Below are 288,358 nucleotides of genomic sequence, written 5' to 3'. Positions count from 1 at the left end.
TGGATGACGCGAGTTTTATACGTGGTCCATTACCTACAGACACCGATAGCCTTGGGTCGTGATTTTAATTGCATTCTTAGAGGCAAAGATTATACAGTGATTATTTGCGATGGGTCACAGATTTTGCTCAGAGACCTTAACTTTATTGATACTTGGAGACAAACCTATACAGACGTCCCAGCGTATACGTTTATTACCACCAATGTGGAGTCCAGAATAGGTAGGGTAAATGACCAATAGTATTTGTCGTCCAAATTAGTAAATAGTTACCACACGATAGTCACAAGTCGCAAAAGTCTATCGAGGAAGTGGAGTGTTGCAACACAGGTGCCACCTCGTAGCAAATATCGCTCTTGAAAGTGTATTTAAACAGTGTTGGAACATCATACCACACCGGTTCAAGTTGTAAGTAGGCTGTTTAGGTTTTTATGTTGGTGACGCCACGTAGCGCTCCGTATGAAAATCGCTGACTGCGCTGTGTGCAGTCTGTGGCTGTTTGGACTCATTGTTGGAATATTCGCTAGTGTAGTGTTGGGCAGCTGGATGTGAACAGCGTGTAGCGTTGGGCAGTTGGAGGTGAGTCGCCAGCAGTGGTGGAGGTGGGGAGAGAGATGCCAGAGTTTTGAGAGGTTACTATGAGTGGAAGATCTGGAAGTGTGTCCATCAGAAAAAGGAAATTTGTTTAATTGGATGTTACAAAATTATATATAATGACTTATGAACGCTATTAAGGAAAATACACTGTTTGTTCTCTATCAAAATCTTTTATTTGCTAACTATGTCTATCAGTAGTTAGTGCCTTCAGTAGTTAGAATTATTTAGCTTGCAGTATTGGAGCTCGCTGTATTGCAGTAGTTCAGGTGACGAAAATTTTTGTGAGGTAAGTGATTCATGAAAGGTATAGTTTACTGTTAGTCAGGGCCATTGTTTTGTGAGATTATTGAAAGTCAGATTGCCTTGCGCTAAAAATATTGTGCCAGTTTAGTGACGATCAGAATAAGTAAAGAGAGAACCGTCTGAGTGAGTTCAGTTTTCTCAGCTGTTTGAAAATCAAATAACGTGAGACTTTTTCCAGCACTGTGATTCTTGCTTTTCTAAGGGGACGTTTCATAAAGTATCATATGGGCTACGCGACGTGCCAAGAACAAGTGTATCATTAAAATCTTGTGCCGGAATTGAAGCACATTGGTCCAGTAAGAGTGAGGAGTATTATCTCCATGTCAACAACAAGTTTCCAATGATAATGAAAACTTGTCGATTAACATCGCTGTTGTCAGGAACTAGGCATATATACTTCAAATCAGAACTCCTTCAGCTGTTGGTAACACAGTACGAGCCTGAAATTCAATCCACCGACTGTAGGAGACCACGACCGTTCGCCATACAATTCGAGAAATTCGATGAGGATTTACCTAACTGATACCATACCCATCGTGGGATTGAAGCTCACTCTTGTGTCCGTGTTGCTTACATTCACTTTGTTTTTGAATGAGTTTAAATTTGAGCAAACAAATTTTTTAAGAACTGGGTTGTTTTAGAAGCCAGTCTTATTCAAACACAATTAGTTTAATTTTATATTTACCCATACATGTTTCGACACCAATGTTTCATCTTCTGTGGGTCAAATTTTTATTTCTGTAAAGTACAATATCACATTTGTAATAATGTAACTGCTGTAGGCCTAAGAAATACAGTATCTGCAAGTTGATTCGTTTGGTTTAGACACTCACCTTAAAAATACTAACGCTAACCGCTAACTGAATTGTATTATTATACATCAGCTTTAGTGCTCGTTTTCATCGTTTTTTGATAGTGTGTCATCTGCAAACTATCCATGAAGAAAATTATCGCGTATTTGTGGAGAGCTGTTTCGAGGGTAGAAGCTATGTACGTTTTTGTACTTACATTTTTCATCCTGTTTCGGTCCCTGGTTGGTGTGTCAATCAACTGTTATTTAGTGAATTTTTTTCACTCAGTTTTTCAAAAATTTCAGCTCACTACCTCACACGCACGAACACAAAACGTGGCGAAATGTGATCTGAGCAGACACTTCTGACAACACACTCAATGAGAGACGTTATGTTATTCTCGTTGTTCACTTGTTCATCGTTGGTCTTGTGTTTGTTATGGCGCTGATTTTGAATGTGTGTGTGTTTATGAGAGAGAGAGAGAGAGAGAGAGAGAGAGAGAGAGAGAGAGAGAGAGAGAGTGAGAGAGAGAGAGAGAGAGAGATGATAAGAGGGGTGGGGAGCAAAAAAAAAAAAAAAAAAAAAAGAAAACAGAAGGTTTTGTTTTTCCTTTTTTTTACTGTTAGGTTATCCATAAATACGCAATAACTTTCTTCATGGCTAGTTTGCATCCTGTTAAAAAAAGACGGAAACGAGAACTAAAATTGATGTATAATAATACAATTCAGTTAGCGATGTAATTTTAAGGTGAGTGTCTAAATCAAACGAAGCAAATTGCAAATATTGTTCTTCTTAGGCTTACAGCAGTTACATTATTACAAATGTGATATTGTACTTTACAGAAATAAAAATTTGACCCACAGAAGATGACATATTGGTGCCTAAACATGTCTGGGTAAATATAAAAATAAACTAATTGTGTTTGCATAAGGCTGATTTCCAAATCAACACAGTTTTGGAATGGCAAACGCGGAAGAACGAAAAGAGGAGCTTCAAACCTTTGTAAAATAAAAATTTTTAAGTTACAGCATCATCAGCGTTTTTTAATTAATTAACATGAAATTTGCTCTTTATTATCTGAACATAAGGAAATTTCACTTTTCAAGAAGAGTGCGCACACATTAAAAAACAATTTTTTTTAATAATTATGAACCTTTCTACGACGTTCTGTGTCAAACCTCTTGCATGAAGCAGGTTGAGGCGGTAAGTTGCCAGGGCACAAAGAATAACACTGAACCCAACAAAAAGATAAATTGATTTTATTTAAGAAATTGTGGCAAACAGTTACTATGAAATTATTTTTTCTACATGAAATGTGACAAAATCAAATGAATCTTGTCCAAGGATATCAATAATAAACATCTTGAATTTGAGATTTGAGCAGTATTAATTTGAGATTTCAAATTACGACTTCACATATGAAAAAGGGCAAAGCCCCTTTTAATTTAAGCGTTATATAATTATGCAAATTAGCCACATTTTACATGCAAACTAGATTCGATATAGAAGTCGATTGCTTTTCAAGTTGCATGCAATGGAAATAGGGAATGCTGCAAAAACGCACGGTTGTTTTCAATTGAAATACAACAGTGATTTTGCAACAATAGTGACTGTGTGGATGATTTCTTCCATTTCTTCCATGTAGAGATTTGTAGGTGTCCTGTTACATGTACCGGGTGTGGGCTAAGACGATTTCTACATACTGTGCCAGCCACAGAGGAACAATGGTGATTCAACAGAAGTGCTGTCCCCCAGCCCCACTTCTCCCAGATCTGCTGGCAGAGAGGAAGGCGCTGGCCTCCAGTGACAGACTTAAGGACGGAGGGGATGCATGCTGGAGTTAGCTCTGCACTGTGTCTGCTTCCTGGAGAGACTTTTTCAGCCCTGGGCACGCTGCAACATTTTGCTGCTCAGGACATCTGGTAGAAAAGTAATTTGGTAAATTACATTGCCAGTTTTTAAGCCGTTCTTCAGAGAAAACTTTCTTGTGGAGATACCGATCTCTAAAGCTTTCTAAGAGGCATAGCCAATCCGTGGGAATGATTCCCACATGGTTTGGCTGCCTGTTTGCCAACTACTCTTTTTCTTTTTATGATCCTGCTAACAAACTGCGTGCAAAAGGTGCCAATTATAAAATGTCTGGATTGGGTGCAGTGTCGTGACCTAAAATTTTTGGACGTACATTTCTGTAAGAGGGATTTAAGTACACTTAATTGGTTGGGCTATATTTTCCCTACGGTGATGAGAATACAGCGGCGTCTGCTTTAACTTCTTTCATTGGTGGAGCAAAAATATTACTTTCTGATTGGCAGTTGCTGCTTGAGGCGTGCTAAACGCCAGCGAACTGACGCGCTGTACAATTTTAACTTCAGTTCGAAAACTGCTCTGAGTAGAGCGACTTCTGTGTCTGCTGGCAGGGAGGACGCTACCACTTCTGTCTGCAGCACAGTCACTTTTTGTTTCAGTTTCGGTAGAGACATTTCGGGTTCCGCGTGTGGCTGAGACGATTTTAGTGAGGGCGCTCCAGACACAGAATACGTCGGCCAGCAGACTTCTCAGCGATGCAAAAGTGGCGCACGCACTGAAGTGCTTTGTGCACCTTCGGCACCCGCAGTCAGCGCGTTCATACTCTAAACAATGGCGGCACTTATCTGTAGCACCGGACGTATAGTTTATGACGAGTTTAATAACTTCAATAATTTCACGGCTACGCTCTGCCTGTCCTCTGGAGCTGGCACAGTTGCACAACAGTTTCATCTGTATTCCGAGCATGAATTCAGTCGCTTTTATCGAGTCTCGGATATGAATCACTTAAAATTTGATATGTTAGGGAGATGAAATTATCATCTTGCTTCGCTTTCTGAACTTCCCAAACCATAAACCACTTCAATTTTATCTTGTTTTGTATGTATTGGTGTTGTCATTGCATCTGGATGAATTAATGTAGCGCAATTTTAAACGACGTCAACCCATGCTAATAAACTCAGGACTTTATCGTACCTTTGAATTTCATTTCATAGCTAGTCGTCCGTGTGCATAACTAAGCAGACTATGTGATTACCCCAGCCATTTATCCATTGCTGGACCGAAAATTAGCAAGCATCAATTTTGTTGCGCACAGCTTATCATTTATCACTCTCTTTAATGGCGAAGGGGGATTTCGCATAAATTGGTGTCTCTGCCAGGATTTCGGGTATTTCTATGATCTTCTGTGAGGCAGTGAAGTTAGAAGTATTTAGCTCAAAATATGGATTTAATAGTAAACACTTAACATGGTTTTCATTGCAGATTGTTTGAGATACATTAGAACCACGTTAATGCAACTTGAGATTATGTTGTTGGCTCTAATACTTAAGTGATGCACTCTTCCTACTGTTTTTCTCTTGTTTTGTGCATTCTGCTCCACATTCTCTGTACATTAGCATCGAGAACAGCGTTGTAGCTTTTGATGATGATAATGTTTGGTTTGTGGGGCGGTGGGTGAGTTGCACGGTCATCAGCGCCCGCACAAAGTTCCAGTTTTTGCACAATCCAATTTTTTTACACAATCGAGCCACTGTCACGAATGATGATTATGATGATGAAATGATGAGGACAACAAAAAACCTTCCCCGGGCAGGGAATATCCCCAACCCGGCCGGGAATCGAGCCTGGGACCCTGTGATCCAGAGGTAACAACGCTAATTGTGGATTTTGGATGGGTTCATTCACGTATGTTAGACATTTTCTTTACTTGCAATTTTATTGTGGTAGGTTTTTCAAATATGTATGTGCAGTTTGTGCTTTGAAGGAAAACGAGATGCCAAATGAGGTTACCAAGGGACCAGGCTAAAGTTACTCTAGTAACAAACGTGGACCAGGCGAAACTCGATCTAGTATCAAACGTGGAGCAAAGTCCGAAAAGGGAAGAGAGAGATACTGGGTAGGAGAAGAAGACATTTCTCACGGAACAGGCAGGTCATAGCACATCCGAAAGTAAAACAGGGGGAGAAGAAAGCATGGAGTTATCAGGCGCTCTGGGTTATGATAGCTAGGGAGAGATCACTGTCACGTCTTGGCATTGACGCAGCAGTATAAATCAGATATTACAAGGTGGAGGAGAATGACACGCCAGGAACGCCGCCACAGGTGCATACTAGAATGAATTCATGTGCATCTACACTAAGTCGAACAGATGAGCGGGGAGGCACCAATTTTACTGTATTTTGAGAAAAATAGATGAGAGGATCAGTGGGGCTTGGAAAGCAGTGGTCAAGAAGTTGACACAAAAATTAGAGGAGTGCAGAAAATCAATAATAGAAACAGTAAAAAAGGCAAGGGAGGAAGACAAGCCAGAAGGAAAGAAAATTAGGAGAGAAGCAAAAGGAACCAGAAAAGTGGCAGAAGAGGGGCGAGAAGAGGCTAGGGAGGCGAGAAAGGAAGCAGAAAAAACGAAAACAGAAATTAAGGCAAGACTAAATAAGGAAAGAAGTGGGAGGGAAGCTAAAGCGGTCACAAAAGAAATGGTGGAAAACTGGATGACAACATCAGAAACGAAAACGGTCAGAAGAAGAGTGAAGGAAGCAAAAGAGCAACAGAGGCTAGGAAAGATGCGAAAGCGACTGAAGGACGGCCAGGGAGACTAAAAACGTGCAGGATGATGAAAATAATGTTGAGTTGGAACAACTTCCATTCCTAGAGCAAGACCTTCAGAAGATTGGAGATTAGCAGGTAGAATAGCGGGGACAAATAGGTAAGACAGAAGAGCGAATAGACAACAATGAAGATTGTTTCATCAGCAAACGAGATGAAACGAGGGGAAACCTGGAGTCGTATGATCAGGAAATGATAGAAAAAAAATGTACAAGAAAGGTTTGGGATCAGACAGCTAAAAAATAGCTTCGGGTGCAGTATCAGAAGAAGCTGAAGCTCTACTACAATAAAAAAGACGCAAGAGAGAGGAAACCAATTGTGTGACAGATGCAGAGAAATAATAACGCAAGTGCTAGGTTTAGAGGCAAACATGAGAGAGAAACACAATTGTGTGTCAGTAAGGAGGAAACACATAGGAAAAATGAATGATTTTAGCGTGAGGGCAAAGAGTTCACAATGAATGTAAGATGGGAAGTCGTGAATAGAGAGACACCAGTAGCAACTGGGACGTGCGACAGAGAGCAAGGAGCGTTTGATTTCAAACACTTCCTTTCCATACGTAAATTTCAGATGTACAAGGATGGTGGGAATTCGCTTCACCCCAAGATGTGGATTTCTCATTTGATTTGTCTTTACTACCATCGTGGCCACTACAGTATAAATGAGGCTTGTAATGAGCACATTTAGAAGGGGACACAGAGGTGAGGGAGAGGGCTGTCACACTAACTTGCACATCTTACAGGGATTTTAGGGACGCTTTCCTTGCGGTCTATTGCTCAAAGTAAACAGAGAAACGGATTACGCAAAATATGGCAATATTCAAGGATTTGGAAGTTTAAGAACAGAGAAATTCCGTGAAGTTTTTCGATACGTTACTGAGAAAGGACCAGTTCCCCGATGGATCCTTTACTGCTAGTGAAAACATCACCTGCTACACGAAGTTATCTATTAGATACCAACAGGTACTGGCAGGTAAATACTGTGAAGATGTCAAAATGTTCAAGAACTTGTTACACGAATTAGAATTCACATTTGATGAGCGGCAAGTGTGCGAAAGAAGAGGAGATCGAGAGAATAATTATGCTTGCAGTAACTTTTACAGAATGCCCTGATGGGATAGTGATAGAAGGAACAATAAGAAGACTTAGTAGTGCATCCCATTTAATCCTAATAGAGAGGTAGGCAATAACTATCAACCATATAATTGACCACATTTCATAGAAAACTGGAATAGGCCACAAGCGGAAATCGTTGAAATTAGAGCACCAAATCCTAGGATTACTACATCCGTCACAGCAGTGACTGGTAGCAGATGTGGAAACAGATGTAAGACAACCCACAGAAGAAATCAGACAGAAGAAATCAGACAGAGTCGAGGCGATGTAATAGGACATGTAAATAGAATGGAAATGTGCAATGGAAGGAGAAGAAAGATGTTGATATTAAGGCACCAAATAAAATAGTACTCTCATGGAATATGGGTAAATTAGAGAGTATGGATTATTTAATTATTTGTGCGCATAGCACAGAAAGTGAAATAAAAGGTCAGGGTGGAAACGAAGAGGACGACTGTGATGGGAAGTCCATTTTGGGTGAAGATACTGAAGAAGAGGAAAGACCAGTCTTACGTCGTTTCAGACATTCGCACGAAGCTGAGTGCTAGACAGTCTAGAATGTATCAGACAAGAAACAAGATAAACAAGAATTTGAAATACAAGTGGGAGGTAATTATTTTGTGTCTACTGGTAGGAATCTGAGGATCAGCGTGCTATCAATTTAGCCGAGTTGTTAGTTGTGATAGATCAGCATATATTTGTTCGTTACGTCAAACTTCACGATAAGGTAATTAGTGGATGTACAGACGCCTTTGTAATAGTGTTAAGTGATCGTTAGTTTTGTTTTCTGTAGAAATGCTTTATAATGTCACAATGTCATGTATTTATGAGATCATATTTACGGTCTGTCTCCACAAACAGCTGCTGTCAATAATTAAGAAGAGTGGTGAGAATGAGAGAAGTGGTATTGGATTTAGTGCTATGTAAGGACGCGAACAGGTATCATGACAGGGATGTATGTATTATGGGGATTCCACCAGGTGAGTGTCAAACTGAGGAGCAACTCAAGAATAATGTAGTGTTAAGAAAATTTACAAATATTATGAGAATCACATGTGACATGGGGAAGTTTCTGCTGCTCAACATATCGTGAGCTCTGCATAATCAATGTTTTGCGGATTGGTTCTCGATAGCAGGAAAGGTGGAATACCTTAATGTAGAGTAAATGGTGTCCATGCCATGGCAACGTTTAGATGAAGGTGATTAATGTGGGTTTATGTATGTGTACAGTTTTCCAACGCAACGTTTAGATGAAGGTGAATAATGTGGGTTTATGTATGTGTACAGTTTTCCAACGCAACGTTTAGAGGAAGGTGATTAATGTGGGTTTATGTATGTGTACAGTTTTCCAACGCAACGTTTAGATGAAGGTGATTAATGTGGGCTTATGTATGTGTACAGTTTTCCAACGCAACGTTTAGATGAAGGTGATTAATGTGGGTTTATGTATGTGTACAGTTTTCCAACGCAACGTTTAGATGAAGGTGATTAATGTGGGTTTATGTATGTGTACAGTTTTCCAACGCAACGTTTAGATGAAGGTGATTAATGTGGGTTTATGTATGTGTACAGTTTTCCAACGCAACGTTTATATGAAGGTGATTAATGTGGGTTTATGTATGTGTACAGTTTTCCAACGCAACGTTTAGATGAAGGTGATTAATGTGGGTTTATGTATGTGTACAGTTTTCCAACGCAACGTTTAGATGAAGGTGAATAATGTGGGTTTATGTATGTGTACAGTTTTCCAACGCAACGTTTAGAGGAAGGTGATTAATGTGGGTTTATGTATGTGTACAGTTTTCCAACGCAACGTTTAGATGAAGGTGATTAATGTGGGTTTATGTATGTGTACAGTTTTCCAACGCAACGTTTAGATGAAGGTGATTAATGTGGGTTTATGTATGTGTACAGTTTTCCAACGCAACGTTTAGATGAAGGTGATTAATGTGGGTTTATGTATGTGTACAGTTTTCCAACGCAACATTTAGATGAAGGTGATTAATGTGGGTTTATGTATGTGTACAGTTTTCCAACGCAACGTTTAGATGAAGGTGATTAATGTGGGTTTATGTATGTGTACAGTTTTCCAACGCAACGTTTAGATGAAGGTGATTAATGTGGGTTTATGTATGTGTACAGTTTTCCAACGCAACGTTTAGATGAAGGTGATTAATGTGGGTTTATGTATGTGTACAGTTTTCCAACGCAACGTTTAGATGAAGGTGATTAATGTGGGTTTATGTATGTGTACAGTTTTCCAACGCAACGTTTAGATGAAGGTGATTAATGTGGGTTTATGTATGTGTACAGTTTTCCAACGCAACGTTTAGATGAAGGTGATTAATGTGGGTTCATGTATGTGTACAGTTATCCAACGCAGTGTATCCGCATTGGTAGAGATTGTTTGGTGTCCATTACCATGCATGCGTTTGGACGAGGGGTTTTGATGAAGCCAAATGTGTGCTTTTTTGTCCACGTCAAAGACGTCAGGACTATAAGTATTGGGTAATGCTGTTCGTATTTGGGGTGTTTAGCATAGGATACCTGCACCTATAATAGAATAAAGTTGCGGACATTTCTCTCTGTGTATTTTTGTTTAAGAAGCATGGAAGGTGCAGCAAGATGGGTATTAGAAAGGTTATCTTGAAACGGCGATTGCGTGAGGTGAGCAGCTGAGAGTATGTCGCTCACCAGTCGACAGCCGTAATTCAAAGACAGAGAAAGTAACCATGTGTAAGAAGCCACTGGTCGTCATATTTTTTTTAATTTATACATTACGATGCCAGCAAAAGAGAAGGAGGACTACTTTCAGAATGGTATGGATACAACAAAGAGGATAAATTAAGAGGGAAACTGCATGAAGGGATTCAAAATCATTCTAACGAAAACTGAAACACAATAATATAAGTTCGGGTAATGTATGAAGATTTACATCATTCCGAAGATAAAAAAAATATTTTGTTACGCAGGTACTGATAACAATGACTATGTCATACTTCATTATTTTATGAGACTGTCGGCAGATTCGCGCATTGTGCCGATGGAGCAGAAGGCCGGAACGATGAACTAATGATTCATAGGACAATGATAAGGTGGAGAGTTTCTATAACTGATAAGTATGGGATGATGCATGAGATGAGAGGAAAAAAAACAGAGAAAGACACATACCATATAGCGATCTCGATATGGTGGAAGTTTCCTGTTCTTGTAGTGACTAGATTAAGAATAATTAGTATAGTTTAAGGTATGAATTGTTCGAACGCTTAAGGCATGAACTGCATGATATGAAGCACTTACATAAACATCCAATGGCAAAAAACAAAACGACGATGCACGATTATTAAAAAGATAAATAAGAGTATCCACTAACTTTCCAACAGTTACATATATGTTAATTGAATATTGTATAAATCGATAGCACATCACTTTCACCATGTGGACTCTTAGAAGTAAATTCCCTCCATTCTCATGAAAACATATCAGAAAGATTTTTTTCCGATAACGAAGTACTGCTTATTGTGAAATACCTGGAATTTGTCACGTATGACCAACGTCAGGCCACGGTAAGAGAAAAGCAGCCGATAAGCTTGCTGCCCTGACCCACTTTCACCAGCAACAGGAGGAGTGGACAGAGCGACGGAGAAGTGGCCACCACCAGTCACCTGGTGAGTCTGAGGCAGCCTAAACTGTGGGAGATCCCCAGCAGCTCAACTTCAAGGTCTACCATGCACTGCTGAGTGTATGACTTGTCATAGCGTTGCTTGTGCCACCGAGATGCGGAAAATGAACATTACCCTATTGAGAATCTACATGAAATGGCTGGAACCGCCAATGAAAACGAGAGCTGATACAGGACGTTGTTTGAAAGCGACAACATGGAAAGGCTGACCCACATGAAAAGTTGCACATAGAAAGGTCAATCCGGAATGCTAAACACATTTGTTTTTACCACACCTTGCACGCCATACCGTGAAAGAGGGGTGAAACAGTATATCCTCACTTGACTATTCTTGCACCATGTAGCCACCCCCCATCGATCTGCTATCGTTGACTTCTCCGACATAAGATATTGATGTTGTTACCTATTGTATAATCCCGAGTTTTCGTTATATCTACGTATCAGATGGAGCAGCCACAAACATCTTCACTGTAACGGCGGAAAAATATGGGGTTTTCATAATAATAATTTATGTTGACTTTCTGCGCAGTCGATCACCCTTCATTTGTTGCTGCGTTACCGAAGACAAGATAGTTAATAACGTCTTTAGATGTTAGTTATCAATTCAACTACCTTATTCCGACGTTACTACTTATCCGCACTGTTTCTGATCTTATATTATTTCTGTCCGATAGGAAATAAAATGTTAAGTAGTTTTTAAGTAACAATTTACGATTTGTAATATTTCATAATCGAACCTTCTGCCATCCAGAGATACAGTTTGCAGCTTGCCTATGATTATCGTTGACTAATACGCTATTGTCGAAATCACTTTCGTTTTTTGTTAACAGCATTTAATAACAGTTAAATGATTATGAATGATTGTGTTTTGTATATAAGGAGAAGGTGGTTTGATCCTACAGTTACTCTCAGCAATTACAGCAACTAAAGTGTCCGTAATTTTTATAGTTCGTCACTCAAAGATATTATAGCAAGCACTATGGTCCATTACAATACTTCGATACACTCATTCAACCTTACGGCAAAAGTCTGTCCCGTATAAATTGACTATAGTAAATTTCCTTGCGGTTAACCAAAAGTGCCCCGCTCCCTTCCATAACATATCACACGGAGACGACAGCTATATCGCATGCCGTAGCTACGTAGACTTATTCAGAGCGCAGAAAACAAGATAAGAGAACCAACAATACCCGCGCATTGTTTAAATAGTAGAATTTAGAGAGAAAAGTAGCTGTATTAAACCCTCTATGATTTTCCTAAAGCGCTACCTTGCTGCGGGCGTTGTTCAGATGACAGATTATATATCGACAATCTTAATTGAAACTTTTTCAACGCTATTAATTATTTCCGATATATGAGAATAAGCCTCATAATATTGTTCTCAATCAAAAGAGCGGTTGTAACCAACACGCTTGATGAGATTACCCAGAACCTATGGCACAATGGAAATTTGGAATAAACACTCTCTCTGTACCACTAATAACAGCACTTTTTTTGTAATTGTTGGATTCTCTATCCTGTGCAAATAATACGGGGGGCTTTCAGTAAATACTGCAACACATTTTCTCACGGCTAATTTCCGCTGAAAAAAGAAAAGCGAATTTTGTTGTGAGACATCGTGAAATATTTTCGCATCTGGCCCTATAGTTTTATGATGTTCCGATAAGTGACAGCACTACATATAGCCTTCAAAATGGCTTCTGTAACGGAAGTGTGTTCGATACAGAGAGCTGTCACTGAGATTATTTGGCGGAAAACCAGAGCATCGCAGATGTTCGTAGGCGTTTATAGAATGTCAACGGAGAATTGGCAGTTAACAAAAGCACAGTGAGGCATTGAACGGCGCGTCTGTCATCATCGCAACAAGGTCACTCAAACCTGCCCGATCTCTTGTGTGGCAGCCAGCTGCACAGCTCTGACTCCTGCAACGTTGGAACGTGCGGCTACCTGCAGTCAACGTGATCAACGAATCATAATGAAACACCTCGCTGCTCAACAGGGCGTCTCTGGTGCTAGTGCTGATGAACTCGTCCAAGAGCTGAGGTTCTCTAAGGCATGTGCGCGCTGGGTTCCTCGCCACCTAACAAAAGACTATGTAGAGCGACGAGTTTTGCACAATGAAGAATGCAGTACGTGGGAAGCAGTATGTGGATGATTGTGGAGGTTACCGTTGCAGCAAGACGTTGGATCCGACGTCGACTGACATAGTGGCTCTGTTTGGGCATACAGGCCCTCACAGTAAGCAGGCGTAAGGCCGTCGCATTGAACGCAAATTATGTCGAAAAATAGGGGTTTGTAGCCAAATAGAGGGGAACAATATGGTGTACTGGAATCCTCAACGAAACCAGTCTACTGTCATAAGAAAATGTGCATTCCAAAGTCGTTGTGTGGAGGCAGATCCAACAGAGTAGGAATTGCAGAGGTCTCCATGTTCTGTCAACTGCTAACTTTCGAAAACATGTTATCTGATGCGTTCTCATACTTTCCTTCCTCTCATGAATTTTTCTCTGATTTAAGTGGCATGTATGCTTCGACCTTATATCAACTTTATTACACGTGGACTTGTTTCTAAGTTAGCCACCCATCATTTTTGAGAAGAATAGTTAGCTAATATTTATATGTAAATATGCACACTTACACAAGTAAAAATATGAAAATTTCTGTGATCGCCAAGCTAATCGAATTTTAACTGCCGGCATTTTCAACGTTGATATTGTTTGCCATTAGTTGATAATTCTGCACGTTGAATATAACGTCTTATTAACCATCTTCTGTGGAATGGTCAGCTACAGTATGAGGAGGATGACGGTTCCCACTGGCAAATCTGTGTTAACATTTCGTTTTTTTAATTTTTTATAATCTATATGTTGGCGAGATGTACCTTTCATTCCCATCACGTCATTCAGCTCATTGTAAGGGGAATGGTTTCGCCAAACACGGTAGCTACCGACCAGAAAATTTTTTTTAGCTCTGGACCCACTAGGTTTCAAAACTATGTCATCGACCGCACAAAATTTTTGAAACAGAAGGTGGTGAAAAGTGCTTCGTCGCTTTTCATTACGGCGATACTTTATTGTGCAAATTGGCCGCGTTTATATATACAAATTAGGCTCAATTTGATGTGCAAATCAATTATATTTCATGTTGAATACGGTCAAAATCTGGGAGACAGTGGAAATTGCGTTTGTTTTCAATTACAATATGACAACAGTGATTGTGTGCATGATTTCTTCCTTTTCTTCCATCTAGAGACTTGTAGATGTTTCATTGCATGTACTGGGCGTGGGCTGAGACCATTTCTACGTACACTGCCAGCCACAGAGGAACAAGTGCAATTCAACAGAAGAACTGTCCCCCCCCCTTTCACCCCTCCTCCCCCTCCCCCTCCCCCTACCCAGGTCTGCTGGCAGAGAGGAAGGGATTGACCTCCACTGACAGACTTATGGAGGGGGAGTTCTGTTTCGACCACGAACGCAGTCGCTGTTGTAGAGTCGCGGATATGAATCAATTACAATTTTAATATGTTGGATAGCTGAACTTAGCATCGTGCTTCGGTTCCTGAACTTTTCGTGGATACCGTTTGGAACACTTGCCGTCGACCATGCACGGTGATTGGCGGTTGATAGTGCCACATGGTCCATGAATCATATTCGTGATTGCATCATGTAGGTCTGGATCGGTTTCAGGAGCAGGAATCTCCGCACATATGATGTCATCTGTTTGATCTGGCCGAATTCTGTCTACTAACCAAATTAGCATGTGAGCATGCGGTAGGCCTCGTTTTTGCCATTCGACTGAATACATCCAGCATCGAGTAATCCCAAAGACGTGTTGCTTAACAATGAAATTTATTAGTGACCGAATTTTTTGCTTGAAAACCCGTGCGGTGATGTCGTGTCGATCACTTGATGTTTGTCCGGGAAGCAGCAATTGAATAATTTCCATCCATTTCGGATTACATATAAATGTAATGAATAGATCTGGCCGACCATAATGACGAACATATGTCATTGCATCTTGCGCATATTCATGCATATGACGCGGGCTACCTGTGTATGTCGCTGGTAAAATAGTCAATCGACCAACATTTTCTGAATCTCCTTCTGTGCTTATTGCATCGTGTAAATGAATATACTCTTCCGAACGCAATTTAGCTTGATTCAACCGGATGAAAGTCAGGCGCTCCGTTTCGATTTTAACGTACATGTCAACGCAGTATTGTTGAAGCAGTCGACGAAATCGCAACAAATAATTGTCAGAATTTTCACGAATCATCAAACGATATGCGTAATAATTCATCGAACTAACCTTCTTGGTAGTTTCCTCACCTGAAAAAAATACAGTAAAAACCCCTAATAGGTTAATTACTCTTACAGCTACTCTCTACTAAATTAGGAGTGACAACTTTTTTTGTGTACCAAAAGCAAACAGAATAAAATGTATATCAAGTTAAAATGAAAACAATGATATTGATCTTACCATTCAATGGATTAATCATTTTGATATTAAAGTGATATCCTTCGTCTCCTTGCCAAAACATCAGCGGGTATTGTAAGGCGTCATATGAATGGTGTGTTTCATATATTCTTTGTAGATGCCCAGTATTGCGTCGTGTAAGCACAATATGACGTGTTTCCAAGTTTTCACCAACAATCAGGATTGCCACTTCATCGATTGTTGGAGCATTAAATGTGCGTTCATGTGTTCCAGCTGGTATTTTATCTGCTCTGATTACAACTTTATAGTCATCACTTGGCATGCGCTCTAAAGCAGTCTTGAACAGCCTGACCAATGCATGATGTTCATGAAGCATTTGCTGCAAATCTTGGAGAATTGCTCTTTTCGTAGCTGTGTTGATCCCTTGACGCTGGTCAAGTTGTTCTTCCATATTGCCCATGAAGTATATTTGCAAGAATTTGTGCTGTGCACCTTCAATAGGTTGCAATGATCCAATGCGATGGCAAATCTGGCCTTGAATCTGTAAATTCGAAGCCATAGTTATAGTTAGATTTACAAACACTTTTTTTTTCAAATAATAACATACCATTTTTATTTTAGAGACAAATACAGAAATCTAACAAACTACATTCCAAATTTTTTTTCCAATCATAGAAAATAAAGTTTTTAACGTAAATTACCTTAAATGTCGGATTATATCCGTGTTCTTCGATAATTTCCGCCCCAAATGAAGTCATTTGGAAACAGACATTGTATTTTTGAGTGTTCGCTAGAAAATGCGGTGATTCTACTGTTTCGCCATAAATCAGGGAACGCAATGGCTCTGGTGGCGGGACCACTAATGGCAATGTCACTTTGCCACTAAGGCAGCACAAACCAGGCGTTTCACCAGCAAACTTCAATGCGCCACAATGCTGGCAAACAACGTCCATTGGACCAATGCAAACTAAACGATGCAAGCTGTAGTCGATGGTGCAATCATATCGAAACGCTGCTCGATTCAAATCAATACTTGAACCATTTCTTCTTGCACTTCGAAGATTATTCCTCTGTTCATCTGCACGATAAGCTCGACGATATCTCGTTTCTAATCTAGCCGTTTCACGGGCTGCCTCTCTTTGCTCTTGTGTTTGAGAAGCACGAATTAAGGCCCTTCTTTGCTCCATCCTAACGCGGCGCTCTTCTCGGGCAATTTCTCGTTCTTCGTCAGATAATTGACTCGCGATATTCCGTTGCCTAATTGCATTACGGCTCCGCTGGGAAAGATTAGATCTTCTAGGACGCGGCATTTTTATTAATAGTAATACTGAATATGCACTCGCACAAAACCACATAAAACAATCGAGACATAGACAATAGCTTATCAAGAAAAATCATAGACAACCTATGAAAAGACATTTACACTTTTGTTAACCTGTAGAATAAATCTTTAATTAATTTAATAAATAATTTACACAAATTAATGTCTAAAACAAACAAATATAACAGTACCTACCTGAACTTTCGAGACATTTTACACAAAATAAATTTCTGAACGCACACATAAATAGTTGTTACAGTATTTGACAGGATTGGACAACAAATGTTTGACATATAATAAACAAATGAGCATTTATTGAAATGATTAAGTATTCATTACACATTTCTGAACGCACGCGTAATATTTTTCAATCTTTTTTTTAAAAAAAAATACACATAATAGTTTATTCATCCGTTTTAATTAGTTTATGAACGCATGCATAAATGTCAATCATTACTTACAGATTTTGACAAAAAAATTTGACAGCTCCGAAACTAAAGAAATTTTAGGGAAAATAACGCATTTTTCAAGTATTCGTCAATTTTTCATTATTTTTAAGATGTATTCTGCTATTCGGGGCGGAGACAAATCCAACAAATCAAAACCCATGAAAATTTTTATTCGTCAATTTTTCTTTATTTTTAAAATGTATTCTGCTATTCGGGGCGGAGACAAATCCAACAAATCAAAAACCATGAAAATTGGTCCAGCAGATCTCGAGTTATAAGTGTTGTAACAAACCCGACTTTGTTTTATAAGTGTTGTAACAAACCCGACTTTGTCTTATAAGTGTTGTAACAAACCCGACTTTGTTTTATATATATAGATAGTTGAATGGTATGTGGCAGAATCCATTACAACTACAGACGGCCGGTTTATATTTTCAATAGTTGCCCTTGGACCACTTCAGAAAACTATTGTGGTTCATTCCTCGTGGTATCGCTTGCTTTCTTTGATTTGCAACAGTTTGGTACGAAACCAGATGCAATTCTTGCATGAAAGATAATAAACTGTGCGTCCTTTCCCGTGCGAACAGCAGAATTTCCAGATATGTTTTCGTCTGTCCTGGTTTTTCTGAAGGAATGACCGGCGTTGAGCCATATTTTGTCTAGACACACAGTGTTTTCAAAAGGCACTTAACGGTATTTCTTAAAAATCAACAATGCCACACCATGATGTCACTTCTCTCCGCTATAATTTTCCGTCCATTAATTTTTTTTGGACCGAAAACCGAGGGCTGTGACAACCATTATTTAAAACGTCTTGTCACCACTAAATAACACTGCCTCGCGAAGAGTAACTCACAGCTTTCTTATAGTTGTATGTTATTTTCTTTGTAATATGCAGGTGAACTAAAACTTTTCCCACCCAGTATTCGCGAGTGGAACACGGTTGGACGGATCAGATTGTGGTACCGAAAGTACCCTCCACTACACACCATTTGGTGGCTTGCGGCGTATGATGTAGATTTAGATCCATATATGTGGTGATGAAAACGTTCTGTTGAAAAGAGTCCAAGTTTGTTACATATGGTTCTGTCCTTCTCATCTTTCTGAGCGTTCGCAATTTGGATGAAGCAGGTACTTCCCCTCCTGCACAGAATTTCTCCTTAAAAATTTTGAAGGCATTATTTTCGTGTCTTGAAACCGTCTGCAGGTCTTTCGACTACCTTCGCTAGAGGCAATAGAGTTGCACCATTCTCTCTCCTTCTCGAAATATTCCCACTCGAAGCACAGAAACTCACGCATGACATGAGCAGATCGCTGAACTTTCCGTTCAGTACCCATATTTGTTTGCACACTCCCGCTACAAGCTTCAGACACACTGTTGCGAAAAATAAACTCGCCGCACAGAGAAACAAGGAGACAACGAAACGTACCACAACTGTTTACGCTGGTAGCCACGAGCGTGATCTGCAAATGGCTTCGGTAGCCGTCATTTGCAGTTAAAGAGAGATTTGACAACGGTGAACGGAACGTGTGGCGAAACAAGCGCTGTATCAAATGAGAAATACAGAGGCGAGATAGTATGCCGGGACTTACTCCAGTTCACTGCTACGGGCACCAGGTCATTATAACGCCCCTGTGCTTAGCATACAAGTATTGCACCGTAATCTCGGGATGAAATTAAAAACTGAAGTAGCTTTTCCTATCATTGTCGACATGTGTTTCAGTATACGAATGTTTAAATTGTTAAATCTCACAGTGATCCGGTGAATATGTTTCCCTAAATACATCGTTTTAATGTTCAAATGTGTGTGAATTCCTAAGGGACCAAACTGCTGAGGTCATCGGTCCCTAGACTTACACACTACGTAAACTAACTTATTGTAAGAACAATACAAACACACATGCTCGAGGGAGAACTCGAAACTCCGGAGGCAGGGGCCGCTACACCGACCCTCTTTTTTTTTCAACAAAAAATAAAGACACTAAATAATAAATATAGAGAGCCAAAATTTGTTCAGGATGTGCAAATGTATGTCACAATCAATCGTTACAAGTTTCCACTTGATCAGAACGATGTTTTGGTCAAAATCAGCATTTTTACGAAAAATTAAAGGCGCTAACTATTAGAATCAGAAAGACGAAAATTGCTTCAGTTTGCTATAAAACCATTAACTATGCGACCCCATTACGCTACCTCTGATAGTTTTCAAGAAACTAACTAAAAACTATATCTGGAACAAAAAGCCAGCCGATGTGGCCGTGCGATTCTAGGCGCTTCAGTCCGGAATTGCGCTGCTGCTACGGTCGCAGGTTCGAATCCTGCCTCGGGCATGGATGTGTGTGATGTCCTTAGGTTAGTTAGGTTTAAGTAGCTCTAAGTCTAGGGGACTGATGACCTCAGATGTTAAGTCCCATAGTGCTGAGAGCCATTTGAACCATTTTGGAACAAAAACTTCCTTACTTGTAATACATTAAGTATCGTTTACATTAATGATGGAATGTTCTGATTACAGCACTTGATTACATCAATTAAAAAATGAAGATATAATAAATTCCAAGGCTTTGACATAAATACCAGTCAATACAAGGTCTCTTAAAGATGTAGTTCAAAGTCACGTTGTATGGTCGGTTCCGTTCTTAAAATTCTAACCAGCCAAGTTTAAATGCAGGTGATCTAAAACTTTCCTGCAATTAAAGCCAGCTTTACTCAATTGAAATAAAAATTACGAAGACTGTAAATTGATACACAACAGTGTTATTAAATAATACGTGTCCGATAAAGCGACCATCTAGATGCTCCTACCTGGGTATACAGCAGATGTCCCCTTCAGCCGTTCGCTGTGCCTATGCATAAATACGGCCTGAGAGGCAGTGACCACACTTCGCACCGTGCTACCACTCTGTCCGCGTCAGTCAAAAGCTGGCTTAAGCTCTGCCTCGGGTGACGTCACAGACAGGCTGCTACTAAACACGTGTTTTCGGTACAAATAGCAAGTGAACTCTCGAGGACTGTACGCCGTCCTGGATAGCTTAGATTTCGCGGAAGTAGCTGTTCGTGTGCCGCCCGTAGTGTTAACTACACCGCGTCCACACTTCGCACCGTGCTACCACTCTGTCCGCGTCAGTCAAAAGCTGGCTTAAACGCTGCCTCGGGTGACGTCACAGACAGGCTGCTACTAAACACGTGTTTTCGGTACAAATAGCAAGCGAACTCTCGAGGACTGTACGCCGTCCTGGATAGCTTAGATTTCGCGGAAGTAGCTGTTCGTGTGCCGCCCGTAGTGTTAACTACACCGCGTCCACACTTCGCACCGTGCTACCACTCTGTCCGCGTCAGTCAAAAGCTGGCTTAAACGCTGCCTCGGGTGACGTCACAGACAGGCTGCTACTAAACGCGTGTTTTCGGTACAAATAGCAAGCGAACTCTCGAGGACTGTACGCCGTCCTGGATAGCTTAGATTTCGCGGAAGTAGCTGTTCGTGTGCCGCCCGTAATGTTAACTACACCGCGTGGCAATGATGAGATCATTTTCCTATTTTGTGGCCATCAATTAACGTTGATTATTAAAAGTCAGGGCGAAAGACCATTTAATGGTATCCTACTGTAGTGGTCGCCTCTGAACTGTTTATGATAGAGACATCATTATTATTATTTTTATCAGGACTATTACTATGTTGTGCTTGTGAAATTTTAGCAAATATATCCATCAGCTAGAACTCAAAACTTTCATTTATAGCCGGGCGGTGTGGCCAAGCGGTTCTAGGCGCTACAGTCTGGAACCGCACGACCGCTACGATCGCAGGTTCGAATCCTACCTCGGGCATGGATATGCGTGATGTCCTTAGGTTAGTTAGGTTTAAGTGGTTCTACGTTCTAGGGGACTGATGACCTCAGATGACCCATAGTGCTCAGAGCCATTTGAACCTTTTCATTTATAATCATAGTTCCTGATCCCGTTGAGTAAATAGAGAGTAGTAACATTTCTTTCAGTGAGTACAAGAAGAATATGGACTTTCAGACTGGAAATTGTGTTATGTATGTACTCAATCGGTTTCTGGCTGACCGCAAAAATAGTTTTCAGGCTCCTGTAAAAAATACGGCGAACAAAATTTAATTAAATCAGTATTATTATCTACCTGGCACACCACAAACAGGAGTCGCAACCAAGCGTGGCCTTTGATTGGCTGTTGCAGTGGTAGCTGTCCTGTGAACAGCTAAACGTCAATAACTTTTTCTTATACGGGTATAGTCTTTCCGGCGTATAATTAGGGAAACTATTTGATTAGCCCATCTGATTGATCTATGACTGTGCCAAAATCAGCATTGAATAATTCTGTTGGAGACAGTTTAATTAGTTGGGGCTCTGTGGGAAAGAGATATAGACAGATAACTAACTAGCATCATTTCTCACTCTCTTTAGCAGTGAGAGGTGATTCCACGCATAAAGCTAGACATTAAATGGTTCTCGTCACAATTTAATAAAACACAGCACGAATTATAGAGGTACTACTATGATAGACACAAGAACACATTGATTAACAAAAGTTCTAGAATAATACATCAAGCATCGATTAACATACACTTAGTACTTCAGTTGACATATCTTACGGACACAGTATCATAACAGGCAATGCACAACTACAAACAGCTAACATTGACATAGATGAGATAAATAATATTTAAACTCTCATAAATAGGTAGCAGTTGTCTCATTAAGACACAAAGTGTTAATGACAAAGTTGACAAAATTCCAAGGCTGTCTGCCACCATATCCGAGCAGCATGAATTAGAAAACCACAAAGTAACTCAAAGCCAAATTCAACTTTAGATAATGCTCGTAGCATCCACGTACCACATGAGTTACCGCCCCTCTGTTTGGATGATTATCCTGCAGTTATCAGTGCTAACGACTGAGTGGAAGCTCACGTGGAATGCTGTTAAGTCAGCGTGGTGGAACATGCATACCTCCTGATAGGACATGAAGGAGGCTGTTGCTTAGCTACACAAGCAAGGAGATTACCCTACGCTTTCGACTTCATACTGAAGCACTTCCGGCTAGCCACTGTTTTTGAGGTTTGCTGTATTTTGTATTATGGCTGACTCTGCTGTCCTCATCTGCAGCCATAAATCCTATTGTACAAAGTTACATACATCGAAATTTTGCGACTGGAGATGTTACGGTTAACATTATTTTATTCTGTACAATAAATTTTGTGTGTGTGTGTGTGTGTGTGTGTGTGTGTGTGTGTGTGTGTGTGTGCAATAAGTTCCCACCTCCTTTTCATAGTTTCCCCATGACATTCACTGCGAAAGTTGCACCTTTAAACCTGTACTGTGTCACTGCTCACGAGAAACGAATGTGTCCTGGGCAGGAGTTTCGAATCTTGTTTTCGACTTAGGCTTCCAGAAGTGTATAAGGCAATGTGTGTGTGTGTGTATGTGTGTGTGTGTGTGTGTGTGTGTGTGAAAGAGAGAGACTCAGAGAGAAAGCGATAGAGCGACAGAGATAGACAGATATAGATAGATAAAGAGAGAGAGATAGATAGATGGCGAGAAAGTATATATGAGAGTGTGCGGAGTTTTTTTATGTGTGTTTATGGGTTTGGATCGTTTGAAAGTTCTTTGATGGCAGAGAAAAGAGTTCCATTGGAGAGCGATTTGTATTCGTCTATAGTTTGTTTTCCTTCAACTAATGGCTTCCTGTATTTGGGACGTTTCCTCAATTATTGTTTTTGTGGGGGTCTGATGCTGCATTTTATAATTCTTATGTCGATGTTCGTCTGTGGCCCATATCCATTAAAGCTCTGCGAATGTAGAGAGACAGCTGTTACTTTTCCTGCTTCTTTGTATTCAATGTACCTAATATAGAAATGTCTGCTTTTCTCTCCAATATAATTTGAACTGTAGTCTTGACATGCCAGCTGATAAATACCAAATGTCTTGCATTTATCTGTGCTGGTCTTAGGTGTATTAGTTTTCTTTGTAATGAGTTATCTGTTCTTCAAGCTATTTTTAGACTTTGTTTTTCTATGTTGCCTATCCTATGAGCTTGTATTGTAGGAATGTAGTATTTGTTTGTTGTTGTGAGTGTTTATTGTTCATGTGTGTGTTCTGTACGTTTGTGTTCTGTGTCTTTGTGTTATGTGTGTTTTATTACGAACTGCAAACGGCCCTAAATAAAGTAGATAAATGATATTAGGTTTTCATCTGTGGAGATTTAAATGCTAGAGTACGCAACACACCCATTGTAGGGAAGCAGCCTACTCACGCTGTAGTAAATTCACATCAGTTTCCATTGTGTGCCAGCCAGTCTACTGTAACTCTGTAACTACACTCCTGGAAATGCAAAAAAGAACACATTGACACCGGTGTGTCAGACCCACCATACTTGCTCCGGACACTGCGAGAGGGCTGTACAAGCAATGATCACACGCACGGCACAGCGGACACACCAGGAACCGCGGTGTTGGCCGTCGCATGGCGCTAGCTGCGCAGCATTTGTGCACCGCCGCCGTCAGTGACAGCCAGTTTGCCGTGGCATACAGAGCTCCATCGCAGTCTTTAACACTGGTAGCATGCCGCGACAGCGTGGACGTGAACCGTATGTGCAGTTGACGGACTTTGAGCGAGGGCGTATAGTGGGCATGCGGGAGGCCGGGTGGACGTACCGCCGAATTGCTCAACACGTGGAGCGTGAGGTCTCCACAGTACATCGATGTTGTCGCCAGTGGTCGGCGGAAGGTGCACGTGCCCGTCGACCTGGGACCGGACCGCAGCGACGCACAGATGCACGCCAAGACCGTAGGATCCTACGCAGTGCCGTCGGGGACCGCACCGCCACTTCCCAGCAAATTAGGGACACTGTTGCTCCTGGGGTATCGGCGAGGACCATTCGCAACCGTCTCCATAAAGCTGGGCTACGGTCCCGCACACCATTAGGCCGTCTTCCGCTCACGCCCCAACATCGTGCAGCCCGCCTCCAGTGGTGTCGCGACAGGCGTGAATGGAGGGACGAATGGAGACGTGTCGTCTTCAGCGATGAGAGTCGCTTCTGCCTTGGTGCCAATGATGGTCGTATGCGTGTTTGGCGCCGTGCAGGTGAGCGCCACAATCAGGACTGCATACGACCGAGGCACACAGGGCCAACACCCGGCATCATGGTGTGGGGAGCGATCTCCTACACTGGCCGTGCCCACTGGTGATCGTCGAGGGGACACTGAATAGTGCACGGTACATCCAAACCGTCATCGAACCCATCGTTCTACCATTCCTAGACCGGCAAGGGAACTTGCTGTTCCAACAGGACAATGCACGTCCGCATGTATCCCGTGCCACCCAACGTGCTCTAGGAGGTGTAAGTCAACTACCCTGGCCAGCAAGATCTCCGGATCTGTCCCCCATTGAGCATGTTCGGGACTGGATGAAGCGTCGTCTCACACGGTCTGCACGTCCAGCACGAACGCTGGTCCAACTGAGGTGCCAGGTGGAAATGGCATGGCAAGCCGTTCCACAGGACTACATCCAGCATCTCTACGATCGTCTCCATGGGAGAATAGCAGCCTGCATTGCTGCGAAAGGTGGATATACACTGTACTAGTGCCGACATTGTGCATGCTCTGTTGCCTGTGTCTATGTGCCTGTGGTTCTGTCAGTGTGATCATGTGATGTATCTGACCCCAGGAATGTGTCAATAAAGTTTCCCCTTCCTGGGACAATGAATTCACAGTGTTCTTATTTCAATTTCCAGGAGTGTAGCTCTGGCGTCATAAATGTTGCACAATATCTTAAAAATCAAACAAATGACCTAAAACTTTTCTAGCATGTCAGGAATAATACTAAATTAATGTGTGTTAAGTATCAGTTCGATAACTTCAGTCATTTTCGAAATTTGGACGTTTTTCTGAAAAAATCATTGGCGCAACAGAAAAGAGCTAGAGACTTCAAAATTTATATTTAGATTCATCTTTCATTATGATTTAATAAAAATAGTACTTTGGATTTCACAAATTAAGATTTTAGTGGAAATTCATGATTTTGTGGTTTTCGTCTCATAACTGAAGGAAGCAAGATAGATTAAGTAGGCTAATAAATAAGGCTAGGATGTTTAGATTTAAATAGGTTGGAGGTCCGCTATGACTATGAAGATGTGTAAAGTTTCTTTTGAATACCTATAAAATTATAGCGATAGCGGATCTCAAAAGGGCCACTTCAGAGCTCATCTACTGCGTGCAGTGTAATTTAATTAATTCTCTCGCCCAAAATATTTAACTTAGCCACGTCAAAATTTTATTATCAATACTTACCTGCGTGCTGAATGCACGTTTAAATTAAGAGCTTCATCGATCATCAGCAAAAGAAGCTATAAATTATTATGTAACTTGAAGTGGTGCGTTACTAGCCCAGCGGCTAGTCGGGAGAGCCGAAAAGATCAGGCGTTCCCTTAGCCGTCCGCACCGCGGCTTTATATATAAGAACGCTGCGCGAGGAAGCAAGGCCCCAGTTCTCTCCAGACGCTGAATGACACGCCATCTGTGTCGGGAGCCGCGTCGCATCAGTGTCACTGCTACAAACAGCCTCGGGTGCCGTATTAAGTTACTAGAGATACGCGGAACCATGAAAACATTTCATGTGAAGTGTTAATTCTGGAATGATTTTCATTATCTAGCTTCAGTTTGCGTATTGTCGCGTTTTCACGCGCCGTCGCGGGACAGACATTCTACCAAATATTTTGCGTGGCGTTTGATGAAATATTTTCATCAAATTATGGCGAGCATTCTTTTTAACATTTAATTCGGATATTTATAGTTGCATCAGCGCATTAGACTCTGAAATGCTCTGTTAGTTAGGTTGTAGGGATACTTGTGTTTTTTTATCAGTGAATTTCAGAATATACTCAACTATTTTGGAGAACCGTTTTTGATTAGAAATTCCGGACAATCTCCTAATTCCTCAGAGCTATAGGCTGCAGCTATAATAACATTCTCAGATAAAGTGGGCACTAGGATCTCTAATTACTAGTTCCATGTTTTATTAAATCACTTTCTGGGTGCCAAAAAGTAAATAGAGAGCCAGTGTTGAGAACGGCGAAAGACAGCATTAACAACATTCTAAAAGCCAGAAACTGATTCTACATGCAAGTGTTTATCCAGCAATCAATCAGATTTAGTTTATTTTCTACAAACTTATCCGCCGCCCCACATATGGTGCATCGGCCGGGAAATGTTACAACATTCAAACAAGGATACAACAGTAGATTTATTACAAACTTATCCGCCGCCCCACACCATCTCTGGATTTGTGGATACATTCTGGAAAACAACACAACAGCGACAATTGTGAAGAAAGAAGTTTACAACCTTTGTCCAAAACAACTAACAAATTTTTAAGAAAAAAAGATTTACGTAAGTTTACACCATCTGGTGAGCAAGATGTACGAGGGCAGTTCAATAAGTAATGCAACACATTTTTTTTCTGAAACAGGGGTTGTTTTATTCAGCATTGAAATACACCAGGTTATTCCCCAATCTTTTAGCTACACAACACTATTTTTCAACGTAATCTCCATTCAATGCTACGGCCTTATGCCACCTTGAAATGAGGGCCTGTATGCCTGCACGGTACCATTCCACTGGTCGATGTCGGAGCCAACGTCGTACTGCATCAGTAACTTCTTCATCATCCGCGTAGTGCCTCCCACGGATTGCGTCCTTCATTGGGCCAAACATATGGAAATCCGATGGTGCGAGAACGGGGCTGTAGGGTGCATGAGGAAGAACAGTCCACTGAAGTTTTGTGAGCTCCTCTCGGGTGCAAAGACTTGTGTGAGGTCTTGCGTTGTCATGAAGAAAGAGAAGTTGGTTCAGATTTTTGTGCCTACGAACACGCTGAAGTCGTTTCTTCAATTTCTGAAGAGTAGCACAATACACTTCAGAATTGATCGTTTGACCATGGGGAAGGACATCGAACATAATAACCCCTTCAGCGTCCCAGAAGACTGTAACCATGACTTAACCGGCTTTTTCTTGGTAGGGGAGTGGGTGTGGCGCCACTCCATTGATTGCCGTTTTGTTTCAGGTTCGAAGTGATGAACCCATGTTTCATCGCCTGTAACAATCTTTGACAAGAAATTGTCACCCTCAGCCACATGACGAGGAAGCAATTCCGCACAGATGGTTCTCCTTTGCTCTTTATGGTGTTCGGTTAGACAACGAGGGACCCAGCGGGAACAAACCTTTGAATATCCCAACTGGCGAACAATTGTGACAGCACTACCAACAGAGATGTCAAGTTGAGCACTGAGTTGTTTGATGGTAATCCGTCGATCATCTCGAACGAGTGTGTTCGCATGCTCCGCCATTGCAGGAGTCACAGCTGTGCACGGCCGGCCCGCACGCGGGAGATCAGACAGTCTTGCTTGACCTTGCGGCGATGATGACACACGCTTTGCCCAACGACTCACCGTGCTTTTGTCCACTGCCAGATCACCGTAGACATTCTGCAAGCGCCTATGAATATCTGAGATGCCCTGGTTTTCCGCCAAAAGAAACTCGAGCACTGCCCGTTGTTTGCAACGCACATCCGTTACAGACGCCATTTTAACAGCTCCGTACAGCGCTGACACCTGTCGAATGTCAATGAAACTATACGAGACGAAGCGGGAATATTTGAAAATATTCCACAAGAAATTTCCGGTTTTTTCAACCAAAATTGGCCGAGAAAAAAATGTGTTGCGTTACTTATTGAACTGCCCTCGTATGAGACAGGCGAAATACCCTCAGACTTCAAGAACAATATAATAATTCCAATCCCAAAGAAAGTAGGTGTTGACAGATGTGAAAATTACCGAACTATCAGTTTAATAAGTCACAGCTGCAAAATACTAACGCGAATTCTTTACAGACGAATGGAAAAACTGGTAGAAGCGGACCTCGGGGAAGATCAGTTTGGATTCCGTAGAAATGTTGGAACACGTGAGGCAATACTTACCTTACGACATATCTTAGAAGAAAGATTAAGAAAAGGCAAACCTACATTTCTAGCATTTGTAGACTTAGAGAAAGCTTTTGACAATGTTAACTGGAATACTCTCTTTCAAATTCTGAAGGTGGCAGGGGTAAAATACAGGGAGCGTAAGGCTATTTACAATTTGTACAGAAACCAGATGGCAGTTATAAGAGTCGAGGGGCATGAAAGGGAAGCAGTGGTTGGGAAGGGAGTGAGACAGGGTTGTAGCCTCTCCCCGATGTTATTCAATCTGTATATTGAGCAAACAGTAAAGGAAGCAAAAGAAAAATTCGAAGTAGGTATTAAAATTCATGGAGAAGAAATAATAACTTTGAGGGTCGCCGATGACATTGTAATTCTGTCACACAGCAAAGGACTTGGAAGAGCAGTTGAACGGAATGGTCAGTGTCTTGAAAGGAGGATATAAGATGAACATCAACAAAAGCAAAACGAGGATAATGGAATGTAGTCAAATTAAATCGGGTGATGCTGAGGGAATTAGATTAGGAAATGAGACACTTAAAGTAGTAAAGGAGTTTTGCTATTCAGGGAGTAAAATAACGTATGATGGTCGAAGTAGAGATGATATAAAATGTAGACTGGCAATGGCAAGGAAATCGTTTCTGAAGAAGAGAAATTTAACATCGAGTATAGATTTAAGTATTAGGAAGTCATTTCTGAAAGTATTTGTATGGAGTGTAGCCATGTATGGAAGTGAAACATGGACGATAAATAGTTTGGACAAGAAGAGAATAGAAGCTTTCGAAATGTGGTGCTACAGAAGAATGCTGAAGATTAGATGGTTAGATCACATAACTAATGAGAAGGTATTGAATAGAATTGGGGAGAAGAGGAGATTGTGGCACAACTTGACTAAAAGAAGGGACCGGTTGGTAGGACATGTTTTGAGGCATCAAGGGATCACAAATTTAGCATTGGAGGGCAGCGTGGAGGGTAAAAATCGTAGAGGGAGACCAAGAGATGAATACATTAAGCAGATTCAGAAGGATGTAGGTTGCAGTAGTTACTGGGAGATGAAGAAGCTTGCACAGGATAGAGTAGCATGGAGAGCTGCATCAAACCAGTCTCAGGACTGAAGACCACAACAACAACACAAGTTTACACGGAGCGCTAGAGCTTATAGTTTGTGTTCGGCGTATGGCTCTGGCTCATCGTATTGTATCTGCAGCACCAATTTGAGCAGTAATTGGCTCCACAGTGACACAACGAATTGTTAAAATCGGTTACTTAAGGGCAGCTCCGTGCCAGCAGTCCTGGAGGGTACATTCCACTGACTCTAAACCACGACATTTGTGACTTCAGTGTTGTCAAGCGTGAGCTCACTCGAGGGCAGGGTGGAGGTCTCTTGGGTTTTGTGATGAAAGCTGGTTCTGCTTCATTGCTAGTTATAGCGGTGTCTTGGTTAGAAGGAGTCCACCTAAGAGCCTGCAGCCAACCTGTCTGCGTGCTGGACCCAGTGGACCTTCAGTTGCAGTTACCGACTGGCGTGCGATTTCGTACGACAGTAGAAACACTCCCGTGATTATCCCATGCACCCTGAAAGCAAATTTGTCGGTCTGGTGATTCGACCTCTTGTCATGAACAGCATTCCATGGGCTATTTACCACCTTGGTAACACTCGTCCGCATACTACTGTTGTAATCCACCATGCTCCACGGAGTGTCGGCTTGTTGTCTTGGCTGCTCACTCACCAGATCTGTCTCCAGCGTCTTCCACAAGCAGTATTAACCGTTCCTGCATCGACCGACCAAATGTAAGAAGCACGAAATTCCATACTACAAACTGACATACGGCATAATGCGTTCACGTTTTCATGTTTGTATTCAGCCTTCTTGCGGTTACACGGATTATAACTGTACCAGCATTTTACATGTGCAGTGGCATATCTCGCGCTTGCATGATCTGCGGCCGCGCGGGATTAGCCGAGCGGTCCAAAGCGCTACAGTCATGGACTGTGCGGCTGGTCCCGGTGGAGGTTCGAGTCCTCCCTCGGGCATCGGTGTGTGTGTTTGTCCTTAGGATAATTTAGGTTAAGTTGTGTGTAAGCTTAGGGACTGATGGCCTTAGCAGTTAAGTCCCACAAGATTTCACAAACATTTGAACAGTTTGAACATGATCTATGATATAGCAATGTTAATCACTTACATATTTTACCTAGACAGATGTATTCTTGAAATTTCATTACTCTACATTAATTAACAAATTTATTTTTGTGTTGCGATTTTTGCCGTCCTTGTAATATTTACCGGTTTTACTCATGTTTTCCTTTGAAACGCGCATTATTTTAAAACTTGGAGCCAGTCAATCAGAAATAAAGACACGTGTGGATTCAACACCGTTGATGTTTACCAACGTCTGCATTTCATTGTAATTTCATTCAACATTATGAAGTTATCCTCAAATCACCCTTACATGTTGTTGTTGTTGTGGTCTTCAGTCCTGAGACTGGTTTGATGCAGCTCTCCATGCTACTCTATCCTGTGTAAGCTTCTTCATCTCCCAGTACCTACTGCAACCTACATCCTTCTGAATCTGCTTGGTGTATTCATCTCTTGGTCTCCATCTACAATTTTTACCCTCCACGCTGCCCTCCAATTCTAAACTGGTGACCCTTGATGCCTCAACACATGTCCTACCAATCGATCCCTTCTTCTAGTCAAGTTGTGCCACAAACCTCTTCTCTCCAATTCTATTCAATACCTCCTCATTAGATATGAGATCTACCGATCTAATCTTCAGCACTCTTCTGTAGCACCACATTTCATAAGCTTTTCTTCTTCTCTAAACTTTTTATCGTCCACGTTTCACTTCCATACATGGCTACACTGCATACAAATACTTTCAGAAACGACGTCCTGACGCTTAAATCTATACTCGATGTTAACAAATTTCTCTTCTTCAGAAACGCTTTCCTTGCCATTGCCAGTCTGCATTTGATATCCTCTCTACTTTGACCATCATCAGTTATTTTGCTCCCCAAACAGCAAAACTCCTTTACTACTTTAAGTGTCTCATTTCCTAATCTAATTCCCTCAGCATCACCCGATTTATTTCGACTACATTCCATTATCCTGGCCGGCCTGTGTGGCCGTGCGGTTCTAGGCGCTTCAGTCTGGAACCGCTTGACGGCTACGGTCGCAGGTTCGAATCCTGCCACGGGCATGGATGTGTGTGATGTTCTTAGGTTTGTTAGGTTTCAGTAGTTCTAAGTTCTATGGGACCGATGACCACAGATGTTAAGTCCCATAGTGCTCAGAGCCATTTGAACCATTTGAACCATTATCCTTGTTTTGCTGTTGTTGATGTTCATCTTATATCCTCCTTTGAAGACACTATCCATTCCGTTCAACAGCTCTTCCAAGTCCTTTGCTGTCTCTGACAGAATTACAATGTCATCGTCGAACCTCAAAATCCATGTGGAAGAAATAAAAACTTTAACACTTACTCGGAAGTTTTCTTTTGTTTCCTTCACTGCTTGCTCAATATACAGATTGAATGACATGGAAATCATAAACATAAATGACACGAAATCATTGTTCTCCTGTGAAATTTATCTGAGGCTTACGATCCAGTACTGAGTTCTTGTGTTAACTGTTTCGCGCACTGAGGCAGCGTTGTGGAAAGTTGTTTGTTTTCACTTCCTGGTAGACAGACCACCTTGACGTGATGGTAAACAGTTCTTTCTCCCCCCTTTCTTTTTTCCAGTAATCCCGTTGTGGGAGCATGGCTGTAGCATGAAGACTGTATAATATGTGAGTGAAGTGTCGCCTTTCTGCTGTCGCCGTGATCCGCCCAGCAGCAGCACACCCTAAGCTGGCTCATTGCGGCTGTCAGGGCCTGAGGCGCTGAGGCAGTTCGCCTCGACTTACCGACTTCTTCTCCTCCTGTTTCCCTGCACAATGCCGGCTACAGGGAGCGCTTCTGGAGGCTAATAAATTTCGGATTCCACTCGACGTCTCCCCAGCTTGCGCCTCATTGTGCGGACTAAAATTGTTCTCAGATTACGACGAGGGATTCCTTACGGCGGTGCCCAGCGCAGCATTAACCGTCTCCAGCACTGCAAGTCTTTAACGCAACGTCTACCTGTATGGGCGAAGTTTGATGTGTTCAAAAATTTGTGGAGCTCACTGTAGAGTCTGAGAGGCTGGATTCAAAGGCTGATCCTTTAACAATGATGGTGATCATTACAGAAATATAGGTTCAAAGTCGTTGTAATACGATCTGGACCTCGACAAATGGGCAGATTGGGGACGAAGTTTCTCGCTAAGATAGTAGTAAAAATGTGATGTAGCAAAAAGGCTGGTGATATTTTATCCTAATTATGAATTTCCCAATATGTTAGAGCCCCTATAATTTGACAATAGATGATGTTTCTAAGAAATTATCATTAGTTACATTCCCATAAACAAGGCACATTTAGGAGACAAAGGAAGTAGTTTAATAAAGACAGAATATGCAGCTGATTCCCTTCATGTGATCCTTGTCTTGGGTTAACGTCCCGAGGAAGTGAAGCATTGAATAAAACACACACACACACACACACACACACACACACAAACACGCACGTGTGTGTGTGTGTGTGTGTGGGTGTACCATTGTCCGGTTAGTGGCTGACGCTACAGATCTTTATTTATGAAAATATACAGTACAATCACCAACAAATTTTACGAGGGCAGTTCAATAAGTAATGCAACACATTTTTTTTTCTGAAACAGGGGTTGTTTTATTCAGCATTGAAATACACCAGGTTATTCCCCAATCTTTTAGCTACACAACACTATTTTTCAACGTAATCTCCATTCAATGCTACGGCCTTATGCCACCTTGAAATGAGGGCCTGTATGCCTGCACGGTACCATTCCACTGGTCGATGTCGGAGCCAACGTCGTACTGCATCAATAACTTCTCCATCATCCGCGTAGTGCCTCCCACGGATTGCGTCCTTCATTGGGCCAAACATATGGAAATCCGACGGTGCGAGATCGGGGCTGTAGGGTGCATGAGGAAGAACAGTCCACTGAAGTTTTGTGAGTTCCTCTCGGGTGCGAAGACTTGTGTGAGGTCTTGCGTTGTCATGAAGAAGGAGAAGTTGGTTCAGATTTTTGTGCCTACGAACACGCTGAAGTCGTTTCTTCAATTTCTGAAGAGTAGCACAGTACACTTCAGAATTGATCGTTTGACCATGGGGAAGGACATCGAACAGAATAACCCCTTCAGCGTCCCAGAAGACTGTAACCATGACTTTACCGGCTGAGGGTATGGCTTTAAACTTTTTCTTGGTAGGGGAGTGGGTGTGGCGCCACTTCATTGATTGCCGTTTTGTTTCAGGTTCGAAGTGATGAACCCATGTTTCATCGCCTGTAACAATCTTTGACAGGAAGTTGTCACCCTCAGCCACATGACGAGCAAACAATTCCGCACAGATGGTTCTCCTTTGCTCTTTATGGTTTTCGGTTAGACAACGACGAACCCAGCGGGAACAAACCTTTGAATATCTCAACTGGTGAACAATTGTGACAGCACTACCAACAGAGATGTCAAGTTGAGCACTAAGTTGTTTGATGGTGATCCGTCGATCATCTCGAACGAGTGTGTTCGCACGGTCCGCCATTGCAGGAGTCACAGCTGTGCACGGCCGGTCCGCACGCGGGAGATCAGACAGTCTTGCTTGACCTTGCGGCGATGATGACACACGCTTTGCCCAACGACTCACCGTGCTTTTGTCCACTGCCAGATCACCGTAGACATTCTGCAAGCGCCTATGAATATCTGAGATGCCATGGTTTTCCGCCAAAAGAAACTCGATCACTGCCCATTGTTTGCAACGCACATCCGTTACAGACGCCATTTTAACAGCTCCGTACAGCGCTGCCACCTGTCGGAAGTCAATGAAACTATACGAGACGAAGCGGGAATGTTTGAAAATATTCCACAAGAAATTTCCGGTTTTTTCAACCAAAATTGGCCGAGAAAAAAAATGTGTTGTATTACTTATTGAACTGCCCTCGTACATATTCACATACACCTTTACCTTTTATCCAAACAAATACAGATTCATTAGGATTGAGTTTTCTTTTGTTACCTGTATACAATACAAGCGGAGACGTAGAGTGATAAGCAGATTTACCAAAGTCTTTATTAGCAATTTCAAACATATGGTAGGTACGATAGGAAATTACGTCTCTATCATTAAAACTTTCAAGTCCAGGTACACTAGAAACTCCACTGCCACCTCTCACTATGGCAACAGTGAACCATCCATTTCCATGTGAGAATGTGTCGTTTATGTCCAAGCTAAGATTAAGTGAACATCCAAGGAATACACACGGTCCATCGACGAGGGCGTGGGCTGCAACACTCTTCACTGGAATACGATTTTTCTTGTCTCCTGATGTTGTTGCAAGTTCAATGTTTTTTATATTTTCATAAACTGTTGTGTGACGACGAGATCGATATCTCCTGTAAGGCATGTCGGCGGCGTTCAATGCCGCTGCGAAAACTCTAAGAGTCCCTTATCTAAGGTCAAAGTTTTCGCACGCTATACAAGCGAGCGCGCTCTCGCGCTACGCTCAGTCTGTGTCTTGCTGCTGCACAGGCAACTGCATTGTGCTCTCTTTTTGAAAAAAAAGGTAAATACTTGTGTAGACTATGGTATCTACCGTTCTCCAAACTGAAGAAACACGACACAGTTCGTAAGGTTTCAGCTTCGGATGAGGTTTATTGATCCCAAGGAGGTGAAACAAAACTCATCCGTTCCAAATGTCATGCACAACGAAAGTAGTTAGTTTTCTGGTGTGTGTGTAGTGGTCACTAAGGATTGAAATGATAGTTCCGGTAATTCTATCACAATCTGTTTATGGGTTGCTAAGTTAAGTATCAACTGACTGACTATTCCGTGATTAATATCTGTCGTATTTAAACAGTAAATCAACTCACACTTGCTTTAAGCATCAGGGACACTTACTAACCCTTCCGATAATTCTTTGACAATTATCACTAAGTTAATTTTAATAAATCACGGTCAGTGTCGCTTAATCCTTTACGCGACTACGACTATGACTACAACGGGCGATAGCCTACCGCGCGTCTCAAACTTCACGCCTGTATTCCAAAGTCCGTGCCCGATTTGTTTGTAACAAAGTTTGGCCGTGGTTCCCTAGAATATTTTCTAAGCCAACTCCTGGTTGTAAATTATCAGTTCTATGTCCATCCATTACAATTAGAGAGGGCCTGCACTCGATTACGACTTGTCCGCGCATTCGAACAACTCAGAAGGTCTCGTCCTTCTCAAAGAGAAGAAATATCACGCACAACGCAGCATTGTGATCTGCTGTGTCAAAACACATTTATATTCATCTCATAACGACTCATTACCTTTTGACCCTAAAACATATTGTACTTAATTAAATTCCTTACTCCATAAATAACCAATAACATTTAGAAATGATTTACATGTATACTGTGTTAATCACTCAGCAAAAATTAAAAAGAAAAAATCCTACTCTTACGTGACACAAGGTATATCCGACTGTAATGGACATCCCCACAAGATTATTGCTTAAAGAATTCGAGGAGTACACGGACGATTACCCATGTAATGCTACACCAACCCCAAACCTTAATATCTTTGACATGGTCATAGATATTGGAGGTTGATGTGAACGATGTGAATACGGTGTTGTGTACTGTTGTTTTTCAACCAGTCGTTTCCGGACTCATATTACAAGTTACGAAGGTTGTACATCGATCTTTGCAGTATTGATGAAATGTCGGGCCTAATAGGATTTGCCCATTAAATAAACCACAAACGTCATGAGATATGTCCGAATTTTTTAGGTCCTTTTTCATAATAAAATACCACACTTTTACTTCACTGCACTAATTTCACAACACTATTAGTTGAGAAGCCCTTCTTTAACTGACAGCACAAAGGAGGGATTGCCAACAGTCCCGTTTGAAAAATGACCAAGGCAGCGGCTGCCACCGAGCTGTTCATGCTACTAAAGACAGCTCGGTCAACTACTTCGGCTCTTCGACGTTCGAAGATCCTGGTACTGATGCTCGTTGGTCAGCGATTCCAAATTTTAATTACAGCCGCTAATAACGCCGGGTAATCTAATAGTTCAGCTGATAGGCTCACCTTTGTTTCCCACTATTGCGTCTTCCGACCATCCTTGGTGTCAGCATTGTATCTTTGGCACTTAATGTTTATCAACAAGTCGTTGCATGTACTTAAGTCATCTGTTCTAACTTCCCTTTACAATTATACGATGAATGATTTCCGAAATTAATTTAATAAAAGATATCATCTTTGTTGATGCCTTTCAGCACTGTACTTTCAAAAATATTTTTTTATTTAGTGCGCGTTTACTATACTCCATTTGTTTGTTGTTGAGTGAAAACTTCACTTTCGTGTTATATGTTCTACGAATCGGTTGTGAGCTCTCTTCGATTGTGAATAGATTTATCCTTCATGTATACAGTGAGTGTATTTATTGCGCATTTGCTTGCAAGTCATTTTTACATTGTGTCATGTCTTTCTTCTCTTTTATATCAAATTCCTTTCCAGTCTGCCGTTGTTTCTAAATTACTTCTGTTGCGGACCGTTGGTGGTCGAACCCAGGACTCCAGTTGGCAGTTCTGAAGCTGGGGCCCACCGCGCCGCTTCTCGTCAGGAGGCCGAGCAAGTTCAGGGCAGTGCAGAGTGATACAGCGGTATTCGGAAGTATTCCTTTAGTGAGTTAGTTTACAGAAGCATAATGTCAGCGCGCAGCACGCGGGCTGTTCCGCGAGTTCGGCCGTCTCATCACTCCTGGACTGCCGTCGCTACTGCTGCGATCAGCAAGCCCACCCGACAATGGAAGTCAGACACGCTCGCCGTACGCCACTCGCCGAGGCGTAGCGACTGGAGCCACTCTATTGTCAAAGATTGCAGAGACTGTTACAGTCCCTGGTCCCTGCCACCCTCCACCCCGTTTGGCCTGCTCTCTCCCAACGTGGATACGAAGGTGGATCTACTGGTCACCCGCGGCCCATGGCCGCTGCTGCTCCCAGGACAGGACGGGACTCGAACCCGCGTCCTCCTGACCGCCGTGCCACAAGTTGCCGTTAGTGGCAGCACGCGCCACTGTCCCTAACGCTGTTTCAGCGCTGCTGTGCCTCCTGCACTGTACACCTCACGCGGACCCCAGTACACCAGGGGGGAAGCGAATGTGCCCCATCCTGCACCCACTGCAGACCACTGTCACTGCCCCTCCTTCGGGCAGACCGTGCCATATCCAAGTACCCGGCTGCCATTCCATCCCGCCCCAGTGTCGTGTCCCTGGAGGCGGTATACAGCCCGAACAAGTACACAGAAACAAAGTACATCGCTGTCAGACTGGCCCCTATAAGCGTAGACCAGCACAGGCCCGACCCGACTCTTGATTGACCTGGCACACCCCTGAAACTAAAAGTGCCTTACTATTTATACTGCTTTTTCCCTCACTTCCGACGTACTGTCAGAGAGAAACAGAAACTATGGCAGGGATAAAGTCCCATATGTCAGCCACTTACACATTGCCACTCCCGTCTCTGTTCTAATGCCTTGCCTCATACATCGCAATAAAGCAACGCTGCAGTTTCCTGCCTCGCTGTTGCTCCAGTCCAAACCGCATGTGCAATACGCTGTTGCAGCTCCGCGCCATGTTTACTCTGCTGGGCCTACTGGCTGCCGACTATTACCACACACTGCCAGCGGCCCCAGACTTCATCGCCCAACTGCGCCTTTACTGAATTTTTAACAAAATTCCCCTTTCCTATGACTAAGACTAACACTAGTGCAGCAGTTCAGTGAACCATTTGAGTATTTCCATCATTCCCGTATTTATACGAGGCTCATACTCCCATTTCGTACCTTACTGATGATTATTTTACCATAATAGTCATAAAATTATCTTAACGTGTTTCGTGTCCGTATTCCCAGTAGTTGACTATGAATTCTCCTATGTGATCTTCTGAGCGTCATCTTCTCCTCGATGATGATCTCCTTTCCTTTTTCCATACACTTGTTCCCTCTTATCATCCCTGTCCTTTTTCTCTTTATAATCACTACATACACGTATGAAATTATTTTTCATCTTAATACTATTATTAACAACACATTCTTCACAGTGTATAAAAAACGAAAGAAAAATATCTTCAGATTTCGAATAAATTCTTCATTCCTCTAAATAACACTCTTGAAATCTGTCAGCACTTCCTCTCTTGTTAACGGAAAATCTGTTATCCAGCTACTTTTTTAATTCATATACCCTTATTGCTTCTTATGTCTTTCTTCATTCCTTCTCCTCTCAACATATATATATATATATATATATATATATATATATATATATATATATATATATATATACTAATCCTTTCCATTACGTACATATACTATTTTATAACAGTTCAAAAACAAATACTCTTCTTAAATGTGTACTATCAATATACAATAGCATTCATGATATGCTTTTTGCCTATTTGTATGGCTCCATTTCGTTAGTGGTGTCCCAGTATTAAATTTCTCCTTTATTCTTCTTTCTTGCACTTTATTTCCATACTATTCTCCTTTTCTTCTCACTGAAAGTACTTCTTAATTTTTGTATAGTGAAGCAGTCTCTTTATGGTATCTGCATTATCTTGTATGGGCCTGTATATAAATTCTGCCACTTTTTGTTAAGTTTCTTCTTGCTGGATGGTTTTGGATGATTTCTTAATAGTATTTTCTCACCAACTGTATATGGGATTACTTTCTTTACACTTTTGTCAAACTTTGCTTTTCGTAGTTTGGCCTGATGTTGATATCCTTTCGCGTACGTTCATCTTCTTGAATTCTGGGCCAATTCCGTAACCAATCTTGAAATTCGTTTCTTCCACGCATTATTTGATTCGGTGAATATCCAGTAGAACCATGTGGTAGGTCATTGTAGATCCTCTCGAATTCTGGCAACCAATCAATCCATTGGTATTGTTGCTGTGGTGTATGTGCCCGCAGAAATCGGTTTAATTCCCGGAAGAGTCTCTCGATCGAATTCCCACAAGAACAAAATCGGGATATGTATATATATGCTTGATATTATGTTGTTTCATAGTCCCTTTCCACAATACACTAGTAAAATATGGTGTATCATCAGTCAGAATCACTTTTGGTTTTCCATAGTCAGTAATGAAGTTGATGATGAACTTCCTTAACGTTGGCCGCACGTGTAGACTTCGTAAAGGACAATAGTTTATGGGTTTCGTCTGTTGACATATTTTGTATTTCTTCAGAATATTATTCGCTAGTCGTTCTAGGTCCGGATAGTAGCAATATTCACCCAACTTGGCTTTGCATTTAGAAGGCTCAAAGTGTCCCCACTTCAAATGAGTATACCAAAATAATGGTTCTATATAATCCTTTGGGACACAAACTTTCCAGCTATCATTGTTGTTTTCCTTCATAAATAATACCTCAGACTGTAAAGTATATTGATATTTAGTATTAGTAGGGTTTTTGTGTGTAACTTTACCCCTAATATGTTTCCAACGTAGGTCTTCTTGTTGCAACTGTGCCAGGTTTTGACACAGTTCTGAAACTTGTCGTTCATAATAATTTACTGATATATCTATTACTTTAAAATTTAAAGATAGCTCATGATCTTCTTCATTAGTTCTTCCTTTTGGTAGTCGAGATAAAGCATCAGAAATTATATTGTCTTTTCCCCTTATGTATTGCACCGAAATGTATTCTTGTAACAACAAAGCCCATGGGGTTAACCGTGAATGAAGAGCCTTATGGTCACAGTATGTCGTAATGGTTCAAATGTCTCTGAGCACTATGGGACTCAACTTCTAAGGTCATCAGTCCCCTAGAACTTAGAACTACTTAAACCTAACTAACCTAAGGACAACACACACATCCATGCCCGAGGCAGGATTCGAACCTGTGACCGTAGCAGTCGCGCGGTTCCAGACCGGAGAGCCACCACGGCCGGTATATCGTAATGCTCTTGCCATAAACAAAAATCTGAGCTGCTTGAGGTCCCAGGTTACACCTAAAACCTCTAATTCAGTGGTACAGTATGCTCTCTCTGCTGCAAACCCTATATTTTTAATGGCGTTCGGGTCATGCGGATCACCTATTTGAAACAATGTGGCACCTAAGCCTGTTTCTGAGGCATCTGTTGCAATACAAAAGTCTTGTTCAAGTTTCGGATGGTGCAAGAGTTGTGCATTAGTCAAAGCATACCGGATTTTATCAGATGCTTGTCTACATTCCTGGGTGCATTTCCAAGTAACGTTCTCTCTCAGTAGTGGTAAGAAGCAATCTTGGCTAATTATTTGGTCAGGCATAGATTGACGGTAGAATGAAGCAAGGCGCTAAAAAGACTTTAATTCTTTTTTACTCCGAGGATACGGACACTCTTTGATGGCATTCATCTTCTTGGGGTACGGCGTAATTCCGTTCGGCGTAATTATGTGTCTGAGGAACTTTATTTGATTCTTGGCAAATTTTGACTTCGTCAGATACACTGTCACTCCGTGTTCTGAGAACTTCATGAATACTTTCTCTAAGAAATCGAGATGCTCCTCCCACGTCGTAGTCGAGATCAAAAGGTCGTCTACATACAAAGTAACTTTGTCGAGAAGACCTCGTCCTAGAACGTTATCTAAAGCAAAAATAAATACTCCTCCGCTGATTTTTATGCCGAATTGCATAACTGTGAATTGATAGCTTCTCCCAAGAAAGATAAAATCAGTGTACTTCCATGATTCAGGTGATATTCTCGTCTGCCAATAGGAAGTCCTCATTCCAGGGATGTCGAAAAACGGGCACCATTAAACTTCTGAATAAGTGCTTCTAAATTCTCTGGTCTCGTTTGTACTGAAATAATAATTTTGTTAATTTCCCCAGCCTCAAGAACCAGTCTTACATCACCATTCAATTTTAGGACAGCCAAGAGGGGGCTCGAATATTGAGAATTAGAGGCCTCTACTATTCTCCACTCAAACATCTTAATGACTTCTTTTTCCACTGCCTCTGACGACGGAATAGAGTATGAAGTGCAACAAAAGGCTTCGTGAGGATATGTTTGAAAATGAACCTCGATCTCCTTTATTATTCCTGGACGTTTACTAAATACTAGTGCATAATTAGTTAACAAACATAGTAAGTCTTCCCTCTGATCTGACGTCAGATATTCGGATTCAAAGACTTTCTCTCGTATTGTGTCTTGATCTATCTCTTCTTCAGAAGATTCGATAAAATAAATGTCATTTTCTGAAGCGCACTTAACAATAATATAGCTAACCATTAGCTTTATACAACATTGCTCCGGGACTACTCGGCCCTTCATCATAGGAATTGTTACAACCTCGCTTCCGGAGTCCAAAGTACACGTTCCTTCTTTCAAATTAATTACCGCTCCAGCTCCACAAAAAAAATCAAGACCCCAAACGCAAGGTACGGCCATTTTCGAAACAATCAGGAAGATACTTTCTATAGAAGCTCCCCGCATTATAATATCGACTCGTGCCTGTTTTGAGACTCTCTGTGCTTTCGCACCAAATGCGCTGGGACAGTGCATCCAATAACAGGAAACGTTAATACTCTCCCTCCTCCGAAAATATGTTTCTAAAAATCTTGTGTCATTACGCTAATGGTCGTGCCTGTGTCGATCAAGATCTCAACATCGGTACCATTTATTACTGCTTGCACGATAGCTTGTAAAATTCGTCCACATTTATTGGAAATAATCGCCACTTCTTCACTCAACTCTTCCATTAAGTCCAAATCACTATTATATCTCAATAAATCTACAGGAAAATGATGCCTGCACTCCTTTCCATGCTCGGTCATCCTAGGAAGGCTTTTGGAAACAGCTCTTAGTTTAACCTTTCGGTGAATGTCTTCATCGGTGGTTCGTGAACTTCAACTATACGAATGTTGTGTTCAGAGTTCGGTATTGATGTGTCTTTCATTGGTATCGGTCCTTGCGGTTGTGATGCTGGTGCGGTACCTTGCGGATAATCTACCCACGATTGTATCTTATCAGGATCTTCTTCCGGATGCCTATCATGTCTGCGTTTACAATTAGGCCTTCCAGTGTTGACATAATTTACGCGATTACCATTATTCCCATAGGTTTTCTTAGTATAATAAGCATCGCGTTTATATTGATCTTTTTCATTGTTAGTTTTATAGTAGTCATAAGACGTCGTTTGCTTTCCTCCTGGTACTGTAGACTTAGCATTCCTATCCCTGTTGTCGTCATTATAACCACCATCACGATTATTAATGCCCGCATCATTACGCTGTGTAATAGACCACCGATTATTATTCCAAACTCTGGCATCTTCCATAATCATATCAACAGAATCAACTACAGACAAAAATTGTTTCTCATCACAATCAGGGACATTTATCAGTTTTTCGTGAATATGAATTGGCAATCTTCCCTTTAGAATACGTATTACTTACCGATGAGAGATGGGCTCGCTCCAGTATCTCGTTTTGTCAATGTATTTTTCGAAATACTGTCGCAGCGAGCCTCGCTTACTGTTATAATATTCAGGTGGGTACATTTCCTTACCGAACCGTTCCTGTTTGGTCTTGGACCAGTATTTTGACAGGAAAAGTTGCTCAAATTCTGCGCAAGTACTACAGTTCTCGCTTGCTTCTGCAGCCCACAGTGCTGCTTCACCTGTGATTTCGGATACAATGCACTGAAGCTTGTATTGTTCCGACCAACTATGTGGAAAAATACGCTTGTAGTTATTTATGAAAATTTTTGTCTGGATGTTGTCCTTTTCTGACGAAAAGGGCGGAAGTTGCCAGCTTTTAAATATGCTGGTTTCAACTTTTAGTAACGATAGATGTCATCTCTCTACAAACGGATCATGTTCATTCTCGTAACCTTCATAGGATTTGTCACGTACTGTGACACCGTTCTTACATTTACTCTCACTACATTGTTTACTTTTTTTTCGATTTGCCTGCTGAATGATTACCGTCAGGCAAAACATTTTGTGATGACCTCCGACCTAACTCAGACATTTTAAAATTAGTGTCCCTTTGCCCCTTCGGCAGTTCTCCAGTTATCCTTTTTTTAATTGCCTGAAATTCATCAGTAAAAAATTTGACAAGTTCATCGTGTTCCGACTGTTTCCTTTCCATACGTTCGGATCGTTTCACTTCGAGAGCGTTTTTAAATTTCTCCTCAACCTCCTTATTTTCAACCTCAATCCATTCGTTAAGATCTTCCTCCATTTTTGAAGTTTGTTCCTTCAAATGCTTATCAGTACCATTACAAGTATCTTTTTCTAAATCTGTCGTTTTGCGGACAGATCCTCGATCTTCACACCGCTTTTCAAACAATTACTTTCGCAACTACTGACTCTGTGTGATAAATCGATATGCCCTCGTAAAACAATATCACATTTATTATCTACTTCATTTATTTTTCCTTTACGTTCAGAATGTAAATCATTGATATCCTTAGGTACCTTTGATTCTAACTCTTCGAACTTAGCATTTAATTGTTCTTCCCAGTTAAGATGCAATTTCTCAAACTTCTCATTTGTGGAACCCAGGAGAGGGCACAACAGCTTCGTGACACCTGGATGAGTGCCCGCATGCAGGCCACAGGGGATGAGTGATGGTCATAACTGGGCTCCAGCTGCCAGTTTCGTGACCTGATTTTGTAATTGCTTAAATAACGTCAGATATACCCCCTACCTGTTAAGTGCTGTATCGTTTTCTCCTCTCCTTCCTGGTGTCTCATATTTTTGTCAAGAAGTTTGTATCTCTTTTGGCTACAGGAGAGGCATCTGGTCGTCCTCTACCAGTATCATTGCCAAATCAAACAATTGACATATGGCTAGGATAAAGAAGAAGAAAAGAAGAGTTTATACACCTTTTGAGGATGCCGACCTGACTGTGATTATCGGTTGTGATTACGTTTCTTTGGTGTTAAAACCTTGACAGACGAATGAGTTATAGTTGGTGTTTTGTAACGTGGAAAAGAGACAATGGTGTATTCAAAAATCGAAACAGAAAACGTAGTTTTACATTTAGATGTTCCCAACATGAAAATTAATTGATTAATCTCATACTATATTTGCATGGATTTCTGGACTATTTTCCAAAGAAAAAAAGAAGTTACAAGCTTACGTTGGCACATATTAAGGTACCAATGATCACTATATTTGTACCTATACCTCTAATACACTCACAGGATGTAACAGCTATAAGTGCAGACTTTTTTTTTATATGTTGTACCTTAACATGTACACATGTACGCGTATGGATTGTTTTTCCTCTGCATCAAACCGTCTCTCACAAACACGTCACTAATTTTATGATCTGATGTTTTCTGCACTGCCGTAACTGGACCCCTAAGTAGACTATAACTGTCAGGATAGACTGCCCATTTTGTGTCCATGTGTGCACTTTCCAACACCTCATCCTCTGCCTAGGGGAAATCAAGCATGAATGGTTTGTTCTTGCCATATGTACTTGGAGGTACTAACCAAGCTAAAAACATATGACTCGTGGTGACGTAAATACTGAAGTAATGTAGTTCAGTACAGAGTTCTCAGTCATAAATAGAAATATCTGCACTTAAAACTGTTACACATATCACTGAACCTAAAACTAAAAAACATCGTATTCTGTCTGTCATTTTGAATTCACAACTCTCTCTTAGCCACATGTTACAAAATATCAGCAACGGCTCACTCGTTCGCAAGAAGTGAGCATCATAACATTTGAACCACAGCGGTAATAAGACATTCAGCGTTTCATCTTTCGAAGATAAATATACATACAATAAAATCGACGAAGTGGTTAAAATAGCAGTGGATCTACTACAACACAATACCAAAATCACATTTGCTCAGAGAGTTTCCAGCTTAAGTGTGCTCTCAGTCCACCTGTTACGATGCTTTTCTATTCTATGCTGAAGACATTGACTCTGCTGGGATTGCAGAGGTGGCTTCACGCGAGACACACTAAGTCCCTGCAGTGGGAGGGCCTTCATGTCACCTGGTGTAACTACAGGCCTACCCAGCCACTCCGGCGTGTATTGCAGTGTTTGTACACGAAACCTTCAGTAAACTAAATGTCAATATTATCCTGCAAAGCGAACTGCGAACCTTTCTAACAGAAACAGAGGGGAGGTAGTAATAGCGTATAGTTTTAACGATCCTTCTTGGGGCATCGATTACCTGTCTTCGCTTATATGCATACCTGTGCAGTTAACTAAATATAATTGTCTTATTGTATTGATCCATGAACGGAGAACTTGGATATGCGTGTTATTGTATGTGAAATTTTATCGGCAAACGGCCGGATCGGCCCGTCTATCCGAGAGCGGTGAGAAGTCGTTTACTTATGGTCCAGAGATGGCGACAGCGAGGTGCCAACAACCCGTGAACGATGTTCTGACTCAAGGAGTAAATAAAATAAGTGGAGAAACGATCTAACCCAGTAGTCATCTGTCTTGACAGTCGCGACTGAAATTGTCAACCGTCATATTCTCATGGCGTATTACAGGTAACTGATGCATAAGATTATGGGAATTCAGCCATAACCACACTTCGCTGCAAATACGTTTCGGCTGCGATCCGTCCAGCCGACTTCGCAGAAAGTCGGGCATGCGGACATCGGGTTTCTTTTTTGTTTGTTTCTTCGTTTACTGTCGTATCATACTCCAATGCGGTAGAGAGCTGGCAGCAGGAAAGTAGCCTCTCCACGGCCAACAGTTTGTGAAACACAAGAGTGGGAGGACTTGTCTGAGAGCTTGTCTGATGACGTGATGGAAGAAGAAACAGGAGTCGACAGAAAAGAGATAGGGGATCCGGTATTAGAATCAGAATTTAAGACAGTTTTGAAGGACATAAGATCAAATTAGATGGAAGGAAAGATAACAGTCCATCGGAGTTTCTAAAATCATTAGCAGAAATGAAAACAAAACGGCTATTCACGTTGGTGTGTAGAATGTATGAGGCTGGCGGTATAGCATCTGACTTTCGGAAAAATATCATCCACAGACTGCAAGAGTTATTCCACAACCAGTTTAACATTTCGTGCTGACAAGAATTTACAGAAGAATGGAATACAAAAATGAGAATGTGTTAGATGGCGATCGGTTTGGCTTTAGGAAACGTAAAGGCACCAGGAAGGCAGATCTCACGTTGCGGTTGATAATGGATCCAAGGCTGAAGAAAATTCAAGAGGCATTCATAGGATTTGTTGACCCAGAAAAACGTTCGACAATGCCAAATGGTGACAAATGTTCGAAATTCAGAAAAAGTAGGTGTAAGGTGTAGGAAAAACCTGGTACTATACAAAATGTCAAGAACCAAGAGGGAACAATAAGACTGGAAGGGCAAGAACTAAGTGCTCGGATTAAAAAGGGTCTAAGACATATTCAGTGTTTCGCCTCTACTATTCAATCTGTACATCAAAGAAGCAATGACGGAAGTAAAAAATAAAAGTTCAAGAAAAGGCGAAAAGGTTAAAAGGTATCAATGGTAAGATTCACAAATAACGTTGCTATCTTCAGTGAAAGTGAAGAAGAATTACAATATATGTTGAATGGAATGAAAAGTCTAATGAGTACAGAATATGAATTGAGAAAAAATCAAAGAAAGACGAAAGTAATGAGAAGTGGCAGAAATGACAACAGGAGTAACTTAATATCAGAATTAGGGATCACAAAGTAGACGACATTAACAAATTCTGTTATCTAGGCAGACCTAGGCTGCGAAGTGACCCATGACGTAAGAAATAAGTAGAACATAAAAAGCAGACTAGCACTGGCAAAACGATCATTCTTGACCAAGCGAAGTCTACTAACAGCAAACATAGGCCTTAATTTGAGAAGAAATTTCTGAAAATGTACGTTTGGAGCACAGTATCGTATGGTAGTGAATCAGGGACTGTGGGAAAACCGGAGCAGAAGAAAATATAAACATTAGAGACGTAGTGCTGAACAGCCATGGTGACTTGATGGATACGCTCAGTTGGGTTAATGTTTTGAAGAACAGTGTAAATGAAACGACTGATGTTTACAGTAGGAGGGGAGGGGGGGGAGGGGGGTTTTAGATGAAGTTCTGTGTCGAATAGGCGAATTGGAAGGATCAGTTCAGGTTTGGTGTGAGAGGGTTTAGGTTTACATTTGTAGGTTTGTAGGATTAGGTAGGATACGATTGCTTGCAGGTGTTACAGAGGGTTGGCGACTCAACGTTACAGGACTGTTTGTACAGGTGTTTGGCTTTGCAGCTGGAGCATGTGGGTGGGTTTTTTAAATCACGTATTAAATGGTCATTGCATATGAGAAACTTTTGGAAACAGTAGACTTGGCCTTCTGCTTTGTGTTTACAATGTTATATGTAGGCTCTGTTCTGTAGGAGGTGATCTATAGCGATTGGATCTTTAGAGAAAATATGGGAGAGCAGTTTGGGATCAGAGTGGTGGTGAATACAGGGGTCTTATCGAACTTGGATGTTGGGATTGGAATTAGTTCCCATTCGACTTCCTCCTTGCGGTCTCAGGTTTAGTTCCATTGATCCGAACGTGGGACGTTGGGAGGGCTGTGTTGCCAATAGAGGTTCCGCCCCCCCCCCCCCTTCATTTTTATGGGGGGATTATTGGGGGGACTCTGAAAGAGAGAAAACGAACGTGAACGACAGCAGTTGAGATCATGGAGACTAGAACAAAGGAGTGTGGACAGCGTGCTTCAGCAGTGGACACGAAATTCGCACCTTTTGTGGCGGCGCTGTGGTCGGCAACATTTAAGACATTTATATTTGTAGACGGTGCTATGATGGGAATGGTATACTCTAGGCTCCAAGGCAACGGGAAAGAGGTTCGTACCGCGCGAGCGCTGAACGGTATTGTACTGCTATTGGTGGATGTTGGGCATCTCCTCGCCACTGGCGGTAGGACACAGAAGTACCGAAAGAACAGATTTAAAGTACGCTGGTATTACGTATTCTCCTATCTTGTGCACACTCCTTCACTCTGTTCTCCACGGTTGAGATTATAATGTCGCCAGGCACCTGATGACCTGTGTAGCAGCATATTCTACTCCTTAAAATTACACAGTAAGCTATAATTGTGTTTCTAAAGTACCACGAAATGAACAAGAACACCAATCAATAACGATTGGTGATTATATTCATTGTAGAATGCCAAAAGAAAACACGAAACGACATCAACAAAAATATGCGAAATGTTGGGAGGCTGATACAGAACTCAAAGGTTTGAAGTCAAGCTATTTTTAATTCGTATAATAATTGTGCAGAATATATCGCCATTAAGGGGAGCCGGAGGTGGTCAAATCCAAAAAATTACGATTTTTTTGCCACCGAAAATTAATTGGAACATTCCTCTTTAATGTAAACTTTGAATTATTGTTCTACTCGCCCTAGAAGTGGAGTTATTACCATTTTTCCCCACGCCTGCGGAGGAAATGGGCGGCCGCTGAATGCATCTAACACCCTCTCGTGACTTCCTGGCGAACTGCTTGGGATTTTGTCGGCCTGTTACGCATACAGCGCCTTATGTTACGCATACAACGAGTGTGCAAGGGTTGGCTACATTGTTTACTGTGACAAATATTACCCGTATTTCCTTACAGCTTACTATTTTCCTCAGAATTTCGAACATCTTGCTCCATTTAATATTGTCGTACACTTTTGTTCTGGTTACGATGCCACGTTTTAGTAACCGTGGATATAAGAAGAGGAAGAACGCAGGGAAAAGAAAATTAACACTAGTACCAAGTTGCGATACTACAATGAATAAGAGCGCGGAACATCGTCTCTTTGCTGTTTACCGTTTCGAATTAGTTCAGTGTTGCGCCTGTTGTTGGTAGTATTATACTTATTGTGTAAAGCGAGTAATATGCAGTATGTGCAAGAATCAGGAGTGAACAATAAAGCCAATTTTTCATGACTTAGCACAGCCAGAATTGTTACACAAATGTCTACACGGAAAGACGCAGAATCCTAATGGGAGCGTAAGCAATTATATTTGGAAAGTGATTCCTAAAAGGGTGTTTGTAAGCATAAAAACACTGCACTTTGGCATTTATGATGCAATAGCAACCTACAACCAAGGGAACAGTGTGAAGTTCTGAAGGCATTAGGATTTACAGCTGGAGTGAACACTGTACGAGCACTAAGAAATACAGAAAGGATAAGAGGAGCAGAAAGAAGAGAAAGGCATATGAAGTATGATGGAACAACAGGCCAGAAAAGAAGACAGAAGAGGAAGCTTTTGGAGGATGAAGAAGAAGACCCTGATAATCCGTCCTATAGTGCAGGAATGTATTGAGAAACTTTGATAGCCATTTCCCGTAAATTAGAATTTTTCGAATATAAGGAACATTTTCTCATAATCCACTGAAGCTAGAGAGATGAAATTTTTATACAGCACTCCTAGTGGCCAAACTTACATTGTAACACAGCCATTTGGCTATATGTTCAGTAGTTTCATTTCAGTTTAATTATAAAGCAATTATTTGTAAAACAATTTGGGTCATTAATAAAAAAAATAATTGGAAGGAAACTAGAAAAGATACTCCAAAATCCCTCTGTCATAACTGCAATACTAAATCACTCTATATGTAAAAAAATTCAAATTTTTCTATTTGGTACTTTATTCATAAATGTTCCTCAAACTTAGTGATTTTAACATGGGCAGCATAGGCACCTCCGGCTCCCCTTAAAGCACAAAATATCGGGGAAATAGAGTTGCTAGATTTTCTCTGTTCTTTGGGGAGAGTAATTCCAATAAGATTGCAGATAATTTCTCTATTCTGAAGACGATGGCCTGTCTTCACCCTCAAGTTGCATTGTCTCAAATAAAACCGTGTGTGTCTGGTATTTTCACTAAAATTTACAGAACTCACATATACGCCGACAAGAATGAAATAGAATCGGAATGAAATCAGTTGCAAAATAAGTCGTGGTCGAATGTAACCAACTCCGTTGAATTTTATACCGAGGTATTTCAAGATTGTGATTCTGCTGGAGAGAAGCGTTTTGGAAATATAGCCAAATTTTCGATGGCACTACTCGCGCTACCAATACCAAATGGAAGTGTCGAACGTGCTTTCCCGACGTACAATGTAATTAAAAATAAATTACGCAATAATCTGTCTCCTGAAGTACTTCAAAGCATCATGATGGTAAGATTTACATTGCAAAGGGACAGCGGTTCGCGTGTCAAATTCGTTCCATCCACTCGTATGCCCGAATTATTCAACGCCAATATGTATGATCACAAATGTGCAGGCAACAGTAAAACCCAACATGATACTCAAGCCTTTAACGAAATATTCGATGTTTTGTAAGTCGAAATCGGAGCACATTTTTATCATTCCCGAAATACTTTTGTTTCATGTTAAATTAGAATAATTCGTGCTGTGCGTTTTTTTTTCATTACCATTATTGTCTTAACTTTCTGATTTACTAACCTCGAAGTTAGTTAACAAACAACATTACTAAGTTTTTCAAATAATGAATCAAACATCCTTATATAAAAATGTCTATTTTTATGTCAATTAACATGACAACGCTTATGAATTAGTTGAAAAAATTCGCCAGTGTCTATCATAATAGGGTATTTAGATTGTAAGTTCCATTGTATAAAATACAACTGTGCAAATAAAATCATAATTTCTTCCTACCCAAATGTTTCTTGTTAATAGTTCAATGTTTCTATGAAACAGAGATGCCTATTAGGAATTTTAGGGGGTTCGAAGAAAAATTTAGGGGAATTTAGAATTGATCCTAGGGAGAACGTTTTTGAGGAGTTGGCAACACTATGGGAGGGCTCGCTTTGTCTTGGACGTTGTTGGCTAAGGAATTACACGGATTCACGAGGACCGAAAGCTTGTTTGTCCAGAAAGTGGAGGTGGTAATCCAGGTTAGAGGATATGATGATCATGTAGTCTTTGTGAGACATGAGCCGTGATATGCTGACGTTTGGAGAGTACTTCCATATTTCGAGGAACAGGGTTACAGGATTTGGTAACCTAATGTCCAGACGTGAAAAGATGAGAGAATTTGTTGAAGAGGATGTTTAGGATGGTATGAGAACTAAGCCCATGGATTCTGTTGTACAGGGCTTATTTTTTCTTGGTGGGGGGGGGGGGGGGGGGAGGGGGTTTCAGGGGTGGGTAGGATGTTGGTGCATGGCGTTTGGGGGAATCTTTAGGGGTTAAATGCCATGAAAATATTGACTGGGAGTGGGATGGATTCTCGTACGACTGGTTTTCTTACCTGGAAGTGATAGAGTAGAAGTTGATGGAGAAGTGGTAGCTGACGTGGAAACAACGGTTACACCTGGAGATGGTGTGGGTTTGATTACAGCTACATTAGCTGTGGCTTGTGGATCTGTTTCCATGTTCAGTCGTAGTGACAGTAGATGAAGCAGAAGAGCAGCTGTAAGCAGTCGTGATTCTACTTACTGATGCAGTTCTGACACTGATGGTGATGGTGATGGTGGAGGTAGTCGTGGTGGCGACGGCAGTGATTCTGGAGGTGGTGATATTGATGTTACAAGGTACACCGGAGGGATATTGTCTTAAAATGAGATGAACGGGAAGTGAAGCGAGAACTTTTTATGCAAGGTCTCCATCGGGGAAAACTTCGTACCCAAAAGAGTGGCAAGTTCGGGGCGCTCAATTTATATAAGTTGGAAGACTGATGATGGAGTCACTCGAGAAGAGGAAAAGACATGAAAGGGAGAACAAGTGGTGAAATCGGATAAGGGGCAAAGGAAAAAGTGGAGGTAGGAGTTGAGCGCAGATGCTTATACATAAATGTGGACATCGCAGTAGTGAATTGGTCCATTGTGGAATAAGAGGGCTGAGAAAATGAATTTGGAAAGTTGAAGCCCCTCAGCGTCACCATGGCAAGCAGGCCCTGAAACGCTGGCGAAGACTGTGTTGTCACGACAGAAGCTAGGAACTGCAGATACTTGTGACTATTCAGAGGCCGATCAATAAGACAATGACCACTGTTGCAGTTCTTGACAAATTCGCACCACACGTCGACAGGCCAAAGCCGCTGCTGAACCACTGGTCTCAGCCAACACGGATTTCAAATTGTCCAGTAGTGCATATTATAAAGACTTATTTACCCACGGTTTTGTGATATATAGTGTGTCCTTTATCCGCATACAAAATCTTTCGTAGAAACGCTGAAATCATTTTGCAGGTTTCGAAGCCGTTGTTTGAAGAACTGTTTGAAAATCATGGCCAGTAAGATGTTAATAGTGCGAAATGTGAACAGGATGAAAGGGGTTACAATGCGGTATTTGTGGAACACTTCCTTGGTGAAGTTTAAGTTAAACAGTTCCAACGTTTCAGTTGCTGTCAGGTAGTATGCTCTAGAAACCAGTGAACTATTTGATGAATATGATGCAGGCGCTGAACTATGCTGCTTTACTGTGCCAGTATTTTCTTAGTGTTTCATGTGGTTAACTACGCTATTGGCCATTAAAATTGCTACATCAAGAAGAAATGCAGATGATAAACGGGTATTCATTGGACAAATATATTATACTAGAACTGACATGTGATTACATTTTCACGCAATTTGGTTGCATAGATACTGAGAAATCAGTACCCAGAACAACCACCTCTGGCCGTAAAAACGGCCTTGATACGCCTGGGCATTGAGTCAAACAGAGCTTGGATGGCGTGTTTAGGTACAGCTGCCCATGAGGCTTCAACACGATACCACAGTTCATCAAGAGTAGTGACTGGCGTATTGTGACGAGCCAGTTGCTCCGCCACCATTGACCAGACGTTTTCAATTGGTGAGAGATCTGGAGAATGTGCTGGCCAGGGGAGCAGTCGAACATTTTCTGAATCCAGAAAGGCCCGTACAGGACCTGCAACATGCGGTCGTGTATTATCCTGCTGAAATGTAGGGTTTCGCAGGGTAGAGGCACGGGTCGTAACACATCTGAAATGTAACGTTCACTGCTCAAAGTGCCGTCAATGCGAAGAAGAGGTGACCGAGACGTGTAACCAATGGTACCCCGTACCATCACGCCGGGTGATACGCCAGCATGGCGATGACGAATACACGCTTCCAATGTGCGTTCACCGTGATGTCGCCAAACACGGATGCGACCATCATGATGCTGTACACAGAACCTGGATTCATCCGAAAAAATGACGTTTTGACATTCGTGCACCCAGGTTCGTCGGTGAGTACACCATCGCAGGCGCTCCTGTATGTGTTGCAGCTTAAACGGTAACCGCAGCCACGGCCTCCGAGCTGATAGTCCATGCTGCTACAAACGTCGTCGAATTGATCGTGCAGATGGTTGTTGTCTTGCAAACGTCGCCATCTGTTGACTCAGGGATCATGACGTGGCAGCACGATGCGTTACAGCAATGCGGATAAAATGCCTGTCATCACGACTGCTAGTGATACGAGGCCGTTGGGATCCAGCACGGCGTCCCGTATTACCCTCCTGCACCCACCGATTCCATATTCTGCTAACAGTCATTGGATCTCGACCAACGCGACCAGCAATGTCGTGATACGATAAACCACAATCGCGATAGGCTACAGTCCGACCTTTATCAAAGTCGGAAACGTGATGGTACGCATTTCTCCTCCTTACACGAGGCATCACAACAACGTTTCACCAAGCAACGCCGATCAACTGCTGTTTTTGTATGAGAAATCGGTTGGAAACTTTCCTCATGTCAGCACGTTGTAGGTGTCGCAACCGGCGCCAACCTTGTGTGAATGCTCTGAATAGCTAATCATTTGCATATCACAGGTTTTTTTTTTCGTGTCGATTAAATTTCGCGTCTGTAGCACGTCATCTTCGTGGTGTAGCAATTTTAATGACCAGTAGTGTAAATCGTTTTTAATACTGACGTATTTAAGATTGTACAACAGTTTATATATTTTCTTCAGCAAAGCAGTTCAGAATAGAAAGCAATCTTTCCTTCATATTTTGCGCTTAAGCAAAGACGTTCATAATTGACAACTAATAAATTTACAGGTGGAAGCACTGTCTCCAAATGCCTTATCAATTTACTCACTGTCGTTTTGAAACAACGTGGTAACGACAAATATCGCACTGTGAACTTACGTTACTTTCCACTCATGCAGAACAATATTCCTACAGACTACCAGATTTCTCCCTTTTAATCACTGTTGACAAGAGCACAAACTTAATTTCTTCTCGGTCATCCTGGATCATGGTTGATTGCTCATGATCCGCGTTACAGCTTGCCTGTATAATTGCTGCCAGGGGTTCAAATGGTTCAAATGGCTCTGAGCACTATGGGACTTAACATCTGAGGTCATCAGTCCCCTAGAACTTAGAACTACTTAAACCTAACTAACCTAAGGACATCACACACATTCATGCCCGAAGCAGGATTCGAACCTGCTACCGTAGCGTCCGCGCAGTTCCAGGCTGTAGCGCCTATAACCGCTCGGCCACACCGGCCGGCGCTGCCAGGGGCAACAGAGATATTTCGCATTATCATTGACTGAATTTTAAAAATTTAAAATTCTGTCGTAACTAAATTTTAAGAGTTAGAATCTTACGTCATCCTCCTCACCACCATTTCCTTCCAAGGGTGAGGTGTTGCAGTCACTTGTTCCGTTCTCTATCATCCATCCATCCATCCATCTCTTACGAGTTCTACCCAATTATTTCATTTAGCCGGCAGTATTTTTTCTGTCATTGTATCAAAATGATCCATTTCATTCCGTTCTCTTCTATCTTGCCATTTACTGGAAAGATCTCTAAATTTGATCTTATTGTTTCATTTTATCAGAGCCCCTGCATATCTCATAATCACCTCTACTGCCGTATACCTGATTTTTTTTTTGTTACTGCCTTTGATTCGGATTCATATACAAGATATAAGAGTAGGTACAGTTATAACTTGATATTTATTAACCTTCTTCTCAATACCTTTGTCATCTTTGAAATAAATATCACACCATAGCTAGCTGAAGTCTGATATTTGTTCTAAGATTTTCACTCTTATTATTACATTAGGCCTGACTGGATTCTTTCCTTTGAAAGCCATTATCTTGTAATATATCACGTTTTGGTTCAATCTGTATATCGCTCTTTGTAAATTAAATCTGCTCCCTCCTTTTGTTACAACCCCCCAAGCTCAGGTGTTGTAATATGTCAGAACGACCGAGAGGTATTGTTGGGGAGAGAGGTATAACTCACGCCGAAGCGTACAGAGGAACAAGAGGCCAATGTGTCACTGACTTTATTGCATCGAAAGCACAGAGCAGTCCCTGAACTCGGCAGTGGTGCGTCCCAGCATGCGTGCGTGGATTAGCGCCAACGCCAGTGCCGGAATCTGCAGCGCCGGCGGCCGGTCGCCCAGCCTTGCAGACATAGAGCACTCCGGCTCACGGCACGGCTAAGTGGCCGCCAGGTGCATTAGCTGCGCCCGTGGCTCGGAGCGCGGCTGACTGCTTCCTCAAGCACGAGCCGTGGAGCCCACGCCGGGTACCGAAGGGAAGCAGCCGACCGTCACCTTAGCAGCTCCCGCTGTCTGCCCAGGGCAGCTTGGCAAGGGACCGCACACAGCCCTGCACCCAGGAGGCCGCGAGTTCGCGCTCCGATGTCAGCCAGAGAGCAGAGGCCAGCAATCCTCTCGCTTCTAGCACCAGTGCAGCTCCGAGGTGAGAGCGCCCTGCCGCAGATACAACGCGTCCGTGGAGCGGAGGTTGGGGGTAGATTCAGCGGGCCGGTTGGCCACCTACATCCATCACCCAAAGGTCGTCGTTGTTGGTCTGAAACTTAAACAATCCTCATTCTCTCTGGTTCTAGATGTGGACAGAATGGCGACACGACTGCCTGATTTGAGCCTCCGGGCTCGCTTATTTACATATCTTTTCCCTATGCCTCTGTCATAGTACCTCTGGAGGTGACAAGTGGAGTGCTCTTTAATGACTACAACCTCAGCTTTCCTCGTGCCCTCTTCTGCCCTGATTACGTCACACTTGTATACAGTGCCCGCAGGACTGTCGCTTCTCGCCCTCAAGCAGTTCCTAAACCTGCGTCACGAAATTGCTTGCTAAATATCAGTATCACCCTAGCCTGCCATCCGATGTGCCAATCGGTCCCTCAACTACCACCTAACAGCCACAGCTACAAGAAATTTGCAAGAATTGCCCAGATCAACGCCTGTACTTATTTGTGATGCAACATGCATCATCTGTTCTGAGAAGACGCTTCCTTAATCTTTAATATCGTGCTACCCACTCAACTGCCTTAACTCTAATAATTGACATATTGAAAACAATCTTCCGAATTCACCGTACAGGACTTCCAATCACACTTTACTGCTACCATATATCCCTTATAACTCCGTTATTCACTAATTAAGAGCTTAAAACAAATTGCTTCGCTGACAAATGTCGGTCAACCTTTCTACTGGTAATTGGTGTGCTTCCACGTCCATTGCCTGTGCCCTGTAGCGTCTTACCCAGTATCCAAAAGCCTGCTATAAACACGCCACAACTGGTGGCCGATACGTTCACCACTAATACTTTGTGCTACGGTTCTTCCCGGAAATGGCGCACATTTGTTCTATCGAAATTCCTCCTTGCTGGGACTCTATTAATCCATCCAAGGACCGCAGAAGCTCTGAATTGATTGTGTCATTTAAGTACGTTAAATTTTGAATGGGTAATATTCTCAGACATCCTTCTGGCCAATACGATGTTCTCCGCAACAATATCATAAAAGTCGAGACTTTAAGCATAGGCGGAAGACGAAAATCCGTCCCGACTACGTCACAAGTCGTACCACTGATGATCATTCCGGTTTCCCGACGCTCGAGATTTTTCAACCCTACCGATCTGCCACCTTCGTAGCAATTAAATCATAAATTTCTGGCGTGAATATGAAGTAAAACCAACGTGTACCCACCCTCTGGAAGTACATTTGGGCTGGCAGAAGCTCCTTCCATAATTCGTCCCATTTATTTCCTTCAGAAATAAACTCGTTTCACATATCCGCATATGAGTATTTACTTGGCCACAAATTACTCTGTCACTCCCTCTCTCCTTCCGACAACGCACAATCCACAAAAAAGAACAATATCATTACCAATGTCACGAAAAACTAACAATTCCGCAAAAAACAACAAATATGCCGAAGGCAATAAAAACACGTACTCCCTGATATACTAAACCAAGAAAAGAATTACAATTACATAACTTAATTACGTGACCTTAACCTATCCGGCACATTATGCCCATTAAGTTGCTGACCAATAACAGGTTTCTTGTTTTTTACCCTTTGTAACTTTAACCTTCTCGTTGGCTGTCGATGACTGTGGTATCCCCTTCACCATTCCTATAAACGGTTTTATGCCACTGACTTCTATAATAGCCGGTTTTGTGGGGAACTGTACGAGGTGTGGCTAGAAAAAAACCGGACTAGTACTGGTGAAACAATAAAACGAATGCAATAAGGCTGAAAGTCGCGTGGCCTGTCACGTGACTCTCGCTCCGCCTACTGCTCGAGTTTCATCTGCCTCCTGCACTCAGTCTGCCCGTGGCGTCTGTTTTAAGTAGTTGACGTTTTGTCTGTGCGTCGGAAAGTGTTGAGTGTACAGAAAGAACAGCGTGTTAACATCAAATTTTGTTTCAAACTAGGAAAATCTGCAAGTGAAACGTTTGTAATGTTACAACAAGTGTACAGCGATGATTGTTTATCGCGAACACAAGAGTTTGAGTGGTTTAAACGATTTAAAGATGGCCGCGAAGACACCAGTGATGACACTCGCACTGGCAGACCATTGTCAGCAAAAACTGATGCAAACATTGAAAAAATCGGTAAACTTGTTCGACAAGATCGCCGTTTAACAATCAGAGCAGTGTCTGAGTTAACAGGAGTTGACAAGGAAAGTGTTAGGCAGATTCTTCATGAAAGTTTCAACATGAACAAAGTGTGTTCAAAAATGGTTCCAAAGTGTCTCACAATTGAACAGAAGGAACGCCGATGAATGATTTGTTCTGACATCCTGGAAATCATTGAAAGTGATCCCACCTTCTTACAAAATCGATGCATTGGAAAACTCCTGGTTCTCCACGACAAAAAGAAGCACGAATGTCAAAATCGAAATTCAAGGCAATGATAACTGTTTTTTTTGACATCAAAGGGATTGTGCGCATTGATTGGGTACCAGAGGGACAAACAGTGAATCAGAATTACTACATTAGCGTCCTGGCTACCCTACGTGAGCGAGTACGGAGAAAACGGAACGATTTGTGGAGAAAAAAGTCATGGATCCTTCACCAAGACAATGCCCCAGCTCACAGTGCGTTGTCAGTGAAGACGTTTTTGGCAAAACACAACATTCCCATCTTAGATCATCCACCCTACTCACCTGATTTGGCCCCCTGTGACTTTTTTCTTTTCCCTAAAGTCAAGTCAGCTTTGAAAAGAACTAGATTTGAGACTGTTGAAGCAGTAAAAGAAAAAGCGACGGAAGTAATGTATGGACTTACCGAAAATGATCTGCAGCATTGCTATGAACAGTGGAAAATTCGTGTGGAGCGGTGTAGAGACCGAAGAGGAGAGTACATTGAAGGAGATAACATGAAATTGTAAATAATTGTAAATAAATGTTTTTTCCATCATCAGTCCGGTTTTTTTCTAGCCGCACCTCGTATCTTCTCGTTGACCAGTGAGGTCATTTCCTCGACCTCATGTGCTCCCTGGTATTTTGTTAAAAATTTCTTAATTTTTCCCCTTCGTCATGTAGGGACTAGTGACCATTACCCACTGTCCCATGCAGTATTGCGACAATTTGCCCATGGGTCTGTTCGGTTGTACCTGGGGTCCTAGCGCCTTCGTGTTTGCCTTTTACACATTCCTACAAACTTCCCTAATTCCTCTGGCAGACTTCCTCCACCGACTCACCATCTGGTCCTAATTTGGGAATCAAATTGTCAAAGGAAGATGGCTTTCTCCTGACATACACCACCTCAAATGGTGACAGCTCATTGCAGTATGAACCTTCAGTTTACAAGCACACTCTACGTATGGTAAACAGACATTCTAATCGTCGTGCCTGGAACCTACACAATAGCTCAACATCTTTGCAATTGTCTTGCGCAGACGTTCCGGTCTCCCATTGGTCTGTGGATGAAATGGACTCGTCAACTTCCATATAAGCAACACATGGCATAGTTGTTTCATTAAATCCGAGACAAAATGTATGTTGGTCTGTAATTATGTCCCGGCCGTTGTGGCAGAGTGGCTCTAGGCGCTTCAGTCGGGAACCGCGCGATCGCTACGGTCGCAGGTTAGAATCCTGCCTCGGGAATGGATGTGTGTGATGTCTTTAGGTTGGTTAGGTTTAAGTAGTTCTAAGTTCTAGGGGACTGATGACCTCACATGTTAAGTCCCATAGTGCTCAGAGCCATTTGTAAAATTCTAATTATGTCTCCGTCGCTTCAAACCTTAATGTGCGGTTGTTTACTAACTCCAGGGCTAGTGCACTGGCCTATTGGTCCACCGTCAATAGCACTGCCAAAAGATTAGCAAAATGATCGATGATCATGAGGACGTACGTATTCCCTACCGGTGTTTTATTAAATGGCCCAAGGACATCCAACCCTACCACAGAAAATTGACTGGACGCCTATGGTAACATTTGCAATGGCACTTTCTGATGCATAATGTCGGCGCTCTGTGCTGTTGTTCCATGTCACGATTCCTGTTCCTTCACCAAAACTGCTCTGCTACACATCTGTCTGTAGCACGTTGCCCACCATTACTTGACAATGTTTGGCCGTGAGCTCGCTGGAAAATTTCCCTCCAAAAACCCTCTGGAACCAGTAAATGTTTGCCACACCTCGTCGTTATAAACAACAAACCCTCGTGCATAACGAACTTTGGCTGTGACTGAAATGCCCGGCACTCCTTATCCCTTACCTGTGCCCGCTGCCACTCTTGAATGCTCTTCCCTAGCGTACCTAACATTGCTGCCCCACGGATTAACGAATCTGCATTTGTGTGAGGTCTCCCGGATTACCTCATATTCGAATTCACTTAGCTTAAGTAAAAGAAGGTTGTATACATGGAAGAAGCCTGAAGAAGGTATGATATAGATCACATAATGGTAAGACAGAGATTTAAGAACTAGGTTTTAAATTGTAAGACATTTCCAGCGGCAGATGTGGACTCTGACCACAATCTATTGTTTATGAACTGTAGATTAAAAGTGAAGAAACCGCAAAAAGGTGGGAATTTAAGGAGATGGGACCTTGATAAACTGACTAAACCAGAGGTTGTACAAAGTTTCAGGGAGAGCATAAGGGAACAACTGACAGGAATGGGCGAAAGAAATAAAGTAGAAGAAGAATGGGTCGCTTTGAGGGATGAAGTAGTGAGGGCAGCAGAGGATCAAGTAGGTAAAAAGACGAGGGCTAGTAGAAATCCTTGGGTAACAGAAGAAATATTCAATTGATGAAAGGAGAATATATAAAAATGCAGTAAATAGGCAAAAAGGAATACAAACTTCTCAAAAATGAGATAGACAGGAAGTGCAAAATGCTAAGCAGGGACAGCTAGAGGATAAATGTAAAAATGTAGAGGCTTATCTCACTAGGGATAAGATAGATACCGCCTACAGGAAAATTAAAGAGACCTTTGGAGAAAGAAGAACCACTTGTATGAATATCAAGAACATCTACATCTACATTCATCTACATTTATTCTCCGCAAGCCACCCAACGGTGTGTGGCGGAGGGCACTTTACGTGCCAGTGTCATTACCTCCCTTTTCTGTTCCAGTCGCGTATGGTTCGCGGGAAGAACGACTGTCTGAAAGCCTCCGTGCGCGCTCGAATCTCTCTAATTTTACATTCGTGATCTCCTCGGGAGGTATAAGTAGGGGGAAGCAATATATTCGATACCTCATCCAGAAACGCACCCTCTTGAAACCTGGCGAGCAAGCTACACCGCGATGCAGAGCGCCTCTCTTGCAGAGTCTGCCACTTGAGTTTGCTGAACATCTCCGTAACGCTATCACATTTACCAAATAACCCTGTGACGAAACGCGCCGCTCTTCTTTGGATCTTCTCTACCTCCTCTGTCACCCCGACCTGGTACAGATCCCACACCGATGAGCAATATTCAAGTATAGGCCGAACGAGTGTTTTGTAAGTCACCTCCTTTGTTGATGGACTACATTTTCTAAGGACTCTCCCATTGAATCCCATCCTGGCAGCTGCCTTACCAGCAATTAATTTTATATGATCATTCCATTTCAAATCGTTCCGTACGCATACTCCCAGATATTTTACAGAAGTAACTGCTACCAGTGTTTGTTCCGCTATCATATAATCACACAACAACGGATCCTTCTTTCTATGTATTCGCAATATATTACATTTGTCTATGTTAAGAGTCAGTTGCCACTCCCTGCACCAAGTGCCTATTCGCTGCAGATCTTCCTGCATTTCGCTACAATTTTCTAATGCTGCAACTTCTCTGTATACTACAGCATCATCCGCGAAAAGCCGCATGGGACTTCCAACACTATCTACTAGGTCATTTATATATATTGTGAAAAGCAATGGTCCCATAACACTCCCCTGTGGCACGCCAGAGGTTACTTTAACGTCTGTAGACGTCTCTCCATTGAGAACAACATGCTGTGTTCTGTTTGCTAAAAACTCTTCAATCCAGCCACACAGCTGGTCTGATATTCCGTAGGCTCTTACTTTGTTTATCAGGCGACAGTGCGGAACTGTATCGAAGGCCTTCCGGAAGTCAAGAAAAATAGCATCTACCTGGGAGCCTGTATATAATATTTTCTGGGTCTCATGAACAAATAGAGCGAGTTGGGTCTCACACGATCGCTGTTTCCGGAATCCATGTTGATTCCTACATAGTAGATTCTGGGTTTCCAAAAACGACATGACACTCGAGCAAAAAACATGTTCTAAAATTCTACAAGAGATCGACGTCAGAGATATAGGTCTATAGTTTTGCGCATCTGCTCGACGACCCTTCTTGAAGACTGGGACTACCTGTGCTCTTTTCCAATCGTATGGAACCCTCCGTTCCTCTAGAGACTTGCGGTACACGGCTGTTAGAAGGGGGGCAAGTTCTTTCGCGTACTCTGTGTAGAATCGAATTGGTATCCCGTCAGGTCCAGTGGACTTCCCTCTATTGAGTGATTCCAGTTGCTTTTCTATTCCTTGGACACTTATTTCGATGTCAGCCATTTTTTCGTTTGTGCGAGGATTTAGAGAAGGAACTGCAGTGCGGTCTTCCTCTGTGAAACAGCTTTGGAAAAAGGTGTTTAGTATTTCAGCTTTACGCGTGTCATCCTCTGTTTCAATACCATCATCATCCCGGAGTGTCTGGATATGCTGTTTCGAGCGACTTACTGATTTAACGTAAGACCAGAACTTCCTAGGATTTTCTGTCAAGTCGGTACATAGAATTTTACTTTCGAATTCACTGAACGCTTCACGCATAGCCCTCCTTACGCTAACTTTGACATCGTTTAGCTTCTGTTTGTCTGAGAGGTTTTGGCTGCGTTTAAACTTGGAGTGAAGTTCTCTTTGCTTTCGCAGTAGTTTCTTAACTTTGTTGTTGTACCACGGTGGGTTTTTCCCATCCCTCACAGTTTTACTCGGCATGTACCTGTCTAAAACGCATTTTACGATTGCCTTGAAGTTTTTCCATAAACACTCAACATTGTCAGTGTCGGAACAGAAATTTTCGTTTTGATCTGTTAGGTAGTTTGAAATCAGCCTTCTATTACTCTTGCTAAACGGATAAACCTTCCTCCCTTTTTTTATATTCCTACTAACTTCCATATTCAGGGATGCTGCAACGGCCTTATGATCACTGATTCCCCGTTCTGTACATACAGAATCGAAAAGTTCGGGTCTGTTTGTTATCAGTAGGTCCAAGATGTTATCTCCACGAGTCGGTTCTCTGTTTAATTGCTCGAGGTAATTTTCGGATAGTGCACTCAGTATAATGTCACTCGATGCTCTGTCCCTACCACCCGTCCTAAACATCCGAGTGTCCCAGTGAATATCTCGTAAATTGAAATCTCCACCTAAGACTATAACATGCTGAGAAAATTTATGTGAAATATATTCCAAATTTTCTCTCAGTTGTTCGGCCACTAATGCTGCTGAGTCGGGAGGTCGGTAAAAGGAGCCAATTACTAACCTAGCTCGGTTGTTGAGTGTAACCTCCACCCATAATAATTCACAGGAACTATCCACTGCTACTTCACTACAGGATAAGCTACTACTAACAGCGACGAACACTCCACCACCGGTTGCATGCACTCTATCCTTTCTAAACACCGTCTGTACCATTGTAAAAATTTCGGCAGAATTTATCTCTGGCTTCAGCCAGCTTTCTGTACCTATAACGATTTCAGCTTTGGTGCTTTCTATCAGCGCTTGAAGTTCCGGTACTTTACCAACGCAGCTTCGACAGTTTACAATTACAATACCGATTGCTGCTTGGTCCCCGCATGTCCTGACTTTGCCCCGCACCCGTTGAGGCTGTTGCCCTTTCTGTACTTGCCCAAGGCCATCTAACCTAAAAAACCGCTACCCGTGTAGCCACTTGTTGCGTGTAGTGGACTCCTGACCTATCCAGCGGAACCCGAAACCCCACCACCCTATGGCGCAAGTCGAGGAATCTGCAGCCCACACGGTCGCAGAACCGTCTCAGCCTCTGATTCAGACCCTCCACTCGGCTCTGTACCAAAGGTCCGCAGTCAGTCCTGTCGACGATGCTGCAGATGGTGAGCTCTGCTTTCATCCCGCTAGCGAGACTGGCAGTCTTCACCAAATCAGATAGCCGCCGGAAGCCAGAGAGGATTTCCTCGGATCCATAGCGACACACATCATTGGTGCCGACATGAGCGACCACCTGCAGATGGGTGCACCCTGTACCCTTCATGGCATCCGGAAGGACCCTTTCCACATCTGGAATGACTCCCTCTGGTATACACACGGAGTGCACATTGGTTTTCTTCCCCTCTCTTGCTGCCATATCCCTAAGGGGCCCCATTACGCGCCTGACGTTGGAGCTCCCGACTACCAGTAAGCCCACCCTCTGCGACCGCCCGGATCTTGCAGACTGAGGGGCAACCTCTGGAACAGGACAAGCAGCCATGTCAGGCCGAAGATCAGTATCAGCCTGAGACAGAGCCTGAAATCGGTTCGTCAGACAAACTGGAGAGGCCTTCCGTTCAGCCCTCCGGAATGTCTTTCGCCCCCTGCCACACCTTGAGACGACCTCCCACTCTACCACAGGTGAGGGATCAGCCTCAATGCGGGCAGTATCCTGGGCAACCACAGTCGTAGTCCGATCAGGGGATGCGTGGGACGAGCTGGCCGTCCCCGACAAACCCCCATCCGGACCCCCACAGTGATGCCCATTGGCAACAGCCTCAAGCTGTGTGACCGAAGCCAACACTGCCTGAAGCTGGGAGCGAAGGGATGCCAACTCAGCCTGCATCCGAACACAGCAGTTGCAGTCCCTATCCTTGGTAAAAACTGTTGTGCAAAGAAAGTCTGAACTAATCTACAGAGAGCGCAAACCAATCGACACAAAATTTAAACGGTTATTAAAATACAAGATTGCCTAATTAATGCAGTAATGCTGCTATTTGCGCACTGCTGACACTGCTCGGCGGCGGAAGGATACTACGCGATTTTACACTATTCAGGTACTAAAACACGATGCTACATCTCTCAAATACAATAATACGCCCGAAATTTATGAATTAAACAATGCAAGTACCAAACACACGCAAATAAAGTAAGAATTAAACTATGTAACAAATGAGTGAGCTAGAAGTATACGACTTGCTGCTACAGCTGCTTATCCAACGGCGGCAGGGAGCACACTGACTGTGACCAACCGACACTGGCCGTTCAAAACAAAAACAGAAGACAAACGATTACGCGAATTTACACTATTCAGGTACTAAAACGCGATGCTACAACTCTCAAATACTATAATACGCCCGAAATTTATGAATTAAACAATGCAAGTACCAAAAACACAAAAAGTAATTACGAATTAAACTATGTAACAAATGAGTGAGCTAGGAGTATACGACTTGCTGCTGCAGCTGCTTATACAACGGCGGCAGGGAGCACACTTAGACGGAAACCCAGTTCTAAGCAAAGAAGAAAAGGAGAATGGTGGAAGGAGTATACAGAGGGTCTATACAAGGGAGATGTACTTGAGGACAATATTATGGAAACGAAAGTGGATGTAGATGAAGATGAAATGGGAGATATGATACTGCATGAAGAGTTTGACAGAGCACTGAAAGACCTGAGTCGAAACAAGGCTCCCGGAGTAGACAACATTCCATTAGCACTACTGACGGACTTGGGAGAGCCAGTCCTGACAAAACTCTACCATCTGGTGAGCAAGATGTACGACACAGGCGAAATACCCTCAGACTTCAAGAAGAATATAGTAGTTCCAATCCCAAAGAAAGCAGGGGTTGACAGATGTGAAAATTACCGAACTATCAGTTTAATAAGTCACAGCTACAAAATACTAACGCGAATTCTTTACAGACGAATGGAAAAACTGGTAGAAGCGGACCTCGGGGAAGATCAGTTTGGATTCCGTAGAAATGTTGGAACACGTGAGGCAATACTAACCTTACGACTTATCTTAGAAGAAAGATTAAGAAAAGACAAACCTACGTTGCTAGCATTTGTAGACTTAGAGAAAACTTTTGACAACGTTAACTGGAATACTCTCTTTCAAATTCTGAAGTTGACAGGGGTAAAATACAGGGAGCGAAAGGCTATTTACAATTTGTACAGAAACCAGATGGCAGTTATAAGAGTCGAGGGGCATGAAAGGGAAGCAGTGGTTGGGAAAGGAGTGAGACAGTTTTCCGCATCCTGTAACAGCGCCCTATTAGCTTTTGAGTTCTAGGGCTTTGCATATGTCTTCACATTTAGCTTACGGATTGTATCCAAGAATGCTTCTATACACTCTTAGCGCTGCATCAACGTTCTAAATTACTCCCGAAACAATCGCGCACTGTTGTCCCGTGGTAGACAACATATGCTTTGGCGACCACCGCCAGACGCATGTTAACAGCACACAGGGTTATTCATCTGACCGCCCACGCGCTTCCGCAGCGACTCTAACATCCTTAGCGAAAACTGCCACGTACTCCGTTGCCTTGCGCGAGAAGCGCTTTATCAGTCCGTCCACTGTCGGGTCATACGAAACGGAAGGATCTCTCTATCTAGACCTGCTCTCCCGTGACTCTAATTGCGACTGATCGTGACTTTCTTTACGATCCTCCGACTCAAGATTAAGTTCGAAATTTCTCTTCTTCAAGCTCTCAAACTCCTCTGTTAACAATTGCACTTGTCGAGTTAAGACAGCAACTGCATCTGCGTTAGTAGCACTGTATAATTATCTGATGGTCAGCACATAACCGAATGTTCAATGGTACATTAGATCCTATTTTAATTCCTAAGTCTGCTTTAACTGTCCACTTCACAGTGAGATCGTCAATGTGTTCATTAAATTAAGTGCGTGATTGAGTGCATCGGAGTCGAACACATTCACTTATTAAAACTGCAACTGACATTTTCGAACATGAAGCTATTTTTGTATTTACATGTAGATTCTTTATTTGATTAATAACGTGTTTAGAACTCACTATTACTTTCAATATTTTCAACAGAGGGAGTCTTTTCACGTTGTCAAAGGCTCTCACATATTCAAGAAATGTTACGTGCGTTTCTGAACCAAATTCCCAACGTTTTCCAATAATTTGTCTTGTTGTAAATATATTATCATTGCACGAGCGTCCCTTTCCTGAAATGTGATTGTCCATCTGATGTTACTGCATCAGTCATAGTTTGTAATCTTTGGTCAAGAATTTTATCTTTAATTTTATATACTGCATTTAGTAACTTATTAGTGTGTAATTTCCCGCGTCTTTCTTATTGCCTTTTTTTTTAAAATACAGAGATAACTTTAATTCACTCTTCAGGTACGGAAGAATCTGTCCAACGCATAGTTTGAAACAGAAGAAGCAAGATTCTAAAATGGTTCCTCTGTATTTGAATAATTCTGCATTAATACTCTCTTGGCCAGCAACTTTTCTGTATTTTGTTACATTAAGTTTGATTTTAATTCTTTTATATCTATTTGGTCTACAGAGTTGTTATCAGTTTTCACATAATAACTTTCTTACTATCTTTGTTGTACCATAAATTTCTGTTACGGTGTGTCCATTGATTTTCTATTTGTCTAATGTTAAAGCTTTAACAGAATGGGAGAAGCATTACAGTTGGAATCTGTGTATGTGTCTTGAGGCTGCGCAACTCACCACGTTCAAATACCCATATTATATTCTTCCCGTATTTGAGAAACAGAGAACTTTGTGACTTACAACAAACTTCACATATAACGCCAAACCTTTACGAAATTTTTTCTCAGTAAAATCCCCAACAAAATTATGAAAAGAAAAAAGTTTATTCGTTACTACATTTTCGTTGTTGATGCAGTGAAACTGCCGTATCGGGCATGACGATGTCATTGACTATTGCTTCGTTACTAACACTATTGGCCACACAATTTACAGACAGTTCACATACTGCTGAATGTATCAGCAAAATTATACACGGTCCAGTCACAGTAATGCGACCAACGCATATGTTAGATATTAACTTCAGTAACCACTCACAAACGGCAGTTTGCAACACTAGCAGTGGATAGTATATAAAGCGTGTCGTTGGGATGCGGCAAGCAGTGCAGTCGTTATCGTAATGTGGAAATGGAGCAATTTGTCTGACGTTCCAATGGGAATCATCATTGCCTTTCCGCACAAGAATGGAAGCATTTCCGAAACTGTTAGTTTTGTAAACTTATCGCGTTCCGCCGTGGTCGTGCATGGCAAAATGGCGCTACCGAAACACGGTGCCATGGCAACTGTGGTGAACCATGGACCATAGATGACGCGGGTGGACGACGGCTGTGAAGATACCTACGGGCGAATGGACGTGCAACTGTTGGGCAACAGACCGGCCAGATGGATCATGGGGCTACCAGCAGAGTCTCCTCCATGACCGGCCAGCGAACGTTGCTGCATACGGCTTCCGCTGCAGGTACCGGGTTCGTGCATCAATATTGCCTGCAATATATCGGCTACATAGACTGCAATTTGCACGTCATTATCGCAGCTGGACGTCCACTGGGTGCCGACAGGTGACCTTTCCAGACGAATAACGTTCCATGCTCCGTGGAACAGATAGTCGTCGGCATGTAAGGTCTGAAACCTCTGAAACCAAACACCCTGCAACAATCGTCGGAAGTGGCCAGGGAGGAGGAAGGAGCGTTATGGTCTAGGGAACTTTTTAGTGGCATTCCCTGGGTGATCTAGCCATTCTGAAAGGCACAAGCGATCAACGTAAGTATGCAACTGCCTTTGGGGACCATGTACACCCCTACATGCCGTGTGTTTTTCCTCGACGCTAGACATCTACCAGCGGGACAATGCTACGTGTCACAGAGCTCACAGCGTAAGTGCGTGATTCGAGGTGCACCACCATGTGTTTACCCTACTCAAATGGTTCAAATGGCTCTGAGCACTATGGGACTTAACTTCTGAGGTCATCAGTCCCCTAGAACTTAGAACTACTTAAACATAACGAAGCTAAGGACAGCACACACATCCATGCCCGATGCAGGATTCGAAACTGCGACCGTAGCGGTCACGCGGTTCCAGACTGAAGCGCCTAGAACCGCTCGGACACTCCGGCCGGCTTACCCTACTCATCTCGACACCAAAACTCCACGGATTTAAAGCCAATCGATAATCTCTGTATGCCCATCTTTTCGCAGATGGCTGCGGGACCTCAGTTATTCAGTACAGAATGTCATATTAAACACCTTTCAGTCCTCTCAGTTTCCACGCTGTTAATAGTCTGGGGGACATGAAGATGGCGAAATACATCACCGAAACTGGTAGCTCAATGAAATAACAGTTGGGAAATTTAGACGACTCTAAGGTGTTTGATTTGACATTCCCCAGTCGTAGCATGGCTCCACATCCCTGTTGGTATCTTCCAGTACCTCATAGACTCTCTTTCTGCCCGTCTCGCAGCGGTCCGCGTTGCCGTCGTCACGTTACTTTGGCTCGACAGTGTATAATTGTACGTCACATAATTCAAGAGATGTAGCGTCATAAGAACTGGAATGCAGGAAAAACTAAATTCGCTTAAAAGCGAGCGCAGATTACAAGGCGTAAATTCACCATGTTTGATAATCAGAGCATTTAGCGACATCCAACAAACTGTAAACTAATTTCAAATTTTTCTAAACTTTTCCTTGCTTACACGCATGACGTCAAGTATTTAACGTATTAACTCACTGTAAGGCAATCAGAAGTTTGAAGCTGTTTTGTACACGGGAATCTGATTCATGTAAAGAATCTGGAGTTAATCGCGTTTGGGTATTACAAGTTTTCACAATAACACAAACCATATTCGGAGCTGTGAACGTGCCACGGCTTCGGTGAGGGAATTATGGCAAGATTCGGCTGAACAAAACCTCTGCTGTTACCGAAGAAACTAATATTTTCCAGGCACTGGGAACAACCAGCCCCAACCGGGGCTTAATCAACGACTGCTGCTGCCCGAAACGGCTGCAATAGAACAAGTAACTGCTTCCGAAGGAAGCCAAAACTAAACTAAACTCCGCCCGAACAGTCGAGCAGCCGACCCGAGCGGAACGCTGCTCTCTGCACCTGGCGTAGCTGCCCGCTGATAGCTCCTCGGAGTGGTCTCTAACAAGCTGCAGCTGGCGTAGCTGCCGGTGACGCTCTACCGAGCGGCACGAACCGCAAGCCGCTTAACGCTTTCGGGCGCTAGGTGGCAAGAGCTTCGGCTCAACTTCCTGCAACTTCGGTTGCAAATCTCCCCAGCGGGACTCTCCCGTTCTTTGGTAGGGTAATCTCAGTGTCAGGGGCCCGTTCACGTCGGATAACCCCGCGCACTGTAGGCCGCTCTCTTCAACCCGCGCTCTCTTGCGCCGCGCATTGCACTCCGCGCAGATAGGTCGTAGGGACACCCCTCTTCTGTAGGAACACGATACACAGCGCTTTCGCTAAAAAGCAAACATTGTCGCTTCGTGAAAGGAGCAAAATTGTGGCGCATCCATCCTTCCCTATCCAAATAAATAAATAGTCCCGAAACAGCAAAGATGTCCGATCTTTCCTGTGCTTCCCCACCACTCACCCGCAGCAAAGCTGCAGCACAAGAGGCGGTAATGCCGGCTACTCCCGCCATAATTTCTGTCCCACTGTCCACCTTCCAAGAGCAGGTTGCCTTGAAGGACAAACAGATCGCGGAACAGCAGGAGCTGATCGCAGAGCTGATGGGCAGTGAAAACACACAGACAGAAACACCCACACCACACACACAGGCACCTGCTGAACAACAGAAGGACATGCCCCCTATTTCACCTCTGGCGACCCAGGCACCGACGGAACCGGATCCAGAGCCGACAGAGGACACAACAAACACAGATGAAGACGGGCCGTGCAAGCAGGTCGGCCCAAGGCGCAAACAGCAGCCAAATACGCAAACAAGTGAGCCCACAAACTCACGAGGCAACGGCCGAGCGCTGTTGCCAACACCATCTACATCGCGAACAAACAACAATAACAACACAGGGACCAACACAAACAACCCTGCGACTGCAGCAACCACAAATACACAAGCAGCTACGCAGAACACAAACAACAACGCGACTGGCTTCCCACCGGTCATCATTCACAACTACAGAGACCCAAGTCTCCTAAACAAGGAATTTAACAATCAGCACAGCCCCACAACATACTACTCTAAGCTCACCGGGGAACACGCCGCACTGCACGTGGCGAACAAGGCAGACTACACAAATCTACTGGACTTTCTCAAAGAAAGGAAGGTAGAACACTTCACGTACAGGACAGTCCTGGAAAAAACACAGCAGTACGTCACAAAGGGGATAGACTCACGAACCCCGACCGACACAGTACACAATGAACTCTCTGCTCTCGGGTGGGAGTGCATTCGGGTAAACCGAATGTCAGAGTTCGGCACAGCAAGACCGTCTCATAACTAAATGGCGGAATTGGCCAACACGACCAAGTCCCGCGACCTGCTGAAGTTAAAGCTATTTCTTCACATGGTCGTCAATGTAGAGGTTTACAACCTGCCGCGCACCCCCCAACAATGCCACAACTGCCAGCGCTTTGCGCACGCGGGTATCAGATGCGGTCTCGCACCCCGCTGCCGCATTTGCGCTGGCGGTCACACGACCCAACGCTGCAAACTGCCCCACACAGCACCTCGCAAGTGCGCAAACTGTGGTGCCGCCCATCCGGCAAACTACAGAGGGTGCATTGCTTACAAAGCAGCTCTGAGGCGCAAAATCGCGAAACATGCGAAACCTACCGCCACCACAGTTCCAAAACCGCCCCCGCGCCCAGTAAGAAGTGGAATATCTTTCGCTGGAGTGATCGCTGGCAGCCCCAGCAGCGCGGGACGGTCAGAGGAGCCCCAGAGCTCAGAACACGCTCGGCAAACACCCCCCAGCAACAGACACACAACAGACAAACACAACACCTGACACCAAACCCGCACCGGGCACACGACACGAAACCAGCAACAACACCGCCCTACCCCCTGAGATCGCGAACTGCAGCCCACCACAGGCTACAGAAAACGCACCTACGCAGGGACAACCACAGCGCCAGAGGAGGAGGAGAAGGAGAAACAGCCGCAGCACGAGGAACACGACCACACCACAACAACCACACAGGCAACAGAACACCAACACTCACGAACACATCCCGGACACCAACTCAACAACCCACACAACACACCCACTCACCACAGAGAGTACACAGGCGCCCACAGCTGCCACACGAACAGCCGACTCGCAGGCCAGCCCTCACCAAACGCCAACACTGGAACAAGCGGCCGCTAACACGACCAATAACTCGCAGGCCGACATGACCAACATCACGACAACATTCCAGAGAATAATGGAAACATCATTCCCCGGACGCACGACCACCGAAATAGTCACGAAGATTATGGGGTGTGTCTCACAACTCTTCATGCAGTTCATGTCGGGTACGCTCAACTGGACTAGCTTCCAAGCCACTATCACACCGCTTTTTACACTACTACATGGATAATACACCACACTAGCCCCGAAACACAATCTCACAGATCCTGTTTTGGAATGCCAACGGGATCGCAAACAAAAAAGCCGAGATGGCCGCGTTCATGGAGCGAAAGGGTATCCGAATCGCTCTTGTGAATGAAACACTGCTTACGCCTCGCAAACAACTAATCTTCCCAGGGTATTGCGTCTATCGTACCGACCGAGCGGATGGCAGGAGGGGGGGGGGGGGGGGGCGGCACGGCAATCATCATACACAGAGACATAGAACACACGAACATCGAGCTCCCAGCACTTGAAAGACTAGAGGCTACGGCCGTCAGGGTCAAGTTCAACGGGGCCAACACCACACTGGTATCACTATACAACACTCCTAAAAACATAGTAACACGTGATATCAGCACAGTACTCAACACAGCACCGCGGGTAATAGCCGCTGGAGACCTCAACGCAAAACACCCTGATTGGAACTCACGAATACGAACCTCCAACGGCAAGAAACTGTACGAACACGCACTAGGCCGAAACTACATTATACTTGGGCCGGACGTTCCCACGTTCGTGCCTACACAGGCTCGACGTAGGCCAGACGTGTTAGACATAGCCCTCATAAAGGGCATCACATGCACACTCAACCTAACAGTTGAAAACGATCTGGACTCGGACCACATGCCTGTAATACTGCACATGGAAGAGACACTGCAGGACATCGAACCACGCAGGATGCTTAACTACAAGCGTGCGAATTGGACACTGTTCAAAGAAACGCTTGATAGTCGCATTCCTGACACTCACGAAATTAACAACACACAGCAGATCGATGAGGCTGTGGAGGCTCTCACAACTGCCGTCCAAGACGCAATGACTGACGCCATTGCGTCTTGGACGGCAGTTGTGAGAGCCTCCACACCAAGATAACACTCGACGGCCCTGCCCCAGGAGATCCTGGGCCTTATCTCAATGAGGAACCGCCTCAGGAGATACTGGCAGCGTACCAGGCGCCCGTTCTATAAACTGCACGTCAACAGACTCCAGGGCTTAATACGGAATAAAATACAAACATTCAGAAACGAGCAATGGGGACAGAAACTCGCTGGGCTGGATACCACACGTCCTGGCGTGTGGCAGCTGGCCAGACACTTCACCAGGGAGAAACATTACATTCCCTCGTTACAAGGACCAGACGGCCCGGCCTACTCCGCGACGGAGAAGGCAGAGCTTATGGCACAACACTTGCAGCGTCCTTCATGCCGAATCTGGTTCCTTCAGACCCAGCATTCACACTTGAAACGGACCAGGAGGTTACACGACTTGTAGCCCAGCCCTCGCGCAACGAAATAACACGTACTAGCACAAATGAAATCATATGGGTTATCAAGCACACCAACGCTAGAAAAGCCCCTGGGCCTGATGACATTCAAAACCGTGTCCTCCAGGAGTTCACGGATAAAGCCGTAAAATACCTCACACACTTAACGAATGCCATCCTGACACACCAACACTTCCCTGACTTTTGGTAGGCGGCCAAGGTCCTGATGTTCAGGAAGCCAAGGAAAGACCACTCCCTCCCACAAAATTACCGACCCATCAGTCTGCTGTGTTCGCTCAGCAAGATAGTTGAGAAGGTAATACTGAAACGTATCACTAGGCATTGCATAGCCAACGACACCCTAAGACCGGAGCAATTCGGCTTTAGGAATCACCACTCGACAACACAACAACTCCTCCGCGTAGTCGAACATATAACACACGGCTACAACACGAACAAAGCCACAGGGGCCGTGTTCCTAGACATCGAAAAGGCTTTAGATCGTCTCTGGCACAACGGACTCATACGCAAACTAAGCGAAGCTGGTTTCCCAGACGGACTCGTACGTCTCATACACTCATATCTCACGAACAGATGTTTCAACACTAACGTGCAGGATAAACAATCAACACAACACGGTATCCAAGCTGGAGTACCCCAAGGGAGCATCCTAGGGCCCATCTTGTTTAACCTGTACATTAATGACTTCCCAGCGACACAAAACACGACGTTAGCCGTCTTTAGCGGATGACACAGCCATCCTCGCGCAAGACTGGAAACCGTCGAACATCAATTCACGAATACAGACAGCACTCAGAACAGCTGAGCCTTGGTTGGAGCGATGGCGTATTAAAGTAAACGTCGACAAGTGCGAAGCAGTTCTGTTCACACGCAGACCGAAACTACTGCGCAAACACCAACACTGTAGAGCAATAACACTACATACACGCCCAATACGTTTCCGAGAGAAAGTCAGGTACCTTGGTGTCTGGCTGGACCGGAAACTTACGTGGGGGGACCACATCGAATACGTTGCCAACCGAGCGCACGCGAGGCTCAAACAGCTCTACCCAATGCTCAACAGGGAAAGCACACTGAATAGGAGGGTGTCGAGGTCCTTATACATGACACTGATTAGACCTCTGATGACGTACGCAGCTCCCGTCTGGGGATATACAGCTCCCACACGACTGCGCCGCCTGCAGATCATACAGAACAAGGTGCTACGAATCATTAGCAATGCTCCACGCTACACACGCACCGTGGATCTTCACTATGAATACCGCCTTGATACCCTCAAGGAAGTATTCAAAAAACACGCCACACGACTATACAGGAACTCGAGACACTCGAACAATCCTTTCATCCTCACTCTGGGAAACTACGATCACAACCACAGGTGGAAACACAAGCGGCCAAAGACACTGCTAGCTTGGGCATAGCCACCTATGGCCAACTAACATACGCAAACAGCGACAAACGTCGGCAAGCCCCTGCATATCAGCAACACTGACTGGCAACTACCAGCTGCTATTAGAGCCGACCAACAGGCCACAGCAGGGACACCGACGAGCTCGCCCACAGACGCACAAACAATCCGCCAACATTCCCTCACACTGTGCCTCCGGTATATGACCTATCGGACACAAGATCGATAACAAACCTAACTGTTGCAGGTTGCAGGACGCTGAACGAGGACTCTGTACCAGCACCCAGCGCCAGCCGCCGAGCAGCACAATCGCACAACGTCAAGGTATCGACATGCATGATACCCGCTACTAACAAAGCCTATCCTTACACAACCTATCGCAGGCAGCAAGACAACCGCTACTGCTCTTGCCGCCCGACCTAACTTTCGCAGAGGTTTTTTCCCTTGGCCCTTGCCTTGGCACTTTTTTCCCTCTGCCCTTCAAACCGCTACCCTTCGTCAGATTTCGACCAATCTATCTCCAGATGAGCGCGTATTAATGGTTAATCCTAACCAGACGTACGCAAACACCGCAGTACCCACATCCTGCGACACCTCACTTTAGTGAATACTAACCCATATGCAGAGATGGCAGTAGACCTTTTGTGTTGGCCATCATGCCGGTGTGGGCGTGGAGGGGCTCCACTAGAGGTGTACAAACTCCCCTTGCAGCCTGCTTGCCCCTAGCTCCTCTGCAACCATTCATGCAGGTCAGCCTGCCGCGACGTAAACACAAGAGTGCGCATGTACTGAGGCATAGTGGGTAATGCGACCGACTTGGGCTCCCGCAAGCCCGGGCTACCTAGGTTCCCGCAGGTCTGCCAAGCTTCACGGGACCCGCTCAGCTTGCTGCGCCTGATAACAGGTTGCGCTGTCAAGCTACCGTGACTAGAGTAGCCAGGTAGTTAGCCCGCAGTTCATTTGTCGCAACGGTGGGGGCAGCACAATGAATAGGTCGGACTTTAGTGAGATTGAAAAAAAATTGACAACTGGCGAATACATGCTGGTAACGAAACAGAACACAAGTGCCACATAGGAAACGTTTTCGTGTGTTTATGAGGCCGCTTCAAATAAATCGGTAGGTGTGTCTCAATGCAAACTATGTAAAAAGCTCTTAAGTACTTATTCAGGAACCTCGAGTATGTTACGACATGTGTGCGAATTTGACAAGCAGTTCCATTACTCCGTAAATATCTTGAAAGAGGACAAAGATTTAGTGGCCGAAAAGGGCGTTGAAATGTGTGCTAAGGACCTGAGACCATTTAGCAGTATAGAGGGAGAAGGATTTCATGGTAACCCACAAACTATGTCAAAATCTTTTGTAAGGTACTCTATTCCACGCACTGTCCGAAATATTATGTAGACAGTAGTGTTCCTCTTGATGGTCAAGTGTGCAAAATTTCTTCAAGATCGGAATAAAACTGTAGGTTAGTGTAGAAGTGTGTAAGTAAAGTACCCTGCGCCATGCACCATTCAGAATTTTAAGCAGACAGCGCCCTTCATCCTGCTTTGAATATCAAGTATGCCAAATTTCATCAAGATCGGAACAGAAACCTACAATTTGTCGAATTCCCTTAGGTAAAGTAAGCTCTGCCATGCACCCTACGAAATTTTTAGTAGACTGTGACCTTCCTCTTGGCTTCGAGGTATAGTGTGCAAAATTTCATCAAGATTATATGCAATACAAACACACGGACACAATGAAAACACACTTTCAGTTTTTCTCAAATTTTCCAATTTTTCGGTGGATTTTAGAAAAATTTTATTTCATAAAAACCTTGTCCTGAGAATTACGAACACAGGAAAAAAAAAAATTTCCGAATTGGTCCAGCCGTTCTCGAGTTTTACGCTTATCAACGCATTTGGCAATTCATTTTTATTTATATAGATAATAAGCCTGAAATATACGCATGAAGGAAGAATATACAAATAAAACCCAATATTTTTTGACCAGAAATTAATATATAAATGTTAGAGTTTGTCTTTTGGTGCTCATCTAAAATAAAAAATTATAATTAACGTTCACAGTATGACAACGAAGCGCGCAGACTAAACGGCTGCGTAGCGCAGCTCAGCAGTAATATGGGCAGGCAAGCAAGTTTCCCGCAGCCTGCCCGGGTTGGGTTTTGCTTGGCTTGGCTGGGAGTGAAGCAGCCTGCCCGTTCTGTTGACAACGCGCGGCTGCCTGCCCGCCTGGCCACCGGGCAAGCATGGGCGGGTTAAAAGCGGGACATGTACACCTCTGGACTCCACCTCTTGTTAAAAGAAAAAGCCCGAACAGGCCATGGAGGCCCAACCGTACTGACTGGCTGCCGTGTCACCTTCAGCCCACAGGCGCCACTGGATGCGGATGTGGAGGGGCATATGGTCAGCACACCGCTCTACCGGCCGTACACTACGTGATCAAAAGTATCCGGACACCTGGCTGAAAATTACTTACAAGTTCGTGGCGCCCTCCGTCGGTAAAGCTGCAAGTCAATATGGTGTTGGTCCACCCTTAGGCTTGACGACAGCTTACACTCTCGCAAGCTTACGTTCAGTCAGTTATTGGAAGGTCTCTTGGGGAATGGCAGCCCATTCTTCACGGAGTGCTGCATTGAGGAGAGGTATCGATGTCAGTCGGTGGGGCCTGGCACGAAGTCGGCGTTCCAAAACATCTCAAAGGTATTCTATAGGATTCAGGTCAGGATTCTGTGCAGGCCATTCTATTACAGGAATGGTATTGTCGTGTAACCTCTCCGCCACAGGCCGGGCGTTATGAACAGGTGCTCGATCGTGTTCAAACATTCAATAGCCATCCCCGAATTGCTCTTTAACAGTGAGAAGCAAGAAGGTGCTTAAAACATCAATGTAGGCCTGTGCTGTGATAGTACCTCCCAAAATAACCAACGGGTGCAAGCGCCCTCCATCAAAAACACGGCCACAGCATAACACCACCGCCTCCGAATTTTACTGTTGGCACTACACACGCTGGCAGATGACGTTCACCGGGCATTGGCCATACCCACACACTGCTATCGGACCGCCACATTGTGTACCGTGATTCGTCACTCCACACAACGTTTTTCCACTGTTCAATCGTCCAATGTTTACGCTCCTTACACCAAGCGAGGCGTCGTTTGGCATTTACCGGCGTGATGTGTGGCTTATGAGCAGCTTCTCGACCATGAAATCCAAGTTTTCTCACCATCCGCCGAACTGTCATAGTACTTGCAGTGGATCCTGGGGTTTGGAATTCCTGTGTGATGGTCTGTATAGATATCTGCCTACTACACATTCAACTTTCGGCGGTCTCTGTCAGTCAACAGACGAGTTCGGCCTGTACGCTTTTGTGCTGTATGTGTCCCTCTACGTTTCCACTTCACTATCACATCGGAAACGGTGGACCTAGTGATGTTTTGGAGTGTGGAAGTCTTGCTTACAAACGTGTGACACAAGTGACACACAATCATCTGACCACGTTCGAAGCCCGTGAGTACCGCGGAACGCCCTATTCTGCTCTCTCACGATGTCTAATGACTACTGAGGTCGCTGATATGGAGTACCTGGCAGTAGGTGGCAGCACAATGCACGTAATATGAGAAACGTATGTTTTGGTGGGCGTCCGGATACTTTTGATCACGTAGTGTATGTCAATTTGCGGGACCGGATCCGAAGGAAGCTATATGAGCATAATAGGTTGCAAGAAGGAACTCCGATGTCCCATATTACAGTGAAAAGGCACAAATGGTACTGACATTGACATTTTTACGGCTAAAAGAAAAGGGTAGTGGTGGTAACTGATTAGTAATGCCATAACTATTTGAAATGAGGTGAATGATGAATACTTGTCTTCCTGTTGGCGGACTGTACATTGTTAAACATTCCATAGAGTCGAGTGTGGCGTGTACGAGGGGATTTCAATAATATAAGAGACAAAGTCATGTACAAATGAAACAATTTGCATGGAGGTATGTTCCGCTTCATGCAATTAAATGAAAGACAGTTGGTTTCGTCCCAACGCGTTTCGCTTCCTCTCTTTAAGAAGCGTCTTCAGTGGCCTGTAATACATTTTTCTTTTTATACATATAATAAATGTAGTATATAGTAGTTACAATACGTTACTACGATACATTTTGTCATGTTATTCTCTTGTTTTCCATATTAAGCGCAAATTTGTGATCTTACATTATCGTTTGGTATTACTTACGATTTCCAGTGTTGTTAGTCCATATGTGATTATGCACTCTAATTATTCTGAAGTCTTGTTACATATTGGGTGGGTCATGTCCATGTTTTATCAGTTGTTCGTCAACGGTAGGGTGGCTATTTTCATCCTTCCAGCTTCTTGTATGTCCGTGACTAATTTTGAAATTCCTAGCTGTCATCCCCAGATATACTGATTCACATTCTTGGCATTCTAAATGGAATATACCTACTCCTTGGTATTTATCGGGTTTGTATGTTGTTTGTAAATGTGACTGTGTAACCTAACCACAGAAATATTAATTAAAATGAACCAGATGTAAACTCCCACGGAAATATTGAAATGAACCAAGTGTAACCTCCCACGGAAATAAGAATTAAATGAATTTTAAATATTATAACCTCTGAACAAAATTCGTTCCCATTTATAGTCTCCGTGCAGAAATGCATTCACATTTAATGTAACCACAAAATTCTTTTCTCATTTAATGCTAAGTTCGAAACAGAAAAATTCCTAAAGCCAAAAATAATAAAAAAATATTCAGTAACCTGGTAAACTTTATGACGACTGCAACGCTGCGCCACGGCCCTGTATTCTGAATAAAAAAAGCAAAAATTCTTACCTCAAAAAAAACTGCGAATATATCTGCTCTTACCTAAAAAAGTTTCGGCACAGCTTTGTGCAATGCTGTCCTATGCTTTGTGATTCGTGAAAGGAATAATTATCCATTGGATATATTCTTTGAATTGAAATGAATGCTTTTTTTTAAAAAAAATTACTTTATATTATAAAAATTATTATTGGGACATTTTTTAAAAATAAATTGGATGACAGTTAACATACATTACTAGATATGCGCAAGGCTGCTTCTTTACCTTCTACAACAATACTCATCCTCCAGAGTCCCGACCAGAGCAGACTGCACACAAGCGCAGACACGCGCAGACTACTACTGACTACTGCAGACTAATGCCGACTACTGACGAGCAACAACTAACTACATACCGCTCTCTGGTCAGAGACTCTCCTATGCCTTGCCTATTGCAGGCAGCGCATATAGCGCATACCTCTTACATAACCCTCCACTGGGGGGGCAAAAATTTGGCAGCGATGGTGAGTCAATTGGATTTGCCATGAGCAACAATTTTTTCTTAATTAACTAAGTTTACAATCACAGAATACATACATATACATAAGTACAGAACATGAAATAAAATATAGTGCACATGCACTGAGTACAGAACATATCAAGCAATGACAAAATGCATACGCAATGAGTACAAAACATATTAACAAATGACAAAAGTGCACACGCACTGTAGTACAGAACATATCAGGAAATCACAAAATGTATACGGAATGAGTACGAATCATATTAACAAATGACATAAAGTGCACACGCACTGTAGTACAGAACATATCAGGAAACGACAAAATGTATAGGCAATGAGTACAAATCATATTAACAAATGACATAAAGTGCACACGCACTGTAGTTTTTTTTTACTATTTTACAAGAACTAGGATAGGAAAGGGAAGGATTGCATCATGGTTGTAGCACATTAGGTTGCACGCAGCTGCACTGAAAGTCCATATCTTTCTACAGAAGCACAACACCAAGTGAGACAATCTGAAGTTCTTTTCCCTGAAGTATTAATCATTGTAGCCAAGACACTGAAATGTCGTATTAATATTCCACGTTATCATTTTGGTAGTACATTAGGTACACCAAACAGTCGGACCATAATAACATCTCCATCGCTCAAGGTGGTGGACAGCATGTCGTGTCAACACCACGTTCTTGTAAGGTACACCAACGTAGAATTAGCGCAAAAACCAAATATAGTGCTCCATGAGCATGAGGATAGACGGGACAAACGGATATTGTAGTAATTTCTGGTAATTAGGTGAGAAGGTGAAGGACATTAAGTCTTATGCCAGTCATAATTTATAATTACACTAGTCTTTCAACTGATTACAGTAATTCGTGGCACTCATCGCCAGTTACTGAACATTTCTGTAGCATGTATGAAGTATTACAGAATAATGTTCGTAAGTCATTTGTTTACAGAGAACATAGGCACTCATTGACCAGTTACAAACCTTCAGAAGTCATCATTCAACACAGGAGCTAATGAGTGTAGCATCAAGCTACTGGTATTCATATATATAGCATGAAAGTGACATAATATAAATTTAAAATATAAGAAACAGTGGCATGCGTTGGTCAGCAAGTACTGAATATTACAAAACATTTTTCATCATTCAAGTGACATACGACATATTTAAAAATAATTACTGGCACTCATTGGCCAGTTACAAATCATCAGAAGTCATCAGTCGAAAGAGGAGTTAAAGAGTGTAGAGCATACATGCATTATTACAAAATATCATCCACTATTACTCAGAACTCATCGTTCAAGTGACATATGACATACACTCCTGGAAATGGAAAAAAGAACACATTGACACCGGTGTGTCAGACCCACCATACTTGCTCCGGACACTGCGAGAGGGCTGTACAAGCAATGATCACACGCACGGCACAGCGAACACACCAGGAACCGCGGTGTTGGCCGTCGAATGGCGCTAGCTGCGCAGCATTTGTGCACCGCCGCCGTCAGTGTCAGCCAGTTTGCCGTGGCATACGGAGCTCCATCGCAGTCTTTAACACTGGTAGCATTCCGCGACAGCGTGGACGTGAACCGTATGTGCAGTTGACGGACTTTGAGCGAGGGCGTATAGTGGGCATGCGGGAGGCCGGGTGGACGTACCGCCGAATTGCTCAACACGTGGGGCGTGAGGTCTCCACAGTACATCGATGTTGTCGCCAGTGGTCGGCGGAAGGTTCACGTGCCCGTCGACCTGGGACCGGACCGCAGCGACGCACGGATGCACGCCAAGACCGTAGGATCCTAAGCAGTGCCGTAGGGGACCGCACCGCCACTTCCCAGCAAATTAGGGACACTGTTGCTCCTGGGGTATCGGCGAGGACCATTCGCAACCGTCTCCATGAAGCTGGGCTACGGTCCCGCACACCGTTAGGCCGTCTTCCGCTCACGCCCCAACATCGTGCAGCCCGCCTCCAGTGGTGTCGCGACAGGCGTGAATGGAGGGACGAATGGAGACGTGTCGTCTTCAGCGATGAGAGTCGCTTCTGCCTTGGTGCCAATGATGGTCGTATGCGTGTTTGGCGCCGTGCAGGACTGCATACGACCTAGGCACACAGGGCCAACACCCGGCATCATGGTGTGGGGAGCGATCTCCTACACTGGCCGTACACCACTGATGATCGCCGAGGGGACACTGAATAGTGCACGGTACATCCAAACCGTCATCGAACCCATCGTTCTACCATTCCTAGACCGGCGAGGGAACTTGCTGTTCCAACAGGACAATCCACGTCCGCATGTATCCCGTGCCACCCAACGTGCTCTAGAAGGTGTAAGTCAACTACCCTGGCCAGCAAGATCTCCGGATCTGTCCCCCATTGAGCATGTTTGGGACTGGATGAAGCGTCGTCTCACGCGGTCTGCACGTCCAGCACGAACGCTGGTCCAACTGAGGCGCCAGGTGGAAATGGCATGGCAAGCCGTTCCACAGGACTACATCCAGCATCTCTACGATCGTCTCCATGGGAGAATAGCAGCCTGCATTGCTGCGAAAGGTGGATATACACTGTACTAGTGCCGACATTGTGCATGCTCTGTTGCCTGTGTCTATGTGCCTGTGGTTCTGTCAGTGTGGTCATGTGATGTATCTGACCCCAGGAATGTGTCAATAAAGTTTCCCCTTCCTGGGACAATGAATTCACGGTGTTCTTATTTCAATTTCCAGGAGTGTATTTAAAAAATAATTATTGGCACTCATTGGCCAGTTACAAATCATCAGAAGTCATCAGTCGAAACCGGAGTTAAAGAGTGGAGAGCATGCATGCATTATTACAAAATATCATTCACTATACCTCAGAACTCATCATTTAAGTGACATATGACATATTTAAAAATATAACTCTCTGTAACTATTACTCAAAGTCTGTGATTAGAAAACATCATTCAGTATCACTCATAACTCTCTTAAATTGCTAGCATTATTTGGGACTGGTAATACATTTTTTTTGTGTTAGCAATGCATTGCGTTGGGATCGATAATTAATTGCTGGGGCATAACAATATTTGCATTTGACTTACAGTATTGCTGCAAATGAAGATGTGTAACGTCATTCGTCATGAGTCAGCTGTAGCAAGGTTATGAAACACATAGAGTATATGTGATCACATTCATGAATGACACAGGTTTAATGACCAACTGTTTATAGCACATTAATTTCATGAATAATCTCTCCTGCAAAATATACAAAATGGATTATTAAGCTGAAAGAAGAAACGCATATTATGCTGAAAAGTAGTGAACTTCGAATTAACAGGTAATGAAATGTGTATAAAATATATATGTTCTCTAGCTGTCCTTTCCAAAACCTTCAGTCATCACACCATGCGACATAAGACATACTGTCAAAACGAACTGCAACAAATACTTAAATAGCTACATATCATCTCTTAACTAACAGTAAATATATAAACTTCATCTGCAAAGAAAAACTTCATTATCCATATCACCATAACTCCATTATTATCATCACCTCTAACGAAAAACTTCATTATCCATAGTAGCATATTCTTCATCACTATTCATCATCATTCATTATCATCTGCAAAAAAGTCACTTCATTATTCATTATACAATTATTCGTAGTATAGAGTTCCTTATTTCTAGCATATTTCATCACTAAAACTAAGATGTGTAGTTCTATTAGACAGCCTGCATCAATCGCCTCGTATTCTGAAAGAAAAAATTAGTTAAGACTGCTATCATACGATGTGCGTAGTATATTCTTGTTAATGCTTGTTAATTCTGATCCATTTACTCTTCGTGACGAGGTATTACATCTTCTTTCGTTCATTCCGAAGGTGAAATTCCCATTTTTATTTCATTTACACGTTATTTCTTTCTGAAAATGATGAACAATGATTAATGCCTTGCATTTAAATCATATACCCATTAAATAAAAACTGGTTTCTAGTGATATAATTGGGCATACAGAATAGCATGACAGAAAACGTAATATGTCAAAAACATAAAAAGAATGTAAAATAGTCACGATGTTGAGATATCATAAGGCAAAATGTCAAAGTCAACTGGTGTTTGTTACATCTTAAATATTTCATAGTGCATACAAACAAAACACGAAAACAATCATACATACATGAAGAATGGAAAATGTGCACAGTCTGATGTTAACGACAAGAAGAGCGACCTGCTAACCTTACCTTGCCGGGCACTTGCCAAGAAAAAATACGATAATCATCAGTAAGTGTTCATGTGAATATAATTGCATAAGTGGTCATAAAAAAAAATCAGGAAATGGCATTACAGTATCATAAATCATAAAGTATGTTCATTCAATAAAGGGTTTGATGTTGGAGACATGGTGATTCCCTTTGGTTTTTCTGGTTCTCAGAGTTTCGACGTGTACTACATTCTGGCGAGGAATGCTGCGAATTCGATATGGACCTGCGTATAAAAGCTCAAATTTACTACATCTACTTTTTCCTCTATTAGATAAATAATCTGTGCGTACTAATATCATCTGTCCAATGTGAAAGTCACGGCGTGTACAAACCTGTTTTTGCTTTCTTCTCCGGCGCTCTGCGGCACGTTTGATGCTCTTCAGCACAATGTCAATTATTTCATGGTGTCGTAGTCGACGAGATGTAGGAAAGGTTACTAATTCTTTAATTTTGTTAGGTGGTTCAACATTTTTCAGTATAACAGACGGAGATAGCATAGTAGATTCATTTGGTATGGAATTAATTACATCCTGGAATGAGAGTATGTGTGTGTCCCAATCAAAATGTTTTTTATGGCAGTATATTCTACACAGTTTACCAATTTCTTTCATTAATCGTTCACAAGGGTTCGAAGAAGCGTGGTACCTGGATATATAGATCGGAGAAATGTTTCTAGCTCGCAACATACGTGTCCATATAGCAGATCTAAATTGTGGTCCATTGTCGGAAATTACTTTCAATACATGCCCTACATGAAATAGAAAATGTTTTACAAATGCTTTCGAAACAGTTTTAGCAGTAGCTTTGCGTAACGGAGTGAAGGTAACAAATTTTGAAGTGAGTTCAACAGCGACAAAGATGTAGCAAAAACCTCTGTTAGTTCTGGGAATCGGACCAAAAATGTCTACAGCGGCCATGTGTCTCAGTTTAACAGGTACACTGGGATGTAATGGAGGAATATGTGAAGTCGTATATGACTTAGCTTTCTGGCAAATTTTACACGACGCTAAAACTCGTCGAATACGTTTCTCCATGTTGGTAAAATAACAGTTCTGTCTTAATATAAGAAGACATTTTCTGGCTCCGTAATGTGCGTAACTTAAATGAGTATACCAGATTAATTTGTTAACAAGTTCGTCAGGAATGCATAATAACCAATTGTTGCTGTCAGGGTGAGAGCGGCGAAACAGAATATTATTGCGTACAGTGTAATGGTTTCTAATGGTAACATTATTCCTATCTTGCCAAAGGTGTTTAATTTCTTTCCACACGTTGTCTTTACTCTGCTCTTGTGCTATGTCCCGTAATGACGACGAAATGAAATTCTGAAATGCAACTTGTTGAATATACATGACGCTGAAATTTGCTTTGCAGAAGTTGGTTGCGATGTCTTGCTGATTGTTGCTGAGAGAACGGGATAGTGCTACAATATTTTGTGTACCGGGAATGTGAACAATTGTAAAATTAAATTCCTGCAAATAAAGTTTCCATCTACTTAATCTGTCGAGTGTAAATCTAGCGGAAAGTAAAAACTGTATCGCTCTATGATCTGTGTAAACGGTGGTATGTCTTCCATAAAGAAAATGCCGAAATCTCGTAAATGCCCATACAACACATAATGTTTCAACTTCTGTAACAGAATAATTGCGTTCAGCAGGTGACAGAATGCGACTCGCAAAGGCAATGTTTTTAATTACTGTAGTGCCATCTTCTTCAATTTCCTGAAAAATGTGTACGCCTAAAGCGGTGTTAGAACTGTCGGTGGCAGTGGAAAAATTTCTAGTAAGACCTGGATGTGATAAAAGTAGTGCATTCAACAAAGCTTGTTTCAGGTTCACAAATTCAGAATGTGCTTGCCTATCCCAGGACCAAATAGTGTTTTTACCTGTCAATTGACATAGTCTAGGGGTGTCTAAAGCAGAGTAATGAATAAATTTACGAAAAAAGTTAATTAAACCCAAAAAGCTACGTAGTTGTTTCTTCGTCGTAGGAACAGTAATGTCACGTAAAGCTTGAAGATTTTCCGGGTCAGGCGCAATGCCTTCTGCTGAAATTACATGTCCAAGAAATTTTATAGAAGTTTTGCCAAAGTGCGATTTGCTAAGATTAACTGTGAGTCCTTGTGCACGAAAAGTTCGTAACAGTTGTTCAAGAATCAGATTGTGTTCAGACCAGTTAGCTTCTGCAATAAGAATGTCGTCTACATACGTTGTGATTCTGTCTTTAAGTTCCGTCGGAAGTATTGTATTCAAACCGCGAATAAATGCTGCTGAAGAAATAGTTAAACCGAACGGTAATGTACGAAATTGATAACAGTCACCAAAACAAAGAAAGCCATGTACTTTCTGCAGTCCGGATGGAGTTGAATTTGCCAAAATCCCGATTTCAAATCTAATGTGGAATAAATACCAGTACCATGAAATTTCTGTAGAAGTTCTTCTAGTGTCTATGGGCGATCTGTTTTATTAATAATAATGTCATTGATGTGACGCGAATCAAGTACGAGGCGAAGTGAACCATCCTTTTTCTTAACAATATGGAGCGGGTTTATGTACGGACTAACTGCCGGTTCAATAATTCCTTGGTCAAGCATAGCTTGCAATTCTTTCTTAACTTGCTCTCTGTGAATATACGGAATGGGATAATGTTTGACTTTAAATGTTTCATCCTGTTTAACTTGAAATTCATACATAAAACCGGACATAGTACCAGGAACGTTGTCAAAAACTGGAGCTTGCTGTAAAAGAATTTTTCGTACTTGCGTGCGTTCGTCGTCTGTATTTGCACTGCTCTGTTTAACTTTATCAGAAATCATCTGTATAACGTCATAGTCGGCTTCGTCTGGAGTATTATGGTTGTGTACGTACGTATCTGTGAACAATGTGGATTGGCATTCTATGTTACGTGATGAGAAAATGACCTCTGTACGATTAATTGTTTGTTCTTCGGCAGATAAAGAGTGCTGAAATTCTAAAGCCAGTTGTACATTTTCATTCTTTAACATTAAATAGGAGTTTTGAAAGACAATAATTGCGTCCTGTTGTACCAGAAAATTCGTACCTAAAATAACGTCTGTCGTCAATAAGGGAACAATCCAAAAATTTGAGTGAGATGTATGACCTGCAATACAAAATGATAAATGTGTCTGTAATTTTACATCTACACCTTTACTAGATACTGCTCCTTTTACTTTAGGTTTGCCTAATGGTAACGTAGGATAGGTATTCTCTTTGTTACATTCGTTGAAAGTTTCCTCATGTATAACTGACATACGAGATCCAGAATCGATTACTGCTGAAAATTTCGATGATCCAATTTTTACTTCGATGACAGGGTGTGAAATGGTTTTTTGAATAACTGGTTTTTCCTGCAAAAGAGTGTCTCGGATGTCATCAAAAGTAATAACATTTTCGTGAACAAGATTCTGCGTGCCAAAAGTATTTCTTGCGTTACTGGAAGATGCAACCTGTACTGTATTTAGTCAAATTCTGTCTGACGTGCTATTATTTTCGGGAGGATGCTGTGGCATTTCCACTATTTGAACTGTTTTGTTATTTCGTCCTGACGTATTACGTTCGGGATGATATCTACTGTCTGGTTCATTCATGATAATATGTTGTTGCGGATGATTTTGCTGCTGATAAGACCGACTGTTATTAAACGTACGCTGAAAATTGTGCTCATTACTTTTACGTCTGTCATGATAGTCATTTCTAAATGGTGGATTGCGATAGGAATTGAAATGGTGTGTTTTCTGTACGTACTGATTTCCTTGTTGCTGTGCATTACTATTTGTTGGGGCCGACGCTATACGTGTAGGCGGCGAAACATTAAAGCTTGGTTGACCTTGTACATTACATTGTTACCAAAATGCGTTCGCTGTTGCTGATTATCTTGACGATACTGATAATTAAAATTTTGTCTCTTATTAAAGTTCTGGTGGTTGTCGTTCCTGAAGCGTCTATTAGCTTCGCTATTGAAATAGCGTGGCTGATCGTAATTGCTGTATGTTTGTTGACCTTGGTTATTAAATGAAAAATTTTTGTTTATAATGGAATAATCCGATTGCTGCACTTCCAAAAGCTGTAACAGGTCTCTGAATGCCGAAATATTTTCTTTCTGCTGACCCGTTAAAATTGACACTCTTAATGATCGTGGTAATTTAGAAATACATAATTGAATAAGTGCAGATTCACTATATGGTTCACTTAAGTACTGGTTTTGTTGGACCATGTGTTCAAAAAATTGCGTGACAGTGGAAAAATTTGAGTTCTCATAATTCGGTAAGCTAATTAATTGATCCTTGATTCCGCGCTGTGTCGTCTTCGACCAATACGCTGACAGAAAAGCATTCTGAAATTCTTCTAACGAATAGCATTGTCTTGCGATCGGTCTCATACGAGTTGCCGGTTCGCCTTCCAAAAAACTGCAAATAAATTCAAGTTTGTGTGTGACGGGCCAAGTTGGTGGAAAAGCAAAGCTAAATTGTTGTATCCAATCCATGGGGTGAATCTGTGTTCTGTCATTTTTAAATACTTTAAATTTTCTCACGGATAGAAAGTGCTTGTAATCAAAATTATCGTCTCTGTATGTCTGAATAGGTTCAGGATTGTATGAGAATCTATTTGTCTGTGATTGTTCGGAATCTAAGACATGTACTCTCTGTAAATGACCTAAATTATACTGGCTGTGTGCCGTAAGCTGTGATGTGTTATTGACTGAAATATATTTCAACTCTGTCACTTCTTGCTGTAAAGTTGACAATTTTCTACGTAATGTATTATTGGACGAATCTATCTCACTGATCGTCTGCTGTAAATTTTGGAATTCAGGTGTTTGATTAAACGAAATCGGTGAAGTATCATCTGATTTGCTGTCATTATTACTTTCAATAACATCAATACGACTGGCCAATTCATAATATTTTTCAGTCAGTATTTTACCTGATCATCGTTTTTAGTGTCACAAGCATTAATTTGTTTTTGTATTTTCCGTGTGGTTTCGTTCAATTTTTTAACGTCTGCTTTTATGACATCAGGATCCTGTATTAATTCTAATTGTTCAAGTCTGTCGGTCACTGTCTGAAAGTCTACTGCGTGTGTATCTGTTTTTGTTTTAAGATCGGAAATATCATCACGCAATTCGGTATTTAACTGTTTGATAGTATTAATTTCGTCTGATACTGTAGCAATATTGTTGTCTACGTATGTTTTTGCTTTCGTAAACAATTTACGCTTATCTTCCTGTCTGTGTGCGGTAATTGTTTCCATGACATGTCGCTTTACTTTATTCTGTTCCTGTATACATTTACAGTAGCGCGTTTCACTGTTTTGTAGGTGGTGATTAAAACGTTCGTCAATTTGACTGTTCTGTTGGTCGAATTTCGCGTCTACTTTTGCATCGAGTGTGCGCGAAAGTTCTGCTGACATTTACTTAAACTCGTCGCGTAACTGTGTTGCGTTTTCAGAGCATTGTTTAGCGACTGCACTAATTTCGTCCCTAAGTGATTCTGTTGTAGCTGCTTGCGTATTCCTTAATTCTTGAGCAACAGATCTAATTTCTTCACTACTTTTCTTAGCACAAGCCTTAATTTCCTCACGTAATTGTTCTTTAGTATCATGACATTGCGCGGCAACGGCTGTAATCTGTTCACTAAGCTGTTTAGAATTGTTATCTAGTTTTTCATTAAGTTGTTGTTTGAGATTTTCATTATTTTCATTAAGTTGTTTGAAGTTGTCTTGTTTTTCATTAATTTCCTCAATTTGTTGTTTGAGATTTTCACTAAGTTGTTTGTTATTGTTGTCTTGTCTTTCATTCGGTTGTTTGGAATTTTCATTAAGTAGTTGTTTAACATTTTCACCAAATTGTTGTTTGAGATTCTCGTTAAGTTGTATCATTAATGCTATGAGTCGATCCATGCCAAAATTAGCTACTGTATTCTCTGTGCTGTGTGATGGTGTATGTGCATTTGTCACTTTTTCTGTAACCATTTGGTTACTCGGTACTTCTTGAAAGGGTTTGCCAAACGGATGTGCACTGTTAGTCACTACCTCGGAATCAAATAAATCTGTCGTACTTTGAGTACACTGTTCATTTTCGTTAGAAAAATTTGTCTGTTCACAATTCAAATTTTGCAAACCGGGTGTGTTAAACTGGGCAGCGTTCATTGTAACAGAACGTCCCGCGTCATCAATTGTCGTTAAATTGACAGACGACACAATTGAATTTATTTTTTCATCATTAGGATCAAAATCATTACTAGTGGTCGGTAGGCACGGATTGTCAGTAAATGGAGGATTATCATTAAGACACTGACTGTCGCTAGTATTATCAGTCAAAATATTCGAATCGGCTATTTCATTCATTGCACATCGCGATGTACTGTATAACAGTTTTTCGCGGCATTTTCCACAAATCAAAATTAAGCACAAATTAAGCAAAGACAAAGCGAAATAGAACAAACAGTTACAACAAAGAGCAATAAATTGCCGATTATCTGTGAAAGAAAGAGTGACAAATTAGTAAATGCGTTGCGCCAAATGCAAACTACATTTAAGTAAATAAGAGCAGATATATGACTACTTCTCAGAAGATTCACAAAGAAATACGATCCTGACCGGATGTCGCCAAGTGTAACCTCCCCACAGAAATATTAATTACATGAACCATGTGTAACCTGCTCACGGAAATAATAATTAAATGAATTTTAAATATTGTAACTTCTGAACAAAATTAGCTCCCATTTATTATCTCCGTGCACAAATGCATTCACATTTACTGCACCCACGAAATTCTTTTCTCATTTAATGTAAGCCCGAAACAGAAAAATTCCTAAACCCAAAAATAACGAAAAAAAACTTCAGTATCCTGGTAAATTTTATGACGACAGCAGCACTGCGCCTCGGCCCTGTATTCTGAATAAAAAAGCAAATATTCTTACCTCAATAAAAACTGCGAATATATCTGCTCTTACCTAAAAAATTTTCGGCACAGCTTCGTGCAATGCTGGCCTATGCTTTGTGATTCGTGAAAGGAATAATCATCCATTGGATATATTCTTTAAATTGAAATGAATGCTTTTTTTAAAAAAAAATTACTTTACATTATAAAAATTATTATTGGGGCATTTTTTTTAAAAGAAATTGGATGACAGTTAACATACATTACTAGATATGCGCAAGGCTGCTTCTTTACCTTCTACAACAATACTCATTCTCCAGAGTCCCGACCAGAGCAGACTGCACACAAGCGCAGACACGCGCCGACTACTACTGACTACTGCAGACTAATGCCGACTAGCGACAGGCAACAACTAACTACATACCACTCTCTGGTCAGAGACTCTCCTATGCCTTGCCTATTGCAGGCAGCGCATATAGCGCATACCTCTTACAACTGGTGTGTGTTTCTTGTTCTGTAAGCAATATGTGATCCCAATTTCTGTAACACATTTGCTATCTTATATGTTGATTTGTGTTTGTAAGTTTGTTAGTCATGTCTCTTGTCATGAGTGTAATCGTTTTCTGTTTCCGTGTGTGCTGTAGTGTCTGTTGGCATATTTGGTTTTATGTTCTCTGATTTTTTTCCTATTTAGTTGTGTTTTGATTTTTTGGTTGAGCCTTTGTACTACATGGCCCCTGACGACGCTTCATAAATAAAACAAGCTTCATAAATAAAACAAGCGAAACGGCTATGGTAAAAAAATTACCTTTCAATTTGTGGATATCCGTCCTATTGCATGGATGAGGGACTTCAGCTGATGATGTACGAGAGAAAAAGTACCACCACAGCTGAATCTTGGAAGTGTCTTTATTGTCTCTCACAACTAGTTTCGGGGGCACACTACTGCCGTCCTCAGGCCCCATTGTCTCGGCAGTGGTGGTGCCTGAGGATGGAGGTAATGTGCTGCCGAAACTAGATGTGTGAGACAATAAGGACTTTGTCAAGCTATATCTGTGGTGGTTCTTTTTCTCACGCAGGCTCCCTTTCATTTAGTTGTATAGACGGAACGTACCTCCATGAATTTTGAAGCAACTAAGTAACAACGGAAAACGGAAAAAATGAAACAATTTGTAAGAGGATTTTTGTATTTTCTTGACTTTGGTTTGGCATCACTGTGATGGCCTGAGAACACCTGACAGATAAAAATTGTCGTCTGTTTAATCTCAATATTGAATTTAACGACCCCGTGTATGTTTGTAGTTTCCACTTCCGTTGAACAATTTTCACTGATACAAATTTTGATTTCTGAGGGTGATGAACTGGGTAAAATCTTTTATTGAATGATTTCAAAGGGTGGTGAAAGTTGTAAGGGGCGCGGAATTTTTTTTAAGTACGTAGGACAGTTCAATAACGATCGAATCTCAGCGACTGACGATCAACGTCCTGGCAGGAGAGTTTAATTGTCGACTCCACTTGAAACCCCCATTGACGATATTATTCGTGAAGGCTGAGGTATTCCGACTGGACATATAGCACAAACAGTTGTAGTACGTGTGGCACAGTTTCTAAACAAGATTTTAACGCGTGATGAGACTTCACCATTTTGAACCAGAGTCCAAAAGACAAAGCATGGAATGGAAGTAAACCTCCCGACCTGCCCGAAAGCGGGCAGTCATGTTGACAATATTTTGGAATGTCCAAGGTGTCCTCTTTCGTGTTTATTCGGAGGAACAGAGTACTATAAACAGTGGCTACTACTCATACCCGATGCTGAACAGTAAAGCTAGCGATGAGAGAAAAACGTCGTCGATCTCGGAACAAAACCGTGATTTTGCTACGCTACAATGCTCGCCCTCACACCGCCAAGCTGACGCAAGAAACCATTGCAGAAATACACTCCTGGAAATTGAAATAAGAACACCGTGAATTCATTGTCCCAGGAAGGGGAAACTTTATTGACACATTCCTGGGGTCAGATACATCACATGATCACACTGACAGAACCACAGGCACATAGACACAGGCAACAGAGCATGCACAATGTCGGCACTAGTACAGTGTATATCCACCTTTTGCAGCAATGCAGGCTGCTATTCTCCCATGGAGACGATCGTAGAGATGCTGGATGTAGTCCTGTGGAACGGCTTGCCATGCCATTTCCACCTGGCGCCTCAGTTGGACCAGCGTTCGTGCTGGACGTGCAGACCGCGTGAGACGACGCTTCATCCAGTCCCAAACATGCTCAATGGGGGACAGATCCGGAGATCTTGCTGGCCAGGGTAGTTGACTTACACCTTCTAGAGCACGTTGGGTGGCACGGGATACATGCGGACGTGCATTTTCCTGTTGGAACAGCAAGTTCCCTTGCCGGTCTAGGAATGGTAGAACGATGGGTTCGATGACGGTTTGGATGTACCGTGCACTATTCAGTGTCCCCTCGACGATCACCAGTGGTGTACGGCCAGTGTAGGAGATCGCTCCCCACACCATGATGCCGGGTGTTGGCCCTGTGTGCCTCGGTCGTATGCAGTCCTGATTGTGGCGCTCACCTGCACGGCGCCAAACACGCATACGACCATCATTGGCACCAAGGCAGAAGCGACTCTCATCGCTGAAGACGACACGTCTCCATTCGTCCCTCCATTCACGCCTGTCGCGACACCACTGGAGGCGGGCTGCACGATGTTGGGGCGTGAGCGGAAGACGGCCTAACGGTGTGCGGGACCGTAGCCCAGCTTCATGGAGACGGTTGCGAATGGTCCTCGCCGATACCCCAGGAGCAACAGTGTCCCTAATTTGCTGGGAAGTGGCGGTGCGGTCCCCTACGGCACTGCGTAGGATCCTACGGTCTTGGCGTGCATCCGTGCGTCGCTGCGGTCCGGTCCCAGGTCGACGGGGACGTGCACCTTCCTCCGACCACTGGCGACAACATCGATGTACTGTGAAGACCTCACGCCCCACGTGTTGAGCAATTCGGCGGTACATCCACCCGGCCTCCCGCATGCCCACTATACGCCCTCGCTCAAAGTCCGTCAACTGCAAATACGGTTCACGTCCACGCTGTCGCGGCATGCTACCAGTGTTAAAGACTGCGATGGAGCTCCGTATGCCACGGCAAACTGGCTGACACTGACGGCGGCGGTGCAAAAATGCTGCGCAGCTAGCGCCATTCGACGGCCAACACCGCGGTTCCTGGTGTGTCCGCTGTGCCGTGCGTGTGATCATTGCTTGTACAGACCTCTCGCAGTGTCCGGAGCAAGTATGGTGGGTCTGACACACCGGTGTCAAGGTGTTCTTTTTTTTCATTTCCAGGAGTGTAGTTTGAGACATACTACTTTATATTCCCTAGAGTTCAAATTTGGCTCCCTCGGATTTTCAGGTGTCTGTTCCACTCAAGGAGTCATTACTTGGACAAAAGTTGAGCACCAATGAAGAAGTCGTAGAATTTATGGGGAAGAGGCTCAGACAACAAGACAAAGACTTCTTTGCACCAGGTGTAGAAGAAACTAGTTCATCGTTGGGACAACTGTATTAATATTGGTGGGGATTATGTCGAGAAGTAGTGAAAGCCTCATTCTGTAAAAATACAATTTTTTTGTATGTCAGTTTAATTGTTTTTTCCTTAGTAAGTACGGCTGCCTAATAGTATTGGGCTGCTGCATAAGTTCGTAGCGTTTTTGGTTTGCATTTCAGTGTTCAGGTTGCTATGGGATTATTTAGCCATTGTAATTTCTTATTTGTAGCTCAATGTTGCTACTTACGTTTACGTATTGTCACTTTGTCATTTGGAGATAGTGAGTGGAGCTGTGGACGCTAGAAAATGGAATGACAAGTGGAGAAATCGGAACATTTCCGAAATATTGTTCTGTCTCAGTTCAGTATAGGGGTGACAGTAGCGAAGTCAGCCGGAAAAATTGTGCCGTGTAAGGGGGATAATGCCAGTGGACAGAGCACGGAGGACCAGTTTGACATTAGTGCGTCTCCACGTTCAGGAAGACCTTCGAGGTTTGATGAGGATCGTTTAAACGCATTATTCCACAATGATCCACGACATTGTACTCGAGAACCGGAAAATGTGATGGACTGCGGCCATTCCAACTTCGTTCGACATTTTCATGCTATTGGGAGGGTTCAAAACTCAGATGTATGAGTAGCACGTGCTCTAATTGTAAACCAAAATCGCAAAAATCAGCGGGTGACCACATGAGCATCTCTGCTCACTCGTCATAAATTACCACGCGGACAACACCAGTCATTAATATCCTGTATCGTTTCCCATTCAATGCTCGTCGTACATTACCTCGTGAACAACACAGGGCATTTCTGACTTACATCATTCGTGGTGAGAGAAATGGTGTCTTTATGCTAACATAAGGAAAGAGAGGAGTGGTTGAACCCAAACAGTGCAGCAGCTCCCCGTAGAAAGCCCTGCACAGATCCACCAAAAGATACCGTTGGACAGGTCGAACGGCGACGGTGTGTTGTACTACGGATTGCATCCCTGAAGTCTAACCATCGCTGCTGCCTATTATTGTCAACATTTGAGACGTCTTGCAGACGCAGCAGAAGAACAACGACCACGGAGACAGCGTGAAGTGGTGCCACTCCACCATAACGCTCGTCCGCATTCTGCTGGACTGGGAAAAAACACTGTACAGGAATCGAGTCGGGAAGTCATTCTGCACCCTCTCATTCAGCTCATCTTGGGCCCTCAGATTTTCTTCTGTTCTGCCTTCAAGAAACTTCCTTTCCAGAAAAAACTGGCTGCGAACATGGCTCGCCGAGTTCTTCAGTTCTGTATCTGCCGTGTTTATTAAACTTCTGGAAAAACTCTTCGAACGTATGCACCATATCAATACTGTTTTTTTTTCAGTAGTCACTTTGTTGTCTTATCTTTACGACTTATCTTAGAAGAAAGATTAAGGAAAGGCAAACCTACGTTACTAGCATTTGCAGACTTACAGAAAGCTTTCGACAATGTTGACTGGAATACTCTCTTTCAAATTCTAAAGGTGGCAGCGGTAAAATACAGGGAGCGAAAAGCTATTTACAATTTGTACAGAAACCAGATGGCAGTTATAAGAGTGAAGGGGCATGAAAGGGAAGCAGTGGTTGGGAAGGGAGTGAGACAGGGTTGTAGCCTCTCCCCGATGTTGTTCAGTCTTTATATTGAGCAAGCAGTAAAGGAAGCAAAAGAAAAATTCGGAGTAGGTATTAAAATCCATGGAGAAGAAATAAAAACTGAGGGTCGCCGATGACATTGTAATTCTGTCAGACAGCAAAGGACTTGGAAGAGCAGTTGAATGGAATGGACAGTGTCTTGAAAGGAGGATGTAAGATGAACATCAACAAAAGCAAAACGATGATAATTTAATGTAATCGATTTAAGTCGGGTTATGCTGAGGGAATTAGATTAGGAAATGACACACTTACAGTAGTAAAGGAGTTTTACTATTTGTGTAGCAAAATAACTGATGATGGTCGAAGTAGAGAGGATATAAAATGTAGACTGGCAATGGCAAAGAAAGCGTTTCTGAACAAGAGAAATTTGTTAACATCGAGTATTGATTTAAGTGTCAGGAAGTCGTTTCTGAAAGTATTTGTATGGAGTGTAGCCATGTATGGAAGTGAAACATGGACGATAAATAGTTTGGACAAGAAGAGAATAGAAGCTTTCGAAATGTGGTGCTACAGAAGAATGCTGAAGATTAGGTGAGTAGATCACGTAACTAATGAGGAGGTATTGAATAGAGTTGGGGAGAAGAGGAGTTGGTAGCAGAACTTGACAAGAAGAAGGGACCGGTTGGTAGGACCTGTTCTGAGGCATCAATGGATCACAAATTTAGCTTTGGAGGGCAGCGTGGAGGGTAAAATTCGTAGAGGGAGACCAAGAGGTGAATACACTAAGCAGATTCAGAAGGATGTAGGTTGCAGTAAGTACTGGGAGATGAAGAAGCTTGCACAGGATAGAGTAGCATGGAGAGCTGCATCAAACCAGTCTCACGACTGAAGACCACAACAACAACAACTTTGTTGTCACAGATATTGAGGCTCTAATGGCCTTTGTCTCCAAAGCAGCTACTACTACAACACTCTTTTGATTAGATAGCCTGGCAGCCGAGATGTAGGTCGGCTGCCCCCTATCGTATTTGCCTCACCTACCTCCCTCCCCTGCCCCACACCTAGGTCCGCCCGGTGACGCGGCGTGACGTCGCTCTCCCGCCGCTCGCTGCTGAAGACCCCCGGGTATAGCGGCAGGGTGGAGGGGGTGGGCGACAGCGCCCTTCTGGGTCCCCGCCAGGGCTTGCTCTGCGCCCTGCATATCTGATGAAGCCACCCACGCCTCGCCCGGTGTTATTTCAATCCTGGTCGCGTGACGCCAGCACCGAGAAGGCGAGGTGCAGCGGCTGGAATTCAAAGGCTGCTCGCCCACTGAGTGCTGCTGAATTAGTAAGCTAGAGACAGTAGCGAAAGAGCTTGATTACGCGAGTTTCCATCTTCGTATTCTACGCAGTGACTAGTTACCTCGACATATGGTGATAGAGCTACCACAATTAGTCCCACGTAGCTACCCCGAGCTCATTCAATCACGGTTATGCAACATGTGATGAACGGTGAGAAATTTATTCACAGGTGATTTCGTAGGTTTTAAATTCAGCCAGATTTGAAAATGATATCTAGACAGATCTTCTGATATTATGTAGTCCACACAAATCTAAATCTCGCATGAACTCCGCCCTCTCTGTTTCTTTCTCTCCCTCCCTGCGTCCCTTCCTCTCCCTACCTCTCAATTCCTTTCCTTTCCTCTCCCTTCCTCTCCCCCTTCCCCCCCCCCCCTCTCTCTCTCTCTCTCTTCCTCTCTCCCTTCCTCTTTCTCTCTCTCTTCCTCTTTCTCTCTCTCTAGCCGGCCGGTGTGGCTGTGCGGTTTAGGCGTTTCAGTCTGGAACCGCGTGACCGCTACGGTCGCAGGTTCGAATCCTGCCTCGGACATGGATGTTTGTGATGTCCTTAGGTTAGTTAGGTTTAAGTAGTTCTAAGTTCTAGGGGACTGATGACCACAAATTTTAAGTCCCATAGTGCTCAGAGCCATTTTCTCTCTCTCTCTCTCTCTCTCTTCCTCTTTCTCTCTCTCTCTCTTCCTCTTTCTCTCTCTCTCTCTCTCTCTTCCTCTCTCTCTCTCTCTTCCTCTCTCTCTCTCTCTCTCTCTCTTCCTCTCTCTCTCTTCCTCTCTCTCTCTCTCTCATCCTCTCTCTCTATCTCTACACACACACACAAATTGTTCTGAGCACTATGGGACTTAACACCTGAGGTCATCAGTCTCCTAGATTTAGAAGTACTTAAACCTAACTAACCTAAGGATATCACACAGATCCATACCCGAGGCAGGATCCGAACCTGTGACCATAGCAGCAGCGCGGTTCCGGACAGAAGCACCTAAGGCCGCTCGGCCACAGCGGCCGGCGCGCACACACACCCACACCCACACACCCACACACACACACACACACACAAACACACACACACATTCACACACATCCATGCAGACACATACAAACACAAACACTCACACACACGCAAATAAACAGACCGGTGACTTTCAGGAAGTAATGCTACACATTTTTTTTCGGCCAATTCCAGTTGGAAAAATGTGGAATTTGTTGCGGTAGTTGAGAGGATGTTGATAGCAGTACTAGTTGTTCTGATGGGCTAGACAGCCGATGCTGCTCGAATGGGGATGTTGTAATGATCAGAGTGTATTTTTCGTCAATATATATGAAGGTAGAAAATTTTTTTGTATTTCAAATTTCCTAAATAGCAATGCTTCTTGTTCACAGGTTCAGTCAACAAAGCATCTGGCTTGTGTTCATGTATTAGAGTGTAATTCTGATTTCTTTGTGCAATCATAGTATTTCTGGTTTTTGTTTTAATTACTTCATTGTAAATGGCGTTTAAAGCATCTTGTCGTACTGAGGAAGAACCGTGCCAGATGTGTACGTTGAATCACACTTCCACACACAGATCAGTTACACTTGTGGTTTGTTGTTTCGTAGCTTTTATAGTTGCTGGAGACTTAATTAATTAATTGTGTTAACGGAATTTCCTTTCATTATTTGTTGTTATTCTATGCAGTCAGATTGCGTACTAATACTACTCAGGGCCAACCGGTTACGAGACTTCGTAACCGGACAGACAGCGACTAAAAATTAAAATTATTTCCATTATATTTAATTAAGCCCCCATGCACGTGGCGACCGCTGCTTCTGATCGTCCCTTGGAATCTTCTGATAGTAAAAATAGCAGACAGTAGTATTGTTGAAGTAATTTGTAGTTTAGTAATTGTAGTCTATATTGCATGTGTACATTTGGTAATGAACATTTGTAGTTGTCTTGCCTTTCTTCTAATGGTATTTTTGCAGAACTTAATTTTTCATGTCTTGTATACGCGTTTGACAATTTTGTGCCATTATGAAGATTTCAATTGTTCGTTAATCGTGTCTGAGGGAAGCATTTCGTGTGAATGGTATTGCTGGTGATAAAGTGTCATATTGTGTGTAATTTTCGTATAGTGACGATTTTTGTATGTTTTGTAAATGATTACGCGATCGATGAAAAAGGCAAAAATGATGAATAGCCAGAATGACGAAATTGTTAACATGGCGAACTCGCCAACACAGGAGAACAGTATGATGAATAATGAAGCAAAAAATAATTTAATAAGCAGGGAACATAGTCCGGAATCAGTTCAAAACTTTTCACAATCAAAGAATTTCCAGAATACGAGATTAACGACAGAAGATTCTGGAATAGTATCGAACACAGATAGCTTTACAACTATGACGAAGAGAGCTGGTTTTGCGGGAAATGTTAGGGGCGAAAAGAATTTCGAACCAGTTAATATGGAGCAGTTGATGAGTGCAATATTAAATTTGGGATCTGAATTAAAAACAGTGGGATCACAAATAGGGACAATTAAAGCTGATATTGTAACAATGGAAACACAGTTAAGATCTGAATTAAAAACAGAGATGGGAACACTGGCAAAACGGTTAGACTCACGAATAGGGACATGTTTCAAAAACATGAAAGATGAATTAAAGAAAGAAATTAGAGAAGAAGTACAACCGATTTTGAATTCTCACAATAACAGATTAATTGCAATAGAAAATAGACAAAAGGAACAGGATAGAGAACAGGAAGAAAGAGATCGCGTGATAGTACAGAAATTTTCAGAGTTAAATTTACAACGTGCACAATATAAGGAAGAAATATTTGAAAGAATCGAGGAATCAGTACCAAATGACAGAATAAATAACATAACACAACAATATGAACAGTTAACTACTAAATGTGTCAATACTGAAACCCGAGTTGCGACACTTACGGAAGACGTAAATAAACAGAAAGAACAAATAGGTGACTTATCGGAAAGAGTTGACAAGATTTCAGATAAACTGGCAAGTCTTAGTTTAAATGGGGACAGAGATTCAGATGATACAGCTACATTGCCATTTGCAGAAACCGAAGAGTACCAGAACATTAAATAAACATGTTGAAAATCAGGGAAAATTTAATGAACGCGTTAAAAGGGTATTTGAGGCATTACGAAAGCAAGTCAAACAAATTGAAAGCGAAATCGTAGGAAAAGACAGTAGAAGAAATTTGGAATCACTGATAGCAGCGGGTTTTGAAGAAAATAATTTATTTCATTTATGAGATGCAACAAGAGAGCGCCAGGCGCGCGAACTTGACAATAATCGACTTTCGGACTGGGATAGACGCGGTAGGTCTTTGTCACCACGAGGCGAAAACTTTGACTATAAACACTTCTTAACTGTTCGGAAATTTAAAATCTTTCGCAATTTCAAGAATGACATACATCCATGTTCATGGTTAGATCAATTTATGTACGCACTTCCGCCAAATTGGCCACGAAGTCACAAACTGGAATTTATGTGTGGCAATTGAAGTCCTCAGGGGATTCACTACACTAACTGAATATGTGCCGTAGCGTGCACAGGGCCCCGAGCTGTAGTGGTGCTATGTCCCTTTTAGTTTTCTGCACCGCTGCCTACTCTTCTACTATTCTTTGTATCTATCAAAACAATTCTTCAACTATCAATCTATCTAGAGAGTCAGTAAAGAATAACCGGATATGACTATTTTACCCGAAAGTGATTTCGGAAATTACCGTTTGGACTCACTGTATCTTCAGCAGCATTCATTCGTAGTTTAAACGAAATTTTACCTGCTTATCTTCGTGACAATATTACTTCATATGTTGACGATATTCTTATTGCTAAACGTTCTTGGAGTGAGCATAACAAAATTTTGGATTCATTATTACGTATTTTTGCAAGAGCTGGCATTACAGTGAACTTGGAAAAATCTGAATTTGGTCGTTCTCAGGTGAAATTTCTCGGTCATATTATTTCTACAGAAGGTATTCTTCCCGATCCAGAGAAACTAGACGCTATTCATAATTATGCTGTTCCTACCACAAAACGTGATGTTCGTAGTTTCCTTGGTGTCTGTAATTATCTTAGACGCTTTGTTAGATTGGACAATTTGGCCACACCTCGTTTATGTGAAGTATCTGGAAAGAATTCCAACTGGTGTTGGGATGAGGAAGCTCAGTCAGAATTTGAACAACTTCGTGATGCTTTAGTTGCTGCTCCACTTCTTTCACATCCGGATTTATCTAAAGATTTTTGTTTGGCAACGGACTCATCATACAAAGGCCTAGGTGCACACTTATTTCAAGAGATAGAAGAAAACGGCGTTGTAGTACAGAAAACTATTGCATTTGGAAGTCGTGTTCTCTCTAAGTCAGAAAAGAATTATTCGATTACGGAACTTGAAGCCTTGGCTGTTGTTTGGGCTTTCACAAAATTTCGCATATTTTTCTATGGCAGACATACTAAGGTTTACACCGATCATCGAGCTCTGGAATTTCTTATGTCAACAAAATTAACACATGGAAGATTGTCACGATGGGCGCTGTATCTACAGGAATTTGATTTTAGTATTGTTTACATACAGGGTTCTTCAAATATTATTGCTTTATCACGTGCACCTATGGATTTGAAACAAAGTGCTGTGGAGGACTGCAAAGAAAACAATTATTGTTTGATGTATATTCAAGGTGTTGCGTTTGAAAATTTTATTTCGTCTTCCCTCCAGGACATCGCTAAGGAGCAAAACAAGGATCCAATCTGGAAGGACATTAAGGAGAAGTGGAGGAGAAAGGAAAGCGTAGCGATTAGACAGTATTATTTAGTTCGCAATGATATTCTTTTTAAACGAAAATCGGTCGACAACTCTGTTTGGTTACTTTGCATTCCTGATGAGTTTGGTTAATAAATTGATTTGGTATACACATTCCAGTTATGCACACTTTGGTCCCAGAAAATGCTTTCATAAATTACGAGAAAATTGCTACTTCAGTAATATGGAAAAACGTATTCGATCTGTTCTTGCCAAATGCAAATTATGTCAAAAGGCTAAGCCGCAAACTATTTCTCACAGAGCACCGTTGTTTCCTGTCATTCCAGCAAAATTAAAGGAGATGGCTGCAGTCGATTTGTTCGGTCCAGTGGTTCGTTCTACTAATGGTTTTGCGTACATTTTAGTAGCTGTGGAACTGACATCAAAATGTGTGTTTTACACCTTTACGCAAAGCAACAGCTCGTTCAGTATCTAATGCTTTCATCAAACATTTTCTTAAAGAAGTGGGACATGTTGATAAGGTTATATCAAATAATGCATCACAGTTTCGCTCTAAAATTTGGCTTCGTACTCTACGGCGTCGTAAGATTAAACCAATATTCATTTCACTTTTTCACCCTCAATCTAACGCTTCAGAGAGATGGATGAAGGAAATCAATAAATTGTGTCGACTTTATTGTCATCAGAATCACAGAACATGGGATCAGTATCTTCATATTTTTCATAACATTCTGAATGAACTCCCTAATGATTCAACTTCTTTACCGCCTATATTAATATTAAAAAATAAAGCACCGACAAATCGCATTTCTGGAATCGTTGCTTTTCCGCCTACACGGAAACTGCGGCATTCTGAAGTTGTGAACCTGGCTCTGCAAAATATTGCTTCTGCGGCTGCTAGAAGAGAGAAATCAGCTAAACGTCCTGGCCGTTTAAAAACCTTCTCAGTTGGTCAAAAGCTGTTAATTAAGTCTCATCGTTTGTCTCACAAAGGAAAAGGCTTGTGTCGCAAAATTTTTCTGCTTTATAACGGTCCATTTAGAGATCGCAAAATTATTCATGATAACACTGTCGAAGTAGAAACTCTTAAATCTCGGCGCTCTAAGGGAATACATCATATATCGAACATTAAAATTTTTGTGGAATGACATACTTTAGAGAAACTAACAGTTATACGTAAACACATGGAGAGTACAAGGATATCGCGCCGTGTTCCGGCGGCGGCACATACTCAAAGCAACAGTCAAGTCTGCGCGCCGCACAAGGCAGTCGTTGACCGCAAACTACTTCCTACGTCACGCGTACCTACAGCTGTCGATCGCTCAGTGCGAATGCACTGACAGCCGTAAATAAATACACAGTCGAATTTCTCTGATTAAATTCAGTATAAAGCTATAGTGACTTGGTAAATTATGTTATTAACGTTCAGGATACAGTTGTATAAAATATTTAAGAACTTCAGGTAAATTCTGTGTGTGTCCGACGTTAAGAGGACTTGCTATCGAGAAAATTTCAGGAAGAATGTAATTTCGAAGAAGAAACTAATAAACTAAAAAGGTAACTATTAATTGAGTTTATTTTTCAGGTAACATATTACCACTTAGGTCAGTACTTTAGGCGTAATTTGCTCCTCGCTATTACGTGATTTATACTTTGTGCTAAATTTTATGTTCTATGAATTTACTTGTGAAGCGACGTGCTTGCGTACATTTGCTGATTTTGACAATGTTTTATTAATGAACAGGGTTGTTACTTATGTGTATTATACATCGCTTGGCTGCTCTGCTTTTTCACTGATGTCGTATTTTTTTACTATGTGCCTGCTGTGCTTATTTATTTAAATTATAATTGTCACCTGATTAGTTGTGCTGATATGGTTATGTATGTAGGTTATACTTTGTGATGTATCTGCTTGTGCCTTCATGTTTACTTATTAAGATTACCTATGAATATTTATTTGCTTATGCTGACATGATGCTAATGACCTGTTTATTGTGTAAGATATATATTTGCTGCTTTGCGTATGGATTACATATTTACACATTTCTGTTTTGTTGTCATAACTACTCTTTAATTTGGTGTATAGAAATGCTGATATACGGTGTACAAACATGGATTTCAGGTCACACTATGGTATTAATTATAGATTGTTCGCTTGGCAGAGCCTCGTTGTAGGGATTGTGCTTGACATTCTGTTCTCTACTGGTATATTTACTCGCTATTGCATGTTTTGCTTACGCTTAGTGCCTTATATTTTAAGATAAGAAAATGAACTGCTATAATTCTACGAACGACATTGGTACAAGAAACTTCATTGAAGTCACATGAGCTGGAGGTTTTATAGAAGCTGTATAAACTTATGCTAATTGGAAGGAAGCTATCGACATGATATACCAACACTAGGTATAGATCATTGAGAGTTATTACACTGCATTCTTCGTAAGCAATTGAAATAGCAAGTGGTATTTGACACAAGAAATACTCCACATGTTTGCTTCTGTTTTGCCATGATTCTTAAAGTGGTGTACACACTGTGAAATATTACGCTCATTCACACTTACTTACTGAGAGTTATTGGAACTAAAGTCTGTTAGAGGTCATGCATGCATTTCTCTTATTTAATGATGGACAAGGTAACCAAAATGTATTTTATAATTCAGTAGAAGATATGGGTCAGGTGGACTACACAGAGGTTGTGTGTCGACATTGGGTCTTCAGACTGTATGGGATGATGAATGGAAGTTTGCACTAGGATTTTATCTGTACTTGTTCGAGGAGACTGACTATAGGAAAGAGTTGTTATGGACGTGAAATGATATTGGTGATAAGGTTTATATGTATCGACGTATTGAAGAGGTATTATTAAGGTACTGAGATTGTGTGAAGTTGATGATTATTGGAGTTTTGGTGGACAAGATGTAAGGTAAATGATATTGATGATTAGGTTTATATGTATCGACGTAAGAGGTATTATTGAAGTATTAAGATTATGTGATGCTGATGATTATTGGAGTTTTGGTGGATAAGAGGTAAAGTAAGTGAGGGGCATATTTTTTTGTTGGTTTATATGGAACAAGGAGGATGAAGATGGCAGACTAAAACACTCAAGTTGAAGGAAGATTGTCTACACACACTTTGTTAAATCAATAAGCGGTATATACTTTTTTTGGAGAGAGGAAGTAATTGCATATCTTGGCACACTGACTGTTGTTCACCAACTGCACATTTTGATCTGGCTTGGCAAACATTGGTCTTGACATGATGACTATGACGTTGACTAACTATTATTGACTGCTATACACTGTTGCCACTACTACTTGATACACATGTTGAACATCAAATTTTGACAGAATTGCATGTACACAGTTAACACTATTCAATTACACAGTAGTACTTAAAGGTGGATGAAAGATGAGTGAGTGTGTTTTCCTTTCCTATTCCCAAATAATTGGTACCGACCTATCTCCTAAACATTATTTTACTTGTTTGTTGTGGCTTGCACTGACACCCATAAATATTATAGGTTTACTGAAATTTGTGTGTTTGTAATAGTTAATATGTCAATTATCTGATATCATTTGTGTGTTTATTATAATTTGTATGTTTAGTGTAAGAGCATTGATAATAATTTTATAAAAGCAACTGTGTGTGCATTCAAACTGTTGTTCGTGCTTGCACCTGTTTAACATTGATGGGTGCCACTTGGAAATGTTTAATTACTGCTGATGAACTTTGATGAACTGTCTAATTAGTGATAGTGAATATTATGGACTGTTACCTGCACTTGTTCAATATTGATGGGTGCCACTTGGAAATGTTTAATTACTGCTGATGAACTCAGATGAACTGTTTAATTATTGACAGTGAATATTATGAACTGTTACCTGCACTTGTTCAACATTGATGGGTGCCACTGTTGGAACTGCTTCTACTGAGATGATGTCACTTGTTGCTATCTGCACCTGCTCAACATTGCTGGGTGCCACTGATGGAACTGCTTCTACTGAAATAATGTCACTTGTTGCTGTCTGCACCTGCTCAACATTACTGGGTGCCACTGATGGAACTGCTTCTACTGAAATAATGTCACTTGTTGCTGTCTGCACCTGTTTAACATTGCTGGGTGCCACTGATGGAACTGTTTCTACTGAAATGATGTCACTTGCTGGTGTCTGCGCCTGCTCGCCATTGCTGGATGCCACGGTTGGAGCTGTTTAATTTTACTGCTGATGAAATGTTATGAGACTGCTGTTTGCTCCTGTTGACCATAGCTGGGTGCTACTGTTGGAACTGTCAACTACTCTGAGGAGTGCTACTTGTTTATTGAACTATTGAAAAGATTTTATGTGAATATTTGTATAAACAGATTTTTTTGTGTATTTACTGTTTATGAAACGTTATGAGACTCTTACCTGCACCCATTCGTCATTGCTGACGCTATTGATTGAATTGTTTAACCACATGATACTTGTGTAAACTATTATGTACAATCACATGTATGCAAGCATTTGTATTCCTTACTGTATTTTATATTAGGTTATTGAAGGGTCAGTGCAAAGCCAAAATTTATTTAGTTATGTGATATTTTCGTATTAATATTATCTTTTATTTTTGTCTGTATTTTTTTGGACGAGTTTTGTGCTATTTTCACCACCAATGCTGGCAAAAATACCATCAAATTCTAGCCCGTGGAGGAGGGGCATATGAAAGGTGGCTAGACTGAGTCACAGCGCCAGAGATTGAGCCAAAGAGTATTATTCAGCCACCTCCACTGGCAGTGGTAGCTCGGAAGTTGCCATGGGCAGTGGTAGTTGAGAGGATGTTGATAGCAGTACTAGTTGTGAGCATGTCGTGTGCAGTTGTTCTGATGGGCTAGACAGCCGATGCTGTTCGAATGGGGATGTTGTAATGATCAGAGTGTATTTTTCGTCAATATATATGAAGGTAAAAAAATTTTTTTGTATTTCAAATTTCCTAAATAGCAATGCTTCTTGTTCACAGGTTCAGTCAACAAAGCATCTGGCTTGTGTTCATGTATTAGAGTGTAATTCTGATTTCTTTGTGCAATCATAGTATTTCTGGTTTTTGTTTTAATTACTTCATTGTAAATGGCGTTTAAAGCATCTTGTCGTACTGAGGAAGAACCGTGCCAGATGTGTACGTTGAATCACACTTCCACACACAGATCAGTTACACTTGTGGTTTGTTGATTCGTAGCTTTTATAGTTTCTGGGGACTTAATTAATTCATTGTGTTAACGGAAATTTCCTTTCATTCTTTGTTGTTATTCTATGCAGTCAAATGGTTCAAATGGCTCTGAGCACTATGGGACTTAACAGTTGTGGTCATCCGTCCCCTAGAACTTAGAACTACTTAAACCTAACTAACCTAAGGACATCACACACATCCATGCCCGAGGCAGGATTCGAACCTGCGACCGTAGCAGTCGCACGGTTCCGGACTGCGCGCCTAGAACCGCGAGACCACCGCGACCGGCCTATGCAGTCAGATTGCGTACTAATACTACTCAGGGCCAACCGGTTACGAGACTTCGTAACCGGACAGACAGCTACTAAAATTAAAATTATTAGCATTTTATTTAATTAAGCCCCCATGCAACGTGATGGAATGTCCCTGCTTCAGCCCCTATAGTTCTATGAAGTTGTGATCGGTGACGACTATATACATGGTGACCGGGTCAAATATCTCAGGAAATAAGCATCAAACGAAAAAACTACAAAGAACGAAACTCATCTAACTTGAAGGGGGAAACCAGATGGCGCTATGGTTGGCCCGCTAGATGGCGCTGCCATAGGTCAAACGGATATCAACTGCGTTTTTTAAATACGAACCCCCATTTTTATTGCATATTGGTCTAGTACGTAAAGAACTATGAATGTTTTAGTTGGACCACTTTTTTCGCTTTGTGATAGATGGCGCTGTAGTAGTCAAAAACGTATAAGTTCGTGGTATCACGTAACATTCCGCCAGTGCGGACGGTATTTGCTGATACATTACCCGTGTTAAAACGGACCATTTACCAATTGCAGAAAAGGTCGATATCGTGTTGATGTATGGCTATTGTGATCAAAATGCCCAACGGGCGTGTGCTGTGTATGCTGCTGGGAATCCTGGACGACATTACCCAACTGTGCGGACCGTTCGCCATACAGTTACGATATTTAAGGAAACAGGAAGTGTTCAGCCACATGTGAAACGTCAACCACGACCTGCAACAAATGGTGATGCCCAAGTAGGTGTTTTAGCTGCTGTCGCGGCTGATACGCACATCAGTAGCAGACAAATTGCGGGAGATTCAGGAATCTCAAAAACGTTGGTGTTGAGAATGCTACATCAACATCGATTTCACTTGTGGGTGATATTTGTATGCACCAGGAATTGCATGGCGACGACTTTGAACGTCGTGTACAGTTCTGCCAGTGGGCACAAGAAAAATTACGGGACTATGACAGATTTTTTGTACGCGTTCTATTTAGCGACGAAGCGTCATTCACCAATAGCGGTAACGTAAAGCGGCATAATATGCGCTATTGCGCAACAGAAAATCCACAATGGCTGTAACAAGTGGCGGGTTAATGTATGGTGCGGCATTATGGGAGGAAGGATAATTGGCCGCCATTTTATCGATGGCAATTCAAATGGTGCAATGTGTGCTGATTTCCTACGTAATGTTCTACCGATGTTACTACAAGATGTTTCAGTGCATGACAGAATGGCGATGTACTTCCAACATGATGAATGTCCGGCACATAGCTCGCGTGCTGTTGAAGCGGTATTCAATAGCGTATTTCATGACAGGTGGATTGGTCGTCACCGGATCTGACGTCGCCGGATTTCTTTCTGTGGGGAAAGTTCAAGGATATTTGCTATCGTGATTCACCGACAATGGATGACAACATGCGTCAGCACATTGCCAATGCATGTGCGAACATTACGGAAGGCGTACTACTCGCGCTTGAGAGGAATGTTGTTACATATATTACCAAATGCATTGAGGTTGACGGACATCTTTTTGAGCATTTATTGGATTGATGTGGTATTTACATGTAATCACGCTGTAACAGAGTGCATTCTCAGAAATGGTAAGTTCACAAAGGTATATGTATCACATTGGAACAACCGAAATAAAATTTTCAGACGTACCTACGTTCTGTATTTAATTTTAAGAAACCTACCTGTTACCAATGGTTCGTCTAAAATTGTGAGCCATGCGTTTGTGACTATTACAGCGTCATCTATCACAAAGCGAAAAAAGTTGTCCAACCAAAACATTCATATTTCTTTACGTACTACACGAATATGTAATAAAAATGGGGGTTCCTATTCAAAAAAAACGCAGTTGATATCCGTTTGACCTATGGCAGCGCCATCTAGCGGGCCAACCATAGCGCCATCTGGTTTCTCCCTTCAAGGTAGACGAATCTCGTTCTTTGTAGTTTTTTCGTTTGACGCTTAATTCGTGAGATATTTGGCCCGGTCACGATCAATGGACCACTCCGTATGTAGTCTTCAAAATGACGTCTGTAACGGAGGTGTGTTCCAAACAGAAAACTATCATTGAGCATCTTTTGGTGGAAAACCAGAACAAAGCAGATATACCAAGGTACTTGCAGCATGGCAGTGAAGAAAAGCACGGTGAGTCGTTGGGCGGGACATCTGGCATAATTGCAAACAAGGTCTCGCAGGCCTATCCGATTTCCCTCTTGCCGGTTGGCCGCAAACAGCTGTGATTCCTGCAATGCTGGAACGCGCGGACACTCTCATTCGAGGTGACCGACGGATTACAGTCAAGCAGCTCGCTACTAAGCTGGGCGGGTATGTTCGTGGTGCTGACACACTCGTCCACCAGCTGGGGTACTGAGAGGTGTGCGCCCACTGGGTTCCTCACCGCCTAACAAAAGACGGTGAAGACCAACGTGGGACCATCTGTGTAGAATTGCTTGAACGTTCATAGGCTACTCGTTACAGTTTTTTATCGATCATCATGACAGGCGATGAAACATGGGCTCATCACTCCGAATCGGAAACAAAAACGCAATCCATGGAGTGGCGTCCTCCACTTCTCCTCCCACGAAAAATTTCAAAGCCGCACCCTTAGCCGGCTTTTCACCTCACCTACTCGGTGAACAGATGTTCTGCGCTTCGCACGTGCGTGCAATTGGGTTTTGATTTACAACAGTTTACATACGTCACCAACAACACTCTCTTATACTGACACTTACTTCTTAATTAAAGCTAAAAGACTGTAATTCAATTTGTTACAAGAAAAGGAAACGTCTGCCATCAAAGTAATGAAAGGAAATAAACGTGTACTCACCTTACACTTTATCGTTCCAGTTAAATAGCATACAGCCGGCCGTGGTGGCCGAGCGGTTCAGACGCTACAGTCTGGAACCGCGCGACCGCTACGATCGCAGGTTCGAATCCTGCCTCGGGCATGGATTTGTGTGATGTCCTTAGGTTAGTTAGGTTTATGTAGTTCTGACTTCCAGGGGACTGATGACTGCAGAAGTTAAGTTTCATAGTGCTCAGAGCAATTTTTTTTAATTAGCATGCATTCGTTATTTACATTCTCTTGTAACGTTTTTCAATGCTCAGGGTGCTTTCCTTCTTAAAAATTTACACCAAAATCTTTTTTCGTGTCTACAATAGCACAGGTAACAGAACAGTTTATTTCTCCTTCCAAGAAACCGAGAATATTCTTAAGCATAAGAAATTAACCCATCGTCATATCAAAGAATAATTATTTTTTTATAGTTACAGGCAAGCCGCTGATTTAAAAAAAAATCTCCCTGACGCTGCTTTAGTTTTCAGTGGTCGCTTACAGATGTCACTCTCGTTGACAGTCCTCCTTAATTCTAACAGATGGTAAAGCTCTCGTGTGCCGCAGATGTTCTCTCTCTTTCTCTTCATCGTTTGCGGCGTAAAAACGACATAAAACCCATTTTAACTACTACAGCCTCTTTACCTACACAGTTTATAGTATTTAACCGAGAAAGGGTTACCTCGGATTCGTCTACCCAAACATGAATGACTTCACACATAAAGTTAAATATATTCTTATTAATCTATTATATTATTCTGTCAAACAATTATCCAGATTAAAATTAAAATAAACATTCTTCCATTTTACGTGTTCAATAATTCTTTTCTGTGTGAAGTTTTATATTTAAGAGCCGGTCAAGCAATGGTCAACTCACTTATTACATTAACATTTAGTGTTAACCACGTTGGTTTGTCTTTTCCCGATGCATTACTGTCTTTGTGTGTGCTTAAGTCCACATGTCAAAGTTAGGGGTGTGAAATTTTATGACCTTAGTGAATATTCTTCCAGTTAATAAAATTCGTGTCAACAGACAACAAGTGGTTTGTGGTAGTCACATTTTATTGAGAGAATGTGACACGTTACATTCACATTCATACTGCCATTCCTATCTGGTGTAGCCTTAACCAGCTGTCCACTAATAAAATAATAAAACAGTGTTTAACCTTACCCTTCAATTCTCTTCATCCAAAACAAGACGCTAAATAGCCTATTCATTTTCCATCTTCAGCTTACGCGTACATCGCTTCCTCTGGGCGGCTCAGGTAACCTGTAAATCGTTATTTACCTTCATTTTCGTAGCAAACGACCCATTCTATACAACTTACACAATAAATAAATGAATAACATAGGTTTTTTGCTGAATGACAGTTACCTTCTACTCTCTTAACAACATTTACAAACAACAGTCACACCCGACAATAATACTCGTATATGCCCTCTTGGACTCATAATATTGAAATATTACCCTCACGTGAAATGAATTTATTCACTTACTTACCGTTGTCACCTGTCTATAAGAATCCTTCCTGCCTCTCATTTTGCTTTATTGAGACATCTTAGCTTTCAGTAATCTGATCTTCAATTAAAGTAGTTATAATTCTTCTTGTTTACTTATCTAAATAAAGTTCCTCAGTGTCACAACCATTTCTTTATTTCTTCCCATTGCTTCTTATGCAAGGAGTGTGCCATATAAAATTCACTCTACGAAAAAAATGTTTAAGAATTAATGCTCCATTACTGGACACAATAAAAAATGTGTCCAGTACTAAAACTAACTAATCTAAATAACAAACAACACTGTACTAAAACAAAACAGTGTATTGTAAGATGATACTGATCATATCTACTGCAAACATTTTCTGTTCCACTTTACTTTAGTATGTCCCTCCCTGTGCTTTGGGAACCCTGTACTTTGTTCCTTCCTTCTACCAATATCCAAAGTTGCATAAACCACATACTTTTAATTGTAATTTCCACTAGTGCTGCCTTCCTTATGATAACTCCCCATACCCAAGGAATTCGTTTCTCCAAATTATTAATACATTTATGTTCACCAGAATGGCTATAACCAATGTAAACATAATTAAAGAAAGTGTTTATTTGCGGGAATATATAGCTTCCACTGATGTATTCCAGATCCTTGACTACTAAACAATGCTCCTTTCTCTTTTGCAACTGGTTCTTCTGGTACTTGTAACATACTTCTTAAATCCTCTCTGTTTTTATATCACACAAGTTTGATTGACAACTCGTTCCTTATAGTTAAATCATTTACAAGTTGCTCTTCTCTCCTAATTAATACACCCGTTTGCTGGCCAGCTGCTATTACAGTGAACTGTCATGCATTTTTTCCTCTAAAACCTGCTCTTAAAATGCAACTGGAATACTCAAAAATCTTACTTTCTTATTACTCCCTCATAACGTACACTCATTCTTCATCCCAAATAAAGACATTGACTTAGGTTTCCCGAAGGCAGTCGATAACCAGCAAAATTTTCCCTATAAAACCCACTACTGCATAACTGTTTACTGGAAATTCACTCCTTCGATGCAAAACTTTGTTAGCCTTTTCTTTTACCGTCCGAATGCTGGTTCCAGCCACCCTACGCAAAAATAATATCTTTTACAAGTAAAGTCACTACCTCCCCGAACTTTTTAATTACTTCCGAACATGTGGTGTCAGTTAAACATTTACCACTTCCAGTGTCGATCATTAATGTCAACTCTGCAGTGTTGACACATGCAATTAGCAACTATTTTGATAAATCTGACTGCTCCATTAAATCTTCCTCTAATAATTCATATTAACTTACATCCTTTTTTTGACATCTGACCAAAGCGGGCCGGCCGTTGTGGCCGAGCGGTTCTAGGCGCTTCAGTCTGTAACCGCACGACCGCTACGATCACAGGTTCAAATCCTGTCTCGGACATGAATATGTGTGATGTTCTTAGGTTAGTTAGGTTTAAGCAGTTCTAAGTTCTAGGGGACTAATGACCTCAGATGTTAAGTCCCATAGTGCACAGAGTCATTTGAACCATTTAGAACAAAATCGGACTTAAATACTAGTGTGTTTGTTGTAGTCTTATCAGCCAAGCTGGTTCCTGGCTCAAATGGACACTCACTGAATCTGACACCTTCGGTAGGAATTGGTTCTCTCAAAGGTCTGTTACTATCTCTTGGTGCTAGGCATATTCCTAGATTCCTTGAAGTTGGAATGGCCCTTCCATACCTCCTCCTATTATTGCTATTACTAAGATTATTATTATAGTTCTGTTCTTTCCCCTCATGTCTTGGCAAAGTCTGTTGTTTCCTTTCCTTTTTGTTAGTATTTTGCTGGCTGTGTATCATCCATCCGTAACTGGCTTGATAGGTACTTCCCTCCCGACTATTATCCATTTTTGACCAGACATTCATTTGATTTCCACACTGCTCTTGCTTTGAGAAATTTAAATAATCAAGTTGATCAAGCTAACGACTACAAGACATTGTCCCAAGTTCTTCCTGTCAGTTTTCTCTAGCGACTACGGGTAACCTACTGATAAGCTCATCAGTCAGATGCTGGTCATAAATACGTTCAGCTAAATGTTTGCTCCATTGATATGCCACGCCATGAAACTCCTAAAGCCACCTCATGTCACTCTGTATGCACCTGAACCCAGCAACTGCAAACTTAGTCTCTTCTGTGCACCCTTAAATTCTCTTTCAGACCTGTCTACATTCAGCAGTCGCCACTGCAAAGCAGTTCCCTCTAAATAATTTATCAAAAACGTATCTTTCTTCGACAGTTTCAAGCTACTGGTAAGGTTCCATGGAACGCTTTCGGAAAAGTAGCCGATTGGGTTATCCTATGGATCGGTATACGAGAGGACGGCATTTCAAATGTAGGTCCAGCCATCTACAATTAGGATTTTCATAATTTCTCCAAATAGTTTAAGGAGAACGCTGGGATAGTTTCTTTGATAAAGCACGGCCGGTTTCCTTCCTCTTCATTCTCCCAAATGCTAGTTTCTGATGTGGTACCGATGATCCCGCCCTCAACGGGGTATTGAATCCTAAATTTTTTTTCTTCTGTTTTCTTAAACCGTTGTTTACTTTCAAAACATGAGAAAGTTTCTTATTTACTTAATAGTTTTCGATGCAACGAGAAATCACGTATTTCTCCTGATAGCTAGCAGGATATGTGCGAGTGGGTGTAAATGAATTAATTATCCATGAAAAGAAACAGATATGCGTGTGACATATGGAAATTTGGGTCTGCCCGGGGAACGTGCTCCGATATCCTATGCGGTCAGGCGACCTGTCGCGACGAGGGAGGAATCGGAGTTCGAGTTCCGGTCCCGTACAAATGTTCGTCTGGCGTTTCTAGTAGTATATTTGTACCTATTACAGTTAAGATGAATTGTAGCAATAAATTTAGATATTTGAGACTGTAGTTCGTCATCAGACATAAAAGTAATTTCTTCAACAATTTGTGACACAGTTAGGCGCTGGCCTCTCCCTTCTTTACGTCATTAAGACCAGAGTCAGGTATGGAGCACAAGTCAGTGAAACAGAAGAGAAACCTTTGCATTGTACACGTTTTGAGTTACAACTCCAAAACTAATTATTTCAACCAAAATTAATTTGTGTCCTGCACGGAGTATATAAATAAAATTTCTCCACTTTTCCTCCTTCTCTGAGCCGAGGGCAGCGTGAGCGAGACTGTAACAACCGATACAACTAAGTATTGCATTGTCGAAGCCATTGGTGGAGCTTCTGCTGTACAAAACGAAAAATAGAGAGCGGCCGAATTAGATACAAATGTGATTTATCGATATAAAATGTGTAAATCGTCTGTACCTTAGTGTGTCCGTAGTAACAGGGAAAAAACGACATGCCACGGATTAGATTTATGGCTCAAAACAAGTAGTTTTGTAATCGCTTTCGTTTGTTGTAACCAAAAGCAACAGCCAAATCGTAAATAAAGTTTTTGGAGAGCAAACAATTTGAAATACGACGAAACTCAGTAAAAAGTTCGTGCAGTGAAAAGTTCGTGCTGTGAAAAGTTCGTGCAGTACAGTTAAGTAGCTTCAGCTCCAAAATAATGTTTGACAAGTTTTTCCGTATAATCTTAATATTTATGGATTATGGCTTCAACTCCGAGAAAAAAAAAATGGAATGAGAGAAAACTTGGAAACCTAATTACAAATCTGGAAAAGTTAATGTACAGGACCGTGAAAAGAAGAAGAGCGATGTAAACAATTTTAATGGCGTATCCAAAGAAGGGAGAGTCATGATGGCACACATATTTTCACGTGTAGACGTCCCTTAATCGCAAGGTCTGGATTCAAGCGACTATGGCATTTGAGGGGCAGGGCGTATTTTAGTTATTCTTTACTTATCAATTGCAAACTGTTCTTCTCAGAGATACTGCTTCGATATTTAAGGAACTTTCAGGACATCATATGCTGGCATTTATACTTATTTCTTTATTATGAAGCATTTCGCTTCCGTGGGGGTTTCACTCTCACGAGGATATACAGTGAGATGACCAAAGTGATGTGACACCTCCTAATATTATGTCGGGCCTGCTTTTGCCCGGCGTAGAGCAGCAGCTGGACTTGGCATGGACCCAATAGGTCGTTGGGAGCCCCACGCAGAAATATTAAGCCATGCTACCTCTTTAGCCCTCCATAATTGTGAAAGTGGCAACGGTGCAGGATTTTATGCACGAACTGACTTCTCGATTATGTGCCATAAATGTTCGAGGGAATGCATATCCGTCGGTCAGGATGGATAAATCATTCGCTCGAACTGTCCTGAATGTTCTTCAAACCAGTCACGAACAACAGTGATATCGTCAACTATAAAAATTCCATCGTTGTTTGCGAACGTGAAACCCATGAATGGCTGCAAATGGTCTCCAAGTACCGGAACATTAGTATTTCGCGTCAATGATCGGTTCGGTTGGACCAGAGAGCTCGGTCCATTCCACGTTAACACAGCCCACACCATCATGGAGCCACCAGCAGCTTGCGCTCCACCTTGTTAACAACTTGGGTCCATGGCTTCGCAGGGTCTGCGCCACAATCGACCCTACCATGATCTCGTACCTATTGAAATGTGGACTCATCTGAACAAGCTATGGTTTTCCAGTCGTTTAGGGTTGAACGTATATGGTGAAGAACCCAGTAGAGGTGCTGAAGGTGGAGTCGTGCTATAAGCAAAGCCACTCAGGTCGGTCTTCTGCTACCATTTTCCTTTAACGCCAAATTTCTCCGCACTATCCGAACGAATACTTTCGCCGTACGCCCGACATTGGCTTCTGCGGTTATTTCATGCAGTGTTGCTTGTCTGTTAGCACTCACAAGCAAGCGCTGCTGCTCTCGATTGTTAAGTGAAGGCCGTCGGCCATTGCGTTGTCCGTGGAGAGGTGAGAGGTAATGCTTGAAATTTGGTATTCTCAGCACACAATTGACACGGTGGCTCGCGGAATATCGAATTCCCTATCGATTTCCGAAATGAAATGTTCCATGCGTCTAGCTCCAACTACCATTCCTCGTTCGATTCCTGTTACTTGCCGTCGCTTGGACGTAATTACGTCGAAAACGTTTTCACACGACTCATCTGAGTACAAAATGACAACAATGTCAATGCGCTGCCATTTTGTACCTTGTGTACGGGATACTACTGCCATCCGCGTATGTGCACATCAGTGTTTCATGACTTCTGTCACGTCACTGCATTTCATTTGTTCTGTAGGCTCACGGTAGAAAATGAGGTGACAACACTGACGCTATAAACCTTTGCTATTTTGAAAGACATCAACAGCGTGATCAACTCAGCGCTTACTTTGTGATATATTTGACAATACACACGATAGTTGCCAGTAAGACAATATATTTTATGAATGATCTGTATTTACAACTTACTCTCACATTTAATTTATACAAAACTTTCATTCATCCTTTTGGAACCATATAAAAAGTAACATTTTCCTCTCGCAAAAACCTACCGCCGTATGTAGTGGTACGGTTCACCCCCCACCCTCCTTTTTGCACTAAAGCCTACCCTGATGAAAAGATCACCATCAACGAAGTCACATGCCCTCACTCTATGAGAGACTGCAAAAACGCTTGGAATTATGTCCAAAACAATGGCATCAAGTCTGGTCATCAGGTACTGTCCGCTGGTCACCACCTCTGGTCCGCTTGCTGACCAAATACCGAGGTCGATATTCTTTTCCTCCACCACCTGAATTCTAAGCAGCTGAAACCCAGTCGGATGTGCGTTAGCGTTAGCTATAGAGGCTTAGTTTTCGCAAACTTGCTTTATGTGTCAGTAATCGATCAGTAGCTCACATGTCACAAGATAAGCATTCTTTTGCTTCTGCATTCTCCCAGTGACATATTGCAGGGAATTTAAAGCAAACAAACCTAGTTCAGGCAATCGTGTGCACACATATTACAGTAATTCAAAAATTAGGTATTTATTTTCATCATGCATATTACAACTATAACCGAGAAGCCCTGCAAATTTATTACGAATTACCCAACCGCCCCGGCTTCGCACAGACAGCACGAAGTAGCTATGGACAGACGACATGTGTGGTGTAGTAGTAATTTTATTTTCGGGACGCTGGTAGAGTTATACATGAAATCAAGATAATTTCATGTATCTTAAGTGATATAAGCAGCGCACGGCAGGAAAGTCTTCAGGAGGCATGAATACCATCCGTTCCATATTTAATTGGCATTTGGAGAGACATCTCACGATAACTATGGGAGCACATCAAGTTGCAATTAATCTGTGTACTAGCAGTATAAATATTATATGAGAATAATGGGTATAGGTGTCTGTGGTGTAATTTATCCCTCGAAACAAATACTTATTGTGAAAGAAAATGACTGAAATTCAATCCCCTCGAATCTAATTGTTCGAAGTCGGGATACATTACAGTGAGCACAGCAGGAGTAGAATAAAGAAATATGCCTCATTAAAATATCAATGTTCATTAATATCAAACCTCTTACTTGGCCAAAACGTCTCTGTTACACGTCTATATGAATGGAGTTAGGTGCAGTTTAGTCAATGGAAAGCCGAAAAGTTGGGTGACGGCGGACAGTGATAATACGATGTATGACGCAACAGTTTGTATTACATGAAAACAGTAAACGGACTTCGTGACGAGAGATATAGATTTCGAGGTTCAGTGTGGACACAATGGCGTGAAGACGACGCAAATCGACAAGTCACCAAACCAGTCGTGTCATAACGTTGTTGAAATGCTGCAACATTGACAGAGCATTTACATAGTATTAGTAAAGGACGTTGGTGTCTTTTTCTAAGAAGTAAAACAAATATCTGCTTAATTAATCATATTATTGCGATATCACAGAGAGCAAGAAAAATGGCGTGCTTACATGATATAAGAAGTTATACAAAGAGTGAAGAGCACGAGAGACGTATCGTGAATCATTTATTTAAAAAAAATAAAAAACGAAGTTACTTAAAGGATGATATAGATTTTGGAGGGATATTAATTTGTTACAGTGTGTATGAATGTCTACATATATATTTTTATTTGTAGCATATCATGTATCGGAAGATGGTTCTATGGATCACGTCTGAAGGCTATACAGAAAAAAATTTAATAAAAATAAAACATGCTTGATGTAAGTATGTAGCCGTAACGGCACCTCTGTTGTATCGCTTAGTATGGGCTGACTCGTTGTTGGGACCCGCTGCCGGAATTCTTTGAAGCTGATATTTTATGCTAGACTTTGTTGCCCTACCAGGCAAATAATCGTGTTCATAGCTATGTTTGATTCATGAACAGCAGGAAACTGAGAGTTGAGTCATCTGCTGTGCTGCTGAGGAAACATTTTTTATGTAAACAAAGAAAAGCTGCATCCGCAGCTAAATTAATTTTTAGCATTCCGTACCTTAATCGTCTGCCTCCCTGTCAGTCTGTTAAGACCCTTTGACTCAGGAACTGGTAGACTTATCAAGTTGAAGTTTATATCACATACTAATGTGTACATTCTATTATCGGTGTAGAAAATCTAAGCTTGTAAATCAATGCAATCAACAGGTACGGTCATTTCTGTTATATATTTTGATAATCGCAAACGTGCTACCTAAAGCTATAGGGTACTTCCCACTGACCTACAATCATGAAATAATTACTGTAAATTCCGGGGAGGCGTACGATGAACCCTGACGCCACGTTCATTCACATCCCACTGCATTCAATCGGGTTCAGAATTGACGAGTTGGGAGCCCATCAACTGGAATTCACCACTGCGTTCCTCGAACCGCTACATTATACACCTGGTCCTATGACATGGCACGTTATCTTGTTGAGAAACGTCACTGCCGTCGTGAAATTTACACCATGAAGGGGTGACGTGCTCTGTAACCAGTGTACGATGCTGCTTGGCAGTCATGGTAGCCCGCCGCTGTGGCCGAGTGGTCATAGGCGCTTCAGTCTGGAACCGCGCGACGGCTACGGTCACAAGTTCGAATCCTGCCTCGGGCATAGATGTGTGTGATGTCCTTAGGTTAGTTAGGTTTAAGTAGTTCTAAGTTCTAAGGGACTGATGACCTCAGATGTTAAGACCCATAGCGCTCAGAACCATTAACCATTTTGAGCAGTCATGGTGCCTTGCATGAGCTCCACTGGACCCATGGATACGCACGTGAATGTTGACCACATTTTTCTCACCGGAAAAAGGGTTTGAGAATGGAAATGTGCCAGATATTATAAATTATATTACAAAGAGTACGGCTTAAGGAAGGACGAGCTATAAACAGGTGGACAAGGCCTCTACGAATTGCAGGATAATTAGTTAGCGTTCACAATACGTTACAGACGAAACTGCTTTTCATGGGGCAAGTTTTTCATTATTCGCGATCTGAGGAGGCAAATTAGCAAGTCTTGACCATTTTCATGTCGTTCGAGAATTCGTCAAAGCGATTCTTGGACTCTAACAGCGCCGAGTTCTGGCAACTGTACCAGCCACGGAAAATCTTGACACAGATCATCTCGGGCACCATTGAGGTAGAGCTCTTAGATTATTTAATAACTCGGGATTCGAAGAAAACAGACAACTGTGCAGAGGGCTCTACTTTTCATAGCCACCCTAAATGAGCCGTTTGCACACTGAGTGCTTCTAACGTCCAGAACGTTTCTCTCGTGCTTCCCTCGCGTTTTCTTGCGCAAAGGTCCATTTAAACTTAGCGCAAAGCGTTCCCTTAGAACGGAAAACGCCGTCTTGGTGAAAATTACCAGCTTCTAAATTAAGTGAAATTACAGCCAGTACTGTCTGTATGGCATCTCTCATTTGGCAACGCCACACACATACATTCACAAATAATATTTTAGTCAAAAGTAATTAATGTTATTGATAGTCTCTAATGTATGTTAATCTTTGGTTATCCGAATCCTGATGTGGATATATACGTAGTTTGCTATCCCTGTAGAAAGAGGCATCACATTAGTACCGCTTTTAGAGTCAATTCTACACTATCAGATCAAAGAGAGCGGTACACTCCTACATAAGGCGGGAATGACCACTAGGTGCCAGCAGAGGACGACTCGCCGGTATAAAAGGAGAGAGGGAGAATCGTGTTATCAGTAGAGAAGGAATAACAGCAGACTGGGTCAGTCAGGACAGCTTAGTACTCCGAGCGTATATGTCTCTTCCAGCAGGGATATTTCGATTGTTGGTGATGTGACTGTGAAAACGCGAAGGAACGACCGCAGTTAAATCAAGATCAGAAAGGTCTCGCCTACTGACGTACAGAGACCGTCACACTCTGCGGACGGTCGGTGTAAGAACTCGCATGACTTCAGCAGAAGGAATCACTCGTGGGTTCCCAAGCACTGCCAGGAGTTCAGCTGTACGGTGTTCAAAAATCGGGTACAGTGGTCGTGTAGTTGCAAGTCAAACATTTCGCAGTCAATGTTAAGCGACACATGAGGTGGTATAAATAGGGATTTCACAGGACAGTGGATGACTGAAAAATAGTGGAGTGATGAATCACATTATAGCATGTGGCAAACCAATGAAAAGATTTGAGTTCGACGAATTTGTGGAGAATGTTTCCTGCCATCATGTGTAATGCTAACAGTCATTTTATAATACTGGGGTGTTTTTCGTGGTTATGGGCTGGTCCCCTTATTGCTCTTAATGAAACGCTACGTGCCGAAGAGTATGAACAAATTTTTCTGGGTTGTGTAGTACGTACAGTGGAGGAACAGTTGAGAGACAGTGATTGTGTCGGGATGACACTGTAGTCTGGTAGAAAGCAGCATCTGTAAGCCAATGATTTGTGGACAGTAAAATTCTTGAAATGGACGGGCCTGCCCAACGCAACAGAAAATCTCTGGGATGAATTGGAACGTTGACTTCGCTCCATCATCACTACCATCTCTCGTATCAGCTCTGGGTGAAGAATGAGCTGCCACTTCTCCACAGACATTGAGACACTTCATTGAAAATGTCACCAACAGAGTGGAAGCCGTCAGAGGAGAAAGGTGGATACACCCTACATTAATTTCTACTAATAGGTGTACAGATACTTCTGATCAGGTGGTGTATATAAAACTTCCGAGGGCTGCTGATTAAATAAACCTTGTAACCTCCCCACAAAATTTGTTAAGCTATTAATAATAATATGATTCTAATTTTTATCTAACCTCAGAACAAAATTGGTTCCCATTTATAACCTCCCTAGAGAAATTCATTCACATTTAAATTCCACACAAAATTTTTTTCCCATTAAATGTACCCACAAAATCCTTTTCTCATTTAATATAAGCTCGAAACAGAAAAAATTCCTAAACCTCGTAATAAAAAATAAATTCAGTAACCTGGTAAATTTTGGACGACAGCAGTGCTGCGTCATGGCCCTGTAAGATCATTCTGAATAAAAGGCAAAAATTCTTATCTCAATAAAGTCGCCAACTATCTGCTCTTACAATAACTTTTTCCGGCGCAGCTCTGTGCAATGCTGGCCGATAGATTTGTCATTTATGAAAGGAAGCAACTGATTTTTCTTTTGCAACAATCGGAATGATCATGGATTGGAGAAATTAGTAAATTCTTTAAACTGAAATGAATGCTTGTTGGAAATTACTTTATATGACAAAAATTATTAATAGGACATTTTTAAAAGATTTACATGGGAGTTCACATAACATTACTAGATATGCGCGAGGCTGCTTTTTACCTTATACAATAATACTCAGGCTCCGGCATCGCTGCACCGCGACCGGCCCAGCCAACACGATACACTATACCAGACCAGAGCAGACTGCAGACTAGCAACAACTTACTGCTACTGCTACACAGTTCCTACTGAGTCAACACTGCTCTCTGGTCAGCGATTCTCTTATACCTTGCATATACTTTTGACACAGAGAATTTTGTTCACGAAAATGTTATTACTTTTGACGACATCCGAGACACTCTTTTGCAGGAAAGACCAGTTATTCAAAAAACCATTTCACACCCTGTCATTGAAGTAAAGATTTTATCATCCAAATTTTCAGCAGTAATCGATTCCGGATCACCTATGTCAGTTATAAATGAGGAAACTTTCAACGAATGTAACAAAGAGAATACCTATCCTACGCTACCATTAGCCAAAATTAAAGTAAAGGGAGCAGTATCTGGTAAAGGAGTAGATGTAAAATTACAGACACATTTATCATTTTCTATTGCAGGTCATACGTTTCACTCAAATTTTTGGATTGTTCTCTTATTGACAACAGACGTTATTTTAGGTACGAATTTTCTGGCACAACACGACGCAATTATTGACATTCAAAATTCCTATTTAATGTTAAAGGATGAAAATGTACAACTGGCTTTAGAATTTCAGCACTCTTTATCTGCAGAAGAACAAGCAATTAATCGGACAGAGGTCATTTCTACATCGCGTTACATAGACTGTCATTTGACATTGTTCACAGATACGTATGTTCACAACTACAATACACCAGACGAAGCTGACTATGACGTTATGCAAATGATTTCTGATAAAGTAAAACAAAGCAGTGCAAATACAGACGACGAACATACAGAGCTACGCAATATTCGTTTACAGCAAGCTCCAGTTTTTAACAACATCCCTGGTACTATGTCCGGTTTTATGTATGAATTTCAAGTTAAACAGCACGACACATTTAAAGCTAAACATTATCCCATTCCCTATATTCACAGAGAACAAGTTAAGAAAGAATTGCAAGCTATGCTTGACCAAGGTATTATTGAACTGGCAATTAGTCCATACATAAACCCGCTCCATATTGTTAAGAAAAAGGATGGCTCACTTCGCCTCGTACTTGATTCGCGTCACATCAGTGACATTATTATTAATGAAACAGATCGCCCACAGACACTAGAAGAACTTCTACAGAAATTTCACGGTACTGCTGTTTATTCCACATTACATTTGAAATCGGGATTTTGGCAAATTCAGCTCCATCCGAACTGCAGAAAGTACACAGCTTTTCTCTGTTTTGGTGACTGTTATCAATTTTGTAAATTACCGTTCGGTTTAACTATTTCTTCAGCAGCATTTATTCGCGGATTGAATACAATACTTCCGACAGAATTAAAAGACAGAATCACAACGTATGTAGACGACATTCTTATTGCAGAAGCTAACTGGTCTGAACACAATCTGATTCTTGAACAACTGTTACGAACTTTTCGTGCACAGGGACTCACAGTTAATCTTAGCAATTCGCATTTTGGCAAAACTTCTATAAAATTTCTTGGACATGTAATTTCAGCAGAAGGCATTGCGCCTGACCCGGAAAAACTTCAAGCTTTATGTGACATTACTGTTCCTACGACGAAGAAACAACTACGCAGCTATTTGGGTTTAATTAACTTTTTTCGTAAATTTATTCATTACTCTGCTTTAGACACCCCTAGATTATGTCAATTGACGGGTAAAAACACTATTTGGTCCTGGGATAGCCAAGAACATTCTGAATTTGTGAATCTGAAAGAAGCTTTGTTGAATGCACCACTTTTATCACATCCAGATCTTACTATAAATTTTTCCATTGCCACCGACAGTTCTAACACCGCTTTAGGCGTACACATTTTTCAGGAAATTTAAGAAGATGGTACTACAGTAATTAAAAACATCGCCTGCTGAACGCAATTATTCTGTCACAGAACTTGAAACATTATGTGTTGTATGGGCATTTACGAGATTTCGGCATTTTCTTTATGAAAGACACACGACCGTTTACACAGATCATAGAGCTATACAGTTTTTACTTTCCGCTAAATTTACACACGACAGATTAAGCAGATGGAAACTTTATTTACAGGAATTTAATTTTATAATTGTTCACATTCCCGATACACAAAATATTATAGCAGACGCACTATCCCGTTCTCTCAGCAACAATCAGCAAGACATCGCAACCAACTTCTGCAAAGCAAATTTCAGCGTCATGTATATTCAACAAGTTGCATTTGAACATTTCATTTCGTCGTCATTACGAGACATAGCACAAGAGCAGAGTAAAGACAACGTATGGAAAGAAATTAAACACCTTTGGCAAGATAGGAATAATGTTACCATTAGAAACCATTACACGGTACGCAATAATATTCTGTTGCGCCGCTCTCACCCTGACAGCAACAAATGGTCATTATGTATTTCTGACGAGCTTGTTAACAAATTAATTTGGTATACTCATTTAAGTTACGCACATTACGGAGCCAGAAAATGTTTTCTTATACTGAGACAGAACTGTTATTTTGCCAACATGGAGAAACATATTCGACGAGTTTTAGCGTCATGTAAAATCTGCGAGAAAGCTAAGTCAGACACGACTTCACATATTCCTCCATTACATCCCATTGTACCTGTTAAATTGAGACACATGGCCGCTGTAGACATTTTTAGTCCGCTTACCAGAACTAATAGAGGTTTTTGCCACATCTTTGTCGCTGTTGAACTCACTTCGAAATTTCTTACCTTCACTCCGTTATGCAAAGCTACTGCTAAATCTGTTTCGAATGCATTTGTAAAACATTTTTTATTCTTTGTAGGGCATGTATTGAAAGTAATTTCCGACAATGGATCACAGTTTCGATCTACTATATGGACACGTATGTTACGAGCTAGAAACATTTCTCCTTTCTATATATCCAGGCACCATGCTTCTTTGAACCCTTGTGAACGACTAATGAAAGAAATTAGTCAACCATGTAGACTATACTGCCATAAAAACATATTGATTGGAACACACACATACTCTCATTCCAGGATGTAATTAATTCCATACCAAGTGAATATACTATGCTATCTCCGACTGTTATAGTGAAAAATGTTGAACCACCTAACAAAATTAAATAATTAGTATCCCTTCCTACATCTCGTCGACTACGACACCATGAAATAATTGACATTGTGTTGAACAACACCAAACGTGCCGCAGAGCGCCGGAGAAGACAGCAAAAACAGGTTTGTACACGCCGTGACCTTGATATTGGACAGAAGATATTAGTACACACACATTATTTATCCAACAGAGGAAAGAGTAGATGTAGTAAATTTGAGCTTCTATACGCAGGTCCACATCGAATTCGCAGCATTCCTCACCCCAATGTAGTACACGTTGAAACTCTGAGAACCAGAAAAAGTAAAGGAAATCACCATGTCTCCAATATTAAACCCTTTATTGAATGAACATACTTTATGATTTATCACACTGTAATGCCATTTCCTGATTTTTATATGACCACTTATGCAATTATATTTATATGAATACTTACTGATGATTATCGTATTTTTTTCTTGGCAAGTGCCCGGCAAGGTAAGGTTAGCAGGTCGCTTTTCTTGTCGTTACACATCAGACCGTGCACATTTTTCCAGATAAACTTACACATATTAGGACCACTTAAGCAATTATATTTATGTGACTACTTACTGATGATTATCATATTTTTTCTTGGCAAGTGCCCGGCAAGGTAAGGTTAGCAGGTCGCTTTTGTTGTTGTTACACACCAGACCATGCACATTTTTTCAGATAAACTTACATTTTTTATGACCAATTTTGCAATTCTATCTAGTGACGTATTAATTTTATCAAATTCTTTCTCCATTAAAGTCTTCAACTCTCGCCTCTATCAACTACACAACATACAAGCTGAACACAAAGAAAGTCATTTCTTGTCGTTATATATCAGACCGTGCACATTTTCCATTTTTCATGTATGTATGATTGTTTTCCTGTTTTGTTTGTATGCACTACGAAATCTTTATGATATAACAAACACCAGTTGACTTTGACATTTTGCCTTATGATATCTCAACATCGTGACTATTTTACCCTTTTTTTGCTACTATATTATGATACTCTATGTACATTTTTGCACCTGAACACTGTCTATGTTTTTGACATAATACGTTTTCTATCATGCTATGCTGTATGCTTAATTATATCACTAGAAACCAGTTTTTATTTAATGGGCATATGATTTAAATGCAAGATATTAATCCTTATTCATCATTTTCAGAAAGCAATAACGTGTAAAAGAAATAAATTAAACAAACCACAGTGGATTACTATGAAATGAGAATTTCACCTTCGGAATGAACGAAAGAACATGCAATACCTCGTCATGAAGAGTAAATGGATCTGAATTAACAAGCATTAACAAGAATATACAATACACAAAGTATGATAGCAGTCTTAACTAATTATTTTTCTTTCAGAATACGAGGCGATTGATGCAGGCTGTCAGACAGAACTACACATCTTAGTTTTAGTGATGAAATATGCTAGAAATAAGAAACTCTATACAATGAATAGTTGTATGAAGTAAATGGTGATATGAATAATGAAGTGTCTTTTTTGCAGATGATAATGAATGGTGATGAGTAGTTGTATGAAGAACATGCTAATATGAATAATGAAGTTTTTTCTTGCAGATGAGAATAATGATGAAGTTTATATATTTACTATTAGTTAAGAGATGTTATGTAGTTATTTAAGTATTTGTTGCAGTTCGTTTTGACAGTATGTCTTATGTCGCATGGTATAATGACTGAATGTTTTGGAAAGGACAGCTACAGTACATACATATTGAGTACACGTTTCATTACCTGTTAATTCGAAGTTCACTACTTTTCAGCATAATATGCGTTTCTTCATTCAGCTTAATAATCCATTTTGTATTTTTTCCAGGAGAAGCTATTCATGAAATTAATGTGCCTTTAGCAGTTAGTCATTAAACCTGTTCTAGTACTTGCGTTTTGTTACCCATCTGTGCGTGTCATTCAGGAATGTGATCACATATACTCCACTTGTTTCATAACCTTGCTACAGCTGACTCATGACGAATGACGTTACTAATCGTTATTTGCAGCAATAATTCATAAGCAAATATTTTCATGCCCCAGAAATTAATTATCGATCCCAACGCAATTCATTGCTAGCACAAAAAAAATGTATTAGCAGTCCCAAATAATGCTACCAGTTTAAGAGAGTTCTGAGTAATACTGAATGATGTTTTCTAACCAGATACCTTGAGTAATAGTTACAGTGTGTTACATTTTAAATATGTCCTATGTCACTTGAATGATGAGTTCTGAGTAATACTGAATGATGTTTTCTAACCACAGACCTTGAGTAATAGTTACAATGTGTTACATGTTAAATATGTCCTATGTCACTTGAATGATGAGTTCTGAGTAATACTGAATGATGTTTTGTAACAATGTATAAATGCTATGCCAATAATTTCTGTAAATAATATTTTTGTTATACTCTATAAATGCTATGCCAATAATTGACTCTCATTTTGAATGATGACTTCTGAATAATACTGAATAATGTTTTATAAAAATATATGAATACTTCGTAACTGGCCAATGAGTGCCAATAATTACTGCAATCAGATGAGTGATGAAAAATGTTTTGTAACAATGTATAAATGCTATGCCAATAATTTCTGTACATAATATTTTTGTTATACTCTATAAATGCTATGCCAATAATTAGCTCTCATTTTGAATGATGACTTCTGATCGGTTGTAACTGGCCAATGAGTGCCAATAATTACCGCAATCAGATGAGTTGTGAATAGTGTTTTGTAATATTCAATATTTGCTATATGTTTAGTAACTGGGCAATGAATGCCACTGTTTCTTATATTTTAAATTTGTCTTATGTCACTTACATGCTATTATATATGAATACCAGTAGCTTGATGCTACACTCTTTAGCTCCTGTTTTGAATGATGACTTCTGATGGTTTGTAACTGGCCAGTGAGTGCCAATAATTACCACAATCAGATGGGTTATGAATAGTGTTTTGTAATATTCAATACTTGCTACATGTTTAGTAACTGGCCAATGAATGCCAATGATTAGTATAACTAGATGAATTATGTAACTGGTATGCCATTAATTAACTCTTGTTTTGAATGATCACTTTTGAATAATGCATAAAAATGGTTTCTAACTGGCCAATGAGTGCCAATGTTCATTGTAATCAGATGACTTAGGAATATTATTCTGTAATACTTCATACATATTACAGAAATGTTTAGTAACTAGGCAATGAGTGCCACCAATTACCCAAATCGGTTGATAGACTAGTGTAATTCTCAATGATGACTAGCGTAAGACTTAATGTCCTTCACCTTCAGACCTAATTACCAGAAATTACTGCAATATCTGTTTGTCCTGTCCATCCTTATGATCATGGAGCACCATATTTGGTTTTTGTGCTAATTCTATGTTGGTGAAAGAGTGTAGTGTTGACACATCATGCTGTCCATTACCTTGAACGAACGAGATGTTATTATGGTCCCACTGTTTGGTGTACCTAATGTACTACCAAAATGATAACATTGAATATTAATACGACATTTCAGTGTCTTGGCTACACTGATTAATACTTCAGGGAAGAGAACTTCAGATTGTCTCACTTGGTGTTGTGGCTTCTGTAGAAAGATATGAACTTTCAGTGCAGCTACATGCAACCTACTGTGCTACAACCATGATGCAATCCTTCCCTTTCCTATACTAGTTCTTGTAAAATGGTAAAAAAATACTACAGTGCGTATGCACTTTATGTCATTTGTTAATATGTTTTGTACTCATTGCGTATACATTTTGTCATTGCTAGATATGTTCTGTGCTACAGTGCGTATGCACTTTATGTCATTTGTTAATATGTTTTGTACTCATTGCGTATACATTTTGTAATTTCTTGATATGTTCTGTACTCAGTGCATGTGCACTCTATTTCATTTCATATTCTGCACTTATATATATGTATATACTCTGTGACTGTAAACTTAGTTAATTAAGAAAAATTAGTTGCTCATGGCAAGTCCAATTGACTCACCATTGCTGCCAAATTTTTGCCCCCCCCCCCCCCCCCCAGTGGAGGGTTATGTAAGAGGTCCGAGCAGTGCAATTTCGATGTATTGCTCATGCACTGCCTGCGATATGCAAGGTATAAGAGAATCGCTGATCAGAGAGCAGTGTTGACTCAGTAGGAACTGTGTAGCAGTAGCAGTAAGTTGTTGCTAGTCTGTGTCTGGTCTGGAGTCTGCTCTGGTCTGGTCTGGTGTATCATGTTGGATGGGCCGGTCGCGGTGCAGCGATGCCGGAGCCTGAGTATTATTGTATAAGGTAAAAGGCAGCCTTGCGCATATCTAGTAATGTTATGTGAACTCCCATGTAAATCTTTTAAAAATGTCCTAATAATAATTTTTGTCATATAAAGTAATTTCCAACAAGCATTCACTTCAATTTAAAGAATGTACTAATTTCTCCAATCAATGATCATTCCGCGTGTTGCAAAAGAAAAATCAGTTGCTTCCTTTCATAAACGACAAATCTATCGGCCAGCATTTCACAGAGCTGTGCCGGAAAAAGTTATTGTAAGAGCAGATAGTTGGCGACTTTATTGAAGTAAGAATTTTTGCGTTTTATTCAGAATGATCTTAGAGGGCCATGACGCAGCACTGCTCTCGTCCAAAATTTACCAGGTTACTGAATTTATTTTTTATTACGAGGTTTAGGAATTTTTTTCTGTTTCGAGCTTACATTAAATGAGAAAAGAATTTTGTGGGTACGTTAAATGGGAAACCAATTTTGTGTGGAGGTTAAACGTGAATGAATTTCTGTAGGGAGGTTATAAATGGGAACCAATTTTGTTCTGAGGTTACACAAAAATTAGAATCATATAATTTATTAATAGATTAATAAATTTTGTGGGGAGGTTAGATCCTTGATTCCACTACCAGTTTCGATCAACTGATTGCCATTAGGTATCGTACTCGCATCGCAACGATGCGATACAGGCCGTTGTAGATAATTTTATGTTAACATATAATAGTAATTAGTTGAACGAAAATGCAGCGAGTTAATGTTTCATTTAATCATCATCACTTTTAAAGATGACTTTCTTGAGACAATTGCGAGATGTGTGGGCAGCAGTTGTGCAAAATCAAAGCGTAGCTCACCCAGCCATGAAGGTAAAAGTTACAATCCCCCGAAAAAAGCTACTGGATTCTCTACAGGCGCTTTACGGAATGGACAGAAAGGCGGAATTCAATGCTAGTATATAGCTCACTCCTTTCGAATGTTATGAATTCGGTCTTTCGCTTTTATTAACAATTGGACAGACACTAGAGGGAAATGTGAAGGAAAATATAAACTAATCTGTACAAGACATAATACTCACCTCTCAATAAATATCGATTAGGTCGCTGCAGCAAATTTTCTTAAATTAACCTCCGGATAGCTTCGTTATGAAGATCAGGGAAGACGCGACAGTTCATTTTTTGCCTCACCCTCACTACCTATAATACACCGGTGTGCAAAACGTAAGGTCGAAAGTAGTTTTGCATGATGTGATACTGCCAAGTCACATAGCTCGATGAAACTCGGACAATACGAGAGAGGAAATGCTGCAGTATGGTACAGAACTGAAAGAAATCGGTAATGAGAAGAACAGAAATGACACTTTTGTTTAAAGACAATAATTATTCTAAAGACACAGCGATTTCTGATGGTGCCTTGGACATTAGGAAAGGCGCGATGTAGGTCTTAACACGGTTTGTGATCAAGACGGACGGTCACGCAACCTCTGCAATGGGTTCCCATGCTTGCCATTAATGTTCCTGGTGAGTTCTTGTGGCAGGCCGTTCCATTCCTCGAGCAGCACAGTAGGTTCTTACTGAGTGGTCGTTGGTTCATATGGATGGGCTGCAATACGTGTTCCCAAACCATCCCACACGTGCTCGAAGGCATGTAGGTCAGGAGAAGTGGCAAGCCTGTCCAGTCGCGCGGATGTCCTCTCTATCCAATCACTCCTCCACCAGCACAGTTCGATGCGGTCGCACATTATCATCAATAAAGGCCGAATGCACCTCTGCAAAGACGCAGATGGAAAAGGAGTGCTGTGTGACAATAACTTTGAGCTGGTTGTACAGTGTCGAAAGATTGGGAGGTCAACACTCCCATGCAGCATAATGCCTCCGCTACCATAACACGTGGATCGCCAAAACAATAATGTTAGACAGTACTGCACGTACCCTCATATGGCGAGAGGGTGGAACACACAATGAACCCAGTTGTAGGTGTGTTACTTGACAGTTAACACAGCATACGAACGCTACTTTCACCCTTAACTTTTGCACACCAGTGAAAATTTAAGTCCCCCATTCACGTTTTCCCGACTGAGTGTGAAGGCTGCTCTCAGGTACTACTGTAGGGATTTTGATACGCTTGTCACTAATAAAGAGACTGATCCACGAGCAAGGTGAGTGGGTATAATTAATAAACAATTTGGTGCAAAGTAGTTGAACTATGAAGATCCGCCATTATGTCGGACCTCCTGAGAGCTTTCCTGGTGTGGCCTGCTTAAATATTGTAAGTTATTCAGTTACTTAACCTTTTTTAATCATAACGCAGTGACCCGTAAACAAAATTAGCGCTACGCCAGACAGGTCGCCCGGCCGCTCTCACTTCGTGCCACGCACGCGAAGCCGCAGCGGGAGCTAGTCTTCTCTCCCATCAACGTATTTTTCCCACAGGTGGATCTTCTCTTACAGTGCTTAAGAATCTTTCCTCAGTGCGGCACGGTATGTGATGATGTTGATCTAATTTGTAAATATTTACCCGGTCCGTTAATAGCTATGCCTTCAGTTATTAGCCGCTTGTATTCCAATCCTTGTCTTCCTCTGCAGCTCCCTCTAGTACTCTAGTACCATGGGCATTCTCTCATGTTTTAACAGATGTCCTTTCTTCCTGTCCGATCCCCTTAGCAGTGTTTCCCACATCTTCCTTTCCTCTCCGATTATGCGCAGAACCTCATCATTCCTTATCAGTTCACCTAATTTTCAACATACGTCTGTAGTACCACTTTTCAAATGCTTCGGCTCTTAGTGAACATTAAAAAGTGATGTTCATTGTTGCTAGTTACGGCTTTCAACAAATTTTTGTTCCTTTTAATTTCGTTGCGTGTTGCAAACTTCAAGTTGCAACGAATGCATAATTCTGCTTTTTGCATATCGATACTCAATTTGTTTCGATTGTCAGATCGTATTGGTTCCCCTGACTGTTTCGATTGTCAGATCGTATTGGTTCCCATGACTGAAGAATCTTTCCATATAGGTATTGCTGCGTGGAACCGCTAATATCCTTTTGATAATTTTTTATGTTCGACGTTTATGGGACCTAGACGCTGCACTTTGTAATTGTTCCTGTTTTATTTAATATACGTGTTACCGGCATTGTGTGAAATCCAGGCTTCTATAGAGTGCCTAGGTAATGTATAGAATGCGTAAAATCGAAGGTCACAGTGTGAAAAGACTGATAGTTTATAAAGTGCTTACGGCATATTATACGAGGGTAAGTCAATTATTGTCGGCAAAGTAGTTATAAAATTTAACTGTAATCAAATAGGCTACTTAAAAGAACATCATTTTTGACGTAATCTCCTTGCGTTTCAACGCACTTCGTCTATCGTTGTACAAGCTCCCCGATGCCCTCATAAAAGAAGGTTCTCTGTTGAGCTGCGAGCCAGGAATGCACCGCTTCTTTCACAGCTTCGTGCGAGGAAAATCGATCGCGCCTTAATGCCTGTTTGAGTGTACCAAACAAATGATAGTCAGAAGGGGCAAGATCGGGACTATATGGAGGATGATCCAGTACTTCAGATTTGAGTTTCTGGAGCGTTTCTGCATTGTGGACAGCAGTATGCGGACAGGCATTGTCATGCAACAACACAACACCTTTTGACAGCAATCCTCGGCGTTTGCTTCGAATTGCAGGCTCTAGCCTGGCAGTAAGCTTCTCACTGTAATGTACACTGTTGATTGCTGTGCCCCTTCCCCCATAATGTTCCAGTATTGGACCTTGTGCGTCCCAAAAAACCGTAAGCATGTTTTCTTGCGGACGGTTTGGTCTTGATCTTTCTCTTGCGCGACGAATTCGGATGTTCCCAGTCCGTACTATGCCATTTACTCTACGGCTCGTAATGATAGATCCATATTTCGTCACCAGTAATGATCCTGTCTAAGAAGTTATCCCCTTCGTTACCATAGCGATCCAAACGTTTTTTGCAGATGTCCAAGCAACTGTGTGAGTTGTTTTGGGACCCATCTTGCACAAACTTTATGAAACCCAAGTCTGTTGTGGATGATTTCGTAGACAGAACCGTGACTAATTTTCAGACGATGTGCCACTTCGTCAGTAGTTAATCGTCCGTCGAAGAGAATAATTTCACGTGAACGCTCAATGGTTTCTTCATTTGTGGCGGTAAACGGTCGTCCGGCTCATTCATCGTGCTAACCCTTGTGCGACTATTTCGGAATTTTTCAATCCGTACGTAGACACTCCTTTGCTGCAAAACACTGTACCCGTACTCTACCGAAAGTCTTCGATCAATTTAGGTCCATGATACGCCTTCTGACCACAAAAAACGGATCCCTGAACGTTGCTCTTCTTTGGTGCAAATAGACATCGGAGCAGCCTTGATTAACAGCATGGCAACGATAAGGAAACTAACAGCTTGAAAATTGCAAAGATACAACAACAAATTAACACAGCATGAGTCATCAACGTAAAACGATAGTACTACCAAAATAAACAAAAATGTAACAAAATTGCGGGTAATAATTGAGTTACTCTCGTATAATACGCCTAATCCCGCCATTTTTTCCCGCCACCGCAGTTTGCGGTGGCATTCGGGTCTTTGTTTAATGGCTGCGAAGACAGCGTATTGTTGTACAATGTTCAACTATCACGCCATAACAGTTCTCCAGTCTATAGTATCCGGCTGAAGTTCTACAGACCCTACCGTCACCCTTCCCCGTTGTTCTTGCATCAGCTTGTCGGGAGGGAGGGTAGCGCCAAGACAGGAATCATGCCAGGCCGACATACAACGACGGTTCCGTGACGAATTATCTCAAGCAAGAGCCAATCCGTCTAAAAATGTGCTTTCGTAACCGAAACCAGTTGCTAAAAGTTAGTCAACTATGTGAAAAAGCAATCCTGTCGGAGGAAAATTCGCAACTGAACATCATACCAGAGGTTGAAAATACCGCTGTGGTTGTTAAGGTTCTTCCATTTATCACACGACTCGTTTCGGGCTCTTATACGCCCATCTTCAGATGTCGTAACTTAGAGCTGTGACCCCGAGCGCCGCGGTGGACGTGTGCAAGACGCGGTGTGCTACCAACGAGAGCAGACCAAATATGGCACCTGAAGATGGGCGTATAAGAGCCCGAAACCGATCGTGTGTTAAATGAAGGAACCTTACAACTGTAGCGGTATTTTCAACCTCTGGTATCGGAATATTCTAAGACGACAGTGAAGAAGGAACAACGGAACTACTGGCTGCTGAAACGTTACGACGTTATGATAGTCATGAATTGATCTGTTCTGTTAAAGAAGGTACTTATGCTACACAATTTTACGTCGTGGACTCCGAGTTATTAGACATACTCCATAAGGAACATTTGGCTACTGGTCTTTGATGGCGGGACAGGATGCTGAAAGAACTTTCACCCCAAGTAGAAGAACATTTCCCGTCATAATACTGAGCTATACGTTCAGCTTTCTGAGCCTTGCCACAGGAAGGTAAAAGGTGCCAAAAAAAAAGGTGTTGTGGCCAAGTCAAAGGTTTTTTCGGTATTCAAGTCCCGTTGTCAGGTCGATGTCATCGAATTTCAGTTCAGTCCTAATAGAGGAAACAGATTTATGATGGTCTACCGAGATCTTCTCGCTAAGTTTGTAGTTCTCAGGGCTCTGAAATCAAAGAAAGCGGAAGCAGTAGCCTACAGCGTCACCGACATATTTACGTTGCTTGATGCTCTACGGTTTTACAATCCGATAACTGCACAGAGTTTGCAATGTCGTAAGCAACCTAAAGGAGTATTGGCCCACCTTGAAGATCGTCAATAGTAAGGCGCGACGCTCAAAAATATATGGAAGCGTCGAAAGAGCAAACCAGGTCGTCAAAACTATGTTGTGTACTTGAATGCGAGATGAAAAAACTAGCTGCTGAAGTGACTGACTGTGGTTCCTCAAACTTACGAAAAACCGAGTTTCTGATTCTAGGATTAACAGGTTACCATACGAAGCTCTGTTCGGCTGCGGAGCTGGAGTAAGTCTCTCGACGTCGCTCCTTCCTGACGACTTTTTACAATACATATAGACTGAGGAGCAGCTGGAAAAACTAATAGACAGAATACAAACAACAGAAACGCAGAAAGAAATACGTGATGAACCAATGCAAGAGGCACAGCTCCCTGCAGAAGACACAGATGAGAATGCAGTCCATGGTGGAGGAAACCACAACAGTGATGAAGCCATGGTTATCGAAGAGCCTTCCATTTCTATATTTACCGAAAATCCTTCTTCTCCTGATGTCTGCCGTGTCGTCTTAAAAGAAACCAGCGATGTTCACACATATCAAAAGTGTGGCCGAAACTTCATGCCATCAGTGAATATTCGCCTAAAGACGATGACGGCGGCTAAGTAGAAGATTATGGCGTTAGCATTTTGTGCAGTATTTGCTTCTCTATTGAGAAAGCTATCCAGAGTAAAACGGAATCGAAACTGAACTTTGAGATTCAGGCTAAAGAAATGAAAAGGGATTCTGACCAAAGTATTCCTCCTGTGCCCTTGGGTGCGAGTGTGTGAGTTCCGATTCCCGACGTCGACAAAAGGCGGGGTGACTCACGCGATCTGTTGGTGGTTGTTATGACCGTGACGGAAGACGGCTTTTACCGACTTCGAACTGCAGAAGGAATCTTGAATCAGCTCTCTGCAAGATCAGAATCCACCCTATGTCCAAGGAACTTAATGAGAATTGGAAAGTACCTGACCACGAAATGCCTCTCCGATCTGCTGCTACTTATCATTCCACAGGAAGCAGCCAAGGATTCGTCAGGAGGATGTGAGACAAGAAATGCCAAAATATAAGATGCCTTTGTGTCAAAAAGAAAACTTAATGCAATTCAGAATGTAGCTCTAGTCTTCCCTGCTGCAACAAAGTAGGTCAGGCCAGTTCTGCTTTGTGTTTCACCGTTAATAATATTCTATTCGCATTCTTCTTTAAGTCGTGAAATGTACGTACAAAGTCAAATAGTCAAAATGTAAAGTGTTTTTTTAAGAAGAGGTAAGTGAGTACTTATTGTAACAAGTACTCCAATCTCAGTTTTGCTTTCACTGTTCTCCGGTAAGAATGTCCTGTGCTTCATTTTGTAGTTTTGTTCTCTCATTTTCAAACGTGTATTAACTAATAAAGGTTTCTCATTTTGTGCCCTTTTAACATTTTGTGTAAATGGTACTCGTCATTCTCTTCATGCCTAGGAAAAGTATGTAACATTTTCACAAAAATCTTATATTTTATAGTTTGCATAAAACCAATAGCCATTCTATACCTTACCTAGGAATTCTATAGAATACAGGATTACAAACAATGCCTGTAGCGTACGGATCTCTTCGTATTAACTACTTTTTTCATTGTCTTCTTCGGTACCTACCATCTCCGATGCTTGCTCATATTTTTCGTATGTATGAGATACCTCTCCCATATCCACGCAACTGAAAATCTTAACGAAGGAGTTTTCGTTATCGAATGACTGGTTAAGTTAATCTTCTGGTTTTGGTAGTCTACGAAAGCTTCATTCAAGAGAGCCCATTCTTCAAGCAAACGATTTAAAACTTGGTATTACGCAGGGTTTTAACAGGGTCGGAACTGGAACCTTTTTATGGCTACTCACAAGTCGCCATTCGTCTTCAAAAATATTAAAAATATATACCCCCAGGTCTAGACTGGACCTCTACAAACTGTCGTGTTGGCGCCCTTTGCTTCATTCTTGAATTTACGTCGCTGAACCTCATTTAGTTTTAACATTGCTCCGTTAGCTTTTGCTCTGAAGAAACAATCCTTCTTACATGAGTCAAAGTCCTCTTTGAACGTGACCACAAGAGAAGAGAACAGTAGCCAACATTCATTTTGCATCTAAGATGTCATACATCAACTAGTATGTATTTTGGTGTGCGTAATCCTAATATACATTTCAAAATGTTCTAGCTTGTACCATTTTTGAGTTTTTAAAGTCTTTTTATTTTTCATATTGAGTATTTCGCTTTTTGCTGTTTTTCTGTTTTGATGTTTGTTTTTGATTTGCAGAGGAGAGTTAGAAGATCTACAAATCGTCAGTAAATGGTTGGTGTGGCAATCCAGTGGTATGAAAGAAATCCTCAGTGAGTGTTTCCTGTAAACGATAGTACAATCGTTTTGTGTTTAAAACTTACACTAAGAAAAATGGAAACTAGTAAATCACGTTGCTGTCCAAACCATCCCGACAACTTTTGTTATGTGTGTGGGAAATTCACTCCAAAAGCCCAAAGAAAGCCAGTCACTGATTTAGTTAATAAGGCATATAAATTGTATTTTGATTGTCCTGTTGGTGATCTAGATAAAAATTATTGCACCTCGTATTGCCCACATAACCTGTACTACAACCTTAACCTAGTGTTTGAAAGGAAAACGGCGAGCCATGCCACTCGCTGTTCCGTTGGTGCGGTGTGAGCCTAATGACCGTTATTCAGACTGTTACTTCTGTCTTACAAATATTTCGGGACATTCAAGCAAAACTAGACATAAAATAAAGTATCCAAATATATCTTCAGTGCATTTTCCTGTGCCCCGTGACGAGGAGTTGCCTGTTCCTGTCTGTAGCTTGAAAACCACGGAACCAGACACCATGTCAAGTGAATCAGAAAATATGGAATATATAGAAGAGTGCTGCCCTCAATATAATGACACTTCGCCTGAGCTCTTTAATCGGAAGGAACTGGACGATTTGGTTCGCGATTCGAAACTTTCGAAACAGCAAGCTGAACTCCTGAGTTCGAGGCTGCAACAACGGAACCTTCTAGCTCCACGCACAGAAATTTCCTGCTTCAGATCAAGAGGTATTCCTTCGCTCAGTATTTTAATATGCAGAATTCAATGTGTGTATGTAGAGATGTCTAGGGTCGGATGATGCCGCTAGGAGTACAGCTATTTATTGACTCCAGTAAAACCAGCTTGAAGGCAGTACTACTGCATAATGGCAATGCATTTCCATCGGTACCTTTGGCTTACACAGTAGACACGAAAGAAACTTATGAAACCATGGCTTTGCTGCTAGAGGCAATCAAATATAAAGATCCTGAATGGCAGCTTTGCTGTGATTTAAAAGTTTTTGCACTCCTTCCAGCTTTACAGGCTAGATTCACAAATACTGCTGCTTTTTGTGCCTTTAGGACAGCCATGACACCAACAACCACTATACAGTGAAGGAATGACCTATAAGGAAGTCATATGCTCCTGGAAACGTAAATGTGAACAGTACCCCATTGATTGAGACCGATAAAATCATTTTGCCTCCCCTTGGGCCTTACCAAGAACTTTGTAAAAGCTCTGGATAAAGAAGGTGAGGCCGTCCATCACTTAAAAGAAAAGTTTCTTAAATTAAGTGAGGCAAAGCTGATAGAGGGTATATTTCTTGGACCACAAGTAAGAAAATTGCTGAACGATCCAACCTTTGATACCATACTCACAGATATCCATTTAGCTGCCTGGTCTTCTCTTAAAGGGCTTTTTGGGTAACAGAAGAGACGAAAACTATGTTACCATTATGAGAACTATAAAAACATGGGGTGTAGAATGTCGCTTAAAATTCACTTTTTACATTCTCACCTTTATTTCTTCTCGGAAATTCTGGGAGCCGTAAGCGATGAGCGTGGTGAACGCTTGCACCAAGACATTCTTACCATGGAACACCGTTACCAAGGCCACTGGAACCCTTCGATGATGGGTGACTACTGCTGGGGTCGTGTTAGGGAGAGTGATGAAACGGCAAACAAAAGAAGAGCTCCGTCGTCGCATTTTCCAAAACCCAAAGACAATTTCTTCTGAACTAATTTAGACCTTTTATTGACATCATGCCCATATAAACATACAAAATGGTATTGATTTCAAACGTTCTGAATGTGTATTTTTGTTTGACTTAACTGTGTCTTCCGTTATTACCATTTTTTTTATTCTGGTGTGTATCTAGGAAATGTGACGTCATAGAGAAAAATTGATTTTACGAGTGTATTCAGCACCCCAAAATTTTGTAAATCCACGCATTTACAAGCCAGATGATGAAAAAAAGTTTAAATTTGTTAACTAGTGGAATCGAAGCACTTGAAATGTGGTGCTACAGAAAAATGCTAGAAATTAGGTAGAGTAATAAGGTAAGGAATGGGGAGGTTCTCAGCAGAATAGGCGAGGAATGGAATATATGGAAAACATTGACAAGAAGAAGGGACAGGATGATAGGACATCTGTCAAGACGTCAGAGAACAGCTTCCATGGTCCTAGAGGGAACTGTAGGGGGTACAAACTGGAAAGGAAGACAGATTTGAATCCATACAGCAAATGATCGAGGACATTGGTTGCAATTGCTACTCTGAGATGAAAAAGTTATCATAGGAGAGGAACTCATGGCGGGCTGCAACAAACGAGTCGTAAGACTTACGACTCAAAAAAATATGTAATTTGAGATGTTTCATGTTCGGATTCCAGAACATTAACACCTGTCTGAAACAAATATGATACATGAAGCACAAAATAAATGTAGCACTCTGGCAATGCATTTTCGTCATTAGGAAAAAAGACTAAATAAGCCTGTCACACTCATTCTCCTCCTCTTGGTGGAAACATAATTTCATCACTTTCCAATGAAGCAAAAGACTTCGCACAGCTGTCATATGGCGAAGCTTGGCTCGATAATCATGTCTAACACTGTTTTAGCACTCATAGAAGGTTCACAAAAAACTTTCAGCACAAGACTTCTAACGTCGAAATGCAATGATGTCATGCAGTGTTCTGGTGCATTATGCACTACATGGGCACTAGAGATGGGCAAAACTATTCTTTTCAGAGATCGGATCAGAACTGTTCACTCCCTGAAATGAACTAGCTCTTTTTCATGACTCACCACCCATTCACAATAGAAAATAAATGGAAGGCACATTGCCCTTTAAACTTGGATTATTCCAGTACTATACCTGTATTTTGATCTTATTTGATCCTATTTTGAAGTAACACAGATAATGAGTAAGAATTTTGTATTGGTTATTGAAATTTCCACAATATGACAAAGTTTTTGATTATTGATTTATTTTGCACTATCGTGGTTTTTTGGGTGATCGGAAAATGTTGTAACTTGAGACAGTAACAATATATTTTGCTATAATGTATTAAAATTTCATTAACTTCGTACAAATACATCGCAGACCATATATTTTTAAAGTGAACGTTTCCTTCCAAAGACGCCTAAAATCGCAAAATCCGTACTACAATAAGAAACAAAATATATAAATTTGACTGTAAGACCAAAGTGCTGCATATAGCCTTACGCAGAATATACAAGGAAAATATTGGTGTATCACATTTTGCGATACATTTATCGGTTCGTTCGTAATTAAAGCGTAAATTCGAGTGTCCATAATAAAAAATCCTATAGTAAGAGGAGTCGTCAGGAACCTAATCTCATCAGTTTAAACAAATAAAAATAAAATAAAAACAAATGATGTATACATAACATAATTATGTAACATACATAACGGTAGTACTACGAAGAACAATATCCAGTAGAGATGAACTCCGATGCAGAGGCGATGAGTCAAGCAGGTCGAGCCGCGAGCTGTATTACTGCGTGAGCTAAGACCGCAGAGAGCAGAGTGACACCTGAGTTGCTTTGCTCAACGCTCTGGCTGGAGTCGAGAACGGTGGAGTGAGCGTTGAGCGGGCGAGTTCCGTGGGTGGGGGGAGCAGTGAACAGTCACCAGTCACCCGCTCCGAGACAAATCGTCCGTTCTCTTGCGAGCAGGTTGTTGCAAGTAGTTCTTACGTTCTCCGCTAGGAGGCTCTCTGTCCTGTTGCTCGCATCAACTGCCCAGAGGGCATGACTTGCGACTGAAACGATCGCCGACGGAGTGCGGTGGTAAGTTAAGGTGCGCCAGGCACTGCACGCGGCAAAGAAGGCACAGAGACGGCACGGCACATGTGAAACACAAAATCGAATGGGGCCCTCCACAATGGAGGCAGCCAAGACAGAAGCAGGGCAGAGGCCGGCGCTGGCTGTGTTGTGTGGCGTGCAGTGTGCTCTGACCAGCAGAGGCCCCGCAGATCTGCTCCGACTCTCTCTCTCTCTCTCCCTCTCTCTCTCTCTCTCTCTCTGCTGTGGGAAACGTTTTTGAAGCTACCGTTCTTTTTTTCTGAATCACTGATTGTTCACTCCTTTGAAAAATTCAACTCTATGAATCAGTTCAGGAGCGGATCCCCCATCTCTAATGGGCACTAGAGTTACAGCCACCAATATACATTTCGGTTAAAGGACCACGATGATACGAGAAGTTAGGGCTCATACGGAAGCGTATAGCTAGTCATTTTTCCTTCGCTGTATCTGCGAGGGAACAGGAAAGGAGCGACAGGTAGTGCCACAGGGTACCCTCTAGCACGCGGCGTGTGGTGGCTTGCATAATATGTATGCAGATGTAGCTGTAAGGACATATGGGTTCAGATTTTGTAACTTCTGTTAGCATAATTGGCTGAAACATCTTCAGCACTATTTGCAACAGCATTAGCAAGCTACAAACGAAGATTTTCTAATGCTTTGAAAATCTCATTCATGGACTCTAATATGCCATAGAGTTTAACACGAAAAGCTAGTATGTAATTTACCATTCTATCTTCGTCATCATAGAAAGCCACTACAAGTGGGAAGTTTTTTTTGTCTTTACTGGAAACATCAACAGATACTGAAAATCGACTGTTTCAATCCTCTACTTTCTTGCGACATTTTCTATAGAATACGCCGCCAAAACTTTACTCGTGTGAGCCTTTCCTGCTCTACCTACTTTTGGAGCAAATTCATTGTTATTATAGAGTACGAAATACAATTTATTGCCACAGTCAGAGGAATTGTAACTGCAATCTTGTACCACTTGATGGGTTTCAGTGAGTTCAACTGCCGCTATTTGCTCTTTTAATTCTCCAGAAATTTTCTTATGTTGCTTAAAACTTTTTTGATCTCACCAGTAAAAGGTGTTTCTTGTCATCCTGTTGATAAAAACCTTCACCTCACCATTCTTCTCACAACAAGAGGAACAAACGGCACATCAGGCTTTTTTTGTCATCTGCTTGACTAATTCAGCTGCAGAGTCTTTCATTTTATAGCCTCTTCTTTTTGAAAGCACAAGAACCATGAAAACATTTTGTTTTTCCGAGCGGAGAATCCACACTTTGTGTTAAGTATATAGCATTATTTCCAGTATTCCTGTAACAGTCAAATGATAATACGTAATATATCACAATAACAGCTTTCAAAGAAGGTACGTACGCTTAAAGAAACTGTTGGCCATAAAGCAAGGATTATATGCAATTAAAATGAAGTTGCAATAAACTAATATTAACTTACAAAATGAGTAGGAATCATCTTTCTATTATGTTTTAGCAATTCACAAATAAGTTAGATATGGAAACGACACATGGTACACAGTTGAACCGGCCTGACTGAGGTCGGGTATGTCGTACCCAAGGTGTTTCGCAGCGCTGATTACTGAATGTCATTGTAGCCACACAAATCTTGCTGTCACAGTAGCTGGAGGTAAGGGAGAGGGGAGCAAGATGCAATGTTGAGTTTATTGTTGCGCCAGCGTCAGAGGGAGATACACGTGTGGTAAGGTGGATAGGATACGTCACACCCGACCTCGTTGTCTGTTACATTTTTCAGCTGTCAGCGAATTTATGAATATATAGTTATTAATAGTATTCTTTGGTTCATCTTTACATATTGTATTTCTCAAGATGTCATATAAACTACGAAGAAGTTTTAGAATACTGTTCAAGTGCTAGTTCCTGTGACACCATGATAAAAACATAGACAAATCGACAGGTGATAAAAGAAACCCGGAAATGATTACTTATTACAATGCAACTAAAGCCGGTATCGATGTCGCAGATGAACTGAGTGGCAGTTACGATGTTGCCGGCAACAGCAAACGTAGGTGACAAAACAAGCATGAAGCGCTTTGATTTCATTCATAATTTAGGTCTGAATCTGATAAATGACAGTCTTCGCATTAGACAAGGAAACCTACGTCTTTCAAGGGAAATTCGAAAGAGGGTTCCTGATCAACTGGGGAAAATTTCATCGCCAGTCCTGAAAAAAGGACTGGTAGATATGTCAGGTGTGGTGACTGTACTGAGAAAAAAAAAGACAGGAAAACAAAACATTGTTGTTCGAAGTGTGAGAAGCCAATATGTATCGTGCACGCGGCTTTCATTTACAGAGAATGTGACGATTTGTTGGTGTAATGTTACTGCTGAGCCAATTGATATCATAAGACCTTTTATTCTCTTCTTCTGTTTTATAATTAGCAGGCAATATCGTTATATTATTTAATCAAAGAAACTCTAATTTTGTTCGTATTTTTTCTGAGAAAATATAGACACTTCATTATTTCACAACAACAAAATAAGTTTTGTATCTTAAACATACTATTTTACTTACTCATCTTGTTTAATAGACACCGTCATTAATATCCCAAGTAAATAATTACTTGATACACGATGATAGTATAAAAAATTCGACTTTAGAGTTTCGGGTGTATCATACTCACCTTATAGCTTGTGTAACAATTTCTCACCTAATTCACGCCAGGTTAAGTCAAAAAGCAATTGTGTTCAGCTATGAGGTTCAACTGATTAATATCATGCAGTGAACACATGGTGTGTCGTGGAGCTATCACTCTGTTTTTAAAATAATTGAAAAGCCACGATGGCTTCAGTTTCATTTGGTGACTTCAGTTTTATATTTTATGGAAAGAACGACCATGAGAGCAGTTTTTAATTATTTTTTATTGGTTGTGACTGATTTTTATCATATGGTCTGCCTCATGTGCCATGATGTCCATATGGTTTTATGAATGTTAATCCACGTTTCAGATCCGATGATGGCACCTTCAGATTGCTGAAACCGGTCATCTAGTAAACGATATTGAAGCCATCGTGGCTTTTCAATTATTTTATGATTAATATTAATTAATAAATTAGTGATATGGATAGAAATCTAAGCAGACCGATCCAATAACACTGAACAGTTCGGTAAAAAAATGAACACCTTCCAACTCAGGTTCGTGTACTGCTGAGACAAAGGACTACGAGCCAATGGAATATCTTGTGGGTGGTTGAAATTGGTATGCTTTGAGTTGTGAAACAAATGAGAATACCATGGCTGCCACTACCCAGCTGCGGAGAAGAGACGTTCTAACACGTTTACGCACTGGCCGTGGGTCTGGTGAATTTGGCTCCCAACTTTTGAGAAATAAAAATGTTTTTCACGTTCCTTGATAGATATGCCATAGCTGTAGATTTCTCCGTACAAAATTATATAGTTCTGCAGGGTTTGTCAAAAAAACAAAAAAAAACAAACAAAAAGAAAACAAAAAAAAAAAAAGGTCACCACTCTGGGGAGCTCCCAAAGAGCTTTACATGGGATAATTGCAATAACTAGGGAACCACTTTCACAACATAAGTAAACAAATTCGTGTAATAGTTGTGATCACGGTTCTGTATAGCACACTGAGAGCTCTACTGAAAATAGTCAGGTAAGCCCTTACTCGACTTCGTAAAGTTTCGTCTGCAGGTAGGACGATGTTCCGATCCCCAAACAGTTAGCTGTCTGCGCAAAATTAATAGTGTTTCGTTGTCTAATTTGAGTTAGTCATTTACAGAAAAACTGTAATAGAGGTATATTTAGCAGCGCTTGTAATGATCGTAGCAACACACATTTAATTTGCAATGCCAAGCGTTCTATAATATTTAGTACTTTGTAGATGCTGTGATACGAATTCGCGGCGGTCTTTTAATTCATTTACTGGAGGCAGCGAAAATTTGTTTTTATATTTGGAAGACGATCATGGCCAGACACCAGTTCCAGAATACATACTAAACAGAAACTATCATGTAATTCTGTTAAAAGAAAAAGCTAAGAGTTTGGTGACATGTCTGAGCCGTGCTTACTACACTTCGCTGTCTATCTCTGTTTGGTTTCCCGCCCTTGTTGCGGTTAATTCGTGGTTCTTCTTCCTTGTACATGTGGCAGCAGTGAATTGTATCGATATTTGCGTCGTGTACCATCTTTGGTTTGGTGCATGTAGTTTCCGGCTAGGGGGTCTACAGGCAGTCGGTCGGTTGTTGCGGACGAGGGAAGTTATCTCTGTGCGGTGCAGTTGGCTGTTCCGCTGGCAGTCCCTGCACAGTGTCGGAGCATGTGTGGAGCTGTCTGATCGCTACAAGCTTCGTGGTTCTCCGACCCACGACGTCAAAGTTGAGTAGTGATTTCAACTACCCGAGCCACATCCATTCATGTTGTGGTGGTTCGTTTCGGTGGTTTGCTGTTGGAGACGTTTTCCTGTGAGCAACACTGAGTGTTTCTACTGCCGAAATAGTGCAATTACATATTTTGGATTACTACAATTCGAGTGCACCAGTAGAATTTTCTGCCTTGTGGCCGTTAGTATTCTGGTTACGTGCCTTGAACACTGACGTAAATTAAGGCAGTGTTCTTTTTGGTGAAGTTAATTACATTGCCGTGTTTCAAATTCAAGTGTACCAGCGGAATTTTCTGCCTAGTGGCCGTTAGTGTTCCGGTTACCTGCCCTGGCCACTAACGTAATTTCAGGCAGAGTCCTTTCCTCACCTGTTGTCGCTGTCCAACATGGTGTGTAATTTTGACAGCTAATACATACTCCATTGTGGATTATCACGTTTGTAACCTTTTCTGTTTGAGTCCTCATGTAGTGATTGATGGGAAGCAAGTCGTTATGTCGGTCGGTCTTTGGCTGTCCCCTGGTTGGGTTCTGACGGATCTATTGTATGTAGTTGGGCTCACCGCCTGTCTCGCCTAAGTGAACGAGGGCAGACCGACCTCCCTGGAGGCGTCTGAGTGCCGTTGTCTTTATTGTCTTTCCCACCAGTGTTCAGTTACCTGCCGACTGGAGTGGCCGAGCGGTTCTAGGCGCTACAGTATGGAACCGCGCGACCGCTACGGTCGTAGGTTCCAAACCTGCCCTGGGGAATGGATGTGTGTGATGTCCTTAGGTTAGTTAGGTTTAAGTAGTTTTAAGTTCTAGGGGACTGATGACCTTAGATGTTGAGTCCCATAGTGCTCAGAACCATTTGATTTTTTAATTATCTGCTTTCAGGTACCTAAAATGTAAGGCTTTTGGTTATTTTCTTTCTTAAAAATTTGCAAAATTAATTATGGGCTTTCAGCCTTGCAGCCTTATCCTTAAAATTCTCTTTCAAGCTAAAACATTGCGGCCTTTCGCCGTTGAAACATTATGGTAATATATTTTAAAATTTTGAAACTTAATTGTGGCCTTCAGCCGTTGGTATTCAACCTTGCGTATGTTTGTCCTATCTACATTGCTTTTAGGCTTTCCACCTAGCTGTGATAGATATTTTTTTAAATTATTTTATTGTTATTATAATTGGATTTTCTCTCATTCATTTGTTAAGATTTCTTGTTTGGAGGCCTTCAGCCATGAAACAGCTGCATTTGGTAAATTTTCGGCTATGTGCTGCTTTGTTTGTAAATGTGTTATTAAATTACAATAAATTACAATTGGAAGGTGAAACTAACGCCAACCTTATTTGGCTCTTTCCACAATCCTAATTAGCTGTTCTGCCGAGGGGGCTTAGCAGGCGTTTCAATGTCTTTAAAGTTTCCTCATAAAGAAGTAGGTAGCAATTAGACTACAAAGAACATATTAACTAAGAAGGACGCCAGAGGAATGTGGACATGGAGATAAGCGGAAAGCGGGGCTTGCCGGAGATATGCGGACACAACCTTTGTCTGGTAGTGGCCGTGAACACGATGGAGCGCAATTGAGAACAGCTCATTATTTCTGCGGCACCCTGTATAAAAGTCTTAAATATAATCAGATTTACATTTTGATCAGCACGTAACAAAGTACCGTTGGGTATCCAGTTTCCTTAAACATCTTTGACAATTTCATGTGACTGACGTGCATTTTACAGACTACCAGTTACTGCATAAATACGATCATTAAATGAAATGGAAGCAGTCCTTTGCAGCTCTAATTTAATGTGATAAACTAAATATTTAATGTTTCATTTATCAGCCACATTCTGAAGTGTTAAAAATAATTATCGTTGCATAGACTTACACTCCCAAAGAATTTTGTGTTAAAATACTATTCAAAACCTGTCTGAAGAACTAGGTTTTTCTTTTGTTTTAAATTGTTTAGTATGATGATATTTATGTATGCTTATAGTGTCATTTCAGGCGTATTCTGAGGCCAATGAATAATTTGTTTCTTTATGTACTAAAGAACGTGAATTGTTATTTGAACAATTTGCATTTCCAGAGTAAAACAATACCATGCCAGTTTTGGTAGCAATTTCGTGGTGGTAATGATTCTTTTGACTTATCTAACAAGGTAGACAAGAGTGTACTTACAGAAAACTGCCCGTAAGGAACAAATATAAATGTAATTAAAATTTTACAGAGACCAACAATCTAGACAAAACTAAACAATTTTTTTTTGGATTTCAACAAATACGGGAAGTAAAACTATAAAAAAAGGATTCAAGGGTAGGCCACTACAAGGATATATTTAAGGTGTACAGGAAACGAACACAGATTTCGTAAACTGTTTCATATTTATTTTTAAAAGTCTTTACTAACCCTGGGGAATCACTGGAATCAACTGTAAACCATTAACATTCTATTTAGGCTTCATCATTTTTACACTAGAACCACATTATACTTTATTTATTGATATAACTCAATATTAACGTTGATGTGTCTTTTCAATATGATTAATAATTTCAATTAAACAATGTGCGAGGACTCGGTGGCTTTCGTGGTTTTTAACACGTAACTTACACATACATCTTAGTCCAGTTGCTGATTGTGAGGAACCGTTTTCAAGTAGGATCTAATTTTGCCATGTCTTCATATTTTTTTACAGTTCTTTCTATTCTGCCGTATAGCCTCAAGTATTTCTTCTTTCTCTTATTTCCTTAAAGTGTCATTCAGATTCATGTACATCCAATTTGTGAGCTCCTGCGCTTTCTTCAAGCATTCCACCAAACACTCGATTGTACGGTGAGGACTTCCAATAATATTATTTATTTGTGCCGCTTTTCACAACATTCGTCGTTTGATAGCAAATCCACATTCCGATGGGGTATCGTCACTCTTTCATCAGTTATCCATAAAGTAGTCAAAAGACTGAGTCTTTCGTTAACTGGAGGTTGCTCATAAATCTCGAGCTAGCAATTACTTAATTTCTCCGGTTTTACAATTAATACCGGCGTTATTCCACGCTGACGTGAAACTTTGAATCTCCGTTTTGATGGCGCTCATCTGTTAGACCGAAATGTTGAACTTTTGCCCATAAGCCCTTCTTCATATGGAAATAACGTATACTTACTTCACGTGAGGAAAAAACGTCACAAAGGGTCGATATCGTAGCTATCTCAAAATCCTTGAGGAAGTGTTTGTCTAAACTGAGGAAACAGGCAAATATAGGACTTTCTTCTTGTAGGTAGAAGGGCAAACACAAAAAGTAGAATCACTCGGGCCTCCTACGTCTGTACGTCCGATGTAACTTTGTTCGAACTACTTGCTGCTGCTCTTAAATGTACAATCCATAAAAAATGGGAAGACGTTTTGAAGCTTTCTTTTCCATTATTTCCACTAAAAAGGATTATCCTCTCCGTTAACGTATCGTCTTCTAGAAGAAAACTACTGCTGTCACGCATTTTAAGAGATCTTCATGAATAACAATTTCAGGACGATTCTTGGGCTCTTGTTAGTTTCCCCATGGTTCACTACACTTATAACGCAAGATTCTTTTGTCTGAGGCATTAACATAATAAAATCGGAACCTTTACTACGAAAGGCCCCCATGTCATCCACGTGTGCCTCGGATAGCTGGATAATGTCTTCTCGAGCCATTTCCCTCGCCAGTTGCTTCTTCACTTCTGGAATTGCTTCCTCAGGTGCTTCACAGATATTTCCGGACATGTAAAACCCCATTCTTCGAATGCATCTTCGCCTTGCAATGGTTGCACTTCTCGCGTAAGCGTATCCACGTAGCAACACCTTCCTTCGATTCTATAAGTTTACGGTAAGCATAACTGCTGTAATGAGCAGAAGCCCTACCCATGGTCGTTGGAACATCGTCCATACTGATAATCATATAGCTCTAAGCACTATGGGAGTTTTTAACACCTGACGTCATCAGTGCCCTAGCCTTAGATCTACTTAAACATAACTAACCTAAGGACATCATCACACACATCCATGCCCGAGGCAGGAATCGAACAAGCGACCGTAGCAGCAGCGCGGTTCCCGACTGAAGCGCCTAGAACCGCACGATCACAGAGGCCGGCTGATAATCGTACTACGAACTTCGAAAGAAAAGTAGCAGCAGGCACGTGCGTGTCTACTAGTGTGAGGACCACACAACGCCTGCCGGTTGGGGAAAGGTATAACGTTACATAACAATAAGCAGCGCTGTAGCGGCGGCAGGTGGCAGTGTTTAAACGGCACACAGCACTGAGATGCGGGCCCGCCGTCGAGTGGTAAATAGGGACACACAAGTGTGCAATAGTCAAATGTATCAATAATGTTTAAGAAGAAATGGCAGAGAGCATTGCATTAACTGCTATTTCATATAGAAGAGATGCAACTTTCATTTAGTAGACTAAGTGTGAGACTGGTTTGATGCAGCTCTCCATGCTACTCTTTCCTGTGCAAGCTTCATCTCCCAGTACCTACTGCAGCCTACATCCTTCTGAATCTGCGTTGTGTATTCATCTCTTGGTCTCCCTCTACGATATTAACCCTCCACGCTGCCCTCCAGTACTAAATTGGTGATGACTCGATGTCTCAGAACATGTCCTACCAACCGATTCCTTCTTCTAGTCAAGTTGTGCCGCAAGCTCCACTTCTCCCCAATTCTATTCAATACCTCATTAGTTATGTGATCTACCCATCTAATACTCAGCATTCTTCTGTAGCACCACATTTCGAAAGCTTCTATTCTCTTCTTGTCCAAACTAGTTATCGTCCATGTTTCACTTCCATACAGGGCTATACTCCATACAAACACTTTCAGAAATGACTTCCTGACACTTAAATCTATACTCGATGTCAAGAAATTTCTCTTCTTCAGAAATGCTTTACTCCCATTGCCAGTCTACATTTTATATCCTCTCTACTTCGACCATCATCAGTTATTTTACTCCACAAATAGCAAAATTCCTTCACTACTTTAAGTGTCTCATTTCCTAATCTGCTTCCCTCAGCATCACCCGACTTAATTCGACTACATTCCATTATCCTCGTTTTGCTTTTGTTGATGTTCATCTTATACCCTCCTTTCAAGACACTGTCCATTCCGTTCAACTGCTCTTCCAAGTCCTTTGCTGTCCCTGACAGAATTACAATGTTATCGGCAAACGTCAACGTTTTTATTTCTTCTCCATGGATTTTAATACCTACTCCGATCTTTTCTTTTGTTTCCTTTATTGCTTGCTCAATATACAGATTGAATTACATCGGGGATATGCTACAACCCTGTCTCCCTCGCTCTCCAACCACTGCTTCCCTTTCATACCCCTCGACTCTTATAACTGCCATCTGGTTTCTGCACAAATTGTAAGTAGCATTTCGCTCCCTGTATTTTACCCTTGCCACCTTCAGAATTTGATAGAGAGCATTCCAATCAACATTGTCAAAAGCTTTCTCTAAGTCTACAAATGCTAGAAACGTAGGTTTGCCTTTCCTTAATCTTTCTTCAAAGATAAGTCGTAGGGTCAGTATTGCCTCACGTGTTCCAATATTTCTACGGAATCCAAACTGATCTTCCCCGAGGTCGGCTTCTATCAGTTTTTCCATTCGTCTGTAAAGAATTCGCGTTAGTATTACAGCTGTGACTTATTAAACTGATAGTTCGGTAATTTTCACATCTGTCAACACCTGCGTTCTTTGGGATTGGAATTATTATGTTCTTCTTGAAGTCTGAGGGTATTTCGCCTGTTTCATACATTTTGCTCACCAGATGGTAGAGTTCTGTCAGGACTTGCTGCCCTAAGGCTGTCAGTAGTTCTAAAGGAATGTTGTCTACTCCTGGGGCCTTGTTTCGACTCATGTCTTTCATGCTCTGTCAAACTCTTCACGCAGCATCATATCTCCCATTTCATCTTCATCTACATCCTCTTCCATTTCCATAATATTGTCTTCAAGTACATCGCCCTTGTATAGACCCTCCATGTACTCCTTCCACCTTTCTGCTTTCCCTTCTTTGCTGAGAACTGGGTTTCCATCTGAGCTCTTGATATTCATGCAAGTGGTTCTTCTTCCTCCAAAGGTCTCTTTAATTTTCCTGTAGGCAGTATCTTTCTTACCTCTAGTGAGATAAGCCTCTACATCCTTACATTTGTCCTCTAGCCATCCATGCTTAGCCATTTTAGCATTTCTTGTGGATATCATTGTTGAGACGTTTGTATTCCTTTTTGCCTGCTTCATTTACTGCATTATCATATTTTCTCTTTTCATCGATTAAATTCAATATTTCTTCTGTTACCCAAGGGTAACTACTAGCCCTCGTCTTTTTACCTATTTGATCCTCTACTACCGTCGCTATTTCATCCCTCAGAGCTACCCATTATTCTTCTACTGTATTTCTTTCCCCCATTCCTGTCAATTGTTCCCTTATGGTCTCCCTGAAACTCTGTACAATCTCTGGTTCTTTCAGTTTCTCCAGGTCCCATCTCCTGAAATTCCCACCTTTTTGCAGTTTCTTCAATTGTAATCTACAGTTCAGAACCAATAGATTGTGGTCAGAGTCCTCATCTGTTCCTGGAAATGTCTTACAATTTAAAACCTTGTTCCTAAATCTCTGTCTTACCATTATATAATCTATCTGATACCTTTTAGTATCTCCAGGGTTCTTCCATGTATACAATCTTCTATCATGATTCTCGAACAAAGTGTTAGCTATGATTGAGTTAGGCTCCGCGCAAAGTTCTACTAAGGGGCTTCCTCTTTCATTTTTTAGCCCCAATCCATATTCACCTACTATGTTTCCTTCTCTCCCTTTTCCTACTCTCGAATTCCAGTCACCCATGACTATTAAATTTTCGTCCCCCTTCACTACCTGAATTTCTTTTATCTCATCATACATTTCATCAATTTCTTCGTCATCCGCAGAGCTAGTTGGCATATAAACTTGTACTACGGCATATAAACTGTAGTAGGCGTGGGCTTCGTGTCTATCTCGGCCACAATAATGCGTTCACTATGCTCTTTGTAGTAGCCTACCGGTACTCCTATTTTCTTATTCATTATTAAACCTACTCCTTCATTACCCCTATTTGACTTTGTGTTTATAACCCTGTAGTCACCTGACCAGAAGTCTTGTTCCTCCTGCCACCGAACTTCACTAATTCCCACTATATCTAATTTTAACCTATCCATTTCCCTTTTAAATGTTCTAACTTACCTGCCCGATTAAGGGATCTGACATTCCACGCTCCGATCCGTAGAACGGCAGTTTTCTTTCTCCTGACAACGACATCCTCTTGAGTAGTCCCCGCCCGGAGATCCGAATGGGGGACTACTTTACCTCCTGAATATTTTGCTCAAGAGGACGCCATCATCATTTAATCATAAAGTAAAGCTGCATGCCCTCGGGAAAAATTACGGCTGTAGTTTCCCCTTGCTTTCAGCCGTTCGCAGTACCAGCACAGCAAGGCCGTTTTGGTTAGTGTTGCTAGGCCAGATCAGTCAATCATCCAGACTGTTGCCCCTGCAACTACTGAAAAGGCTGCTGTCCCTCTTCAGGAACCTCACGTTTGTCTGTCCTCTCAACAGATACCCCTCCGTTGTGGTTGCACCTACGGTACGGCTATCTGTATCGCTGAGGCACGCGAGCCTCCCCACCAGCGGCAAGGCCCATGGTTCATGGGGGGAGGGGGGGGGGGAGGGGGGGGGCTGTACCACACTAATTATTAAATTTACAGCAATTCAATGTTTGACCAGTGCAGACGTATGCATCGGTGTTAATCCTGTGGGGCAACCTCCTAAGCTACTGCGTTGTGTGACTTAAAACATTACTTGCAGCCGCTAATCCGCTGCATATTGTTAACCGTGTCCGCAAATCTCATATGCCCTTAAGCTTCTGTTTCCGTATGTTTCCAGGCACGGTAATGAATACACTGAAGAGTACAGTGAGTCGTTAGTTTCCTGCAGAAATATAGAGCCATGCTGTGTCTATAGTGGCCAATAATTGCGAAAGTGAGGCCGGCGCAGGATTCTGAGCACAGACTTAACCCTCGATTACGTTCCATAAACGTTCAACGGGATTCATGTAGAGCGATCTGGTTGGCCAATCCATTCATTCGAATTGTCCAGAATATTCTTCAAACCAATGGCGAACATTTATGGCCGATTGACATGGCTCATGGTCATCCATAAGAATTCTATCGCTGACTGGGAACATGGTCACGAATAGTCTGCAAGTAATCGAACATTGCCATTTTCAGTCAATGATGGGTTCAGCTGGACCAGAGGACCCTGACAAATCCATGTAAACACAGTCCATACCTTTACGGAGTCACCACCAGCTTGCAGAGCGCCTTGTTGACTACTTTGGTGTGTGGCCTCGTGACGTCTGCGCCAAATTCGAATCCTATCAGCCATACCAACTGAAATCCGGGCTCATCCGGCCAGTCCACGGTTTTACAGTCGTCTAGGATGTAACCGATATGGTCACGAGCCCGGGAGAGTGGCTGCAGGCGGCGTCGCGCTGTTAGCAAGGGCACTCGCGTCGGCCATCTGCTACCATAGCCCATTTAACGCCAAATTTCAGCTCACTGACCTAAGGGATACATCCGTCGTACGCCCCACATTGATTTCTTCGATTATTTCAAGCATTGTTGCTTGTCTGTTAGCACTGACAACTCCACACGACCGCCGTTGGTCGTTAAGTGAAGGCCGCCAATAACTGCGTTGTCCGAGATGAGAGATGATGCCTGAAATTTGGAAGCTTCGGCAAACTCTTGACACTGGGGAGCTATGAACATTGAATTCCATAACGATTTTCGAAATTGAGTGTCCCATGCGGCTAGCTTCATCTATCCACCTGCATTGAATGTCTGTTAATTTTCGCAGAACGGCCAAAATCACGTCGGATGACAGCTCTTCCATGCTGCGCCCTTATATACCTCGTGCACGAGGTACTACCGACATCCGTAATTGTGATCAGTGCTCAATTGCTCCCCAAGAGTTCTACATGAAACCATAATGATAATTTTATGTACATATAATATATTATGAAATAACTGCAGTAACTAGGGACCCTCTTTCACTACTGGTGTACATGGCACAATACTTTCTAGAAAGAAACTTTTTTTTTCACGGTGCTTGACAGGAAGCAATATCATGACGACGGCCTTCTTTTAGTTACTGCAGTTATTTCATAATATATTACGTGTACATAAAATTATCATTATGGTTTCATGTAGAACTCTTGGGGAGCAATTCAGCACTGTGATCACAATTTTATTTAAAAAGTAAGCATATATTATTTATACAAGAGTAAAATTTACGCGAGTATTATTACTTTCTTCGTGAAATTCTGAAGAACTTCTCAAATTTTGTAGAAAATTCTAGAACTATAACATATCTATCGGTAAGTCTGGAAAAAGAATTTCTTTCTCGAAAGTCGAGTTCTATTCTTCACACGACTCTGGCCACGCTCCAGTTTCTCACGCCTTCTTGCTCAGCTGCGAGGACCCTCCTGCAGCTTCCAAAGAGTTAAATATTTTTGCCGTTTGTCTGAGTTGTACATTGTTGTTGTGGTCTTCAGTCCTGAGACTGGTTTGATGCAGCTCTCCATGCTACTCTATCCTGTGCAAGCTTCTTCATCTCCCAGTACCTACTCCAGCCTACATCCTTCTCAATCTGCTTATTGTATTCAACTCTTGGTCTCCCTCTACGACTTTTACCCTCCACGCTGCCCTCCAATACTAAATTGGTGATCCCTTGATGCCTCAACACATGTCCTACCAACCGATCCCTTCTTGTACTCAAGTTGTGCCACAAAATCCTCTTCTCCCCAATTCTATTCAATACCTCCTCATTAGTTATGTGATCTATCCATCTAATCTTCAGCCTTCTTCTATAGCACCACATTTCGAAAGCTTCTATTCTCTTCTTGTCCAAACTATTTATCATCCATGTTTCGCTTCCATACATGGCTACACTCCATACAAATACTTTCAGAAACGACTTCCTGACATTTAAATCTGTACTTTATAACAAATTTCTCTTCTTCATAAACGCATTCCTTTCCATTGACAGTCTACATTTTATATCCTCTCTACTTCGACCATCATACGTTATTTTGCTCCCCAAATAGCAAAAAACCTTTACTACTTTAAGTGTCTCATTTCCTAATCTAATTCCCTGAGCATCACCAGACTTAATTCGACTACATTCCATTATCCTCATTTTGCTTTTGTTGATGTTCATCTTATACCCTCCTTTCAAGACACTGTCCATTCCGTTCAACTGCTCTTCCAATTCCTTTGCTGTCTCTGACAGAATTACAATGTCATCGGCGAACCTCGAAGTTTTTATTTCTTCTCCATGGATTTTAATACCTACTCCGAATTTTTCTTTTGTTTCTTTTACTGCTTGCTCAATATACAGATTGAACAACATCGGGGATAGGCTACAACCCTGTCTCACTCCCTTCCCAAACGCTGCTTCCCTTTCATACCCCTCGACTCTTGTAATTGCCATCTGGTTTCTGTACAAATTGTAAATAGCCTTTCGCTCCCTGTGTTTTACCCCAGCCACCTTCAGAATTTGAAAGAGCATATTCCAGTCAACGTTGTCAAAAGCTTTCTCTAAGCTAGAAACGTAGGTTTGCCTTTTCTTAATCTTTCTTCTAAAATAAGTCGTAGGGACAGTATTGCCTCACGTGTTCCCATATTTCTACGGAATCCAAACTGATCTTCCCCGAGGTCGGCTTCTACCAGTTATTCCATTCGTCTGTAAAGAATTGGCGTTAGTATTTTGCAGCAGTGACTTATCAAACTGATAGTTCGGTAATTTTCACATCTGTCAACACCTGCTTTCTTTGGGATTGGAATTACTATATTCTTCTTGAGATCTGAAGGTATATCGCCTGTCTCATACATCTTGCTCACCAGATGGTAGAGTTTCGTCAGGACTGGCTCTCCCAAGGCTGTCAGTAGTTGTAATGGAATGTTGTCTACTCCCGGGGCCTTGTTTCGACTTGGGTCTTTCAGTGCTCTATCAAACTCTTCACGCAGTATATCTCCCATTTCATCTTCATCTACATCCTCTTCCATTTCTATAACATTGTCCTCAAGTACATCGCCCTTGGATAGACCCTCTATATACTCCTTCCACCTTTCTCCTTTCCCTTCTTTGCTTAGAACTGGGTTTCCATCTGAGCTCTTGATATTCATGCAAGTACTTCTCTTTTCTACAAAGGTCTCTTTAATTTTCCTGTAGGCAGTATCTATCTTACCCCTAGTGAGATATATTTAGGCAGAATAGCGGCCGTTGATCTAAACAGATTCGGCTGCAATTTATGCAAAGGCAGGGCCAGCATCGTAGATATTGGAAAATTTTGTCGATTGTCAAAACGCCTTTATAAAATATTGCACGGTACATTTCAATCTGACACAGAGAGGCTGGTATGTCCGGTATCATGCATGATGAACAAGTCGCATAGCTCCGTATATTGAGTTTTCCGATATTTGAATTGCAAAACGTTCCGCAGCTGAAATTAATTTCTTGAATAATATTAATCTGCCGCACCATGTGACATTGCTTGGCTTAGAACATCCTTTTATTTTGTCTTTTTCATTACTGCATGGTTTTGTCTTTGTAGCCATTTTCACCTGGATGCTACACTGAGGAGCCAAAGAAAGTGGTACACCAAATTAATATCGTGTTGGGACCGCGCGAGCACGCAGAAGTGCCACAGCACGACGTGGCATGGATCGATTAACATCTGAAGAAGTGCTGGAGGGAAATGACACAATGAATCCTCCAGGGCTGTCCGTAATCCGTAAGAGTACGACAGGTAGAGATCTCTTCTGAACAGCACATTGCAAGGCATCCCAGATACGCTCAACCATGTTCCTGTCTGTGGAGTTTGGTGGCCAGCAGAAGTGCTTAAGCGCAGAAGAGTGTTTCTGGAGACACACTGTAGCGATTCGGGACGTGTAGGATGTCGCATTATCCTGCTGGAATTGCCCAAATCCGTCGGAATGCATAATGGGCATGCATGGATGCAGGTGATCAAACAGGATGTTTATGTGCTTGGTACTTGTCAGAGTCGTTAAACTGAGAAGAGTGTTTCTAGAGCCACTCTGTAGCAATTCCGGACGTGTGGGATGTCGCATTATCCTGCTGGAATTGCCCGTAAGTCGGAATGCACAATGGACATGAATGGATGCAGGTGATCAGACAGGATGCTTACGTACGTGTCACCTGTCAGTCATATCTAGAGGTGTCAGAGGTCCAGTACCACTGCAACTGCACGGGCCTCTGCTGATATCCAGGATCCATGGATTCATGAGTTTGTCTTCATACCCGTACACGTCCATCATTTTGATACGATTTGAACCGAGATTCGTCCGACTAGCCAACATGTTTCCAGTCATCAACGGTCCAATGTCGGTGTTGGCGGGCCTAGGCGATGCGTAAAGCTTTGTGTCGTGCAGTCATCGAGGGTACAAGAGTGGACCTTCGGCTCGGAAAGCCCATATCGATGATGCTTCGTTGAATGGTTCGCACGCTGACTCTTGCTGATGGCTCAGCATTGAAATTTGCAGCAATTTGCGGATGGGTTGAACTTCTGTCACGTTGAATGGTTCTCTTTAGTCGTCGTTGGTCCCGTTCTTGCAGGATCTTTTCCCGGCCGTAGCAGTGTCGGAGATTTGATGTTTTACTGGATTCCTGATATCCATGGTACAATCGTGAAATGGTCATACGGGAAAATCCCCTCTTCATCGCTACCTTGTATATGCTGTGTCCCATCGCTTGTGCACCAACTATAACACCACGTTAAATGTCACATAAATCTTGATAACCTGCCATTGTAGTAGCAGTAACCGATCTGAGTTCTGCTCCAGACACTAATTGTCTTACATAAGCGTTGCCGACCGCGGCGCCGTATTCTGCGTGTTTACGTATCTCTGTATTTGAATACTCATACCTATACCAGTTTCTTTGGCAATTCAGTATATAACGCGTCAACCTGAAATATTAGTTTGCTGTCAAATCTTATGTTGGGTATAAACTGTTAAAATCTGGATGACTGGATAGACTTTAAATTTTTTAGTTATTTTAAAGTCCAGGAGATTTATGAAAGGATGTAAGTGTATATAGTGTGTCTAGGTGTACAGGTACAGATATTTTCAATATCGGACCTTAATATATACACATTACAGTGGTTTAGTCGTTTTTTCTCTTTATGCAGCAGTCTCTTAGCAAAAACGTCACGAAATTTACTACCTGATGTTTTCTGCCCTGTTACAACTGCACCACCAAGTGTACTACCCTGTCAGTAGGACTAACGGCTTTGCGTCCACACTTCAATACTCGTCTTGTTGCCTGGTGGTGGAGGATAAACATTGACTTGCTTTTGCCAAGTAACTTGAGGAAATATCCCACCTGAAAGCATACTACTCTAAATGTCCATAATTATTGATCTGAGTACAAAGTAAAAACTGATGTGATATTGTCCAGTGCACTGTCCTCTGTCACCAACATTTAAACTCTTAAGACCCTGTACAATCATAGGTCGCGTATCTTTGCAGAAACAAACGCACCTAGGATTTCTAGTATGCTGTTCGTGGCGCTTCCCCTCTGAATTTGGAGGCCACTTTTGTAAGTTTTCCATGAATAACTCGAAAACTACGGCGTTTAGGGAAAACGTATTTAATCACAAAAATTTCACTGCATGAAATTTCCTACAAAAAACTTCGTTTTAATTTTGTCAGTAGGACTAATAACTTGCACATAGCGACCGACAGAATATGAAAATTTCGAATGTGGTTTCTGAATGTCAGATATAACATTGCGGGCTGCATAAGACGACGTCGGTGTGGCAGCAGAGTCACCCTCTATAATCCCTCTCCTATCCCCCCCCCCCCCGCCTCCTCCGCCCATCAGGGGGCTCTGCCTCCTCCTCCCAAATCCCTCCCTTCCAAATCCTCCTCCCCCGTGGCCCCCACCCCCTCTGCCGCAGGGGCAGGGGCAGGGCCCTTCCTCCTCCTCCTCACGCCACGCCACCTGAGAAGCGATCCTCTTCTCAGGCGTCCATCGGGGAAACGTTCCGGACCCCAGCTTCCGAGGTCCGGCGTTCCAAAACGGACCCCGCGCGTGAGGACCTTCTTCGTGTCCAGCCCACCATCCCTGTGCCTCCTCGGCCTTCCAAGAAGGCCTCCAAGAAGAAGTCTCTATCCCCTTCTCCACCCCGGCGCGTTTCGTCTGACGCTTCATCCGTGAGTCGCTGCTCCCGGCCGTCCTCAGTTTCGCCGGGACGCTCTGCTGCCAGGCGCTCCGCCGGCCTTTCTTCGGCAAATGATGCTGCCCCTCCTACACAATCAGGGACAGCGGCCGCAGCTGGCGACGAGTCGACGGAACCGGATCCGCCTCCTGTCGGTTGTAGCGTTGTTCCCTCGCAAACTGGCCCTCCGCGGCCATCGAGGTGACCAGCTCTTCCCCCGTCTCGTTCCCCCAACTTTTTGACTGGCAATGGCGTTGTTTCATTGGAACATAAGAGGTATTCGATCTAATCGGGAGGAATTACAACTGCTCCTCCGCCTGCACTGTCCGCTCGTCCTTGGTCTCCAGGAAACCAAGTTGCGCCCGACTGACCGTATTGCCTTTACCCACTATACCTCGGAGCGGTATGACCTCACCCCTGTGGACGGTATCCCAGCTCATGGTGGGGTCATGTTGCTCGTTCGGGACGATGTCTATTACCATCCCATCCCATTGACCACCCCACTCCAAGCAATAGCTATCCGCATTACTCTTTCTGCTTTTACTTTTTCAGTTTGTACCATCTACACTCCACCGTCATCTGCTGTTAGTCGGGCTGACATAATGCACCTGATCGTTCAGCTTCCCCCGCCGTTCTTATTGTTTGGCGACTTCAATGCCCATCATCCCCTTTGGGGCTCCCCTGCATCCTGTCAAAGAAGCTCACTCTTGGCGGATGTCTTCAACCATCTCAATCTTGTCTGCCTCAATACCGGCGCCCCGACTTTCCTCTCGAACTCTACTCATACCTACTCCCACTTGGACCTCTCGATCTGTTCTACCACTCTTGCCCATCGGTTCGAGTGGTATGTCCTTTCTGACACCTATTCGAGCGACCACTTCCCCTGTGTCGTTCGTCTCCTGCACCACACCCCATCCCCACGTCCTTCGACCTGGAACATACTGAAAGCTGACTGGGGACTTTACTCCTCCCTGGCGACCTTTCCGGACCCCGATTTTCCCAGTTGTGACAGTCAGGTCGAATACCTCACGGCTGTTATCATCAATGCTGCCGAACGTTCCATTCCTCGTACTACTTCTTCTTCACGTCGCGTTTCCGTCCCCTGGTGGAACGAGGCTTGTAGGGACGCTATCCGTGCTCGATGACGTGCTTTACGCACCTTTCGCCGGCATCCTACGTTGGCGAATTGTATTGAATACAAACGACTCCGAGCGCAATGCCGTAGAGTCATCAAAGACAGCAAAAAAGCTTGTTGGGCCTCTTTCACGAGATCCTTTAACAGTTTTACTCCCTCCTCCGTCGTTTGGGGTAGGCTGCGCCGGCTGTCGGGCATTAAGGCCCACTCCTTGGTACCTGGCCTGACCTCATGTAATGAGGTCCTTGTTGATCCTGTGGCTGTCTCCAACGCCTTTGGCCGCTTTTTCGCGGAGGTTTCAAGCTCCGCCCATTACCATCCTGCCTTCCTTCCCAGGAAAGAGGCAGACGAGGCTCGGCGACCTTCCTTCCACTCGCTGAATCTGGAAACTTATAATGCCCCCTTTACTATGCGGGAACTCGAACGTGCGCTTGCACTGTCCCGGTCCTCTGCTCCGGGGCCAGATGCCATTCACGTTCAGATGCTGGCACACCTTTCTCCGGCGGGCAAACGCTTCCTTCTTCGTACCTACAATCGCGTCTGGACCGACGGTCAAGTCCCCATGCGTTGGCGTGACGCCGTTGTTGTTCCTATACCCAAACCCGGGAAGGATAGACACCTTCCTTCTAGTTACCGCCCCATTTCTCTTACAAGCTGTGTCTGTAAGGTGATGGAGCACATGGTTAATGCTCGGTTAGTTTGGATTCTTGAATCTCGACGACTTCTTACTAATGTCCAATGCGGCTTTCGTCGCCGCCGCTCCGCTGTTGACCACCTTGTGACCTTGTCGACATTCATCATGAACAACTTTTTGCGAAGGCGCCAAACGGTAGCCGTGTTCTTTGACTTGGAGAAGGCTTATGATACCTGTTGGAGAGGAGGTATCCTCCGCACTATGCACAGGTGGGGCCTACGCGGTCGTCTGCCCCTTTTTATTGATTCCTTTTTAACGGATCGAAAGTTTAGGGTACGTATGGGTTTCGTATTGTCCGACGTCTTCCTCCAGGAGAACGGAGTGCCTCAGGGCTCCGTCTTGAGCGTAGCCCTTTTTGCCATCGCGATCAATCCAATTATGGATTGCATTCCACCTAATGTCTCAGGCTCTCTCTTTGTCGACGACTTCGCGATCTACTGCAGTGCCCAGCGAACATGCCTCCTGGAGCACTGCCTTCAGCGTTGTCTAGACAGCCTCTACTCATGGAGCGTGGCAAATGGCTTCCAGTTCTCTGAAGAGAAGACGGTTTGTATCAACTTTTGGCGATATAAAGCGTTCCTTCCGCCATCCTTACATCTCGGTCCCATTGTTCTCCCATTCGTGGACACAACTAAGTTTCTAGGGCTCACGTTGGACAGGAAACTGTGTTGGTCTCCACATGTCTCTTATTTGGCGGCCCGTTGTACACGTTCCCTTAATGTCCTCAGAGTTCTTCGTGGTTCATCTTGGGGAGCGGATCGCACTGTCCTGCTTCGCTTGTATCGGTCCATAGTCCGATCGAAGCTGGATTATGGGAGCTTCGTCTACTCGTCCGCTCGACCATCCCTCTTACGCCGGCTCAACTCCATCCACCATCGGGGGATACGTCTTGCGACCGGAGCCTTCTACACTAGTCCTGTCGAGAGTCTTTATGCTGAAGCTGCCGAGTTACCATTGACCTACCGGCGCGACGTACTGCTGTGTCGGTATGCCTGCCGGCTGTTGTCTATGCCCGACCACCCCTCTTACAAGTCCTTCTTCGCCGATTCTCTCGACCATCAGTACGGGTTGTATGTGTCTGCCCTGCTGCCCCCCGGAGTCCACTTCCGTCGCCTGCTTCGACAATTGGATTTTGCCCTCCCTACCACCTTCAGAGAGGGTGAGAGCCCGACACCACCTTGGCTCCAGGCTCCGGTTCGTATTTATCTCGACCTCAGCTCACTCCCGAAGGAGGGTACTCCGGCTGCAGTGTATTGCTCACGGTTTGTCGAACTTCGTGCTCGACTTGCCGGTCACACCTTTATTTACACCGATGGCTCCAAAACTGACGATGGTGTCGGCTGTGCCTTTGTCGTCGGGGCCGCCACCTTTAAATACCGGCTCCTTGACCAATGTTCCAGCTTTACGGCCGAGCTTTTTGCTCTCCATCAGGCCGTTCAGTATGCCCGCCGCCACCGCCATTCATCGTATGTACTCAGCACTGACTCACTCAGTGCTCTTCAGAGCCTTGGGGCTCCTTATCCGGTCCATCCCTTGATGCAACGGATACAGCAGTCCCTCCATTCTTTCGCTGATAATGGCGGTTCTGTCCGCTTTCTGTGGGTTCCCGGACATGTAGGAGTGCCTGGGAATGAGGCTGCGGATGCTGCAGCCAAGGCTGCAGTCCTCCTGCCTCGGCCAGCCTCCCATTGTGTCCCGTCATCTGACGTTCGTGGGGATGTATGTAAGAGGCTTGTGTCGTTGTGGTGGGATGCTTGGTCATCCCTCCAAGGAAACAAGCTCCGGGCAGTAAAACCGCTCCCAACTGCTTGGACAACTTCCTCCCGACCATCTCGGCGCGAGGAGGTCCTTCTGACCAGGTTGCGGATTGGGCATTGCCGGTTTAGCCACCGCTACCTGCTCTCCGGTGACCCAGCCCCGCAGTGCCCTTGTGGTCAGGCATTAACGGTGCGCCATGTTTTATTGTCGTGTCCCCGTTTTAGTCAATTTCGTGTTGTCCTGTCCCTGCCATCTACACTCCTGGAAATGGAAAAAAGAACACTTTGACACCGGTGTGTCAGACCCACTATACTTGCTCCGGACACTGCGAGAGGGCTGTACAAGCAACGATCACACGCACGGCACAGCGGACACACCAGGAACCGCGGTGTTGGCCGTTGAATGGCGCTAGCTGCGCAGCATTTGTGCACCGCCGCCGTCAGTGTCAGCCAGTTTGCCGTGGCATACGGAGCTCCATCGCAGTCTTTAACACTGGTAGCATGCCGCGACAGCGTGGACGTGAACCGTATGTGCAGTTGACGGACTTTGAGCGAGGGCGTATAGTGGGCATGCGGGAGGCCGGGTGGACGTACCGCCGAATTGCTCAACACGTGGGGCGTGAGGTCTCCACAGTACATCGATGTTGTCGCCAGTGGTCGGCGGAAGGTGCACGTGCCCGTCGACCTGGGACCGGACCGCAGCGACGCACGGATGCACGCCAAGACCGTAGGATCCTACGCAGTGCCGTAGGGGACCGCACCGCCACTTCCCAGCAAATTAGGGACACTGTTGCTCCTGGGGTATCGGCGAGGACCATTCGCAACCGTCTCCATGAAGCTGGGCTACGGTCCCGCACACCGTTAGGCCGTTTTCCGCTCACGCCCCAACATCGTGCAGCCCGCCTCCAGTGGTGTCGCGACAGGCGTGAATGGAGGGACGAATGGAGACGTGTCGTCTTCAGCGATGAGAGTCGCTTCTGCCTTGGTGCCAATGATGGTCGTATGCGTGTTTGGCGCCGTGCAGGTGAGCGCCACAATCAGGACTGCATACGACCGAGGCACACAGGGCCAACACCCGGCATCATGGTGTGGGGAGCGATCTCCTACACTGGCCGTACACCACTGGTGATCGTCGAGGGGACACTGAATAGTGCACGGTACATCCAAACCGTCATCGAACCCATCGTTCTACCATTCCTAGACCGGCAAGGGAACTTGCTGTTCCAACAGGACAATGCACGTCCGCATGTATCCCGTGCCGCCCAACGTGCTCTAGAAGGTGTAAGTCAACCACCCTGGCCAGCAAGATCTCCGGATCTGTCCCCCATTGAGCATGTTTGGGACTGGATGAAGCGTCGTCTCACGCGGTCTGCACGTCCAGCACGAACGCTGGTCCAACTGAGGCGCCAGGTGGAAATGGCATGGCAAGCCATTCCACAGGACTACATCCAGCATCTCTACGATCGTCTCCATGGGAGAATAGCAGCCTGCATTGCTGCGAAAGGTGGATATACACTGTACTAGTGCCCACATTGTGCATGCTCTGTTGCCTGTGTCTATGTGCCTGTGGTTCTGTCAGTGTGATCATGTGATGTATTTGACCCCAGGAATGTGTCAATAAAGTTTCCCCTTCCTGGGACAATGAATTCACGGTGTTCTTATTTCAATTTCCAGGAGTGTACTTTACCGGATGTTTAAGCTGATGACGCTCGAGCAGCTGCTCAGCTGATGACGCTCGAGCAGCTGCTCGTATTCTGCGTTTTATAACTTTAACTGGCTTGACCAAAGACATTTAACCTTTTTACTTATTTAATCTGCATCTTTGTCAGGTCCTTCTGGTGTCCCCCCATCCCCTTGAGTTTTAGCAGATTCCATGTTCTCTAACACCAGTGACTGGGCGCTAATGACCTCAGCAGTTGAGCGCCCTTAAACCCTACCAAAAAAAAAACCCTCTATAATAAAGCACTCCGTCTTCAGGCCACAAGTGGCCCATCGGGACCATCCGACCGCCGTGTCATCCTCATTGAGGATGTGGTTAGGAGGGGCGTGTGGTCAGCACACTGCACTCCCGGTCGTTACGATGGTTTTCTTTGACCGGAGCCGCTTCTATTCGGTCGAGTAGCTCCTCAATTGGCACCACGAGGCTGAGTGCACCACGAAAAATGGCAACAGCACATGGCGGCCTGGTTGGTGACCCAAACGCCGGCCACGCCCGACAGCGCTTAGCTTCGGTGATCTCACAGCAACCGGTGTATCCACTGCGGCAAGGCCGTTGCCACACTCTACAATAGACTACTGATAAAACTAATGGAATTTGTTTTCTACGTATGCTAGTTTCAGATCTTGAGAAGTCTTGTGACAAGGGAAAAAGACATGCTATAAAACGAATGATAGAAAGTTATAGTTAGAAATATGCCAGTACGATAAAAACTTTATCCAGATCTACAGTTTTTTAAAAAACTAGGCCATGAAATTACAGACTCGTATGAGACGGAACTCGCTGGCAGATTACCATTGTATGCCAGACTGGGACTTGAAGCTGGAACCTTTGCCTTCAGCAGGCAAGTGCTCTACCAGCTGAGCTACCCAATCACGACTCATTACTCGTCCTGACAGCTGTACTTACGCTATTACCTCTATTCTACCTTTTAAACTTCACAGAAATTCTCCTGTATTACTTGCAGGACTAGCACTCCTGGAGGAAAGGATATTATGGAGACATGCCTTATGCACAGGCTGGGGATTGGCTGTTCAGTTGTCAGAGCACATGACCACGAAAGCCAAGGCTTTCAGCTTCGAGTACCATACAGTACAAAATTTCTTCTGTCAGGAATTTTCATCCTGATTCGTAAAAGCGCGTGTCTATAGTTATTACGCTGGCCTATCTTTGATATTCCCCCCAATGAACCACGGACCTTGCCGTTGGTGGGGAGGCTCAGCGTGCCTCAGTGATACAGATAGCCGTACCATAGGTGCAACCACAACGGAGGGATATCTGTTGAGAGGCCAGACAAACGTGTGGTTCCTGAAGAGGGGCAGCAGCCTTTTCAGTAGTTGCAAGGGCAACAGTCTGGATGATTGACTGATCTGGCCTTGCTGTGGTGGTACTGCGAACGGCTGAAAGCAAGGGGAAACTACGGCCGTAATTTTTCCCGAGGGCATGCAGCTTTACTGTATGGTTGAATGATGATGGCGTCCTCTTGGGTAAAATATTCCAGAGGTAAAATAGTCCCCCATTTGGATCTCCGGGCGGGGACTACTCAAGAGGATGTCATTATCTGGGGAAAGAAAACTAGCGTTCTACGAATCGGAGCGTGGAATGTCAGATCCCTTAATCGGGCAGGTAGGCCAGAAAATTTAAAAAGGGAAATGGATAGGTTAAAGGTACATATAGTGGGGATTAGTGAAGTTCAGTGGAAGGAGGAACAAGACTTCTGGTCAGGTGACTACAGGGTTATAAATACATAATCACGTAGGGGTAATGCAGGAGTAGGTTTAATAATGAATAGGAAAATCGGAATGCAAGTAAGCTACTAGCAACAGCATAGTGAACGCATTATTGTGGCCAAGATAGATACGAATCCCACGCCTACTACAGTAGTACAAGTTTATATCCCGACAAGCTCTGCAGATGACGAAGAAATTGAAGAAATGTATGATGAAATAAGAGAAATTATTCAGATTGTGAAAGGAGACGAAAATTTAATTGTCATGGGTGACTGGAATTCGGCAGTAGAAAAAGGCAGAGAAGGAAACGTAGTAGGTGAATATGGATTGGAGGTAAGAAATGAAAGAGGAAGCCGCCTGGTAGAATTTTCACAGAGCACAAATTAATCATAGCTAACACTTGCTTCAAGAATCATGAAAGAAAGTTGTATACATGGAAGAACCCTTGAGATACAAAAAGGTATCAAATAGATTATATACAGGGTTATTACAAATAATTGAAGCGATTTCACAGCTCTACAATAACTTTATTGTTTGAAATATTTTCACAATGCTTTGCACACACATACAAAAACTGTTTTTTTTAGGCATTCACAAATGTTCGATATGTGCCTCTTTAGTGATTCGGCAGACATCAAGCTGATAATCAAGTTCCTCCCACACTCGGCGCAGCATGTCCCCATCAATGAGTTCGAAAGCATCGTTGATGCGAGCTCGCAGTTCTGGCACGTTTCTTGGTAAAGGAGGTTTAAACACTGAATCATTCACATAACCCCACAGAAAGAAATCGCATGGGGTTAAGTCGGGAGAGCGTGGCGGCCATGACATGAATTGCTGATCATGATCTCCACCACGACCGATCCATCGGTTTTACAATCTCCTGTTTAAGAAATGCCGAACATCATGATGGAAGTGTGGTGGAGCACCATCCTGTTGAAAGATGAAGTCGGCGCTGTCGGTCTCCAGTTGTGGCATGAGCCAATTTTCCAGCATGTCCAGATACACGTGTCCTGTAACGTTTTTTTCGCAGAAGTAAAAGGGGCCGTAAACTTTAAACCGTGAGATTGCACAAAACACGTTAACATTTGGTGAATTGCGAATTTGCCGCGCGAATGCGTGAGGATTCTCTACCGCCCAGATTCGCACATTGTCTGTTCAGTTCACCATTAAGAAAAAATGTTGCTTCATCACTGAAAACAAGTTTCGCACTGAACGCATCCTCTTCCTTGAGCAGTTGCAACCGCGCCGAAAATTCAAAGCGTTTGACTTTGTCATCGGGTGTCAGGGCTTGTAGCAATTGTAAACGGTAAGGCTTCTGCTTTAGCCTTTTCCGTAAGATTTTCCAAACCGTCGGCTGTGGTACGTTTAGCTCCCTGCTCGCTTTGTTCGTCGACTTCCGCGGGCTACGCGTGAAACTTGTCCGCACGCGTTCAACCGTTTCTTCGCTCACTGCAGGCCGACCCGTTGATTTCCCCTTACAGAGGCATCCAGAAGCTTTGAACTGCGCATACCATCGCCGAATGCAGTTAGCAGTTGGTGGATCTTTGTTGAACTTCGTCCTGAAGTGTCGTTGCACTGTTATGACTGACTGATGAGTGCATTTCAAGCACGACATACACTTTCTCGGCTCCTGTCGCCATTTGGTCTCACTGCGCTCTCGAGCCCTCTGGCGGCAGAAACCTGAAGTGCGGCTTCAGACGAACAAAACTTTGAGTTTTTCTACGTATCTGTAGTTTGTCGTAACCATATGTCAATGAATGGAACTACAGTGAATTTATGAAATGGCTTCAATCATTTGTAATAGCCCTGTAATGGTAAGACAGATTTAGGAACCAGATTTTAAATTGTAAGGCATTACCAGAGGCAGGTGTGGATTCTGACCACGATCTGTTGGTTATGACCTGTAGATTAAAACTGAAGAAACTGCAAAAAAAGTCGGAATTTAAGGAGATGGAACCTGGATAAACAGACTAAACCAGAGGTTGTACAGAATTTCAGGGAGAGCATAGGGAACAATTGACGGGAATGGGGGAAAGAAATACAGTAGAAGAAGAATGAGTAGCTTTGAGAAATGAAATACTCAAGGCAGCAGAGGATCAGCTAGGTAAAAAGACGAGGGCTAGTAGAAATCCTTGGGTGACAGAAGAAATACTGAATTTAATTGATGAATGGAGAAAAAATATAAATTCAGTAAATGAAGCAGGCAAAAAGGAATACAAACGTCTCAAAAATTAGATCGACAGGAAGTGCAAAATGGCTAAGCAGGGATGGCTAGAGGGCAAATGTAAGGACGTAGAGACTTATCTCACTAGGGGTAAGATCGATACAGCCTACAGGAAAATTAAACAGACCTTTGGAGAAAAGAGAGCCACTTGTATGAATATCAAAAGCTCAGATGGAAATCCAGTTCGAAGCAAAGAAGGGAAAGCAGAGAGTTGGAAGGAGTATATAGAGGGTCTATACAAGGGCGATGTACTTGAGGACAATATTGTGAAAATGGAAGAGGACGGTGATCAAGATGAAATGGGAGATATAATACTGCGTGAAGAGTTTGACAGAGCACTGAAAGACCTGAGTCGAAACATGACCCCGGGAACTGACAGCCTTGGGAGAGCCAGTCCTGACGAAACTCTACCATCTGGTGAGCAAGATGTATGAAACAGGCGAAATACCCTCAGACTTCAAGAAGAATATAATAATTCCAATCCCAAAGAAAGCAGGTGTTGACAAATGTGAAAATTACCGAACTATCAGTTTAATAAGTCACAGCTGCAAAATACTAACGCGGATTCTTTACAGACAAATGGAAAAACTGATAGAAGCCGACCTCGGGGAAGATGAGTTTGGATTCCGTAGAAATGTTGGAACACGTGACGCCATACTGACCCTATGACTTATCTTAGAAGAAAGATTAAGGATAGGCAAACCTACGTTTCTAGCATTTGTAGACTTAGAGAAAGCTTTTGACAATGTTGACTGGAATACCCTCTTTCAAATTCTGAAGGTGGCTGGGGTATAATACAGGGAGCGAAAGGCTATTTACAATTTGTACAGAAACCAGATGGCAGTTATAAGAGGCTAGGGGTATGAAAGGGAAACAGTGGTTGGGAAGGGAGTGAGACAGAGTTGTAGTCTCTCCCCTTTGTTACTCAATCTGTATATTGAGCAAGCAATGAAGGAAACAAAAGAAAAATTCGGAGTAGGCATTAAAATCCATGGAGAAGAAATAAAAACTTTGAGGTTCGCCGATGACATTGTAATTCTGTCAGAGACAGCAAAGGACTTGGAAGAGCAGTTGAATGGAATGGATACTGTCTTGAAAGGAGGGTATAAGATGAACATCAACAAAAGCAAAACGAGGATAATGGAATGTAGTCGAATTAAGTCGGGTGATGCTGATGGAATTAGATTAGAAAATGAGACACTTAAAGTAGTAAAGGAGCAAAATAACTGATGATGGTCGAAGTAGAAAGGATGTATAATGTAGACTGGCAATGGCAAGGAAAACGTTTCTGATGAAGAGAAATTTGTTAACATCGAGTATAGATTTAAGTGTCAGGAAGTCATTTCTGAAAGTATTTGTATGGAGTGTAGCCCTGTATGGAAGTGAAACATGGACGATAACTAGTTTGGACAAGAAGAGAATAGAAGCTTTCGAAATGTGGTGCTACAGAAGAATTCTGAAGATTAGATGGGTAGATCACATAACTAATGAAGAGGTATTGAACAGAATTGGGGAGAAGAGGAGCTTGTGGCACAACTTGACTAGAAGAGGGGATCGGTTGGTAAGACATGTGTTGAGGCATCAAGGGATCACCAATTTAGTATTGGAGGGCAGCGTGGAGGTTAAAAATCGTAGAGGGAGACCAAGAGATGAATACACTAAGCAGATTCAGAAGGATGTAGGCTGCAGTAGGTACTGGGAGATGAGGAAGCTTGCACAGGATAGAGTAGCATGGAGAGCTGCATCAAACCAGTCTCAGGACTGAGGACCACATGAAATGAAATCTTTGATATGAGATTCCTAGGACGTCTGGGCCGGCCGAGAAAGAACATGGCTGGGGAGGGCAACTTAAGCGGCTCTGCCGACGAGGAGGAGGAGTTACCGACTGAAGTGACTGTGGATGGTTTCGCCCGTGGCTGCTGGCTTGTCACAACACCGGGATTCGGCTTGGTCGCTGGTCGTGAGGCGTCTCGGTGCAGTTGGATACGTTAACGCCGATTTTCAAGCCATCAGCTTGTTTTTCAGAAAGGATGTTGACCAGGACTTATGAATGTTGGTCAGATTCTGTAACGGATGTGGACAGGCTATGGGCGACAGAAGACTTCGTGGTGAGCAAAGTGTGAACTTTGCGCTCCCTATCGACGTTGCTTAACAATGCTGATTGGTAATGTTCGGCATGCCTAACATTTATAACTATCGTCTCCGGAATAACAGCTAGTCCACCTCAACTATCGAGTAGAAAAACTGCTAAAGCAAAAAAGTGATACTACAGTTCAATTGTCCTTATAACACTATTATCTTCTGGTTCAAGTCAGTAAGACTTACTTCTACTAACTTGATATATAAACTTCACCGAAAATTTCCGCCTTAATTCTACAGAGCTCAACAGAATATATTTTAATCCTGTGTTTAACTGTGTGTTTTATCTTTTGTAGTCCTTTTCACTGTTGTGTGGCTTGTATTTATGGATTTGACGGTTTTGCTGGTCGCCCATTTCAACCACATAGTAACTGATGTTACCGGAGCGGATACGCTAGTGAAAGACTGCTGTCTGGAAATCAGGTACTCCATTGGAAATTTGAGTTGTCATCAGTAAGCGGAAGCTGTCTCTGGTGACTGAATTTTTGACATTATTACAAAGAAAATACAATTATTTTTATATAGGGTATTTTACATTCAGTTCGCTGAAACTTGGCATTTCACCACCTTTTGTATTTTTTTGTTATTCGTCATGAATATAATACTGTAAGTTGACTTCTACTCAGATCATTTCATCTCTCATTCCAGTGGAATTTTCTGCTTGTATTTTTCCATTAAAACAGGTTCCGTAGCACAAATCTAACTGAATAACAGAGCCTTCCATTTAAGAGCTTCCAGCTGTACAGTTATTGTGTGCTCATTTAGTATGCTAGCGTGTTCGTTAAATTGTTTTATCATGGATGCACGTAGACTACAAATTATTCTGTAAATGCAGTGAGTAGCCTTCGGCACAATCTTGCCAAATAGTGATGATACATAAATTGCATGGCATCTGGTTCTGGTAACCTTCAGCGAATTCTGTTTTCCGGGTTCTGTGCTTTCCTCAGCAATTCTTCAAAAATGAAGTTAACTGATGATATTTTGATTAAAACAGATGTTAGAACTGTGTGTTGCAACGCCTTCTGCCTTTCTTGTCATCATTTTTGAATTTTCTTCAGTGGTGTTTAAATAGGTGGCCTGTTGATCTTTGAATTGAAAAAAAATTTTAACTGTGTGCAAAACAGTTGTCAGTAAATCTTGTGCGATACTGCTTGGAAATAAATTTATTCCTGTCGGTTTCCAGTCCATTTCTGGCCCTCCGCCCCATCTCCCCTTGTCACATATTAGTGCACATTTATTTACAGAGTGAAAAATCCATTCTGGAATCGTCCTCCATGTCCCCACATTTTCCATTCTTCCAGGAGTCCTAGTTCTGTATGGAGACCTTCTGTGAAGTTCGGAAGGCAGGAGGTGAGTTACTGGTGGAAATGAGGCTCTGAGGGCGGATCCTGAGTCGTGCTTGGGTAGCTCAACTGGCACAGCCTTTGCCTGTGAAAAGCAAATGTCCGGAGTTGGAATCCCAGTCCACAGTTTTAATGTTCCAAGTAATTTCATATCAGCATAGACTCCTCTACAGTACGAAAAATTCATTCTTGAAACCAAACGAGTTAATTAGTGACTTAAACATGATTATGGGCTGTCATCGCTACTATTTGTTATGGTTAAGGATCAAACGTCAGGAATTGCAAGAAACAAATCCCCCCCCCCCCTTCTGCAAAAATTGACATAACACAGTGATGCGGACTTTATGGCGCTCCAGTGATTAAATACTGCTGACTGAAGTGGAGTAGAAAAAATCTGCTTAGACTTCGAAACATTCTCAGAGAATATAAGAAAGTTTTGGAACTAAGAAAAAAAAGATTGGCTGGAACAAGGAAATTTACAATATTAATACAGCAGTAGAATAAGTAACACCATACATCAATGATAGAAATTATTATTATCACTGCCCAGCACAAGGCTGAACGTCACATGGTGTTACAGTGCACACATGGTAGCCTGAGGAAAGTATATAGAGTACTCGGGGCATAAGTGTCGGTATTTTTATTGGTGACTGAGGACAGTGTACTTGACAACATTAGATCAGTATTTATTTCATTTTCCTGCTAATAATTATGGCTAATACGAGCAGTATGCATTTAGGTTGAATAGTACTTCCAAATACATGTAACAAAAGTATGTGGACAATGCTTTTTTTTCCCTGGGAAGCGGGTCAGGTGGATACATAGAGGCAAAATAGTTATTTATACTGACAGGCGTAGACCACTTACTGTTACAGTGACAACTGTTCAGAAAACATCAGGTAGTATATTATGTAACACATAGAGAAAACAACTAACACCATTAAGTGGGTAAGTATTAAGGTACCAATGATCGCAAATCCAGCACTTGTTCTGCTCTTTTACCCCAACACCTTGTACAAGTGGAGCAGAGGCGAATAGGGGTCGCTGTAGCGACGATACAGGCCGCATAATGCGAAAAGTACTGAGATAAGGAACTTTGTCGAAGGGCAGATTTTTATTGCATGGGAACGAAGCCTCTCAGAAACAGCGAAGCTGGTCGTTATCTGTTCGTGTGACGCTGTTGTGAACATTTACATGATGAGGTCGAAGGACAGGGACACCACAAGTAGGTGATAAGTTCCTGGACATCCACGTCCTATCACAAACATTATAAGGAGATCTGAAGACAGAGGTCCACGCTGGTGCAGGAACGAGTGTTACTCAATACACCATTCAATGTACATTGCCTCAACAAACGATCCCCACATTTTTCTATGTTAACCGAACGACATTGTCAATTAAGACTCCATTCTGGATGGTACCATCGAGATTGACCAATGAATTAAGGAAAATGTCCCACCTGGCCGTATGATCTACCTCTGAAATACGCCAGGTTGTAGCTGGCATCGTGATTGACAGCTAGCAGGCTGCACCGCTCCCGCCAAATAAATCAATGTGAACCTGGCACTGGCCTTGCCATCACTGATGCGCTGAGAGATCTGGATGACTTTTAGCTTAGTGTCCCTTACGACGTGTAATAAAAGTTGCCGAAAGAGGGGCAGGCCGAGGCTACAAATCTCTATAATCGAGACGGCAAAAAGTGGTCCCTGACAGCTCGTAGCGCTGTTGCCAGATGTTAATTGTAAAGCGTTAATGGTTGTAGGCGCAAACAGTATCCGTCTACAGAGCTATGACAACAATGAGGTTTTGCCGTAGGGACATATACGAAATCGCATTTGCGTTATGAGTTGGGGTAGGCCCGCGAAGCTGCCGCAGCCTGCCTCTGCAACTGTCGGGGATAAACTTAGACCGACTCAAAACATAAACAACTTTCAAAAAGTATCGGACGTGGCGTGATTCTACACAGTCCATTGCGCGAATTCGTGTTCTTGAGTGAGTATTTTGAGAGAGAGGGATCGAGGAGCGTCTCTAATTCCTTTCGATAAAGTAGTCGAGCGGAGTGCTGCTGCGCTACAAATGAGTGAAGTATCAATGATAAGAATCAGTCGGGAGAATTTTGTAAAACAGGAATCAGGCGAGTCATCTAAGTTGAAGGCAGCTGGGAAGAATACACGCTTCGATAAGAGGATCACAAATCTCAATTCTTTTGAAAAAGATGCGATTCGTCGTTAGATATATGCTGCTATTCAGGAAGGAATATCCGGCACTCATATAGCGACATACTGTCCTTGTAGGGGAAGACCTATTTCATGGCAGTACATCGTCCGAGTTAGAAGTCGTGAAAAGATACGATTCCACTACAAAGCCATTTCCAAGCGCAAGTTACTAATGGAACGCTAAGATACAGCAGCCTTGCTATTCTTAGAGAATTAGTGGGGACAAAGTTTGACGACATAGTTTTAAGCGAAAAAAAAAAGCTGGATAGACGATGCCATCAGCGAGAGTATAGCAACTCCTTTCGGCAGTGGAGAAAGAATAGCAAATACCTGAAATTCGCAAAATTTCTTTTCTAATTGTCTGCTGTTATGCATTTTAAACAAGACCTCCATCTACCGCGACGAAATGAACCACAATACTTTTCTAACATGGTTTGAAGATAGTGTGCTTCAAAACTTAAAAAAAAACTTTATAATTATTGTGGATAACGCTCCATATCATTCGGCTATTGAAGATACGGCACCTACAAAAGCAACGTAGGGAAACGACATCGTTTGCTGCCTAGAGAGACGTAACATACGGTTTGACAGTAACTTGACAGAGTTATTAGAACTTGTCACAGGAGAATCCGAGGAACCCAGCATAGACTGTGGCTGAAAGAGCACAAAATACGAACATACTGTGTTCAGATTGTACCCTACCTTTGCCACTTCAGCTTAATAGAACTGGTTTGGGCTCAGGTTAAACGTCATATTGCTGCACGAAAAAAGAAATACATTGACGGAAATAGAACGCCTTTTCAAGTAGGCAGTTGAAAAAAGTAACACCAGAAGACTGGTAAAAGATAGTGGATCATGTGAGAGAAGAGGTACGGGAAGCGTGGAATAATGAAGCTGTGTTATAACAGTGCGTCACAGACTTGATAATATCGGTCACTACAAGCAGCAACACCGGTAGATACGCTCAGTCTGACACTGAATGAAGCGGTGGTTTTCCAATGTCTGATGCACTGTATAGTTATAAGCCTACCAATACTTTTGTAATTTAGTATGCTTTTACCTGAATAACAGAAACTCTGTCCCCATGTTGCCACGTATAACCGTCTCACTAAAATTTAGTTTAGCTTCCAAATAAAATACACTATAGGAGGATAGTCCTGTTCATAGGAGAAGCTAATCAGTAGAGTTACCCTTTTTACAGGATTTGACCGTGTGCTCTGTCTAATGGATAAGTAAATGAGACTATTCACTTCTTTTCCTAAGATCTTACCCGGCGGTTAGATAGAAACGCAATATGAATAATATTATACTGAAGCTGGAACAACTCAATTCCAAGTTCATTAAGTGGTTTCAAACATGTACTAACGGCCGCCACCACGCCTACTTTTTGCTATTGTTTAATTTAGTTCTTCAAATAAATATTACTCAACTTAAAAGTTTGGATTAAACCCTTATTATGTTGTTAAAAGAGAAAAATCGCAGTAGAAAAATTCAAGGAAGTCAGAAAAACTTGGCCAGGGGGGAACTTTACAAAAGCCCTTTCCATAATCAACAAACTTAAATACTAAAATACTTACATACTAAAGCACACGCTTTTTATACTGACCGTTTCACTTCAAGAAAACCTCTTTCTCACTGGAATTTACTGCAAAAGCTATTACTCTTTGAACTAATTGCGTATAGTCATTTAACAGATTCTAGTAACTTGGCTTCACTATGATTGAATTTTACGTAAGCAACTTTTACTATATGACTTTTCAATAGTTAAGAAAACTTTTTATTATATATACAAAAACAACTCCGCCTAAGCCGGTCCCAAGCCTGGTTGTAAAAGGAGGAGGGGGAGGAGTAACACCTCGTAAAAAAACCTTGGTTCACCTGGCCCGGGTGATAGTACCTTGTGAGGGTCCCTTGCCAGGGATACGGCGAAGACCTCAACGGTAGTGAAGACGGAGATGAAGATCATCGGTACGGCGGAACTGGCGGAAGAGGCAAGCATTATCAACAAGATAAAGCATATTGAAAAGCCCAGACACGTCTGTGTGGCAACCACCGGTACTCTGGCCAGCGTCTGTTCACCATGTGAGGTGCGGCTGAACACCAAGCTCCAGGAACTAACAATCCCTGGTTCTAACTACCCAGCATTAGCTGGAACTTAATTACAAGCAGTATGATTCGTACAAGTAAAATTAATATTACCCCAGGTGGCCAATCCACTCGCCCTGTGGCGACAACCAAGCTATCGGATTCTGGGGAGCTTGGGCTCGTACGACAGAGAAAGTCGGAGTTCTCTAGTAAACGTCCACGAAAGTCCCATACATTTATTGGCACTTTTAACATTCAGACACTAATTCAGACAGGCAAACTTCATAATCTTACAACAGAACTCAACAAACAGAAAATTCAAATCCTTGCTCTCCAAGAGACCAGATTCACTGATTCAGAAACAATAGACTACAACAATTACCGTATCTTTAAAAGTAAAACAGACAAGAAAATTGGCAAAGGAGCTGCAATATTTGGCATGGCTTTTATTGTAAATAAGGACACCCTTGACTCTGTTATAGACATGAATCAAATCAGTAACAGACTAATGACCATGCGAATCAAGCACACCAACAAAATATATACATTTATTAATGTTCATGCACCTACCAACATTGCCAACAAAAAAGAACCGGAGAAGACAGAAAAATTTTGGGAAAAACTCGAAACTGAAATGTCCAAAATTCCAAAGGAGGATGTAAAAATTCTTCTAGGGGATTTCAACGCGCAAATTGGCAAAGAGAGGAAATATAAAAAAACAGTCGGTAATTACCCTGCACACAAACTCACAAACAAGAACGGCATGAGACTCATCGAGTTATGTCAGCAAAACAACCTAAAAATCGTGACAACATCACTTCGAAAAGACCCCAAGAAACAAAAAACATGGAGATCACCAAACCATCAGCTTTGTGAATTTCAAATAGACCATGTTGCGATCTCCTATGACTTCCAGAAAGAAATACACGACGTTCAAGTCCGCAGAGGGGCAAATATAGATTCTGACCACTACCTTACCAGAGTTAAAATTAAATTCACTCCAAAAAGGAAACGCCAAAGGAAATCACCACTAATTCCCAAATTTGACTTGAAAAATATCAAGGAATCAGAAATTACAGAAGCATGGGATAAACAACCAACAAACAACTGGAAAGATTTCCGAACGAAAATTATACAGAAAGCAAGAGATTTGATTCCGTTAAAGAAAATATCCAAGCATCCATGGTGGAATTCGAATTGTGATAACGCATTAGAAGAGAGACAACAAGCCTTTTTAAATTACAATTGTGACAAATCAGAAACCACACAACAAACATTTTTCAAAGTGAGAAAACAAACAGCTAAAATACTTAGACAAACTAAAAGAAAATACCTTAATGAACAGCTAAACACAATTGAAGAAAACTTTAAGAACGACAACACTCAAGATTTTTATAAAATATTCGCAAATCAAATCAAAGGATACACTCCACAAAATCTCTGCTTCCGGAAACAGAATGGAAAATTGGCACTAACTAACAAAGAAAATTGCCAAGAACTAGCTAAATATTTCTCACAACTCCTAAATTGCCCACAACCAAGTACAAGATTCCCCAGATTACAACCAGAACACACGAATGAGACTTCACTACCACCATCTCAAGAAGAAATTTATAGTCACATTAGAAAACTCAAAAATAATAAATCATCGGGAGAAGATGGAATTGTAGCTGAACTACTGAAAAACCTTGGTCCAAATTCGTTAAGAGATCACTAGCATCATCAAAGAAATTTGGCAGACAGAAAATATCCCAGAGGAGTGGAAGTGTGCACTAATTCACCCATTGCACAAAAAGGGAGAGAGATCAGACGTAAACAACTACAGAGGCATTTCACTTTTACCAGTTACCTACAAAATTCTATCTGCATGTCTCCTAAAGAGGGCACAAGAACAACTAGAACATACAATTTCAGACTACCAAGCAGGCTTTCGTCCTAATAGATCATGCCCGGAACAGATATTCAACCTTAAAACTATTTTAAAGATTAAAGCAATCAGGTCAAAACCAATAATCTGCACATTCGTTGATTTCAAAAAGGCATACGATTCCATAGACACAGTCTCTATGTCACATTCTCGAAGAACGAGGCCTAGACACTAAAACCCGAAAACTAATTGAACAAACACTAACAGAAACCAAACCAAAAATTAAATTCAGAGGGGAAATTTCGGAACCATTCTCAATTAAAACAGGAGTAAGACAAGGAGATGGGATCTCACCACTATTATTCAATATAGTTTTGGACAAAGTTATGAAAGAGTGGGAAGTAACACTAAGGAAACAAAGCTTTTGGAAGCCAATTGAACTAGGAAGAGGTAAAGGAAAATTGAACATCCCTTATTTAGCGTTTGCAGATGACTTGGCAATTATAACTGACAGTGAAGAAACAGCAGTAAAACAAATTGAGACACTTAAAGAATGTGCTGAGAAGGTTGGCCTGCAAATCTCCTTTGAGAAGACAGAATTCATCTGCTCAAAATTAGATATTTCGAAACTAAAAACAAAGTATGGTGAAATAACTAGAGTCAAGCACTTTAAGTATCTCGGTGAAGTTATTGAACCAACAGGACTTGAGAAAATAGCACAAAAAAACCGATTACAGAAAATCAAGAAAGTATTCGGACTTATTCAAAATATATATAACAAGAAATGTCTATCAAAAGGCACTAAAATCAGACACTACAACACAGTCATCAAACCAACAGTCACATATGCAAGTGAAACACTCTCCCTGAATAGAAAATTAGATTTACACGAAATTAAGAAAGTAGAGAGAAAAATTATTAGAAAAATCCTAGGACCACGATACACACAAGATGGATACAGGCTGCAGACTACCGAGACAACCGAAAAAATATCAAACATCGAGGCAGATATCAGGAAGAGGCGGATGAAGTTTTATGGACATATAGACAGATTACCTGGAAACAGGTTAACTAAACGTCTATTGGACTATATGACATCACTTAAGGCAACAATACCCTGGGTAACTGAAGTTAAGAAGGATTTGAAAAAGGCAAAAATTGACATAACAAACACATCAGACCGGGATACATTCAGAAGAAAAATCGACAAGTGGAAGTTTACTCCAGAGACGGAATCTAAACCTTTCCGACCAAAGTGGACCGAAGAAAGGAAGAAGGCCTTTGGGGAGGCAATGAAGAAATACTGGGGAAATAAGAAGAACATTAAGAAATGTTAATCACCTGCTTATCGTTCTCCCATGGGGACATTCGCTAATAATAATAATAATAATAATACAAAAACAATTTAAATGGTGCCTCTTTATATTAAGTTAGCACTTCATAAGTCTGTGAAATTGGATATCCGGTTTAATCAAACACCAGGAGTGTACCCTATTTAGGTATATGATTAGGATGAAATAACAGGGTGAACCACTTTCTTTGAAGTTCAATAATGATTATTAAAACTCATTTTAAATTAATGGTTCGCGCTGTGAAAAAGTAAAAACAGAAAAAAAGCTCAAAATCTTATCTGATGGCTGCAGGCTTGGGTGTGGCGAACAATTACGACTACTACACTACTCATAGTACGGTCTGGTAGTATCTTGCTGTATGGGCTCAGTTTCTCTTACTGGCGTCGTTAAATCTTACATACAGTAGTCCAACAACTCGCATCTATGCCGTAAGCCGTTGGCAGTCTTCATCCGAGGCGTTTTTGTGCAAATCTGCAGGCAAAGCTTCTGCTGCTCCACAAAGGTTTTGCTTCCTCGATGACTGCTGCCTACACAGTGTCACACTTGCTTCCCGCGCTTTCTCTAGGCAGCGCGCCAATTCGTCCTTGCCACCTTTCCCACTCCCCAAAGCCACTTACGTTTCAAACAAAAGCACACTGGCCTTTAAATTACACCTATTTCCTACATTCTTCCTAAGCATGACCATTTACATCGACATGAACAATTTATACGCACAAAAATTAAGTACAAAGTGTCACTAGAACATTATTTAAAGTAATAAGCAATTAACATAGTATTTTACATACTTTACTCAGATGGAATGCAAAGAACTTCAAACTCCAGTATCGCACACATTACTTTACATATACAGAAAATATAGTAGCAATAAGCAAAAATTTTAAAGCCATAAATAAATGAATAAATACAAATTTAAATTAATGATAAACAAATAATGTTATATAGTATCCTTTAATAAACATCTTACTTTCATCAAATCTTGTGCTTGCGACTTTATTTCGATCAGTTTCTCATTGCTGTTGTGATGCTAAGTCATACTGTTCAGCCTGTTCCCATCATCTTCTTATGATAAAGTAGACTGCGTTTTAAATATATTTCATTTTATATATATTTCATTTCAGGTGTGTAATAGTTTTCGAGATATGCAATGACAAGGGGGAAAGTTTCCGGACGCGACAATTTTCCTGTTTCAATAACCAGTGTAACACCGGCCGTAACTGAAATTAAGGGAAGATTTTTGACGTGCTTAGAGGTACTACTGATAGCGATACTATACGTTAATTTCGGAAGATTTACAATTTTTTGTAGGCGATTCTCCTTCTTCACTTCACGTGTTTGGCAAATTGCCTGTTACGGCACTCCATCTTCTGTATGGTCTTCCTATGTCTCCTCTTCCTGTGCATTTATAACTAAGAGCGTTTGCCACGAATATTTCTCCGTGTTCTCTGCCTATAAGTTCCATTTTCTCCTATTTTCCTTTATTTTTTGTCTTTACGGTCCGAAGTGGTGAGCGAAATTTGTACCAAGGCTAGGGTTCGAATCTGGGTCCCCTGTTCACTAGGCAGCTGCTTTAGCCATTAGGCCACCTTCGCACAGCGGTTCACACAACTGCACGATTTACCCTGGCACGCCTCCCTCATTCATCCGAATCCTCACTGCCGCCCCAGTGTACTTTAAATTCCCCCCTCACACACGAGCAGAATTGCCGAGGCTGGCCATGTTCTGCTATAGCAGCTTAGCATCGAACGTGAATGAGGGATCCAGTCTGAAACCCAGGTGCAGGTACTTATACAAATGAAATGACACAATTTCAAAGATTTTACTGGCCTCATACAGATCTGAGTTTTACGTTAGATATTGAGGTGTTACCGACCCCGGGGAAGATCAGTCTGGACTCCGTAGAAATGTTGGAACACGTGAGGCAATACTGACCCTACGGCTTATCTTAGAAGCCAGATTAAGGAAAGGTAAACCTACGTTTCTAGCATTTGTAGACTTAGAGAAAGCTTTTGACAATGTTGACTGGAATACTCTCTTTCAAATTCTGAAGGTGGCAGGGGTAAAATACAGGGAGCGAAAGGCTATTTACAATTTGTACAGAAACCAGATTTATAAGAGTCGATGGACATGAAAGGGAAGCAGTGGTTGAGAAGGGAGTGATACAGGGTTGTAGCCTCTCCCCCAATGTTATTCAATCTCTATATTGAGCAAGCAGTAAAGGAAACAAAAGAAAAATTCGGAGTAGGTATTAAAATCCATGGAGAAGAAATAAAAACTTTGAGGTTCGCCGATGACATTGTAATTCTGTCAGAGACAGCAAAGGACTTGGAAGAGCAGCTGCACGGAATGGACAGTGTCTTGAAAGGAGGCTTTAAGATGAATATCAACAAAAGCAAAACGAGGATAATGAAATGTAGTCGAATGAAGTCGGGTGATGCTGAGGAATTAGATTAGGAAATGAGACACTTAAAGTAGTAAAGGAGTTTTGCTATTTGGGGAGCAAAATAACTGCTGGTCGAAGTAGAGAAGATATAAAATGTAGACTTACAATGGCAAGGAAAGCGTTTCTGAAGAGAAGTTTGTTAGCATCGAGTATAGATTTGTCAGGAAGTCGTTTCTGAAAGTATTTGTATGGAGTGTAGCCATGTATGGAAGTGAAACGTGGACGATAAATAGTTTGGACAAGAAGAGAGTAGAAGCTTTCGAAATGTGGTGCTACAGGAGAATGCTGAAGATTAGATGGGTAGATCACATAAATAATGAGGATTTATTGAATAGAATTGGGGAGAAGAGGAGCTTGTTGCACAACTTGACTAGAAGAAGAGATCGGTTGGTAGGACATGGTCTGAGACATCGAGGGATCACCAATTTAGTATTGAAGGGCAGCGTGGAGGGTAAAAATCGTAGAGGAGACCAAGAGATGAATACACTAACCAGATTCAGAAGGATGTAGGTTGCAGTAGGTACTGGGAGATGAAGAAGCTTACACAGGATAGAGTAGCATGGAGAGCTGCATCAAACCAGTCTCAGGACTGAAGACCACAACAACAACCATTCTAGAATACGGAGAGCCTCGGCAATTCTGTTCGTGTGTGAGGTGGATATGTAGGTAGACTCGGCCGGAACTGAGAATCCGGATACAGGAGGGCGGCGAGCCAGGATAGTCCGTGTGAGCCGCTGTGCCAAGGTGACTCACTGGCTAGCGCGTCTGCCTAGTAAGTAGGAGTTCCACTTTCGATTCCCACCTTCGTACAAAATTTCAATCGCCGCTTCAGCCTATATACATAAAATTATCTGTATGACACCAGTAAAGTCTCTGAAATTGTGGAATTTCATCTTTTTTTTCGTTATATATATTTCAAAATATTTCCTTGTATCTTCATTTCTTTTTCTATCTTCCCTTGTATATCCTCCCACAAAACTCATTTCCTGAACCTGTATTCTGCTTTCTTGGCGTCTTGTTGTTATCTATGCTTCACATCTATAAGTAAGAGTTGTTAATGCTATTGTTTTACAAAACTTCAGCTGGATTTCTTTACTGGCTTTATTCTGCATACTTTTTACGATGGTGCTACATATGGAAGTAAAGTTATTTCATTTTTGGTGCACGTCATAGTTATATTCGTAAGTGATGTCGCATCCGAGATATTTTAAATGTTTCACTTGCTCCAGAATTTTATTCTTCCTGGGTTTATTATTCAAGACTGTTTCAGATTTTACTCGTAGTCTTCCCTGGTGTCCCATCACTTTCATTTTATCTATGGACAATGCTAGATTGTAATATGTAGCTATCTGCTACAACATACAGACTCCCATCTGAAGCTATCTTCATTCTCTGTAATCAGAATTAACTCACCTGCACATAAAATTACATTTAGTCTAGTGTCACGATCTAAAAGAGCTCCGTTTATGTTTGATGTTTTCTATTTGTGATAGTACTGAAGCGTACTGTAGGAATACAGCATCCTTGTCGTACCTCTCTGTTTGTGTTCACTGGTCTTGTTGTTACATTTCCCATATCTATAACAACTTCGCTGTTTATGTATAGACTCTTAATAGCATTTGTGAGATGAGATGGATAACCTCATTCAACTATGGTATGCTCTCTGAAAATCCACTAAAGCAAGACGGGTTTCCCTATTAAACTCTCGTCTCTTTTCTGTAAGTAGTTGCCGAGTAAAAATTTTGTCAGTAGTTGATTGTCTTTCACCCTTTTTAAAGATGTATATTACTTTGACTCTCAGCCAGTATTTTGGTACATTCTTGTTTCTCCAATGTTGATTAGATAAGTGAAGAGGTATTGGCGTAGGAATAATCCTCCATGTTTGTACAGTTCCATACTAATAACATGTAAAACAGTGGCTTTCATATTTTTTGTAAGTTTTAGACCTTGTCCGTTCCCTCATGTCAATGCCGTTCAGCTCTATTTTGCAAGATATAGAGACTTTAAACTTCATATTTGGTACGAGTTAAATGCCGACACATTTGCACGAAACTCCGTTTTCAGAAGCATAAAACACAATGCAGTACGAAAGTTTCAAAAGATTCGTTACCAGTCTAGATATTTTGGTAATGAACAAGAAAAAAGTATTGCTGTGAGAGCATTAAATATTGAGATATTGACGTGATAAGTTTGAAGTTTTTCAAGGGCGGAAAAATTTAATCCGTTTCAAAAAATTTACGTAACTCATTCCCCAACTGAAATTAAGAATAGTTTTTTGTACATGCTGAGACACTACAGAGATGTACAACGTAAGAGAATTTGAGGTTTTTTATTTGATTTTTGTGGAAAATACAGGCTCTAAGGTGATTTCCTATCGCCGCGGAGAGCGGTGCGCCGTGAAGCTGCCTGCCGGCTACTGGACGCGACAACGGTGCAACTTTGGAGCTTAGGCGTCAAGTGGCAACTAATTTAAATCATGCTGTTAATATGCCTATGTTCTAAATCAGTAATATTACAAGCAGATTTAGTTCTCGCAAACGTATCGTATACGTAATATAGGGCTTAATTCTCAAGGCTCACGTGTAATGACTGCCGAGATTTCCCTTGCCTATGTTAAGTACATCTCGCTGCACTGAATCTCTGTTTAGTTGGAGGTAGTGGTGGGCAGGAAATCGCGTATCTGTTAGAAATCACAGTGATTGAGAAGTCACAACAGATATCACAACAACTTTACTAAATCTAACTGCGATTTCAGTCACATTTAGCAGTCGCAAGTAGCATTTAACATTCAACGTCGTGAGCCATCTGATGGCCGAATTCCGTACTGCTTTCTGCGATTTCAGTGACAAGTCGCGGCTAGAAGTCGCAAGTAGCAACTAAAAAGCGCAGTTAACAGTGCCATCTGTTGGCCAAGGTTCGTACTATGCTCATCTCTGCGACACGCTTTCGAGTCCAACTACGATTTCTGTGAGAAGTCGCAACTAAGTGTCGCAAGTAGCAACTAAAAAGCACAGTTAACAGTGCCATCTGTTGGCCAACGTACGTACTTCGTTATGAGAACCTTGTGCCTCACGAGATCGATGTGCTGTGTGTGCATATGAACAGCTTATTTCAATAGTGTTAAAAGTGCATTTTGTCCATTTTGAGATAGAGAGTCGTAAAGTTACATGAGCGCTGAGAAATCTGCAGTTGAGATACCAGAAATATTCAAACATATGGCTTCTTGCTAGAGATGAACCTTTATTTATGTTTGTTTGGATCATTAATTTCAGAAGCATTAACAGACAGAAAAGTGGAGGTAATGGACTTGTACCACTGTTGAAATAAGCCCTTCATATTATATGACGACATGCGCATTCATAATCAGTTATGGTTGGTCAAACACAACTGTAACTCTGAATGTATTATATTAATAAGAAGCAACATTGCCTATTTCTCCTGAAAATATCAAGTAACGTAACAAATGTGTTTGATTCTGCTTCGAATATGACAGTTTTGGTTAATACTCCACATGCCTACAGGACTTTGCAATGTTAACACAGCAGAGCTCAGACATCTATATAAGTGTAGTAAAATGAAAACAGTATTATCGAGTCATATGAATGCCTCACTTTTGTTGCGACACAGTTCAAGACTAGGGTGAAAAGTTCTACAACTGGTGTTCTACATGGCAACTTTACACACAAGAACATTTTTTGCCGACACTACTAGCACCTACATAAGTAAGATTTTCCTGTGTTACTTTCAAGTAATACACTTAAGCTGTTCCTGATTTAACTGGAAGATCTGTACTTCCCACTTTCATATCAACAGCCTCAAAATGGATATTGTAGACTTTGGGATATGTTACAGGTCAGTGTCATACCAAGATTGCGGAGAAAGGGGGGGGGGGCGGCATGTCACTCTCCAACAAGTGTTTACCAATAAATAAGTGGCGGAAAATTACGGGTAAAGGACGGCTTAACACGTGGAAAATGAGATTTTCATTATTCACTCACTGTATTTAACATTTATCATTCCTTTAAAATCGCACAACATCAATAAAACGCAGTTTAATCACTCATCTGCACACTTATTTCACAATTATGTCACTTCTAAACTGCAAATCCTCTAAATGCTGTCTTGAATCTTCACGAGTCTCTGTCTCTCAACAGCTTTGATGTGGATAGATACGCACAGCAACCAGTAATCGGAGTCAGAACCGAGTCTGGAAAATCACAACGATTATTAAACAATTTTTGCTGTCACTAATTACAAGCAATATAACTGACAGAGTAGATTGCTAATATTTGCTGTAATGAAAGCCACTCAATGGGGTATATTTCACATTTGCAAGAACGATCTCACTGAAGTAATTAAGTCAATCGAAACACTTACAAGGGAACCTCTCCATCGCACCCCCCTCAGATTTAGTTATAAGTTGGCACAATGGATAGGCCTTGGGAAAATGAACACAGATCAATCGAGAAAAAAGGAAGAAGTTGTGTGGAACTATGAAAAAATAAGCAAAATATACTGAGTAGTCCATACCCAAGATAGGCAACATCAACGAGAGTGTGAGCTCAGGAGCGCCGTGGTCCCGTGATTAGCGTGAGCAGCTGCGGAACGAGAGGTCATTGGTTCAAGTCTTCCCTCGAGTGGAAAGTTTACTTCCTTTATTTTCGCAAAGTTATGATCTGTCCGTTCGTTCATTGACGTCTCTGTTCACTGTAATAAGTTTAGTGTCTGTGTTTCACGACCGCACCGCAAAACCGTGCGATTAGTAGACGAAAGGACGTGCCTCTCCAGTGGGAATCGAAAACATTTGATCGCAAGGTCATAGGTCAACCGATTCCTCCACAGGAAAACGCGTCTGATATACTCCATAAGACACTGGTGACGGCATGTGCGTCACATGACAGGAATATGTTGTCGACCCACCTAACTTGTACACTTGGCGAATGGGTAAAAAGATTCTTCTACCTTGCCCGATTTAGGTTTTCTTGTGGATGTGATAATCATAAATTAAATAAAATAAATTAAACTTTTCACTCGAGGGAATATTTGAAACAAGGACCTTTCGTGCCGCAGCTGCTCACGCTAACCACGGGACCACGGCGCTCCTGAGCTCACACTATCCTTGATGTTGCCTATCTTGCGCATGGACTACTCAGTTTGTATATTTTGCTTTTTTTTCATAGTTCCACACAACTTCTTCCTGTTTTCTCGATTGATCTGTGTTCAGTTATTCAAGGCCTATCCACTGTGCCAACTTATAACTAAATCTGAGGGGGGTGTGATGAGGAGGTTCCCTTGTTAGAAACTAACCTCTCGTCTGACTAAAGACGCAGTGGCATTTTCTCCAGATCTGTTGACAATGATATTTTGAGTTATCACTTTACTGAGTGACTAAAATGTATTTCGGGTACCTGTGAACATAACAATATGTTAGAATCCATTTTCTAAACACGAACTATTACGGTACTGTATGGTTACTTACATATTAATTACACTATTAATATATTCACAGTTGTTTCTTTAATACAAAATTAAAGGCAACGGAAGAACAAACGTAAAAGGTACTTACCAATGACAGGTTTGTTGAGATGCAATTTTCTGTGTGGACAGATGTAACTTTTTCATACGGTGGTAAGTAGCAGAAGTAGCAGAAGTAGCAGAAGTAGCAGAAGTAGCAGGATACACGACCTAGGTTCCTTAACTGCGACTCTCAACGAGATAAATCACAGTTAAGAATAACAGATACTGAAAAGTAGCATTCACAGAAATCACTGATGGCGGAAAATCGCAGTTTTGCCCATCACTAGTTGGAGGACAGAACAGCAGATTAGTGGCGGGTGAGTGCTGCTGGGACTCGGCTGGAGACCAGGTCAGTGTCCGAGGAACCGGTCACTGTCAAGCCATTGAATAGCCCAAGGCCGTGGGCCGTTGAGCCACGGTGTTTGAGGTGGACCAGCAGTTTCTCTCTTCGATGGTATTGGCGTTTCCTCGAACTGCCTGTGCCGGTTGGTTGTTGACCGCCAGCTGTCCCCGGCACTTCCACGAGGCCGCAATAGTTTCTACAGAGCGTCTGGAAGCTGCTGCTATTGACTGCCGCCACAGGGGGTGGGGGCGTCCAGTCGGCTGGCGGTAAAAGCGTGCGACTCCTAGATTGGTCGGCGTTTGCAGACTATGAGAACAATGGCTTACCATTCTCCGGCACTCACAACTTCCCAAAAACGGTGAGACTATTTTACGTAGTAAGCATGGTATTTTAGAGACGAGATTTCCCATTGACAGACCTTGAGACTTTCCTTCTTTGGAGCTCGATTTTTGGAGCTTGGTTTTTAAAGACATGGTTATTATCAGTAATAGCCAGCTACACTGCTGTGTAAATTGTTTTTATGTTATATCATTAACGATGAGTGTACACCTTAATTGTAAAAAAGACAAGATATGACAGAAACAATATTACATGTAAGACAAAACCACCTAACGATGTATTGTAGCTTTTCTGATCATAGTTACAGACCGACGCTTATTTCTGTGTTTACAGAGAATCTGATGATGGCAATATGCCGAGATGGACTCATCGTCAATGACATAAAATAAAAACAATTTATAGAGGAGCGTAGCTGGCTGTTATTCATAATAATCACGACATTAAAGGAGTTTGAGGCGTTCATTTAGATTGGTCTACTAGTAACAGGTATTCTGGCAGCTCTCGAGAGGTCGAAAGTGGTGAGAATAAGTTTTTTAGAGAGGTTATGGACGGTGTCGTCTTCAGAGATCAGGAACTGAGGCTACTTCGGCGACAATTGAGGGGGTACAGCGGAGGGCAGAAGCTGCTCAGATATATATTTAGCAGGCCATCATTCGTGGCAACTCCATCTCACCTCGCTGTTTAACTTGTGTAATTTTATGCAGCAGCAACACGAGGGACAGTCTCATAACGGAGTATGGCCACAATTTGTCCTTGACCTCTTGAACACGACTTTTTCTGTTGGATTCTTCCTCATGTTTGTCATCCGCACTTACCTAATCGATGACATGTCCAAATAAACTGACACTACATGTACGTCTTTTTCGTCAGTCTCCTGACTGGATTGATGCGGCTCACCACGAATTCCTCTCCTTTGCCAACCTCTTCATCTCAGCGTAGGATTTGCAACCAACGCCCTCAACTATTTGCTGGATGTGTTTGCCCTCTGCAGATCCTGCTAATACCATGGAAGTGATTCCCTGGTGTCTTAACAGATGTCCTATCATCCTGTCCATTCTGCTTGTCAGTGTTTTCCACATATTCATTTCCTCTCCGATTCTGTGCAGAACATCCTCATCCCTTACCTTATCAGTCCACCTGATTATCAGTATACATCTGTAGCACCACATCTCAAATGCTTCGATTCTCTTCTGTTCCGGTTTTCCCACAGTCCATGTTTCACTACTGTGCAATGCTGTGCTCCAAACGTACATTCTCAGAAATTTCTTCCTCAAATTAAGGTCTATGTTTGATACTAATGGATTTCTCCTGGCTACGAATGCCCTTTGTACAGGGCTAGTCTACTTTTGATTTCCACCTTGCTCTGTCATTGGTTATTTTGCTGCCTAGATAGTAGAATTCATTAACTTAATCTACTTCGTGACCATCAGTTGTGATGATGAATTCCCGTTCTCATTTCTGCTACTTCTCATTACTTTCGTCTTTCTTCGATTTACCTTCAGCTATTATTCCGTACTCATTACGCTGTTCATTCCATTCAGCAGATCATGTAATTCTTCATATTCACTCAGGATAGCAATATCACCAGCGAATAGTATCATTGATATCCCTTCACCTTAAATTTTAATCTTAATCCTGAACCTTAGTTTTATTTCCATAATTGCTTCTTCAGTGTACAGCTTGAGCAGTAGGGACGAAAGACTTTACCCCTGCCTTACATCCTTTTTAATGCAAGCTCTTCGTTCTTGGTCTTCCACTCTTATTATTCCCTCTTTGTTCTTGTAAATTTTGTATATTACCCGTCTCTCTCTACAGCTTAACCCTATTTTTCTAAGAATTTCGAATATCTTACACCATTTTATATTGGCGAACGATTTTTTCAGACCGACAAGTCAATGAACATGTCTTGATTTTTCTTTAATCTTGCTTCCATTATCAACCGCAACTTGAGTATTGCCTATCTGGTACCTTTACCTTTCGTAAAGCCAAACAGTTATGTAACACATCTCAATTTTCTTTTCCATTCTTCGGTGTATATTCTTGTCGGCAGGTGTTAAGCTGATTGTCCGATAATTCTCCCACTTGCCAGCTCTTGTAGTCTTCGGAATTGTGTGGATGACATTTTTCCGAAACTCAGATGTTATGACCAATGTGAATAGTCGTTTTGTTGCCACTTCTCCCAATGATCTTAGAATTTCTGGTAGAATGTGATCTATCCCTTCTGCTTTATCTTATCTTAAGCCCTCCAAAGCTCTTTTAAATTCTGATTCTGTTACTGGATCCCATATCTCTTCTAAATAGACTGGATCCCATATCTCTTCTAAATATACTCCTGCTTCTTGTTCTGTCACATCAGACAAATGTTCTCACTCAATGTACTCTTTCCACCTATCCGCTCTCTCCTCTCCATTTAACAGTGGAATTCCCGTTGCACTCTTAATGTTACCGCCTTTGCCTTTCATTTCCCCGAACGTTAGTTTGATTATCTTGTATGCTGAGTCATTCCTTCGTCCAGCCATTTCGTCTTAGCTTCCCAGAACTTGCTATTTATTTTATTTCTCAGTGACTTGTAGGTAAGTCAGGGTGATATGGTGAATCGGCTGAAATGGTGAACTGCTTGAATTCTTTACTGGTTAAACAGATGTCTCTGTATGTCTGCATGCCAACAGTCTCTGATCATCTGTGCCGTGTGCACGTGATGAAAACCAGCTCCGTTTTAAAAACCGTAAGTACTTTGTACAAAACTATTTTCGATGCTAAATAATTTTTATATGCTGCATGCATTAGTAGATGTTACTTCAGGTAGCGTAGTCCGCGGGGTATTTTTTAATATATTCTGCCTTCTTATACTGCTTATGTACTACATAACCTAGAAATCGTTGCGTCTAGTGTTTTGAACTTCTCGCCATGCTAATCACCGTTTCACCCATAGCATTTGGGAGAAATGGTGAACTCGGGCAGGCGTGATACGGTGAAGGACTTTTCTTATGTGTAAAGTGTAAAGCTTTTATTTAGGTACATCCCAACCAGGGTTTTTGACAACTCATGAAATGTTAGCGTTTCCTATCCCATGCGAGAGTTATTCTGTTTTATCCGACGTCACAACACAATCGTTAATTTAAAAATTAGTTTTCATATTTTTTTTGCGAGTACAGTTTGGTTCGTCAGTGATTAGAAAAGTAAATGTTCGAACTACCGCCATTGTTCCAGGCAAAGATGCCTACATTTTACAAAAGACAAAAAGGATCCAGCCGTGCTGATTGGACAGAGGAGCAACTTAACGATGCCGTAAAAGCGGTGCAAAATGGAATGAGCCTGAATGAAGCCTCAAAGGAGTTCCACGTTCCATGGTCAACGCTGAAGAGACGATTAGCAAACGGGTGCTTTACGGAAAAACCTTTGGGTGGGCCGCCTGTACTAAAACAAGAATGCGAGAAAAAGTTGGTAAAACATATCATAAAATTACAAAACTTCGGATTTGCACCGACAAGGACAGGAGTACGTACCATGGCATACAAGCTAGCTGAGAAATATAACCAACACCACAAATTTAATCGAGAAAAGGAAACTGCTGGAATGGACTGGCTACATTTATTCTTAAAAAGAAATCCGGAACTCTCAATCCGCAAATCGGAAGGAGTTTCACAAGCACGGTCAAGGTTTTTAAGTATGAAAAACGTTTCAGACTATTTTTCATTGCTGCAGAACATCTTGGTAGAGCATAGCCTCCTTGGTAAGCCCGGAAATATACTCAACGTAGGTGAGTCCGGACTTCAGCTGAATAATGGACTAGGTTACGTGTTGGGAGCAAAGGGGTCTAAGAGCTTTCCAGCGATAACATCCGGTGAAAAGGGTGAAACCATATCTTTAATTGCTTGCTGCAATGGAGAGGGCATGTTTTTACCCCCAGTTTGTGTTTTGAAGGGAAAAAAATGAAAAGGCCGAGTAGAAGGACGGTATGTCGCCCGGTTCCACGATTTTCATGTCACAAAATTCGGCGTACGTAACAACTGATATTTCTCTTCTGTGGCTAAGGAACCATTTTGCACCGAGGAAGCCCGAGGGAACAGTCGTGCTTATTTTGGATGGACATGGCTCTTATTGCAGCAGCGAGGATACATTAGAGTTGGCAGCAGAAAAAAAAACATAATTCTGCTCTGTCTTCCCAGCCACACCACACATTATCTGCAGCCGCTAGAAAAAGCATTTTTTAAAGCTCTGAAATCCTATTATTACAATGTCTGCAATTCGTACGTTAAAATGTATCTAAACAGAAAAATTTCCAGACTAGTGTTCGGAGGACTGCTTACAAAGGCATGAGTCCCCCCAGGGGATCCACAACTCTTTTGTGGATACGTGCGTAGCGAGCACGGGGCCCCGAGCTAATGTGGCCTTCCTTCCTTTCCGGGCTGCATACCTTCCCTTTCCGCATCCTTCCCCATCCCCTGTCTTCACCCCCCCCCCTCACCTCTTGCTCTTTCCTTCACTTTCTCCCCCTCTGGGAGTATGGTTTGCGCCTACGTCCGGAGACGGACGCTTGTAAATGTACCGCATTCTTCTTCTTCCTTGCTTGTATGTCTTCTTCCTTCCTTTGTCCATCTCCTTTCCTTACCTCTTCTCTTTACCCTTTTCTCCGCTGCGGCGTTTGAGACCCCCTCTTCTTTCCTTTCCCTTTCTCTTTCTTCCTCCCTGTGCGTGTCTGAAGGCCGACCCACGCACTTCCATGCGTAGCCGGTGACGGGGTAACGCGTAATTCCCCGCCCCGGGTAGACAGGTAGGACACGTACGTACCCCCTGGTAAAGGCCAGGCCCAGGGAGGGGTGATTACCCGAGCTGATACCTTCCGAAAGTGCCGATTGGTCCCTCCGTCCGTATGTCGGGAGGTGTGACCTGAGGTGTGAACAATCACCTAAGGCGGGTGTGCCCTCGGTGAGGGCCCCCACAAGGGAGGAGCGCGCCATCGGAGACGCCGGTAATCATGGGGGATTCTTCCGCAATGGTTTCCTCACCTTCCACTATGTCTGCTCACAAACGTAAGTTCACTGAGTCTCAGCCACAGATGGTTCTTCCATCGTTGCCACAGTTCCTTGTTGTTTCTCGGTCTGACGAAGGTCACGACTTTTCCACGGTCAACCCTTTCATTATTCAGAAAGGTGTCGACGCAATTGCGGGTCCTGTAAAGTCTTGTTCCAGATTACGGAATGGTACCCTGTTGTTAGAAACACACAGTGCCCTCCAGGCTCAAAAATTGCTGCGTACTTCTCTGCTCCACACCTTCCCTGTCCGGGTGGAACCGCACCGTACCTTAAATTCCTCGCGTGGAGTCGTTTATACACGCTCCCTCGATGGATTGTCTGACGAAGAAATTCAGCACTACCTGTCTGACCAGGGCGTCACCGCTGTTCATCGGGTTATGAAAAAGGTTGACTCGAACATCATTCCAACCCGCACTGTCTTCTTGACTTTTGACAAAGTTCAACTCCCATCAAAAATCAAAGCAGGCTATGAGATAATTTCCGTTCGCCCTTATGTCCCAAACCCTACGCGTTGCTATCGATGTCAGCGGTTTAATCACACCAGCCAGTCCTGTTCCAATCCAGCCAGATGTGTTACGTGTGGCAGGGATGCCCATGAGGGTGCTTGTCCACCTCCATCCCCTCGCTGCATCAACTGTATGGGTGACCACGCTGCTTCCTCTCGAGATTGCCCTGTTTTTAAGGACGAAAAGCTGATCCAGGAAATAAGAGTGAAGGAAAAGGTGTCGACCTTTGCTGCTCGAAAGTTACTCGCCAGTCGACAGCCCACCGTGCCTCAGAAAGGAAAATACAGCGCTGTCCTTGCTTCTTCTCGGCCAACAAAGGAGGCGGCCACGCAGACTTGCGACCTCACATTTAGTACCACGGTCGTCAGATCGGCCAGCGCAAAGATCGCCCGTTCAACCTCACCTCTTTCGCCTGCCCACTCTATGGCTCACCCTTCGTCGGGTTCTGCTAAATCTCGAGCCCAAAAGTCAGACGCCAAGTCTACAAAAAAAGAGCATTCTCGTGAAGAGTTTTTACGTACTGCAACTTCACAACCATCGGTTCCTCCTTCATCTAAACATACCTCCAAGAAGGCTACGAAGAAACACAGTTCCTCTCCTTCTCCGCCAAGGCGTGTCCCATCTACAGCACCACCTGGCGGAAATCGCCCTCGGCCATCTTCTGTGTCGCCGAGGCGCACTGTTGGTGGCCGGTCAACTGGCCGATCGTTGGTGGCAGGAGCTGCTCCTGACCAACCTATGGATCAGGATCTTCTGCCTTCGACTGAATGCCATTCCATGCTGTCGGTCGCAAGCTCTGAGCAGTCGTTGAGTTGACAGCACCCTTGGTCCCGTTCCTCCATTTTCTGTTCACCCTATGTCCATTATCCACTGGAATATCCGCGGCATTCGCGCCAATCGGGAGGAATTGTCGATCCTCTTACGATCCTACTCGCCGGTCATCTTCTGTCTTCAGGAAACAAAGCTGCGTCCCCATGACCGCTTTGTTCTCCCTCATTTTCAGTCCGTCCGATATGACCTCCCCTCAGTTGAAGGCACTCCAGCCCATGGAGGACTCATGATTCTGCTCCATGATACTCTCCATTATCACCCAATCCCCTTAAACACTTCCTTCCAAGCTGTCGCCGTCCGTCTTTCCCTTTCTGGATACACGTTCTCTCTTTGTACGGTATACATTCCATCGTCTACACCAATGGCACGAGCTGATCTCCTTCATCTTCTTGATCAGCTTCCACCCCCCTATTTGCTGGTTGGGGACTTCAATGCCCACCACCCGCTTTGGGGATCTCCACATCCTTGTCCACGTGGCTCACTATTGCTAGACGTCTTCCACCAAGCGGATCTAGTCTGCCTCAACACTGGGGTCCCTACATTTTTGTCTGCCTCCACGGCAAATTTATCCCATTTGGACCTTGCGGTCGGTACTGTTCCGCTAGCTCGGCGCTTCGAATGGTTCGCCCTTGATGATACACACTCGAGTGACCACTTTCCATGTGTTCTTCGACTGCAGCCTCAACTGCCATATATGCGCTCGCGACGCTGGAAGTTTGCCCAAGCCGATTGGACACTTTTTTCGTCTCTAGCGACATTCGATGACCGTCGCTTTCCCAGCGTCGACGATGAGGTCACACATTTTACCGACGTTATTCTCACAGCTGCGGAACGTTCAATACCACGCACCTCCGAATTGCCCCGGCGCCCTCCAGTTCCTTGGTGGAACGAGTCCTGCCGTGACGCAATACGTGAGCGGCGACGTGCTCTTCGCATTTTCCGTCACCATCCAACTTTGGCCAACTGTATCCGATATAAGCAGCTCCGTGCGCGATGCCGTCGCGTCATCCGCGATAGCAAGAAGGCAAGCTGGAAATTCTTTACTAGCTCATTTAACAACTTCACTCCCTCCTCGGAAGTTTGGAGTCGGCTTCGACGGTTCTCAGGCGCGCCTAGTTTCTCCCCGGTCTCTGGGCTCACTGTCGCGCATGATACCTTAGTGGACCCCGTCGCAATTTCTAACTCATTGGGTCAGCACTTTGCTGAGATTTCGAGCTCTTCAAATTACCCGCCAGCGTTTCTCCCGAAGAAACGTGCAGCAGAAGTGCGGCATCTTGCTTTCTCCTCTCAAAATCGCGAAAGCTACAATACTGTTTTCTCCATGCGCGAACTCCAACATGCACTCTCTACTTCTCGCTCCTCCGCCCCAGGACCGGATGGTATCCATGTCCAAATGTTGCTGCATTTATCAACCCATAGCCTGCGTCACCTCCTTCGCCTTTATAATCGAATTTGGACCGACAGTACTTTTCCCAGGCGATGGCGGGAAGCTATTGTCGTTCCCGTTCCGAAACCTGGAAAGGACAAACATCTCCCCTCTAGCTATCGCCCCATTTCTCTCACGAGTAGTGTCTGTAAGGTTTTGGAGCGTATGGTGAATTACCGTTTAGCTTGGTGGCTGGAGTCCCGCAGTCTTTTAACACCAGCCCAATGCGGATTCCGAAAGCATCGTTCTGCTGTTGACCATCTTGTTGCTCTCTCCACTTATATCATGAACAATTTTCTCCGGAAACGCCAAACGGTAGCAATATTTTTTGATCTGGAGAGAGCGTACGATACCTGTTGGAGGACAGGCATCCTCCGCACACTGTTCTCTTGGGGCTTTCGAGGCCGGCTGCCCCTTTTTCTTCGCGAATTTATGGCAGAGCGCACATTTAGGGTGCGGGTGAACACTACTCTCTCCCGTACTTTCTCCCAAGAAAACGGGGTACCCCAGGGCTCCGTGCTGAGTGTTGTACTGTTTGCCATCGCCATTAATCCAATTATGGATTGTCTCCTTCCTGATGTCTCGGGCTCCCTCTTTGTGGACGATTTTGCGATCTACTACAGTTCTCAAAGGACCAGCCTTCTTGAAAGACGTCTTCAAGGATGTCTCGATCGCCTCTACTCGTGGAGCATCGAAACCGGCTTCCGTTTCTCACCCAGTAAGACCGTTTGTGTTAATTTTTGGCGACGTAAGGAGTTTCTTCCGCCCTCCTTACATCTAGGTCCTGTCAACCTTCCGTTTTCCGACGTCGCTAAATTCTTGGGTCTTATGTTTGACAGAAAACTGTGCTGGTCCTCCCACGTTTCCTATCTTTCGGCTCGCTGTCTGCGTTCCCTTAACACCCTCCGTGTCCTGAATGGTACCTCTTGGGGAGCGGACCGGGTGGTCCTTCTCCGCCTCTATCGCGCCTTAGTGCGCTCGAAATTGGATTATGGAAGCATAGTCTACTCCTCTGCTCGGCCGTCTATTCTTCGGCGTCTCGACTCTATCCACCACCGTGGATTACGTTTAGTGTCTGGAGCTTTTTACACCAGCCCTGTGGAAAGCCTTTATGCTGAGACTGCTGAATCTCCGCTGTCCAATCGGCGGGCAGTCCTTCTGAGTCGTTATGCTAGCCATCTGTCTTCCATGCCTGCTAATCCAGCCCATAACCTTTTTTTCGACGCCTCCTTTGATGTAGGGTATGCAGGCCGCTCCTCCTCCCTACTACCCCCGGGAGTCCGCTTCCGTCAACTGCTCCATTCTCTTTCCTTCCGCTTTCCTAAAACCTTCTTGACAACTTGGGGTACAGCACCGCCTTGGCACCGTCCCCGGATCGACTTGCTCAGAGACCTATGTCAATTTCCCAAAGATGGTACCCCTACACTTGTTTACCGTCGGGCATTTGCTGCTCTATGTGCACAAATGACGGAAGCCACATTTATTTACACCGATGGCTCGAAAACATCGTTAGGTGTAGGGAGTGCCTATATTGTTGGCGACACCCCAAATCACTTTCGGCTTCCCGACCAGTGTTCGGTTTATACTGCAGAGCTTTACGCTGTTCTCCAGGCTGTCCACTACATCCGCCGCCATCAGCGGATACAGTACGTAATCTGCGCAGATTCTCTCAGCTCTCTCCTAAGTCTCCAAGCTCTTTACCCTGTGCACCCTCTGGTCCACCGGATTCAGGACTGTCTGCGCTTGCTCCACCTGGGGGGCGTCTCAGTGGCGTTCCTCTGGCTCCCGGGACACGCTGGTATCTGTGGAAATGAGGCGGCCGATATAGCGGCCAAGGCTGCAGTCTCTCTTCCTCGGCCAGCTCTTCAGTCTCTTCCGTTTACCGATCTACGGAGCGGTTTATGTCGCCAAGTTACTCATTTATGGCATGCGCATTGGTCAACACTTCCCCACAATAAATTGCGGGAAGTGAAAGCCGTTCCTTGCGCTTGGACCTCTTCCTCCCGAACGCGTCGTCGGGAGGAGGTAATTTTAGCTCGACTCCGGATAGGGCACTGTCTTTTTAGTCATCGACATCTTTTAAGCGGTGATCCTCCCCCACTCTGTCCCCACTGCTCTCAGCTGTGGACGGTCAGACACCTTTTAATTGAATGCCCCTATTTTAATCCGTTACGCTCCCGTCTACAGCTATCGCCTGATCTATCGTCGATTTTAGCAGATGACACGCGCTCAGCTGACCGCGTTCTACAGTTTATTAGTGACAGTGAAATGACGTCAGTCATTTGAAGCTTTTTTTTGTGGACAACCAACCCCTTTCTATAGTGGACTTTTAAGCATTCCTTCTGCCTTTAGTTTCTCCAATTTTCTGACTATGTTTCCATTGCTGCTGATTTTAAATTTCGTTTTTTTCCTGTTTTCTACGTCACGGGCTGGGCGCTAATGACCATAGAAGTTTTGCGCCCTAAAACCACAAACAAAAAAAAAAAAAAAAAAAAAAAAAGGCATGAGTACAAGCAGCTACGACAGAGAATGCAATATCGGGGTTCAGAAGCACAGGAATCGTCCAGTTTAATCCTGATGTCATCTCCGAATACGGGTTTTTAACACCAGCTTCAGATCAACACCAGGAAAACAACGAACGACATGAAAACATACCTACTTAACCTCGACCAAGTTGTTCGCACTGGCAGGAGATACCTAATCCCTCGGAAGAAGCAACTGCAGACGTAGATAACGGTCAGGGACTTGAACACGTACAAGCTTCACCACAACTGGGCTGTTCGCAACGGGCGGAAAATCCACAGGAAAACATGCAGTCTTCATCAGAAGCAACATATATGACGTCGACAGTGGCAACAGAAGAATCTAAAATAACCTTGGACCATATTTCGCCGATACCTAGCCGGCCGCGGTGGCCCAGCGGTTCTAGGCGCTCAGTCCGAAACCGCGCAGCTGCTACGGTCGCAGGTTCGAATCCTGCCTCGGGCATGGATGTGCGTGATGTCCTTAGGTTAGTTAGGTTTAAGTAGTTCTAAGTCTAGGGGACTGATGACCTCAGATGTTAAGTCCCATAGTGCTCAGAGCCATTTGAACCGATACCTATCCTACATAAAGTTGCATCTGTTAGGAAGAAGTCCAGAACTTTAGCTGAGGTTTTGACTTCTCCAGAAAACATCGACAACCTGCGGAACAGAAAACGACAAAATGAGTCAGTGAAGAGTAGAGCAAATGCTAAAAAGAGGACCAAAGGAGAAACCGTAACCAAAGGAAAAACTGTAACCAAAGAGACTACCAAAGGAATTATCAAAAAGAAGCAGCCTAAGAAACGAAAATAGTCTACCACTGACACCGAAACCGACTCGTTGCTGTATATCCAATTACAAGACGATGATGACGACGCAGATGAAGAGTGTTGTTGTGTAGGGTGCGGTGAACTGTAAAGTTGCACTAATAAGGATGTGGATTGAACCAAATGTATTAGCTGCCAACGTTGGCTGCGTGAAGACTGTTCAAAATATGAATATGTGTGACGTATGTGGTAAAAAGCAGGGGAAATAAGTTCACCGTTTCACCCAAGGGGCATTCGCCATTTCACCCAAATACATGGGTGAAATGGTGAAATTGATAAAAATGAGTAGTTTTTTATCTTTTGTAGTGCCTTAAAGAGGATGTGGTACTGTTAATGTGTTGCCTATGTATTTTGTGAAATGAGTGTTTTCATTTTGTTTAAATAAACAAGTTCTTGTCTTCTACGAGGCCCAAATTTTTTGTTCACCATATCACCCTGATTTACCCTATTTACTATTCCTAAATTTCCCTGAACATTTTTGTACTTCTTTCATCGACCAACTGCACTTTTTCGTCTGTTCTTCGCAATTACTTTCTTTGTACCTATGTCTTTCTTTCCAAATTCTGTGGTTGCCCTTTTCAGAGACGTCCAGTTCTCATCAACAATGCTGCCTCCTGAGCTATTATTTATTGTTGTATCTATACCCTTAGAGAATGTCATGTCTATCTCCTCATACCTTAGAACTTCTGTACCCCTTTCTTAGCGTATTACCGTTTATTCCTGACCAATATCTTACACTTCAGCCTACTCTTCATCACTGCTACACTGTGATCTGAATCTATATCTGTTCCTGGATACGTCTTACAATCCGGTATCTGATTTAGGAATCTCTGTCTGAACATGATGTCATCTTTTCGTATCACCCGGCCTTTTCCAGGTGTACCTCCGCCTCTTGTGATTCTTGTACAGAGTATTCGCTCTTACTAACTGAAATTTGTTACAGAACTCAATTACTCTTTCTCCTCTCATTCCTTGTCCCAAGCCCATATTCTCAGGTAACCTTTTAATACTCCTTCCCCAGTAACTGAATTCCAGTCCCTCTCTTTACGTGCTGTATTACCCTTTCAATATCCTCATATACTTTCTCTATCGCTTCATCTTCAGCCTGCGACGTCAGCATATATAGCTGAACTATTGTTGTCTGCGCTGACTTGCTGTCGATTCTGATAAGAACAACCCTATCACTGAACTACTCACAGAAACTCACTCTGTGCCCTACCTACACGATCATTGCGATTACTGTTGATTTTACGCTATACCCATCTGAACAAAAATCCTAGTCGGCTTTCTATTTCACTTCACTGACTCCTGCTATATCTAGAGTGAGCATTTCCCTTTCAGATTTTCTAGCTTCCCTACCATGTTCAAGCTTCTTACATTCCACGCTCTGAATCGTAGAACGCTGTCCTTTCGCTGGTTACTCAATCTTTTTCTCATGGACATCTCCCCCTTGGCAGTCCCCTCCCACAGGTCAGAATGGGGGGCTATTCCGGAATCTTTTGCCAATGGAGAGATCATCATGACACTTTTTCAATTACAGCCCACATGTCCTGTAGTTACACGTTATGTGTGTTTAATGCAGTGGTTTACATTGCCTTCTACATGCATATGCCGTCAATAATTGTCGATTCTTCCGGCTTTAGGGGCAGTTTCTCACACCAAGGACAAGAGAGCCCAGAACCTGTATCCGCTCCTTCGCCCTCCTTGACAAGGCCGTTGGCAGAATGAGGGTGGCTTCTTATGCCGGGAGTCTAGGCAGCCGTGCTGATTATTAATCAAAGTTTAAGCGGTGGCGGGTTTCGAACCCGGGATTGAGGACGTTTTGCTTACTGACCAAAGACGCCACCCCCAGACCACAGGGTTCCTCTACATATACACAATCTTTCTGAATTTCTGTTTCACTCTAGCAGACATCTGTCCCCCCTGCTACCACCATGTTCATTAATTTCTTGTAAGACTCACAACTACGATACATATGTCAGGGGCCTCTTCCCTTACGTTTCCTTGCACTCACATCATTACCACACATCTGAATCGTATTGGAGGTATTTGGATGTCGACGGGGCATGCTAACCGCATATTAATAGCTCATTTCGTAAAACATATCCCCAGTGGCGTCTTGAACCTTACTTGTTACACCAGATCAATAGTCATGTCTGCCATTAACACCGTGAAAGTAATCACGAACCACGCACCACACCATTGACCCAGGACAGTGAAGGCAATATTACGCTATGGAGGACATATACATGAGCATCCATGGGAGCTATGGCCGTAGTCAAAGGCAGCGCGACAGCTGTGGACTACGTGAACATTATTGCAAACCATTTGATTCCCTTCAAGCTTGAAACCTTCCAACACGGTGCTTGCATCTCCCAACAGGAAAACTATCCCTGTCACAACATCAGAATCGTTTTACAGTGGTCTGAGAAGCATGATAGTGAATTCGTGAAGACGTCTTGATCACCTAATTTGCCTGATCTGAACCTTATGAAACACATACAATAAGCTATCGGACACCAGCTCCGCGTCTACAACCAGCGGGTCGTAATTTACGGAAGATGGGTCACAGACACATCTAGAAAACTACAAGCGACTTGTCGAACCCATGCCACGCACATTCACTGCTCTTTCGCTTTCTAGAGGTGCACCAAGATGCTAGTAAGCGGTTGGTTACAATGTTTGCTTCAACACGGTTTATTTGATTTGGATACCGTGTGTGGTACTTTGCAAAACGTAGACACAGGAAAAAAGCAAAATACGATGGTAAATTTAATGGAATACTAAAACAAACTTTGGTTACCAAAGTGTCACATGAAAATCATGTCTCGTACATCGAAGTCTGTGTTGGAGACTTAGCTGAAATGATAAAGCAAAATAAACGGCCCATAGATGAGATTCTGAACGTTACCTGAGTAGCGTCGGTGTGAAAGATAGTGAGATAAGTGAAAATTCATGGAAATAGTGGTACATAACGTTTAGATGTATCAATCTGTAATGCACCTGCATGTTATTAGGACTGCAGAGAATAGGATGCCTCATAAAATGTTTCGTATAAGCACCAATGCACTAGGGATTTAGGAAACCCATATCATCGATCATCTGAAAGCAAGGGGAAACTACAGCCATAATTTTTCAAGAGGGCATGGAGCTTTACCGTATGGAAATAGGGTAAAACATTACGGAGGTAAAATAGTCCCCCATTCGGATCTCCGGGCGGGGACCACTCAGGAGGACGTCGTTATCAGGAGAAAGAAAACTGTGGTGCTACAGAAGAATGCTGAAGATTAGATGGGTATATCATACAACTAATGAGGAGGTACTGAATAGGATTGGGGAGAAAAGAAGTTTGTGGCACAACTTGACTAGAAGAAGGGATCGGTTGGTAGGACATGCATAAAGGGATCACCAATTTAGTAATGGAGGGAAGCGTGGAGGGTAAAAATCGTAGAGGGAGAACGAGAGATGAATACACCAAACAGATTCAGAAGGATGTAGGCTGCAGTAGGTACTGGGAGATGAAGAAGCTTGCACAGGATAGAGTAGCATGGAGAGCTGCATCAAACCAGTCTAAGGACTGAAGACCACAACAGCAACATCATCGATAATCCGATCAGTCTGTATAATCACAGAACGAGAGCGTATCCAGTGCTGCTACTGGTTGTTAGTGACGATGATGATGATGGTAATAATGTTGATGATGATGTTTGAATTAATATCTGCTGACTAACATTTTTCTATGGAACGATGGAACGGAAATGTTCGTTGTAAAGAAAGAGCTTCAGTATCAGAAGAGCTTGGATCAGAAGAGATTCTCTCTGGTTTCGAGAGGCTAACAGACGTGGTAAAGGCTGCCAGTCCTGCTTCAAAGATGAAGGCAGATACACGGGTAGCAGGGGCTGTGTGGCGTGGACTGGGCGGTTTTTTAGGTTAGAGGGTCTCGGGAAAACACAGGAAGGGCTTCAGTCACAAAGGGTGCATTCCGAACACAGGAAGAACGTAGACACAGGAACCATCGGTATAGCAGTTGTTGTAAATTGTCGTAGGTATGTTGGGAAAGTACCAGAGCTCCAAGCTCTAATAGAAAGCACTGATGCTCAAATCGTTATAGGCACTGAAAGCTGGCTAAAGCCGGATATAGGCTCAGCCGAAAATTTTGCGAAGAACCTAACGGTGTTCCGAAAGGATAGGCCAAACACGGTTGTCTGTGGAGTGTTTGTTACTGTTAAAACTAGTTTATCTTGTCGCGAAATTGAAGTAGATAGTCCCTGTGAATAAGTATGGGCAGAGGTCATTGTTGGCAACAGGAATAAAATAATCATTGTACCCTTTTACCGACCACCCAATTCAGATGTTACAGTTGCTGAAAGATTCAAAGAAAACTTGAGTTTGATTTCAAACACGTACCCGACTCATACGATTATAGTTGATCGTGACTACAATTTACCCTCGATATGTTGGCGAATATACATATTTAATTCCGGAGGCACGCATAAAACATCATCCGAAATTGAGCTAAACGCATTCTCTGAAAATTATTTCGAGTAGCCCAGGCTCATAGTAAACGGTTGTGAAAACACACTTGACCTCTTAGCAACAAATAATCCTGAGCAAATAACGAACATCATAACGGATACAGGGATTAGTGAACACAGGGTTGTCGTAGCGAGACTGAATATTGTAAGTCCCAAATCCTCCAAAAATAAACGAAAAATATACCTGTTCAAAAAAGCAGATAAAAATTCACTTGATGCGTTCCTCTTAGACAGTCTCCACTCATTCCAAATATAAGTGTAGACCAGAAGTGGTTTGAATTCAAAGAAATAGTATCGGCGAAATTGAGAGATTTATACCAAATAAATTAATAAACGACGGAGCTGATCCTCCTTGGTACGCAAAACGGGTCAGAACACCGTTGCAGAAACAACGAAACAAGCTTGCCAAAGTTAAACAGACGCAAAATCCCCAAGATTGCCGATCATTTACATAAGCTCGAAATTTAGCTCGGACTTCAATGCGAGATGCTTATAACAGTTTCCACAATGAAATCTTGTCTCGAAACCTGGCAGAAAATCCCAAGAGATTCTGGTCGTATGTAAAGTATGTTAACGTCAAGAAACGATCAATGCCTTCTCTGCTAGATAGCAAAGGATATATTATAGAAGACACCCCTGCAAAGCAGACGTACTAAGCACAGCCTTCCGAAATGCCTTCACAAAAGAAGACGAAGTAAATATTCCAGAATTCGAATCGAGAACAGCTGCCAACATGAATAACGTAGAAGTAAATATCCTCGGAGTAGTGAAGCAACTTAAAACACTTAATAAAAGCAAGTCTCCTGGTCCACACAGTATACCAACTAGGTTTCTTTCGGAGTAAGATGATCCATTAGCTCCATACTTAACAATCATATACAACCGTTCACTCGACGAATGATCCGTACCCAATGACTGCAAAGTTGCACATGTCACACCAATATTCAAGAAAGGCAGTGGGAGTAATCCACTTCATTACAGGCCCATATCATTAACGTCGACATGCATCAGGATTTTCGAACATATATTGTGTTCGAACACTATTAATGACCCCGAAGAAAACGGTGTATTGACACTCAGGCAACGTGGGTTTAGGAAACACCGTCCTTGTGAAACACAACTAGCTCTCTATTCGCATGAGGTGTTGAGTGCTATTGACAAAGGATTTCAGATCGATTCCGTGTTTATGGATTTCCGGAAGGCTTTCGACACTGTACCACACAAGCGGCTTGTAGTGAAATTGCGTGCTTATGGAAAATCGTCTGTCATGTGACTGGACATATGATTAGAGGTCACAGTTCGTAGTAATTGACGGGAAGTCATCGAGTAAAACAGAAGTGATTTCTGGCGTTCCCCAAGGTAGTGTTATAGGCCCTTTGCTGTTCCTTATCAAAATAAACGATTTGGGAGATAATCAGAGGAGCAGTCTTCGGTGTTTTGCAGATGACGCTGTCGTTTTTCGACTAATAAAGTCATCAGAAGATCAAAACAAATTGCAAAACTATTTAAAAAAGATATCTGAATGGTGCGAAAATTGGCAGGTGACCGTAAATAACGAAAAGTGTGAGGTCATCCACATGAGTGCTAAAAGGAATTCGTTAAACTTCGGCTACACGATAAATGAGTCTAATCTAAAAGTCATAAATTCAACTAAATATCTAGGTATTATAATTACGAACAACTTAAATTGGAAGGAACACATAGAAAATGTTTTGGGGAAGGCCAACCATAGACTGCGTTTTATTGGCAGGAGACTTAGAAAATGTAACATATCCAATAAGGAGGCTGCCTACATTACGCTTGTCCGTCCCCTTTTATAATATTGCTGCACGTTGTGGGATCCTTACCAAATAGGACTGACGGAGTACATCGAAAAAGTTGAAAGAAGGGCAGAACGTTTTGTATTACCTTGAAATATAGAAGAGAAGTGTTACTGAAATGATACAGGATTTGGGCTGGACATCATTAAAAGAAAGGCGTTTTTCTTTGCGACGGAATCTTCTCACGAAACTCCAATCACCAACGTTCTCCTCCGAATGAAAAAAATATTTTGTTGACACCGACCTACATAGGAAGAAACGATCACCACGACAAAATAAGAGAAATCAGCGCTCGTACGGAAGGATATAGGTGCTCGTTCTTTCCGCGCGCTATACGAGATTGGAATAACAGAGAATTGTGAATGTGGTTCGATGAACACTCTGCCAAGCACTTGAATGTGGTTTGCAGAGTATCCACGTAGATGTAGATGTATCGATTTCGATGATGCCAGAAATAGTATTTTACTGAACAACTAAGCAAAGATTATGGTGACAACTAGATGTCTTTCTATGACTATCTTTTCTTTCTTCAATGTCTCCCGAGGGCATGCAGCTTTACTGTATGGCATGCAGCTTTACTTTATGGTTAAATGATGATGGCGTCCTCTTGGGTAAAATATTCCGGAGGTAAAATAGTCCTCCATTCGGATCTCCGGGCGGGGACTACTCAAGCGGACGTCGTTATCATGAGAAAGAAAACTGGCGTTCTACGGATCGGAGCGTTAAATGCCCGATCCCTTAATCGGGCAGGTAGGTTAGAAAATTTAAAAAGGGAAATGGAAAGGTTAAAGTTAGATATGGTGGGAATTAGTAAAGTTCGGTGGCAGGAGGATCAAGACTTTTGGTCAGATGAATACAGGGTTATAAATACAAAATCAAATGGGGCAATGCAGGAGAGGGTTTAATAACGAATAAGGGAATAGGAGTGCGGGTAAGCTACTACAACAGCATAGTGAATGCATTATTGTGGCCAAGATAGATACGAAGCCCACGTCTACTGCAGGAGTACAAGTTTATATGGCAACTAGCTCTACAGATGACGAAGAAATTGATGAAATGTATGATGAGATAATGGAAATTTTTCAGATACTGAAAGGAGACGAAAATTTAATAGTCATGAGTGACTGGAATTCGGTAGTAGGAAAAGGAAGAGAAGGGAACGTAGTAGGTGAATATGGATTGGGGGTAAGAAATGAAAGAGGAAGCCCCTTGGTAGAATTTTGCACAGAGCATAACTTAATTATAGCTAACACTTGGTTCAAGAATCATGAAAGAAGGCTGTATACATGGAAGAAGCCTGGAGATACTAGAAGGTATCAGATAGACTATATAATGGTAAGACAAAGATTCAGGAACCAGGTTTTAAATTGTAAGACATTTCCAGGGGCAGATGTGGACTCTGACCACAATCAATTGGTCATGAACTGTAGATTAAAACTGAAGAAACTGTAAAAGGTGAAAATGTAAGGAGATGGGACCTGGATAAGAAGAAAAGTTGAATTTAATTAATGAAAGGAGAAAATATAAAAATGCAGTAAATGAAGCAGGCAAAAACGAATACAAACGTCTCAAAAATGAGATCGACAGGAAGTGCAAAATGGCTAAGCAGGCATGGCTAGAGGACAAATGTAAGGTTGTAGAGGCTTATCTCACTAGGGGTAAGATAGATACTGCCTACAGGACAATTAAAGAGAACTTTGGAGAGAAGAGAACCACTTGTATGAATATCAAGAGCTCTTCTCCCCAATTTTATTCAAGACCTCCTCATTAGTTGTGTGATCTACCCATCCGATCTTCAGCATTCTTCTGTAGCACCACATTTCGAAAGCTTCTATTCTCTTCAACTCCAAACTATTTATCGTCCATATTTCACTTCCATGCATGGCTACACTCCATACTAATACGAGGGTCAGTCAAAAAGTAATGCCTCCTATTTTTTTTCTACGTTTAATTGTCAGGAAATTTAAATGCAATTACATAGGTTGAAAACCACAACATTGAGGATCATTTTGTCATTTTTCAATGTAATCTCCGCCCATCTCTACAGTTTTGGTCCATCTTTGAACAAGGGCATGTATCCCAGCACGGTAAAAATCACAGCTCTGCTTCCTAAGCCATTGACGCACAGATGTTTTGACGGCCTCCTCATCTTCAAAATGAATCCCACGATGAGCTTCTTTTAGTGGCCCGAACAGATGGAAGTCTGATGGTGCCAGGTCAGGGCTGTATGGGGGATGAGGCAAAACTTCCCATCCAATTTTGACAATCTCGTCAGAGGTGTGACGACTGGTGTGTGGTCTTGCATTGTCATGCAAAAGAAGAACATCTGCCATTGATTTTGTTGGGCGAACTCGCTGAAGACGTGCTTTAAGTTTGTTGAGGGTTGTGACGTATTGAACAGAATTTATTGTGCATCCCTGCTCCAAAAAATCAACCAGAATCACACCCTCTGTATCCCAGAAAACTGTTGCCATAACTTTCCCTGCCGATCGCACAGTTTTGAATTTTTTCTTCCTCGGCGAGCTTGTGTGACGCCACTCCATTGACTGCCTCTTTGATTCGGGTTCAAAAAAATGCACCCATGTTTCGTCCCCGGTCACAATTTTTTTCAGAAACTCATCTCCCTCCAAACGGAAGCGCTGCAAGTGTTGGGAGGCTATTGTTTTCCTTGCCTCTTTATTCTGATCGGTTAACATTCTTGGAAACCACCGTGCACAAACTTTTGAGTACCCCAATTGTTTAATAATCGTGATCACACTGCCTTTACTAAGAGAAATAATGCGACACACTTCATCTGCAGTCACCCGACGGTCACCACGAATGATGTCATCAACTTGCTGAATGTTGTGTGGAGTCACTGCACTCACCGGCCTGCCGCTCCGCTTTTCGTCAGTCAACGGTGTTTGCCCTTCAGCTTCCTTACAACGACGAACCCATCGTCTAACAGTGCTGACATCCACTGTCACAACACCATACACCTTCTTCAGTCTTTCATGAATGCGTATGGGCGTTTCACCTTCTGCATTCAAGAATTCAATCACACAACGCTGTCTCAAACGAACATCGATGTCGGCCATCTTACAAACGTCTGCTGTGCTGCCACCTGTTGACACAGAAAGTTACTACTGCAGTGGATTGCAGAAGAAGGTTTGAGGAATGACGCCAAATTCAAATTTTTCACTTAACTTAATTTCTTTAAGTAGAAAAGAAATGGGAGGCATTACTTTTTGACCGACCCTCGTACTTTCAGAAACGACTTCCCGACACTTAAATCTGTAGTCGATGTTAACAAATCCCTCTTCAGAAACACTTTCCTTGCCATTGCCAGTCTACATTTTATATCTTCCCTACTTCGACCATCATCAGTTATTTTGCTCCCCAAATTGCAAAACTCCTTTACTACTTTAAATGTCTCATTTCCTAATTAATTCCATCAGCATCACCCCACTTAATTCGACTACATTCCATTATCCTCGTTTTTGCTTTTGTTGATGTTCATCCTATATATCCTCCTTTCAAGACACTGTCCATTCCGTTCAACTGCTCTTCCAAGTCCTTTGCTGTTTCTGACAGAATTACAATGTCATCGGCAAACCTCAAAGTTTTATTTCATCTCCATGGATTTTAATACCTACTCCGAATTTTTCTTTTGTTTTGCTTTACTGCTTGTTCAATATACACATTGAATAACATCGGGGAGAGGCTACAGCTCTGTCTCACTCCCTTCCCAACCACTGCATCCCTTTCATGTCCCGCGGATCTTATAACTCCCATCTGGTTTCTAGACAAATTATAAATAGCCTTTAGCTACCGTTCTTTAATCTATTTTCTAAGATAAGTCGCAGGGTCATTATTGCCACACGTGTTCCAACATTTCTACGGGATCCAAACTGATCTTCCCCGAAGTTGACTTCTACCAATTTTTCCATTAGTCTGTAAACAATTCGCGTTATTATTTTGCAGCCGTGACTTATTAAACTGATAGTTCGTTAATTTTCACGTCTGTCAACAGATGCTTTCTTGGGATTGGAATTATTATATTCTTCTTGAAGTCTGAGGGAATTTCGCCTGTCTCATACATCTTGCTCACCAAATGGTAGAGTTTTGTCAGGATTGTCTCTCCCAAGGCTGTCAATAGTTCCAATGGAATGTTGTCTACTTACGGTGCCTTGTTTCGACTCAGGTCTTTCAGTGCTCTGTCAAACTCTTCACGCAGTACCATATCTCCCATTTCATCTTCATCTACCTCCTCTTCCATTTCCATAACATTGCCCTCAAGTACATCACCCTTGTATAGACCCTCTATATACTCCTTCCACCTTACTGCTTTCCCTTCTTTGCTTAGAACTGGGTTTCCATCTCAGCTCTTAATATTCATACAAGTGGATCTCTTTTCTCCAAAGGTCTCTTTAATTTTCCTGTAGGCTATCTATCTTACTCCTAGCGAGAAAAGCCTCTACATCCTTACATTTATCATCTAGCTATCCATGCTTAGCCATTTTGCACTTCCTGTCGATCTCATTTTTGAGACGTTTGTATTCCTTTGTGCCTGTTTCATTTACTGCATTTTTATATTTTCTCCTTTCATCAATTAAATTCAATATTTCTTCTGTTACCCAAGGATTTCTACTAGCCCTCGTCTTTTTACCTACTTGATCCTCTGCTGCCTTCACTATTTCGTCCCTCAAAGCCACCCATTCTTCGTCTACTGTATTTCTTTTCCCCATTCCTGCCATTTGTTTCGTTACGCTCTCCCTGAAACTCTGTACAACCTCTGGTTTAGTCAATTTATCCAGGTCCCATCTCCTTAAATATCCACCTTTTTGCAGTTTCTTCAGTTTTAATCTACAGTTCATAACCAATAGATTGTGGTCAGAGTCCACATATGCCCCTGGAACTTTCTTACAATTTAGAACCTGGTTCCGAAATTTCTGTCTTACCATTACATAATCTATCTGAAATCTCAGTATCTCCAGGCTTCTTCCATGTATCCTTTCCGAAACCGATGGGACCGATGACCTTTCTGTTTGGTCCCCTATCCCCCAAATCAACCAACCGACCAACTGAACATGTGTTGAACATTGTGACACATCACACAAGCGATCAAGTGGACCCCTTGTCAAGGTTTGGGATTTAGAAAATCAGCTGTGATGGATGCCAGAATATTAATATACACTCCTGGAAATGGAAAAAAGAACACATTGACACCGGTGTGTCAGACCCACCATACTTGCTCCGGACACTGCGAGAGGGCTGTACAAGCAATGATCACACGCACGGCACAGCGGACACACCAGGAACCGCGGTGTTGGCCGTCGAATGGCGCTAGCTGCGCAGCATTTGTGCACTGCCGCCGTCAGTGTCAGCCAGTTTGCCGTGGCATACGGAGCTCCATCGCAGTCTTTAACACTAGTAGCATGCCGCGACAGCGTGGACGTGAACCATATGTGCAGTTGACGGACTTTGAGCGAGGGCGTATAGTGGGCATGCGGGAGGCCGGGTGGACGTACCGCCGAATTGCTCAACACGTGGGGCGTGAGGTCTCCACAGTACATCGATGTTGTCGCCAGTGGTCGGCGGAAGGTGCACGTGCCCGTCGACCTGGGACCGGACCGCAGCGACGCACGGATGCACGCAAAGACCGTAGGATCCTACGCAGTGCCGTAGGGGACCGCACCGCCACTTCCCAGCAAATTAGGGACACTGTTGCTCCTGGGGTATCGGCGAGGACCATTCGCAACCGTCTCCATGAAGCTGGGCCACGGTCCCGCACACCGTTAGGCCGTCTTCCGCTCACGCCCCAACATCGTGCAGCCCGCCTCCAGTGGTGTCGCGACAGGCGTGAATGGAGGGACGAATGGAGACGTGTCGTCTTCAGCGATGAGAGTCGCTTCTGCCTTGGTGCCAATGATGGTCGTATGCGTGTTTGGCGCCGTGCAGGTGAGCGCCACAATCAGGACTGCATACGACCGAGGCACATAGGGCCAACACCCGGCATCATGGTGTGGGGAGCGATCTCCTACACTGGCCGTACACCACTGGTGATCGTCGAGGGGACACTGAATAGTGCACGGTACATCCAAACCGTCATCGAACCCATCGTTCTACCATTCCTAGACCGGCAAGGGAACTTGCTGTTCCAACAGGACAATGCACGTCCGCATGTATCCCGTGCCGCCCAGCGTGCTCTAGAAGGTGTAAGTCAACTACCCTGGCCAGCAAGATCTCCGGATCTGTCCCCCATTGAGCATGTTTGGGACTGGATGAAGCGTCGTCTCACGCGGTCTGCACGTCCAGCACGAACGCTGGTCCAACTGAGGCGCCAGGTGGAAATGGCATGGCAAGCCGTTCCACAGGACTACATCCAGCATCTCTACGATCGTCTCCATGGGAGAATAGCAGCCTGCATTGCTGCGAAAGGTGGATATACACTGTACTAGTGCCGACATTGTGCATGCTCTGTTGCCTGTGTCTATGTGTCTGTGGTTCTGTCAGTGTGATCATGTGATGTATCTGACCCCAGGAATGTGTCAATAAAGTTTCCCCTTCCTGGGACAATGAATTCACGGTGTTCTTATTTCAATTTCCAGGAGTGTAGATCGGCTGGACGCAATTTTAACGCCAGGTTCAGAGAGCGTACAACTGAGAGCAATAAATTCACATGGGCAACACTTTTGAAAGAGATGATCCACACTACTTCAATGACCAGCAAATCCGTACACATTTTATATAAAATTAAGAAAGGAAGTTTTATGGATGTCTTTGAGGAAATGAAATACACACGCATGCTAAAAGAGAGCAGGAGAATCTGTCACCTAATTTTAGTCGAGTATATTGTGAAATGGGACGTTATGAGTGTTGCAAATAAGTTCCCAGACAATCTCCAATCAAATTACATGTATATTATTATGACATTTCAAAATGTCGTCCAGCTTATGATGCTTTCAAATATTAATGTTTGAAAACGCTTCTTTGACTTAAGTTTTGACTCTATTTTGTATAATGACTTGCTGCTATTTGTCATGACGTAAGCAGAAACTTATGTGTGTGCAAGGTGGACACATATGTTATGATAATTTCAAACAGGTGACAAATGATACGCGTCTGGAAAGATCAACGAATGGTCTAAGAAAATAAACGGAACAAGAGTTACAAACAAAATACCTATCCCGACCTTGAAAATAAACACTATTACTCACAACACACTTATGACGCCGGCTGTGAAGCTATTGGAAAGTGTCAGCAAATGCTTGTTGTGGAATCACTCAGAGCCCCGTGGTCAGGCATTTTGGATATCCGCAACGTCTGCGAAGCGTAAGCCTTTCATGGCTATTGGCTATTTTAAGCCCGGGGAACCAAAATAAGTCAGCTGGCGCCAAATATGAAAAACAATGACAATGTCGTCGGAAAGCCACGCGGAGTGGCCGAGCAGTTTGAGGCGCTATGTCACGGATTGCGCGGCCCCTCCCGCCGGGGGGAGTAGTATGACTAGCTCTATGAAATTGCCTTTATTTCGAAAGCCTTGTTCTTCATCATTTCGACGAGATGCCAGGTCTTGTTTAGCTACAAACAAAGTTATAACGAAGTAGCTCAGTGCCCGCTGCTTCGCTCGCGAATGTGTGTGGTCCGCACAGATTTCTTTTGCTGTTCTTTAACAGAACTTTTATGTTCACAAACTACAGACCTTCTAAATTATACATACTTATTAAGGCCATAGGAACATGGTCTTTTCCGAATTTACCTAAGACCAAAAAGCGATTCTGGTAGCTCGAGTCAGTCTTCTGTTAAGCCTCCTAGTTGTTGTGTTGGTATTCGTACAGAAACTTTCATTCCCTAATGCACTTCTTTACTTCCCACCCAAAACCTGAAATGCCAGTTTTCATACACTTAGCTTTGAAAATGTTTTAATACAACGAAATATTTTCTTTAAAAATCTTTATCCCTTATTTCACTCCCTTAAGGACTGACTTTCCAAAAGACTGAAAAACGTACTTTCTTTATTTCTAATCGAGACATCAAAAACAAATTTTCATAGATGGTGCTTTAAGAATGCTTCAGTAGTTTCTTGATAGTTACTTTCTTTAAAAAAATCTTTCCTCACTGTTATACTATTTTCTTGGTTAAATTACCAAAAATGCTAAAACACGTATTTCTGTGTTTCTCATTTAGACTCCAAATAACAATTTTTGTAATTCTGCCTTCAAAACTGCCTTAATACTAACATCCAAATACTCTTACACTCCATATTTCTTCCCTTAGGAGGGGAATTTAGAACAAGGTCGTCTTACACGGTGCCTTTAGTGTAAGATCAAAACCCACTCCAAATTTCAAGTTTCTATCCTTGTCAGCTTGGGCTGAGCGATGAGGTAGTGAATCAATGAGTCTCTATATTATCTCCCATAAGGCTTGAATTTCCCAAACCACTGAAACACGCATTTTTTTAAAATTTCTAACTTAGCTGCAAAATACCAATTGTCATAGATTTAGGTTTAAAATGTTTTTTGCGGTGAAAGTGTTTCCTAAAAATTTCAAGCTCTTTTTCTCGCCCTTAGGGGATGAATGTCCAAGAAGAGTGGAACAAGTATTTTTGTTTCTAACTGAGAAGTCAAATACTAATTTTCAGGGATGTAGCTTCAAAAATGCTTTCATAATGATTTATTGTAAAAAACAGGTTTCGCCCACTATTTTACTCCTTTAGTGGTTGAATTTCCAAAAATGCCGAAACATGTATCTTTTGAATAGGAAAATCTGCAGTCAAGTTTGCTTGGCATTTTCAGTTTATTGCGGAATGATCACATTCGACAGTCTTGCTGTCATCATGAGATCAACAATGTACCGGAAGTAAAGCCATTACAAAGATAATTTATTATTATGTATATCAGTGACAGTACGTAGACGTACATTCTCTTTATAATGGCTTTACTTTTACTACATTGGCCGGTCGCGGTGGTCTAGCGGTTCTAGGCGCTCAGTCCGGAGCCGCGGGACTGCTACGGTCGCAGGTTCGAATCCTGCCTCGGGCATGGATGTGTGTGATGTCCTTAGGTCAGTTAGGTTTAAGTAGTTCTAAGTTCTAGGCGACTGATAACCACAGATGTTAGTCCCATAGTGCTCAGAGCCATTTTTTTTTACTACATTGTATATCCGATGGCAACAGCAAGACTGTCGAAACCGGTCATTGTGATATAAAATTGAAATAACAAGCGACCTTGCCTGTAGAAGATTTTCCCGTTCACCAATGACAGATTCCTCCCTATGAACATGTGTAACGCATTTTTTTTTGTGATTCTTGAGTTTCTCCCGGCGTATTTGATAATCAAAATATCCACGGGTATGCTGCCGGTCTATAGTGTCCAACGGGCACAATATTTCGGCGATCATACATGTCGCCATCATCAGGTGAACTGACGGACTGAGCTCCTGTGAACGTGCCGGCACGGAGATCCGTACTCTATGGCTGCTCAGAGGGAACTGGGTTCGGTCGCGACGGCGGCCGATTTAAATACCCTCCGCCTGCGGCGCGCTCCCTCCGCCGTCCGCGCCCCGCGCCATGGTCGCGCGGTGGAACAGATTGCGACGGCGTCTGAGATGACGTCGGTGTGATGGCTCTGTCCGCCGTGGTCGTCACAACTATACGTTTGGTGTGGAGAACATCGTAGAGAATTGGCTCTGAGCACTATGGGACTCAACTTCCGAGGTCATCAGTCCCCTAGAACTTAGAACTACTTAAACCTAACTAACCTAAGGACATCACACACATCCATGCCCGAGTCAGGATTCGAACCTGCGACCGTAGCGGTCTCGCGGTTCCAGACTGTAGCGCCTAGAACCGCTCGGTCACTCCGGCCGGTTCTAGAGAATTCGAGCGAATGATTTGCTCATCTATCGAACATTTGTGGGACAAGGTCAGTTCGTGTGTAAAATCGTGCACTCGCAACACGTTCGCCATCATGGACGACTATATAGTGTGCTACAAAAAGGTACAGCCAAACTTTCAGGAAACATTCCTCACACACAAATAAAGAAAAGATGTTATGTGGACATGTGTCCGGAAACGCTTAAATTCCATGTTAGAGCTCATTTTAGTTTCGTCCACCTATGCTCAATGGAGCACGTTATCATGATTTCATACGGGATGCTCTACCTGTGCTGCTAGAACATGTGCCTTTGCAAGTACGACACAACATGTGGTTCATACGCGATGGAGATCCTGCACATTTCAGTCGAAGTATTCGTACGCTTCTCAACAACAGATTCGGTGACCGATGGATTGGTAGAGGCGGACCAATTCCATGGCCTCCACGCTCTCCTGACCTTAACCCTCTTGACTTTCATTTATGGGGGCATTTGAAAGCTCATGTCTACGCAACCCCGGTACCAAATGTACAGTGTCTTCGTGTTCGTATGGTGGACGGCCGTGGTGCAATACGCCATTCTCCAGGGCGGCATCAGCGCATCAGGGATTCCATGCGACGGAGGGTGGATACATGTATCCTCGCTAACGGAGGACATTTTGAACATTTCCTGTAACAAAGTGTCTTAAGTCACGCTGGTACGTTCTGTTGCCGTGTGTTTCCATTCCACGATTAATGTAATTTGAAGAGAAGTAATAAAATGAGCTCTAACATGGAAAGTAAGCGTTTCCGGACACATGTCCACATAAGATATTTTCTTTCTTTGTGTGTGAGGAATGTTTCCTGAAAGTTTGGCCGTACCTTTTTGTAACACCCTATATATACAGCATGGCTCATTATTCCTGCAGGGGAGTTCCAAGGGCTTGAGGAGTCCACCCCATGTCGAGATCCTGCACTACGCCGGGCAAAAGGAGTTCCGACAAAATATAGAGGTAGCCCATGACTTTTGTCACCTCAGTGTAATCTACACAAAAGATGCTTCCACTTTTTTCAGTGCCCATTAATTGCAAGGCAGCGTCACCTATAATTGTACGCAATTTTAGGTTCATTTCCAAAGCTTTGCACTTTTCAAGATTGTACAGTTGTTCATTTATTGTTTGATGGCCGGCCACTTTTGGTCAGCTTCCATCGCTTAACTATCTGATTGATTCCTTGTACCAACGCGAGAATCTGCTTCTTAGTTTGAATTTCCACTATCGTAGGTTTTGGTAATACATTTGATGATGGCTCCAGACACGCTCTGAAGTGTGGCTGTTTTGTTCTTGTCTGCTGAAATTCACCTTTTCTTTTAGGCGCATGAGCTCCTAGACGCATATTTATTTTCTTTTGGGGGGGGGGGGGGGGAGGGTCTTTGGCACATGTACCTGAAAAAATTCTTAATTAGCATAATCGACTTCACATTTTATACTACATACGCGGTTTTAACGAATGAGTACACTACCCTTGTTAACATATAAGGACAGTCGTGTCAAATGCTCGTATGTGCTGTGAAAATGGCTTGTTACTTTTGACATTTCTTAAAATGATTTTACTTATTTACACTGAAATAACTGAGAAGATGAAACTTCTTAATTTATTTGGTTCTGCAACTGCTGAGTGAAATTAACTGTACTATCTCTTTGCTTGTCTTTATCGTTCCATTTATGACGTACAGCATTTGCCCTGACAAACAGAACTGAAACTTCTCCTATACATTAATGACCCACAATATTCAACGGTAACTCGATCTGACTGCTTTAAAATTAATTCAAAAGAATGGTTCTGAATAAGAAGAAATCCTAAGAATAAACTATTCATTACATACGTCACTTACCTCACAGAAAATCTTGATACAGCAAGCGCCAATACAGCCAGCTAAATAAAAGATTCTAACTACAGAAGGCTCTAACTGGTAATAGGCGTGTGGTTAGCAAAGGAAAGATTATTTTGGAGAGCAAACAATGTATTTACGAAATTTGACCTTCATCAAGTGACAACCAGTTCAAAAATTATATGATTAACAGTAATAAGTCTCAATGACAGATACACATTCAGACCGTTCGCTCGCTCTAATACTGCAAACCTCCACCACTCCTAATTATTAACCTCTAACCTCCATCACTGCTGGCTGTTCACCTTCGAACTTCCATCAACGCTGCCTGTTAACTTCCAACTCAAGTCCGACCAGCCACAGAGTCTCTTAAAGTGCGCACAGCGCAGTCAGAGATTTAATGCAGAGCGCTACATAGCGCTACCGACATACAAACACATAAACAGGCTACTTACACTTTGTATTATTTTGTGAAACAAACGTGCTGGAAGGCAGTGTCAAACAAATACTACTAATGTTTTCGAGTTTCCAGAAAAGAATATTAGCATGGAGCGCCACTAACGCTTCCGAATTTCTAGAGAATCGCCACTCCTCAGAGCTACCTCTCTTCAAAGAAAGGTTGACTGTGCCTTCGGAAATTTCACTTAACTAGCCCAGCAGAAAAGTGGCTGGCCTAGCTGCTTGTTTCCACAGATGAAATGAAATGATCTTTGCTACGCAGGGTTGCGAAGCGTAATATTACAAAGCAAAATTACACAGCCAAGTCACGTTAATGTCATCTGCCAAAAGCGTGAATAACCACTTTTTGCAATACGGACCGCTACGAGACGTGCAGGAAGAAAATCAATGAGGTTCTGGAAGACACCGACAGGAATGAAGGGTGAAGCCGACTCCCGTGCCACGGGCGGCTGCGCTAGGTTTCTCGGCTGAGGATCCATGCCGCGAACAGCCCGATTGAAGTGGCCCCACAGATTCTCATTTGGGTTTAAATACTGGGAGTTCGGCTGCCAGTGGAGTATAATACGCTCGCTCTGGTGCTTTAGAACCGTACACGTCCAGTGAAAGCTGTGTGACACGTTGCATTGTTCTGCTTGTAGGTACCATCTTGCGAGGAAAAGCAAACTGCAAGTAGAGTGGACATATTCCCCAAGGACAGTTGGATACTTGTGTTAATTCGTTATTCCTTCCAGCAGGACGAGATGACTCAGGGAATGCCATGAAAACGTTCCCCAGACCGTAACGCTTCTTCATACGGCCATGGAACCTTGCGACGGTTGTTACAGGATGTTTACTTTTTAGACTCTTCGCACCGTACACGCCAAAGGCCATCTGCCTGACGGAGCACAGAACGTGATTCATCCGTAAAGGCCACCTCGCGGCACTCAGTGGCGTGCAAATCCCGCCCTCTATCGCCAATCAACAACAGTCAGCATGGGTGAATTAGCCAAGCGCCGGCTGCGGAGACCCGTACGCAGCACCGTTCGCAGAACACTCGTTGAGGAGACCCTGTTGGTGACCCCTTGGTCTGTTGATCAGGAACTGCACGTCTATTCGCCCATACTCATCTCCGCAGCCATTGCTTACCACTATCATTCACCGTATATTTTAACAATGGAGGCCTGCGAACAGTGTACAAACTTAGCCATATCGGCCATGCTTCCATCCTTCGCCTGAAAGCCAATGATCATACCCTTTTGTCGTCAGATAAACCGCATTACAAGACAGCACTGTTGCGCGTGTCACTGTGTGAGGCTGTATATAGTATCCAACGCCAGTGCTGTCGCTGGCCGTCTCTGAGTCGTTACTGCTGAACATAAGCGGTCATCACTTTAACCCTTCTGGACCATGTGATACGATATAGTTTCAACCAGCTTTCGCCAGCATATGCTATTGATTTTCAAAGGTTGCATAAGATTATTTATCACATGTTTATGCTTGGGTAGCGTAAGTTACGTGCATAACCCTTAACAGAAGTGGCACTGTTAGCACTCACGAGCTAAGCACATTACGATTAACTGGCAAGTGATTGTTGCATTTGTATCCCGCCTGAAAGGCGGCGCGTGGTGGGTAGGAGCAGGAAAAGGTGAAAATCTTTTGGTACTGCAGTGTGAATTACAATCACCTTTACTTTAGCAACAAGAGTAATACATAATTTTGCCCTGAGGTGCGAAGGTGAAGTGAAGCGTCCCGGCAGTCTCCTCTTGATCAAATGGACGCAATCTCCAGTGGTGCTCGTAGAGCTGAACAGCACCTGCTAGAGGGTGCTGTCGTCATTCTGTCAGTGCCAACTTGACTTTCAGATATGCTGTGGCATCCTAGCTATCAATACCACATCTCACCCCCCTGAAACGACGCACCGTCGTTGAGTAGGGCTTCCGACGGCGGCTGGAGGGACCCCAAGGAGCCACGCAGCTGAGGGGGCGGACAGCGGAACTGCCGGGGCGTGCTGTCCACCAGCGACCCCGAATTGCTCTCGAGGGGGCGAGGAAAAGGCCCGCGGAAAACCTGCCCAGGCAGCGCACCGCCATTGGGTATGCTCGGATGAGGAGGCGGAGCAAGGACCTCCATGGGCGACGGCGACGGCGGCGGCGGCGTGACGGCAGCTTCAGCATCCATCGGTTCCGCGACTGCAAAGGAACACAGGGGCGGCGGCGGCGGCTACGGCGGCGGCGGCGACGGCGGCGGCGACGACGGCGGAAGGTGGGGCCGTGGCGGCGGCGAGAGGCGGCCATCCGGTGCAGGTGACCGGACCGGCAGCGCCGACGACGGCGAGCGAGCCCGCGGAGGCGCGAGCGGCGGAGGCGTCGTCGGTGGAGTCGTGGGCTGAGGCGGCGGAAGCAGCGAAGCCTCCAGTTATGCCCGGAAAACAACCAGCGGCAGAAAACCGAAGACGGCACAAACGGATCTGGTTCCGGTGTCGCTCGACGGTGCCGGAGGGACCAGAAAAGAAAAATAAGGCGCGGCCAAGCTGGCGAAGAATGCGCCCCTGCTCCCAGCGCTGCCTGCCAGAGAAAACGCAATAGAACATCAACTCGTGCGGCGCCAAGCCAGAACGAGGCGAAGAAGCGGGAGCGCGCGGCGGTGCGTGTAATAGCTGCAGGAGCGAGCGATGGGCGCGGCCATGTAGCGATTCCGCTGGAAAGTGGGTGCCGCGCAGCTGAGAGCGATAGGAAGCAAGGACAGTCGAGAGCGCGAGCTCGCAAGAGTGCATGGCGTGCAACTTGCTCATCTGCGACTTAAGCGTACGCACAAAGCGCTAAGCCTCGCTGTTCGACTGGGCTGGAACGGGCCTGAGGTCAGATCGCGAATGCCATTAGCAGCACACAACACTTCAAACTCTGAGGACACGAATTGGGGATCACTGTTGGACACAATAACTTCAGGAAGGCCCTCAAAGCAAAAAACAGACGTCAATGCCCGAATAGCACTGGCAGATGTAGTAGAAGACACAGGGGCAACGAAAGGGAAGTTGCTGTACGCACCAATAACTATCAACCAGTGGGTGTCCCAGAAAGGTCCCCCAAAATCAATATGAACGCGCTGCCAAGGCACAGTGGGAGTCGGACACACAAAGAAGCACTGGCAGGGAGCAGATTGATGCTCCGCGCAACATAGACAGTTAGCAAGCAAATTCTCAATATGTTTATCAATGCCGACCCAAGTGCAGTGACGACGCGCTAATTGCTTCGTCCGCACTATACCCCAATGACCAACTTGCAGTAAACAGAGGATTTCCGACTGCAACGAACGAGGTACAACCACACGAGACTGATCATTGTCAGTTCGTAACAAGGTAACACTGTGGTGTAGAGACAAGTTGTGACGTTGCGTAAAGTAATGTCGAAAAAGTGGATCTCGAAGGTGTGTAGCAGATGGAGGCCATTGAGTACGAATAAACTGCAAATGAATCTGCAAAGAAGCATTGGCATCTGTCGCGGAAGCAATGCGACGAAGATCCACTGGAAAACCATCAGCTAAGTCCTTATCTTGCGAATCATTTAACACGCAGGACAGTTCGGAAGAATCAAACACTTTGTCAGGACCGATAGGCAGACAAGACAAAGCATGAGCATTGCCAAGCTAGGCCGTAGACCGAAACAAAATTTCGTAATTGTAGTTAGACAAAAACAAAGATAAACGTTGCAACTTTTGTGCAGTACGGGCCGGAACTGGCTTTGACAGGTGGATCAACGATGTCAAAAGCTTATGGTCGGCGACCAAATAGAACTTGGGACGACACAAAAAAAATCATGAAATTTTGTCACTCCATATACAATAGCTAAAGCTTCTTTCTCGATTTGAGAATAATTTTGGTGGGCAGAACTGAGCAACTTAGACGCAAAAGTGATCGGACGATCGACAGAATTAATGCGGCGCGAGAGAACCGCTCCGGTGCCGTGAGAAGATGCATTGACAGCCAAAACAACTGGTGTGGAGGGATCGAAAGGAATCAAACAGCGATCACTCAACAAAGCAGATTTGAGCTTGTGGAAAGCAGCGTCACATTCCGAAGACCAAACAAAAGGAACGTTCTTACGCCGAAGGCGATGCAAAGGCTCTGCAATCTGCGCTGCATTTGGTATAAACCGAATACAGTATGTAATTTTGCACAACACAGACTGAAGTTCTTTCATGTTCCTGGGTGCTGGCAAGTCTCTAATCGCACTGAGATGTGATGGCGAGGGGTGGATACCCTGTCCGTTAATTATGTCTTAAATACTGAATCTCAGTTTGAATAAATTTACACTTCTTTCTCTTGCACTTTAGTCATGCATGCAAAAGTATAGTAAACAAGGCACGCAAATTCTGCAAATGTTCGTCAGGGGTGCGAGCTGATACAACTATATCGTCCATATAATTGGCACAACCAGGGGCAGTGGCACACAACTGCAGCAAGGAAGACTGAAAAATAGCAGGAGCCGAAGCACAGCCGAACGGAAGGCGGCGAAACTTGAACAACCCAAGGTGGGTGTTGATCGCAACATAGCGCTGCGACTGTTCGTCGAGCGGAATTTGAAAGTATGCGTCCTGCAAGTCAATTAAGGAAAATAATTTCCCGCACCAATCTTGTCAAAAATGTCTTCAGGACGCGGTAAGGGAAAAGTAGCTACCAATGTCTGGGGACTTACTGTAGACTTAAAGTCAGCACAAATACGGAGTCGACCGTTTGGTTTTTTCAGACACACTATAGGCGAAGCCTATGGTGAAGCAGTAAGAGGTTCAGTTACACCACTGTGTTGCAAATGCGTAAGTTCAGCAACTACGGCGTCGCGCAGTGCGTGCGATACCGGGCGTGCGCGCCGCAAAATAGGTATGGCATTGTCTTTAACTACAACATGCGCTGCAAAGTCCGTGGCGCAACCAAGGCCATCAGAAAAGAGTTCAGCAAGCTCATCGCATAGTGCGGCAACACTTTCTGCATGGTCACTAGCGTTGATGCAAAGTAGATTGTCCTGAACTGCGAGGCCAAAAAATTCAAATGCATGTATAGTAGCATCACTAGAGAGGAGCACATGGAAAGACACTGTAAGGGTCGTTGCACAGTACGTGGCTTGCAAACTACACACGCCGAGCACTGAGATTTCCTGTCCAGTAAATGCAGTCAGCGTGGAATGCGAACGACGACGCGGGGGTGAACCAAGCAAGTCATACGTTGAATTGTTCAGTAAAGAAACTGACGCACCAGTGTCCAGCTGCAAGCGAACAGAACGTCCACAAATGTTCAAAGTCACAAAAAGTTTTCTCGCATCGTGGTGAATGCGCGAGGAAGTGTCTGGCCAAACTTGATTCACACGACGAGCTGTTGACGCACGCGCAGCAGAAGGCTTTGAATAAATGGCATTAACGCCCATAGGCTGATGTGAATCATGATCATGGCGGTTGCCGTTGAGGTAACAACCATGCGAGTCACGCGAACGGCAGACAAGTTGTGAATTAGAATTTCTCTTACTGCACACAGCTTGCGCGTTCCCTTTCTTATTAGAAAAATAAGTCTACCTGACGGGATGGGGAACTGTCCCGTGGGCGGGCACGAAAGCAGTTCGGACATGATTTCAGTTTCTGAGTAGGCGCCAGGCGTGAAACTTGATTACGTGCGCGTGAGCGGGGCGGCGTGGCTGGCTTTGAGGGCTCGTGTTGTGCCGCGCTAACAGTACACACACCCGGGGTCAAGTCGAACGCGGAAGTAGCCATGTCTAATGTATCTTGCCTGTCTAGCAAGTCCACTACTTCCTTCAAAGACGGGTTTTTAAATCTGAGGATTTGATCGCGGATGCGGTGATCCGCCACATTCTGCGCAATAGCGTCTCTAATCATTATATCCGTATATGAGCGTCCACACGAGCAATTAAAGTCACAATCAGATGTTAGTCCCTAACGGTCAACTAACCAAGCTCTATTGTATAAAGTAGGGTCACGCCGGAGGCGGAAGTGGGACTTCAAAGCTTCAATCACTTGGTCGTAAGTTTTAGTTTCTGGGCGAGTGGTGGTAAAAAATTTCACGAGCACACGGTACAACACAACACCCGCGTTGGCAATGAAAAAAGCAAGCCGCTCTGTACCTGGTACGTTGTAAGCTGTGAAGTGTGCCTCGAGTTGGGCGATGCATCCCGGCCAGCGTTCATCGTCAGGACTGAAGGCACGAAATGGCGGCGCCGTCTGCAACGGCGTCGGTACAGGCGGTGGCGTCGGAGGCGCCGAAGTAGCCACAGTTTGTAGCGTGACCAGTCCATTTATGGCAGCAAGCAGCTGCGTCATTTGCTGAGCCTGAAAACGTACAAGATCGGACACGGAAGCCTGTTCCTGTGGCGAAGCCATGGTTTACACAAATGGTTCAAACGGCTCTGAGCACTATGCGACTTAACTTCTGAGGTCATCAGTCGCCTAGAACTTACAACTAATTAAACCTAACTAACCTAAGGACATCACACACATCCTTGCCCGAAGCAGGATTCGAACCTGCGACCGTTGCAGTCGCTCGGTTCCAGACTGTAGCGCCTTGAACCGCACGGCCACTCCGGCCGGCTTCACACAAATGAAAGTCTATGTAACGAAAGGTGGGAGCACGCAGATACAGTCACTCAATCACACGGGGGTATCACAAAAAAGCTAAAGCAATACCGAGAAAAAAAGGAATTGAAAGGAGAAAAAAGGGGAACGGCCCGTGGGCACGAGCAGGAAAAGGTGAAAATCTCTTGGTACTGCAGTGTGAATTAAAATCACCTTTACTTTAGCAACAAGAGTAATACAAAACTTTGCCCTGAGGTGCGAAGCTGAAGCGAATTGTCCCGGCAGTCTGTTCTGGATCGAATGGGGAGAATCTCCTGTGGTGCTAGTAGAGCTGAACAGCGCCTGCTAGAGGCCGCTGTCGTCGATGTCTGTCGTAGTGCCAACTTAACTGGCAGCTACGCCGTGGCATCCTAGTTAACGATACCACGTTTGCCACTTACGTTACGATTTACGTATCTGACTTACGCTGCCCACACACACAAATAATATAAATCTTTCTTATGTAAGTTTTGATAATGTTGGGTTGGAGCATAAGTTCGTAGCGTTTTTCCAAGAGTTTAGTAAACACAACAGGTATACATAACAGAAACTTCAGTCATTAATAATATAATCTCCTTCACTATCTACAACAGGCTTCCAACGCTGAGTAACTTTTCGATTCGGCGACTGTAGAAATCACATGGTTTTCACGCGAAGAACTTGTGGAGTCATGCTCGGAGAGCATTTTCATCCTAAGAGGAAGGTCCTTGAAGGACGTTCAATAGAGAGCGGAAAAGGTGAAAATCTGAGGGCCCAAGACAAGGTGAATAAAGTGGGTGTATAATGATTTCTCAACCTAATTCCTGTGTAGTGTTTTTGTCAGTCTGTCCGAATGTGAGCAGACGTTACCGGGGAATTACTTTACACAGTCTTCCTGGTCGTTGTTCTTGGATTGCGTCTGCTAGACGTCTCGGTTGTTGACAATAAATGGCAGCAGTGATGGTTAACCTCTGGGGAAGCAATTCGTAGTACACCACACCGTCGCTGTTCTACCAGACGCATAACATCATTTGTGGAAACGCTTTATACTGGGAATTGCTACTTTGTGTTGACTCCAGTATTCCCTTTTCTCTTTGTGTTAGCATAAAGACAACATTTCTCGGCACAAGTAACGAGACAGGACAGGAATGGTCGATGTTGTTCACTAGACAGTTGGTGACGAGCAAGCAGAGATGCGCATATGGCCACCCACAGATTTTTGTGATTTTGGCTGTGAGCGTGAGGTACTCATATACCCTTTCTTACAACCTTCCCATTTCATGCAAAGTTGCACGATGATGGAAAGATCACAGTTCACAACATATGCCAGTACACTGACGTGGATCATTGTGGATTAATGCATTTAAATGGTATTAACAATCCCCAAAGGTCTTCCTGAATGTGGAGAGTCACTAATTTCAAAGCTATCTTCATGAAAACGAGAAAACAACTTTTGGCCGGACTCTGTCAAATGCCATTAACCCCATACACGGCGGAAACTTTCCTGGGCGCCTCCCATGCTGTCACGCCTTTATCGAACTCACAGACAAGAGTATGTCGGAAATGTTCCGATTTTTCCACTTGGAACTCTATTTTCTAGAGTCCACAGCTCCACTGACTATCTCGAAATGAAAAAATGCTAACTCAAATAACAACAGTGAACTATGAATAAAAATGAAAATTGGTAAATAAACCCATAGAAACCAGAATACCGGCACGAAAACAAAAACGCTACGAATTTATGCACCAACCTAATACATAGCTTATGTTGACCGAAACCACCCAAGAATAAATTCCTTTCTAAGCACAACAGGTGGCTGTACTTCTTACCCTAAATTGTCTCACAGTTCCTGAAGCTACGGCGACACTGATATTTTGTTACAAATTATTGAACTATTCGATCCACAAGAAACATTTCCAGATCTTTTATAATGGACAGTCGAGATAAGAATGATTTACTTCATGTTAATCACAGCTCACAACACGAAAGAAACAACAACTGAAGCAGCCGACAGGCAACGACGATTTTGCTGAAACCCCGACCGAGGCACAGAGCGACGATAATAAAAACAAGAGACAGGATGTCCGTTAAAGTCTGTCCAGTCTATAGTGAACTCAAATGCTGATGTTCAACTCGAAAGAAGTCGCTGTACGTCGTGTCCTCTGTCACGCGGAAGCAATGGCGAAGTGGCTGCAAGAAAAATGTGAAGAAATCGGGAAGGAAATGGTTGTCGGAAGGGCTGACTCAGCATATAGAAAAGTCATAACAAGATTCGGTGAAATTAAAAGAAAGGTGCAATGGAACTTCCACTGTTAAATACAAAGCAAATCAGAGAGCGGATAAGTAGAAAGAGTATACTAGAGGCTCTACGAGGCGGAAGACTTGTCTGCTACGTGACAGAAAACACCAGTCGATATAGAAAACATAGGGGATCCAGTATTAGAATGAGAATTTAAAAGAGCTTTGGAAGACTTAAGATCTAATAAGGCGGAACGGACAGACAAGGTTCCATCAGAATTTCGAAAGTCATTGGTGCAAATGGCAACAAAACGACTATTCACCTTGTTGTGTAGAATATATGAGACTGGCGATATACCATATGACATTTGGGTAAACATCATCCACGTAATTCCAAAGATTGCAAGAGCCGACAAGTGTGAGAACTATCGCACAAACAGCTAAAAAGCTCATGCAGCCAAGTTGCTGTCAAGATCCTGTATATTATACAGGTGTTGTTGTTGTGGTCTTCAGTCCTGAGACTGGTTTGATGCAGCTCTCCATGCTACTCCATCCTGTGCAAGCCTCTTCATCTCCCAATACCTACTGCAGCCGACATCCTTCTGAATCTGCGTAGTGTATTCATCTCTTGGTCTCCCTCTACTATTTTTACCCTCCACGCTTCCCTCCAGTACTAAATTGGTGATACCTTGATACCTCAGAACATGTCCTACCAACCGATCCCTTCTTCTAGTCAAGTTGTGCCACAATCTCCCCTTCTCCCCAATCCTATTCAGTACCTCCTCATTAGTTACGTGATCTACCCACCTTATCTTCAGCATTCTTCTGTAGCACCACATTACGAAAGCTTCTATTCTCTTCTTGTCTAAACTATTTATCGTCCATGTTTCACTTTCATACATGGCTACACTCCATACAAATACTTTCAGAAACGACTTCCTGACACTTAAATCTATACTCGATGTTAACAAATTTCTCTTCTTCAGAAACGCTTTCCTTGCCATTGCCAGTCTACATTTTACATCCTCTCTACTTCGACCATCATCAGTTATTTTGCTCCCCAAATAGCAAAAAGTGTCTCATTTCCTAATCTAATTCCCGCAGCATCACGCGACTTAATTCGAATACACCCCATTACCCTCGTTTTGCTTTTGTTGATGTTCATCTTATATCCTCCTTTCAAGACACTGTTCATTTCGTTCAACTGCTCTTCCAGGTCCTTCGCTCTCTGACAGAATTACAATGTCATCGGCGAACCTCAAAGTTTATATTTATTCTCCATGGGTTTTAATACTTACTCCGAACTTTCCTTTCGTTTCCTTTATTGCTTGCTCAACATACAGATTGAATAGCATCGGGGAGAGGCTACAACCCTGTCTCACTCCCTTCCCAACCACTGCTTCCCTTTCATGCCCCGCGGCTCTTATAACTCCCATCTGGTTTCTAGACAAATTATAAATAGCCTTTAGCTCCCTGTATTTTACCCCTGCCACCTTCAGAATTTGAAAGAGAGTATTCCAATCAACATTGTCAAAAGCTTTCTCTAAGTCTACAAATGCTAGAAACGTAGGTTTGCCTTTCCTTAATCTTTCTTCTAAGATAAGTCGTAGGGTCTGATCTTCCACGAGGTCAGCATCTACCAGTTTTTCCATTCGTCTGTAAAGAATTCGCGGTAGTATTTTGCAGCTGTGACTTATTAAACTGATAGTTCAGTAATTTTCACATCTGTCAACACCTGCTTTCTTTGGAATTGGAATTATTATATTTTTCTTGAAGTCTGAGGGTATTTCGCCTGTCTCATACATTTTGTTCAACAGATGGTAGAGTTTCGTCAGGACTGACTCTCCCAAGGCTGTCAGTAGTTCTAATGGAATGTTGTCTACTCACGGGGCCTTGTTTCGACTTAGGTCTTTCAGTGCTCTGTCTAACTCTTCACGCAGTATCATATCTCCCATTTCATCTTCATCTACATCCTCTTCCATTTCCATATTATTGTCCTCAAGTACATCGCCCGTGTATAGACCCTCTATATACTCCTTCGACTTTTCTGCTTTCCCTCCGTTGCTTAGAACTGGGTTTCCATCTGAGCTCTTGCTATTCATACAAGTGGTTCTCTTTTCTCCAAAGGTCTCTTTAATTTTCCTGTAGGCTGTATCTATCTTACCCCTAGTGAGATAAGCCTCTACATCCTTACATTTGTCCTCTAGCCATCCCTGCTGAGCCATTTTGCACTTCCTGTCGATCTCATTTTTGAGACGTTCGTATTCCTTTTTGCCTGTTTCACTTGCTGCATTTTTGTATATTCTCCTTTCATCAATTAAATTCAGTATCTCTTCTGCTACTCAAGGATTTCTACCAGCCCCCCTCTTTTTACCTACTTGATTCTCTGCTGCCTTCACTATTTCATTCCTCAAAGCTACCCATTCTTCTTCTACTGTATTTCTTTCCCCCATTCATGTCAATTGTTGCCTTATGCTCTCCCTGAAACTCTGTACAACCTCTGATTCTTTCAGTTTATCCAGGTCCCATTTCCTTAAATTTCTGCTGTTTTGCAGTTTCTTCAGTTGTAATCTACAGTTCATAACCAACAGATCGTGGTCAGTCCACATCTGCCTCTGGAAATGTCTTACAATTTAAAATCTGGTTCCTAAATCTCTGTCTTACCATTATATAATGTATCTTAAGCCTTTTAGTATCTCCAGGGTTCTTTCTATGTATACAACAGGGTCATTATACAGGGTGATTCAAAAAAACACTTACAAACTAACACGACACACGGGGTATATAAAAAGGGTCATTAATCGCATAGAAACCGGGGGTTGCAAAGGCCATCAAGGCTACTAAACGGCGTTGCAATTATTTAATCACATGGTAGAAATGGATGTCCGCTACAGGAGATGTTAAAAATTTTGTCCAGATACATTGATACACGTCTGATATCGACGCCGCATTGAACGGCGCACCCTCTCAAAGTTAGCTGGTTTGTCTGAAAGATATCATGCTGCCGCAACAATCCTGCCAACTAGGAGCTAGGGATATGTAACAGGCAGTTCGTGCATAAAGCCCTTAAGATATTTGCACATGCGAAACATCGATTTGGGAACAGATCGGGTGATGGTGGTGACAATGCGACTGGCGCATGAATCCAGCAGAGGGGAAAGGCTGTCTACAGATGTGCCCTCCGCGGGCTCCTGAAATCGAATGCGGGGGCGAAGCAGCTTCCATACATGATTCCATCGGAACCTCTCACAGGAATGCGAGACACGTGCGACCATCAAGTCTGTCCGCAAGAATGTACAGCCCTATTGAACAGACTCCGACGATGCCGAGCCCACACGTAAATTCGCGTTGTATGCAGGTTGTGAAGATTCCTGACCCCCTAGAGCGAGAACGCGAACTCAACGCTGAAGAGGACAGTCGTTGTGAAGCATACGAATGCAGCGCATTCCTGCAGAAGGCACCGCGCAAATTCCGTGCGCTTGTTGTAGTCCCCCTATTGAAATTCGTGGGCGCGTTAAAAATGAGAAGGGCGCAGTGCTTCGTTGTGTACAGTGTGCAAGACGTAGCGGGGGGGGGGGGGGGGGGGGCGGCTGCTGTCAGTGGCTCGGGCTGCAACTCGTCTACTTGTTGACGGCATTTGATGCACCTTTTCGAGAACGCTATCTTCCGCCACAACTGTCTGTGTTATTCGCTGGCGACACATATGCGGCTTGTGCACGTGTACGAGCCGGTTTTGCGCAACTGGCGATGCAGGGTAGCGAATTTTACGTGGCACAGCACCTGCCCCAACTCCTGAATGGCGACGATCTCCGTGTACTCGACGCGTATTTCTACAGCAATGCCCTCTCGTGGCCGTAGCGCTCTGTCGTGGCGTTTGCGTTCCTCAGTTCCCGTGTAATTACTGATTCTTGCTGTATGGTCGATGTGCCATATTAGCTTGTGAACGTCTTTTAGAATCACCCTGTATAGAAGAATGGAGAAGAAAATTGAGGATGTGTTAGAGGACGATCAGTTTGGCTTTAAGAATGATAAAGACTTCAGAGAGGTAACTTTGACGTTGCCGTTGATTATGGAAGCAAGACTAAAGAAAAATCTAGACGCATCACAGAATTTGTCGACCTGGAAAAAGAGTTCGAGAACGTAAAATAGTGCAAGATGTTCGAAATTCTGAGAAAAGTAGCGGTAAGCTACAGGGAAATACGGGTGATGTACAATATATACAGGAGTCAAGAGGAAATATAAAAGTGGAATACGAAGAACGAAGTGCTCGGACTGAAAAGGGAGTAACACAGGAATGTAGTCGTTCATCATACTATTCAGTCTATACATCGAAGAAGCAATGGCGGAAATAAAAGAAAGGTTCAAGAGTGGAATTAAAGGTGAAAGGATATAAATAAGATTCACTGATAATATTCCTATACTGAAGAAAACCAAATATTTCTCCTGCGTATGTATTCTTGACATTTTAACTGGTATGTATCTGGTCCTTGTTAATCATCTAGTTTGTCTATTGCTGGTATGTAATGAATAATTGGTAAGTAAAGTATAATCCTTGTTTCTTTAGTATACCGGCTATTCTGTGTGTCGATTTGTTTGTATGTTAGAGTGTACCATTTCTCTCTGTTAGTGATTTCATGTGTTTTTCTATGTGTACTATATTGTATGTGTAATGCGTGTGCTACTTTATGGTGTTTGTGTTCTCTGCTTGTTTTCATTTTTCTTTAGTTTTGATTTTGTGATGGACCCTTTGTACTATATGGATGTTACTTTGTAATTATTTTTTATAGCTTTCTTTGTTGAATGGAATATTACAAGATGTTTCAAAACGAATAAACGAGTTTTAAAGCTTCGTAGCATTCGTCATAATCAGCTTACAGTCATAAAAAATACATCAGATAAGAAGCAAATGAAACAGTATTTCTTACAAATGTTCAATGTGGCCACCACTTGTCACACACAGAGTCGATATGCGAGTTCTTCCAAACCAGTGATCAGTGTCTGCAGTGCAGTGCTGTATCTATTGTCGTCTGGATCATCTGGTAGCGTATGTACATACTTATGATCCCTTATGAACCCCACAAAGGAAAAAAAAAAGATATCACATGACGTAAAATCGTGTGTGAACGTGGAGCTCATGCAAACAAGCACTGTCACCTGGTCCCTTGCGGCCAATCTACATTTAACCAATCGTGTACTGAGTTATGCCAGTGTGGCAGCGCACCATCTTGCTGCCAAATAAATTGCTGTGGTTCAGCTTCTTTCTGTTGAAGAAAGAGCCATGGTTCTGGTACGTGAAGACAAGAAACACCAATTACAATTGCTCCACCGGAAAAGAAAGACCCATAAACTTCCCGATCGCATGTGGTATATAAAACATTCAATTTAGGGGAGTCTCGTTACAACTGTATAATCTTGTAGGGATTTGCTCATCGCAGGATGAGGACACCATGTGCGTTCAGGTTTCATTTAGATGAGATGTCGATTCATCAGTAAAGACGACACGGTCCACAAAATCCTCGTCATCATGTAGCAACCTTCGTATACAAAGTTGGCGCATAAACCGTAGTTTCGAGGATTTAGAGCTCGTAACAGCTGCTAATGTTAAGGATGTAGTCGTAGGAGTATCCTTGAAAGTCTCCATTTAACTCTCGATTCACGTCTATCTTTCCGAGCTGATCTGTTGGGGATAAGTAAGAAATGCTCTTACGCGTCCAACGTGTTCTTCATTCACTCTTGTTCATTCCAAATTCTTCCCTGTGAGCACAGGTGTACGGACAAAAGTGTTTGAGCTGTTCTTTCATATGACGTTTCATTTATAATTGTAAGTTGAATGTAATAAATTTCACAAAGCCTTACTCGTATATTGATCTTGGAACACCCTTTATTCAGTGTATGTAACACGTGTCGTAGGGCAGCTAATTTTTGATTTTTTACGATATTGCAATGCCTGCGTTATTCCGAATTACGATGCAATGTTCCTTCGGAGATGCTCTCACTGCGGCGACTACAGCCGTTGTGAAATACATAACATGTATTAGCAATTGCGAATGTGGACAACCATCAGCTGTATAATATAAATGAGAGTTTGGCGTCATTGGCCGGGAGGCCCCTTTCGGGGCCAGGTCCGGCCCCCTTTTTGCAGGTCTTATTACGTTCGACGCCACATTGGGCGACCTGCTCGCCGGATGGGGATGAAATGATGATGAAGACAACACAACACCCAGTCCCTGAGAGGAGAAAATCCCCGACCCAGCCGGGAATCGAACCCGGGTCCCTGAGGACGGCAGTCCGTCACTCTGACTGTTTAGCTATCGGGGCGGACAGCTGTATAATGGAATGAAGACAATGAAATTTGTGTCAAACCTGGGTTTCCCGCTTATCGCGAGCGGTCGCCTTACCGTTTGGCTATCCGAGCACAACTCACTTCCACACTAAGACTTCCGTACGTCGTCAACCATGTGTCTACAACTAGTATTCGTACATATATAATGTGTATTCTCGTACAGGGGAGACATTTTACTTGAAAGTCGCTTTCCTGATATCGGCGGATAAATACGATATTGCAGTGCCCGTGTTATTCCGAATTACGATGCAATGTTACTTCGGACATGCATGCATGCCGATACCTGGGATGCGACTTTGAAGTAAAATATCTCCCCTGTACGGGTATAAACATAATGGGTGTAGGAGTACAGGTTGCAGATGAGTGGTTGACCACGTATGGAAGTTTGGGTCTGACAACGAGTAGCGCCCGGTTATCCAAGTGGTAGGGCGACCGCTTGTAATAGGCGGGAAATTACGGTTCGAGCATCAGTCTGCCACTAATTTTCACTGTCGCCATTCCATTATACAGCTGATGGTTAGCCATATTCGCAATTGCAAATACATTTCATGTATTTTTAATTTTTTCGATATCCCGCTTCGGTCATTGCCAAGGACGTCTGCAAGAAAAAGGGGGTCACATGGAACCAGCGGAAGGAATCACTCGCCGTTTCAGCACAGATACGACGAATAGTGAGAATTCGAGCTACAGCTCGCACAAGGAATGTCTTCCCTTCCAGTTAGGAGCGGCTGGGGTGAACATGTGACACTTACGAAATAGAGAAGTGATGAGAATCAGCAAACATGAAGATTCCGTCAGAATTCATAAATATTATCAGAGCCTATGACAAAGTTTCCATCTGAGGACGTTGTTATTCAGGCAATACCTAGTGTGATCTTTGAATGGAAATTTTTTAATCGCCCTTTACATAAAAATGTATATGTATTTTCCACATCTCCTACTAAACCACAGGACATATTTCAACCATGCTTTGTACAAAAATAATCGCCGTAGGGGTAATAACGAGCTACCTGTAAGGGATGGTGGTGGCATTTGAGAACATGCGTGGTCCACGACGCGTGAATACCGAGATATTATTCATCCATTATTTGAGACTGAGACTACTTAGTGACTTGCAAAAAACTTTACGCTCTTATGAAACTTTTTCTCGTTGACTAACCCCAGAAGGATGTAGGTTGCAGTAGGTACTGGGAGATGAAAAAGCTTGCACAGGATAGAGTGGCATGGAGAGCTGCATCAAACCAGTCTCAGGACTGAAGACCACAACAACAACCGCACAAAAGGCGGAAAGGAGTTAATCGCTTACTACATTTTCGCATTTCATGTAATAACACAGCCGCATCAGGCAAGATGTTTTAATTTATTACTTATTTACTATTACCAATACTTGGGACATACTCTACAAACAATATTCACAAATTCTACTGAATTTACCTGCAAAACTGTATCATAGTATGACGTGTAGTTCAGGTGCAGTTCAGGAGATATGACGTCATAAAAATTGGCCTACGTGACAACGAAACTACAGGAGGAAATTCGCTATGATATAGGCGAGATAAGTGTACGAATATGTGTAAAATACGTTAACTGAGAGTGAATATTTGTGAAATGTACGTATGCGACCAAAGACGCCAATAAAAAACTTCTGCTAAGCCGCTGGTTCTATTTCAGCCACATATTACTTACTACCTGAAAAGAAATATTATGGTGGTATGAATAAGCAGCCTCCTGTGGACTGAGGTTGATTACGTGGAGGGAGAATGGGCGAAGGAAAAGATTGACAGACAGGGGGAGGGAGGGAGAGGGCGCACACAGATATGGGGGAGAAGGAAATGGACGTAAAAAGAGAGGCGGAAAAAGGAAGTAGACGTAAGAAAAGGGGTAAAATAGACAGAGAAAGGAAAGAGGAGGAGACCAGCAGAGGAAGGAAAAAGGAGGAGACAGAAAGAGAGAGAGGTGGTGATGGATCTCGACTCACAGAAGGGGAGAAGGAAATTGACAGAGGGACAGGGAGAAGGAAATGGGAAGAGAAAGGAGAGGAATAGACAGAGAGATACTGGAAGAGGGGATGGACTGTGAGGAGGGGAGGAGGAGACAGTGAGATGGAAGGAGAGGGGAGGAGGGGATAATGTGGTGAGGGGGATGTGTGGGAGTAGGGAGAGAGAGAGTGGAGGAGGAAGTGGACTGAGAGGGGAGGAGCAGAATGATCAGAGGGGGGTGGAATAGACAGAGAAGGAGGGGGGGTAAGGAGGAGATGCAAATGGGTGAGGAGAGGGGGAATAGCAGATGGGCAGAAAGAGGGCCTGGAGGAAATGAATATGGGGGGCAGGGGATGGTGGAGGAAGTAGACAGCAAGAGGTGTGAGAAGATGGATGGAGAGAAAGGGGCAAAGGAGATGGGGAGAGAAAGAGTGGGGTGTAGGACATGGACTAATAGAAATGGAAAAATTACGTGCACAGGCAACGTCGGGTATTCATCTAGAAATAATTAGAAAGTGACATCAGTACCTGTAAAACCTTTTGAGAAGTTAAGAAATTTGGTGACAAGAATTGATGGCTTTGTGGAAGAAATATGAAATGAACCATGAATAAAAGAGATTTTGAAAAGATGAAGCTTGTTCATATAAGAAAATCACACAGAATTAAGATAATAAGTATCTGTTTCGACGAGCACGGTACTATGTGACATCGAATCATGCAAAGTCATAAACGAAGAGGAAAAATATGGGGCTATTTTTGAAAAGTTGTTGCAGAGAAAATACTGAAAATGAAATGGGCTGATGAAATGACAAATGAGGGAGTTCAAAGAGAACGTTACTATCTCGACCTCATGCTTTAGAGAGGGAAACAAAATACACTCCTGGAAATTGAAATAAGAACACCGTGAATTCATTGTCCCAGGAAGGGGAAACTTTATTGACACATTCCTGGGGTCAGATACATCACATGATCACACTGACAGAACCACAGGCACATAGACACAGGCAACAGAGCATGCACAATGTCGGCACTAGTACAGTGTATATCCACCTTTCGCAGCAATGCAGGCTGCTATTCTCCCATGGAGACGATCGTAGAGATGCTGGATGTAGTCCTGTGGAACGGCTTGCCATGCCATTTCCACATGGCGCCTCAGTTGGACCAGCGTTCGTGCTGGACGTGCAGAACGCGTGAGACGACGATTCATCCAGTCCCAAACATGCTCAATGGGGGACAGATCCGGAGATCTTGCTGGCCAGGGTAGTTGACTTACACCTTCTAGAGCACGTTGGGTGGCACAGGATACATGCGGACGTGCATTGTCCTGTTGGAACAGCAAGTTCCCTTGCCGGTCTAGGAATGGTAGAACGATGGGTTCGATGACGGTTTGGATGTACCGTGCACTATTCAGTGTCCCCTCGACGATCACCAGTGGTGTACGGCCAGTGTAGGAGATCGCTCCCCACACCATGCGTGTTGGCCCTGTGTGCCTCGGTCGTATGCAGTCCTGATTGTGGCGCTCACCTGCACGGCGCCAAACACGCATACGACCATCATTGGCACCAAGGCAGAAGCGACTCTCATCGCTGAAAACGACACGTCTCCATTCGTCCCTCCATTCACGCCTGTCGCGACACCACTGGAGGCGGGCTGCACGATGTTGGGGCGTGAGCGGAAGACGGCCTAACGGTGCGCGGGACCGTAGCCCAGCTTCATGGAGGCGGTTGCGAATGGTCCTCGCCGATACCCCAGGAGCAACAGTGTCCCTAATTTGCTGGGAAGTGGCGGTGCGGTCCCCTACGGCACTGCGTATGATCCTACGGTCTTGGCGTGCATCCGTGCGTCGCTGCGGTCCGGTCCCAGGTCGACGGGCACGTGCACCTTCCGCCGACCACTGGCGACAACATCGATGTACTGTGGAGACCTCACGCTCCACGTGTTGAGCAATTCGGCGGTACGTCCACCCGGCCTCCCGCATGCCCACTATGCGCCCTCGCTCAAAGTCCGTCAACTGCACATACGGTTCACGTCCACGCTGTCGCGGCATGCTACCAGTATTAAAGACTGCGATGGAGCTCCGTATGCCACGGCAAACTGGCTGACACTGACGGCGGCGGTGCACAAATGCTGCGCAGCTAGCGCCATTCGACGGCCAACACCGCGGTTCCTGGTGTGTCCGCTGTGCCGTGCGTGTGATCATTGCTTGTACAGCCCTCTCGCAGTGTCCGGAGCAAGTGTGGTGGGTCTGACACACCGGTGTCAATGTGTTCTTTTTTCCATTTCCAGGAGTGTATATACTTTCAAGATACCAGTATTAGCAACCGATCTTGCACGAAAATTTGGGTGGTAGTTCTGGTAGTATAATCCGATGAACGAAGACCAAAAATAGTCGATTAGGGGGAAAAACAGCGAAGTCGAAAAATTTTGCAGTGCTAGTAGGGAATGTCCTGAGTAACATACTAAAGAACCTGGCCACTTGGATGTGAGTGTCGGGGAGATTAAAACTCAGTTTTTTTCTCGAACACATCGAAAATCACGTTTAGCAAAAATTTTTTCCGATGTGACATTGAACTACCTTAAATTTTCTACAAAAGACCCTATTCGTGTTTTCTCTAGGACCAATAGCTTCTGCATTCAGGAGATGGAAAAATCGAGGGTTATTAAAATATAGTACTAAAGGCATAAAATTAATATTTCTCTTTACATGAAGTGGATTAAAAACAAATGTTAAATGTTTGTACCCACATATAAACGCAGGAGAGCCGTGTTAAGGAATAAATTGTACTCTAGGATGTAGAAGGTGGAGGGGAGATGCGGCGGAAGGCAGTTCGCTGGATTGTGTTCGTGCATTCCTTCCATCATACGTCCGGAAACTGAAGACTGAAGAACTACCACCTGCCCAATCTTATCTACCGAACTGCGTCGAAAAAAGAGCTACAGCGCATTTCACAAAGTTCTACAGGTCTTCAACGGGGCGAATTACGAATCACTGGCGATGCAGTGGGCAGAAATGCCTGGGGAGTGTTTATTTTGCAGAATAAGCGTCAAAAATACATGAAATGCAGATACCAGTTACTGAAAACGCTAACGCAGGTAATGCGTGTGGACGGAATCTATGTAAATCTCTGTATACTATACCACACTGCTGGAGGAGGCACCGATTCTTAGTCACCCTGTAGGGCAAATGTAGCTTTTTTCCAAAAAAATTCTCCCATCATGAGCGCTGCTCGTTTTTTAGTTTGCCGAATAAACCGCTCCAGCATTTCCTGTCAAGTTCTCTTATATGAGGAGACGAAATAACTCGTACAAATATTTACAATTTGCAGTGTGGAACTTTGTACAGATATTTATGTAGATACTATCTACGTGAAGTATGTGCGTTAGGACTGTTAATAAAGCGTATCTACGTTTCAAGCAATTTTAATGCATTTTGTGCAAAATAAACACTTCTCAGTCATAGCTGCCCACTGTGTCGCCAGTGATTCAAAAGGCGCTACGCGGAGGGTCAGTGTAACTCTGTGGAAAACTCTGCAGTTGCTTCTTGGGAGGGGTGGTGGGGAGAGATAGTAGAGTGGGGAATCAGCTGCTCTACCTCCAGTTTGCCGACCTAAGAGGGAGGGAGTGCACCAACGCAATCCAGCGACCTACTTTCCCTCGCACTTCACACTTCTCTCCCTTCCACCCTGTTACACCTCCATTTAAAATTTGTTTTTAATTCTCTTTATTTGAAGATAAATATTAATTTAGTACCTTCAGAGCAATTTTTTTAATAATCTGCAATTTTTCCATCCCGTGCGGGAACTATTATCCCTAGAGAAAACATAGATACGACTTTTTCTGTAGGAAATTTAATATAGTTTAATTTTGTACTGGGAAATATTATCGCTAGAGGCTGCGGTGTTCGGGTTATTCTATAAAAACGTGTAAAAGTGACCTTTAAACCCATCTCTGACACAGCGCAGACATTCCAGCGGTCAGAATTTTTGGTACGTTGCAAGGAAAACCCCCTCTTTGCACTGCACGGAAGTTTGCGACTACACAACTTTTTTCCCCTGATTTTCCTTCGTCGACTGGTCTGGTTCGCTGTTATGACTGAAAGTACAGCCTTTCAACTACCCACGTGCACTGGATGATCGTCACTCTCTCCTCCCCCGTTGCAGCCGCCCAGTCCCGCAGCACAAAGTACTGTGCAGTGGAATGAATGAGAGGCTTCTGAAATGCTGCTTTCACTTTGTTAACCTGCTTTGTTCATTGTGCTTCAAACCTGCAACCGAACCACGTGGCGCAGTTGTTGACACACTGGCCTCGCATTCGGGAGAACGACGGTTCAAATCAGCGTCCGACCACCGCGATTTAGATTTTCCGCGTTTTCAGGTAAATGCCGGGATGGTTCATTTGAAAAGGCACGGCCGATTAGCTTCTCCATGCTTCCCTAATCGGATCTTACACTCCGTCTCTAATGACCTCGTTGTCGACGGAACGTTGAACACTAATCTCATCCTCCTCTTCTAACCTGTATCTGGTACCAGAGATCCCTCTGTTCTGAACATTTTGATGTTGCGATTCATAAATGGAATGTAAATGAATGAAACAAATTAGTTTGTCAGTTACGACGTTGCGTAGCGATATTTAATTATAAAAATCACTGTTGTGCGTTATGTTCTTTGCGTTTTTAAGCTAACGCTGTTAAAGTCTAGTCCATTTACAGGAGATGTACTATTCTTCAACGTGACTGGAATGATTAAATGGTAAACTGAAAATTACTAACGCCATTTCATGATAACTCTTAAGTCATTTACGTTTATTCATTTTGATTCTGAGGCGTATATGTGGCTCGAGATTCTCAATACGGTATAGTGTTGTTAAAACAATGTTGAAAGTATGTGTGCATGAAATTGACATATTGCGCACTCATATTTTCATTTTTCACCTAGAATAATGTGTTTTAGAACGAGCTTACAAAACACGATGTGTAGATGTGTCCAGCCCGTGTCTTCTCTTTTGTGTCCTTCAACATGCCGCAGAAAAGAGGGCTCTGCGTGTGTGCTATCCTCTTTTCTGCTCCCTGTTTTCGCAATATATTTAATTTCATGTTTCGGTCTCTGTTTAAAGAAGCTATGAATTTTGATGAATTTATGAGAACATTTAACTTTACGTAATGATAAGCGACACGCCAGCCCGCAACCAGCGATAAGATGCCATAGACTATTAAAACAGAGCGCTGCTCTCTCTGGAAAATGGAGATGGATTATTCCTCGTAACTTTATTAAAAGGAATGAAGAGAACTGAACTGCTACGGTCAGAGCTCTTGTGAAGATACTGAACGCAATCTTAAAAATTTTGTGACTGAGAGAAATACATGCGATTGTGGACGAGTTCAAAAATGGTTCAAATGGCTCTGAGCACTATGGGACTCAACTGCTGAGGTCATTAGTCCCCTAGAACTTAGAACTAGTTAAACCTAACTAACCTAAGGACATCACACACATCCATGCCCGAGGCAGGATTCGAACCTGCGACCGTAGCGGTCTCGCGGTTCCAGACTGCAGCGCCAGAACCGCGCGGCCACTTCGGCCGGCTGTGGACGAGTTTTGAACAGTTTTTGTGACTAAAATAGTTAGGAATTGTGAACGACTGATTGTCAACTACATACGCTGTTAAGTTTAAGGTATGTGTCCAATGTTATATTGCATTTTCCTGATCCCCAATTTTCGTGAGTACAGATTTATGTCTATGCAAGTTGTGGGGATGAGTGAAAGACGGCGCGTTAAATAGAGCCTGCAGCACAGTCTTCACTGTTTGAGCAAGTCATTTCATTACGTAATTTCACGTCATAAGTAAAGCTAATTAAGAACCCGACGACCCTCCATGCAGAGAGCTGTGGTGGCACAGATGCGGACTTCCTACTACCCTCGACGCACCACTGCAGAGTGAACTGTTTTGCTAATGAACTATGATTAGCGCATTTCAGCTCTGATGCAGCAAAGATACGCTGAACACATGAAAGCGTAATTATATTAACCAAAGGTGTTCAGAGTGAACTGGAATGGACGTACCGAGGCTTCAGTGGTAATTTGCTGAACTTGAATGATAAAATTTCATTTCTGAGCTATTCACAAGAGAGAGAGAGAGAGAGAAAGAGAGAGAGAGAGAAAGAGAGAGAGAGAGAGAAAGAGAGAGAGAGAGAAAGAGAGAGAGAGAGAGAGAGAGAGAGAGAGAGAGAGAGAAAGGGAGAGAAAGGGAGAAAGGGAGAGAAAGGGAGAGAAAGGGGGAGAGAGAGAGAGAGAGAGAGAGAGAGAGAGAGAGAGAGAGAGAGAGAAAGGGAGAGAGAGAAAGGGAGAGAGGGAGAAAGGGAGAGAGGGAGAGAGAGAGGGAGGGAGAGAGAGAGAAAGGGAGAGAGAGAGAGAGATCTTTCAATGCAGCAAGGTAATTCAATTAGACACACAGACAGATAACATCTCCATCGTGTTGTATAAATCATTATTGTAGAAATACCTTAGTCGTCTCCCCACTGTACAGTACTTCGTGCTCAGGCATTAGGCGGCTGCAATGGAGCGGAGCGAGTGACAAACAACTACTGAGCACAAAAGTTTGACAGCTGTACTTTCAGATGGTCACTCAGCGTACTGTCAAAATTATGGCCCAAATTTTCGGGATCCATTACTAGTGCTGGTATCTTCCAAGTGCATTTTTTTCTGCTTAAAATTTGAGCTCATGATGTTTTCTTGTAAGAGAACGTCTTGAGGTAGGATGACAGATGTCGGACGTCGTAGGCTGGGGAGATCGCCAAAGCACGACGGACGTAGGACGGTGAACTGTGATGAAACTGACATCAGACTTTAATGCTGGGCAGAGTACAAGTGTATTCTCAACACAAAGTGCACTGAACACTCCTTACGATGGGCCTCCGCAGCCGACGATCCATGCACTTGCCACTATGACTGACACGCCACGTTATCTCTGGCACACGTCGCTGCTGCAGCGGCAGAGCATTGCATGGGCTGATGAATCCCGATACCTTCTTCATCATGCCGATGGGAGGAAGCGAATCCATAATTTGCAAGGGGATCAGCCCCAAACACCTGTACTGCAGGATGGGGCCAAGCTGGCGGGGGCTCCGTTATTGTCTGGGGAACATCCACGAGGACAGCCGTGGGTCCAGTGGAGCTCCTGAAGGCACCATGACGGCCAAAGAGTATCGTACACTGGTTGCACACCACGTACGCTCCTTCAAGACGATCATGTCTGCTGTCGGCAGTGGCATTTTTCTACAGGATAATGCGCCATGTCACAAGGTCAGGAGAGTGATGGAGTGGTTCAGAGAACGCAGTGGCTGGCCCTGTCTCGCCAGGTCTGAACGGCACGGAACTCATCTGGGATGTGAGTGAACTTGGCGTCAGAGCTCATCGCCGTCCTCCCCGGAATTTACGGGAAGTATGTGACACGTGTGTGTGGGGATGTGTTGCCAACTCCGCCAAGCGACCTACCAAGACCTCACTGCTTTCGTACCACTACGTGTCCCCGCTGATGTCTGCGCCAAAGGCGGACATATCGGCTACTAGGGAGGTGGTCGTAATGTTCTGGCTGATCAGCGTGTCTATTGTGACGAATGTTTGCTTGTCGCAATAAAAGGGACCGATGTGTGGTAACGAAATGCGGTTTTAAAGCAACGAAGAGATCAACTATTAATGATCTACAAATTTCACAGTAAGAGCTGTAATGAGCAGGCGTAGATGGGAGAGGTAGCGCGATGTGTACTGCGTTCTTGTCACTTCAGTTGCTTCTTCGTAAATCCAGATGAGTTCTTTCTCTAGTGGAAGGACGTGTCTTAATCTTGAATACTGCTGACGGCAGATATTCTCTTTAAGAATGGCCGGCAGGGAGTCGTCTTGTGATGTTTCCCTCTTTCTCTGCCCCCCCCCTCTTTCTCTCTCTCTCTCTCTCTCTCTCTCTCTCTCTCTCTCTCTATCTTTCTCTCCTCTCGTTTGTATCAGCGAACGCATACCAGTAATTTCCCTGGAGAGGAGACTGCTTTTAGGGCTCCAAACCTAGTTCGCTATAAACATGTGGACTGTTCGGTGCTGGACACTCAATCAGTCCTGTGGCTGTTATCAAGAAGACCTATGGTTGGTGACCCCAGTCGTAGTGGCGGTATAACTGCAGCGGGAAGCTGCAAAGGATTAGGCATGATTTGAAAGCTTCGTGCAATTACGTTAAAAGTGCTGACGCACCCACGCTAATTGGCAGAGGCAAGGAACACAACTTCACGTGAAATATTTCATGCTGTAAGCTGCATAGAATTGAGACGGATACTTAGTTCGATTAAGCGTGTGGAAACGATCAGTAACAGGTGAAATAAATAAATTCATGGACAGAACACATATAGAGTTCTCAATCGTCACACTTGTACTTGTTACATTCAGGCTGTCATTGGCTGTTTGGTCTAGTCTTGACACGACTCATTTATGGTTTCCGCTATGGAACCATCTCATATGTGATTTGTACACGTTCTATAACCGGTATTACCTCTCTTGGTGTCTCTTCCAACTTGTATTTTGGTTGAAGCCTTGTCTGATGATGGACAACATTCTCACCTTATCACATGACAGAAGTTCAAAGTGAAGATTATAGCCTTCAGTTTTTTTCTTTACTTTTGCACATGAATCGTACTTTTAGGCGATTTAAATAAATGTGCCAGTTTAAATCAACGTTAGGCAAATTCTATACTTTCCCTACAGGAAACCAATACAGGAGTATTCGAATATGAAATTGCATGAACAAGAATATACACGATTCTCAGACAGCCCGTATACAGGTGAAATCTGGTTTCGCAGGACAGAGTGGATCAGGTTATAGTTGTGAAAAGGGCCGTTACTGTCAGTTGCACATAACATACAAACTTTATTTTCCTAAAACACTTAATCACACATGCCCTTAAAAACCTTCAAAAACAATACAGTTGTAGGCCCGAACACAAGTTATCAAAATTGCCTTAAGCAATACACACAGCTGTAGGCCTTAGTTACAGAATTTTACATAAAAATCTCATCTGAAGGCACCACACTGGAGATAGAAGAACTGAGGGCTTAAGGCCTGGATACAAGAATTTCAGGTAGACAAAAATATTTTTAAAGTTTTAAACAAGAGATATTTCAAATTTTAATTTAAGACAGCTGAAGGCCTTATCTTAAAATACGTCAAGTTTGGCTGAGGGCCACATACTGAACATAGAACAACTCAAGGCTTAAGGCCTCGATAATAATGATTTCCAATGGGCAAAATCCCCCCCTTTTTTTTTTTCAAAAAAAGTTAGTTTAAGCAAGAATCTTCGAAGTTTTAATTTAATACAGCAGAAGGTCTTATCTTAATATTAAAACAAAGTAAATTAATAGATGGCTAAAGGCATCGCACAGTATTTGAGACTAAAAAAAAAACAAAAACAACAGAACGGTGGTGTTCAGAATTGCTCCAAGGGTCGTTCTGAGGGGGTAACTCTAACATAAGTTTAGGTGAGGCAGGCAGCCAAGCATAATACTAAATAATCGGATGGCAACCCGACCCAGGGACGGCTGAAGGATCGACCAACAACCTAATCAATTCCTTCTGCCCAACCAACAGCACGACAATTCAAAAATCAGTGAGGACGAAGGTACCAGCAACACTACGTCTTGAAAATTGACGTCTAAATACTGTCAAGACACAATAACCAGTCAAAAATATGAACAACACCAAAGGCTGCCGAACTACATGCTGTGCCGGACAGCATCAACACAGCAAGGAAAAACACACTGCCGGAATACTACGCTATCGACTAGGGCTGGTAACTGGAATGTTAACAGCCACAAGGCAAAAGAAACCGCTGGTACCCTTCAAGTACCTACCAATTCAATAGTTAAATACCATACGGGAAGACGGTTGCAAAATTTCGCCAACTCCAACACACCATATGTTGTTGCTTGTGGGAACAGCCCAGAAGGCAACAACCGGCAATGAATGAAGAGATGTCACAGCAGTTGAGGTTTCATAACAGATTAACTGACAGTTCAACTTCAGTGTTAAAGTTCGGTGGGTGACGAATTTTATTGCTCTCACAGCTAGCGTCTCACAAATACGATTGCGTGTGCACGCCGCCAGCGGCCCCTGCCTGACCTCGCGCCGCAGAGACTTCCCTGCTGCTCTGTCCCAACTGACCGACTGCCACACACACACGCACACGCACGCACACGCACACGCACGCACACGCACACGCACGCACACGCACACGCACGCACACGCACACGCACACGCACGCACACTCACACGCACATGCACGCACACGCACACACACATGCACGCACACGCACATGCACGCACACGCACATGCACGCACACGCACACACACACACACACACACACACCACACATGGAAATACAGCGGTCACACCAAAAATGGTACAGCAGTAATTGTATCGATAAGCGCTGCTGCTGCCACTGACGGAAGCAAGTCGGCAACTCGTAATGGCAGTAACTAAGGGAGAAATAAGAGACGCCACTCGATTGTGACAAATGCCAAAGAACAAGGCATCAACGCAAGCCGCCCACAGCTCAAGAGGCAAAATAATGTGAACACCTGTGCTTACTTGGGAATAGTTTAAGAAAAAGGCGTTGGGCCACATTTCCCTGTAATACAGCTGCGATTCCTCTTCGACTACTGACATGTAATTATTGTATAGTCTACAATGGAATATTATGCATTCTTCGATCAGAACCTCTTCTAATTCCTGTAGTGGTAAGGGAGGCGGAAATCTGCTCCGGAGTGTGCGATCCAATACCACCTACAAGGGTTCGATAATGTTCAAGTCCGGGGAATGTTTTGGCCAAGGAAGGCACTGGAGTCCAGTTGCATGCTCCTCATATCATGATTGTACGGCTCTGGGTGTGTAAATGGGTACATTATCGTCCTGAAATATGGCATCGTTGAGGGGAACAACATTTGAATCACGGAGTGCTCCTGATCACCTAAAATGTTGACATAATCGTTGCCTGTAACACAGCCTTTGAGAGTAATGACGGGACCAGTAGAATACCGTGATACGGCTGCCCACACCATCACACTTCCATCTCCATGCTTGACCGTTGGAATCAAGCAACCAGGATTGTAGGCTTCTTTCGGCGTTCGCCAGATATAAGCCCAGCCCGATGTTGGAAATAACGAGAATGTGGACTCGTCGAATGATAAGACGTGATTCCACTGATCACCCATCCAGGATTTATGCTCCTGACACCTTGTTTTACGCTTCTTTGCGATGGTTGTCCACACTAATATTTCGCTATAGTATATCGTCCACGAATATTTGCATTATGGAGCTCGTGGCAGATAGTGTCTATAGATACAGGGTCTCAGAGATTGATATTGTTACGTCTTCTGCACCACTTGTTAGCAGCAAACACAGTGGCTGCGCCAAAGACTGAGGCGGCGTGGAGTTTTAAAAGTATTTATTGAACATTCTTTACAATTTCTCCCTCGTCGTTGCTGCCCAGCCCTGCGGATCCCTCCGCCTAGCTGCTGCTGTGTAGATACTCTGACACTGTGCGCTGATCACACTCGGAAGCCTCAGGCCACCAGTGCTCCGTTGAAGCCAGGGTGCCCTGTGGTTGAGACGAACTCGTCACCGTGAGGTCAGCTGCCGATGCCTGCTGCACCAGCGGCTGGGAAGCCGCCATCCACGATGTCCGCGAGGTTCTTTCATGGGCCGGGTTGCCGTGAAGTCCGGGCGTCAGTCCCCGGCGGCGCCTGTGACCAAGACGGCACTGCAACCGGTCCTGCTGGAAGTTCTCGCTGTAGTTAGTCAGCCATGGTGCCGACCGAACTCAGGCCGACCTCCAGAGCTGAAGTTGACATCTGACAGCGAACGAATGACTCCTGCGAGCTGGAACAGACTTCCGGAATCGTCACCTACGAAGATTGAACAATCGAATACGGACCACGTCCGTCTTCAGATCCGAACTGCTTCCTAATGGCTTCTGTCTCTTGCTGCCTGAGCTCTACCATTTATATTCGGCAGAAGGACGTTTTTTACCCTCGGTGGTAGCTTTTTGTTATTACTCTCGCAGTATATTGCAGCGTAACTTAGCGTGCTGGCCTCACTTCCCCTTACTCAGCACTCTCTAGGCTTCGCTCGGTGCTCGGTCTGTGTGCGTCCTTGCGTCAGTCTGTTTGTAGATTGCTGCTGTCAGGAAGGCTATCTGTGCCTGCCTACTTCGCAATGCCTCAGTCGCCGGTGTGCCTTTGTTTTGCCAATCTCCACTGCGTGAAGCAACGCTTACTACATGTGGCCGCAACAATATTGAGCTCTGCAGTGACTTTAACTGCCGTTTGTGTTGTTTTGACACAATGTGTGTTAGCGTAAGAAGATCTCTCCCATTCAATTTTTATTTGCGTCCACTATTAAGTTTACACGATGATGTCTTTCCATGTTTAGTGTAGGCTGTCTTGACTGTTGAAATAGTTGCTCTTGAAATACTAATTAGGTGCCTGTCTTCGTTACTGATGCTCCAGCTATATGGCAGATCTACTGTGGACCAACGTTCTTCATCTGCTATCCGGCAATCAAAGACCGATATTTTGAGGAAAAATAAAGAAATACGCAACGATAATTAAACTAACAAGAAGGTTCCTTTGAAAAATGTAACTTACAGAATACAATAAACAATAATCATAACATTGATAACTGAAAGAGAATTTTGACTCAAATGTAACAGTAACCACTTACTATCAAGTATAATTATTAAAAATAGAGCTGTTAAAAGGTTAAACGTCATTGGTGGATTTTCATATAGGACATGAGATTCAGTCACAGTGAAAGTTTCTTGGTTTGTTGGACCAGCAACAATCTTGTGTCGTTTTCGAAGGACTTGCGCCTATGTTAAGAAGTCCCATTCCGTTAAAGTACTTGAGGCAGCAGAGAACCATGAACAAGACTAGCAACATAAGAAAACACTCATTGCGGAGCCCCATACACACACAAAAAAAGAAACACGGTCACACACGCGTAGATCACAGTATTTCGGCCTCATTAACATTGTGCAAGTTACTTAAGCAACTTCAACTGGGCAGTTTATGGAACATAAAGAGTCGCGAGTACATTTAGCCTCCATTTCGCCTGCTACTAATTTTCGTCACTGCTTCACAGACTTAATACATTCAGTTACATAATGTGTATTCGCATGGCCAGTTAAGTTGTGTGTTGTTTCAATAATAATCACATAAAACGTCAATTCGTGTTCCAAACCATACCTTGATTCCTGATTACGAATCTACGCAGGGTCCTCACCTAAGTGCTACTAATGCCGAGTATCGTCATTTAAATGAACAATTCTGATATTCGTGTGTTTAAAAGTGATTTTTTTTGTCTAAAGTATATGGGGCATTCAAAAAGAAACGAGCCAGAGGCATAATTACAGTAACCAATATCTGTATGTTAGAAGTATTCACCCTGGCTGTTGAGACACTTGTCCAACTGTTATACCAGGCAGTGAACGGCTATCTCATAAAATTCCCGGGGCTAACATGTTAACCAGTTCCGCACGTACAGCTGGACGTCGTCGTCCGAGGTGAATCGTTTGCCTCTCAGAGCCTTCTCAAGGAACAAAAAATGGCGTAATCACAGGGACAGAGGTGTGGACTGTATGGAGGGTGGCCGAGAACCTCTCATTTGAATTTTTGGAGGAGTACCGCGACTGTGTTGGCCATGTGAGGCTTTGCATTGTCGTGGAGCAGAATGACCCCATGGGTGAGATTGCCTGGTCGTCTTGATTTGCCGAAGGGTGATCAAAGCTTGAAAGTAACGCTGGGCATTCACTGTTGTCCCGTGCTGCAGGAAGTGAATCAGAAGGGCATCATCTTGGTCAAAGAAGAACGTTAGCATTACCTTTTCTGCACTGGTGTCGATGGCCTTGGCTTTTATTGGTGGTGGTGACGCTGGATGCTTCCACTGGAGACTTTGTCGTTTTGATTCTGGTTCGAAGTGATGACACCATGACTCATCTCCAGCCACCACTCATGCCAGGAACGGATTCCCCTCCCGAGCATAGCGCTGCAGATGAGCAAGGCAGTGGGCCATTCGACATGCTTCCTGATGTGGTTGAAGACTGTGGGGCACCCGTTGTGCACACACTTTGCACGTGTGCTGTTGTTCTTTCATGATGGTATCACTTCCGACGCTCAATCCGACCACGGGAGCTATGGCTGTCACTGTCGCACAGCGGTCCTGGGTAATGAGTGCATCAGTAATGTAGTGTGGTCCTCCAGACCGTGCATCATCTGGTAATGACACCCGTCATTCCCTGAAGCGCTTGTGCCACGCTTTGACATTTGCAAGGGACATGCAGTGTTCGCCATACACTTGTGACATTCGTCAATGAATGTCCATGCCTCCTACTCCTTCCGATGTCAGAAAACGAACAACACTTCTTTGCTCTTCTGTTGACGCGTCCATGCCACTGTTTGCAATGCGACTGGCAACGTTGGACGACTGATGCATGCTGCTGCTGCTGCTAGCTCTGTGTAGTCACGTGACGTGCACGCGTGCCCTCTAGCGACGGACTGTGAACTTCCACGCTCTGGTCGGAACCACACCTAGTTACACATGCCATAATATTACCTTCCTGTCTCCAATTTATGCATTCCAGACTCCGGTTCGTTTCTTACTGAACGCCCCTTAAAAAAAGCATTAAGAGTAAAATTTGGATGCTTTGTTTACATACTACTACAAGTGAAATTGTTAAGCTAGGAAGTTTATGTACAAAAATTCAAAGATCAATCAATAAGAATGTGAAAACCTTAATTATTTAAAAGCTAAAACCATAAAAGTGAGGTGGGATGGGCTTTTGCTAAAGTATTTATAGTTTATTATAAAATATAGTTTTGTAGGATTACAGTTCAAGTTTGTATAAATATTATTGTCAATAATACCTGCTTCGCAGGTGATTAAAGTACAAGTACACATAAATCTTTATCGAACCGATTTGTGGTAGTACTACTAGAAGTGAAGCTATGTACATTTTCAAAGATAGTGAAGTTTTGATAAACATCAGGAATGGTTCCTTTTGAAGTTAATTAAGCTCAGTGTTGCATTTTATTACTTTGGAAGGAAAGTTAAGTGAATGATTTGCTTTTAGAGATAGTTTTTACTTTTGCAATAATCAAAGAACCTTGACTAGTGAAACGTTACCAGTTTATGGGTCCCCATCATAGTGTTTTCCTAATAAAAAAGAGCTGTTACTAAGGAAAACTGCTGCATGCAGAGGAGCTTAAACAAAAGATGTTATTCATCTTTATTTGTGTTATTCATGTGAGTCAAGATAGAAGCCCCTCATGTCCAAAAGTAGTTCTCCACTTCATGTAGTGATGTTTCAGTATTTTGATTAAGTAATGCTAATATTTGTGGCCGTCAGTAGTATGAGCTCGGTGCAACTTTGCTCTCCTTAATTTACTGGTGTGTGCGCTATTGATAACTGCTGCTACACACAATACAGAGCGCACTGTGTCAGTTTGTATCCTGTTTGCTATTCAAAGGGAAATTTCAACAAAAATAACTTTAATAACTAATATCCAATTTCCTCAAACATATATTTCCAAATTAATGTGTCTAATTAGGCTGACGACCGTTCACTTTTTGTCATTGATTTATAATTTTACCACTTCTGTCAACTCCCAAGGTTAAGACCCATTTGGTTTCACTGTCAACAAAATTCGAAATTATATTTCGATACCCTGTTCCATTAGACATACGCACGACCGAACTTTGAAATCCTCTCAGAGGGTAACATTAGCGTGTTTCACGGCACGGCAACTACAAAATGATTTAGACACGATACCTCTATGGTGCGAAAAGTGGCATTTCAGTCTAAATAACGAAAAGTGTGAAGTCATCTACATGAATAGTAAGTAATAGGAAAGCGCTAAATTTCAGTTACACAGTCAATCACAGAAATATAAGGGCTCTAAATTCAACTAAAAACATAGATGTTACATTTACTATTAACTTAAATTAGAACGATCAGATATGTAATATGGTGGGAAAAGAAGCCGAAAACTGCGATTTATTGGCAGAACACAAAGAAATTGCAACAGGTCTACTACTGCATACACTAGGCTTGTCCTCCCTCTTCTGGATTGCTGCGGTGCGGTGTGGGATCCACATCGAATAGGATTTTAGGAAAGAGTAGATCACCTTCAAGGAGACCGCATATAGGACGCTGGTGCGACGTATTCTTGAGTACTGCTGAACACTGTGGGATCTCTACCAGAACGGACTGACGGAAGACATCGAAGAAATTCAGAAGCGGAATGCTAGATTCGTTACCGGTATGTTCGTAATGATTAGGAAATGAGATACTTAAAGTAGTTAATGAGTTTTGCTATTTGGGGAGCAAAGTAACTGATGATGGTCGAGGTAGAGAGGATATAAAATGTAGACTGGCAATAGCAAGGAAAGCGTTTCTGATGAAGAGAAATTTGTTAATATCGACTATAGATTTAAATGTCACAGGAAGTCGTTTCTGAAAGTATTTGTATGGAGTGTAGCCATGTATGGAAGTGAAACATGGACGATAAATAGTTTGGACAAGAAGAGAATAGAAGCCTTTGAAATGTGGTGCTACAGAAGAATGCTGAAGATTAAATATTTAGATCACGTAACTAATGAGGAAGTATTGAATAGGATTGGGGAGAAGAGGAGTTTGTGGCACAACTTGACAAGAAGAAGGGATCGGTTGGTAGGACATGTTCTGAGGCATCAAGGGATCACCAATTTAGTATTGGAGGGCAGCGTGGAGGGTAAAAATCGTAGAGGGAGACCAAGAGATGAGTACACTAAGCAGATTCAGAAGGATGTAGGCTGCGGTACGTATTGGGAGATGAAGAAGCTTGCACAGGATAGAGTAGCATGGAGAGCTGCATCAAACCAGTCTCTGGACTGAAGACAACAACATCATGTTCGTAAAACACGTAAGTGTTACGGAGATACATCGATAACTTAAATAGGCGGTCTTTTCGGGAAACACTATTAAGAAAATTTAAAGAACCGGCATTTGAAGCTGATCGTCGAACGATTCTGCTCCCGCCAACATATATTGAGTGTAAGGACTACGAAGATGAGATACGAGAAATTATGACTCAAAAGGAGGTGTAAAGATTGTCGGTTTTTCCTTGCCCTATTTGCATGTGGAACAGGAGGGGGAATGACAAATAGTGGTACAGGATACCCTCCGCAACGCACATTACGGTGTCTTGCGGAGTATCTACGTAGATGTAGGTGTAGGATCGACGAAGGACCTAAGACGTTCTAAGGACTCATCGCATTTTGTACTGTCGCAAAGTAGGGAAGAGGATGTCGCGGATATGAAACGCGAATTGGTGTAGTAATCGTTTAAACGAAGGCGTTTGTTGTTGCGGCAGGACCTTCTCAGAGTGTGGAAAAATTTTGTTTGCGTCCAGCTGCATTATAATAACATAAGAGGCATCAGCGTTCGCACGGACAGATTTAAGTGTTCGCTTCTCCTGCGCGCTGCTCGAGAGTGGAATGGTAAAGAAATAGCTTGAAAGTGATCCAGTGAACCCTCTGCCACGTACTTAACTGTGAACTGCAGAGTAAGTATGTAGACGTAGCTGTAGATGTTGATTTTCAGAGAAAAAATGATAGTATGATTTGTACATACATCCATTTTTTCAGAAATGTCAAATATCGTAATGGGGTATCCGGACTACGCTCTCTTTGAAACTATGTAGAAGCATGATGGTGATGAAATATATGACGGTGTAGTAAAGTGCTAAGCTAGTCGCCTTGATTTGAAAAAAAAGTGGGTTTTATTCCCCCACACGAATCATTAAGATCGTAGAGACTGTGTCAGATTGCGTGAATGAATTAGAGCAACCTGTGTTCTCAAAAGTTCTGGAATGTGCAGTTATTATTGCAGCACTGGAATTACTACTTCAAGAGAATAATAAAATGTCTCGACGAGGCGGTGATGAATCATCTTATTATGTCAAAATGCACTTATTTATCCATGAAGTCATCTTTTAATCAAGGCACTTTGCCCAAGTTTCTCCAATAGATTCAAACATGGTGATCTGTAAAATACGGGACTACCATACTTTTATTCGAAACATCTTGGATCCTTAACCTTCTTTACATATAAGGATAAGCGGAAATCGTAAAGCGAATAGTAAAGGTACTGCACTGCTGCAAGGCCTACCTGCACTATTACCATTATTATTATTGTCTTTATTATTAATGGCAGTGGTCAGACATAAGGCATTGGCAACCTGAAGTCTTGGAACTTCTGTTAGTTCAGATGTTACAAGTGTACAATGAAGCGATTTACAAGTACAGTGCACACATTTTAATTTAGTTGATTTTAAATGTGGCTGTAGTGTGTGGATAAAGCGAGCATCGTCAGGGAAAGGCGTGGTGCAGAGGAAGCATGTTTTGTAGCAAGTGTGCACCCTCGATGTGGAAACTTAGCTTCCTTTTCTGAGGAAGAGTTTTAGGTAGCACTCCCGGTGGTCTGAGAACTGCTTCATCGTTCTATGAATGAACGTTCTTAGAAGTAAGCAGTGAATCGTCTCGCTAAGTAGTTCGTAGTTTAATGAAACACCTGCATTAATTAAATACCATTTGTCTTCTGTCATTTAAAAGATGAAGTATTCAAAGAAATTAATTTTTCATTCTGAAGTCTACGTAGACGCTAATACTGATGACGCTGGAGGAAAGCTAGTGCCTGATAGCACTCAGCGATTATGGCCTCTGAAAAGTTGGGAACCAGTAGATTAAAGAGACAGGCCCTCGAAGCGGGACTGAAGGTGACCTGCTATATCAGCACCGTTTTCTTCTTACCTACTCTCTAAAAATGGAGTTCCCATTTTCTTTTATGTAAATTTCATCTCAAGCATAATTGTATTGTCTCGTAATAGAGCTATAAATGATAACCACTGTGACCATTATCACAGGGTTTAAGATCAGCGTTTATGCGTGAAGCTGACGTGCATTACTCCGCGTCTTCCAGCCTATTATGAGAAGAGATTAATTACTGCCACGGAAATTTTGCGGAACCTATCCCTGGAGTTAATTACCAGAGCGTTCTCGGCAGTGCGGGGGAAACTTTCGACTGGCTGACACCCAGTGCTATAATGAGGTCACGACTTATAAACCTGGCCCCACAGTATCGCCACCTCCTTCAGGTTACCCTTTTCTTGACGCTCTGAGCGGGGACCACGTTCATCTGAGGCTATACGGACATGTATTGAATGCGATAGACGTCTCTATACATTATTCACAAGCCAAATCAGAATGTCAACGAGCACTGTATAACCAAACAGGCTTTCCTACCAGACCACCAGCTGATTTATGTTGTGAGAAATACAGAGCACGTATCGTAGTTATCGTGACATTGTTAATACTTAGCACAAACATTATTTAGCAAACAAGAAAGTCACTCTGAGCCACTGGTATTTACTCACTCTGAGTACTTTTTCGATAAAAACACATTCAACGTTAACAGAATTTTCTTCTGTTCCCCGATACCCATCATAGATTGGATTGCGAAGTGTATATGTAAATGCAGATGTATAATGTTTTACTGCTATAAAATGCATCAGTAGCTAAATCTGTTGTTTTATTTACACAACCGTTTTCTAATGAATACCCGTACAGCAAATTCTTCTTGCATCCCGAAACCAGGCCATTAAAAGGAAAATTCCTCCATAGTACGTTATAGACCTTGATATGCTACTTGATAAAGCCTGCTTGAAATAATGAAACCGGTGCTGTCAGTTATCACGTAATACAAATAGTGCAAGATCTTTAATCCAGTTACAAATATGCATATAGTACACACCAAACGAAGTGGGACAGATGATGGCACATAAAAAATAAACTGCTGCGAACCCTTCTGTTGAGCCCCTTTCATCTAAAACGAGATACCTATTTTTTAAGATATCAGCAGCATAGACTACGGTACTAAGACTCAATACTTATTTTTCTTTTCTCTCAGCGTTTGTCCATCTTGTGACTTAGTTATCTAGTGATATGCTTCTGTCTATCAGTTATTTGATAATCGTTTTTACTTTCATTCCTTGTTGGATGCACTTTCTGTCGTTAAAATCGTCAGTGATTCTGCGGAAGGAAACATTAACGAGCACCTGTCAGCGAAAATTTTGTATATTTTGTACTGTAAGAAGTCACGTTTTAATTTTCTGTTTTGGAACAGGAGATCGCTTAACCTTCTGCATAGAGATGGCATTAAAATTACAGAAATTTTATTCTGTGTTAATTTAATACATGTTGCACAACAATGTAAGTCAGTTCTTTATTTCAGTAACAGTTCTATTTAGAAATCTTCTTACAGTAGTAGTGAATTGAATGTTCCGCTCAAATCAGTAAATAGGAACGGCGAACCTTAATAATTCTTTTACGGTTTATTGCTCGGAAAAATTCATACAAAACAGGTGATGGTTTGAAAGGAGATTGATCCTTTAGTTTCAAAGGCGAAGAGGCGTATGACTGAATCCACTTGATATCCCTATGAAGGACGTCCCAAAACCGAAACATATGATTTAACATTCACAAAGCGTAAAATATGGTTTTGGAGATTCGGTGATTAAATGTGTATCAAAGAAACAAACGCCACACGTTTATTCGATGAAAGAGCAAGGTATATTTTACATGATCAACTGACTATTAGAGAGATTGGTTTCGTACATGTTCGAAACCTTATCGAAAGTTTAAGCGGAAATAAATTTCTTATCAGTGTTCAACCAGCTCAACCTTTTCACTATCCCTGAGACGTATGAGTTCCACGATTAATTATCCGCCCGCAGTGACCGAGCAGTTCTAGGCGCTTCAGTCCACAACCGCGCTCGCTGCTACGGTTTCAGGTTCGAATCCTGCCTCGGCCATGGATGTGTGTGATGTCCTTAGGTTAGTTAGGTTTAAGTAGTAATAAGTCTAGGGGACTGATGACCTCAGATGTTAAGTCCCATAGTGCTTAGAGCCATTTTTGATTAATTATCGAGAGTCTTTGGGAATTTGCTGCATGCTGTTGCTATACTTTTTATTAATGTCACACTGGTAAAGGGAAGCCTGCTAATTGTTTGCAGAATGGCCGTAACTACAACTAGGACGTGTTTGTTGTACAGTCTTCGAGTTTCGTTGTTAAAGCTCTGCCTCGCTCCGTCACCTGACTTAGCTCATAGCTGTAGATGGGCAGTTGTATAGTACGGCTTGCTGTCGTTCTTTCGCATCAGTGAACTTCCCGCATGTTTTAACGTTTTCCGTTCCACAGACAGTGCCTATAAGGAGCATCTGTAACGTGAATTAAATCTTGGAGAGATGATCTATCCACTGATGCGTGCCTGTTTCCTGTATGGTATTCTGTTTTGCGCTGTCGCCATATGAAAGTCCTTTAGGTACTTATGAATAAACCCGTACGTCCTACACCTCCCCGGGGTGGAAAAGAATTTCTTTTCGTGTTGTTACTTCTCACTACTACAATAAATAACGTAACCATACATTAATATCATTCGCTCTCAAAAAATTGTGGTGACAGAGTTAGTATGTATGGAACTGATTTTATGTCATCAATTGATTCTGTGCCGGCCGAAGTGGCCGCGCGGTTCTGGCGCTGCAGTCTGGAACCGCGAGACCGCTACGGTCGCAGGTTCGAATCCTGCCTCGGGCATGGATGTGTGTGATGTCCTTAGGTTAGTTAGGTTTAACTAGTTCTAAGTTCTAGGGGACTAATGACCTCAGCAGTTGAGTCCCATAGTGCTCAGAGCCATTTGAACCAATTGATTCTGTGGGTGAAATGAGTCTTCTAGATCTTCCTCTCCATTCATACTCCACAAGGCGCCGTGTGATGCGCGGCACCACTAGTAATTTCCTTTTCTGTTCCACTTCCAGATAGCGGAAAGGAAATACGACTGTCTATATGCCTAATCTCTATAATCGTATCTTCATGGTCCTTACGCCAAATGTACACTGGTAGCAGTAGAATCGTTCTGCATTCAGCCTCAAATGCAGTCGGCTTCAAATGCCAATTTTTTTTCAATACTGCTCCTCAAAAGGAATGTCACCTTCCCTCATGCGATTCCCATTTGAGTTCCCGAAACACCTCCGTAACGCCCCCGTCTTGTTCGAACCTACCGACAACAAATATAGCAGTCCGCCCCTGAATTGCTTAGATGTCCTCCTTTAATCCAACCTGGTGCGGATAGCAAACAATCGAACAGTACTCAACAATGTGTCCTCTACGTGGTCTCCTTTACAGGTGAGCCACACATTCCTAAAATTCTTCCAAGAAAACAAAGTCAACCATTCACCTTCCCTACTACACTAATGCTCATGAATGCAGAATGTGGTGCCACACAACGTGGCACTGCACAAAACTGACGCTAACAGCATAGGCACATAGAGAACACACACCACACAGATCTGTAAGTCCACGGCATTGGTGATAGTTGAGAAAACCGTCCCGAAACACATGTGCTACAAAACGCCACTCTTTCCTGCGCATGTACCCCGACATCAACATGGAATATGATCACCATGCACACGTACACAGGCCGCACAACGGTTTGTCATACTCTGGATCAGCTGCTCGAGCAGCTGCTGGGGTATATCCGCCCATTATTGCACCAGTGCCTGTCGGAGCTCCTGAAATGTCCTAGGTGTGTGAAGACGTGCAGCGATACGTCGGCTGAGAGCATCCCAGACGCGCTCGATGGGGTTTAGGTCTGGAGAACAGGCAGGCCACTCCATTTGCCTGATATCTTCTGTTTCAAGGTACTCCTCCACGATGGCAGCTCGGTGGAGCGGTGCGTTATCATCCATCAGGCGGAAGGTGGGACCCACTGCACCCCTGAAAAGGCGGACATGCTGGTGCAAAATGATGTTCCGATACACCTGACGTGTTACAGTTTCTCTGTCAAAGACATACAGGGTTGTACGTACACCAATCAAAATCCCACCCCACACCATGAAACCATGACCTCCATTAAGGGATTGGTATCAGGTTCCTGGTTCACGCAAGATGAAAACCCGGCGAGAATCACTGTTCAGACTATACTTGGACTCGTCCGTGAACATAACCTGGGACTACTGTTCCAATGACCATGTACTGTGTTCTAGACACCAGGCCTTACGGGATCTCTTGTGATCAGCGGTCAGTGGAATGCACCTTGCAGGTCTCTGGGCGAATAAACCATGTCTGTGGACTGTGTGTCTGGAGACAACTGTTCCAGTGGCTGCGGTAAGGTCCCGAGCGAGGCTACCTGCAGTACTCCGTGGCCGTCTGCGGGCACTGATGGTGAGATATCGGTCTTCTTGTGGTGGTGTACACTGTGGACGTCCCGTACTGTAGCGCCTGGACACGTTTCCTGTCTGCTGGAATCGTTGCCATAATCGTGCCATCACACTTTGTGGCACACGGAGGGCCTGTGCTACGACCTGCTGTGTTTGACCAGCCTCCAGTCACCCTAGTATTCTACCCCTCATAACGTCATCAATATGTGTTCTTTGAGCCATTTTTAACACACAGTCACCATTAGCACGTCTGTAGACGTCCGCACACTTACTCGCTGCACCGCACTCTGACATGCACCAACACACCTCTGCCTATATGTACTGCTGCCAGCGCCACCGTGTGACGACCGCAGGTCAAATTCACCGCATTGTCATACCCCGAGGTGATTTCAACCCGCAAACTGTCCACCACAGCGTTGTTTCACCGTTTATCCTTAATTTATGAGCGTGAGTGTACATTCCTTAAATGCACATTTCATTTCATATTGCTTTGCAACGTTATGCCTAGAAACTTAATCGACGTGATTGTGTCATTGTGAACATTATGGTTTCGTTTTCCCTGTTCATCTGGATTAACTTACATCTTCTACATTTAGTCTAGCCTTCCCGTACACCACACCACCATCAGCAAACAGCATCAGACTGTTGCATATCCTGTCCTCTAGGTAATTTATGCATGCAGAAAGCAGCAGCAGTGGTATCACACATCTCTGGTGCACTCCTGACGCTACCCTTGTCTCTGATGAACATTCGCCATCGATTACATACTGGGATTTGTTACTTACAAAGTTTTAGAGCCACTCACATACCAAGGAGCCTATTACGTATGCTTGGCCATGTTGTATCGTGTCAAATGCTATAAGGAATTCCTGGAATATGTTGCCCTTAATGCATTGTTTGCAGGATCTCACGTGAGAAAAGGGCAAGGTGAGTTTTGGACGAGCGGTACTTTCTAAAACCGTACTGATTTGTGGACAGAAGCTTTTCCCTCTTAAGAAAACTTATTATATTCGAACTGAGAATACATTCAAGGATTCTGCAATTTTGCAGGTCCGTTCTTTTATCTTTATTATATAAAGGAGCCACCTGAGCTTTTCTCCAGTCACCTGAGCTTTTCTCCAGTCACCTGAGCTTTTCTCCAGTCACCTGAGCTTTTCTCCAGTCACCTGAGCTTTTCTCCAGTCACCTGAGCTTTTCTCCAGTCACTTGAGCTTTTCTCCAGTCACCTGAGCTTTTCTCCAGTCACCTGAGCTTTTCTCCAGTCACCTGAGCTTTTCTCCAGTCACCTGAGCTTTTCTCCAGTCACCTGAGCTTTTCTCCAGTCACCTGAGCTTTTCTCCAGTCACCTGAGCTTTTCTCCAGTCACCTGAGCTTTTCTCCAGTCACCTGAGCTTTTCTCCAGTCACCTGAGCTTTTCTCCAGTCACCTGAGCTTTTCTCCAGCCACCTGAGCTTTTCTCCAGCCACCTGAGCTTTTCTCCAGCCACCTGAGCTTTTCTCCAGCCACCTGAGCTTTTCTCCAGCCACCTGAGCTTTTCTCCAGCCACCTGAGCTTTTCTCCAGCCACCTGAGCTTTTCTCCAGCCACCTGAGCTTTTCTCCAGCCACCTGAGCTTTTCTCCAGCCACCTGAGCTTTTCTCCAGCCACCTGAGCTTTTCTCCAGCCACCTGAGCTTTTCTCCAGTCAGCCGAGCTTTTCTCCAGTCAGCCGAGCTTTTCTCCAGTCAGCCGAGCTTTTCTCCAGTCAGCCGAGCTTTTCTCCAGTCAGCCGAGCTTTTCTCCAGTCAGCCGAGCATTTCTCCAGTCGCCCGGGACTTTGCCCCGGGCCACTCCACACCAAAACCCGAAGCATCGCTCAAAGCAGTGGATGAAATCAGACAGCCCCGCATGGATAAAACAGAGCAAATTTCATCTTCCAGAAACCTCACTCCAATGAGGAGTCTACGTATTGTTTTACCTTGCAGGCATAAAAACTTCAGCTACTGAATATCGTGTTTAAGTTCTCTAGACAAAGTATTCAGGATGATTCAAACAGCAGTTCAATAATTTAGAACTTGACAGAGGAGTCGCAATACAACATGTTGAAATAGGATCTTATAATCTTGAAAGAAATTCTGAGCCAGAGAATGCTCTGGAATAGCCGAGACAATCAGTGCCTACGCATCTCATTTTCAGCAAGGAGAGTGTATTTTTTTCTGTGTATGTAAGGTTTGGGTGCAACAAGACGCAGCACATGAGCGTATTTCTGTGCAAGTGCGTGATATATGCTTCGTCTACATATCTCAGTTGTTGGATAGGAATTGGAGGTCTCATCGTACGGTCACTCCGCGCTGGTTGTCTAGCAGGCACCAGTTCCTGACTAAGATACCCTTCACGCTACGAATCTAGCCAGGTCTGATCAGATTCGTGCGAAGCCGGAGCACTTGGTACAGTGCGTCAGGATTTTCTACAACGATTCTGAATGTAGCGGTCGTCATTTCGAACGCCTTTTGTAGTGAACATTTTGAATAAACAGTGCTACAGCTTTTCTGAACTTTAGGCTGAACTTATTATTCTTGTTCCTGACATTCTGATGGTTTCACTGGCTCGGTACTATTACCAAGGCCATAAGTTCGTCTACCAAAGTAGTTGTATTTCGGCTCCCCTATCAACTCCAGTTTCTGTTCAGTATGTTTAATCACCTTCTATACAGAAGGAGGCTGGAAGAGAAGACCACCTTCCACTAACGTGCTTTCGCATTGGGACTGCGGAAGCGTTTGAAGTAACAACTACATCTTTACTATTCGCTTTACGATTTCCCGCTTATCCTTATATGTAAAGAAGGTTGAGGATCCAAAATGTTTCGAATAAAAGTATGGTAGTAGCACAGCTACTTTTGTGTTGTGGTGTCGATTATTTAGTTTACTGCTGCGAAGTGTATAATAAAGTAGTTTCAGGATCTGTTCAGGAACTACCTACAAATAAAAAAGACATTTTCATGAGATATTTAAAGATATGGCATTAAGATGGCTCAATTTTACTGTCATAGGTGCATGGTACAATGTATGTGTGTAGTGGTGGACTGTGAGGGAGATGTTCAGACATTCGGTTCACAAGCTGCAACCTCCACTACATTGTGTCACGCATTAAGGCCAGTAGCCTATGTGAAAACACAGGAAATTATTGATATCTTACGTAGTCTTTATTAAGATAATGGTAACTATCTTTTAAAAATATTGAGTTTGTGTGTAAGTTCGAAGCTTTTTCCATAAGTTTAATAAACACAACAACTACACATAACAGCGAGTTTACTCATCAATAACACATTCTCAGTCACTATTTACAAAATTCAGCCAATGCTAGGGTAGTAACCTTTAGACTCCGCTACTGTAGAAATCGCATGGTTTTGAGGAAAGCCCGCATCTCGTGGTCGTGCGGTAGCGTTCTCGCTTCCCACGCCCGGGTTCCCGGGTTCGATTCCCGGCGGGGTCAGGGATTTTCTCTGCCTCGTGATGGCTGGGTGTTGTGTGATGTCCTTAGGTTAGTTAGGTTTAAGTAGTTCTAAGTTCTAGGGGACTGATGACCTAAGATGTTAAGTCCCATAGTGCTCAGAGCCATTTGAACCATTTTTTTGAGGAAAGAACTCATCGAGCCGTGTTCGAAATGCATTTTCATCTTGAAAGGACGTTCGCTGAAAGCTGTTCGATGGTGAATGAAGGAGGTGAAAATCTGAGGGCTGCAGATCGGGTGAATAACGTGGAAGCAGAACAACTTCCCAAGCCATCTTCTGTATAGTGTTTATGACAGTCTAGCTAAATGCGGCCTGGTTTTATCGTGGAGTAACATCACTTCTCACGTTCTCCTACTGGTCCTTGCTCTTGAGCTGCGTCTGCAGACGTCATCTGTGGTGGTTACACCTCTGGGAAGGAATTAGTGGCACACCGCAGGATCACTGTTCCACCAGATGCATAACATTATCTTCTGTGGATGGCGCAGGTCTTTATATGGAGAGATGTTGCTTCGTTTAGGCTCAATCATAGCCTTCTAATCCTTATGTTAGCATAAAGACACAATTTCTCGTCCCGAGTAACAATACGGTGTAGCATTACAAGAGTATGTCCAATATAGTCGAATCTACTTTGTGTCACGTGAGTGTAGGGTAGTCGAAACAAGTAGTGACCCAAGACGTCATATGTAAGAACAAAAACTTTCGTGTTCCTCGAGTGCGCGATCAAGTAGTCGTTGAGTGAGGATCTGCTGCAACTTTCATTAATGGTCATAGGATTCTTAATTTACAACCCGGAGTTGATTTAGAAATTATTCTAGGGAACCACCGCTCGACTTTGGTGCAAACAAATCGCGCGGCAATATCTCAAATATCGGCGCGGAGTTTAAGATACGCGGCTGGATATCGGGCGTTATCGTCGCGTGTAGGATTCACTAACCTTAAGGGCAGTCGTGCCGCCCTATCTCGACAACGTTAAATTGGCTATATAAATGCCCCGTTCTCTCAGGAACTGTTGAGTATATAAATGTGATGTTTTTATCACATGATCTCCCATGTTTTGTGACTGTATTGCTCTACAATCACTTTAAAGTAACTGGAAAAAAGGTTATGATTTTTTCTCCAAAACATAATTTTTTTGTTTATATTTTCACATTTTTAATTTCTTGAATTTTAGCTATTACAGTAAGTACTACTAAAGTAGAGCTACAACATCATTGTACTATCTATGTTATGTGGTAAATAATTCATTGATGTAGATTCAGAAGTTTCTCAGAAAAAGGGGCTTTTATACTGAAAATGTCATGTTAAGAAAATTGCGTTAAAATTAAAAAATTAATAGACAGCCAACTGATACATAAAAAAAGGTTAGAATCTTCCTGGATGGTAGTCTTCATATCCTCCTTCATCTTCCTCACCCAGTGCTTCCCTCCTTCTCTTGGATCTGGCTTCTTTTGACATATTGTTTGTTGCAATCTCTGCCTTCATGATTCGCACTTGGTCCAAGTCCATCACACTTTTAGTGGTGTTGTAACCTTTATGAATGCCAAGATATTTCAAAACCTGTAGTCTTCCAGAATAGCCATCATTAAAAGTAAGAGCAGCATCCAAAACACCAAGTTCAAAGACTGACCTTCCAACAAACACATTTTTTGGTATCCTTGACCATACAACATTGTTAATTGATTCATTCGCATTTGGTGTGTTGCCCTTGAGATATTTCTTCAACAGCTCTGGTAGGGCAAGATCCTGAAACACAGGTTTCAAGGCAAGCATAACAGCATTTGGTATAGTAATTTCGTGCGAGAAAGTGTCTACTTTACCCTCTTCTTTTGCCTTCAAGTATTTACACTATTCAGTGGAACACAGGTTGTGTATTGATTCAGCATCTGTAGACAGCTTGTGAAAATAAACTGCCCAAACAGCTATCTTCATTATCTCTGTTACCTCTAATAGCCATACCATAATATTGTGTAATCTGATCAATTTATCAGTCAGTCAACATCTTATACTTAGACCATCAGACAACTTCGTACTTCCCAACTGCTGTTTGAGTCTACGTAGTCTCGTGGCGATCCTCTTTTGCACATGATTAATGCACTCTAGTTTTGTAATTGACAAAACACCATAGGGTTTACTCTCCACCACTGCTTTATACGATCGTGAGTCTGCATCCCGAAGAAAACTCATGTAGCGAAGAGCATGGTCATGCTGGGAACGTTGGAACATTTTCACTACAGAAGCAACCTCCATCCCTCCACTAATTCCTTCATAGTTTCTCTGACAATTCATTTCATGCTTACTTTGGTTTTCAGTACTCTAGCCTGCTGGCCTACAACCCTGACAGTACATGGTCAACACATCAACATCCAACACTTTCCCATTGTCGATGCTGATAATAGATGCACGTGAATTCGTTGACTGGAAACCTCTTTTTTGCCAGGATCCATCGAATGATATTGCTATGTCAGAACTACCATTTTCTGCTACAGCCTGTTCTGCTTCTGTAGTCATTCATTCCACAGCACACGCCTTGACGCTACTTCTTAACTATGGAGCTGTATTTGACAGATTTTGTAGGGGGACTACAGTAATCTAAGATAGTCCATAGAAGTATCTTAGATTACTGTCAAAAAGTCCATTCTTTACACTTACTTCTGAAGTCTTGAAAGTCTTTTCGCTTTTACAATTCAAACACATTATTTGTAAAGTGCACACCAGACCATTGCGTTGAGATAGCTTTTTAGAAATTTCAATTTCCCTTTCCCATATACGACAGCAAACTGTTTCAAACAAAGCTGAAATAAGTATATGGAGATTAATAATAATATTGCAGTTTGTTTCACTGTCTGAAGCTGCGTTGTATTTTACATCATTACCCAGCAGTTTTTTCTTGGAAGCACTCGGAGGAGTAGACGGACTGTTACTATTTACAACCAAATTATCAGGCCCTTCGGCGCTAACCACTCTTTTTACTGTTGCTATATTTGTTCTGTAGTATCTGTTTCCTTTGTTTCGTATTTTCTTAAATACTCCGTTTGGTTTAGTCATGACGAAAACTATCACAGGAAAAACAGAAACTAAAACGCGGCTAGTGGATAACTGTTGTTGTCAAACACAAACAAATGTACAGTTCAAAGAGTTTACTGCGAAGTACCGCCAGTGTAGGCAACTTATGAAACGGACAGTCCTCTACAAAACAAAAGACTATATAGTTCCAGAGGAAAATGCCAATATGCGGAAATATTGCAAGATTATTTTCAAATATTTATTTAAAACAGTAAATAATCGAACATTTCAATAAAACCAACACCAAATTAAGCATAAACAACCATATTTTCATAATTTGCATAAACGAAAACTGGCAAATTTTGTCATTTTGGGCTGTATGACTCCCCTTACCTGCAATTTACGAACATTAGCTTGATAATAACTATCAAAGACTTATATGAGTGGCATAGCAATCGTCTTGAGTCTTAAAGCAAGCGAGAAGCGATTTACCGTCGGGATACGACAAATATTAATCATTGCATAGTCAGGTTGTTGATTCGTTGCTTAGCAACTCATAAACGGCCGGTGATAGACTTACTGAAACGATCTTTTAAGTATCAATGACCACTACACACACATCAGAAACTAATTACTCCAACTGTGAGTGACTTCTGGATTGGATGAGGTTTTTTTTATTTCAACTAATTGGTATTAAAAACTTCTTTCGAGGTTGCAAGTTCATCAATGGTGTCGCGCTCATTCAGTTTAATAGAACGATGGATACTACTAGTTTTTGTAGTTGTGGTCTTCAGTCCTGAGACTGGTTTTATGCAGCTCTCCATGCTACTCTATCCTGTGCAAGCTTCTTCATCTCCCAGTACCTACTGCAACCTACATCCTTCTGAATCTGTTTAGTGTATTCATCTCTTGGTCTCCCTCTAAGATTTTTACCCTCCACGCAGCCCTCCAATACTAAATTGGTGATCCCTTGATGCCTCAGAACATGTCCTACCAACCGATCCCTTCTTCTGGTCAAGCTGTGCCACAAACGTCTCTTCTCCCCAATCCTATTCAATACTTCCTCATTAGTTATGTGATCTACCCATCTAATCTTCAGCATTCTTCTGTAGCACCACATTTCAAAACCTTCTATTCTCTTCTTGTCCAAACTATTTATTGTCCATGTTTCACTTCCATACATGGCTACACTCCATACAAATACTTTCAGAAATGACTTCCTGACACTTAAATCTATACTCGATGTTAACAAATTTCTCTTCTTCAGAAACGATTTCCTTGCCATTGCCAGTCTACATTTTATATCCTCTCTACTTCGACCATCATCAGTTATTTTGCTCCCGAAATAGCAAAATTCCTTTACTACTTTAAGTGTCTCATTTCCTGATCGAATTCCCTCAGCATCACCCAACTTAATTCGACTACATTCCATGATCCTCGTTTTGCTTTTGTTGATGTTCATTTTATATCCTCCTTTCAAGACGCTATTCATTCCATTCAACTGCTCTTCCAAGTCCTTTACTGTCTCTGACAGAATTACAATGTCGTCGGCGAACCTTAAAGTTTTTATTTCTTCTCCATGGATTTTAATACCTACTCCGAATTTTTCTTTTGTTTCCTTTACTGCTTGCTCAATATACAGATTGAATAACATCGGGGAGAGGCTACAACCCTGTGTTACTCCCTTCCCAACAACTGCTTCCCTTTCATGTCCCTCGACTCTTATAACTGCCATCTGGTTTCTGTACAAATTGTAAATAGCCTTTCGCCCCCTGTATTTTACCCCTGCCACCTTTAGAATTTGAAAGAGAATATTCCAGTCAACATTGTCAAAAGCTTTCTCCAAGTCTACAAATGCTAGAAACGTAGGTTTGTCTTTCCTTAATCTTTCTTCTAATATAAGTCGTAAGGTCAGTATTGCCTCACGTGTTCCAGTATTTCTACGGAATCCAAACTGATCTTCCCCGAGGTCGGCTTCTACCAGCTACGCTACTACTTATAGTTTTAAGAGAAAAGAGAGCACATACCTGTTTTTCTTTTGAGAAATGTTCGTACTTCAGTCGTCAGTCTTCTCAAACCAGAGGCGCGAGTGACGCTCCCTCACTGCACTACGATATCGTGAACCACCACACACGTGTGCCGCCCTCTCACTACATTCTAACACTGAAAACCCTGAGATATAGCCGCAGTACGAAGAAGGAAGAAAGAAGAGGGAAGATCAACGAAAGAATAGGAGCAAAGAGGGGAGGTGAGGTCTCAACGGGATGGGAATGATTGCTGTTGTTCACGAGTCAGTTGGTGAGGAGCGAGCAGAGGTGTGCATATGGCCACCCTCTGATTTTTGTGATTTTGGCTTAGAGCATGCACCCGAATTTTGAACGTTCCCCATTGCATGGAAATATAGCTCAATGATGGAATGATGAGAGTTCTTCACATTTACCAATTCTCGAGTACACTGACGTGCATCTTTGTGGATTAAAGTGGTCAACAATCTTCATCAAGCGCCGAAGTTCTTCCTGAACGTGGAGATTGACTGTTGTCAAAACAATCCTCCTTGAAACGGGAAAACTGTATTCTTACTACGCTCTGTCCGATGGCAGTGTCCTCATATATGGTGCAAATCTTTCTGGTTGCCTCTGCTGCTGTCACCTTCCCCCCCCCCCCCCTCCCCCTTACAAAACTCAAAAAAGAAGAATACGTCGGAAATGTTTCGATTTCGCCATTTGGAACTCCATTTTATGGCGTCCACAACTCCATTCACTATCTTCAAATGACAAAATGACAGTATGTAAACTAAAATAACAACAGTGAACAGCAAATGAAAAATGACAGTCGATAAAGAAACCATAGCAACGGGAATACCAACATTCAAAACAAAAACACTACAAACTTATGCACCTACCTAACAATTCTGTTTCGTAACCGAAGCACAATCGAACCTTTTTTGGTTTTACCCCTCATAAGAGTGTATTTTATCTCTCAAGGGGTAATTATCCGAGAGTTCTGAACCACTGCTTCACATACTGTACCACTAGTTCAGCAGGAAACGCTATTTTTAGCATTACGTAGGTATTTAATAGTTCATCTGCATGAAATTGCACGAAGAAGATATCTGACAATGTGAATCATATATCTTTTTTTAGCGAGGAGGTAACGGAGAGGCGACAACAGAGTCTCAGACATAAGACTGTACAACTCTTTCACTTTAATTGCGTATACTAACTAATTGCTTTTACTACCGGTTGATAGTACTAAAATTGCAAAGTTAATTTAATAACTCGCAAGAGTAACGGCCTGTTCAGAAAGTATTGATTGGAAACAAAATTCTTTTCATTGTTTTAAACATAAGATTCAAAAACGTTTTGATCTACAGTAGTTGCGCTATACGTAATTGATGCTGCGACTGATTCCATTGTTTCTTGTTATTCTTCTTCATATTAAGCTCACGTTTTGAAAGAGCCATTGTTAGTTTACAAACAACCGAAACGCAGTTACTTATTTCCACTATAATCGACATAATCGTCTTGAACGATTCAGCAACTGTTTGGATAATTAAGATAGTTATAATTTATATTACGTCTCAGTTGCCCTTTTTTAATTAGAATACAGTACTCTGATATGTGGCTCTGAGTAGACAAGACAGGTTGCTGACGCAACTACTTAGATCTGAAGATGATCCAGGGAGATCTAAACATGTAATCTAATTTAAAAATGTGCAACTGAGTCGGAACAGTAAATGATAATTATCCTAATTTCTCATTTGTTGCTACTCAGCAAATTTCCACACTTGTTTCACATGTTCTTAAAAATGTGAAAGGTTTAATGAAAATATGTTAAAGTTGAAAATAATGTAGAAATAACATCAGTGAGTCCGTGTCTTAATATTGAAACGATTGTTATCACCTCTTTTTGTCGCAGAATGGTGACGTTGAACCTGTATTCCGATCTGCGTAACATTAAATTAGATATTAGAGGATCAGGATTTGTATTGCCTGAGGGTTACGAAACTACGGCTAGTAACGTTGTGGTATTCAATAAGACAGGTTTGACGGATTTCGTAACGCTAGTCCACCCTGCTCAAGCCTCTTCATCTCTGGATATCTACTTCAACCTACATTCGTTTGTAGTTACTTGGTGTATTCATGCCTCGTTCTCCTTACACAATTAGTTTTACTTCACAATTTCCCTCCATTATTGAAGTGCCGCTGCGTTGATGTTTCGTGGTGTACCCCCTCAAACGTTTCCTTCTTTCAGACAAACTGTGACCCGACTTTCCTTTATCCTCAGTTCTGTTCAATATGTCTTTCATTAATTACCCAATCTACTCTCCCAATCTTAAGCATTCTAGAGTAGCAGCACATTTCAAAACCTTCTGATACCTTCTTTTCTTAACACTTTGCAGTCCATATTTAAACTCGGTACAACGCTGCACTACAGACAAATATTATCAGAAACACTTAAATTTATATTAGATGTTAGGTATTTATCTTCCTCAGAAGCGCTTTCATTGCTGTTACCAGTCTGAATTTAATATCTTCTCTACTTCGGCCGTTGTCAGCTACTTTGCTGTTAACACAGAAAACATCAACTGTTTTAATGTCCCATATCCTGTTTTAACTTTCTCAGCAACATCTGATTTAATTACATTACGTTCCTTCACTATTGCAACGTTGTAGTCCGGGATGAACCGGCTTTTCTTCAAAGTTTTTCGTTACAGTTAGTTGGTCTCAGCTGATACACAAACCACTGTAACACAGAAGCAGCCTACAACACTTCAGGCCACTACTATTCTCGTGAGCATGGTGAACGGTCCGGTAAGGACCCCGGGTAGAGCTGCCTATGGTCACTTGTTACACATCTTGATCGTTTCAAACTGATTATCTCAATTGCCGGTTGAAACTCTCGAAGTTACATTTTTTACTTTACTGTTTGTAACGCGTTTATTTTTATTGTACTTTTCCGATTATAAATATTAGTAGCTGACAAACCTAGCAAAGGCTGGTTATTCACCTTGCATTTTCTATTGGAAACGAAAACAAAAAATGAACTGTGTTTGTAGTGAAGTACCGAAGAAATTTTCTTATTCATGTAATCGTGAAAATACCTTTGAAATTACGAAAAATTCGCACAACGATAGATGCAAAATCTACGAATGTGTAAGCACAGTATCGAAATTGAGACATATGATACCGGACAGATTCTGCATGCTGAGTGCAGCTTCCTCGTGTGCCTACAATTCGATTTTGTAAACGTCTCTACGGCAAAGCCTCTCCATAACTCTATAGACGGTTATCATTTTCGCCTTCAGCCGGTAGCGCTACGCTGGTGAAAGCTGTGAAAAGCGTTGCCAGGTGTCGGGGATTTCCTTGACTCGACCTTAGAAATGCGACATTTTTTCACGTACCTCTGTGTTTATGACGTCATCTCTCTCTATTATGTGTTGTACAGTCGTATATTTACTTAGGTACATTCAACGCCATATGTGGATACTGCCAGCGAAATATGTTGCGAATAAAGTTAATAGCAAATAAGTTATAAATTTAAACGTCCCGCATGATGCAGCAGTTTTTCACACATCTCAGTGTTAATAACTTCATATCTCTTGAACAAGAATTCTTTACAGACGAATGGAAAAACTGAAAAAAGCCGACCTCGGAGAAGATCGGTTTGGATTCCGTAAAAATGTTGGAACACGTGAGGCAACACTGACCCTACGACTTACCTTAGCAGATAGGTCAAGGAAAGGCCAACGAACGTTTCTAGCATTTGTACACTTAGAGAAAGCTTTTGACAATATTGACTGGGATACTCTCAAATTCTGAAAACAGCAGGGGTAAAATACAGGGAACGATAAGCTAATTACTATTTGCACAGAAATCAGATGGTACTTATAAGAGTCGAGGGGCATGAAAGGGAAGCAATAGCTGAGAAGGGACTGAGACCGGGTTGTAGCCTCTCACCGATGTTATTCAATCTATATATTGAGCAAGCAGTAAAGGAAACAAAAGAAAAGTTCGGAGTAGGTATTAAAATCCATGGAGAAGAAATAAGAACGTTGAGGTTTGCCGATGACATTGTAATTCTGTCAGAGACAGTAAAGGACTTGGAAGAGCAGTCGAATGGAATGGACAGTGTCTTCAAAGGAGGATATAAGATGAACATCAACAAAAGCAAAACAAGGATAATGGAATGTAGTCGAATTAAGTCGGGTGATGCCGAGGGAATTAGATTAGGAAATGAAACACTTAAAGTAGTAGATGACTTTTGTCATTTGGGGAGCAAAGTAACTGATGATGGTCGAAGTAGAGAGGATATAAAATGTAGAGTGGCTATGGCAAGGAATGCGTTTGTGAAGAAGAGAAATTTGTTTACATCGATTATAGATTTAAGTGTCAAGAAGTATTTTCTGAAAGTATGTGTTTGGAGTGTAGCAATGTGTGGTAGTGAAACATGACGATAAATAGTTTAGACAAGAAGAGAATATAAGCTTTTGAAATGAGCTACTAAAGAAGAATGTGAAGATTAGATCGGTAGATCACAATGTTTACCTTTATGAACCAATAGTGGTCATCATCATATTCAGTACATCTAATTGACACTTGGCTACGACGAATTTCTGGTCTAAAGACTGATGACCTCAGATGTGTGTGATGTCTTTAGGTTAGTGAGGTTTACGTAGTTCTAAGCTCTAGCGGACTGATGACCTCAGATGTTAAGTCCCATAGTGCTCAGATCCACTTGAACTAAAAGTCACAATAGGCGTTTCCGCTGCTACGAAGGAAGGCGAGAAGTTTCGTCCTGTCAGTTGAGATGTGGCAGCAGCAGGTTGGGTGGATGACGACCGCTCAGTGTCTTCGAAAGTGGACTTGTCACTGGATGTCAACGGAGTAAAAAGGCCAGTAGGGACATTTCAGCCTGCCCGGGTCGACTGTTGGTGATGGTGAGGTTGTGAAGTGGAAACGCGAAGGAACAAAAACAGCTGAAGCAAGACCAGGAAGACCTCGTGTACTGACGGGCAGCGATCGTCGAGCAGTGCGGACGGTGGGTGAAAAAAATCGCTCGAAACCAGCTGAAAGAATCAACTAGCACAATGTGCTTAGGGAGTTGTAAAAAGGGGCTCCAGCGGTCAGCAGTGGTCCAGCAGCTCTTTATCACCTACATATTTCTGCAATCAGTGCTAAGCAGCGCTTGAAGTGGCGTAAAGAGTGACGCTTCTGGACGATGCATGACCGAAAACGAATGATTTGGAGTGATGAACCACTCTGTACCCTTTGGCGAATGCTTGGAGAATGTTACCCGTCGGCGAGAATAGCGCCAACTGCGATTTACGGAGAAGGTACTGTTACAGTAGGGGGCGTTTTGTGTGTGTTCACCGAAGATGCGTTTATACCTGTGCGACTTTCTGTACGCACTAGGCACATGCGGCCGTTGCACGGAGAATTACGGTGGCGCGTGCACCGATGCAAATTCGCACGTGCCTCTGAACGGCACGAACGTGCCACTGTGCACAGGCGCAGGAGTCTACCCCATAGTGGACGAGAAGACCGTACCTCTACCTGCGTGTGGAGGAAGTACAACCACACGTCGACTAGGAGCAAGGCGCACAGGTGTAAACGCACCTTTACTCTGTTTGAGAAAACGTGTGAGCTGGCGCCCACTTCAACTGACTGGAAATCGCTAAAGCTGTTACTGAGTGCACCCATGCAACTTTCCCAAACTGATGCTTGGAGCAGCACGACTAAAGATGTGGGCCGAAGGAGGTTTGAAATGTGAACTGCGTATCGCGGCCTGCTGCGCGCTCCATGCTGTGTAATTAGGTAAAACTCTCGGATTTCTTTTGCAAATGGCTGCAGGTCCAGGTCGTACAACAAACAAATAACAGGCACTGAGAGTTTGTAATAAAGTCACGCCAGCGGTAGATCGGTGCCACTTCGATATGCTGAGTCTCTCCCTCAAAAGGCTGAAAAATGAAATTGATAATACATTGGTAAATAGATGGAATGTGCGAACTGGTATGGCAACAAAGTGTTCGAACACATTTTGATCGAGATCTAGTTTAATGTAGAGCAGATCGTACAGAGCTAAGGAGCAGGATGTTTGCGTGATGACGGGGAAATAAGAGAAATCGAAAGCGAACAGCCAGATATCTCCTCGCTGCCCCCGCGGAAACTGAAGGCCGCTGCGTTTATTTGTACAGATGACGCAAATATTAGCATATCGACGCTTCGGCCACAAACTTTTACAGAGGGGTTGATTGTTTGGGGAGGGATAATGCGAAATAATTTGCTGTTTTATTGCGAGTAATCGGTTATTTCATGGAGCGTGACAGTGCAGGTTGTGTATTATTGCGAGCAATCGGATATTTCATGGAGCGTGACACAGCAGGTTGCCTGTGTGCCGTGTACCACCAGATCAGTTTAATTATTCATAACCGCGAGTTTAAATACACGCAAGTTCTCGATATTACACGATACAATTGAGACATTTAGTGGGTATCTTTTCAATAAAATATTGGTTTTCCGTGGGCCATGCATGGAGCCGAACGTTCCTGAAGTCTACTAGTGTGACACGTTCGTTGCAGGGGCCCATATATCCCGTTGGCTCCGTCCAATCGAGGACTGCTGTTGCGTGCTGTTGCATGCAAGTCACCAGGTGGCAACAGACCAGCCGGTATGATCCTCCTTAGCCGGCTTGTGATTCACATACGCAGCGAGTCTTACTGCTTCTCACCCCAGTCTAAACTCGCGTTAGTGGAGCAGTGCCGAAGCTAAGGGATACACGAAACATTTGTACCATGCTATGAGTCTCCTGACAAAGATGCACTACTACTTTGCATACCGTAATAAAATAAGCAGATAAATGCGTACAAAATAGGTAAAGTTTGGATAGGAACACCAGTTTAGTATGCTCAGACTATGTACGATGTAAATTATTTCTTTTCGTTTGATTTCACTGAATGGAGAGACCTAGACATTGCACAGTGTAAATGTATTCAATTCAGACGAAATTTAATGTTCGCTTTTTTCTTTCGTATCTTTATACCACACTGCTTATCTATACAGTCAAAAGTTAATAAGTTCTCACGAACATTATCGTGTCCAGGTTTTGTTTATATATGCGTGTTTCACATATACTTTCGAATATTCAATAATGTCGCTCGCACAACCATTCAGCGACAATCACATTTTGTTTGTAGGCGCGCCGGATTGTTAGTCCAGATACTGCCGCTGAATGCGGCACACCGTGCTGATATGATGTCAAGTTCTATCGTGGGGGATTGCTGTTGGAACCGCGTTTTGAGTTCCTGTGCAAATGGAATCCATCTAAACCCATTCGGTAGCACGCCCTCTTGGAGGAAGCGGCTCACACCTTTGTGTCCGGCACAAATGCTATTTACTTGTCTTAATGTTCCTTTCACACCCCGCCAGGGATCGCGATTATGCACAGTGCTTCAGTTCTCCACCCCAACACACGATTGATCACTGTTCATCACGTACACACCACTAGTTCGTTTTCACTAACATAAATTTAGGCACTTCCGTACTTGACTCCTTACTTAGTGTGGGCCTTTATATTTACAGATTCTCTGTCCAAGTCATTTTATCAAATACATTTTTTAACCGCTAACATATTATCATAAATTTCATTTATCCTATTTTCAGCCTTTAAATTTACTTTAGAATCTGAGCGTAGGATTATATAATGGAAATAATATTTCATTCACTTTTATGCACATAAAAGTCGGCTCACAGAAAAGTCGCTACAACACAATCGCTACCTAAAGTACCTACATGAGTGCAAAACAGCAAAGTAACTTTTACCAGAAACGATTCACATACGAAATAAACAGATGCTCACCCAAAAGGAGCAGAGGGAATAAAAACCTCCAGTTACAAGTTTTGCTCCAGCAGCGCACTACCAATTACGTTGATTAGTAGTATTTTGGTTTGAGTGTACTATTGATGTTTACTTAGTGAATAGGTTGTGAAACCCGATGGTCAAGGGAAGGGCAGGATTCGGTTACGGATGTGTACGGGGCCGTAACCGGTTACTATTGGTTGCCTTTTACAGTTATACACATTTATTTTGAAAACAGTAATTCCAGAATCAACAATAAATAAAAAATACCACACGTTATTAATGAAGGAATAAGAAATTGTGTAAATAATAGTGTTTCCAGAGCGAAAATCTCATTCTGGAAACATCCCCCAGGCTGTGGCTAAGCCATGTCTCCGCAGTATCCTTTCTTTCAGGAGTGCTAGTTCTGCAAGGTTCTCAGGAGAGCTTCTGTAAAGTTTGGAAGGTAGGAGACGAGATACTGGCAGAAGTACAGCTGTGAAGACCGGCCGTGAGTCGTGCTTCGGTAGCTCAGATGGTAGAGCACTTGCCCGCGAAAGGCAAATGTCCCGAGTTCGAGTCTCGGTCGGGCACACAGTTTTAATCTGCCAAGAAGTTTAAATAATAATGTTTTCAGTGCATTACAAATTAGCAAATCACCATAAAATACAGATACAGATACAGATAATGTTTTTTTTAAAGAAAAACAAGCCACTGTGATCACGGATTGCCAAGAATGGCAATAAATTAAGAATGTTTAAGAACTCGCTGCAATTACAACTTAGAGGTATTGAAATATTAAAAAGTAAGTGACCACAAACACAGCAGAAGATATCAGACAACAGGAATGGCAGTAAATAAGGTTTTAAGGCTTACTGCTAAAATACAATTATCGAATTATTAAAAAAAAACCACAATCGCGGCTGAAGGCGTTACACGCCAGGGACGGCGATTATACAAAATTTTTTGAAACCTGCTGTAAAACAGCAAATACAAGCAAAGGTTAATTAAAAGAAACAAGCAACTGACTACAAAACAGGTGAAATAAGATGATGGTAACGTTGTAACACAACCCTTACACTGACAGATATATTCCAGAAGGCGACCGGAACTATTAACTAGACGTACATTATCTTTAATATGAGCATTACAAGGTACGGTAATAAATAATAGAATAATAAAACACAAAGGCCCGTCACAGACGCTGCTCCAGGAATCGACCTCTGAGAAAGTCTGACAACAAACACTTTCGCGAGCGATGAAATAGGCAACCAAGAGTTGCATTCACTTCACAAGATGGTTACTCAGACTAGTGGCAGCCTAACGAATGACTAATGATAATGTTGCTGAAGCTACCTCACATCCAATAAACCAAATGCAAGAATGGAACAAGACGCCAAAGCCCGAACTGGCGGACTGCACTTCACCCCCAGAATACTTTGCTTAGAGCGCCCGAAACGAGACAGGAATCACTACCACCAGAGTAGAAAAATCACAAACGGCCCACAATCAAGAAAACTGTCAAAACTACACGCCTTACCGGACAGTAGCGGCAAGGCGTGGAAACGTGCACTGCCGTTACATACACTAACTCCCAGGGCAGGCAGCGGCGTTAGCGGCCACTGCGAAGGAAAAGTACCCCTGGTATATGCCGGCAGTCCATGTGCGCCGCCAGCTGTCCCAGCGTAATCTCGCACTGCGTGGATGTGGCTCCTCCTGAGTCCCCAATCGAACGGCCACACTCACACGGCACGGAAACACAACGATATGGCAACAGTTACTACATATCGATAACCGCCGCTGCTGCCACTAGCGGACAGGCAACACTTGCGAAACGAGTGGCGTCAGTCAAGACGAGAAGAAGACAAACAACCACAACCATGCCAACTGAAGGATACAGTCTGGCCTCCAACAGTGGGCGGAAACCTACAAACAGCACCAACGCGAGCCGACACATGGCTCAGGTAGTATGTTGCATACATAAGAATGAGTATGCACACAGAGCAGGGTATCTGTATAAAGTCTTCATTTATTGACAGGATATCAATCTCTGGCATTTTATCATTCGCTCAGTTTAATCAGTCTATGACTATCATTTACTCTGTCTACAAAATAAATGTCACAGTATTGAAATGCATTAAGCATAGGAAGTATCCAGCAATGTTTAAGTCTGAGATGCAGCTTAGCACGAAAAGTAAACAACCTTATCCCTATACAGGTGAAAATATTTAGCGTCATCATAAACATAGAAAATGAGTTGCTGCTACTGCACATTTTCTTTAAATTAATACAAGTGCATGTAAGCAAACGGATAAACCCAACTCCAGCTGGTGTGGATCCTGTTTCGTTGATACTTACACATGTTGCAAATGTAATACTTATTCCAAAACAACTCACTATACTTGACGTTTCATGTGCTTTACCTCATTCGGCGATCAGGGTGAGAATATTCTCGTAGCTGGTACTTATCTTCGACAATATTTAATTACTGGTTTTGTGATATTTGAAATGTATTCAAATCTTTGTGTGAGCATAAACCTTGGATCTTATTGTTTCTAGGATTTGTGAGCAAATAACAACTTGGGTGTGGACTGTGTGTGATGATATATTGTTCTTCATGAAGTAGTGCCCATCTGCTGTTTTTTCGTTTGAGCTGTGAAGATTTGCGGTAAGTTTCGAGTAAAACATAAATTCCAACTTCATAAAGTTGCGAATTTTTGAAACTCTTGTCATAATGCTATTTCCTAAGATGAACTTGACCAGTGAGTGCAATTAACTCTTGGCTGCGTTAGTGTTCTGACCGATGTTAATGCATAATGGCGCCTCAGAAGCCCCAGTTGAGATTTCTATAAACATATTTATTTTCCAGCCTGTTTACGTTTATTATGAAAACTTAGTTTTATGAACGAGTGAGTACTGCCTTATAAAATATATCCGTAGTTATCTCAAATTAGGAAAATATTAGAAAACATTTGGACATTAATTTCAAAGTTTCAATTTAGTATTTACTGATTTTACTATTTTGGCATATATCAACTTATATTAGCATTTATGTAAACTAGACACTGCACACTGGTGAGTACAATGTAAATCAATGTGCACAAAGTATCCAAATACAAAAAAAAAAAAAAACGAAGAAAATGGCTAAGTTGCACAATACAGGGCACAACAAAAAAATAAAAAATGAAGCTACACCGTATTTTATACAAATAAAGATTAGGCTGCCTTTTACAAGGTCTATCCATTACTGGAGACAATCTACACAAACAAGCACACTATGTTCTTTAGTTACATTGTTAGAACATTTTAAACAACGCTGACCAATTTTTCTTTCCAATTCATGTGGACACAAAAAGCATCGCTTTCTGGGCAAGTGTGAGTACGGACCTTTGGGTCAAGATAAGCCGCAGCTGACTTTATCATAGCATATTTGGTTTCTTATTTCTGTGAGTCTCTTCAACTGTAGTGTCGTGCTGCATGGAACTTAATAGCACCACACTGTCATTCTTGTTTGGTACATTACGCATAATAGTCAAATCACCTCTGAATCCAAATGTTGAAGTTAGAACCTCTCGTGTCTTATATTGTTTCGTTTCAGGTGGAATTTGATGTTTGTTATGGCGAAGAGTACAGACTAACGTAATATTATCCTCCAATAAATCTTGGAACAGGGGAACATTCGTGAGGTAGTTGGGCATCGTGATACTAGCTGAGCTCCCTCTAAGTGTCTTTGTCAGGTTGTCCACCACATGAGCTGCAATATTAGCTTGGCGAGGGTGACACTGGCCCATCTATAGCGTATGACGCCAAAGAGTCGCAGAGCCAGAATATTCAATATTTTCCTGGCTTGCTTGGAATAAATTGTAGGAATCTGAAACGCCCTCTGAAAGACACTAGCAGCGCATCTATTATGAGATTCTCTCCTGCAAGAAATTCTCTTATGCTGTTGTTTATGAACAGTTCTCACACATTGCGGGAAACTTCCACAATATCATTGTGGCTCCTAGCTTGTCGGGCGCATCTGTCCCCGAACCTTACGTCTCTTCTTATTTCTTCAAACCTGTTTACAGAAAAAGTAGCCATATAAATAGGGTTACCAGCAGAGTAGTGAAAATATACTCTTACAGGAACGCCCTAGCTTCTGTAACTGCTAGCTAATACGAGAACTGCAACTGTACATTACACTATGTCTAACGTTTTATAGCTCCTGAGCATCGTCCTACGTTTGTGCAATGAACTATTTCATCCTCAATATTATTTGTGATGACATAGCTCCAAGAACGTTTTGGAATTTCTGTACTTCTTCCCCTAACAGGACTTGGAGAAACTTTCATTATATTATGAGTAAGCTATCTTCTGCAAGAATGCAGCGTTTTGCCCCACTGATTTCCATCATTTTCGATAAAAAAATTGTAGGCTGGGCTGGATTTGCTACATTATTAGCATTTTCAGGCTGAATTGTGCTTGCTGCATTATTTGTATTTGCAGGCTGGAGTGTACTTGCTGCGTTATTTGAGTTTGAAGATTGTGCTGTATTAGCAGGCCAGCCTATTCTGAGCAAGCCTACATCATTTACATTCTAAGGTTCCTCATTATTTTCTTCACATTCTGAGGTGTCCGACATAGGATTAATTTCACCTTCGGAAACAGTACCAGATTCAAATTCGTTCAACCATTCAGAGACAATCTTTGAAGCGTTTGGATCATCTACAAGTATTATAGAAGCAGCTGGTCTTATACGAGAGGCACTAGATGATTCCATATTGTACGAAACGAACATTCCTTGGTTAGAAAGAAAGTCTAAATAATTACCTTGTTGGAGAAAGCAACAGTAAAGAAAAACAAAGAGAATTGCAAACATAATTACTGGCATCAGCTTTGAGAGCGACACCTTTGACTTCTGAGGTTATTTTCAACAATGAGCAGGAAGTCCATTACTGTTGTTGTTCCATACTCTGACATTAAACCACTTGTAAAGCATTAGATTACAACAGGCCTGAAAAGCCCCCTTCGTGAATTACATGCATAGCATTAAGACGAGACTGTTTTCATGCAATTTTCACTATATCAATTACAATTTTACGATCTTTCTTAATACTAGACTATTCTTGAGGAATATATAAAATAGGGTACAATTATATATAATTTTATTATGATTAAAGGGGTAATTAATTCAGTCATGGGCCAGAAGGCCCCCATCATCTATTCAAGGACTAACACAGCTGTCTCTTCATAGGAATCTGCTCGTCTTCGAAACTACGGAAGAGGATCTACCCACTCGTTGCTTTCCTTGATGTTCAACATCAAGTCTACACGAGTGTAATGTGCTCCATAGATAGGAAGACGGTACATTACCTGCTCAAACAAAATCAAGATACTGCACCCAGCAAGTGAGCTGCTTAAGTTTATAAGTGCGTTTGAACTTGTTTAATTCGTGGAACACGCATTTGGAAGGATTAGACTGCAGGTTAAAGCTTTATATTAAAATTATTTGTATGTCTTTCCCTAACAAAACCCCCCTCCATCTATAGCTAGTAAAGTAAGACGCTCTCTCCGTCACCAACGGCTTGGGGTTTGCTACTGTCTGAAACGCTTTCTGTAATTACTGCAGCCGTAGCGGACTTAGCAGCATATAGCGGCAAACTTGAAAAGAATGTCACATAAAACAATAACCTATTTAATACCTACAAGGGCAGTCGGGTATGGACTGACAATATCAACAGCTGCGATTATAACTGGTTTGTTAGGTATAAGAGAATATAGTTCAGTTGATTTTGTAAACTTACCATCACTCTCGATTTTGAAAATATCGCTCTAGCGTTCTTTCTAGATTGCGTAGGTGTTCTTCCTTTCGTTGTTATGAGAATGTCATCAACTTACATCGCTACACTTTCTAGCAGTTCTTGACCTAATGCTGTGTCGAAATCAGTGATGGAAACTCCAGACCTAGCATTAAGTGTGAAAGGTAGGGTACAAAACTAATAACTGCTACCACCAAAAATAAAGGTCGCATTTCTCTATGTTCTGGCATTAGCTTTAGCTGCCAGCATGAACTTTTTAAATCCATAATTTTGAAGTATTTGACATGTTTTTTTGTAATTGCTCATCAACGTTATCAGGTCCTGTGCATACAGGTATAATTACTTTATTTATGGCTTGAGCATCTATCACGAGATGCAGAGAGACAGTGGCAAAATACATCATGGAGGTAAACATATTGTAAATATAGTTTTTAGTAACAACTGGTTTTCGAGCAAATATCTGTAAATAATGTACTAATAAGTAATGTAAGTTGCGTTGTTGTTCCTTTGTAGTAACTGTGGATTAAATCACTTTATCACCTACGAGTTCCTTTAAGTCTAATATCACATCTCTTATCATGAGGTGGCTAACATTAGGGATGTCATCTAGCCCAATAGTTTGTACGATATCTCTGGAAGTATTCGCAATGATTTAACTTTTGCCTGTCCAGAATTGCTTCAGTCTTTCTTTGAACATCATTTTGGACTTGTACATTTAACTGTTTGTGTTCGGACAAAATCTTGCGCAAGATGAAAATATGCGGATTATATGACATTAAGTGATGTGACAGAATTTTGTTATGCCTTTTGTTGTGCGTGTTACTAGGCTGGTTGATATCATGTGCAACATTTTCATAGCATGAAATTATTGAGAAATATAGCAATGCCCTCAGATCGTAGGGCAGGTTGTGAAAATATACGTTTCTGTGTAGCATATTACTACAGAGTTCAGTTTCAAAATAGTCTTTCATAATTACAAACAAATTAGTTAAATTGGGATACATGTAGGCCAACGGACGTAGGTGAGGACTGATATGTATCAAAAATTCAAGTTATGTTGCATTACGTTCCTAGGTGATCTGATTTTGTAAGGACATTTTGGTGCCTTTTCCATGACAAAGTAAAGTGACATAATTCACAGCCCCGAAAAGTTTATTTGTGATATTTCTTGACTTGCATTCAATTTTACTATGGATACCGACTCAAGATTTTCATTTACAATGAATAAATCGTAGTCTGCAAATGGCAAGACGTAAAAGCAGATTTCCAATTATTCTGTATTACTGGAATCATCTGTTAATTCTGCCGAGGCAAACGGTAGGATAGAGAAGATACTTCTTTTATTTTCTACGTTACATTCATCCAGTTGTTCAACATTTTCAAAAAAAGATACTAAAGAGTTTGAACACTTTTGAAATCTGTTGTTGTTGTTGTCTTCAGTCCTGAGACTGGTTTGATGCAGCTCTCCATGCTACTCTATCCTGTGCAAGCTTCTTCATCTCCCAGTACCTACTGCAACCTACATCCTTCTGAATCTGCTTAGTGTATTCATCTCCTGGTCTCCCCCTACGATTTTTACCCTCCACGCTGCCCTCCAATACTAAATTGGTGATCCCTTGATGCCTCAGAACACGTCCTACCAACCGATCCCTTCTTCTGGTCGAGCTGTGCCACAATCTTCTCCCCAATCCTATTCAATACTTCCTCATTAGTTACGTGATCTACCCACCTTATCTTCAGCATTTTTCTGTAGCACCACATTTCGAAAGCTTCTATTCTCTTCTTGTCCAAAATAGTTATCGTCCATATTTCATTTCCATACATGGCTACACTCCATACAAATACTTTCAGAAACGACTTCCTGACACTTAAATCTATACTCGATGTTAACAAATTTCTCTTCTTCAGAAACACTTTCCTTCCCATTGCCAGTCTACATTTTATATCCTCTCTACTTCGACCGTCATCAGTTATTTTGCTCCCCAAATAGCAAAACTCCTTTACTACTTTAAGTGTCTCATTTCCTAATCTAATTCCCTCAGCATCACCCGACTTCATTCGACTTCATTCCATGATCCTCGTTTTGCTTTTGTTGATGTTCATCTTATATCCTCCTTTCAAGACGCTATCCATTCCATTCACTGCTCTTCCAAGTCCTTTGCTGTCTCTGACAGAATTACAATGTCATCGGCGAACCTTAAAGTTTTTATTTCTTCTCCATGGATTTTAATACCTACTCCGAACTTTTCTTTTGTTTCCTTTACTGCTTGCTCAATATACAGATTGAACAACATCGGGGAGAGGCTACAACCCTGTGTTACTCCCTTCCCAACAACTGCTTCCCCTTCATGTCCCTCGACTCTTATAACTGGCATCTGGTTTCTGTACAAATTGTAAATAGCTTTTCGCTCCCTGTATATTTCCCCTGCCACCTTTAGAATTCGAAAGAGAGTATTCCAGCCAACATTGTCAAAAGCTTTCTCTAAGTCTACAAATGCTAGAAACGTAGTTTTGCCTTTCCTTAGTCTTTCTTCTAAGATAAGTCGTAAGGTCAGTATTGCCTCACGTGTTCCAGTATTTCTACAGGATCCAAACTGATCTTCCCCGCAGTCAGCTTCTACGTTTTTCCATTCGTCTGTAAAGAATTCGTGTTAGTATTTTGCAGCTGAGGCTTATTAAACTGATTGTTCTGTAATTTTTACATCTGCCAACACCTACTTTCTTTGTGATTGGGATTATTATATTCTTCTTGAAGTCTAAGGGTATTTCGCCTGTCTCATAGATCTTGCTCACCAGATGGTAGAGTTTTGTCAGGACTGGCTCTCCCAAGGCTGTCAGTAGTTCCAATGGAATGTTGTCTACTCCGGGGGCCTTGTTTCGAATCAGGTCTTTCAGTGCTCTGTCAAACTCTTCTCGCAGTATCGTATCTCCCATTTCATCTTCATCTACATCCTCTTCCATTTCCATAATATTGTCCTCAAGTACATCGCCGTTGTATAGACCCTCTATATACTCCTTCCACCTTTCTGCTTTCCCTTCTTTGCTTAGAACTGGGTTTCCATCTGAGCTCTTGATGTTCATACAAGTGGTTCTCTTATCTCCAAAGGTCTCTTTAATTTTCCTGTAGGCTGTATCTATCTTACCCCTAGTGAGATAAGCCTCTACATCTTTACATTTGTCTTCTAGCCATCCCTGCTTAGCCATTTTGCACTTCCTGTCGATCTCATGTTTGAGACGTTTGTATTCCTTTTTGCCTGCTTCATTTACTGCATTTTTATAATTTCTCCTTTCATGAATTAAATTCAATATTTATTCTGTTACCCAAGGATTTCAACTAGCCCTTGTCTTTTTACCTACTTGATCGTCTGCTGCCTTCACTACTTCATCCCTCAAAGCTACCCATTCTTCTTCTACTGTATTTCTTTCCCCCATTCCTGTCAATTGTTCCCTTATGCTCTCCCTGAAACTCTGTACAACCTCTGGTTCTTTCAGTTTATCCAGGTCCCATCTCCTTAAGCTCCCAACTTTTTGCAGTTTCTTCAGTTTTAATCTACAGGTCATAACCAATAGATTGTGGTCAGAGTCCACATCTGCCCCTGGAATTGTCTTACATTTTAAAACCTGGTTCCTAAATCTCTGTCTTACCATTATACACTCCTGGAAATTGAAATAAGAACACCGCGAATTCGTTGTCCCAGGAAGGGGAAACTTTATTCACACATTCCTGGGGTCAGATACATCACATGATCACACTGACAGAACCACAGGCACATAGACACAGGCAACAGAGCATGCACAATGTCGGCACTAGTACAGTGTATATCCACCTTTCGCAGCAATGCAGGCTGCTATTCTCCCATGGAGACGATCGTGGAGATGCTGGATGTAGTCCTGTGGAACGGCTTGCCATGCCATTTCCACCTGGCGCCTCAGTTGGACCAGCGTTCGTGCTGGACGTGCACATCGCGTGAGACGACGCTTCATCCAGTCCCAAACATGCTCAATGGGGGACAGATCCGGAGATCTTGCTGGCCAGGGTAGTTGACTTACACCTTCTAGAGCACGTTGGGTGGCACAGGATACATGCGGACGTGCATTGTCCTGTTGGAACAGCAAGTTCCCTTGCCGGTCTAGGAATGGTAGAACGATGGGTTCGATGACGGTTTGGATGTACCGTGCACTATTCAGTGTCCCCTCGACGATCACCAGTGGTGTACGGCCAGTGTAGGAGATCGCTCCCCACACCATGATGCCGGGTGTTGGCCCTGTGTGCCTCGGTCGTATGCAGTCCTGATTGTGGCGCTCACCTGCACGGCGCCAAACACGCATACGACCATCATTGGCACCAAGGCAGAAGCGACTCTCATCGCTGAAGACGACACGTCTCCATTCGTCCCTCCATTCACGCCTGTCGCGACACCACTGGAGGCGGGCTGCACGATGTTGGGGCGTGAGCGAAAGACGGCCTAACGGTGTGCGGGACCGTAGCCCAGCTTCATGGAGACGGTTGCGAATGGTCCTCGCCGATACCCCAGGAGCAACAGTGTCCCTAATTTGCTGGGAAGTGGCGGTGCGGTCCCCTACGGCACTGCGTAGGATCCTACGGTCTTGGCGTGCATCCGTGCGTCGCTGCGGTCCGGTCCCAGGTCGACGGGCACGTGCACCTTCCGCCGACCACTGGCGACAACATCGATGTACTGTGGAGACCTCACGCCCCACGTGTTGAGCAATTCGGCGGTACGTCCACCCGGCCTCCTGCATGCCCACTATACGCCCTCGCTCAAAGTCCGTGAACTGCACATACGGTTCACGTCCTCGCTGTCGCGGCATGCTACCAGTGTTAAAGACTGCGATGGAGCTCCGTATGCCACGGCAAACTGGCTGACACTGTCGGCGGCGGTGCACAAATGCTGCGTAGCTAGCGCCATTCGACGGCCAACACCGCGGCTCCTGGTGTGTCCGCTGTGCCGTGCGTGTGATCATTGCTTGTACAGCCCTCTCGCAGTGTCCGGAGCAAGTATGGTGGGTCTGACACACCGGTGTCTATGTGTTCTTTTTTCCATTTCCATGAGTGTATAATCTATCTGATACCTTTTAATATCTCCAGGGTCCTTCCCTTTCATGATTCTTAAACCAAATGTTAGCTATGATTAAGTTGTGCTCTGTGCAAAATTCTAGCAGGCGGCTTCCTCTTTCATTTCTTAGCCCCAATCCATATCCGCCTACTACGTTTCCTTCTCTCCCTTTTCCTACACTCGAATTGCAGTCACCCATGACTATTAAAGTTTCATCTCCCTTCACTATCTGAATAATTTCTGTTATTTCATCATACATTTCTTCAATTTCTTCGTCATCTGCAGAGCTAGTTGGCATATAAACTTGTACTACTGTAGTAGGTGTGGGCTTCGTATCTATCTTGGCCACAATAATGCGTTCACTATGCTGTTTGTAGTACCTTACCCGCATTCCTATTTTCCTATTCATTATTAAACCTACTCCTTCATTACCCCTATTTGATATTG

Source organism: Schistocerca americana, chromosome 6 (genome assembly GCF_021461395.2).
Source record: "Schistocerca americana isolate TAMUIC-IGC-003095 chromosome 6, iqSchAmer2.1, whole genome shotgun sequence".
NCBI lineage: Eukaryota > Metazoa > Arthropoda > Insecta > Orthoptera > Acrididae > Schistocerca > Schistocerca americana.
The sequence above is the reverse complement of the archived record's forward strand: the minus strand, read 5'-3'. Positions refer to the sequence as shown.